Below are 282816 nucleotides of genomic sequence, written 5' to 3'. Positions count from 1 at the left end.
TCCAGAACTTCCTATAAATGGAGGCATTCACTGTGAACATTTTGTGTCTGCCTTCTTATTCTCAGCAGAACATTTTCGAGACTTCTCTCTGTTGTTCGTCTGCGGTTTGCTCTTTTGTTACCACATGGTGCTCTGTTGCATGAGCTCACTAGGATTGTTCATCCACCTGCTTTCCATTCGACACTTGGGCTGTTTATGAACAAAGCTGCGACGACATTTTCACACAGGTCTTTGTGTGGACATATGAGTTTATTTACTTTGGGTCAATACCTAGGGGTGGAATTTCTAGGTTATAAGGAAGATATGTTTAACTTTATGAGAAACTGCCAGAACAATTTCCAGTGCAGCTTACCGTTGTGGTGTGGTTTACCACTCTCACCAGCAGTTAGGGAAGGTTCCAGTTGCTCCATACTATTGCTAACATTTGGTGTTGTCAGTCTTTATAACTGTAGTGATTTTAGCAGGTTGATGAACAGGAGTTTTTAATTTTGATGAAATCTATTGTATCTTTTTTCCTTCACGGTTGTGAGCTTTTGGGTGCTATCCAGGAAGGCCTTGCCCCTCCTCAGGATACACACAACCTCTTAATTTCTTTCCTAAAGGCTTTATAGTTTCAGGTTTTACATTTACATCTATGATCCATTTCTAGATTATATTTTGTCTGTGGTGAGGTATGGATCAAGGTTCACTGTTTTCCATATGCAGCTAGAGTGTGTAGCACCAGTTGTTAAGAAGGATTTCCTTTGCCCATTGAGTTGCTTTGGTGTCTTTGTTGAAAATCAATTGATCAAATAATTGTGGGTCTATTTCAGGACTTTCTAGTCTGTCTGACCGAATTGTCTATCTTTACAACAACACTTTACTATCCTGCTTAGACGAGCATTAGAGTAAGTCATGGACTCAAGATAGTGTAAATGATCTTTGTTTCTCTTTTTTGAGATTGTTTTGAGTCATCTAGATCCTCTCTGCCTTTTCCTATAAATTTTAGAATCAGCTTGTTAATTCCCCTGGAGCCCCAGAAAAAAGTATGCTGGGGTTTTGACTTGGTTTGATGTGTGCATGAGAAGAAGGAATATGCTAGTGTTGTTGAGAGTACTGTTCCATAATGACAATTAAGTTGGGATGGTAGTGTTTAAATCATCCATCTCTTCAGTGATTTGCTGTATATTTTTTCTGTTCATTACAGTCGTCTCTAGGTATCTGTGGGGGATTGGTTCCAGGACCCCCATAGATACCAAAATCCACAGATGCTCAAATCCCAAGAGCGGGGTAGCTGGGTGGGAATTAGAGGGCAGGAAGGGAAGAGTGGTGTCGCTCACTCAGTCGGTTATCTAGGTCACCAGGGCTTTGTGAAAGAGAGAACCTCATGTGTGGGGACAGAGCAGTTCCTCATCTGGTTGTTTTGCAAGTAGTTGTGTCATCCAGCTGGCAATGCGTTCATCTGAATGGGTGTCTTTGAAACGGATGCCTCAGCGATCAACAGCTTATCGTCAGGCACTTACACCACCTTTTCCACAGCAGCCGCACCCTTTGACCTGCCCAGCAACAATGCCCAAGGCCTCCTCCACATCCTCAGCAACTTCCATTTTCCGGTTTTTTGACAGTCGCCATCCTAAGGAGTGTGAGGTGGCAAACTCACTTTGAACACACCCTTCGGTCTACAGTGCAGAGAACAGAGAACCTCAGACACGTATCTGGGACTTTGAATAACAGAGCTCTGAGATGGACCTTTCCCAAGGGCTGCTTCCCTCCCCCTTTAGCCCAGAGCGAGGCCCTGGGAAGTGATTGAGGTGACGGCATGGTGATGCCAGGCTGCCAAGGTCAACTGTTCCCTGGCAGTGTGTCTTGAAGATGCCTCCCTACTGTCTTAATTATTCTGAAAACTCACTGGCCTTGTGTTTGACTGTCAGCCCTCCCTGCAGGGCAGGAGCAGAGGGCCCTGGGGCTCTCCTTTTTGCTCTGGACTCACCATGACTCACCTCCAAGGTCCATGGTGATGCCAATGTGCTTGTTCCCTGTAGCTCTAGCTGTCTTTGTGTCTCCCTGGGCTTTGGGGTTTTTTTGGTTTTTTAAACAGTACTTTATTGAGATAGTATATACATAGAGTAAAATGAACAGAGTCCAGTTTGCTGGATGAGTTTTTACATATGTAAGCAGCTGTGTGACCATTATTCAGATCAAACCCAGAACATTTCCAGCCCCAGAAGTTTCCACAGGTCCCTCCAGGGGAAATCGCTATTCTGACCTGTTATCACAGCACATGCTCACACCTGTCTGGTTTCTTCTGCTCGACGGTGAGATTCATTGATGTTTCCTGTGTCGGTGGCTCCTTTTGATTGCTAAGGCTATTTCATCGTATGACTACTACAGTTCACTTCTTCTTTCTCCTGGGCGTGAACATTTGTGTTGTTTCTAGTTTGGGGCTATGGTGAGTCAAACTGTTATGAACACATGTATGTGTCTTTACCTCTCTTGAGTAAATATCTGGGAGTAGAATAGCCCGGACATAGGGGAGGTAGATATTTGACTTTACTAGAATCTACCAAGAAGGTTCCAAAGTTATATTATTTATACTCCAATTCGGAAATGAATGGGAGTTCCAGTTGTTCAATATGCCAATCAATAATGACATTGTCCCTGGTGTCCCTAGTCTCAGCCAGGATTGCAAAGAATTTCCCTTCCTTTCCCTCCTTTCTGCTCCAATGTGCCATCTGCCCCTTAAATATGGTCAAATTCTGGTGGATCCAGGAATATAGTGAGGATGGAGGGTAAGCACAGGGACACGTGGCCTCAGTCTATGGGAGCATCAAAGGAAGTCAGCCTTTGCAAATTCTGGGGCATCCAGCAAGGGGCAAGAAGGAAGAGGGCGCAGACAGATGTGCGGCCCTGGGGCGCCTTCTACCCACTGGGGCCTGTATGATGCTGAACTGCTCATGCTCAGCTTGACCCCTGGGCCTCTCCCTAGCTCTCTGCAGGGACCTGCTTGACTTCGCTGCTTCCCCCTCCCCTCCTCACTCCCCCGACCCAGCCTCTCCCGCTAGTCTCTCTCAGTCAATCCTGTCCCTTAACCAGGTGCTAAAGCCAATTAAGGGCAGTTTATTTAATATTTCTTCTCCCACTCCCGTGTCACTTGGAATGTTCTCTCATGTGCAAGACTTCGCCTGTCTCTCCATTCTGAAGCCCCCCCCAAAAAAATGGAGGGGAGAGGTGAGAAGGAGAAAACTTCATAGAGAGGGCTCAGAAGCTCCCAGGGCACCATAATAGTCTCGGGCGACAATCTCTATCCTTTATGAAGTTTTCTCTTTGCAAAACATTTCTTCCTACATGATTATGTTTGTATATGAAGAATAAAATTTTAAAAGGGAGAAATACTTTTTTGAGAACCTAAGTATACTCACATGTCTCAGGCTACCACAAATGAGTGGTGTGACCTTGGGTATCTTCCTTAGATTCTCTGAGCCTTGGTTTCTCTGTGTGTAAAATGGGTATAACCAGGCCTTTCCACCACCACCACCACTACCCTGGCACAGGCATGTCTAGCCACTTAGGCCCTGTCAAATAGCCCCACTGTTTTCCAGACACTGACCGAGTATCCTCAGGAGACAGTTACATACTAATGGGCAGTATCATCTAGAAACTCCCTGTCGTGTCGGTGTGGTCAGGCTCTTTGAACCTCTATGAACCAGACATGATTCAGTCTCAGGGGTGCGGCACAGGAGGAGAGAGGCGGGAAGGGTCACTGGGGTGGGGAATATCCACATCCCTCTCCCTCAGCTCCCCCATCCCCTCCTTCCCTAGAAGGAACTCTACCTTTCTCTCTTTCTCTAGATCCAGTTCTTGCTCCTGGATCCTCCCCCTTGAATAACTGCCAAACTGCCTTGGTTTCTATTTCCTTGCTAGGTCGTCCCCAGTGCAGACGACTGCCCTGTTGGTGTGAAAAGCAGTGGTGGCCACAGAGGCTGTGGAGAGATGACCTTCATCTGCGCCCATCCTCCCTACGTGACCCCAGAGAGTCCCTGGCTGTGGGCGTGGTCTGGTGCTGGCCCAGGCTGAGCTGGCTGCCTCAGCCCCTAGTGGGAAGTAGATCTGGGTACTGAGGAAATAACTCATCCATAAAGGTGGCACTAACAATGGCCTGGGTTGTTGTGAGGATAACGAGGTAATGCAGACAGGGAAGGTCCCCACCAGAAGGGCCTCGGGACCTCTGGCAGCAGCGCCCTCTGGCTGTAAGCCTCGCACTGCCTCCTGTAGGTGAGCCCCCTCTGCCAGGGGGGCTGGATGCCCTCTGGTGACACCGGGCCTCCAGAAGGAGGCTGCCCACCCTCTGGCCTATAGGGCCTGGCTCTGCTGTCTGCACTTCTGGACAGGAAGGGAAGGAAAACGTTCTCAGGCTCCAGGCACGGCCAGAAGCAGAGAGCAGTTCTGAGCCGGTGACAACGACATTGCCTTTCACTTCAACCCACGGTTTGAAGGGGGCGGGTCTGTGGTCTGCAACACGAAGCAGAAAGGACGCTGGGGGCTGGAGGAGAAGACACACCTGCCCTTACAGAGCAGGAATCCTTCTGAGCTCAGCATCCTGGTGCAGAGCTCATGTTTCCAGGTGAGCAGGAGCTCTCTTCCCCTCCTTCACGCTGTGCGTCCCCTCAGCGCTAACAGGCCTGGGGAAGAGCCTTGAAATATTCGCGCCCATTGAGATCTGGCTGAGCAACACCATAGACAGATGACAGGACCATTTCCTTTAAGGGTGTTACTGATGGCTGCAGTCTCTTTACACATCTTCACCTGCGCTTACAGGTGAACCTGTTGCTTCTTTCACTCAGGGAGTAAGAACCAGATAAGTCACCTTGGGGTTTTTGTCCTCCTGAGTCTTTAAAGTCCGAGTTAATTCGGTTCCTCTGCTGTAGCCATTGGCCCATCCGGGTCCATGAGAACATTTGTTTCCTGGCAACATTGTTGCAGCCTTTATCTGGGTTCCAGTAATGGCTTAGTTTTGCAAGTCATTTCAGATTGCTCTTGCCAGCAGAGTTGTGAATCTGGGTTTGGGAAGATAGGTAGGCTGAGTATACCTGTGTCTGTGCATCCCTATGAAGGTGCATGTTCCCATCCCCTCCATAAGCAGCCTGAGATCGTCTCTTCTCTGTTCCCTAGGAACATTTTTAGGCATGTTTAAGTAACACCCCAGGTGAGCTGTGATTAGACAAACTGAGCTATTGCAATGAACAAAACACCATAATATCTACAAAGCCAACAAGGAGAGCCAAGCAGAGATTGAGTTTGGATCACAGGCATGTTCCTGAACAGGCACAGCTCTGAAGCCTGGTGCCCCTGACCTACAAGGCATGGATGGTCTTAATTTCTAGAAGCAGGAGTCCTGGAGGCCCAGGTGTGCTCCCTGCCCTGGTCTGGGACCTCTCTCCTGGAACATGCGCTCGTCTTGGCAGGTGATGGTGAACGGGAGCCTCTTTGTGTAGTACACACACCGTGTGCCCTTCCACCGTGCGGACACCCTCTCTGTCACTGGCGCTGTGCAGCTGTCCTCCATCAGCTTCCAGGTCACATGGTCCCCTGGCATATGTCTTTGGGGCTTAGGATAGGCCCAGTCTAGCTGTGCCTAGGCCCTGTTTGATGAGCCCAAACCCAAGTGACTCTGGGGACACACCTCCAGCTCCTGTGCCTCGTCCTTCTTGTGTCACTGTCTCAGTCCAGAAGACCTGTCTCCGTCTCCCAGACTCCTAGGCCACTCCTCTCTGTCACTCTCTATTTCCACCCTGGTTAGGAGGTGGTGTGGGTCCAGGATGAACCCAGGCTTGGGAATCAAACTGAATCCAGCTCAGATTCCAGCTCTGCCGTCCTCATTGGCTGTGGGATCTTACACAAGCGACGTGGCCTCTCCCAGCCTCAGTTTCCTCATCTGTGGAAGGGGCATAGTTGCCGCTGCCCCACGGGTTATTGTGTGAGTTCACAAGGCGATACATGACAGAGGCTATAAAAAGGCCCACATGAGGGTCTATTTGACCATCTCTGTATTTTAAAGTTTTTGAACATGTTGCCAACATCTAAAAGGTCCAAGGAAGTTTTCCAAGATGAGAAAGTTCTCGAGCTGGATGGTGGTGGTGCCTACACATCAATGCAGATGAACTTCGAGCCACTGAACTGCAAACTTAAAAATGGTTATATGGTTTTATGTGTATTTTACCTCAAGTTACTTAAAAATGTCAGGAAATATCACATGGCAATGTGGATTTCTGGTCTTTCATGAAAACTGGGAGGACTGGGGGGTGCTGGGCCCACATTCCCGCAGGGCCCTGGAGGCTGGACTGGAGCTGTTGTTACCACTTTCGGTACTGAGTGCACCCCTGAGACGGGGACAACACACAGAGGCCCTCAGCAAATATGAGCTCCTCTCTCTTTGGTCCTCATCCCTCATATTTCTCCATATCTCTCTCCCCTACAAGGCTAGGAAGAGAGAGACAGAGGGGGAGATAGACAGACAGAAAGATGGAGACAGAGAGAGATGGAGACAGGGAGAGAGAGGGAGGGAGAGACAGGAGAGACACAGAAAGAGAAAGGCATATATGGAGAGAGAGGGGACCATCCTGCTGTCACCTACCGGTGCCTAATGGTCCCCACTGCCCCTCCACATGGTCCTGAGCACCCTCCATCCCCCGCCTGCCTGGCGCTCTCCCTCTGGCCCAAGTCCCTGGCTTCAATAATGCTTCTCTCCCCGTGGTGCCTTTTGTTTTAACGGAAGGCTCGTGGACCCTCTCCAGCCTGCCTTCTCCACAAGGCAGTTCTCCCAGGCTGCTCCATTCCCACACAAGCCATAGGGGCGCAATCCACAAGTGAGTCAAACACAGAGAGTCTGGGAAGCAGAGCAGTTAGCAGGAAGGACAAAGGGATGACAGGCTGGTTCCAGCCAGCAGGCCAGCCAGCGCCCACAGGCCCCACCAAAGGGTCCCTGTCTCCCTCCACCGGGCACTCAGAGCCTGGACATGGGAGTCGTCCTGGTTCTTCTCTCCCTCCCCTAATCTCTCTCCAGGGCACCAACGCCTCTCCCTCCCAAAACCACTGTTTGGTCCAGGCCCCCTGACCCCACATCACGAGGACCATGGTCTAGTTCCCCACTACCTCACACCCTCCCACTGCGGCAGTGACCTTCCTGTAAGCAAATCTGGTCACATCCTCTCCCTGCTTAGAAATCCTGAGGGCCCATGTCCTTCTAAACAAAGGCAAACTCCCCAGCAGGCCGTGCAGCATCCTCCCCAGTCTTGACCCAGCGCTCCTCCCGGCCTCAGCCCTCCCCCATGAAGCTCACGCAGCCTCCACTGCTCACTCGAGGCTCTCTGGGGCCACCAGGCTTTTGCACATGCTGTCCTGTGGCGGAAATCACCATTTGCCACCTCACCTGCAGCCAACCCCTAAAGCCCCTTCAATGCTCTGCTGAAATATTGCTCCTCGGGGGGCATCTTCCCTGCCTGGAGGATCGCTGGATGTTCCCTGCCCCCATCTGTCTCCAGGGTCTTTGTACATGCCTGTACAAAGACCACATTCCGGTGTAACCGTGCTTACGCGTCTCTCCCTGTCACTCCACACAATCCTTCCCTCTGCCCCTGAGCCTTGCAGGCTGGGACTGTGGCTTGCTCAGTGTGTATCCCCAGCACTCTGGATGGTGCCAGGCATGCAGGAGGGACCAGGTAAGTGAATATGGAATGTGTTTTGCACAGGGAGTAGAAGAGGAAACAAGTTAGGGCATGGAGTTCAGTCAGCTGGGAGTGAGGGGTTGGGGGGGGGGGCGCGGTTGACAGGGTCCAGGACAGGAAGAGGAGCAGGGTCCACTCCCTCATTAGGCATCTGAAGCAGTGAGGGCAGGGGAAGGGATGTCTGTCCACCCAGTTTTCCTGTGGCCCATCATGGTCCTGCTCGGGCACGTGCCTCCTGACACACTGGCTGCAGGCCTGGTGGGGCTCCAGGGAGCCCTTGCAGGGCAGCCCCACTTGGGCCCTGGCCTGGGGAGGACAAGGTGGGTGGACACAACTAGACAGAACTGGACACCATTTTGGATTTTATCACTTGCTCCCTGGGCGAACTTGGGCAAGTTGCTTAACCCTTCTGAGCCTGGTTGCTTCACTGATGGAACATTAACTAAGATTGCCTCCCTCAGAGGGCACTGGAGCCCGAGCCTGGCACATGACAGGCCCTCAGTAAACGCTGGTCTTCCCCTTCTGGGTGAAATACGGCCCTGGAAGCAACGGGAGCTGAGGGAAGCTGGCTGGTCTACATCAGACAGGTCCTCCTCTCCCTCTGGAGGAGCCATTGGGGATGATCCCCTCCTCCAACCCTGGCCCCCCCCGTTCCTAAGCACAGTGAACCTGGGAGGGTGGGGAGATCTGGGGCCTCAGGCTCAGGAAGGCCGATGGGAGCAGGAAGGAGGCGAGGGTGAGTCAGGTGGGCATTTCTGATCATAGTCTCTGCCATGGTCTCACTCTCTCGTGGCACCGATGTTAAGCGCCATTTTGATTTCCTCATCCCTTCACTCTCCAGGGAAAAGGCTGACCAACCCTGCTCCAGTTTCCATTCTCTTGCTCTCTCTTTGCAGCCTCTCCATTTTGGTTCTTCCTATGGGTTAAAAGGAGGAGGCAGGGCCAGCCATTGTGCTCCTCCTATAGGGAGCTTGAGGTGACGCCCTGACTGTCTGCCTGGCTGCGTGGTGGGCGGCGGGAGTTGGGGGGTGGACCCTGATGAATTGGGAAGCACCCAGAATCGCACTTCTTGGCTCAGTCCTCTGCCACTGTGGCAGCCACAGAAGACTGAGGCCCCAGCTTCCATCCACCTGCCAAATGAGGCTGTGCTGGAAACTCCACTGAGAAGAAAGGTTGGCCAGAGGCCAGAGTGCAGCCAAATTCCTTCTCCAGAGGAAACCTTTGCCCCAAATTCATCCCCTGAGAGAAGAAACACCTCTTTCCTCCAATTTAGGGGCTCTCATCAGGGCCATAGTTACCTGCTCAAGATCAACTCACCTTGGAGCACTTTGCTGGGTTCTGCCCTCTTGGGGCAGGTGGTGGTCTCCACGCTGGTGAGGGCTGGTTAAAACCCAGGTTTCTCTCTTCCAGAAGCAAGCAATGATTGACTCGGAGCTAAACGCCCCTCAACAGATGTCACCAGTAAGTCTGAAAGCTCTAGTCAGCTCACAGCCCTACCGTGTCCCCCTTCCCAAGGGCTGAATTCTCTAGTCCCAGAGTCAGGGAAAAAGCAGTGTAGCAGGGGATGGGAACATTGGGGCCGGGCCTTCTGCTCAGGAGACATGGATTGAAACTCTCCTGGGGACAGCAGATTCTGGAGATGGCTGGACTCACCCAGTGGCCCCAGAGGCAGGTCTTGTAGGAACCAGCGGGAAATCAGCTCCTTCTGTCACTGAGAGGGAGTGCAGTGGTCCAGCATCTGGAGGGGAGGTCCTGCATCCCGAGAACGAGCCCCAGGATGTCACTGCTGCTCACAGGATGGAGCTGCTGCTCCTCCGCGTGCCAGTGCACAGCAGACGGGAGGCCTGGAGACAGTGGGGCTGCCCTAGGTGGAGTGGCAGGTGACAGTTATGGGGTCCAGGACATGGCAGGAAGTCTCACCAAGGCTGACATGAGAAGGAAGTGATGGAGAATCCAAGGGCCGAAGCCTCACGACCTCAGTGTCACATTGGAGCTTCCCCTCTTGACTGTATGGAGCCTGTGTGTGTGTGACTCCCACATTGAATTTCCTGATCTCTTTTCAATAGAATCCTGCAATCCCTCCTATGACCTATCCCAACCCAGCCTACGTAACTGTGTTCACAGGAGGAGGCAGAAGTTTTGTCTGCGTTGGGCAGGGTGGGAGGCGAGGGGTAGTGACAGCAGTGAAGCAGTCCTCCAGGAAGCTGAGGTTCCTCAAAACACACAAGTAAAGGAGAAAACTGTTCACAGGAGCTTCCCCTTTAAAATCGTCCCTTCACCATGAGCATAGTATAAGGCCTTCCCTTCTCAGCCCAAGTGTCCTTTTGTGTCCGGCCAAAGGTGTTTTCGTGACAGTTTAAGCCCATTCATTTGAGGAAGGCAGTTTTCTTCTGGCATTTACTGAACTAAGTAAAGATGTCATGAGTTCTTTCTTGAAAATACATTGCTCACTGGCATGGTTGTCAAACTCAGTTCACCGTCCAAATTCATGGAAATTGGCACAAGAGGCCCCCGCCATGGCGGCGGCTCTGGCTGCCGCTGGCTGACCTGGTCCTCTCCTCCCAAGAGCTGAATCCGTACTTTGTCAGCATCCCAGATGAGCTGCACCCCTCCAAGAGCATCGTGGTATTGGGCACCGTCCTGCCCAGTGCTCAGATGTAAGCCAGGGCTAGCAGGGAGGAGAGACAGCCCAGGGTCATTCTGGCCATCGCCCTGGCTCTGGGCGGGCTGGGGAGGGGCAGGGACCATGAGCTCTGTGGTCTGAGGAGGTCCATGTGAGCTGCCCACCCCCAGGTTCTACATCAACCTGAGCTCTGGGAGTGACATCACCTTCCACCTGAACCCCCGTTTCGATGAGAACACCAGGGTCCGCAACACACAGATCAACAGCTCTTGGGGACATGTGGAGAAAAGCCTGTCTGGAAAAATAACCTTCACCTGAGGCCGGAGCTTCTCAGTAAGCTGCTGCAGCCTGCAGCACAGAGGAGGTTTCACAGGGCAAATGGAGCAGGGGGTGGGGGTGTCTGGGGCCCCTCAAACAAGATGGGAGCTGATGCCTCTGGGGTGAGGGCTGCCCCCTGAAGAAGAGAACATGTTCAGCCAGTTGTTGTTATTATTTTACCGTTACTGTCCCACATCAGGTAGATGGTGCTATCTGCTCTTTACAGATGAGGAAACAGACACACAAGTGCGGGTTACTGGCCTGAGGTCACACAGCGATAAGTGTCAGATGGAGCCCAAGAATGAGGCGTCCTCCCTTTATTCACTCACTCACTCATTCATTCCGCAATCATTTCAGCTATGCTATCAGGGCTCACTTTGTGCAGGAAGCACCCTGGGTGCTGGGGGTACAGCATGGAGCAGACAAATGAGGTCCTGCCCCACGGAGTCTGCAGTTTAGGAGGCAGAGGAACCAGAACACAGACACACAGACAGAGCCTTGCAGATACGAACAGGTGCTCTGCAGAAAGCAAACAGAATAGAGGGATAGAGTGAGCCCCGAGGAAGGGGCCGCACTGCATTAGACGGGGACAGCTCTCTGAGGAGGCCACCGTGCCGTCGAGACCCCAGTGGCAGTAGGAGCCGCCTGGCAAAGATCTGAGGGTGCATTGAGGCAGGCAGCAGAGGGAGCAGCTGTTACTCCAGAGGCGGATCCTGGGCGTGGCCTGTCCAGGACCAGGGGGCGGGGGCTCCCAGGTGGACAGTGAGGACAGAGAGGTGTGGGTGAGGCGGCTGAGGCTGGGCTCACACAGAGCAGGTGTTCTCAGCCCAGACCACACAGTCAAACCCCTGGGAGCTTAAAGAAGGAAAATCCATGCCTGGACCCGCACCGGGCCAATGAGGGGGTGAACGTGGGCCTCCGTATTTTTAAATCCACCCTGATGCTGCTCTCTCAGTGATGAAATGACTGATGTCAGGCTGTGAGGGCCTTGGAAAGAGCCGGGATTTTAGCACAGTGAGTTGGTGTGTTTCAAGCCAGAGGGCGATATGCTTTGATTTCTAGATAGCTTTGTGAGTTTGAGCAAGTGAGTTAACTCCTCTGCGCCTCAGTTTCCTCATCTAAAAATGGGCTAATAATAATATCAATCTCATAGAGTTGTATCAATGGAATGACATTCATGCTTATAACATGCTTAGGACAGTGCCTGGTGTGCAGTAAGTGTGCAAGCATTAGCTACTGAGATGGGAATGATGACATTTTCCCAGATGTGCTCCGAGGGCCTCCTGGACAGCGTCTGGAGTGGAAAAGACAAGTTAGGAGGCTGCCTCTGCAGCAGTGCAGGCGCAAAGCCCTGCTGTGCGCTGGGTTCCGGGAACATGAACAGCACAAGCCAGCGTTTCTGCTCTGGAGGCTCAGGGTCCAGCTGGAGAATGAGGATGGGGTGGGGACATGGCCTGAGGGGGCTCCTGACTCGACTAGGAGGGCGTCAGGAGGGGAGGAGGGCAGGGAAGGCTCGCTTTCCTGGAGGGAGGGGGGAGAATCCTGAAGGGTGATGAGCAGTCATCCATGTGGGCATGGTGTGCAGAGTAGGGAGCACAGGAGGAAGGGCATTCTGGGCAGTGGGAACAGAATATGCAAAAGCACAGGGGCAGGAGAGCCCGGGGCATGTGGAGTGAAGAATGGATCCTTCAGAGCAGCTAGAGGGCAGGTGTGGGGGCTGCTCGATTAAGGTGTGAGGAAGGCAGGAGGGAGGGTGGGAGACAGAAGCCTGCTTTTAGGTCTGAGGACTTCCCAAGTGAGTGCAAATGACGTGGCCTCACTGTCCAGGTGTGGATCACGTGTGAAGGCCACAGCCTTTGGCCATGGATGGTGGGAACCTGTGTGACTACCACTGCTGTGTGAAGAACCTGCCCACCATCAACTTCCTGGAAGTGGCTGGTGACGTCCAGCTGAGTTACCTGCAGACATATTTGGGATCCCTGTCCCGGGGTCGAGGGCTGGAGCATGTTGCTGTCTGGATCTGCTCATCACGTCCATCTTCCCCGTACCTGCCCCAACCCCAGCCCTTCCCAGCTTGCCAAGTGTCTCTTTTCTGGGAAGACCATGCCCTTGTCTGGCCCTGCTGAGGCTGCAGCCAGCCTGGAGTGCTGAGGGAAGCTGCCTGAGACCACCTTCCTTGTTCGGGCCGGGACCTCGTGCCCCAGCTGCCCAGATCCTTCCATCCGAGGGGAGGGGTGGTCCGCACAGGCTGCAGCCCCAGAAAGGGAGATGCTGGGGCTTACCAAGCGCCTGACCCAGGCCCACACCCCGTCTGCCTCTCAGCTGCATCCGCAGCCCGTTCAGCTCCAGTCAGTCCCAGGCCAGCAGCTCTTTACTCCCCCGGGGAGGCGGTCTCCTCGGCCCCTCCCTGTCTCCCAGCTTCAGCCTCTCCTGCACCTGCACCAGCCCTTCACCCAATCCAGGAAAGCTCCCTGATGGCATACCCACTGGTCGACCTACTGATGGGACCCTTCTCAGCAAGAGGCTCTCCCCTTCCCTGTGTCCTTGAAAGAAAGAGAGCAAAAGGCTTGTTGCCACATGCGTATGGGCTGATTGAGGTTTATTAAAAGACATTTTGGGGTCTCTGAAATTGGGGAGATCCTGGCTGAGGGGGGTGGGAGGAGAGAGTGCGGGCTCATTTTGATCAGGGGGGAGGTCCTGATATCCACACCTGCTCCCAGTGGGTCTCCCACAAACCCCACAAGGGTATGGGAAAAGTCAGGACAGGCTCAGGCCTCTTGGGCCAGAATCTCTGATGCAGGAATGTTGGGAACAGAGGTGAACCCAGGAAACAGTCCTGTGCTCATGAGATGGACCAAGGGCTGGGCCAGATGGCAGGGCCAGCCCATCAGAACCCTGAGTCCCAGTGGGAGGAGGTGGCAGTGGGATCAGAAGCTGACTCGGAAGAGAGGCCTGTTTGTGGATTCCACTGCGGGTCCCCCGGCATTAGTGTTTTCAGTGTGGTGTGGAAAGTGGCTACATGCAGGGAGTTCTGCCAGCCACCAGGCCTGCAGGGGGCCCAGGTCTGTGTCTGCATGATGCCAACACATCCTGCCAGCTCCATCAAGAGTCTAGTGCCTCGGGAACCAGGGTGGGGCTCAAAGCGTAGTCCTCAGCCCAGCAGCAGCAGCACCTGGGAGCTTGTTAGAAACGCAGCAGCTCGGGCCCTGGGCAGACCTGCTGGGTCAGAGCCTGCACTGTAACGAGAGCCCAGGGGGTTCATGTGCATGTTGGCGTGTGAGATGCACCGAGCTAGGTGACCACATTCTTGACCCCATTCCAGATGCACTGCTGGACACTGGAGGTTGGCATGTCCCTCTCTCCCCATCTGAGTAGGAGCAGCGAGGGGAGAAGTGGGCAGGGAGCCAATGAAGCAGAGGCCAACGCCAAGTTGGGGACAGATTTGGCCAGACCCCACTGAGCCCCTGGCTGAGTTCCTTCCTCGCTCTTACTGGAGAAGGAAACCTGGCTCAGCCCCTGAGAAGCCTTCCCCAGGGAAGACGTGTGTTCTTCACTCTCTACCAAGTCCTTGATATGCAGCCCGACCTCACCTGCTTTCTCACCCATGATGCAAGGATGGGAGGAGTCCTCAGGGAGCTGGAAGCCACTGACACTGAAGGGGACAGACGGAGAGAGGTCCCTGTCCTCAGACACTCTGGGCTGATGCACACGCCGGACATAGGCTGCAGACCTGGTGGTGTGGTTGAGGGTCGTAGTCTTGGGAGGTGGAGACAGTGAGCTCAGATTAGATTTCCCAAGACCCGCGGGCTGCTTCTTTCTCCTGTCTAAGGACACCATCACCTCACCTTGGGGGCCTTTTGACAAAAGGCCTGGGCCTCACTGTTCTCTGGGCACCACCACCACTGGCATCTCTGTCCCAGTTAGAGTTGGCCACGTACCATAGCAGAGGATAGAATGGAGAGGCCCAGTGTGAGCCCAGTGCCTTCTTCATGGCCAAGGGGCCCAGAGTGGCACCTAAGATCCAGATCCCTCCCTTTCAACCAAGAACACCGCTGGCCCAGTGGTCCCACAATGGACAGAGCCGAGAAGGGGTTACCTTCACACAAAGCAGGGCACCAGGTCTTGCGTCTTCAGGCTGCAGAACCATGTGCTGCAGACGCCATGATGCAGAGGACCCTGACCATCTGCAGGGACGACAGACATGACCAATATCGCTCCCTAGTGCCCATGTGGGACCTGTCCCAGCAGCTGCCCCCACACTGCCGCGCCTCCTCCAGCAGCCCACTCAGGAGCTCTGCGGATTTAATGAGGGGCTGTTTTCCTCCTGGTTCTGAGATCCACCCTCTAGACACCCAGAGCTGGTGAAACGTGGAAGGGACTAGAGAGTGTGCAAACCTCTCCTTTGGCCAATGGAGAAACTGGGTCTCAGAGAGGGACAGTGACCTGTACAAGGTCACTCAGGCAGCAGTGGACTCATGTCACAGCTCAGCTTCCCCGAATCCAACTCCTACCCCAGTGCTCCCTCCAAGAGTTTCTCCAGGGACCCGCCCAGGCCACCACTCAGCTCTGATGACAGTAGCATGAAGTGGCCCCGCAGGGTGCCCACAGCCACTGCCCCGGAGTGTGACCAGGAGTATAGCCCTTGCTGGTAGGAAACCTGGGTGGTAGACAACCTCCTGAGCATCCTAGTCTGCTCTGATGTCTCTGTCTCCCCTGGTGGCCCTTCCTTCACTTGTGGAAATCCCTCCCCTTTCTCTGGGTTACATTCCCTTCCAGTGTTAGAGAGGACCTCCAACCAACTTGAGAAGTCCCTTTGGTTTTCCTTTAGATGTTATCTTGCTCTCACTGGATGTGCCTCTCCTCTCTTCATCTGAGGATGGAGTCTTGTCCTGGGTTGACGTTCTCTGGCAAAGCAAATAGAGTCTCTGACCAGGTTTTAGAAAGTGTGTGACTGAGCTTCTCAGAGCACAGAGGGCTCTGAGGTGTGGACCATCTCCAAGCTTTGCCAACCCAGGCAACGCTCAGTTACAGAGGGCAGGGCAGGGGCACGGTTCACCCAGCAGAGGAGCCAATGCTAATGGACAAGGTTTGGACCTTCCACCCTATGTGAGCCCATCCCCCATCCTCTGCCCTCACAACCCCCTGCGCTCTCCTTCTTAGCTCCCACATAATGACCATCATCTATTTCCAAGCTCTCTCTTCATTGCCCCCTCTAGGTGGGAAACTCCATGAGCGCAGGGGCTACATGTGCAGTATTTCCACAGCCACCATGGTGCCAAGCTCAGAGACATACAAAAGAAATCGTCACTGAGTGAGGGAGTGAGTAAATGAACAATCCAAGTAGAATCACCCCTGGCTGGACTCTTAAGAAGACTAAGACTCACTGGGCTCCTACTAAGGACTGGGTGCTTTCCCAATCTCTTTTGATCTCATTATATTTGATCATATGTGATCCTACTAAAGCACCCCCACAGTAATATGACTCAGAGTGGAGTGCGGTGGTCAAGAACTTGGATTCAGCATTCAGATGAGTTGGGTTTGAATCTCAGTTATTACTTGCTAATAGTGGGACTTTACGCAAGTGGCTTAACTTCTTTGTGCCTCACTTTCCTCACCTGTAAAATGTACACAGTCCCCATCTCACGTGGTTACTGATAATACACATGCAAAGGGGTTGGCACAGTGCCCTGATCATAGTAATCTCTCACACACGCCTCCTCTTGCTGTTAACAACTCTGGAAGGTGGGTGTGCTTAACTCATGAGGAGGCTGAAGATCAGAGATGTTGAAGAGCTGCCTGTAAAAAGCAGAGTTGGACGATCCTAGAGCCTGTGCCCCGGCCTTACCTTGGGTGCGGTATGGCCCCAAGGTAAGCATGGCCACGATGAGATGGACCTCCACTGGTGTGCGGCCACTGGAGGAGCTGATGGAGTAGCACCGGGGTTTCAGAATAGGGAGCTGGGAGAGCAGGAAGCCAACAGACACCCGCAGGGACAGGAACTCCTCCAGCACCTCCAGGAACATGGGGTTGTTGGTGAACTTCCACTTGTTGTCCTCCAAGGGGTGAAAGCAAGAGCAGTGTGAGCCACTCAGGGCTCCTGCCCCACACAGAGGGAAGAGGTTGTCACAGTCCAGTATTCATTCATTCATTTATTCATTCCCTTCCTCAACAAACACTTGCAAGTTCCAGGCACTGTCCAGGTTGCTGAGATGACCAAGCTGGAGAGGAAACAGTTCCTGTCCTGAGGAACACAGGTCAGCCAGTAGCATTTATCCGACTTGTGTGCTTGGAACATCATTGTCAGCAACTTGTGGGCAGGAGTCAGATCTTTATTGTAATCTAATTAGTGACAGGGCTTTGGAATCATACAGACCTGGCTTCAAATCTTGACTGGTGCACACTGTGGGATCTTGTCCCAATTACTTAACCTTTGCAAGATGAGGATAGTATAATCTACCTCATGGGGATGCTGTGAGAATTAAATGAGATAATGTGCACCAAGTTAGCACAGTGTAGCCATAGGAAAATGGCAGTGGAGGTGGCTGGAATAAAGGTAACTAGTGATAATGATGATGGCAATAATGACATCCAGTGCCTTTTGCAAAGATTTCAGCCAAGAAACTGCCAGGGGAGTTGATTCATTCTCCCATTAATTTATCAAGCCAACTACCAATCTGTCGTTATGTCCATTGTTCCATTCATCCACACCATCCATCCTCTAATGCTTTCTAAGTTCCAGGCTTGTTCCAGGCTTGGGGAATACCAAGACAGACAGGACATAGTGGCTCTTCTTTTCTAGCTAAATTCTGAAGAAGGGCTTTCGTTGAACCCTGTCAAAAACTCAAAAAAATTCAGTTCACTCAACGCCACTGTGTCGTAGAGATGAGACTGGAGATGATGCCTGACATGCCACCAGCATTTGGCAGGTCTCACTATAGGACACTGGGGTGGATCCCCCTTGGTTATTAAGGGCCAGCTCTGAGCTCTAGCTCCCCACAACTCTGGGACCGTGTCCCTACCTCACCCACCAGCCCCCACCTTCACCTAGCACAAGATCAGCAGCCGCTGCCTCTCAGCCTCTTTGGAGGCCAACTGGGCCACCTTACAGAGCAACTTCTGGGTTTGGGGATATGATCTCCAGGAAGTGGGTCAGGGCCTACCTGAGTCAGCAAGGGGGCAGCCACTTGCCCTTGACCCAGCAGCCACCTGGATAGAGAAAGAAGAAAAGAAGTTGGAAAACAAAGCCCTATTGAGGCATCTGGGGCAGACACCTTCTACCTTCCAGCTGCAGGAGAGACAACACACTGAAGTTCTCCAGGAACCTGCACAACTCAGGTTAAGGAAGGCGGTGCCCAGAGATAGGGCTGTGAGGGAAGTCTGATCAACAGCTCTCCAAAGGGAACCCAAGTTAACATGATCCTGCAAGACTAACTATGCAACAGAGTCTAGTCTCTCTCTGACCTAGGTCTGAACTTTAGCTTGTAAACACAGGTTAATTACAGACTCACAATGACTAAAGCCACCAAAGACTGATTTGAGCCACAGAGGCCAGGTGTTCATTCAGAGAAGAGCCCACGACGGCAGTCCACTGGGTGCCACACGCAGAGGTGCTGGGTGAGTAGTAAATCAGCCCAAAGTGAGGAGGCAAGTCTCAAGGAGTCCCTAGAGGTGGCATGCAGGGTGGTCACAGCATGGTCCCTGGATACAGGAGACATGGTTCTAGACTCTGGCACCCCACTTACCTGCTGGTAAGTGAACCCTCTGAGTCCTGGGTTCCATCTCTGTGAAATGGACATGATCACAAAACCTGTCTCTCTGGGTTTTACGAGCATTAAATGAAAGAGTGCATGCGTAATGGTACAGTGTCTGGTACTCAGGTGTTCAACAAGTAGTAGGTAAAATGTTAGTATTACATTATTTTGTCCAACTCAAGGCCTGATGAACCACATCTGACTCCCTCCAGTCTTGAGGACATCCCTGGCCCCTTGGCTCCGAGTTTCAGGCTTGATCATGTTCTCCTAGACAGTGGGGGTCAATGCCAGACCTGGCTTCTCTGACCCCCACTTTCCTATTGTGGCCACTCTCTTTAGGGGGACAGTCTTTGGAGGCATCATTATCTCTGAGGAAGCCAAGGCCAGGGAGCTATTCCTCCGGGCTGGGAGGCCCATGATCATTGATTTCATTAGTTCTCTCCTGGGGGCCTGTCAACCTGTGCTGTGCTCCCCACATAGACTGAGAGCCTCCCCTTGGCACAGGAAGGGGGTGCTCTGGACCCTCCCCAGGACAGCATCTGCTCCCAAAGAGTATGACCAGGAGGAGCCACACTCTCCTATCACCTGTGGCCTGCCCCTGCCCATTGCCCAGGGAAGGTGCGGGTGAATGAGACCCTTGGTGGGGAAGCATAGGAAAGTAGCCACCATGAAAATGCATGGAGGTAGTGAACTTTCTGAGGGCAGACACTGAGTCTTATTCCTCATTGTGGCCCAGGATCTGCCTGGTACAATATGTCACCAGTCAAAATTTTGAAGGAAAAAGTAAATGAATCAGTCAGTCGACAATAAGTGGCTAGTGAGCAAAAGAACAAATGGAAAACAACTCCCTTGTCTCTGGTGTCGGGCAGATACTCCCAAAGAAATGTCCTTTCTTCCTTGCAGCCTGAAGGTTGAGGACTGTTTGCAAAGCTGCTTTAGTGCAGATTTGGGTGGTCCACCCACTCGGCAGGAAGCACAGCATTAGCTGCCCACGGCATAGGCCTGGGCTCAGCCTGTCAGGTGGTTTAGAGGGTTGGCTGAAAGATGCTGGGGCCTCCTCAGCTGAGGCTCCCATGCAGAGGGCTCACCGCTCTTGTCCAGGGTCTCCAGGTATACGGGTTGGTTGGGTGCAGGGCCATCACCACTCGCTCTGAGAGGCCTTGGACTTGAGCCTGCTGGTTGCCTGGTAAAACCCAGAGGTGCTCTCCTGGCAGGGAGCTCAGACCTTGACTGGCCTCGCTGAAGAGTTCTACTGGGAGGGTGTTGCGGCTGGAGAAGGGAAGAAGAAGCCTCAGGTGACACAAACAGAATTTCCTTCAGAGCTCCCTGATGAGTGGGCTAGTTTCCCCAGGAAATATGCCCTTCTTTCATTTACCTGCCTGGTTCCATGAGCATGGATGGCCATCATTCCCTGAGGCTGGGGTGACACCTGGGGAGAAGATGACCCACACCCCTCCCTGTGCAGCCCTCTGAGCACCACAGGGCTTGACCACAGACTCTGCTGGAAGAGAGCATCCCACTGAGAGATAATGGGCATTGGGATAAAGCTTTCTTTGTCCCCAGCACAAATTCATTTACAAGAACCAAGCCCAGTTTTCCTAATGAATGGAAGAGGACGCCACAGATAAAGAAGACCCACAGAGTCCACAGCATCTGCCTGTGGTGGCAGGGAAAGGTCATTTCCTGCCAAAACTTTCCTGAAAGTTCTGAACAAAGAGCCAAGTGGTTTGAACTTCTCTGGGCCTCCCATTTGGTGATAGAGTTACATAACAAAGGACAGGAAGTGAAGCAGGTGTCCAGCTCCCAAGCTGCAAAACTGGCCCGTGTTTAATGGAGACCAGACACAAAGATTCTGGTGGCCACAGGGGTGACCAGTCAAGCTGGCCCTACCAATGCCATCATTGCTGGTGCCAGCGGCCACTTCTATCCTGTCCTCTCAATGACTGACTTGCTTTGGTCTTTCCTTCATTCCTTCATTTCCTTTCATTCATTCATTGGGCCTGAGTGCAGGTGGGTTTGGCTAGAGATTAACTGGGGCAGTTTGAGGTCCTGGTGGGAGTCCCTTTGTTCTACCTCTAATCTAAGCTTCCTGATTGTCTCAGAAAGCAGCAGGCACAGGGAGCATTTGGCAGGCTCTGGCTCTGTCTTTGACCCGTTGTTTCACATCCAAAGTTCCCTAATTACCTCTGTGCCCAGAAACTGGATCTTTACATATTGTTCAATTGAAGCAGGTCCACGGCCTCTGCTGGAGTAGATTGTTCCTGATTTTGGTGCAGGAGAGAGGATTTCCCCAGGATATATCGGGTTGAGGGCTGTGCTGGCAGGTGTCATAGGGCTGTCTCTGGAAAAGGAGGAGGGAAAATGTTGACGCAAATAATCAATGACCAAAGTGTAGATCAGAAAGATAGAGTGACATTTATTGAGCCTGATGTGAGGACTAATCTGGAAGTGCTCCCATCCCCAAGGAAGAAAGCACTACAGGGAAGCATCATTTACAGCCGGGCCATATACCATTTCAGAACAAAGAACATACATCAAGCATAACAGGAGTACAATTTTTCTTCCCAAGTCACAACGGGATGTTTTGACACAGTTTAGCGCATACTCAGTAGGTCAACATGAAGTTGGTTCTCTGGGAAGAAAAGCTTAGCTTCAACAAATACTGATATGGGCATCAGCGACAGGGAAATATTATATCCCTATCTTGAAAGAATGCATTCTTTCCTTTGGAAAAGTGTTTGAAGCAGATGAACTGTGCACATCTGCTGGACCATAAGTCAGGCCGCTCTGCAAAAAAACAGTTTTAGGCTGAATCAGATTTAAAGCAAAATGGCTTCTTCCTGTGCCTCAATATGTGGAAACTTATTAATATTCTTACTATTTTCATCATTTTTCCACTTTGTATCAATAATCTCTTGATAGAAATAATTGATGATCAAGTTATTGTCCCCCAGTGCCAGAGTGGTTGCCGTCTTCCCTGACTCCTTCCTTGGAGCTGGGCTTTTACTTTAGTGATCTACCCATTGATCCACATTGGACAGATAATGACTGAGCTTAGTGAGCAGGCACAGAGGTAAATGCTAACAGGGGAAGCATTCCATAGCTCAATAATCTTGGATTGTTGCACAAGCATTGTACATGTGCTTTGACAAGATTTTGTACTCATGGCTTATAATAGTTAACAACCATGGGGCAGATAGTAGGAAAGTTGATAAACTGTTGAGTTTAGTAGAATAAGTCTTAAGCATATTCCTTATTAGAAAATGAGGCTTGTTCAGTACTATGAGAACCATCAGCCATCTCCAGTTGTTGAGCGATGATTACTCTAGCTTGCATACCAGTCTTACAATATTGAGTAAAGAAAACTGTAATTAGCTGGAATATTGTGACTAATACAAGAATTCCAAGAAGTAACAAATATAAGAATTATAATCCGGATTGCAGATGGGAACCAATTTCTGAAGAGAGCCAACTAAACACATGGAGACTTGGTGAGGGATCGCTTAGGGCACTCACTTGCTTGTTCACGTATGTTAACAGAGATGACACATTGGTAGATTCATCAGGTATAAAAACACAACCTTCAGTTTGAATTGTAGCACATGTACCACTATGGGATACAGTTAGAATATCTAAAGCCATTCTATTTCGAAGGACAGCCTTTCTCACTAAGGACATCTCAGTATTCAATAAAGCTATTCCTGTTAGGCTATTGTTAAGGGCCTGTTGAGTAAATTTAGTCAGGGCTTCTGTAAGTGACATGACATTTTCTATTCCAGTGGAAAGAACAAATATAGCTGCAACGCGGAACACTGGACAAGTCCATCAGGTCCTAAGGAAATAAAGATTGTCAATGGTTGTTAACCTCGGACAAATCCTTCCCTCTGTCCAAGTGAACCCTGTGGTGCAGCATCCTGACCATCCAGGCAGCAGCCAAGGCCAAAAACTTGTCCCACATTACCATTGAGTTTAATTGGGTGCCAGCCAATAAATGCTTAGAATGGAGCCCAGTCTGCTCCAAACCAATCACTTTCTTTAAGAATGATAGTATGTTGACATGAATCTGGGGGTATCCATCCCATGTTTCGAGTACAGTTAAGTAAGTTTTGCTTGGAATGGTTTCCCAGTTCCCAGCGTAATGGTGCTGATGTACTTAAAGACCCATAACTAGGAGTGAGCCAAACAAATCCATCCTGGATTTGTTTGAAATCTCCCATAGTTCCTGTCATAGGCTCCAATTTCTTTAGTTTAGGGTCAAACTGTTGGGCTATTTGAATAGTTTGAGCAACAGCAAAGGAATAACCATGTCCTGTACCATGAATAGTGTTGGCTATTGGCCAGGCTTCAGGGTCATGATTAGTAATATCAGATGAACCATGAACATTGGAACTTGACCTCTCTATCATAATAAATTGTTTTAGAACTTTCCAATCTGTTCTTTGGAAGGCAGAAACCTACCAAGGCAACTGAGATGTACTAGAAAGGGGAAGTTGGCCACATATCCAACAATTGGACTGATTACTACATGAAGAAAAGGAAGGAGCCCATCATAAGGAGACATTGCCATTAGAGGCCCATTCAGCGGTTTGAATAAACAGGCATGGTCTGAGAAAAACCTTAAATGACACTCCAGTAGTTAATTAAAACGTTTTGTAAATGGGTATATAGCTTAAGGGTTACCAGGGTTTTAGTAAGGAGATATAAAGTTGGGAATGCAGGCCTGGTCTGGGATCTTGGCACAGCTGTCTTCAACAGATGTTGGCTTCCTCCTGTCCTGGGTTGGTTGTACCTGCCTTAGTCAGTTGAAGCCGGGTGTCAGTAACAGCAGTTGAAATCCACTCAGGAGGAAGGGTCTTTTTAAATGAGAAATTTGAATCTATAAGTTTACGCCTTTTAAATTTGCAGCACATGGATTGGTTTAGAGTACCTGATACAGACGTTTCCAATGAGGCTGCAAAGAGTCTTTAATTTGGTGTCTCGTCCAATAAACAAAATCCCCAGGTTTTAATCTGTGATGCTTAAGGTCTTCATCTCCCGGGAGCTTGCTGTGCAAAGAATCTGCTACCAATTTTTAATTTCTTTTTGCATCTTAATAAGACTTTGACTGTAATGCAAGATATCTCCTTAGAACAAAGTTAGTTCACACATTCTTTCGTCTAGTGGCATCGGCTGTCCTGTTATTAATTCAAAGTTGTCAGCCTATGTTTACCAAAGGGTGTAGGTTCAGACTGAGGAGCACTAGTGGAAGAGCTTTTGGCCATGAGAGATTAAATGCTTCTGAAAGTTGTCTCAGTTGAGTTTTGATGGTGCCGTTGGTTCTTGCCGTCAGTCCTGAGGACTGGGAATGATAAGTACAGGGAAAGTGCTGCACTATTGGCCAAATGTCACAAGTCGATTTATTTGTCTGGTGAAATGAGTTCCCTGGTCACTGTGTAAGTCTATGGGAATTCCTCAAATAGGAATACTCTTTCTGGTAGCAGTTTACTGACTGTTAAAGAAATTACTCTTCTGCAAGGAAGGCCTCAACCTAATGTGAGAACATAACAATCATTATTAAGATATTTTTATATCCTTTAGATGGAGACATTTGAACAAAGTCCAACTGCCATACCTCAAAGGTCCTTAGGAAAGGGAAGGTGACTTTATGACCCATGAAGTGGCTTGCTGGGATTATGTTTAGGACATATGGTGCAAGGAGCACAGGCTTTATGAACCATGGTGGGATAAAGTTTCCAAAATATTGTTTTCACTACTAAACCACCTCTTCAGGTGTGCACTAGGTGAATGGATGTATGTGCTGGAGATGTGTCAGTTGTGCTCAAATAGGTGCTATAAGTTTTTTAATGGACCTAAACTACATTTAAGGGATAGGGTCAAAAATTCCCCATTTAGTTGCCATCTCTTTTTCTCTTCTTCCATGGCAACTTCTTGAGCCTAGAAGGATCTTTAACTGGGTTAGCAGGGTTAACACAGAGCAGTGGGCATTCTCGAGCCTGAGCAGGGGAAGTGTTTAAAGCTGCCTACGTAGTGGCTGCATCAGCAGGTTGAGCTCATTCAGTTTCCCAAGTTTCCAGTATTTTAAGAATTGCTAATGGTTTTGGTAGTGGTGTACCATTTAATAATTCTGCAACCTGTTTTTAATTTTTTATAGGTTTCCCTGAAGAAATGAAAACCTCTAGATGTTTCCTTAGCATTCCAAAGTCATGTGCTGCTCCAAAAGCATAGCAGCTGTCTGTATAAATATTTACTACCTGGTCTTTAGACGTGACAAATTCAAGTGAAAGCAATTAATATGTCTTGTTGTGTTGACTTTATTTCTGGTACACAAGAGCTTTCAATTATGTGCACTGAGGATGTTACTGCATATCCAGCCCAGTAGTGTCCTTGCTTGCCCTTTAAGTAAGACTCATCTTTAAACCAATTAGATCAGCAGCATGAATAGGAGTTTCTTGTAAGTCATCCTAGGAGCAAGAAGGTAATCTGTTATTAAAATGCAGTCGTGGTCATTTTCCTCCAGTGTTACTGGAAACAAAGCTGCAGGAGTATGATTATTACATTGGGCTAAGGTAATATTAGGTGCATAAAGCAGCAGAACTTCCTAAGAGTTTAATTGGCTCACAGAGTAATGCTGAGTGGGATGAAAATTTAGAAGAAATTCAAGTGAATGTGAGACATAAGTGGTTACAGGAGATGCCATCACCATTTCTTCAGCAGCTTTATGTGAGAGAGCTGTTGCTGAAATAGCCCTCATAAATGGTGGCAATCCTTTTGCTACTGACTCTTACTGCTGACTGTAATATCATATAGGTCGACGTTGATCACCACCTTCTTAAGTTAATACACCTAAGGCATTTCCTTTATCTTCCTGAAGAAAGAGAGAAAATGGCAAGTTGAGATTAAGGTGACCTATAGCTGGGCCTGAGCCAAGATGGACTTTAAGGTGTTTACAGCTTTCTCTCCTTCTGGTGGTCATTCATTGAAATCAAACAGGACAGACTCGAGTAATATATATAAATGTGCAATGAGTGAAAAGTTAGGCACCCAATTCCTGCAGTATCTAGTCAGTCGTGAAAATCCCCTCAATTATTCTTTTGGTGACAGTTTTCTGAAGCCATCAGTCTCTTTGTTAGAGTTTCATAATTTTTTACACCGCTCAGTTTTAGGATCTGAAACGTTCATCAGAAACCTGCATCCTGGAGTGAATGTCAGAATCTTCCTCTGAAGGTAAAATCAAAAGTGAAGAAAAAAGCCTTTCATAATCTCTTTTCCAAGATCAGACTAAAAGTCCAAGAAAGTTATCCTTTTAAGAGAAAGAAACTCAAATTATAATTTTGTACCAGCTTACTTTTGACATTAAAATTTATTTACTTAATTAAATTCATTTCAATCTTTGCCAACTTGACCACGTACAAAACTCTTCCCTCACAGTTTCTCTTCCACAATCCTATCGCTTTCTTTTTGCGTTCACAGTTTGTCCCATGCCTTCTTTCCTTCCTTGTACTTTAGATAAATTTATCTTTCTTAACAAAGCAAACAAAAATAGCTCCATTCCTTATACTTTCTTTACTGAAGGCATACATCTTACTTTCCTTGTATACAGAAAGTCTAGAAACATGTGCTTACTCATAGAAAATTTCTCAGCATGGCACAAAACATGTTTCCTAATAAACCTGAGCATTTTCCCAATTTCTCTGAAATAAGAAACCAAAGGTAGGTCAATCTATATTTAGTAATCAATTCTAATATGTTACCTTATGTGGAAATATCCTTGATACCCAATACATTTTTACCATTTAACTTAATTGGGCAAAACTCAAAGATTTCAAGTAATCAAAAGGTTTTGTCGTTCTTTTAAGTATGTATACCATAACACATAATTACTGTTAAAAAGTTCACCCCAAAACCTTTACCTTTTGCACATCTATTTAGTTTACTTGTTCCCAATAACTATATTTAGATGGCCTACACCAGGCATCGGGAATGATACCACATGCTCACCTTCCTGGCTTTCTGCTGCTATATGCTACCTCCTCTGGTGACTGTGCTGACACACTATGGACAACTGGGCCCCTCCACCAGGCCCAGAGTCAGTGATGGGAGCCTGACAGGGTGTCAGTGGGCTTCAGCGAGAGGGGGTGGTCTTCTCTAACGGTACAGGAGTCAGAGGTGGGGCTGAAAGGGAGACTGACTTACGGAGCAGAGCGCTGGCATCAGTCCACTCTGGTAAATATGGATTCACCTTGGGTACTGGACAGTCCCAGCCCTCCTGCAGTTCCTTCCCTCCTTAACAGGGCTGCCCAGTGAGAGCCTGAGCTGTGTCAACCTGTGAGTCATAGAACACCTTCCCTTCCTCCAAGCTGAGAGCTCCCCAGTGGGGGACCCCTGCTACTGGTGGTCTCTACAATGTCCTTAGGCAGAACTGAGACACAAAATTAAATGACCTAGAGTCAAACAGTGAGAAATGCATTCTTTTTTCAAATATCTTTCAATCCTCCTGAGGACCTCCAGAAGAAAGGCTCAGGATGTTGCTGGCACTGCCTCCCCACCAGGGCTGGTCTCCCTTCTAACACAGAGAGGGCAGGCTTCAGACTCAGAACTTTTGGTGACCAACATTACCCAGCTGGAATTTGATAGCTTTCCTTCTCCTCTTATTTTATTGTAGTAAAATGTGCCTAACATAAAACTGATCATTTTAACCATTTAGCTGCAAGGTCTCATCCCAGAAATTGCATGATGTTACTTGTGCTGCACACTCAACCACAACAAGTCACCAGTCAGCTCAGATGCAGCTGTGGGAACATAGACTCCACGTCTCGATGGGAGGAAGAGCAAAGTCACAAGGCAAAGGGCTGGACTCAGAGAAGCACAACACTTTGTGGCCATTATTGTAAAGAGCTGTCACAAGAAGAGTATTTGCGAAGAGCTTTCACGTTCTAGCCCTCAGAATTTAAGCTCTCAGAGGGGACAAGTTCTCCTATTGTAGATCAGTTCTGGGAAGAGAAAGCCAGGCTCCTCTGTTGCTCCCCAAGGCTGCTTGGAATAGGAGGGTCTTGGCGAGAGTGGCACAGTGACAACACGCAGAGTCTTGAGGTTTCTTTCCTGCCTCTGGTCAGAAGTCCACAGCACCACTGAACAGCTGTCCCTATTTTCTGTGCAGTCCAGGAGCTCAAAGTAAATGTTACTGAGCAAATGCTATATGCCAGGCTCTGTTCTAAGCAGTGTACTTGGTTAACTCATTTAATCCTCCTACCACTCTGCCTGGTAGGTAGTATTATCATCCTAGTGTCATAAATGAGAAAAGAAACAGAGACCTTAAAAGTTAAGTTGGTTGTTCAAGTCACCCAGCTAGCAGTGCACCCTTTAATTTGGGCAGCACACACCCGGTATAACTCAGGGGTTTGAGCACTATGAGAAAAGGGAGCATAATTAGGGGATGCTGAGCAGGAATCAAGCCTCAGCCCTCTCGCTTGTTGGCTGTATGACCTGGCACCAGTCCCCACACTTCCTGGAACCTCAGTCTCCTCATTGATGAAGAAAGTGGGACCTTGCTACCTGGCGTTGATGTTGTAAAGAGTAGGTAAATGAAGCATGTGAAGCAGTTAGGCAACAGCCACTGCTCAAAGCCCAATGGCTGCCCTCATCCAGCCAGGATCTTCACCCTCATTTCCCAGCACACCAGGCTCTTCCCTGGAAGGGGACCTATGCATTGACCTAGGTGATTCCTTCTCTCCAGCCCAAGTGGACTCCAGTAGTGGATCATCTTCAATGTTTATATCACATGGGTGGCCCAAGACACCCTATAGTTTCCAATGTGGGGTCATATTTCCACTTCCCACCTTTAAATTAAAAAAATTTCCTGTCATGTCAGTACATTTCTATCGTGGGCGGCAGAGCAGCATTGGAGAAGCAGACATATTGACAAGAGATTTTCACATATTGAGGTGTATGGGGTAACTAGTCAGGTTCAAAACCGATTGGCTTGATCTAAAGAAATCTGACTTATGGCTTATCAAACACACATTGTACATCTGCTTAACTACTAAAGTAAAGAATGCTCTCTCTTAAGAGAAGGACACATACTTCCCCTCCTAAGCCTTATTGGGATCACAGGTCTTAGTCCCTTTCCTGACATCAGGGTCTTGTTAACCTGCTCATTTGCAACTAAATACTTCCTTGAAACTTTGATGAGAATGTATTCTGGGTGTGTATAATGTATGTTCTTTGTTCTAAAAAGATATAAGACTGTACTGAAAACCATGCTTCTCCAGAACACTTTCTTCTATCCTAGAAAAAGCGTTCCTGGGTTATTTCCCTCACTCTGGGCCAAGTAAAACTCACCTTTCTCTCTTAGCTATAGATGGTTATTGGTTGTTTTGTTTCTATATTCCTTGGCACAGTGGGGCAGGAATTCAGATAAACCCACGGGAGACCAGCTGAAATCTACTCTGAAGTGGTACGTGGTTACTTGTGGGCCCATTGAGCCCCTCCAGCTTCACAGCACTCTTCAAGCACCCCCAGTGAGTTTCTCCCCAAACCCAGATCTCCTTATTTAAGTTATAGGTCCTGACTCCTACTTGAGCTTTACAAGTCTTAAGCACAGGTGTCTTAAGAGGATACTGTTACATTTCCTAGGTGAGAGAAATGCAGGAAGAAGTTTCTAGGCCAGGGGAGACTAAAGGGAACTGTGGAGGGAATGAGGCAGGCTGACCTTTCTAATTTGGCTTTAAATTGGAAATAATTGTGTCTATAAAGTCTAATAAAATCGTTTAACAGCAAAATGAGAGAGTGAAATCTCATTCATCTCCAAAGAGAAGGGACACCATCTTCTCCCAGACATAAGGTGTTCTCAGGTGACTGAGAACCAAGTGGGAGTGTCCACGGTGGAGCCTGGAGATGTGCAGTGGTCCCACAGGGAATTCCATTGTGATCTTTCACTTTAAGTAATTGATGGCTCATCCGGGGATGTTCACATCAGGGTCGGTCATCCACATGATTGAAACCCCACAGTCCTTTTAGACTGCTGGAGGGAGAAACCAAGACACATAAGAGAGTGTTCACAACCTTTTTAGGGAGTGACACTCACAAGCAGCACACTTCTGACCCACTACGCTGTCCTTAGATATTGCTCAGACTTTATAGTAAAATGAAACTAAAAGAAAATGGGAAATCTCACTTCTAAGGCAGACTAGCTGCTGGATGGGCAGCCTCCCTCTGGAACCCTGACTGGCTTCATGTTCAATACGTACATTGAAGAGGATACTTGCAAGTGCTTCACAAAATGGAGATAACCGTAAATGGTGGGATTGTGGATCAAGGTGACCTGGGATAATTTGAAACTACAGTGGCTGCTTTGGGGCTCCTTTGAGCCTCCAAAACTTGTCCACTGGCCATTAGAAGGAACACTCCAATTAGGTAAGATATTTTAAGAAGTGTACTTAAGCCATGGCTCCCTTCAACAGAGGACTCAATGTGCGCCTCTCCCAGGGTTAACGAGACTCTGAGAGGTTTTCTGGGAAACTGTTACCCTTAAACAATCAAGGGAAACTAAAATAGGAAAATTAATGGAGTTATTTAATCCTGTCAGGAACAGTCACTCTCTGCCCCAGCTGAAACCTGAAAAGATATTTGAAAGCATTTAGTCACTTATGACAAGAAATTTGGTCAAATTAGAAGCTGATATTCAAAACCTGATAGGAATTTTTTATGCCTTCATCCCTAAACCAAGATAAAACAATTACCCACAGGGAAAGAAGGAAATTCAGGAAAATGTAAGTGGATGGGTGTGTCAGTCCTTTGATAAGTAACGAACCTCCCCTGTTGATCTCAAAAAACAACTTGTGACCTTCCTGGGAGCTATTACCTGGACCTTCCCAGATTCCTAAGGCTGAAAACGAAAAAGACAGGGTGGAGGGAGAAGAAGCTTTTGGAGACGCTGACTGCTATGAAAGCACCCTCCCCCCAGAAAATCTAAGGGGAAATTTAAAAATGGAGGCTATAAAATCCTTGTCACATCTGTCTGTGTGTTTATGTGAGTGTCTCTATATATGCTATATTTGTGCTATTTTTCTACCTCTGGATGATACACTTTCTAAAGAGCTCTAATTAATTGGCTTAAATTAAGCACTTAACTAAATATAAGAGAAGTAAATCCAAATATTTTTCAAGTTAAAGTGACCACAGAAAAATAATCTTTGGTAAACAGCTTATTTAAGTTTACCGGTTTGATTGAAATAAGCGTGTCTTCAGAGTTATCAGTATTGGATGTGATGCAGACATGCAACCTTCTTTCTACTTGGGTTTATTAGTCAAATAAGCTCACATTATCTCTCCTAAAAATTTGCCAGTAAAATAGCTTAGACAGATTTCTGGTTTTGTCTTGTGTCTCATAAAGTTTTTGTAGGCAGTGTAAAACACTATTATTGGAAGCCAACTAAATAGATGAGAACTTTCTAACAATAACTATAGGTTATGGTATATGTACTTAAAATGACTTTGGATGACCGGAAACATTAGAATTTTTTAAATTAAATTTAATGAGAAAAATGTATTGACCATCTAGTTCATTTCCACATAAGATAAAATTCAGAACTATTAATTGCTAACAAGTATAAGTCTACCACTTTGGAGTTCTTATTACAAAGAAACTAAAAGGTATTTGACCTACTAGGAAACATGTCTTGTATTTCATTAAAAGTCTATACTATGAATAGGAGATTTCTAGAAATTATAACAATAATTATAAATTTTCCAATCCACAGAATGTTAATATAAAAGACAGTTTATAATTGCTTGCTTCCTGGTTTTCACTAAATATTAAGGTGTGTAAGAGTGAAAAACTTGAATACTTGTAATTAAAACTACTAAAATAATAAGGGAAATATCTTAATATGCAAGGAAAATAAAATGTGTTTTCAGTAATATATATATATATATATATATATATATATATATACACACACATATGGATTGGAAATGCATTCTGTTAAAGGTAAAAGTAGAGGAAAAGTATAGGAGAAAACTTGAATGTAAAGTTAGTTATAGAAGGTTTGTGAAAAGGAACCCTGAGAAAGACTTTTATGCATGGTCAACCTGGTTAAGATTGGAATAAATTTAAGTAAATGAGTTTCAATACCAAAAGTAAGTGTAAACTGTGATGAGGTCAGCATTGTGGTAGAGTGAGCTCTCCCGGTGATCTCTCCCCTCCATGATACAATGAAAAAGGCATTCATATCCCAACAGAGAACTTCCACAAAACACAAAACATGTCAGAGAGACCCACACAGCCATACGTCAGAGGGTGGAGAAGCTGGAGACCCATTGGAGGAGGTACAATGTGGTAAGAGAAAGCTTTGCTCCCTTCCCAAAAGACTGTCATCCGGGGATTGCACGTGGCCTCTGAGAGGGAAGGAAGGGGAGAGGGGGCACCACTCCTTGGGAAGATCAAAGATCCCTGAGGTCTCTCACAGTCTAGGGGAAAGGACCCAACTGAGGTGAAAGTTATCTTGGGAGTGCCTTCATCAAGTAAACATTCCAGGAGAGCAGATCGCAAGGGCTGAGTGAAATATCCCCAAGGGCAAGCAGAAGAAAGTGTCTCTCCCACACATACCCAGTGCCCAGCTCCAGGGATTGGGATCCTGATGGAATGCAGGGGGCTCAGAATACACAGCTCTTGACCCCCACCCAGGGTGATAGGTGGTAATGGCAACCAAATAATACCACAAAGAGTAAGAAGAGAGCCATGCCCTCTAGCAGTATCAAAAATTGTATTAAATCTCCAGACCAGAAGGAAAATGACAAGTACCCAGAAATCAATCCTGAAGACACCAAAATATGTAATCTAAATGACAGAGAATTCAAAGTAGCTATCATCAAAAAAGTCCTTAGTTAAAAGACAATGTAGAGAAACAACTTCAGGAGCTACTTCACAGAAGAGATTGAAAGTATAAAGAAGAACCAATAAGAAATATTGGCAATGAAAGACACAATGGATGAGATAAAACAACATAAAGATTCCCTGAATGCTCAAGTGGATATCATTGAAGAGCAAGTCAGCATACATGAGGATAGACATATTGAAATGCTCCAGGTAGAAGAGGAGAGGACTAAGACTAAAAAGAAATGAAGAAAGTCTCCAAAAATATCTGACTCAATTAGGAAATGCAACATAAGAATTATACAGATTCAACAGGGAGAGAAGCAAAGGAGAAGAAAGCTTGTTCAAAGAAACAATAGCAGAGAACTGCCAAAACCTGGGGAAGCCTGTGAAAATCCACGTGAAAGAAGATATCATATCTCCTAAATATGTCAAAAAAAGACCTACTGCAAGGAATATAGTAGTGAAAGTGGCAAAAGTCAATGACAAAGAAAAAACAGTAAGGGCAGCAAGGCAGAAGAAAATAACCTACAAAGGAAACGCTGGCATGATTTCAGTGGATGTCTCAGCAGAAACCTTACAGGCTAGGAGAGACTGGAATGATATGTCTAAATCTTTAAAGGACAAAGCTTTGAGGCAAGAATACTCTATCCAACAAAAATATCCTTCAGATATAATGGAGAAAAGTCTACTTTCCCAGATAAAATCTAACGGAGTTTGTAGCCACAAGACCCCCTCAAGAAGAAATCTTCAAGAAGGCCTTCATATCTCAAAAAAAAAAATTGGGAGAAAGCCATTATAAAGCTAAGAGTAAGGAGATGAATAGGTAGATAAAATCAGGTAGCTATAAATCAGAAGAGGTTAGCAAACACTCAAGTATAACATTCAAGATGGGGGAAGGACAACACCAAAAACAAAGATAATCTTGTCATTTTAACCACAAACTCACAACACAAGATTGAATATGATGTGACAAGAGCAATATAGGAGGGGAAGAGGAAGGGAACTGAATCGGTTTAGTGTAAGGAAATGAGGCCATTAGAAAATGGAGTATCTTATCTACAAGATTTTTCATACAAACCTCATGGGAACCACTAAACAGAAAAGCAGAACAGAGAAAAACAAATAAATAAGGAGAAAACTAAGAAACATAACATAAAAAACTACATAACTTAATTGGTAGACCAAAATACATGGGACAAGAAACATAGGAAATGCAGGAGAACTGGAAAACGAGTGGTAATATGGCAGCATTAAGTCCTCATATATCAATTATCACACTAAATGTAAATGGCTTGAATTCTCCAATAAAAAGACACAGAGCGCTGAGATGGATTGAAGAAGAAGACTCAACAACATGCTGCCTCCAGGAAACACATCTCAGCTCCAACAACAAGCACAGACTCAGAGTGAAGACATGGGAGACAATTCTCCAAGCCAGAGGCAAATAAAAGAAAGCAGGTGTTGCAATATGTACAGCAGACAAAATAAACTTCCAGATAAGACAGGTAAAGAGAGACAAAGAGGGCCAGCATATAATGATCAAAGGGACACTCCACCAAGAAGACATAACACTTATGAATGTCTATGGACCCAACACAGGAGCACAAAAGTACATAAAGCAACTATTAAAGGAGATATTAATAGTAACACAATAATAGTAGGGAACCTCAACACTCCACTCACAACAATGAATAGATCATCCAGACAGAAAGTCAACAAGGAAACAGTGGAATTAAAAGAAAAGCTACACCAGTTGGACTTCATAGACTTTTATAGGACACTCCATGCAAAAACAGCAGAATACACATTCTTCTCAAGTGCACAAGCATCTTTTCTGGTCATGAGACTTTGAAGCTAGAAATTAACTACAAAAAGAAAAAAAGCTGACAAACGGACAAAGATGGAGAGACTAAACAACAAGCTATTGAACAGCCAATGGATCATTGAAGAAATTAAAGGAGAAATCAAAATATACCTGGGGACAAATGAAAATGAAAAGATACCATACCAATTTACAGGGGATGCAGCAGAAGGGATCCTAGGAGGGAAATTCATCCCAATACAGGCTCACCTCAAACAACAAGAAAAATACCAAATAAGCAATCTCCAACTTCATCCTACTAAATTAGAAAAAGAAGAACAAACAAAGACCAAAGTCAGCAGAAGGAAAGAAATAATACAAATCAGAGCAGAAATAAATGTAATTGAAAGAAAAAGAGGCAGTAGAAAGGATCAATCAAACGAAGAGCTGGTTCTTTGAGAAAATAAACAAAAGTGACAAACCCCTAGCCAGACTTACAAAGAAAAAAAGAGAGAAAGCTAGGATAAATAAAATTAGAAATGAAAGAGGAGAAATTACAACGGATACCACAGTAATACAAAGGCTTACAAGAGAATACTACAAAAAGCTATATGCCAACAAAATGAACAATCTAGAAGAAATGGATAAAATCTGAGACTCTTACAACCTCCCAGAGATGAATCAAGAAGAAATAGATAATCTGAAAAGACCAGTCACAAGTAAAAGGATTGAAATCAGTAACATCCCAAAAAATAAATGCCCAGGATCAAACAGCTTCCCTGGAGAATTCTATCAAACTTTCAAAGAAGATTTAATATCTATCCTTCTCAAGCTATTCCAAAAAATTAGGGAGGATGGAATGCTTCCTAACACAGTCTATGAGGCCAATGTCATTCTGATACAAAAGCCTGAGATGGACAGCACAAAAAAGGAAAACTACAGTCCAATATCACTGATGAACATTCATGCAAAAATCCTCAACAAAATATTCACAACCTGAAATCAGCAATACATAAAAAAGATTATACATCTTGATCAAGTGGGATATATATCACAGGCACAGGGATGATTCAACATCTGCAAATCAATCAATGTGATACACCACATTAAGAAAATGAGGACTAAAAACATGATTCATCTCAATAGATGCCTAGAAGGATTTGACAAGATCAAACAGGCATTTGTGATTTAAAAAAAAACTCTTAACAGAATGGGGATAGAAGGAAATTACCTCAACATAATAAAGGCCATATATGACAAATCCACAGCCAACATCAGACTCAATGGGCAAAAACTGAACGCCATCCCTCTGAGAAGAGGAACAAGACAAGGGTGCCCATTATCACCACTCTTATTCAACATAGTGCTGGAGGTTTTGGTCAGAGCAATTAGGCAAGAGAAAGGAATCCAAACAGGAAATGAAGAAGTGAAACTCTATGACCTTATATATAGAAAACCCTAAAGAATCCATCAGAAAACTACTAGAAATAATCAACAACTCCATTAAAGTTGCAGGGTAAAAATCAACTTACAAAAATCAGTGGCATTTCTAGTCTCTAATAACGAACTTACAGAAAGAAACTCAAGAATACAATTCTATGCACAATGACAACAAAAAGAACAAAAATATCTAGGAATAAATTTAACCAAGGAAGTGAAGAACTTGGTTAAAACAATGAAAACTCTAAGACGTTATTGAAAGAAATGGAAATGATGACATAAAGAAATGGAAAGAGCTTCCTTGTGCATGGATCAGAAGAATAAACACAGTTAAAATGTCCATACTACACAAAGCAATCTACAGATTCAAGGCAATCCCAATCAGAATCCAATAACATTCTTCACAGAAATAGAATAAAGAACCCTAAAATTCATATGGGGCGACCAAAGACCCTGAATTACTAAAGCAATCCTGAGAAAAAAAGAATAAAGATGGAGATATCACAATCCCCGACTTCAAAATGTACTACAAAGCCATAGGAATCAAAACTGCATGGTACTGGTACAAAAACAGGTGCACAGATCAACAGAATAGAACTGAAAGCCCAGAAATAAAACTGCACATCTACGGACAGCTGATCCTCGACAAAGGTGCCAAGAACACACAGTGGAGAAAAGATAGTCTCTTCAATAAACAGTGTTGGGAACTCTGGACAACCAGTTGCAAAAGAAGGAAAGTAGACCATTATCTCATGCCATACACAAAAACAAACTCAAAATGGATCAAAGAATTAAACTTAAGTCCTGAAACCATAAAACTTCTGGAAGAAAATATAGGCAGTACACTCTTTGACATCAAACATAAAAGGATCTTTTCAAATACCATGTCTTCTCAGACAAGGGAAATAAAATAAAAAATAAGCAAGTGGGACTTCATCACACTAAATAGCTTCTGTGAGGCAAAAGAAACTAAGATCAAAGCAAAAAGACAATCCACCAACTGGGAGAAAATATTTGCAAATCATATATCCAACAAGCTGTTAATCTCCATAATATATAAAGAACTCACACAACTAGAGAAAAAAACAAACAGCCTGATCAAAACTTGGGCAGAGGACATGAACAGATATTTTTCCAAAGACAATATACAGATGGCCAATAAGAACATGAAAAGATGTTCAACATCACTAATCATCAGGGAAGTGCACAGCAAAAGTACACTGAGATACTACCTTATACCTGTTAAGCTGGCTCTAATTACTAAGACTAAAAATAACAAATGTTGGAGAGGGTGTGGAGAAAAGGGAATCCTCCTACACTACTGGTGGGAATGCAAACTGGTGCAGGCACTAAGGAAAACAGGATGAAGATTCCTCAACAAACTAAAAATGGAAGTACCATATGAACCAGCTATCCCACTACTGGGTATCTTACCCAAACAACTTAAAATCAACAAGCCAAAGTGATCTATGTACCCCCATGTTCATTGCAGCACTATTCACAACAGCCAAGACATGGAATCAATCCAAATGCCCATCGACCAATGAGTGGATAAAGATGTGGTATGTATATACAATGGAATACTATTCCACCATAAAAAAAACCAAAATCTTCCTAGTTGCAACAACATGGATGGACCTGGAGGGTATTATGTTAAGCAAAATAAGCCAGACAGAGAAAGCCAAACACCATGTGAATTCACTCATATGTGGAAGATAAACAAACACATGGACAAAGAGAACAGTTGACTGGTTACCAGAGGAAGGAGAGTCAGGGGTGGGCACACAGGAGAAAGGGGAGCACTTATATGATGACGGACAAGAAATAATGTACAACTGAAATTTCACAATGATGTAAAGTATTATGAACTCAATAAAGAATAAGGAATATAAAAATAGAATAATAATAAAAAATATATATACAAAATAAGTAAGTGTAAACTGAAGGAGATCAACCTGCTGATGTAGCTACTAAGTAGGCAGCTTTAAACGCTTACTCTGTTCAGCCTCGAATGCCCACTGCATTCTGTTAATCCTGCTGACCCCGTGAAAAATCCTTCTAAAGGCTCAAGAAATCACTGCAGAAGAAGAGAAACAGAGACGGCAACAAAAGGGGAAATTTTTGGCCCCACCATACAAACGTAGTTTGGGTCCAGTAAAACACTCATAGTGCCTATTGGAGTGCAATTGCCACTCCTCCAACATGTACATCAATTAACTCATGGCGCACCTGAAAAGATGATTTTGTGGAGAAAACAATATTTTTGGGAACACTCTCCCACCATGGCTCATAAAGCCTATGCTCTTTGTACTCTATGTCCCAAATATAATCGTGGGAAACTGCTTCATGGGTCACAAGGTCATTTTCCCCTTCATAAGCGACACTTTGTGGTATGGCAGTTGGACATTGTTCAAATGTCACCATCTCAAGAATGTAAATATAGCTTTTTAAAAATTTTTGCTGAGAAAGATTCACCCTGAGCTAACATTCTTGCCAATCTTCCTCTATTCGGTATGGGGGTTGCCAACACATCACCACTGATGAGTGGCGTAGATCGGCTCCTGGGAACCGAACCTGTGCAGCTGAAGTGGAGCGTGCCAAACTTAACCACTAGGCCACTGGGGCTGGCACAAGGATATGAATAAATCTTAATAGTCGTCTATGTTCTCACGTTAGGTTGAGGTCTTCCTTGCAGAAGAGCAATGGCTTTAACAGTAGGGAAAGAGCTGCTAGAAAGCATCGTTCCCATTTGAGGAATTCCCATCAAGTTACAGTGACCAGGGAACTCAGTTCACTGGACAAATACTTAAATCGATTTCTGACATTTGGCCAATAGTGCAGCACTTTCGCTGTACTTATCATCCCCTGACCTCAGGATTGATGGAGAGAACTAGCAGCACCATCAAAACTCACCTGGAAAAACTACAGAAGGATTTAATCTCTCATGGCCAAAAGCTCTTCTACTAGTGCTCCTCAGTCTTCCATCTACCTCCTTTGGTAAACATTGGCTATCTCTTTTTGAAATAATAACAGGACAGCCTCTGCCAGTAGATGAAAGGACGTATGACCTACCTTTGCTCAAGGGAGATGTCTTGCGCTACTGTCAACATCTTATTAAGACACTAAAAGGAAATTAAAAATTGGTAGCAGATTCTTCTCACAGCGACTCCCGGGAGATGAAAATCGTAAGGATCATGGACTACAGCCTCGAGATTTTGATTATTGGAAGAAACACCAAATTAAAGACTCTTTGCAGCCTCATTGGGAAGGACCACACAAGGATACTGGTTTTTGCTGAAGAAGAATAGCCCTGAGCAACATCTGTGCCAATCTTCCTTGATGTCTTCTTGAGGAAGATTAGCCCTGAGCTAACATCAGTGCCAATCTGTGTCTAGTTTATATATGGGTCACTGCCACAGTGTGGCAGACGAGTTGTCTAGGTCCATAACTGGGATCCGAAACCACAAACCAGGGCTGCCAAAGCAGAACCTGATAAACTTAACCACTACGCAACGGGGCCGGCCACCATACCATGTACTCTTAAGGAGTCCATGCACTGAGTTTGTGTGGCATAGACTCATGGATTCACGTTTCTCATTTTAAAAAGGTCCCTTCTCCTGAGTGGATTTAACCTCCTATTACTGACACCTGGCTTCAACAAACCAAGACACATACTACCAAACCAGGACGGGAGGAAGCAAACATCTGCTGTGGGCAGCTGTCCCAAGATTGCAGATCAGACCTGCATTCCCAAACTTACATCTCTTCACTTACACTCTTGTAATGCTTAAGCTGTATACCCATTTACAAAATCTTTTCATTGACTACCAGAACATCATTTAAGGTTTTTCTGATACTATGGTTGTTTATTCAACCCACATCACAATGGGCCTGAAAGGCAATGTCTTCTTACGATGGGCTCCTTCCTTTGCTTCACATAACAATCAGTCCAATTATTGGATAAGTGGCCAGCTCCCCTTTCCAGTGCATCTGAGTTACCTGGGTGGGTTTCTCCCTTTCAACATACAGATTGTAAAGCTCTAAATCCATTTATTGTGATAGAGAGGTCTAATTCAAATGTTCACAATACATCTGATGTTACTAATTATGATCCCTAAACCTGGCTAACAGGCAACACTATTCACGGTACAGGATATAGTTATTCCTTTGCTGTTGCTCAGACTATTCAATTATCCCAACAATTTTCCCCTAGAATAAAGAAATGGGATTCTACCACAAAAACTATGGGAGATTTCGCAATAAGCTGGGATGGATTTGTTTAGCTCACTCCTGCTTATGGGTCTTTAAGCACATCAACACCTTTATGCTGGGAACAGAGGAACCATTCCAAACAAAAGTTACCTAGCTGTACCCAAAACATGGGATGGAACCCCCCGGAGTCATGTCAAACTACTGTCATTCTTAAAGAAAGTGATTGGTTTGGAACAGACTGGTATGGAGGCCGAGCATCTACTGAGTGGCACCCAATTGAAATCAATCGTTATGTGGAACAAGTCTTCAGCCTTGGCTGCTGCCTGCATGGTCAGGACGCTGCACCATGGGGTTCCCTTGGATTCAGGGAAGGATTCATCCTATTGTAACAACTACTGCCAATCTTCCTCTCCTTAAGACCACATGCCCTCATTCCGTGTTCCATGGGTATGACCACCGGGAAGCTACATTTGTTCCCTCCATAGGATCAGAAGATGTCATGTCACTCATAGAAGCCCTGACTAAATTTACTCAACAGGCTCTTAACAATAGCCAAAGAGGAATAGCTTTATGGAATACTGAGGTGTTCTTAATGAGAAAAGTTGTCTTTCTAAATAGAACGGCTTTAGCTATCCTAACTATATCAAGGCAGTACATGTGGTATAATTCAAACTGAATGTTGTGTTTTTATACCTGATGAATCTTCCGACATGTCATCTCTGTTAACACATGTGAACAAGCAGGTGAGTGCCCTAAGCTATCCTTCAACAAGTCTCCAAGTGGTTAGTTGGCTCCCTTCACACATTGGTTCCCTTGGGCGATCCAGATTATAATTCATATATTTGCTACTTCTTGGAATTCTTCTATTAATCTTAATATTCAAGCTAATTTCAATTTTCTTTACTCAACGTTGTAAGACTGGTATGCGAGCTAGAGTAACGATCGTTCAACAACTGGAGTTGGTCGATGGTTCTCAGAGTACTGAACGAGCCTCTTTTTCTGAGAAGGAACATGCTGAAGACTTATTCTTCTGAACTAAACACTTTGTTATCACTCCTACTGTATCTGCTCCATAGTAATTAACCGTTATAAGTGATGATTACAAAATCTTGCTGAAGCACATGTACGATGTTTGTGAGACGATCCAAATTTCTTGACCTATGTAATGCTTGCCCTATCAGCATTGACCTCTATGTCTGCTCATTGAGCTCAGCCATTTCCCCCCAGAGGGGATAAGTGGGTAAGTCATTAAAATAAAAGCCCAGCTCCAGGGGAGATGATGGATCCAGGCAGGCAGCACCCAACCTGGCACTGGGAGACAATAACTTGATCATCAATGCTTTCTATCAAAAGATTATGGATCAAAAGTGAAAAAATGAAGAAAATAATAAGATCAATAGGACGTTTTCCCATACTGAGGCAAAGGGAGAAGCCATTCTGGTTTAAATCTGATTCGGCCTAAAACTTATTTTTCCTAGAGCAGCGTGACCTATGGCCCAGCAGACACGCATTGTACACCTGTGTGAAAAATTTTCCCAAGGCAAGAATGCACACTTTCAAGATAGGGATGTAATGCCTCCCTCTCTCTGACATTGATATCTGTGCTTCTTTGAAGATTAGCTTTTCTTCCCAGAGAACCAACTTCATGCTGATCTGCTCTGTATGCGTTAAACTTTGGCAAAACATCTCCTTGTGACTTTGGGGTAAAAAAAATTGTGTTCCTGTCATGCCTGCTGTGTGTTCTTTCGTCTGACACAGTAACCAGGCTATAACCATGCTTCCCTGCAGTGCTTTCTTTCCTAGGGAAGGGGGCGCTTCCGGACTAGCCCTCACATCAGGCTCAAAAAATATCACTCTATCGTTCTCATCTATAGATTGGGTACTGATTATTTGTGTTGACACTTTCCCTGCTCCTTCTAAATGGACCAGCCTATAATACATGTGAGCACCATCCACCCCTCACTGCATGCAGGGGAAGTTCCTCCCTCCTGTGTTGAAATCAGGAAGCATCTATTCTGGCAGGGGCCATGGACCTGCTTGAACGGAGCAGTATGTAAAGATTTCCGTTTCAGGGCACAGAGGTAATTAGGGAACTTTAGATGTGAAACAACGGGTCAACGACGGAGCCCTCATCTGCCAAATGCCCCCTCAGTCTACTGCTTTCTGTGGCAATAAGGAAGTTTACATTAGAGGTAGGAGAAAGGGAATCCCACCAGGACCTCAAACCACCCTAGTTAATCTCTAACCGAATCCACCTTCACTCAGGCCCTCATTTTATTGGCATGAAGGAAAGACCAGAGCAAGGCAGTCTTGAAAACATGGTAGAGAAGTGGCCGCTGGCACTAGCAACAACACTATTGGTAGGGCCAGCTTAAACGGTAACCCCTGTAGCCACCAGCGCCTTTGTGTCTGATCTCCATTAACCATGGGCCAGATTTCCAGCTCGCGAGCTTGGCACCTGCTTCACTTCCTGTCCTTTGTCACTTAACTCTTTCCCCAAAAGCGGAGGACAAGAGAACTTTAAACCATTTAGCTCATTGTTCAGAACTTTCAGGGAAGTTTCGGCAGGAAAGGATCTTTCCTTGCCAGGAGACGCTAGTGCTGTGGACTCTCTGTGGGTTTTGTTTATCTGTGCTGCCCTCGTCCATTCATTAGTAAATCTGGGCTTTGTTCTAATAACTGGATTTGTGCTGGGGATGATATCGGCTCAACACAAGGTTGACATAAGAGAAGCCATGTCACAGAAGAGAAATCATACTGTGACTTTCAGTGACCTCTGATTAACTAACCCCGACCTGCTTTGTGGATTTTATGGCCCCTCCCAGCTGCTGTAAGTTGATAACTATGTTCTTTTGGGTTCCTTAGAAATGTGATGACCCCTGGAGAGAGTCTATGCTGATGACGGTCATCAATGACAACTGAAGATCAGGGTATAGGGCGTTGCTCCAGTCTGAGGCATATCCAGGAAAACGAAAGACCATCAGGAACTAAGCCCACATGTCTGCCTCCACCTGGAGATCGGATGGAGGCCCCAGTGGGATTAGGTCTATTTTTCAGGGACTCTTAAAATTTGGGCTGTCTGTACTTCTTATCCTCATCGGGTGCTTGATTATAAAATGTGCCTTTAGATATTGTTCCAAAAGTGTTGAGCAATGTACAAAAAAATTCTAATAAGGCACAATGTCACCCTGAAGCTGGTTCCTGAGACTATTTCCAAACCAGTGCTAAACAGTTTCATTTCTCTAACCCAGATCCTCACCCCAGTTCAGCAGTATGTCACTAGATCGGTTGTCACCCCGATCCTTCAAGAATGAGTAATGACCCAAGAATAGGGGGGACTGAAACTGGGAAACAGTTAGCCCTGATGATTAAGTAGCTAGGGATGGAAGTTTTTCTTCCTGTTTGCCATTACTGATTGTACCTTTTATCTGTGTAGCCACCCATTGTTAACTGGGGGTTTTAGGCAATATGCTATCTGACTCCCACTAGGTTCCTGTAGATAACATCTCTCTGGAGCCTGGATCACCACAGTAATGAGTGTTCAAGCTGTTTTGCAGGAGTTAGAGCCCCTTTGTCCACCTCAGGCCAGTTGAGACCATCAACTCACCAGTTTGGCCTGTGCAGCTGTCCGATAAGTGACGTTTTGATGTCAAGAGGCTGAAAACTCCACCCTCAGATCATGGCAAGACATCCTTTTTGTGAACATGTGTCCTGTGAAGAGGCATGAAGTGTGACTGTGCTTGCGCAGATCAGCAGTTACCCACCTCTCCTCACCTCTAATCATCTATCTCCACATGTCAGACCACCTTGCCCCTACCCCATAAATACGCCAGAATCTCTACTTTCCGGGAAGCGGATTTGAGATCATTCTCTTGCTTCTTCCCCTGGCTGCCTTGTGATTAAACCCTCTCTGTGCTGCAATCTCGCCATCCCAGTGCTTGGCTTACCGGGCGATGGGTAAAAATGACTCTGAGTTCCCTAACAGAGACAAGGAAAGTTTTGTCCCAATGCCCACATATCTCCCAGCGGGATGCTCTCTTTAGGCAGAGTCTGTGGCCAAGCCGTGAGGGGCTCAGAGGGCTGCACAGGGAGGGGTGCGGCCCACCCTCGCCCCACGGAGAAGACACAGGGTTGGTCAACCCCGGTGCCCTCATGAATGCCCCAGCCACATAGGGTGCTAGTGACCCGTTCTCATGGAACAGAGCAGGAGAATGAAAGGAGGGCACATTTCCTGGGGAAACTGGCCCACCCATCAGGGAGCTCGGGGGGAAATCCTGCTGGCTATCACCAGAGGCTTCTTTTTCCTTCTCCACTCACATCACCCTGCTGGTGGTGAAACCGAGGATGGAGAGGTTGAAAAATCTTCCCTGGGCTAGAAGAGGGGAACAAAAACTTGGAGATAAGCTTTGCTAACTGCAGCTGTGCATACTCAGCATTATCAAGTGTTGTGTAAAACCAAACACAGGCTGGTGGGAAGGCGCCAACCAGCAAGGCCACGTGCTGTCCATCCCCTAAATAAAGCCCCAGCATGTGCTCTCCCTCCCCAGAGGAAAAAGCCTCCCTTTTGCCCTTTGGAGAGGTGGATCTGAGTCTCAACGAACTCCCATCTCCTCGTCGGTCTGCCTTTGAATAATAGTAAACATCTTTCCTCACCACAAGCCTGGTGTTTCAGTTTTGTTCATTATTGGCCCTACTACGTGGCAGGGAAAAGAACCTGTGTTTGGGTTCAGTAACATAGGACACTCCAGGCTTCCTGGAGCGAGTGCTGGATGGACTTGCACCCCACCAGCCCGTGCACTCGGAGACTCTTGACGAGAGCGCTGAGCCCTCTGCATGGGAGCCTCAGCTGCAGCGGCCCCAGCATCCTCCGGCCAAAACCTCGATCTGGCTGCCGGGCTGGGCCGGGCCTGTGCTGCGGGCAGCTAAGCCTGTCCTTCCTGCTGAGTGTGTGGGTCACCCCAGCCTGCACTAAAGCAGCTTGGCCAACAGTCCTCGCCCGCCAGGTAGGCCAGCAGGAAGGGATGGTTCCTGGGGACTGTCTTTCAACAACAGAGGCTGGGCAGGCTGCCTGTTTGTCCCTTTGCTCACCTAGATGCATTTTTGTTGACTGACTGATTCACTTGTTTTTCTTTCGAAATTTTATCTTGTCACATTTATAGACTGGGCTGACTCCGGGCTACAAAAAGGAATGAGGCTCAGTGTCTGCCCTCAGAAAGCTCACTACCTAGTACAGGAGGCAGACATAAAGAATACACATAATAATCATTGTCATAATAACAGTAGCATTAGCCTTTGTGGAGTAATGACGATCTGCCAGCATTTTACATGCATTGTCTCTTCAGTCCCCACAATAGTCCTGTGTGTGCAGCTTGCTTGGTGACAGAATAGAGAAATGTGGAAAACATGTAGAAAGGGTGAGCTCTGAAGGTTTAAGTCCCTGACCCATCACTTACCAGCTGTGACCTTGGGCTCAGGAGTCAACCTCTCAGGATTTCTTCCCTTGTCTCTAAAACAGAGATAGCAGGCCCTTGCATGTGGGCTTGTTGTGAAGAACAAATGAGTAGTTACAAGTGCGACCGTCATGGTTCCTGGCACCAAATAACTGCAGGAGTGGAGGAACGTCCGTCCCACAGGCTAATGCACGTGTGTCCAGAGGGTCAGAGAAGGGGCCTAACACACCCTGAGGGTCTCCTCGGATCCCACAGTTTATAATCTCTGTGCATTTTCATGGCGTCTAATTTCATTCTGCTTCTCCATCAAGGGTCTCATTTGCCCCCACCTTCACTGCAATGGGCAGGGGCAGGCCACAGGGGATGGGAGAGCAAGACTCCTCCTGGCCATCCTCACTGGGGAGAAGATGCTGTCCTCGGGAGGGTCCGGAGCACACCCTTCCTGTGCTGAGTGGAGGCTCTCAGTCTATGTGGGGAGCACAGTATGGGGTGACAGGCCCCAGGACAGGAGAACTAATGGAATCCACAATCATGGGCCCCCCAGCCCAGAGGAATAGCTCCCTGACCTTGGCTTCCTCAGTGACAATGATGCCTCCAAAGACTGTGTCCTCCTAAACAGAGCGGCCACAATAGGAAAGTGGGGGTCAGAGAAGCCAGGTCTGGCACTGACCCCCACTGTCCAGGAGCATGTGAGAGAGCCTGAAACTGAGGGACGAGGGGACAGGGATGTCCTCATGACTTTAGGAAGACAGTTGTTGTTCATCAGGCACTGGGTCCTGACGAAATAATGTAATAGTAATATTTTTCCCTAATATTTACTGAGCACCTGAGTACCAGGTATTACACACGCACTATTTCAGTCAATGCTCGTACAAACCCAGAGAGCCAGGTTTTGTGATCACGTCCATTTCTCAGAGATGGAACCAGGGCTCAGAGGGTTCAGTCACCAGCTAGTAAGTGGGCAGCCAGAGTTTGAAACCATGTCTCCTTGCTCCAGGGTCCACGCTGCGACTGCCGTACACGCTGCCTCTGGGGACCCCTTGAGCCTTGCCCTCTCACTTTGGCTGATTTGCTGCTCACCCAGTAGTTCTGGTATAGCACCCCAGGGGACTGCAGTCATAGGCTTTTCTCTGAATGAACACCTGGCCTCTGGGACATACATCAGTCTTTGGTGCATTTAGTCACTGTGAGTCTATAGTTCAGCTCTAGTTGTCCCGCTAAAGCTTAGATCTGGGGCAAAGGGACTGGATTCTGGTGGATAGTTTGTTTTCCGGTGCTGGCCCGGGGGAAGCAGCTCTGGGGCTCTGAGGAAACAGCTCTTGGGAGGCAGGTGGTAGGGGAGGGGGGCATCCTAAAGAGAACACAAGAAGGGCAGGAACGCCAGATGGGGCAATACTGACACAGCCTCTGCTCCATGCTGGTCTCCCCTGCGCCTCTCAGGACTGGAGGGTGATGAGCACCAGGACTCGTGCGTGTGACACAGGGTTCCAGAGCTCCCTCTGGGGGCCGGGTCCTATTGCTGGTGGAGGGAGTAGAAGACAGGCATGAGTAGTGATGAGAAGAGCGATGTTTTGTTTGCATGAAGGGCAGTAACGGCACTTCTTCGGAGGGTGACAACCCAGCACGGCAGTCGAAGGCACTTACTTTGGAGCTGGCCTTCCTGGGTTCAGACACTGACTAGCTGGATGACCTCAGGCAAGTTCTTCTGACCTCTGTGGGCCCCAGTTTCGACGTTTGTAGAATGGGGTGACCCTGTGCCCCTCCCAGGGTTGGGGTGAGGATGGAGGCAGGCAGCATCTCTGGAGTGCCTGCACGTGCCCGACACACACGGCTTCGGAAGGGCTCGGTGTTGGCAGGAGTCTGGGTGCAGCAGGGAAGGCTCCCGAGGAGCTGGTGCTCCCTGAGGTGAGGTCACGAGGCCAGGGTGGGTCCAGGGAGTCTGCAGAGGGGCCGTCTCGGGAGTGAGAGGAGTGGGGCTGTCCCTGCAGTGTGGGGCACAGAGGGCGGCCTTGTGCACCTTTGTGCCCCCTGTGTGGAGGTCCTGTCTGCAGCCGGCCTCATTTCAACCCCGTGAGGTTTGTCATCCCCGCATCACACAAAGAAGAACTGCGGCTCAGAGAGGTTGGGGCCACTGGACACAGGTCCCCGATGGTAAGAGACAGAGAAAGAAGGTGCCTTGATTTACCCCAGAGGAGGGAGGTGCCCACAGAGAACGTTAATGGGAAGACAGGCAGGTGATATGGCCTCTGGGGCAGAACGTTTTCCCCTGGGCGTGTTCTCCATCAGTTGGGGATCCTGGAACCCCGGCCAGGCCCTGCCACTGTATCATTCTGGTGACTGGTTGTTACTTTCCAGTCCTTGGATTCAAAAGCCAGATTTTTCAGATCAGAAGGACAGTCCTCCTGTGGGCAGCATAGACCTCAGACAGGGCCTTGGAGTCTGGACAGGAAAGAGGACCTGTGTGGTCCCCACGGGGTCTGGGAGCTCCCAGGTGAGCCGCTGACCTCCAGCAGCCGGAACCACACTGCTGCCTCCAAAGTGTGGCAGGAAGGGCATGCGGCAGGCTGCGCTGCTCAGTCCCAGCTCCTCAGAGGGCCGGGATGAGGCTGTGGCCACAGGCAGGACAGGACTCGCTGTTTGGTCCAGGGAAGCGCTCGGTGAGCCAGGAGTGAGGATGTTCTGTGCTTCATCGTGAGGAGGAGGCTGTGTGGCGGTTACAAGCATGGGTGCTGGGTTTCCAACCCCACTCTATCACTCACCAGCTGTGTGGCTTTGGGCAAGTTACCACACCTTCCTGTGCCTCAGTTTCCTGTGAAGGTGGCGCTGATAATTGCCGGGGTTGTTGTGAGGATAACAAGATAACACAGATGGGGAAGGTCGGCCACCTGAAGGGCCTTGTGACCCCTGGGCAGCAAGCGAGCTCAGGCCTGTGGCACCTTAATGCCAGCAGAGAAACACATCCTCCTGTGCCATCCAGAGCAAAAGTGAATGTTGCTGTTTCCTGCTAATGATACTGAACCTGAAGTGAGTTCGCTCACCCATTGTGCAGCAAGCCAATCTCTGACACCAGGTGTCATGGAAGAAAGTAGGAATTTTATTTTTGCACAGCACTGTGCAAGGAGAGAAGGCAGCTAATGCTGAAATCCCAAACTCCCTGAAAAGCTAAAAGGAAGAGTTTTTATTTGGGGTTTTACGTAGGGGAGGGGGAGCATATGGCCTTGCTGGTCGGAGCTTTCCCACCAGCCTGTCTTTGGCCTTGAGACTACTTGCAGAGAGGAGGGAGCTTGTGACCTTGCTGGTCAGCAGCTTTCCCACCAGCCTGTATCTCTTTGCGGGAAGGAGATAATCCAGGAGCTTGTCCTTGGCGGTGGTGTCTGTCTCCATGGAGGATAGTGGATTTGGAGCCAGGAAGCCAGAGAGTAAGCAGGGAATGAGTGCTTCAGGTTTAACCCCATATATGCTGGGTTTAATGTGGGAAACTGATATCAGGATCGATATCACTAAGATCCCTGTCTCTCTCTCTCTATCTCTCTCCCTCTCTCTCTCTCACACACACACACACACACACACACACTGGTCCAAATTCCACAGCAGCCTTGGCTGGCCAGGCTTAAAACAACACAAATTTGTTCTCCGAATTCTGGAGGTCAGACATCTAAACTCAAAGCGTCAGAAAGGCTGTTTCCTTCTGGAGGCTTCTCTGCAGGTCTCCCTCTTCTCTGGGACAATCCAAGGGCGTCTCTAGGAGGGACTAGAGATCATTGTCATTGGCACCATTTTAGCCCCCAGGGGAACCAGGTACCTGAAACAGTGGTTTCTCTGCAGCGTCGCCCCTTAGCAAAGTACAGCACATGTCTGGTCAGGTTTTGGTTCACCCAGCACCCTCCAAGCTGCCTGCACCTGAACATGCCAGATGAGTAGGGCCCAGCCCCAGCCAACACTGAATGGCACCACTGCCATCTGCCAATAGCATGTGGGCACCATTAACATAGAGTCCCCGTAGACATAGGGATGACGGGAGGTCGCAACTTGAGGAGGGAAGTGGGCAAGCCCAGAGGCAGGTGATTATGTTACAGGTTGAACTCTGCACACCATGACCCAGAGTGCAAAATATCCCTTCCTGTTTCCCGTAACTGTCCTTATCTCCTTTCCAACCCTCATTCGGCTGGTGTTCAAATATTTAAACATGCCATAAAATGTACTCCAATGAAAGTCCTCACGCCCAGAGAGCCCATATTTATTCTACGTCTCCTCTTTCACTTTATTTCATTTCATTTTTATTTTATTTTGTTTTGTGGTATGCCTCCGCTTTTGGACCCCATCTTTGTAGGTCTAGTCCATCAATTGCACGTGTAGTTTAATTTTTTTCTCTTCTTTCCCAGTTGAGCAGACATGGGCCGGCCTCCAACCAGTGTCCACCTGGTGCTGAAGGCTCTTGTAGGCACATTTCCTAACTTCTGTCTTTGACACAAATTTGTAATTAGTTGCTAGTATCAATACTGTACTTTAGCCACTTTCTATTGATTTGCAGAAAATCACATCATAAATACAAAAGGCAATAAATGCAAACAACAAAGTGCTAATGAAGGGAAAAGAGGATGGCAACCAACTGAGGATGGCAGCTCGTGCAAGTTCCCGCACTGACGCCAGTAAAAGGCGAGGCCCCCTGCCACCCCTGCCCCATTCCTGCCATTGGTGGAAACCAGGCTACATGTGTGACTCTGATTTCCCTTTCCTGGGTTTGCTGTGGACTTTCAGGCTGGCCGCAGTGACAATGACATTCCCTTTTGTTACTGGACACAAACACAGGTTCTTCACCTGCCATCCAGAGAGGACAGATAAAAAGGGGAAGGCCAGGCTGATGGCAAGGAAAGGGTCTCTATCTCTGGTGATGTCCCCTGGCAGATGAGAGTCAGCCCTTAATTCTCTCCTGGAAAGGTGGGAGGCTGGCAGCTGTAAAGGTTCCCAGGAGTGTGGCTTCTTCTAGGGAGCGGGAGCCTGTGGCCCTGCTGCTTGGCACTTTCCCACCAGCCTGCCTTTGGCCTCGTGAGGCTGTTTGCAGGGAAAAGGATGGCGAGAGAAGGGAAGCCTCTGCTGGCTGCGCTTGGTCGTTTGCCTCTCTGACTGGTGGTGGATTCCAGCACCAGGAAGCCAAGGATTCGGGGTCATCTTCTCGAAGAAGCTTCAGCTTCTTGATATTCTCTGGATATCAGTTTCCTTGTAACAGAACTTGGAAGGGCCTCTAAGCAGCCAAAAGGTAGCAGGAGGCCACCTGGGCTCTAACAGTTTCAAAATTCTATTTGCCTTCTGAAGGTCAAGGATATAAAGTTTCAAAAACCAGTATTTACAGATGAATGAAGCCTAGAGAAGCAGGGGAAGGGGATGGGTGCTTTGGATTTTAACCCCATATATGCTGGGTTTAAGGCAGGGGCACTGATAGCAGGGCCAGAATCACTTACACTTCCACCCTCGGGTTGAAGAGGGCGGGTGTGTGGTCCGTAATGCAAAGGAGAAAGTGTGCTGGGGGCTGGAGGAGAGCAAGATGCACCTGTTCTTTCAGAAGGGAGTCCTTTTGAGCTCATTTTCCTGGAGCAGAGCTCACATTTCCAGGTGAGCAGGAGCTCTCCTCCCCTCCCTCCTGCTGCCCGTCCCCTCAGTGCTGACAGGCCTGGGCAAGAGCCTTGAAATAGTCACACCCATTGAGATCTGGCTGAGCAACACCATAGACAGATGACAGGACCATTTCCTTTAAGGGTGTTACTGATGGCTGCAGGCTCCTTATGCACCTTCACCTGCTCTTCCAGGGGCACATGTTGCTTCTTTTACTCAGGGAGTAAAAACTATATAAGTCACCTGGGGTTCTTTGGCCTCCTGTGTTTTTTAAGTCAGAGTTCGTTCCATTCCTCTGCTGTAGCCATTGGTCCATCCGGGTCCCTTGGAACAGTGGTTTTCCGACAACATTATTGCAGCCTTTCTCCAGATTCTATGAATGGCTTAGTTTGGCAAGGCGTAGCCAATTGCTTTTGCCAGCAGAGCCAGGTCTCTGGGCTTGTGAAGATGGGTGGGGTGAGTATATCTGTGTCTGCATTTCTCTCTGAAGGTGGTTGCTCTCATCCCCTCCATGTGCAACCCGAGGTCACCTCTCCTCTGTTCCCTATGAACATTTTGGGCGCATTTAAATAACACCCAGGTGAGCCATGAGTAGACACATGAACCGACTGCAATAGACAAACAACCATAAGAACTAAAGCAACAATAAGAGTCAAGTGGAGATTGAGTGTGGACGCCCTTTTGATCCCACGCATGTTCCTCCAACTGGCACAGCTCTGCAGGCCGGTGCCCCTGACCTACAGGAGATGGATGTGAAAGACAGACGCAGGTCTTAATTTCTAGACGCAGGGGACCTGGAGGCTCAGGTGTGCTCCCCTTCCTGGCTGGACACCCCTCTCCTGGAACATGCGCTCATCTTGGCAGGTGATGGTGAACAGGAGACACTTTGTGTAGTACCCGCACCGTGGGCCCTTCCAATTTGTGGACACTCTCTGTCACCAGCACAGTGCAGCTGTCCTACATCAGCCGTCAGGTCAGATGGTCCACCTGGCACCTGTCTCAGGGGCTGGGGGCAGTGCTCAGTCTAGCTGTGCCTAGGCCCTGCTGTGTGACCTCAAATCCAGGTGACTCTGGGGACACACTTCCAGCTCCTGGGTCCCATCCTTCTTGTGTTGCTGTCTCTGTCCAGAACACCTGCCTCAGTCTCCCAGACTCCTAGGCGACTCCTCTGTCACTCTCTATTTCCACCCTGGTTAGGAGGCTGTGTGGTTCTAGAAAGAACCCAGACTTGGGAAGCGAACTGAATGTGTCACCAGCTGTGGACCCTAACACGCTTCTCAGCCCTGCTTAAACATCTGACTTTTATGTTTGACGCAATTCTCTTGTCTTCTTGCAAGGTGCAGTTGTTCCATTACCTAACACCTTGGGACCTTGATATTATGTGGTTTTCTGCTATGTTCCAGGAAGAAGCTCTAAGCAATAAGCACCCTGGTCCCAGTGGCTCTGAACCGGCCCAGACCGCAACCAAGACTGACACTCCGCAGGTGGGCAGAGAGTTCTACTAAAGTAACCTGCCCTCACTAACACCACAGATTCCCCTCCTCTGGGAGGGGTGAAGCAGCCATTTTTAGGTCATGCGATGTATATAAAAATATGGTTTCAAACCACGTGTGTGTAAGCTCGTGCCCACCCCTACATCCAATGATAAATCTTCTCCTTTGAGGATTCATTCCCTACCCCAAGTAAAGCTACCCGACCCCCATGCTCAGGGGGGGCAGAGCTTTGTGAAATTGTTCCACATGGTCTTGATTTTCCATTGCTTCATGCTGCAAATGAAAATTCTGCTATATCAAACGACTACTTCTGGTGCAGTGAGATGTAACTCCCAAGAAGGGACCTTCGTTTGTTCTGGTAACAAATGCAGCTCAGATTCCACCTCTGCTATCCTCATTGGCTGTGGGATCTTAGACAAGCGACTTGGCCTCGCCCAGCCTCAGTTTCCTCATCTGTGGAAGGGGCACCGTCGCTGCAGCCCCACGGGTTATTGTGCGAGTTGACAAGGCGGTATGTGTCAGAGGTTACAAAATTGCCCCTGTGGGCCCACACCGGGGTCTGTTTGACCATCTCTCTGTTTTAACATTTTTTTGAACATGCTGCCAACGCGTAAAAGGTCAGGAAAAGTTTTGCAAGAAGAGAAAGTTCTCAAGCTGGACGGTGGTGGTAGTTACACAACAATGTGAATGTACTTAGAGCCATTGAACTGTAAACTTAAAAATGGTTAAGATGGTACACCTAATTGTATTTTATCACAATTTGTAATACAGTGTCAGGAAATGTCACACAGAAATCTGGATTTCTGGCTTTGTGTGGAAACTGGGAGGTTGGAATGTGTTGCCCCCACATGCTGCAGGGCCCAAGAGGCTGGATTGGAGCTGTTGTTACCACTTTCAGTATTGAGTGCACTCCTGAGATGAGGACAACATACAGAGGCCCTCGGCAAATACGAGCTCATCTCTGGGCATCATCTCTTATATTCCTACCTACCCAACTGTCTCACATACAGGGATAGAGAGAGAGAGGGAGAGAGAGAGAGAAGGAGACAGAGGGAGATGGACAGAGAGAGATGCAGAGAGAGGAGAGAGAGAAATGGAGAGAGAGAGGGAGAGATGGAGAGAGAGTGAGAAAGAGAAAGGGGTGCACGGAGAGAGAGCAAGATCCTGCTGTCACCTACTGGAGCCTAATTGTCCCCGCTGTCCTTCCACGTGGTCCTGAGCACCCTCCCGCCCCCCGCCTGCCTGGCTCTCTCCCTCTGGCCCCAGTTCATGCCTATCCACCCTTCCTTGGCTTTGTTAATTCTCTCTTCACCCTGTGGTGCCTTTTGTTTGAACAGAACACCTGCACAGCCCTACCCAGCCTGTCTTCTAGATGAGGCAGTTCTCCCAGACTGCCTGTTTCCCACACAAACCCAAGGGGCACAAACCGCAAGTGAGTTAAATGTGGAGAGCCTGGGAGGAAGGGCAGTTAGCAGGAAGGACAGCGGGACCAAGAGGCTGGTTTCGGTCAGCAGGCCAGCCAGGGCCTAAAGCCCCACCAAGGGTTCCCTCTCTCCCTCCACCAGGTACCCAGAGCTGGGATGCAGGGGTCATCCTTGGTTCCTCCTCCCTCGCTTAAGTTCTCTCCAGGGCACCAACACCATTCCCTCCAGAAGCCACTGCCCTGGTCCAGGTACCTGACCCCACATCTGGAGGACCGTGGTCTAGTTCCCCACTCCCCTCACCCCCACGTACTGCGGCAGCGCCTTCCTAAAAGCAAATCTGATCGCATCCTCTCCCTGCTGAAAAATCCTGGAGGACCCAAGTCCTTCTAAACAAAACCAAACTCCCCAGCAGGACATGCACCATCCTCCCCAGTCTTGCCCCAGCACACGTCCCAGCCTCAGCCCTCCCGATGAAGCTCACACAGCCTCCACTGCTCACTCGAGGCTCCCTGGGGCCACCAGGCTTTTGCACATGCTGTCCCGGGGCTGAAAGCACCATTTGCTACTTCATCCACAGCCAACCCCTGAAGGCCCTTCAATGCTCTGCTTATATGTCACTCCTGGGGGGCATCTACCCTGCCTAGAGGATCGCTGGATGTCCCCCTGCCCCACCTCCCATGTGCCCATTGACTTTGTACATCTCTGTGCCTTACCAGTCACCATGTCCCACTGTAACTGTGCTTACCTGTCTGTCCCCATCATTCTACCCACTACTTTGCTCCACCCCTGAGCCTTGCAGGCTGGGACTGTGGCTTGTTCAGTGTGTATCCCCAGCATTCTGCACCTTGCTGGGCACACAGGAGACACCAGGTAAGTGAATGTGCAATGTGGTTTGCACAGACAGTAGAAGAGGAAACGAGTCAGGGCGTGAAGATCAGTCAGCTGGCGTTGGCGGACAGGGTCCAGTACAGGAAGGGGAGCAGGACCTTCGCCCTGCTTAGGATCCTGGAGCAGTGAGGGCAGGGGAAGGGGTGTCTGTCCAGCCAGCCATCATGTGGCTCATCACGGTCCAGCTCGGGCACGGTCCAGCTCGGGCACCTGCCTCCTGCCACGCTGGCTGCAGGACTGGTGGGGCTCCAGGGAGCCCTTGCAGGGCAGCCCCACTTGGGCCCTGGATGGGGGAGGACAGGGAGGGTGGACACAACCAGACAGAACTGGGCACCATTTTGAACTTTATCACTTGCTCCCTGGGTGAGCTTGGGCAAGTTGCTTAACCCAGTGAGCCTGTTTGCCTCACTGGTGGAACAGGAGCTAAGCTTGCCTCCCTCAGAGAGCACTGGAGTCCGAGCCTCGTACATGACAGGCCCTCAGTAAATGCTAGTTTTCGCCTTCTGGGAGAAATATGGCCCTGGAAGCAATGGCAGCTGAGGGAAGCTGGCTGGTCTACATCAGACAGGTCCTCCTCTCCCTCAGCAATAAGTGCCAGGCAGAGCCCAAGAATGAGGTGTCCTCCCTTTATTCACTCAGTCACTCATTCATTCCACAATTATTCATCAGCTACTCTCTTAGGGCCCACCTTGTGCAGGAAGCACCCCAGGTGCTGGGGGTACAGCGTGGAGCAGACAGACTCCCTGCCCCATGGGGTCCGCAGTTTAGGAGGCAGAGGAACAAGAATACAAACGCATGGACAGACCCTTGCAGATGAGAACAAGTGCTCTTCAGAAAGCAAAACAGAATAGAGGGATAGAGTGAGCCCCGGGTCAGGGGCCGCACTACCTTAGACTGGGACAGCTCTCTGAGGAGGCCAGCGCGCCTTGAGACCCCAGTGGCAGAAGGAGCCGCCTCCCAAAGACCTGCAGGCGCATTGGGGTGGGCAGCGGAGGGAGCCGCTGTTACTGCAGAGGTGGAGTCCTGGGCGTGGCCTGTCTGGGACCAGGGGCCCGGGGCTCCCAGGTGGACAGTGAGGACAGAGAGGTGTGGGTGGGGCGGCTGAGGCCCGGCTCACACAGAGCAGGTGTTCTCAGCCCCGACCACACATTCAAATCCCTGGGAGCTTGAAGAAGAGAAATCAATGCCTGGACCCGCCCTGGGCCAACGAGTGGGTGAGCCTGGGCCTCCGTATTTGTAAATTCGCCCTGATGCTCCTCCACCAAGGTTGAAATGACTGATGGCGACCTGTGAGGGCCATGGAAAGAGCTGAGATTGTAATACAGTGAGTTGGTGTGTGTCAAGCCAGAGGGCAATGTACTTTGATTTCTAGGTAGCTGAGGGACTTTGAGCAAGTGACCTAACTACTCTGTGGCTCATTTTCCTCATCTCAAAATGGGCTAATAATAACATCAATCTCATAGAGATGTAAGAATGAAATGAAATCCTTATCTGTGACATGCTCAGGACAGTGTCTGGTGTGCAGAGAGTACACAAGTGTCACCTATTGCGATATAGATGTTGACATTTTCACAAACGTGGCCAATGGCATTCGGAGAGTGTTTGGAATAGAAAAGACAAGTTAGGAGGCTGCCACTGCAGGAGTGCAGGCCCAGAGCCCTCCTGTGCGCCGGGTTCTAGGGACGTGGACGGACAAGCCAGCATTCCTGCTCTGGAGGCTCAGGGTCCAGTTGGAGAATGAGGATGGGGTGGGGACATGGCCTGAGGAGGCTCCTGACTTGACTAGGAGGGTGTCAGGAGGTGGGGAAGGCAGGGAGGCTCGCTTTCCTGGAGGGAGGAGGGAGAATCCTGAAGGGCGATGAGCAGTCATCCGTGTGGGCAAGGGGAGCAGAGTGGGGAGCACAGGAGGAAGGGCATTCTGGGAAGTGGGAACAGAATATGCAGAAGCACAGGGGCAGGAGAGCCCGGGACGTGTTGAGTGAAGAATGGATCCTTCAGAGCGGCTAGAAGGCAGGTGTGGGGCCTGCTCGATCAAGGTGTGAGGAAGGAAGGAGGGAGGGAGGGAGACAGGAGCCTGCATTTAGGTGTGAGGACTTCCCAAGTGGAGCGGAAATGACGTGGCCTCTCTGTCCAGGTGCGCATCACCTGTGAAGCCCACTGCCTCAGGGTTGAGGTGAACGGTGGGCACCTGTGTGAGTACGAGCACCGCCTGCAGAACCTGCCCAACATCAACAAGCTGGAAGTGGCGGGCGACGTACAGCTGAGTGATGTTCAGATATAGGAAGGATCCCTGGCCTGGGGTCGAGGGCTGGGACATGTTGCTGTCTGGATCTGCTCATCACCTCCACCTTCCCCGTCCCTGCCCCAGCCCCAGCCCTCCCCAGCCTGCCGAGGGTCTCTTTTCTGGGGAGACCACGCCCTTGTCTGGCCCTGCTGACTTCCAGCCTGGAGTGCCTAGGGGCAGCTGACTGAGACCACTTTCTTTGGTCGGGGCAGGACCTGGGGCTCCAGCTGCCCAAATCCCTCCCTCCGAGAGGTGTGGTCCCCACAGGTTGCAGGCCCAGGTTCAGTCTCCTTGGCAGAAAGGGAGGGTGCGGGGCCTTCCCAAGCACCCGGCCCAGGCCCACACCCCGTCTGCCTCTCAGCTGCATCCCCAGCCCAGTCAGCTCCAGTCAGTCCCAGACCAGCAGCTCTTCACTCCCCATGGGAGTGGTCTCCTCGGCCCCTCGCTGTCTCCCAGCTTCAGCCTCTCCTGCATCTGCACCAGCCCTTCCCTGGATCCAGGAAGGCTCCCTGATGACACCCCGCTGGTTTCCCCCAACTGACGGGACCCTCCTCAGCAGGGGGCTCTCCCCTCCCCATGTCCCTCAAATGAAGAAGGAAAAAGGCTTGTTGGCAGACCTATGGGTTGATAGTGGTTTATTAAAGACAATTTGGAGTCTCTGGAATTGGGAAGGTCCTGGCTGAGGGCAGTAGGAAGAGACAGTGTGGGCTCATTTCGATCAGGTGTGTGTGTGGGGGGGGGCGGCCTAAAGACCACACCTGCTCTCAGTGTGTCTCCACCAATGCCACAAGGGTGTGGGAGAAAGCAGACCAGGCTCAGGCCTCTTGGGCAGGAATCTCTGATGCAGACGTGTTGGGAAGAGAGAAGAACCCAGGAAACAGCCCCACGTTCCTGAGACGGGCCAAGAGCTGGGCCAGAGCCCGAGGGGGCTGAGGGAGGACCAGGAGGACAGATGGCAGGGCCAGACCATCCTGTGTCCCAGCTGTAGGAGGAGACAGTGAAAGTCAAGAGAAGCTGACTTGGAAGAAAGACCTGTTTGTGGGGTCCCAGTTTGGTTCCCTCAGTCCTAGTGGTTGGAATGTGGTGGGGAAAGTGGCTCCATGTGTGGGGTTCTGCCATCTGCTGGGCCTTCAGGAGGCCCGACTCTGTTTCTGCACGATGCCAACACGTCCTGCCAGCTCCATCAAGTTCTAGCGCCTCGGGAACCAGGGTGGGGCTCAAAGCGTAGTCCTCAGCCCAGCAGCAGCAGCACCTGGGAGCTTGTTAGAAACGCAGCAGCTCGGGCCCAGGGCAGCCCTCCTGGGTCAGAGCCTGCACTGTAATGAGAGCCCAGGGGGTTCGTGTGCACCTTGGAGGGTGGGAGGCACCAGATTAGGTGACGGAATTGTTGACCACGTCCCGGATGCACTGCTGGGACACCCATCGGAGTAGGAGCGGGAAGGGGAGCAGTGGGCAGGGAGCCAATGACACAGAGGCCAAAATCGTGCTGGGGACAGATTTGTCCAGACCCCACTGAGCCCCCGGCTGACTTGCTTCCTCGTTCTCACTGGAGAAGGAAACATGGCTCAGCCCCTGAGAAGCCTTCCCCGGGGAAGATGTGTGTCCTTCACTCTCTGCCAAGTCCTTGACACGCAGCCTGACCTCACCTGCTTTCTCACCCAGGATGCAAAGATGAGAGGGGTCATCACGGAGCTGGAAGCCGCTGGCACTGAAGGGGACAGAAGGAGAGAGGCCCCGCTCCTCAGACACCTGCGCTGATGCACGTGCAGGACACGGGCTGCAGACCTGGTGGTGTGGTTGAGGGTCATACTGTTGGGAGGTGGAGACAGTGAGCTCAGATTAGATTTCCCAAGACCTGCGGGCTGCTTCAGTCTTCTGCCTACGGACACCATCACCTCACCTTGGGGGCCTTTTGAGAAAAGGCCTGGGCCTCACTGTTCTCTGGGCCCCACCTCCACTGGCATCTCTGTCCCTGCTAGAGTCCTGGCCTCGCTCCAGAGCAGAGGATAGAATGGAGAGGCCCCGTGTGAGCCCAGTGCCTTCTTCATGGGCCAAGGGGCCCAGAGTGGCACCTAAACTCCAGATCCCTCCCTTTCCACCCAGAACTCCCATGGCCCGGTGGCTCCACAATGGATAGAGCGGAGGGGTGCTTACCTTCGCACAAAGCCAGGCCACAGGTCTTGGGGCTTCAGGCTACAGAACCACGTGCTGCAGAAGCCCTGCTGCAGGGATCCTGACCATCTGCGGGGACAGTGCAGACCTGACCGATGTCGCCCCCTAGCGCCCGTGCGGGACCTGTCCCCGCAGCTCCTCCCACACTGACACGCCTCCTCCAACAGCCCACTCAGGAGCTCTGCCGGCTTTAGTGAGAGGCTGGTTTCCTCCTGGTTCTGAGATCCACCCTCTAGACACCCAGAGCTGGTGAAACGTGGAAGGGACTAGAGAGTGTGCAAACCTCTCCTTTGGTCAATGCAGAAACTGGGTCTCAGAGGGAAAATGACCTGTACAAGGTCACTCAGGCAGCAGTGGAGTCAGGTCACAGCTCAGCTTCCCCGACTCCTACTCCAGTGCTCCCTCCAAGAGCTTCTCCAGAGACCCGCCCAGCCCACCACTCAGCTCCGATGACAGTAGCATGAAGTGGCCCTGCAAGGTGGCCACAGTCACTACCCCAGAGTGACCATGAGTATAGCACTTGCTGGTAGGAAGCCTGGGTGATGGGACAACCTCCTGAGCATTCTGGTCTGCTCTGACGTCTCTCTGTCTCCCCAGGTGTCCCCTCCTGGGCTTGTGGAACCCCCTCCCCTTTCTCTGGGTTACATTCCCTTCCAACGGTCCAGCATTAAAGGGGACCTCCAACCAACTTGAGAAGTCCCTTTGGTTTTCCTCTGAATGCAACCTCGCTCCCAAAGGACATGCCTGCCTGTCCTTTCTCGGTCTGATGGCAGAGACACGGTCTGGGTGGATGCTCTCTCGCAAAGCACAGAGAATCTCTGCCAAGCTTTTAGAGACTGTGTGATTGTGCTGCTCTGAGTACAGAGGGCTCTGAGGTGTGGGCCAGCTGCCAGCTTTGCCAACAGGTAACACACAGTTACAGAGGGCAGGGCAGGGGCACAGTTCATCCGGTGGAGGAGCCAACCCTACGGGACAAGGTCTGGACCTTCCAGCCTATGTGAGCCCATCCCCCATCCTCTGCCCTCACACCCGCTGCGCTACTCATCTTGGCTCCCAGGTAACAACAATTATCTATTTCCATGCTCTCTCTTCATTTCCCCCTCTAGATGGGAAGCTCCATGAGGGCAGAGGCTACATGTGCAGTATTTCCACACCCGCTATGGTGCCCAGAATAGAGATGTATGAAATACATCATCGCTGAGTGAGTGAGTAAATGAACAATCCAGTAGAGTCACCCCTGGCTTGACTCTTACGACGACTAAGACTCACTGGGCTCCTACTAAGCACTGGGTGCTTTCCCCATCTCTTTTGATCTCATTATATTTGATCTTACTTGATCTCACTAAAGTGTCCCCGCAGTAATACAACAGCAGAGTGGAGTGGGGTGGTTAAGAACTTGGACTCTGGAGTCAGACTACTTGGGTCTGAATCTCAGTTATTACTTGCTAATAAAGTGACTTTAACCAAGTGCCTTAACCTCTTTGTGCCTCAGTTTCCTCACCTGTAAAATGCACACAGTCCTCATCTCTCATGGTTAGCGATAATACACATACCAAGGGGTTACCCAGTGCACAGGTCACAGTAATCTCTCCCACACGGCTCCTCCTGCTGTTAACAACTCTGGAAGGTGGGTGTCTAACTGATGAGGAAAATGACGCTTGGAGATGTTGAAGAGCTGCCCGTAGATAACAGAGTTGGACGGCCCGAGAGCCTCTGCCCCAGCCCTTCCCCAGGTGGGGTACACGAGTGTGGCCATGGTGAGCTGGACCTCAGTGGGTGTGCTGTCCCAGGAGGAGCTGATGGAGTAGCACCAGGACTTCCAGATAGGGAACTGGGAAAGCAGGAAACTGGTAGACACCCACAGGGACAGGAACTCCTCCAGCACCTCCAGGAACACGGGGTTGTCGGTGAACTTCCACTTGTTCTACTCCGAGGGCTGAAAGCCAAGAGCCGTGCGAGCCACTCAGTGCACCTGCCCCACACCAAGGGAAGAGGCTGTCAGGATCTGGTATTCATTCATTCATTCATTCATTCATTCATTCCCTCCCTCAACAAACACTTGCAAGTTCCAGGCACTGTCCAGTGTGCTGAGATGACCATGCTCCGGAGGAAAGAGTTCCTGTCCTGAGGAGCACAAACCAGCCAGTAGCATTTATCTAACTTGTGTGCTTGGAGCTTCACTGTCAGCAACCTGTGGGCAGGAGTCAGATCTTTATTGTAATCTAATTGGGGGCAGGGCTCTGGAATCATACAGATCTGGGTTCAAACCTTGACTGGTTCACACAGTGGGATCTTGTCCCGATTACTTAATCTTTGTGAAATGAGGATAGTATAACCTACCTCATGGGGATGCTGTGAGAATTAAATGAGAAAATGTGTGCCAAGTTACTACAGTGTAGCAATAGAAAAATGACAGTGGAGGTGGCTGGAATCAAGACAATCAGCAATAATGATGACGGTAATAACGACATCCAGTGCCTTTCGCAAAGATTTCAGCCAAGAAACTGCCAGGTGAGTTAATGCATTCTCCCATTAATTTATCAGGCCAACTACCGATCTGTCATTATGTCCATTGCTCCATTCATCCACAGCATCCATCCTCTAACGCTTCCTAAGTTCCAGGCTTGTTCCAGGCTTGGGGAATACCAAGACAGACAAGACATAGTGGCTCTTCTTTTCTGCCTAAATTCTGAAGAAGCACTTTTGTTGCACCCTACCAAAACTCAGAAAAATTCAGTTGACTCAATGCCACTGTGTCCTAAGATGGGACTGGAGAGGATGCCTGACATCCCACCAGCCTTTGACAAGTCTCACTCTGGGAAGCTGCGGTGTATCCCCCTTGGATGTGAAAGACGAACTCTGAGCTCTGGCTCCTCCCAACTCTGGGATGCTGGCCCTGCCTCACCCACTAGTCCCTAGGTTCACCTGGCACAGGATCTCCAGGCCCTGCCTCTCAGCCTCTTTTGGGGCCAGCTGGGCCAGCTTACAGAGAAGCTGCTGGGTTGGGGGCTTGTGATGTTCAGGAAGTAGGTGAGGACCTAGCTGAGTCAGCAGGGGGTCAGCTGCTTCTCCTTACCTAGTAACTGCCTGGATAGAGAAGGAGGAAGACAGGATGGAAAACAAAGCCCCATTGAGGCCTCTGGGGCACACACCCTCCACCTGCCAGCTGCAGCAGAGAGAAGACGCAGGAGTTCTGACTCCAGGAAGAGCAGGAGGGCTCATGTGCCCGACTCATGTTCAGCAAGGTGGTGCCCAGAGATAGGGCTGCCAGGGAAGGCTGATCAGCAGCCCTCCAAAGGGCACCCAAGTTGACTCGATGCTGCAAGACTAACTATGCACCAGAATCCAGTCTTTCTCTGACCCAGATCTGACCTTTAGCAGGATACTCACAGGTGAACCACAGACTCACAGTGACTAAAGCCAGCAAAGACTGATGTGCACCCCAGAGACCAAGAGTTCATTCAGCGAAGAGCCCATGACTGCAGTCCCCTGGGGTGCCACACCTAGAGGTGCTGGGTGAGCAGCAAAGCAGCCCAAAGTGAGGGGGCAAGTCTCAAGGAGTCCCCAGAGGCGGTGTGCAGGGCGGTCACAGCGTGGACCCTGGAGCCAGGAATCGTGGTTCCAGACTCTGGCTCCCCACTTACTAGCTGGTGAGTGAAGCTTCTGAGCCCTGGTTCCATCTCTGTGAAATGGACGTGAGCACAAAACCTGCCTCTCTGGGTTTCTACGAGCATTGACTGAAATAGTGCGTGTGTAATGGTGCAGTGTCTGGTACTCAGTTGCTCAACAAATAGTAGGTAAAAATATTACTATTATGTTATTTCTTCTGGAAAAAGGCCTGATGAACCTCATCTGACTCCTTACAGTCATGAGCACATCCCTGTCCCCTCATCCCCGAGTTTCAGGCTCTCTGATGTTCTCCTGGACAGTGGGGAATAATGCGAGACTTTGCTTCTCTGACCCCCACTTTCCTATTGTGGCCACTCTCCTTAGGGGGATACAGTCTTTGGAGGTGTCATTATCACTGCAAGGTCAGGGAGCTATTCTTCTGGGCTGGGAGGCCCGTGATCGGTGATGGCATTAGCTCTCCTCTCCTGGGGCCTGTCAGCCCCTGTGCTGTGCTCCCCACACAGACTGAGAGCCTCCTTTCAGCACAGGAAGGGGGTGCTCTGGACCCTCCCTAGGACAGCATCTGTCCCCAGGGAGGATGGCCAGGAGGAGCCACACTCGCCTGTCACCTGTGACCTGCCCCTGCCCATTGCCCAGGGAAGGTGGGGGCAAATGAGACCCTCGGTGGCAAAGCAGTATGAAATTCCACACCATGAAGATGCACGGAGGTTGTAAACTCTGGGATCCGAGGAGGCCCTCAGGGTGTGTTAGGCCCCTTCTCTGACCCTCTGGACACATGTTCATTAGCCTGTGGGAAACAGACATTCCTCCTCTCCTGCATGCATTTGGTGCTAGGTGTTGTGACGGTTGCACATGTATCTACTCATCTGTTCTTCAAACAACCCTACTAGCAAGGCTCTGTCATCTCTATTTTCGAGACAAAGTTAGCAATTCTCCAGAGGTTAACTTCTGTGCCCGAGGTCACATAGCTGGTAAGTGATGGGCCAGAGACTTGGACCTCCAGAGCTCACCCTTTTTACATGGTTTCCACAGTTCTCTATTCTGTCACCAAGCAAGCTGCACACACAGGTCTATTGTGGGGACTGAAGAGACGATGCATGTAAAATGCTGGCATATACTAATTACCCAACAAACGCCAGCCGCTACTGTTATTATTATAATAATACTGATTATGAATATTCCTGCTAGTTGGCCTCCTGTTCTAGCTGGTGAGCATTTTTAGGGCACACTCAGTCTCATTCATTTTTGTGGCCCAGGACCTGCCTAGTACACAGATGTGACCAGTTAAAATTTTGGGAGAAAATAAATGAATTGGTCAATTGACAATAAGTGGCTAGAGAGCAAAAGAATGAACGGAAAAAGACTCCCCCGCCTCTGGTGTTGGGCAGATGGTCCCAAAGAAGCGTCCCTTCCTGCTGGCCTGCCCGCTGGGCGGGACTGTTTGCAAAGCTGCTTTAGTGCAGATTTGGGTGGCCCACCCACCCAGCAGGAAGGACAGGTTTGGCCTCCCACAGCACAGGCCTGGGCTCAGCCTGTCAGGTGGGTTGGGGGGTGGCTGAAGGATGCTGGGGTTCCCATGCCGAGGTCTCACTGCTGTCATCAAGGCTCTCCAGGCGCACGGGTTGGTCGGGTGCAGGGCCATCCACCACTCACTCCATGATGCCTTGGACCAGAGCTGGCTGGTCGCCTGGGAAATCCCCGAGGTGCTCCCCTGGCAGGGAGCTCAGACCTTGGCTGGCCTGGCAGGAGAGCTCCCCCAGGAGGGTGGTGAGGCTGGAGAAAGAAAAAGAAGCCTCTGGTGATGCCAGCAGAATCCCTCCAGAGCTCCCTGATGGGCAGGCCAGCTTCCCCAGGAAATGTGCCCTCCTTTTGTTCTCCTGCCTGGTTCCATGAGCATGGGTCACCAGCATCCCCTGAGGCTGGGGTGCTCAAGAGGGCCCCAATATTGACCAGGCCTGTGGCTTCTCCATGGGGAGAGCGTGGCCTGCACCCCTCCCTGTGCAGCCCTCCAAACCCCACAGGGCTTGACTACAGACTCTGCCTAAACAGAGCATCTGGCTGGGAGATAACGGGCATTGTGACAAACCTTTCCTCGTCCCTAGGACAAATCCAGTCATTAGAACCAAGCTCAGTTTTGCTAATGAATGGGGAGGACGGCACAGATCAACAAAACCCACAGAGTGCACAGCACCTGCTTTTCCCAGCAGGGAAAGGTCCTTTCCTGCCAAAACTTCCCTGAAAGTTCTGAACAGAGAGCCAAGTGTTTAGGATTCTCTCGCCCTCCTCTTTGGGAAAAGAGTTAAGTGACGAAGGACAGGAAGTGAAGCAGGTGCCCAGTTCCCAAGGCTGGTGTTTAGTGGAGACAAGACACAAAGGCACTGGCGGCCACAGGGGTTACCAGTCAAGCAGGTGGCACCGATGGCATCGTTGCTAGTGCCAGCAGACACTTCTCTCCTGTCCTCTCCAAAGACCAACTTGCTGTGGTCTTTCCTTCATGCAAATAAAATCTGGGCCTGAGTGAAGGGGGTTTGGTTAGAGATTAACTAGGGCGGTTTGAGGTCCTGGTGGGAGTCCCTTTGTCCTACTTCTAGTCAAAGCGTCCTGACTGTCCCAGAAAGCAGTAGGCAGAGGGAGCATTTGGCAGACGATGACTCTGTCTTTGACTCAGTGTTTCACATCCAAAGTTCCTTAATTACCTCTGTGCCCTGGCATTGGATCTTTACATGCTGTTCCATTCAAGCAGGTCCATGGCCTCTGCTGGAGCAGATGGTTCTGACTTGGTGCAGCAGAGAGAACTTTCTGGGATATAGCGAGGACAAGAGGTGTTCTGGCAGGTGTTATAGGGTAGTCTCTGGAAAAGGAGGAGGGAAAATGTTGATGCAAAGATTCAATGGCCAATCTATACATAAGAAGGATAAAATGATATTTATTTATTTCTTATTTATTATAGATATATTTATTTATTATAGAGTGATATTACCAGTTTTAGGCCAAATCAGATTTAAACCAGAATGGCTTTCCCATATGCCTCAATACGGGGAAACATCATGATTCTTCTTATTTTCATCATTTTTCCACTTTTGGTTGATAACCTTTTGATAGAAAGCATTGATGATCAAGTTATTGTCCCCAGGTGCCAGCGTGGTTGCTGCCTGCCCTGAATCCATCATTTTCCTCAGAACTGGGATTTACCCAATTATCCACATTGGGGGGAAAATGGCTGAGCTTAATGAGCTGACATAGAGGTCAATACTGCTAAGGGGAGCATTCTGGAGGTCAACAATTTGGGATTGTTGCACAACATTGTACATGTGCTTCAACAAGATTTTGTAATCACCACTTATAACAGTTAATAACTACGGTGCAGATACAATAGGAGTGATAATAAAGTATTTAGTTCAGTAGAGTAAGTCTTAAGCATATTCCCTCTCAGAAAAAGAGGCTCATTCAGTACTACGAGAACCGTCGACCATCTCCAGTTCTTGAGTGATCATTACTCTAGCTTGCAGAGTCTTACAGCATTGAGTAGAGAAAACTGTAATTAGCTGCCATATTACGATTAATACAAGAATTCCAAGAAGTAACAAATGTAAGAATCATAATCCAGATCAGGGAAGGGAACCAGTGTCTGAAGCGAGCCAACTAAACACATGGAGACTTGGTGAGGGATCGCTTAGGGCACTCACCTGCTTGTTCACGTGTGTTAACAGAGATGACACGTTGGAAGATTCATCAGGTATGAAAACACAACATTCAGTTTGATTGATAGCACATGTACTGCCTTGGGATGCAGTTAGAATATCCAAGCCTGTTCTATTTTTGAATGACAGTCTTTCTCAGTAAGGACATCTCAGTATTCCATAAAGGTATTCCTCTTTCACTATCGTTAAGGGCTTGTTGAGTAAATTTACTCAGGGCTTCTATGTGTGATATGACATCTTCTATTCCAGTGGAGGGTACAAATACAGGTGCTAGGTGGAACACTGGACAAGTCCATTTGGCCTTAAGGAAAGGAAGATTGGCAACAGCTGTTACCTTAGGATGACTCCTTCCCTGCATCCAAGGGAATCCCAGGGTGCAGCGTCCTGACTGTCCAGGCAGTAGCCAAAGCCAAAGACTTGTTCCACATAACCATTGAGTTCTATTGGGTGCCACCCAATAAATGTTTGGTCTCGAAACCAGTCTGTTCCAAACCAATCACTCTTTAAGAATGATAGTATTTTGACATGACTCCGGGGGTATCCATCCCATGTTTCAGGTGCAGTTAGGTAACTTTTGTTTGGAATGGTTTCTCTGTTCCCAGCTTCAAGGTGCTGACGCACTTAAAGACCCATAACAAGGAGTGAGATAAACAAATCCATCCTGGATTTGTGTGAAATCTCCCATAGTTCTTATTATAGGATCCAATAACTTTAGTTTAGTGGCAAATTTTGTGGATAATTGAATAGTTTGAACAATAGCGAAGCAAAGCCATGTCCTGTACCATGAATAGTGTTGGCTATTGGCCAGGTTGGGGGATCATAATTAGTAATATCAGATGTTGGAACTAGACCTTTCTCTCGTGATAAATTGTTTTAGAGCTTTCTAATCTGTACCTTGAAAGGCAGAAACCTACCAAGGTAACTGAGATGTACTGGAAAGGGGAAGTTGGCCACATAGCCAACAATTGGATGGATTATTATGTGAAGCAAAGGAAGGAGCCCATCGTAAGAAGATGTTATCGTTAGAGGTCCATTCAGATGTGGTTTGAATAAACAACTATAGTCTGTGAAAAACCTTAAATGACATTCTAGTACTTAATTAAAAGATTTTGTAAATGGGTATAGAGGGTAAGCATTACAAGGGTTTCAATAAGGAGATATAAGGTTTGGAATGCCGGCCTGGTCTGGGATCTTAGCACAGCTGTCTTCAGCAGATGTTGGCTTCTTCCCGTCCCGGTGGGTAGCACCTGTCTTAGTTGAAGCTGGGTGTCTGTAACAGGAGTTGAAATCCACTCAGGAGGAAGGGTCTTTTTTTAAATGAGAAATGAGAATCCATCAGTTTATGCCTTTTAATTTTTCAGTGCATGGATTGGTTAAGAGTACCTGGAATGGTTCTTTCCCGTGAGGCTGCCAGGAGTTTTTAATTTGGTGTCTCTTCCAATAAACAAAATCTCCAGGTTGTAGTCCATGATCCTTAAGGTTTTCATCTCGTGGGAGCTCAGTGTGAAAAGAATCTGCTAAGTTTTAGCTTCTTTTTAGTGTCTCAATAAGACCTTGACAGTAATGTAAGATATCTCCTTAGAGCAAAGTTAGTTCATACCTTCCTTCCTTTAATCGCATAGGTTGTCCTGTTACTATTTCAAAAGGAGGCAGCTGATGTTTACCAGAGGACGTAGGTCTAAGACTGAGGAGCACTGGCAGAAGAGCTTTTGGCCAAGAGAGATTAAATTCTTCTGAAAGTTTTGCCAGTTGAATTTTGATAGTGCCATTAGATCTTGCCATTAATCCTGAGGACTGGGGAGGATGAGCACAGTGAAAGTGGCGCATTTTTGGCCAAATGTTACAAACAGATTTAAGTATTTGTCTGGTGAAATGAGTTCCCTGGTCACTGTGTAACCCATGGGGAATTCCTCAAATGGAAATTATTCTTTCTAGTAATAATTTATCGACTGTTAAAGAAATTGCTCTTCTGCAAGGAAGGCCTCAACCTAATGTGAGAACAAACCACTATCAAGATATATTTATATCCTTTAGATGGTGACATTTGATCAGAGTCAAACTGCCATACCTCAAAGGTCCCTTAGGAAGGGGAAAGTGACTTTGTGACCCATGAAGTGGTTTCCTGGGATTATATTTAGGACATATGCTACAACGAGCGCAGGCTTTGTGAGCCACAGTGGGAGAAAGTTTCCAAAAATATTGTTTTCGCCACAAAATCGTCTTTTCAGGTGCTCAGTGGGTTAAATGATGTATATGCTGGAGATGTGTCAATTGTGCTCGAATAGATGCTATAAGTTTTTTACTGGACCCAAACTACATTTGGGTGATGGGGTCCAAAATTCACCCTTTTAGTTGCCATCTCTGTTTCTCTTCTTCCATGGTGACTTCTTGATCCCGTAGAAGGAAATCTGTCACTGGGTTAGCAGGGCAACAAGGAGCAGTGGGTACTCTCAAGCCTGAGCAGGGTAAGTGTTTAAAGCTGTCTACTTAGCAGCTGCATCAGCAAGTTCATCTCCAAGTGTCCCAGTACTTTAATAATTGCCAAATTGCTTTGGTAGTGGTGTAGCATTTAATAATTCTGCAACTTGTTTTCCATTTTTTATAGGTTGCCCTGAAGAGATGGAAACTTCCTGATGTTTCCTTAGCATTGCAAAGTTGTGTGCTACTCCAAAAGCATAGCAGGTGTCTGTATAAATATTTACTGCCTGGTCTTTAGACATGATAAGCTCAAGTGAAAGCAATTAATATGTCTTTCTGTGTTGACTTTATTTCTTATAAATAAGAGCTCTCAATTATGTCCACTGAGGACATTATTGCATATCTAGCCAGGTGATGTCCTTGCTCATCCTTTAAGTAAGACTCATCTGTAAACCTAATTAGATCAGCACCATCAATGGGAGTTTCTTGTAAGTCATTCCTAGCAGCAAGAAGGTAATGTGTTACTAAAATGCAGTCATGGTCATTTTCCTCCTGTGGTACTAGAAGCAAAATTGCAGGATTAAGATTATTATATTGGGCTAGGGTAATATCAGGTCAGACAGCAACAGAACTTCCTAAGAGGCTAATCGCCTTACAGAGTAATGCTGAGTGGGATGAGGATTTAGAAGAGATTCAAGAGAATGCAGGACATAAGCAGTTAAAGGAGACCCCATTTGCACCCTCAGTAGCCTTATGTGAGAGAGCTGTTGCTGAAATAGTGCTCATGCACGGTGGCAGTCCTTTTGCTACTGAGTCTAACTGCTGACTATAATATCTTATAGGTTGACATTGATCACCATGTTCTTGAGTTAATACACCTAAGGCATTTCCTTTATCTTCCTGAACAAAGAGTGCAAATGGCAAGCTGAGATAAGGAGGACCTAAAGCTGGGCCTGAGCCAAGATGGACTTTAAGATGTTCAGGGCCGTCTCTCCTTCTGGTGTCCATTCAATGAAACTGAACAGAACAGACTTCAGTAATGGATATAAACGTTGTGCAATGAGTGAAAAGTCAGGCACCAGTTCCTGCAGTATCTAGTCAGTCCTAAAAATCCCCTCAATTGTTCTTTTGTCAGCAGTTTTATGAAGCCATCAGTTTCCCCGTTAAAGTTTCATAATTTTTTACCCAGTTCAGTTTTAGGGCGATGGGCAAAAAACAAACGTGGGTTCATTCACTCCCTCAGTAACAAGGACAAGGAAAGTTTTGTCCCAATGCCCACGTATCTCCCAGTGGGATGCTCTCTTTAGGCAGAGTCTGTGGTCAAGCCATGTGAGGCTCAGAGGGTGGGCCGCACAGGGAGAGGTGTGCCCACCCGCTCCCCACGGAGAAGACATAGGCCTGGTCAACCCCGGGGCCCTCATGAATGCCCCAGGCACACGGGATGCTGGCAACCCGTTCTCATGGAACAGGGCAGGAAAATGAAAGGAGGGCACGTTTCCAGGGAAAATGGCCCACCCATCAGCGAGCTCTGGAGGAAATCCATCTAGCTGCCACCAGAGGCTTCTTTTCCCTTCTCCAGCCATACCACCCTCCTGGGGGTAAAATCAAGGGTGGAGAGGTTAAAATATCTTCTTTGGGCTGGAAGAAGAGAACAAAAACTTTGAGATAAGTTTTACTAACTGCAGTTATGCATATTCAGCATAATCAACTGTTCTTTAAAGGTAACCAGGTCTTTCTGTCCCTCCTTAGTATATGAGTGAGCTGCCTGTCCCAGGAAGTCTGGGTCCGGACATCAGGATTCAGCCTCAGGAGGCCAGAGGCAGGCGGAAGCTGAAAACTGACCAGAAAAGTCCAGAAAGCCAAGGGAAAAGAAATTCAGTCTTCAAGGCCAAACACCGGCTTGTGGGAAGGCACAACCAGCAAGGCCACATGCTCCCTGTCCGCTACCTAAAACCCAGCACATGCTCTCCCTTGCCTGTCTGAAACCCCAAGGGAAAACCACTCCCTTTTTCCCTTTAAAGAGGTGAATCTCAGTTCTAACTCCCATCTCCTTGTTGGTCTGTCTTTTGATAATAGTAAACATCTTTCCTCGCCACAAGCCTGATGTTTCAGGTTTTTTTCTTATTGGCCCTACTATGTGGCAGGTAAAAGAACCTGTGTTTGGGTTCGGTAACTGTGGAACTCTCCAGCGAGGCCAACCGAGGTTAGAGCTACCTGCCAGGAGAGCACCTCAGCATTTTCCCAGGCAACCATCCGGCCCTGGTCCAAAGCATCTTAGAGCGAGTGCTGGATGGGCTTGCACCCAACCACCTCATGTGCCTGGAGATCCTCGATGAGAGTGATGAGCCCTTGCATGGGAGCCTCAGCTGCAGCAGCTCGAGCATCCTTCAGCCAACACCTCAATCTGACTGACAGGGTAGGTTGAGGCCTGTGCTGCGGGCAGCTAAGCCTGTGCTTCCTGCTGAGTGGTTGGGACACCCAAATCTGCACTAAAGCAGCTTTGCAAACAGACCTCACCCAGCGGGCAGGCCAGCAAGAAGGGATGCTTCTTTGGGACCATCTGTCCAACACCAGAGGCTCGGGAGCCTTTTTGCATTCGTTCTTTTGCTCACCTACTCACTTCTTTGTTGATTGACTGATCCAAGTTTTTCTCTCGAAATTTTAATTTGTCACATCTATATACCAGGCCAACCCTGGGCTTCAAAAAGAAATGAGACTCAGTGTTGGTCCTCAGAAAGCTCCCCACCTGGTACAGGAGGAAGACATGGAAGAATATTCATAATAATCATTAGAATGACAGCAGTAGCAGCTAGTCTTTGTGGATTAATCACTATCTGCCAGCATTTTAGATGCATTGTCTCTTTAGTTCCCATAATAGACAAATGTGTACAGCTTGCCTGGCGACATGGCAGATTAAAGTGGAAACAGTGTAAAGAGGGCGACCTAGGGCAGTTCAGGCCCCTGGCCCATCCATCGCTTATTGGCTATGTGACCTTGGGCATAGGAGTTACCCTCTGGTGACTTTCTAACTTTCCCTCTAAAATAGAGATAACAGAGACTCGCTATCAGGTTGTTGTGAAGAACAAATGAGTAGATACATGTGCAACCATCACAATTCCTAGCACCAAATACATGCAGGAGTGGAGGAACGTCCGTGTCCCACAGGCTAATGCACATGTGTCCAGAGGGTCAGAGAAGGGGCCTAACACACCCTGAGGGTCTCCTCGGATCCCAGAGTTTATAACCTCCGTGCATTTTCATGGTGTCTAATTTCACTCTGCTTTACCACCGAGGGTCTCATTCACCCCCACCTTCTCAGGGCGATGGGCAGGGTCAGGCCACAGGTGATAGGAGAGTGTGGCTCCTCCTGGCCATAATCCCTGGGAGCAGATGCTGTCCTAGGGAGGGTCAGGAGCACTCCCTTCCTGTGCTGAGGGGAGGCTCTCAGTCCATGTGGGTAACAGGCCCCAGGAGAGGAGAACTAATGAAATCAACGATCATGGGCCTCCCAGCCCAGAAGAATAGCTCCCTGGCCTTGTCTTTCTTGGTGATAATGATGCCCCCAAAGACCATGTCCCCATAAGGAGAGTGGGCACAATAGGAAAGTGGGTATCAGAGAAGCCAGGTCTGGCATTGATCGCTACTGTCCAGGGGAACATGAGAGAGCTTGAAACTCGGGAACACGGGGACAGGGAAGTCCTCATGAATTTAGGGAGTCAGACATGGTTCATCAGGTCTTGGGTTGGACAAAATATTGTAGTACTTAGGTAATACAAATGTAGTAATGTACTATTTTTACCTACTATTTCTTGAGCACCTGAGTACCAGACACTGCACCATTATACACGCACTATTTCAGTCAATGCTCGTACAAACCCAGAGAGACAGGTTTTGTGATCACGTCCCTTTCACAGAGATGAAACTCAGGGCTCAGAGGCTTCACTCACCAGCTAGTAAGTGAGGAGTCAATATTTGAAACCCTGTCTGCTGGCTCCAGGGTCCATGCTGTGACCACCCTGCATGCTGCCTCTGGGGGCTCCTTGAGACTTGCCACCTCACTTTGGGCTCCTTTGCTGCTCACCCAGCACCTCTGGGAGTGGCACCCCAGGAGACTGCGGTCATGGGCTCTTCTCTGAATGAACACCCGGCCTCTGGGGCGCACAGCAGTCTTTGGTGGATTTCATCACTGTGAGTCTGCAGTTCACCTGCTAGAGTTCAGGTGTGCTACAAATCTGGGCCCGAGAGGGGCTGGACTCTGGCGCATAGTTAGTTTTGCAGGATTGTGTCGACTTGGGTGTTCTTTGTAAGGCTGATGCTCAGCCTTTCCTGGCAGCCCTATCTCTGGGCACCACCTTCCTGAACGTGAGTCCAGCACGTGAGCCCTTTTGCTGTTCCCGGAATCAGACCTCCAGCATCTTCTCTCCCTTGCAGCTGGCAGGTGGAGGGTGTCTGCCCAAGAGGCCTCACTGGAGCTTTGTTTTCCATCCTGTTTTCTTCTGTCTGTATCCAGGCAGTTACTGGGTCAAGGACAAGCGGCTCCCCCCCCTTCCCCCCCCCGCACACTCAGCCAGGCCCTCACCTACTTCCCGGACACCACAACCCCCTAAACCAGTTGCTCCTCTGAAAGCTGGCCTAGACTGCCACAAAAGAGGCCAAGAGGTGGGGGCTGGAGACTCTGCGCCAGTTGCAGGTAGGGGCTGGTTGGTAAGGGCTGGTCCCAGATTTGGGGGGAGGCCATAGGCCAGAGCTGGTCTTCAAGATCTCAGGGGGATGCACCCCAGCTTCCCAAAGTGAGACTAGTCATAGGCTGGTGGGACACCATCCATTCTTTTCCGTCCCACCTCCAAGACACAGTTGTATTGAGCGGACTGAATTTTTCTGAGTGTTTGCGGGATGCAACCAAAGTGCACTTCCTCAGAAATCAGCTAGAAAAGGAGCCACTATGTCTTGTCTGTCTTTGTATTTCCCAAATCTGGAATAAGCCTGGAACTTAAGACATGTGAGAGGATGGATGGTGTGGATGAATGGATAAATGGACATAGTGACAGATGTGTAGTCGGATTAACAAATTAATGGGAGAGTGCATTAACTCACCTGCCACTTTCTAGGCCCAAGTCTTTGCAAAAGGTGCTGAATGTCATTATTACCTTCATCATCATCACTGGTTATCTTGATTCCAGCCGCCTCCTCTGCCATTATCCTATGTCTGCACTGTACTGACTTGGCACACATTTTCTCATTTAATTCTCACAGCATCCCCTTGAGGTAGGCTGTACTATCCTCATCTCAGGAAGATTAAGTAATTGAGACAAGATTCCACAACTAGTACGAGCATCCATTTCAAGATTTGAACCCAGGTCTGCGTGACTCCAAAGCCCTGCCTCCAGTTATATTATAATGAAGATCTGACTCCTACCCACAAGTGGCTGACAGCGGCGCTCTAAGCACACTAGTTCGATAAATGTTATTCGCTGGCTTGAGTTCCCCCAGGATAGGAAACTATTTCCTCTCCAGCTTAGTCATCTCAGTACCCTGGACAGCGCTTGGAACTTCAAAGTGTTTGTTGAGGGAGGGAAGGGGTAAATGAATGAATGAATACTGGATTGTGACAGCCTCTTCCCTTGGTGTGGGGCAGGCACCCTGGGTGTCTCACACTGCTCTTGGCTTTCAGCCCTCGGAGCACAACAAGTGGAAGTTCACCAACAGCCCCACGTTCCTGGAGGTGCTGGAGGAGTTCCTGTCCCTGCAGGTGTCTGCTGGCTCCGAGCTCTCCCAGCTCCCTATTCTGAAACCCTGGTGCTACTCCATCAGCTCCTTGAGGGACTGCACACCCACAGAATTCCTCCTCACCAAGGCCATACTCAGGTACCGCACCCAAGGTAAGGCTGGGGCAGAGGTTCTGAGGCCATCCAGCTCTGTTATTTACAGTCAACTATTCAACATATCTGAGCTTCAGTCTCCTCATCAGTCAAACACTCACCCTCCAGAGTTGTTAACAGCAGGAGGAGGCGTGTGGGAGAGATTACTATGAACCCAACACTAACTCCTTTGTATGTGTATTATTGCTAACCGTGTTAGATGGGGACTGTGTGTATTTTACTGGGAAGGAAACTGAGGCACAAAAAGATTAAGCCACTTGCTTAAAGCCATACTGTTAGAATGTAATAAGTGAGATTCAGACCCAAGTAGTCTGACTGCTGAGTCCAAGTTCTTAACCATCCCACTCCACTCTGTCCTACCTCTGTGGGGAAGATTTAGTGGCATCAGATGTGGAAAGCAGCCAGTCCCTAGTGCCAGCCCTCTGAGTCTTCATCTTCCTGAGATTCCAGCTGAATACAGGGGTGATTCTGCCTGGATTGTTCATTCACTCCCTCACTCACTCTGCGAGGGTTTATGTCATACGTCTTTATGCTTGGCACCGGAGTGGGTGTGGAAATGCAGCACCTGTAGCCTCTGCCCTCATGGAGCTTCCAATCTAGCTGGGACAATAAAGAGGGAGCATGGAAATAGACGACTGTGACTATGTGTTTGCTAAGAAGGAGAGCACAGGGACTGTGAGGGCAGAGGATGTGGTATGGGCTTACATAGGCTGGAAGGTCTAAACCTTGTTCAGGAGGGTTGGCTCCTCCACTGCATGAACCGTGCCCCTGCCCTGCCCTCTGTAACTGAGCATTGCCTGGGTTGGAAAGCTGGGAGCTGGCCCACACCTCAGAGCCCTCTGTACTCAGAGCAGCACAGTCACACAGTTTCTAAAAACTGGGCAGAAGCCTAATTGCTCTGCCAGAGACCTTCAGCCCAGGAAAAATCTCTGTTCTCAGACTGAGAGAGGAGAAGCAGGCACATCCTGCGAGAACAAGATTCCACCCAGGGGAAAACTAAAGGGATTCTCAAGTTGGTTGGAGGTCTCTTCTAATGCTGGAACTTTGGGAGGGGAATGTAACCCAGAGCAAAGTGAGGTTTCCACAAGCCGAAGGAGGGGCCACTGGAGGAGACAGAGGGATGTCAGAGTAGATGGGAATGCTCAGGAGGTTGTCCACCACCCAGGGTTCCTACCAGCAAGAGCTATATTCATGGTGATGCTCTGGGGCAGTGACTGCAGCCACCTTGTGGGGCCACTTAATGCTACTGTGCCAGAGCTGAGTGGTGGGCTGGGTGGGTCTCTGGAGAAACTCTCGGAGGGAGCACTGGAGTAGGAGTCAGGGAAGCTGAGCTGTGACCTGACTCCACTGCTGCCCCAGTGACCTTGTACAGGTCACATTCCCTCTCTGAGTCTCAGTTTCTGCAGAGGCCAAAGGAGAGGTTTGCACACTCTCTAGTCCCTTCCAGCCATCACCAGCTCTGGGTGGATAGAGGGTGGATCTCAAAACCAGGAGAAAAACAGCCCTTCACTAAATCAGCAGAGCTCCTGAGTGGGCTGTGGGCGGAGGCACATCAGTGTGTGAGGAGCTGCTGGGACAGGTCCCGCACGGGCGCTAGGGGGCGACGTTGGTCAGGTCTGTAGTCTCCCTGCAGATGGCCAGGGTCACTGCACCATGGTGTCTGCAGCACATGGCTCAGTAGCCTGAAGCTCCAAGACCTGGGGCCCTGCTTTGTGCAAAGGTAAGCACCCCTCTGCTCTATCCATTGTGGAACCACTGGGCCAGGGGAGTTCTGAGTGGAAAGGGAGGGATCTGGGATTTAGATGCCACTCTGGGCCCCTTGGCCCATGAAGAAGGCACTGGGCTTACACTGGGCCTCTCCATTCTATCCTCTGCTATGGTACATGGCAAACTCTAGCAGGGACAGAGATGCCAGTGGTGGTGGTGCCCAGAGAACAGTGAGGCTCAGCCCTTTTCTCAAAACGCCCTGAGGGCGAGGTGATGGTGTCCCTAGACTGAAGACTGAAGCAGCCCACAGGACTTGGGAAATCTAATTGGAACTCACTGGCTCCACCTCCCAACACTACGACCCTCAACCACACCCCCAGGTCCTCAGCCCCTGTCCTAAATGTGCATCGGCCCAGGGTGTCTGAGGACGGGGTCCTCTCTCCTTCTGTCCCCTTCAGTGCCAGTGGCTTCCACATCCGCAGGGACCCCTCCCATCTTTGCATCCTGGGTGAGACAGCAGGTAAGGTTGGGCTGCATTCAAGGTCGCAGCAGAGAGTGAAGGACACACGTCTTCCCTGGGGACGGCTTCTCAGGGGCTGAACCATGTTTCCTTCTCCAGTGAGAATGAGGAAGGAACTCAGCCGGGGGCTCAGTGGGGTCTGGCCAAATCTGTCCCCTAGCGTGGCTTTGGCCTGTGTGTCATGGCTCCATGCCCAATTCCCCCCTCCCTGCTCCTACTCAGATGGGGACAGAGGGGCATGCCAGCCTCCAGTGTCCAGCAGGGCATCCAGGATGGGGTCAAGAATGCGGTCACCTAGTCTGGTGCCTCTCACCCTCTAAGGTGCACATGAACCCCCTGGGCTCTCGGGACAGTGCAGACTCTGACTCAGCAGGTCTGCCCCGGGCCCGAGCTGCTGCGTTTCCAGCAAGCTCCCAGGTGCTTCTGCTGCTGGGCTGAGGACTATGATTTGAGCTCCACCCTGGTTCCTGAGGCACTAGACTCTTGATGGAGTTGACAGGACATGTTGGCATCATGCAGACACAGAGCTGGGCCCCCTGCAGGCCCAGCAGATGGCAGAACCCCACACATGGTGCCACTTTCCCCACCACACTCCAACCACTAAGGCCGGGAGACCCACAGTGAAACCCACAAACAGATCTCTCTTCCAAATCAGCTTCTCCTGATCCCACTGCCACCTCCTCCCGCTGGGGCACAGGGTTCTGATGAGCTGGCCCTGCCATCCGGCACCCTGGCCCTGCCATATGGGTCCTGGCCCTGCCTCGGCCCCCATGGTCCCTGGCCCAGCCCTTGGCCCATCTCTGGAGCCTGGGGCTGTTTCCTGAGTTCATCTCTGTTCCCCAGCTTCCTGTGTCAGACATTCCTGCTCAAGAGTCCCGAGCCCAGGCTGCTTTCTCCCACACCCTTGAGGGGTTTGTGGGGGACCCACTGGGAACAGGTATGTATGTCAGGACAACCGCCTGATCAAAAGGAGCCCATACTGTCTCATCCCACTCCTCTCAGGTAGGATCCCCCAATTCCAGAGACTCCAAAATGTCTCCAAACACATTTAACAAACCACAACCAGCCCATACGTGTACCCACAAGCCATTTTCCTTCCTTCTTTGAAGGACACTAGGAAAGGGGACAGCCCCCTGCTGAGAAGTCTCCTGTCAGTTGGTGGAAACCAGCAGGGTGTCATCAGGGAACTTTCCTGGAGCAGGGGAAGGGCTGGTGCAGGTGCAGGAGAGGCTGAAGCTGGGAGACAGGGAGGGGCCGAGGAGACCGCCTCCCCTGGGGAGTGAAGAGCTGCTGGCCTGGGACTGACTGGAGCTGACTGGGCTGGGGATGCAGCTGAGAGGCAGACGGGGTGTGGGCCTGGGTCGGGTGCTTGGGAAGGCCGAGCACCCTCCCTTTCTGCCGAGGGGACTGAACCTGGGGCTGCAGCCTGTGTGGACCACCCCTCTCCTCTGAGGGAAGGATTTGGGCAGCTGGAGCCCCAGGTCCTGGCCCGACCGAGGAAGGCGGTCCCAGCCAGCTGCCCTCGGCACTCCAGGCTGGCTGCAGCCTCATCAGGGCCACACAAGGGCGTGGTCTCTCCAGGAAAGAGACCCTCGGCAGGCTGGGGAGGGCTGGGGCTGGGGCAGGGACGGGGAAGGTGGAGGTGATGAGCAGATCCAGACAGCAACGTGCCCCAGCCCTCGAGCCCAGGCCAGGGGTCCCGCCTATGTCTGCACAGGGGTCAGCTGGATGTCACCTCCCACTTCCAGGATGTTGTTGAAGGGCAGGTTCTTCAGGAGGTGGTGGTAGTCACACAGGTGCTGACCATCCACGACCACCCCGAGGCAGTGGGCTTCACAGGTGATCCACTCCTGGACAGAGAGGCTACAACATTTGCCCTCCTCTTGGAAAGTCCTCAGAACTCAATGCAGGCCCGTGCCTCCCTCCCTCCCTCCTGCCTTCCTCATACCTTAAACGAGCAGGCCCCACACCTGCCTTCTAGCCGCTCTGAAGGATTCATTCTTCACTCAACACGCCCTGGGCTCTCCTGCCCCTATGCTTTCGCATATTCTGTTTCTACCGCCCAGAATGCCCTTCCTCCTGTGCTCCCCTCTCTGCTCACCTTTCCCACACATATGACGGCTCATCACCCTTCAGGATTCTCCCTCCTCCCTCCAGGAAGGAGAGCCTTCCCCACCTCCTGACTCCCTCCTAGTTGAGTCAGGAGCCCCTTCAGGCCATGTCCCCACCCTATCCTCATTCTCCAACTGGACCCTGAACCTCCAGAGCAGGAATGCTGGCTTGTCAGTCCATGTCCCTAGTACCCGGCTCACAGGAGGGCTCTGTGCCTGCACTCCTGCAGCGGCAGCCTCCTAACCTGTCTTTTCCACCCCAAACTTTCTCCAGGAGGCCCTCGGAGCACATCTGTTAAAATGTCATCATCCCCATCTCAATAGCTGACACTTGTACACTTATTGCTCACCAGGCACTGTCCTAACAATGTCATAGATGTGATTTCATTTCATACTTACATCTCATGTGATTGATGTTATTATTAGCCCCTTCATAGAGGAAACTGAGACACAGAGCCGTTAAGTATCTTGCTCACAGTCACACAGCTATTTGGAAATCAAAGCATATCGCCCTCTGGCTTGAAACACACCAACACACTGTATTAAAATCCAAACTCCTTTCCATAGCCCTCACAGCCCACATCAGTCATTTCAACCCTGGGTGAAAAGCATGAGGGCGTATTTAAAGATAGAGAGGCCCAGGGCCACCCCCTCACTGGCTTAGGCAGGCCCAGGTGCTGATTTTCCTTCTTTAAGCTCCCATGGGTTTGACTGTGTGGTTGGGGCTGAAGACACCTGCTCTGTGTGAGCCGGGCCTCAGCCACCCCACCCACACCTCTCTGTCCTCACCGTCCACCTGGGAGCCCCAGTCCCCTGGTCCCAGACAGGCCATGCCCAGGACTCCGCCTCTGCAGTAACAGCGGCTCCCTCTGCTCCCAGCCCCAACGCACCTGTAGATCTTTGCCAGGTGGCTCATTCTGCCATTGGGGTCTCAAGGGCACGGTGGCCTCCTGGGAGAGCTGTCCAGTCTAAGGCAGCATGGTCCCTGCCCCGGGGCTCACTCTATCCCTCTAGTCTGTTTTGCTTTCTGCAGAGCACCTGTTCTTATCTGCAAGGGTCTGTCCATTTGTTTGTTTCCTGGTTCCTCTGCCCCCAAAACTGCAGACTCAGTGGGGCAGGACCTTGTCTGTCTGTCCCATGCTGTACACCCAGCACCTGGGGTGCTTCCTGCACAAAGTGGGTCTGATAGAATAGCTGAAATGATTGTTGAATGAATGAGTGAGTGCGTGAATAAAGGAATGACACCTTATTCTTGGGTTCCATCTGTCACTTATCAGCTGTATGACCTCATTCAAGTAACCCACACTTGTTCAGTGTGCTTCCTCATCTGTACACAGCAGAACCCAGCACCTTCCCTCTATGGGACAGAATAGTTAAATAACAGCAACAATTTGCCGAATGCTTTCTCTTCTGCTGGGCCCAGCCTTCACGCCAGAGGCATCAGCTCCCATCTCATTCAAGGGGCCAGAGATTCCCCTACCCCTGCTCTTTTGCACCGTGAGAGCCCCTCTGCACTGCGGGCTGGGGCAGCTTACCGAGAAGCTCTGGCGTCCGGTGAAGGGCATTTTTCCAGACAGGCTTTTCTCCACATGTCCCCAAGAGCTGTTGATCTACGTGTGGCAGACCACGATGTTCTCTTTGAAAAGGGATTTCAGGTGGAAGGCGATGTCACTCCCAGAGCGCAGGTTGATGTGGAACCTGGGGGTGGGCAGCTCACATGGACCTCCTCTGACCACTGAGCTCTAGGTCCCTGACCCTCCCCAGCCCGCCCAGAGCCAGGGCGATGGCCAGAATGACCCTGGGCTGTCTCTCCTGCCCGAGAGCCTACTTACCACTGAGCACTGGGCAGGACTGTTCCCAAGATGACGGTGCTCTTGGAGGGGTACAGGCCACCTGGGATGTTGGTGAAGAAAAGCATCGGCTGTTGGCAGGAGAGGACCAGGTCTGCCAGCGGCAGGCAGAGCAGCCGCCACGGGAGGGGCAGCCTGTGCCAATTTTCATGAATTTGGATGGTCAACTGAGTTTGACAACTGTGCCTGTGAGCAATGTATTTTCAAGAAAGAACTCATGACATCTTTACTTGGTTCAATAAATGCCAGATGAAAACTTCCCAGCCTCCCTCAAATGAATGGGCTTAAACTCTCACAAAAAGAACTTTGGTGGGACACAAATGGACACTAGGACCGAAAAGGGAAGGCCACTTACTATGCCCATGGTGAAGGGACGATTTTAAAAGTGAAGCTCCTCTCAAGAGTCTTCTCGTTTACTTGGGTGTTTTTAGGAACCTCAACTCACTAGAGGACTGCTTTCCTGTTGTCACTGCCCCTCGCCTCCCACCCTGCCCAATGCAGACAAAACCTCCGCCCCCTCCTGGGAACACAATTACGTAGACTGGGTTGGGATAGGCCATAGGAGGGAAGGCGGGATTCTGTTGAAAAGAGACCAGGAACTTCAGTGGGGGGGGAAACACACACGGCCCCACACAGTCTAAAGGGGATGCTCCAATGTGACACTGAGGTTGTGAGGCCTCAGACCTTGGATTCTCCATCACTTCCTCCTCATGTCAGCCTTGGCGGGATGTCCTGTCATGTTCCCAGACCCCATCACAGTCACCTGCCCCTCCACCCAGGGCAGCCCCCCTGACTCCAGGCCTCCCGTGTGACGTGCACTGGCAGGAGGAGGAGCAGCAGCTCCATCCTGTGAGCAGCAGTGACACCCTGGGGCTCGTCCTCGGGATGCAGGGCCTCCTCTCCAGCTGTTGGACCACTGCACTCCCTGCTCAGTGACAGAAGGACCTGCCTCTGGGGCCAGTGGGTCAGTCCAGCCTATTGCAGAATCCGCTGTCCCCAGGAGAGTTTCACTGCCTGTCTCCTGAGCAGAGGGCTCAGCCCCCCATGGCCTTGTTAAACTGCTTTCACCCTGACTCTGGGACTAGAGAATTCAGCCCTAGGGAAGAGGGGATGCTGTGGTGCTCTGAGCTGACGAGAGCTTTCAGACTCACCAGCGACATCTGTGGAGGGCCATGTAGCTCCTAGTCAATGATTGTTTGCTTCTGGAAGAAAGAAACCTGGGTTTTAACCGGCCCTCTCCAGCATGGAGACCACCACCTGCCCCAAGAGGGCAGAACCTAGCAAAGTGCTCTGACGTCAGCTGATCATAAGCAGGTAACTATCGCTGTGATGAGAGCCCCAAAATTGGAGGATAGGGTTTTTTTTTCTCTCAGGGGATGAGGGAGGGGCAAAGATTTCCTCTGGAGAAGAAATATGGCTGCACTGTGGCCTCTGGTCCACCTTTCTTCTCAGTGGAGCTTCTCCAGCACAGCCTCGCTAGGCAGGGGGGTGGAAGGTGGGGCCTCGGCCTTCTGTGGCTGCCCACAGTGGCAGAAGACTGAGCCAAGACGTGAGTTGTTGATGTTTTCCAATTCATCAGTGTCCACTTCCCGCTCCCACCCCCCTCCCCGCATCACCACCCCAGCCAGGCGGATGCTCAGGAGGTCGCCCCACCTTGCTATGGGGCCCCAATGCCTGGCACTGCCTCCTCCTTTTAACCCACAGGAAGAACCAAAATGAAGAGGCTCTGAAGACAGAGCAAGAGACTGGAAATGGAGCAGGGTTGCCTGGCCTGATCCCTGGAGACTGAAGGGATGAGGAAATCAAAATGGCGGTTAACATTGGTGCCACACAAGGGTGAGACCATGGCAGAAATGTGGTCAGAAATGCCCCCCTGACTCACCCTCCCCTCCTTCCTGCTTCCATCAGCCTTCCTGAGCCTGTGGTCTGCATCTGCCCACCCTCGCAGTTTCACTGTACTTAAGAAGTGGGCGGGGCCCGGGTTGGAGGAGGGGAGCATCCCCATTGGTGCCTCCAGAGGGAGAGGAGGACCTGTCTGATGTAGACCAGCCAGCTTCCCTCAGCTGCCGTTGCTTCCAGGGCCATATTTCATCCAGAAGGCGCAGACTAGCGTTTACTGAGGTTCTGTCGTGTGCCAGGCTCAGGCTCCAGTGCTCTCCGAGGGAGGCAAGCTTAGCTCCTGTTTTGCTAGTGAGGCAACCAGGCTCAGAAGGGTTAAGCAACTTGCCCAAGCTCGCCCAGGGAGCAAGTGATAAAGTCCCAAATGGTGCCCAGTTCTGTCTGGTTGTGTCCACCCATCCTGTCCCTGTCCTCCTCAGTCCAGGGCCCAAGGGGGACTGCCCTGCAAGGGCTCCCTGGAGCCCCACCAGATCTGCAGTCAGTGTGGCTGGAGGCAGGTGCCCGAGCTGGACTGCCCTGGGCCACAGGAAAGCTGGGTGGACAGACACCCCTTCCCCCGCCCCCACTGCTGTGAGCCAAAGGAGGGGTTGGACTCTGCTCCCCTTCCTGTCCTGGACCCTGTCCTCCCCTCCAGCTGACTGATCTTCTTGCCCTGACTGGTTTCCTCTTCTACTACCCATGCAAACCACATTCCACATTCAATTACCTGGTGCCTCCTGCGTGCCCGGCACTGTGCAGAGTGCTGGGGATACACACTGAACAAGCCACAGTCCCAGCCTGCAAGGCTCAGGGGCCGAGGGAAGAAGTGGGTGGAGTGACAGGGAGAGACACGTAAGCACAGTTATACCAGGACGTGGTGACTGGCACAGCACAGAGATATACAATATCCATGGGGACATGGGTGAAGGGGTTGGGGCGGGGCATTCAGCGATCCCCCAGGCAGGGAAGATGTCCCCGAGGAGCAAGATATAAGCAGAGCATTGAAGGGCCCTTAGGGCTTGGCTGTGTGTGAGATGGCAAATGGTGCTTTCAGGCCCGGGACAGCATGTGCAAAACTCTGGTGGCCAGAGAGAGCATCAAGTGAGCAGTGGAGGCTGCGTGAGCTTCATGGGGGAGGACTGAGGTCATTAGGTACACTGGGGCAAGACTGGGCAGGATGCTGCACGTCCTGCTGGGGAGGCTGCCTCTGTTTAGAAGGATGTGGGTCCTTCAGGATTTTCAGCTGGGAGAGGATGTGACCAGATTTGCTTATAACGAAGGTCACTGCCACAGTGGGTGGGGGTGAGGGGAGTGGGGAACTAGACCACGGTCCTCGTGATGTGGGGTCAGGGGGCCTGGACCAAGGCAGTGGCTTCGGGAGGGAGAGGCGTTGGTGCCCTGGAGAGAGATTAAGGGAGGGAGGGAAGAACCAGGACGACTCCCGGGTCCCAGCTCTTCGTGCCTGGTGGAGGGAAACAGGGAATCTTTGGCGGGGCCTTAGGCCCTGGCTGGCCTGCTGGCTGGAACCAACCTCTGGGACCCTCTGTCCTTCCTGCTAACTGCTCTGCTTCCCAGACTCTCTGTGTTTGACTCACTTGTGGTTTGCGCCCCTATGGGAAATGAGCAGCCTGGGAGAACTGCCTCGTGGAGAAGGCAGGCAGGATAGGACTGCATGAGTGTTCTGTTAAAACAAGAGGCACCATGGGGTGAAGAGAAGTGTTAATGAAGCCAAGGAAGAGCTGAAAGGCTGGGACGGGGGCCAGACGGAGAGAGCCAGGCAGGCGGCGGGCGGGAGGGTGTTCACGACCACGTGGAGGGGCTGCAGGGATGATTAGGCTCCTGTAGGTGACAGCAGGATGGTCCTCTCTCTCTCTACACGCTTTCTCTTTCTCTCTCTCTCTGCTCCTCTCTCACTCTCTAGCCTCCTTTCTCCTCTCTCTCTTTCTCCACCTCTCTCTCCATATCTCGCTCTCTCTCTCCATTTCTCTCCATCTCTCTCTCCATCTCTATTTCTCTCCCTCTCCCTCTTTCTGTCTCCATCTCTCTCTCTCCCCCCCATTTCTCTCTCTTTCCATCTCTCTCTCTCTGCCTCTCTCTCTCCCTCTCTCTCCATCTATCTCTCTCTCCATCTGCCTCTGTCACTCCATCTCTCTCTCACTCTCCCTCTCTCTCCCACTACCCCTGTAGGGTAGACAGTTGGGTAGGTAGGAATATGAGAGATGAGGACCAAAGAGAGATGAGCTCGTATTTACCAAGGGCCTCTGCATGTTGTCCCCATCTCAGGGTATCTCAATACCAAAAGTGGAAACAACAGCTCCAGTCCAGCCTTCTGAGCCCTGCAGAAATGTGGGCCCAGCATACCCAGTCCTCCCAGTTTTCACAAAAGGCCAGAAATCAAGGTTTCCATGTGATATTTCCTGACATTCTTTAAAAAACTGTGGTAAAATACACATGAAGCATACCATCGTAACCATTTTTAAGTTTGCAGTTCAGTGGCACTAAGTACGTTCACGTTGTTGTGTAAATACCACCACCATCCAGCTCGAGAACTTTCTCATCCTGCAAAACTTTTCCTGACCTTTTAAATGTTGGCAACATGTTCAAAAAATTTTTTCAACACAGTTATGGTCAAACAGACCCTAGTGTGGGCCCACACCGGCAATTTTGGAACCTCTGACACATGCCGCCTCGTGAACTCGCACAATAACCGGTGGGGCAGCAGCGACTGTGCCCTTCCACAGATGAGGAAACTGAGGCTGCCAGAGGCCAAGTCGCTTGTCTAAGATCCCACAGCCAATGAGGATGGCAGAGCTACAATCTGAGCTGCATTTGTTACCGGCCCAAACGAGGGCTCCTTCTTGGGGGTTACATCTTGCTGCACCAGAAGTAGTCATTTGATAAAGCAGAGTTTTTATTTGCAGCATGCAGCAAAGAAAAATCAAGACCATAGGGAATAATTCCACAAGGTTATGGCCCCCCGAGGTGGGTAATGGGGAGGGGGGTAGCTTTACTTGGGGTGGGGAATGAATCCTCAAAGGGGAAGATTCGTCATTGCATGTACGGGTGGGCATGAGCTTACACACACGTAGATTGAAATCATGTTTTTACAGACATTACATGACGTAAAAATGGCTGCTTCACCCCTCCCAGAGGAGGGGAATCTGTGATGTTAATGAGAGCAGGTTACTTTAGTAGAACTCTCTGCCCAACTTCACAGTGTCAGTCTTGGTTGCGGTCTGGGCTGGTCTGGGCCAGTTCAGAGCCACTGGGACCAGGGTGCTTATTGCTTAGAGCTTCTTCCTGGAACATAGCAGAAAACCACATAATCTCAAGACCCCAAGGTGTTAGGTAATGGAACAACTGCACCTCGCAAGAAGACAAGAGAATTACGTCAAACATAAAAGTTAGATGTTTAAGCAGGGCTGAGAAGCAGGTTAGGGTCCACAGCTGGTGACACATTCAGTTCGCTTCCCAAGTCTGGGTTCTTTCTAGAACCGCACAGCCTCCCAACCAGAGCAGAAATAAAGAGTGACAGAGGAGTCGCCTAGGAGTCTGGGAGACTGAGGCAGGTGTTCTGGACAGAGACAGCAACACAAGAAGGATGGGACACGGGAGCTGGAAGTGTGTCCCCAGAGTCACCTGGATTTGAGGTCACACAACAGGGCCTAGGCACAGCTAGACTGAGCACTGCCCCCAGCCCCTGAGACAGGTGCCAGGTGGACCATCTGACCTGAGGGCTGATGTAGGACAGCTGCACAGTGCTGGTGACAGAGAGGGTGTCCACAAGTTGGAAGGGCCCACAGTGCAGGTACTGCACAAAGTGTCTCCTGTTCACCATCACCTGCCAAGATGAGCGCATGTTCCAAGAGAGCGGTATACAGCCAGGAAGGGGAGCACACCTGAGCCTCCAGGTCCCCTGCTTCTAGAAATTGAGACCTGTGTCTGTCTTTCACATCCGTCCCCTGTGGGTTGGGGGCACCGGCCTGCAGAGCTGTGCCAGTTGGAGGAACATGCGTGGGATCAAAAGGGCGTCCACACTCAATCTCCACTTGACTCTCATTGTTGGTTTTTTAGTTCTTATGGTTGCTTGTCTATTGCAGTAGCTTCGTGTGTCTACTCATAGCTCACCTGGTGACAAATAAAAATGGCAAGTAATAGGATATATTGGAGTATATGAGGAAGCCATTTTGTGTAAACCTAATTCAGCCAGACCTTGTCTTTCCAAAAGGGCCTGACCGAGGCCAGGCCGTTGAGCATGCATTGTATATCTGCTTTAGAGATTACCTATGGCAAGAACAAAGGCCCTTGAGATAAAGGTGCAACTTCCCTCCCCCTCCCAACGTTGGCGTCTCCTTAAGGATTAAGTATCTTTCCTTAGGTTAGAAACTGATTGCTGTGCTCAACTGTGACCGCCCAGCTTGAGACTATAGACTTGCCTCCTGCTATGCCCACCAAGATAGCAGACCCACTACCTGCTGTGTCCATCAAGTGCTGTGCCGACAGGGCAATCTTGTGACTATTGCGGGAGGGACATTCCAATCATATGTGAAACACCCTCTTTGAGGGTATATAACCACCCTGTGTACCCCCACTTCTTTGGAGTGCTCTGTTCCTTTGTGGAAAGACTCTCCCGGGTTATAATCCTAAGATTTGAGCTCAGAATAAACTCACCCAAATTTTCATTTATAGATTGGTTATGGATTATTTTCATCGACACTGGGTGTTATTTAAATGCGCCCAAAATGTTCATAGGGAACAGAGGAGAGGTGACCTCAGGTTGCACATGGAGGGGATGAGAGCAACCACCTTCAGAGAGAAATGCAGACACAGATATACTCACCCCACCCATCTTCACAAGCCCAGAGACCCGGCTCTCCTGGCAAAAGCAATTGGTTATGCCTTGCCAAACTAAGCCATTCACAGAACCTGGAGAAATGCTGCAATAATGTTGTCAGAAAACCAATGTTCCAAGGGACCTGGAAGGACCAATGGCTACAGCAGAGGAATGGAATGAACTCTGCCTTAGAAAACACAGGAGGCCAAAAACCCCAGGTGACTTATCTAGTTTTTATTACCTGAGTAAAAGAAGCACAGGTGCCCCTGTAGATGCAGGTGAAGGTGTGTAAGGAGCCTGCAGCCATCAGTAACACCCCTAAAGGAAATGGTCCTGTCATCTGTCTACGGTGTTGCTTAGCCAGATCTCAATGGGCGTGACTATTTCAAGGCTCTTCCCCAGGCCTGTTAGCGCTGAGGGGACGGGCAGCTGGAGGGAGGTGAGGAGAGCTCCTGCTCACCTGGAAACATGAGCTCAGCACCAGGAAGCTGAGCTCAAAAGGACTCCCTTCTGAAAGGGCAGGTGCATCTTGCTCTCCTCCAGCCCTGAGCACCCTTTCTCCTTTGCGTTAAAGACCACACACCCGCCCTCTTCAACCCAAGGGTGGAAGTGGAAGTGATGGCCCTGCTATGAGTGCCCCTACCTTAAACCCAGCATATATGGGGTTAAAATCCAAAGCACCCGTCCACTTTTCCTGCTTCTCTAGGCTTCATTCATCTGTAAATAGTGGTTTTTGAAACTTTATATCCTTGACCTTCAGGAGGCAAATAGAATTTTGAAACTGTTAGAGTCCAGGTGGCCTCGTGCTATACCTTTTGGCTACTTAGAGGCCCTTCCAAGTTCTATTACAAGGAAACTGATATCCAGAGAATATCAGGAAGCTGAAGTTTCCCAGACCCCAAATGCTTGGCTTCCTGGTACCGGAATCCACCACTGGTCAGAGAGGCAAACTACCAAGCGCGGGCAGCAGAGGTTTCCCTTCTCTCGCCATCGTTTTCCCTGCAAGCAGCCTCACGAGGCCAAAGGCAGGCCAGTGGGAAAGTGCCAACCAGCAGGACCACAGGCTGCCCCGCCCTAGAAGAAGCCACACTCCTTTAAAGCTGCCAGCCTCCCACCTTTCCAGGAGAGAATTAAGGGTGACTCTCCTCTGCCAGGTTCCGGCACCAGAAATACAGCCCCTTTCCTTGCCATCAGCCTGGCCTTCCCCTTTTTATCTGTCCTCTCTTGATGGCAGGTGAAGAACCTGTGTTTGTGTCCAGTAACAGAAGGGAATGTCACTGTCACTGTGGCCAGCCTGAAAGTCCACAGCAAACCTAGGAGAGGGAAATCAGAGAGTCGCCTGTAGCCTGGTTTCTGTCAATGGAAGGAACAGGGCGAGAGACACCTTTGATTGGCATCTGTCTGGAAACTAGCACACAGCCTGCCATCCTTAGTTGGTTGCCATCCTTTCTGTTCCCCTAATTAGCACTTTATTGTTCTGCATTTATTGTCTTTTGTATTTATCATTTGATTTTCTACAAATATGTAAAAAGTAGCTAAAGAACAGGATTGATGCTAGCAACAGGAAGCATAGGTCTAGGAAACTAATTACAAATTTGTGTCAAAGACGGAAGTTGGGAAACGTGTCTAGAAGAGTCTTCAGCACCAGCTGAACACTGGTTGGAGGCCGGCACACGTCTGCTCAATTGGGAAAGACGAGAACAAAATTAAAGCACAGGTGAAATTGTTGAGACTATGCCTACAAAGACAGGGTCTGAAAGGACACATACTAAAAAATAAAATAAAAATGAAATGAAATAAAGTGAAAGAGGAGGCATAGAATAAATATGGGCTCTCTGGGCTTGAGAACTTTCATCAAAGTACATTTGATGGCAAGTTTAAATATTTGAACATCAGCCGAATGAGAGTTCTGAAGTAGATGAGGTCAGTTACGGGAAACAGAGGAAGGGATACTTTGCCCCTCTGGGTCATGGTGTGCAGAGTTCAACCCTGTAACATGATCACCTGCCTCTGGGCTTTCCTGCTTCTCTCCTTAGGCTGCGAGCTCCCATCATCCCTATGTCTACGGAGAATCTATGTTAATGGTACCCGCACGCTATTGGCAGATGGCAGTGGTGCCTCTCAGTGTTGGCAGGGGCCGGGCCCTCCTCATCCGGCATCTCCAGGTGCAGGCAGCTCAGAGGGTGCTGGGTGAACCATCCTGAGCTGACAGGCGCCATGCTTTGGTAAGGGGCGAGGCTGCAGAGAAACCACAGTTCCAGGTACCTGGTTCCGCTGGAGGGTAAAATGGTTCCATGGACAGTGAACTGAAGTCCCTCCTGGAGGCCCCCTTGGGTTTTCCCACAGAAGGGGGTGACCTGCAGAGAAAAGACAGATTCTCCTTCGAAGCCTCCAGAAGGAAACAGCCTTGCTGACACTTTCAGTTTAGATTTCTGACCTCCAGAAGTGAAAGAACAAATTTGCATTATGTTAAGCCTGGCCAACCAGGCTGCAGTGGAATTATGACCAGTGTGTGCATGAGTGTGTGTGTGTGTGACAGTATGTGCAAGGGAGGGATCTCAGCTGGCAACGACACTCACTTTTGCTCTGTATGGCGCAGGAGGGTGGTTTTTGCACTGGTTTTCTGGTCCCACAGGCCTGGGCTCGCCTCCAGCTTCTGCTGTGGCAGCTCTGCTGTTGGGCGGTCACTGACCTGTCTGCACCCAGTTCCCTCTGTGGGACGGTGGCACCAGAGCCCCAGCCTGGCCGTGGTCTTGGGAGGATTAGACAAAGAGCCGCCTGGAAAGCCCTGACAGCGGCCGCTGTTGGCATCAGGGTGACTTCATCCCTGTGCCGGGTCAGAACAGCTCTCTCCTCTGGCCGTGCCCGGAGCCTGAGAACTTTTCCTTCCCTTCCTGTCCAGAAGTGCAGACAGCAGAGCCAGGCCCTACAGGCCAGAGGGTGGGCAGCCTCCTTCTGGAGGCCCAGTGTCACCAGAGGGCGCCCAGCCCCCATGGCAGAGGGGGCTCACCTGTAGGAGGCAGTGCGAGGCTTACAGCCAGAGGGCGCTGCTGCCCAGAGGTCCCCAGGCCCTTCTGGTGGCAACCATCCCTGTCTGCATTTCCTTGTTATCCTCACAACAACCCAGGCCATTCTTAGTGCCACTTTCACAGACAAGGAAACTGAGGCACAGAAAGGTGTGGTAACTTGCCCAAAGCCACACAGCTGGTGAGTGATAGAGTGGGGTGTGAACTCCAGCACCCACGCTTATAACCACCACACAGCCTCCTTCTCACCATGAAGCACAGAACATCCTGGCTCCTGGCTCACCGAGTGCTTCCCTGGACCAAAGAGCAAGTCCTGTCCTGCCTGTGGCCACAGCCTCGTCCCGGCCCTCTGAGGAGCTGGGACTGAGCAGAACAGCCGGCTGCCTTCCCTTCCCACCACATTTTGGATGCAGCAGCATGGTCCTTGCTGCTGGAGGTCAGCGGGTCACCTGGGAGCTCCCAGCGCCCATGGGGACCGCACTTGTCCTCTTTCCTGTCCGGACTCCAAAGCCCTGTCTGAAAAGTCTGGCTTTTTAATCCAAGGACTGGAAAGTAAAAAGCAGTCAGCAGAATGGTACGGTGTCAGGGCCTGGCCGGGGCTCCAGGATCCCTATGGAGATCACACCCAGGGCTACACGTTCTTCCCAGAGGCCCTCCCACCTGTCTGCCTCCTCATTATTGCTCTCTGTGGGTGCATCCTTCCTCTGGGGTGAATCAAGGCACCTTCCTCCTCTGCCTCTTACCATCGGGACCTGTGTCCAGTGGCCCCAACCTCTCTGAGCCGCAGTTCTTCCCTATGTGACTCGGGGATGACAAGCCTCACGGGGTTGAAACGAGGCCGCCTGCAGACAGGGCCTCCACACAGGTGGCACAGAGGTGCAAAAGGCCGCCCTCTCTACTCCACACTGCAGGGACAGCCCCACTCCCCTCACTCCCGAGACGGCCCCTCTGCTGACACCCTGAACCCGCCCTGGCCTCGTGACCTCACCTCAGGGAGCACCAACTCCTCAGGGGCCTTCCCTGTTGTGCCCACACTCCTGCCAGCACTGAGCCCTTCCCAAGCCCCATGTGTGCCAGGCACTCCAGAGATGCTGCCTCCCTTCATCCTCACCCCAACTTCAGAGGGGCACAGCATCACCCCATTCTACAGACATGGAAACTGAGGCCCACAGGGGTCATATGAGCTTGCCTGAGGTCATCCAGCTAGTCAGTGGCTGAACCCAGGAAGGCCAGCTCCAAAGTGAGTGCCCTCGACTGCCATGCTGGGTTGTCACCCTCCCCAGAAGTCCTGTTTACTGCCCTTCATGCAAACAAAACATCACTCTTCTCGTCACTACTCATGCCTGTCTTCTACCCCCTCCACCAGCAATAGGACCAGGCCCCCAGAGGGAGCTGAGGAACCCTTTCTCACACACACGAGTCCTGGTGCTCATCACCCTCCAGTCCTGAGAGGCGCAAGGGAGACCAGTGTGGAGCAGAGGCTGTGTCAGGATCGCCCCATCTGGCGTTCCTGCCCTTCTTGTGTTCTCTTTAGGATGCCCCCCTCCCCCACCCCCTGCCTCCCAAGAGTTGTTTCCTCAGAGCCCCAGAGCTGCTTCGCCCAGGCCAGCACTGCCTCATGCCCACAGCCGGGGACTCACTAGGTTCAGGTTAGGTGCCACTGAAGCCCATCTCTCCACCACCTCTGTGGCCGCCACTGCTTTTCACACCAGCTAGGCAGTTGTGTGCACTGGAGAGAATTAACCATGAAAGAGATACCAACACGATTTTGTTACTGAGCTGTGGGCAGCTCTGCTCACCGCAATTTGTGCCAGTTAATCACGAGTTAGAGATCGAGAAAGAAAACTTTTATTCTATTAGCCACTGTAACCAGAATATGGCAGACTAATGTCTCAGAAAAACTCTCTTAAAGAATTACAGGATCTTTAGGCAGTTATATAGGGACAATGGGCAGTAAGCATGGGGTTTAGAAATGTCAGCCTCCAGGCATGATGGACTCCAATGTCCCTCATTCATCTTTTCTCCTGTCAGTGATGATGAATATCCTACAGGTGTTCCTTCTTCCTGGAGGCCTTCATGTTCCTTGGGGGAGATTGTTAAGATTGCTAAGAACAAGACTATCCGAGTCCCTCAGCAGGCATATGTGAAAATTGTGAAAGCGTGTAGGAATTTATAATGATTACAAGCAAAAAGGGTTTTAACTAGGAAAGGGTCATTTAGTGTGACAAGACGGCCTCACTTACGTTCACTTACAATTCGGCAGTTATTCAATGGAGAGGAGCCAGGAGCTAGAGGGAGAGTACGTAGAGAAAGAGAGAAGGGTAGAGTCCTGGGGAAGGAAGGGTGATGGGGGGACTTGGGGAGAGGGAGGCGGACATTCTTCACCCTGGCGACCCTTCCCTCCTCTCTCCTCCTGTGCTCCACCCCAGAGACTGGATCAAATCTGGCTTATATAGATCCAAAGAGCCTGACCACACTGACATGACAGTGAGTTTCTAGAAGATACTGCCCATTAGTATGTAACTGTCTCCTGAGGATGCTCGGTCAGTGTCCAGAAAACTGTGGGGCTACTTGACAGGCCCTGTGTGGCTGGACAAACCTGTGCCCAGAGTGGTGGTAGGGGGAGAAGGCCTGTTTACACTCATTTTACACACAGAGAAACTGATGCTCAGAGAGTCTAAGGGACATGCCCAAGGTCACACAGCTCACTAGTGGCAGCCTGAGCTATATGAGGATACTTAGGTTCTCAAAAAAATAATTCTCCCCTTAAAATTCTATTCCTAGTATAAAAACATAATCACTTACAAAGAGATGTTTTGCAAAGAGAAAACATCTTAATGGAGATTGTTGTCCTAGCGTATTGTGGTGCCCTTGAAGCTTCTGACCCGCCTATCTATGAATTTATCTCCTCCTTCTCTTCTCACTCTCTTCTACTGTCTCTCTTTTTTCTTGGTTTCAGAATGGAGAGAGGAGATGCTTGGACATAATAGGACATTCCAAGTGACATGGAGGTGGGAGTACTCATAAATAAAGTGTCCTTAAATGGCTCTAGCACCCATTTAAGGGACATGATTGACTGAAAGAGACTAGCAGGACAGGCTGGCTTGGAGTATTGGGGAGGGGAGGAGGGGAGCAGTGAAGTCAAGCAGGTCCCTGCAGTGAGCTAGAGAGAAGCCCAGGGGTCAAGGTGAGGATGAGCAATTCAGGTCCATTCAGGCCCCAGTGGGTAGAAGGTGCCCCAGGACCATACATCTGTCTGCACCACTCTTCCTTCTTCCACCTTGCTAGATGCACCAGAATTTACAAGGACTTATTTGATCTTGTCTGACCAAGTGTTTTAAAACCTTCTGATATTTTTGACAAGCTTGCTGCAAATTCAAATCCTAATTGAAGTCTTTCTAGTGTCTTAAAAATTTCTCTGAGAATTTTTGGAAGGCCCTGGGGACTTCTGAAAGGAATTTGTTCTCTCTTCCTATAAAGTGGAAGACACTAAACTAATTGGGCTCATTTCATATGCTACATTGCATGTGGAGCATTGTAAAGTAAATGATGACAAACCTTCTTAGGTTATATTGCGTAGGTAAATATTATTCACTATCTTAACCCTGCTACCTTGCTTCTAGCACCACAGGAGGAAAATGATCATGACTGCATTCTATTATGTAATTTGGTTTACAGATGGGTATTACTTAAAGGATAGCAAGGACATTATCAAGCTGGATATGACACCCAGTCTCCAGAATGCCCACTACTTTCTATGAACTCTGTTAACCCAGTAAAAGATTTCTTTCTGCAAGTCCAAGAAATTGCCATGGAAGAAGACAAACAAAGGTAGCAACAAAAACAGGGAATTGCCACTTCTCCAGCATATACATCAACTAGCCCACTAAGCACCTGAAAAGATGTTTTTACGGGGAGAACAATAGTTTTGGAAATTTCTCCCACAGTGGCTCAGAAAGCATATGCTCATTGTCCTATATGTCCTAAATATAATCTCGAGAAACCACTTCATGGGTCACAAGGCCACTTTCCCCTTCCTAAGGGATGCTTTGATGTTTGGCAATTGTAATTAGTTTGTAAGAAATAAGTAGAAAGTCTGAATAATTACGGCAAGAAGAAAAAGGACAACATACCAAAAGGAGGCTGGCGAAGGTGTGTCAGGGACAGGAGTCTGAAATCAAGGAGGTAGCGGTGACTGGTTAGGCAGTGCAGGTGAGCGTACATGAGAACGAGGTGAAATTAAGTGGCACCAATCCGGGCCTGGTCCAGGCTCTTGGGTAAGCTGCCTCCTTCAGCCATCGGCTGCTGCTGGCCTCTCAACCTGATGAGAGAGAGGCTGGCTTTAGAGGCAGCAATGGCATCTTACTTATCTAGACATCCGAGTTCCCTCAGTTTCGTTGTTTCTTCTCTTGCAGAGCTTCTTCAGGGGCTTCTGGTTGAGGGCTTCTCCCTATTGTAATAGCACTGCTTGGAGGGCACAGGCTTCATCTGGGAGGACTTTGTCTACTTTTTTAGTGAAAAAGTCACTCAGGCATTCATTTTATCAGTAGATCTCATCCCAACTATGGGACAGGGCCCTCAGGTACATACAGAAAGCTGGACTTTGGATGTGTTCTCCCCAAGTGATGCTCGAGCGGTTGTGGGAAAGGTTTATGAGAGATTCCCCCAGATTAAGCAGTAATGGATGGGGTCTTGGGGGCGAGGGGACCTTGTCTGGCGTCCACCACAGAATAAGTAGCTCTGGTGTCAATTAGAAAGTCTACAAGTTTCCTTCCCACCGCTGTTGTTACCTGGGGCTCCTTGTGGGAAATGTTGCTGGAGTTGGCAGAGTCTAGAGACGCCCCGGGCCCGTCATCTTTGGTCGCTGTCAGCAACCTGGTGCACCTGTGAGTTAGGGATGTTAGTGTCCTCTCTAGACCTCTGAGAACAGTTAGGACATTCCTTTTTCCAATGGCCCTCCTGCTCGTTGTCTTGGCCCCAGGGCTGAGTGTCCCTTGCAGTTGGAAGGTGGAGGCCCCCGAGGGTCTTACCCATGGCCATTTCTCTTTTCTCGTTGGCCTTTGCTGATGGTGACTGAGGGCTACTGCAGTTTTCTGTCACATCTCCCATTGTTTCGGTTTCTCTGGCTCCTGCTCACGGCTATTGAGCACTTTAAAAGCAATCTCAACGAGTTGAGACTTGGGCATCCCCAATCCCCCTTTCAGTCTTTGTGACTTTTTCCTTATACCAGGGGCACTCTGGTTGATAAAAGTCATATTGATCAGCCTCTTGTTATCCGGATGTTCTGGGTCAATATCAGTATTACTTTCTCTAGGCTTCAAAGACTCTCTCTAGAAAGATCAAAGGATTTCCTTTTGGCTCTGACTGTACCTCTTGGGTCTCAGTTAGGCTCTTCAGTCTTGGGACCCCATCTCTGCATTCCAGTTATTAAACATGCTTTGTAATGATTTAACCTCACCCAGTCTCTGGGGTCATTGGGGTCCCACCCTGGCTCCACCCCAGCTGTAGCCTCTGCTTCTGGAGCACTGATTGGATGATTAGGTTGTAACTCATGGAGTTTCTCGGCTTCCTAAGGAGCCTCGTCTGATATCATCCTCTGTTCCTCTGGGGTGAGGAGGGTCATCATAAGGGCCTGAATGTCAGCCCAGTTGGGGTTATGAGTAGCAAAGATGGACGTAAATAAACTTTACATCTTTTTGGGATTGTCATGGTCATTGGGCATGTTGTCTCTCCAGTTGTATAAATCTGAGGTTGAGAAAGGGGTATGCACATACAAAAATCCTCTGGGCCGACTTCAGTCATCGAGACCTGCAAGGACTTGCCTTAGCGGAATTTGCCCTGTCTGGGGTGGAACATTCCTGGGGCCAAACTGAGTACATCGACAAGTATGAGGCGGGGAAAACATATCTGTCTGATTATTAGGTAAAAGGGGCTACGGAGCTGAGCTAGAGGCTTCATGTTGGTCATTATGCTCTTCCTGGTTATCTCCAGTTGCACCTCGGCACATAGTGGAGGCAATGCAGGGGATAGCATAAAAGGAAGGACAAGGTCATCATCTGACTTTGATTCTGGGAAGACAGGGTTTTCTCTGTGGAGCCTCCCTCTGAATCATAATCTTGCATCTCTTTTGCAAGTTCTTATTCTGATCTAGAGACACAAAAGATTGCACATAGGGGATCTCATCCCATTTTTCTTCCCTTTTACAGAATAGGTCTAACTGCAAGATGGTATTACAGTTCAGAGACTCGTTCTCAGGCCGTACGTCATCTGACCCCAGTGAGTACTGGGCCAGGCCACATTACAGAAGAACGTCATTTTCTTTTTCTTCACCGGATCGTAACTGAACATCACCCAATTTTGAAGAATGCATGCCAACAGGCCGCCTTTTGGTGTACCATTTATATTTCCCATTTTAGGAGTGCTTTTATCCAGATGGCCACAACAAATGAAGTCTTTCTAGGGGATGGTGTTTTGATATGTGTTTGTGGGAATGCCTCTCCCAAGAATAACCAAGGGGTCAGCTTTTTCCCTTACATAATCTGGTACCCACAAAGTTCTGGCAATTTGACCCCCAGACAAGCTGCCACTGCTGATTGCCTCACAGCAAATAATGAGAGCCCAATAAGTTATATTCTTCCAAAGGGGTCCCTATGAGATTGCTGCACTTCACAGGCCGGCTCCTCATCACCTCTGTAAAGTCTCCAGGACCTGGGAATGTCTAAAGGGTCCAGAGGGAACAGTGCCTCTTTTCTTCAGAGTCAGAAGGTCTTCATAAGGTTAATTTGTAAAGGGATTTTGTTACAGTGGTCACTGACCAACTCAGTCCCCAAATGACCAATTCAATTCAGACAAATGTTAACACACAATACAATTCTACATATAACATACAGCATAGAACAGAATACTGGCAGGTTTTTCAGGACCTATTCAAAAGTAGGTTGCCAGGGGCAGCCCAGAACCAGTGCCAGGAGTTGCCCAGATCCGGGAGCAATTACATGAGTGAAACTTTTATCCTGCTTCTAATTACCTTGGGTGGTTCGGGCCCAAGGTTCAGGACTCAGCCCACCAGGATTCCCCAGAATACACGCTAAACCTGTGTTTCCAGGAGGGCAAACCAGAGGGACGAGGTAAGGGACAGTTGTTTTCTTAAAGTTACTCGCCCAGAACCTAGTGATGTCTAGATCCAGAAACTGTTTCTTCTTTCAAAGAAAAAAGTGCTGTGGAGTCCAGAACACCACAGCAGGAAATGGGAATCCACTCAGCCAAGCCTCTAGACCAAATGGTCTAGGCAGCCACTTAGGGTCAGTGAAAAGATGTTGTGCCCTACCTGGGGCTCCAGAGCCATGGGTGGGTGGTCACAGGACCTTGTCCCTCCTTGTTCTTCAGAATTGATATGGAACAAGGGCTCTCTCCACCTGTGCTTGCAGAAGCTGATACTGTGTACACTGGTCTTTGAGGGAACAAAATTTATTATGCAATCGAATGGTAAGGAGACAGGAGGGCAGCCCCTCCATGCTGCCTCTCCTAGGTAGGGTATGGGGTCGGGTTTAAGAGATCAGGGAGGGCAGGCTGGTGTGCAGAATTGCTGGCTGGATGAGTTTTGATTGGCAGATCAAGATTTTCTCTCCTGCGCATGCTCCTGGCTGGCTTGCCGCCCCTGAAAAGTAGCCTTAACATTCTGTTGTTAGAACGAGGTCAGCACAGTGAAGGAGAGTAATGTTGTCACATAGATTTAAGATTGTCTTCCTACTGATAGGAGTTTCTAAAGACTTAGTCATCCTCTCCTTCCTGGCACAGAGAGGGAGGCACCCTTACAAATGGAGATTTCTCTTATAAAAGTAAATTTCCTTACAAATGAGTAACTTATACTAGGTTTTCAGAACTTTTTCCCTGTGTTAACTGTTTCTTAAAAATAATCCACCTAAAATAATTCTTATACCAAAGAGGCATATTTTGAGGTGACGAATACAGTTCCTGACCTGTGGTTACATTGTCTGGTGACCAAGAACCTAGTGGGAGTGTCTGAAGTGGAGCATGGAGATGTACAGCGGTCCCATAGAGAATTCTATTGTGTACTTTCACTTTAAGTAATTGAGTGTTCGTGAGGGCATGTGCGCCAGATCATTTTTCATCCCCTCTCTCTGAGTCCCCAGTGTAGTTTGAACTGCTGGCAGGAGACATGAAAGAGAGAGTTCATGACCTTTTTAGGGAGAGACACTCACAAGAAGCACATTTTGATGCACTATACTGTCCTTAGGTATTTTTCAGAATTTATGGTAAAATGAACCTAAAATAAAATGGGAAATCCTGCTTCTAAGGCCAACCATCTCCAAGTGGGCAGCCTCACTCTGGAAATCTGACTGGCTTCATATTTAATACATACAGTGGAGGGGACACTTGCAAGTGCTTAACAAATGGGGAAAACTGTAAATGGTTGGATCTTGGATCAAGCTGAACCAGGATAATTTAAAATTATAGTGGCCACTTTGGAGCTCCTTTGAACCTCCAAAACTTGAACATTGGCCATTTGATGAAAGGTTCCAATTAGATGAGATCTTTTAGGAAGTCCACTAGTGTTTTTTTTTTTTTTTTTTGAAAGATTAGCCTGGAGCTGACATCTGTCACCTATCTTCCTCATTTTGCTGAGGAAGACTGGCCCTGAGCTAACATCCATGCCCATCTTCCCCTACTTTATATGTGGGACGCCTGCCACTGCATGGCCTGATAAGTGGTGTGTGTAGGTCCATGCCTGGGATCTGGACTGTGAACCCTGGGCCACTGTAGCAGAGCATGCAAAACTAACTGCTTTGCGACTGGGCTGTCCCCAAGAAGTACACTTATTAACCCTGCCTACCTTCCAAGGAAGACACAATATGAGCCCCTCCCAAGGTTAACAAGATGCTGAGAGATTTTCTGGGGAACTTCTACCCTTAAACAGTCAAGGGGAAATTAAAATTAAAAAATTAATGGAGTTGTTTAATGCTGTCAGGAATAGTCACTCTTTCTCCCAGCTGAAACCTGACAAGACAGTTGAAATAATTTAGTAACTTATGATCGGAAATGTGACCAAATTGGAAGCATGTATTCAAAACCTGATAGGAATTTTGTTCTAGGCCTTCTCTCCTAAGCTAAGATAAAACTAAGTACCCAGAGGGAAAGAAGCAAATTAAGGAAAATGTAATTGGATGGATGTGTCAGTCCTTTGATAAATAACTAACCTCCCCTGTTCATTTCAAAAAATATCTTGTGACCTCTCTGGGAACTATTATCTAGACCATTCCAGATTCCTAAGGCTGAAAACAAAAGTAGGAGATGGGGCAAGAGGAGGGGAAAGAAGATTTTGGAGATGCTGACTGCTATGAAAGCATCCTTGCCCAAAAAATCTAAGGAAAATTTTTTAAATGGAGCCTGTAAAATCCTTATTGCATCTCTCTGTGTGTTTTTGTGTGTGTGTCTATAAATTTGTTATATATGTGATATTTTTCCACCTCCAGATGGTAAACTATCTAAACAGCTCTATTTAATTGGCTTAAAGTAAGCACTTATATAAATGTAATAGAAACCTACCTAAATGTCTTTCAAGTTAATGTGATAAAAAGTGATCCTTAGTAAACAGCTTATTTAAGTTTATTGATTTGATTGAGATAAGCATATCTTTAGAGTTATCAGCATTGGATATGATGCAGACATGGAACCTTCCTTCTACTTGGGTTTATTTGTCAAATAACTCATGTTATCTCTGTTACAAAATTTGTTAGCAAAATAGCTTAGAACAATAGCTGATTTTGTCTAATACCTCATGAAGTTTTTGTAGGCAATCTAAATATAACTATTGGAAAAAATAAACTAAATAGATGTGAAAAGATAAATGTTTGTGGTGGACTTTTTAACAATAATTGTATGTTATGGAATATGTACTAAAAATAACTTCAAAACCTTTTGCTGACTTGAAACCCTAGAATTTTGTTAAATTAAGTTATATGATAGAAATATATTGAGTATCCATGTCTTTTCCACATAGATAAAATACAGAACTGTTCATTGTTAAACAAGTCTAAGTTTACCACATTTGGCTTGCTATTACACAGAAACCGAAGATATTTGGATCCATTAGCACAAATTTCCTGTATTTTATTAAAATGTTGTACCATGAAGTAGCATGTTTCTAGAAATAATAAAAAAGTATTTATAGGAGTGATGTCAGCATCATGACAGAGTGATCTACTCCTTTAGTCTCTCCCCAATAAGATACAATGAAAAGGGCACTCATTAAACAACAGAGGACATCCACACAATGCAAAAGGTGTCTAAGAGATCCATGCAGCTATACTTCTGACAGTTGGGGTACTGGATCCCCCAGGAAGCAGTGGAAGGAGGTAAGTGGATCTCCTCCCCCTCCCCAGAGGCAGCAATACAGGATGCAGGACTTCACACAGCAACAGGTGTGCAACTCTGAGAGGAGAGGGGGAAAAAGGCAGCCCTCCACAGGAACACTTTTGCTCTTGGAGTTGTTTCCCAGCAAGCAGGAATGCTCCACACCAAGCTGGCTCAGTCACTGTAGGGGCACCCCCACAAAGCTGAGCAACCCAGGTGGGCCACCACTGAGTGCAGAGCAGGAGCATGGGTAGGAGAGAAAACACCCCTTCCCCCCAATCCTGCCTGGCGCACCATTTCGGCTAGTCAGTGAAGGTAGGGGATTCATGCTAGAGCACTTGTGCCTGCCTGTGTGAAGCAGTGGCGACCAGTGGGCAGTGCAAACAGGCCCTGTCAGAACAGCTTCCAGTGGGTGGGCACAACGTGGTGGGCTCAGAAACACAGCACCTACAACCTCAGTGGTGGCAGATTGAATCTGTGACCAGATACTATCACTATGCATTGGCAAAGATCCACTCTATCAAACAGCTTGAAAAAATACATTAACACTCCAGACCAGAAGGAAAATGACAAGTGTCCAGAAATCGTTCCTGAAGTCACAGAAATTTACAATCTAAATGACAGAGAATTCAGAATAGTTATCATAAAGAAACAATAAGTAAGAAGGAAACTCAGAAAAACAGTTCAATGAACTCAGGAATAAAATTAATGAGCAGACAGAATTCTTCAAAAAAGAGATTGAAACTATATTTGAAAAAAAAAAAAACCAACAGCAAACCCCAACAGGAATGCTGGAGATGAAGAACACAGTGAATGAGATTTTTTAAAAAAACCCCACCAATCTAGAATCCTTAAAAAACAGCTGAAAATATGGAGGACAGAATTAGTAATTTAGAGGACAGAAATATAGAAATGCCTCAGGTGGAGGAGAAGGAAGAAATAAGGCTAAAAAGAATGGAAGAAATTCTCCAAGAAATATCTGACTCGATAGGAAATGCAACATAAGGATTATAGGTATTCCAGTGGGAAAAGGGAGGGAGAAACAAGCAGAGAGCTTGTTCAAAGAAATAATGGCTGAGAACTTCCCAAACCTGCGGAAAGAGCTGGAATTACATGTAAATGAAGCCAACAGAACTCCTAATTCCATCAACATAAAAAGACCTTCTCCAAGGCATATATTAGTAAAACTGGCAAAAGACAAGGACAAAGAAAAAGTATTAAGGAGAGCAAGGCAGAAGAAAAGAACCTACTAAGGAACACCTATCAGGCTTGCAGCAGATTTCTCAGCAGAAACCTTACAGGCTAGGAGAGAGTGCAATGATATGTTCAAAATGCTGAAAGACAAAAAGTGTCAGCCAAGAATACTCTATCCAGTGAAACTATACTTCAGATATGAGGGAGAAATAAAAACTCCAAGATAAACCAAAGCTGTGGGAGTCCATCACCAGAAGACACCTCCTACAAGAAATAATCAAGAAGGCCCTCATACCTGAAAAAAAGAAGGTTTACAAAGCCTTGCACATGGAGATAAATAGACAGACATAATCAGAAAATTGCAGCTCTCTGTGAGAACAGGATAGCAAACACTTAATTATAACATTAAAGATAAAGGAAAGGAAAGTATAAAAAATAACTATTATCACTTGATTTTAATCACAAACTCACAACATGAGACAGAATAAGTTGTGACAACAATAACTTAGACAGATAAGAGGAAAGGGATGGGACTTTCTTTGGCTAAGGAGATAAGAGGCTATCAGAAAGTGGACTATCTCCTCTATGAGATCTTTTATACAAACCTCACGGTAACCACTAAACAAAAAATCAAAACAGAGACACATGTGATAAATACAGAGAAAACTGATGAAACCATCATAAAAAATCACCAAACTGAAATGGCAGTTGGAAAGACATGTTACGAGAAACAAGGGCAATACAGGACAACCAGAAATCAAGAGATAATATGGCAGCATTAAGTTCTCATATATCAATAATCATTCTAAATGTAAATGGATTGAATTCTCCAATCAAAAGACACAGAGTGGCTAGATAGATTAAAAAACAAGACCCAACAATATGCTGAAAGTAAGAGCTGGTTCTTTGAGAAGACTAACAAAACTGACAAAGCCTTAGCCAGAACCACTAAGAAAAGAAGAGAGAGGCTCAAAAAAATAAAATTAGAAAGGAAAGAGGAGAAATTACAATGGATACTACAGAAATACAATGGATTATAAGAGAATGCTATGAAAAACTACGTAACAACAAATTGGACAATCCAGAAGAAATGGATCAATTCTTATTCATACAACCTCCCAAAATTGAATCCAAAAGAAATGAAGAATCTGATTAGACTGATCACAAGTAAAGAGATTGAAGCAGTAATCAAAAACCTCCCAAAAAATAAAAGCCCAGGTCCAGATGGCTTCTCTGAAGAATTCTACCAAACATTCAAAGGAAATTTAATACCTATCCTTCTCAAACTGTTCCAAACTATGGAAGAAGATGGAACACTTCCTAACTCATTCTATGTGGCCATATCACCCTGATCCCAAAGCCAGACAAGGACAACATAAAGAAGGAATATGACAGGCTGATATCACTGATAAACATAGATGCAAAGATCTTCAACAAAATATTGGCAAACCAAGTACAGTGAAACATTAAAAAGATCATACACCATGATCAAGTGGAATTTATACCAGGGATTCAAAAATGGTTCAACATCTGCAAATCAATCAATGTGGTATACTACATTAACAAAATGAGAAATAAATATCACACGATCATATCAATAGATGCAGAGAAAGCATTTGACAAGATCCAACAACCATTTATGATAAAAAAAAATTTCAGTGAAATGGATATAGAAGAAAATACCTTAACATAATAAAGGCCATATTTGACACACCCACAGCAAACATCATACTCAGCAGGGAAAAACAGAAAGTCATCCCTCTAAGAATGGAAATAAGACAAGGGTGCTTGCTTTTACCACTCGTATTCAACATAGTGCTGGAGGTTCTGGCCAAAGCAATTAGGCAAGAAAAAGAAATGAAAGAAATCCAAATTGGTAAGGAAGAGGTGAAACTCTTGCTGGTTGCAGACAACATGATTCTATACATAGGAAACACTAAAAAATCTATCAGGAAACTAGTAGAAATAATAAACAACTACAGCAAAGTTTCAGGGTACAAAATCAATTTCAAAAAAATCAGTTGCATTCCTACACACTAACAATGAACTAGGAGAAAGAGAAATCAAGAATGCAATTACATTTACAAGCATGACAAAAAGAATAAACTATCTAGGAATAAATTTAACCAAGGAGGTGAAAGATCTGTACACTGAAAACTGTAAGACATTATGGAAAGAAATTGAAGAAGACATAAAGAATTGGAAAGATATTCCATGTTCATGGATTGGAAGAATACACATAGTTAAAATGTCCATACTACCCAAAGCAACCCACAGATTCAATGCAATCTCAATCAGAATCCCAATGACATTCTTCACATAAATAAAACAGAGAATTCTAAAATTTATATGGGGCAACAAAATACCTCTAATAGCTAAAGCAACCCTGAGAAAAGAGAACAAAGCTGGAGGCATCACAATCCCTGACTTCAAAATATACTACAAAGCTATAGTAATGAAAACAACATGGTACTGATGCAAAAACAGACAAACAGATCAATGGAACAGAACTGAAATCCCAGAAATAAAACCACACATCTATGGAAAGCTAATCTTAGACAGAAGAGCCAAGAACACACAATGGAGAAAGGAAAGTCTGTTCAATAAATGGTGTTGGGAAAACTTGACAGCCACATGTAAAAGAAGGAAAGTAGGCCATTATCTTATGCCATACACAAAAAATTAACTCAAAATGGATTAAAGACTTGAAGGTCAGATGTGAAAGCATAAAACTCCTTGAAGAAAATATAGGCAGTACACTCTTTGACATCAGTCTTAGAAGGATATTTTCAAACACCATGTCTAGTCAGGCACAGGAAACAAAAGAAAAAATAAACTAATGGGACTACATGAGACTAAAGCACTTCTGCAAGGCAAAGAAACCAGGAACAAAACAAAACACAACCCACCAACTGGGAGAAAATATTTGCAAATTGTATATCTGACAAGGGGTTAATCTCCAAAATATATAAAGAACACATACAACTCAACAACAAACAAACAACCCAATCAAAAAATGGACAGAGAATATGAATGAACATTTTTCCAAAGAAGATAAACAGATAGTCAATAGGCACATAAAAAGATGTTCGACATCACTAAACATTGGGGAAATGCACATCTAAACCACAATGAGATATCACCTTACCCCTGTCGAATGGCTGTAATTACCAAGACAAAAAATAACAAATGTTGGAGAAGATGTGGAGAAAACAGAACCCTCATACCTCATACACTGCTGGTGGGAATGCAAACTAGTACAGCCACCATGGAAAACAGTATGGATATTTCTCAAAAAACTAAAAATAGAAATACCATAAGACCCAGCCATCCCACAACTGGGTATTTATCCAAAGAACTTGAAATGAACAATTCGCAGAGAATTATGCACCCCTATGTTTGTTGCAGCATTATTCACAATAGCCAAGACCTGGAAGCAATCCAAGTGCCCATTAACTAATGGATGGATAAGGAAGATGTGGTATATACAGACAGTGGAATACTACTCAGTCATAAAAAAAGACAAAATCATCCCATTTGCAACAACATAGATGGACCTTGAGGGTATTATGTTAAGTGAAATAAGCCAGACAGAGAATGATAAACACCACATGATTTCACTCATATTCAGAAATAAACAAACATATGGATAATGTGAACATATTAGTGGTTACCAGAGGGGAAGGGGGTTGAGAATGAGCAACAGGGGTAAAGGGGCACATATATATGGTGACTGATAAACAGTCATGTACATCTGAAATTTTGCAATGTTTTAAACTATTATGACCTTAATAAATATAAAATAAAATAAATATTTCTAAATTTGCCAAGCCACAGAATGCTAATATAAAAGACAGTTTATAATTCCTTACTTCTTAGTTTTCACAAAAATTAAGGTCTGTAAGTGCTAAAAATTCTAATATATGTAATTAAACCTACTAAAATAAGAAAGGTATCTTTTAGTTGGCTCTTGATATTGAGATTATAAAAGATTTTTCTTGACCTTTGAGTAAGTCTATCTAAAAGGTAGAAATTCTATGCCTTGTCAAAATAATTTCCTACATTTAAGAGGCTGAAATCTCTCTAACAAAAGACCTATGAGATTTTAACCATTTTCTTTTAACATCTGCTGTCACATTGGTTAAATGGAGAACTAAGCGTTATTTCACAGTGACCAGTGTTTCACAGAGACACAAGATCAGCAAACTTGATCTTGTTTGACCAAGTGTTTTAAAACCTTCTGATATTTTTCACAAGCTTCCCCCAAATTCAAATCCTAAATGAAGTCTTTCTTTTGACTTAAAAATTTCTCTGAGAATTTTCAGAGGGTCCTGGGGACTTCTCAAAGAAATTTGTTCTCTCTTCCTATAAAGATGGAGATACTAAACCAATCAGACTTTGGTATGCTACACTGCAAGGTAAGCATAGTCAAGTAAATAATGATAAACATTCTTAGGTTATACTGCATAGGAAATATTATTCAACATCTTAACCCTGCTCCCTTGCCTCCAACACCACAGGAGGGAAATGACAATGACTGCATTGTATTATCTGATTTGGTTTGCAGATGGGTCTTACTTAAAGGATATCAAGGATATTATCAAGCAGGATATGCTGTCCTGACTTAAGAATGCCAACTACTTTCTATTAACTCTGCTAATCCAGTAAAAGATTTCCTTCTTCAGACTAAAGAAATCACTAAGAAGAAGAGAAACAAAGGTGGCAACAAAAAGGGAGAATGTTTGACACCACCACAGAGAGGTAGTTCAGGCTTGATAATAAACCAGGGTGCCTATTGGAGCACAACTGCCACTCCTCCAGCACATACATCACCTAATCCATTGGGCACCTGAAAAGATGTTTTTATGGGGAGAACAACATTTTGGAAACTTTCTCCCACAGTCACTCATAAAGCAGATGCTCGTTGTACTATATGTTCTAAGTATAATCCGGGAAAACCATTTCATGAGTCCCAAGGCCACTTTATCTTTCCTAAGGGACCCTTGGAGGAATGGTAAATGAACTTGGATCAAATGCCACCATCTCAAGGATAAAAATATCTTAGTAATGATCTGTGTCTTCTCACACTGGGTTGAGGCCTTTCCTTGAAGAAGAGCGATGACTTTAGTAGTAGGTAAATTACTGGAAAAGATAATTCCTATTGGGGATTCCTACTGAGTTATTCAGTGACTGGGGAACTCATCCCACCAGACAAATAATTAAATCTATTTGTGACATTTGGCCAATAATGCAACATTTTAACTAATGGTACAATCCAAACTCAATTGGCAAAGCTTACAGAAGTGTTTAATCTGTCATGACCAAAAGCTCTTCTGCTAGCACTTCTCAATCTTAGATCTATACCTTTTGGTAAACATCAGCTGCCTCCTTTTGATTTAACAACAGGACAGCCTAAGCAATTAGAAGAGGAAATGTATGAGCCAACTTTGCTTAAGGAAGATATATTACATTGTTGTCAGAGTCTCACTGAGGTGCCTAAAAGAAATGAAAGGTGGGCAGCTGATTCCTTCCACAGAGAGCTCCTGAGAGACGAAGGCCTTAAGGATCATAGAGTACAATGCAGAGATTTTATTTGCTGGAAGAAGCATCAAATAAAAGACTCTATGCAGCTCCATTGGAAAGAACCATAACAGGTACTTTTAACCAATCCATGTGCTGCAAAATTAAAGGGACAGACTCATGGATTCACATTTCCCATTAAAAAAGTCTCCTCTGCCTGAGTGGATTTCAACTCCTGCTTCTGACACCTGACTTCGACTGACCAAGAGAAATACCTCCAAATCAGGATGAGAAAAAGATGGCATCTGTGGTAGACAGCTGTCGCAAGATCAGGACCAGGCCTGTATTCTCAACCTTGTATCTCCTCATTTAAACCCTTGTAATGCTGAAACCATTTATCCATTTTATAACTGTTCTGTTTAAGCTTTTCAGAATACTATCATACTTAAAGAAAGTGATTGGTTTGCAACAGATGGGTCTTGACGGCCAAGCTTTCCTTGGGTGACTCCTAATGGAATTCAATGGTTATGTGGAACAAACCTCTGGCCTTGGCTACCACCTGGATGGCTAGGAGGCTGAACCCTGGGGTTCGCTTGGATGCAGGGAAGGATTCACCTCAAACTAACAAATGTTGCACATCTTCCTCCCCTTAAGGCCAGATGGGCTCCTTCAGTGTTCCACTGGCATGACCACCTAGCTGTTAAATTTATTTCTTCCTTGGGGCTAGCATATATCATATCACATACAGAAGTCCTGACTAAATATACTTGAGAAGACCTTAAAGATAGTCAAGCAGGAGTACTCTTATAAAATACCGAAATATCTTTAGTGAGAACAGCTGTCCTTCAAAATAGAATGGCCTTAGATATTTTAAATGCATCCCTAGGTGGTATGTATGCAATCATTCCAACTGGATGCTGTGTTTTTATATCTGATGAAGCTTCCCGTGTGTCATCTCTGTTAAAGCACATGAGAAGCAGATGAATGGCCTAAGCGACCCTACACCTAGGCCTGATTTGTTTAGTTGGTTCCCTTCTGGTATTGGTCCCCTTTTTCAATAATGGATTACAATTTCTATTTCTATTACTCCTTGGAATTCTTCCATTAGTCATAATATTCAAACTAATTAGTGTTTTCTTTTCTCAAACTTATAAGACTGGCCTGCAGGCTAGATTAATGATTGCTCAGCAACTTGAGATGTTCAATCGATCCTACAACCCTGGCCAAAATTCCTTTTCTGATAAATACTATTCTATAACCTAATTCTAAGATTGTTCTATAATTTTTATAAACAATGTAACTATAGGAAGTCAAGTCAAAGCACTTGTACAAAGTTTGTGTGATAATATAGAATTTATGGACAAATTACATAACCTATCAAACACTTCCCCGGTTAATATATTCCTCTATGCGTGTCTACTATATCTGATTATTTCACCCCAATGTAGATAACTGGGGAAATCAATGACATAAAAGCCTAGCACCAAGGGGTGTGATGGATCCAGGGCAGGCAGCAACCGCCCTCACACTGGGGGACAATATTTTGACCACCAATACTTTCTATCAAAAGATTATTGAATGAAAGGGAAAAATGACAGGAGATTTTCACATATTGAGGTGTATGGGGTAACTATTTGGGTTCAAAACCAATTCAGCTTGTACTGAAGAAGCCTGACTTATGGTCTATCAAACATTCATTGTACATCTGCTTTAACCATTAAAGTAAAGAACAACTCTCTAAGGTAGAATGCATACCTCCCTTCATATGCCCTATTGGCAATGTCCATGTTAGTCCCTTTCCTGACATCTGGGTCATGTTGATCTGCTACTTTGCAAGTGAATACCTCTGTGAAACTTTGATAAAATGTATCCTAGGTGATTAACGTATCTTCCTGGTTCTAAAAAGATATAAGACTGTACTGAATACCATGCTTCTCCAAACTCTTTCTTCCTTTTCTGGAAGAGGCCTTCCTGGGTTACAACCTTCACTGTGACTCGAGTAAAACTCACCTATCTCTCTTATCTATGGAATGGTTATTTGTTATTTTGCATTGACAGCATGTAAGCTCATTCGTCTTCTCATCACCAGGTAGGAACTGAGTGTCTGCTATCTTCCCCCCTTGAGCACATGGTGGGTCCGACGCCCCTTGGGAATAGAAGTGGTCGGGGAGGAGGTGCAGGCGGCTAGGTTCTGAATCTCACCTGGTCCCTCCTTTGTTGGGTGGATTGGGCTAGCCTTCCACGGCAGTGTGGAAGAAAGGCCTGAGTCATGGAGGAAGTGGCCTAGGATTTGCTATGTGTCTTGAACACCACAGCCATCACTCTCTGCCACTGGACCCATTATGATGGCTGCTGTGAGGGGGCTGAGGAGCAGATGCTACATGTGGGAAGAACTGGAGGATTTTAGTTTGTGAGAACCACTGAATGATACAGCTGCCGAAAAGAATAAAATTATCTTAGGCTGCCTTCCTAGAGGAAGAACCTCTAGCTAAAGGGAGGTGAAAGCCCCATACTGTTATCTGTTGGTCAGATTCATTGGGACAGTGTCCAGTTCTGGACATACACCAGGAGGGCTGGGCAAAGCAAGAGAACATTAACGAGTGCCTACTTACGTGGCAGGGCCATTGCAATATTGTGATTTATAAGGAATGTATATTCGGTCATTCAGATGATCAAAATATATTTCTCATATATATGTGGTCTTCATCCACAGTTCCTGGCTGACAGCTCTCAAAACCCTTGGAATTTCTTGTTTATGTTACTGAAGGTGACTTTTGGACCCCAGCCAAGGGTGGGGGCTGGCTGCCAGGAGAACCAGCCAGTTGATAAAAGGATTGGAACTTTCAGTGCCACCCCCTGATTTCCAGGGAGGGTAGGGGAGCTTGAAGTTGACTCAGTTGCCAACAGCCAATGACTTTCTCAATCATGACTCCATAATGAAGGCTCCATTAAGACCTGAAAGCTCAGCTAGTCTATCTTTTTCTAACAGTTTCCAGGTTGGTGAATACATGGAGGTGCTGGGAGAGTGGCGCCCAGAGAGGGCAGGGAAGCTCCACACCCCTTCATTCATACCTTTCTCAACCCACCTATTCCATCCGGATGTTCATATGTGTCCTTTATCATATCCTTCAAAAAACTGGTAAATGTAAGTAACTATTTCCCTGAGTTCTGTGAGCCTTTCTAGCAAACTAACTGAACCTGAGCAGGGGTCATGAGAACCTCAGTCTACAGCCAACTGGTCAGAAGCACAGTAAGAACTTGGGCTTGTGACTGGCGTCTGAAGAGGAGGCTGGTCTTCTGGGGCTGAGTCATTTACCTGTGGACTCTGATCCTATCTCTGTGTAGAGAGTGACAGAACTGAGTTGAATTCTCAGACACACTGCTGGCAGCCAAGAACTGCTGTTGGTGTGGAGAAGCCTACACACACACACATACACACACATGTTGGGATGGGGTCCAGGAACCTTTTGTGGCCATGCAAGCTGCTTTTCCTGTGATATCTCATTTGACATCAGGTAAATGATGTGAGACAAGTATTACCACCATTTACAGAAGGAGAAACTTGGGGTCACTGAGGTGAAGGAAACTGCTCAGGGTCGTCCAACCAGCAAGTGAGGAAACTTGGATCTGAAGCCAAGTCTTGCTGCTTCCCAAAGTGTGTACTCTTGCTTCCGACCTGGCCTCTTATTTCCTGTGTCTGTGGCTCCTTTTGACTGCTGAGGGCATTCCATCGTATGAATACTACAATTCACTTCGTCTTTCTCCTGGGGGTGAACATTTGTGTTTTTTCCAGTTTGGGGCTATGGTGAGTCAGACTGGTATGAACACATGTATGTGTCTTTACCTCTCTTGAGTAAATATCTAGGAGTAGAATAGCCCGGACATAGGAGAGGTAGATATTTGACTTTGCTACAATCCACCAAGAAGACTTTTGGGACTTTTGTCAACTGCTATGGTCTGAATGTTTGTGTTCCCCCCAAATTCATGTTACCACCATCACCCATTTCACCCACCATTAGTTTTTATTTGTGGAAGCAGCAATGGTTTTTGTTTATGGTAATGACATAAAGTTTGCTTCTAGAATAAATGCACTGAGGTTTATTTAAAAGAAATAGGGAAGTAAGTCTAGTCTCAGACTAGTCCCACAAGGACTAAAGGCAGAGGCAAGCTGTGTATCTGGCTAACTAACCAATATGACACTAATCTTTGCACATCTGGTGCTAAAGGTTTGCTCACATGAGGTCCCCAGTGAGGAAGTGTGGACAGTGACTCTGAGTGTGCTCGATTCCACGGAGCTCCATGCTCTTCCACTCCTCATCCTGACACCCATAGAAAGGACACCACAGATCCTCCAAGACTCAGCCCCAGGGCCACCTGCTCTCTGAACTCCATCCTGGCCCCACCACCCACAGGTGAGATACGTGAGAACACAGATGCGATTTGTGGCGTGCTCCCTCTGCCAGGCATTTACTTCAGTGCCTTAGCTCGTTTCATCCTCACAGCAACCTTATGGAATATGGCCTGTGATTAGCTCCATTTTACAGATGAGGAAACTGAGGCCTAGAGAGTTCAAGTAACTTGCCCAGCTTCCCCTAGCTGCTGTGCCCCACTGGAAGCTCAGTACACTTCTTTCATAGCACATTGGGGCATTTAATAATTTGTATCACCAGGAACCCTAATGATTTTTTAATCTTTGGAGGGAACTGACAATGTCCTCTTAGTCTGTGGTCCCCAGAGCCAACAACAAAGCATCCAGCAAGTGCACAGTAAATGCTTATAAATGAAGTGCTTACTCAAGGGAGTTTCACTGTCCCCTCCCATCAGAATCCTCTGGGCTCAGAGGTGGACTCACAGGCAGGTCTATGAGGCGTGGACTGCAGGGACCCTCATTTTTGGGGACCCTGGGCAGGGCTCTAGCAACGTGTTTCCATGGTCATCAATTTTTAAAAAGTAAGACCTGTTTTTTCTTAAAGATGCTCCACAAAACTCACATCTGCCTAGGGTGCTTGGTATTTTGTTTTTTGGGTTTTTTTGCAGGGGAAGATTTTCCCTAAGCTGACATCTGTTGCCTACCTTCCTCCTTTTTTCTTCCTTTTCCCCCCTGAAGCCACAGTCCATAGTTGTACATAGTTGTAAGTTTTTCTGGTTCTTCCATGTGAGCTGCTGCCACAGCATGGCCACTGACGGACGAGTGGTGTGGTTTTGCACCCAGGAACCGAACCTGGACCACCGAAGCAGAGCACACGGACCTTTAACCCCTAGGTCATAGGGCTGGTTCCTGTGGAGTTTGTTGAAAATGCAGATATCCGGCCCTACCCGCAAACTACCGAACCCCGGGCCCTGGGATACAGTCTTGATTCACCAAAGTTCGAGCGTCACTATGCTGTTTCTTCTCTTCCTCCAGTGCTTGCAATATTAGCTTGAGGGCTGAAAAGGGGGTAGGTGTCATGGTGGTATGTGCACCCTGCTTTTCCTGGAAAACAACTGATTCCAGTGGGAAGGGGCTCCTGAGCTCTGACTAGTTTAAATCCCTCTCCTCAGGCCGAGACCTGCCCTGCCGGGCTCTGTTAATGAGAGCTCAGCTGGAGGGAGGGGTGGGAAGGGGCTGGGGCCAAGCCAGGGGAAAGCCTGCCACCCTGCCCTGCCAGGGTCCCTTCTCTGCCCCAACTAGGGGTCCTCGTGTCCTTCCCCTTCCAAGCCAAGCCTCCTCCCTCCTTCCCCTTTCCTCCAAAGAAATGTTCAGTTTCCATTCCTGATGGGGGAAGGAGTGACTCAGGCAGCAGCCCCTGTGGACAAAGGGCCGGCCTGGGTGCAGGTGGGGCTCATCACTGGCTCTCAGGGAGTCAGTCCCAGGAAACCCAGCTGCCCTTTGATTGGCCCTGTCCACAACCTGGGTGCCAGAGCCCATGTGAGCCTTTGCCAGGCAGAGGCCAAGAGAAGGAGCGTGAGAGCTGGAGCAGGGCCTTCACTAAGGAGGCGGGAAGATTCTGCTGATGGAGCGTGTTGTCTGCATGTCGATGCTCCTCCTTGAATTCCCAGGCCAGTGGGAGAGTCAGCCGGGGCATGGAAGTGGTCTGTCCAGGTTGGAAGATGATTCGGGGACCTCACATTGCATGGTCTCTCCTGGGTGACATAGGGCATCTCTCCATCCTCACTGTCTCTCTTGCTGACATACAGCAGGGCCGGCTGTGCGCTTTTTTTAAAACAAAAAATTTGAAACACACACGGGATTGAGTTCCTTGGGCCCATCTCAAACTATTTCTTAGAAATTGAGGTGGACTTCACAGTGAAAAGCACAGCACCCTCATGTATAGAATGGTGAGTTTGACAAGTACATACATGCAAATAGCCTATTTCCTTTCTGAGAAAGGGAACATTTCTATTGCCGCAGAAAGATCCCTCCGGCCCCTTCTCAGGTCACTCCTACTCCTCCAGCGGCAACCACTGTCTGATTTCCTTCACCACAGATTTCTTGTGTCTGTTCTAGAGCTTCCTATAAATAGAGGCATTCAGTGTGCACATTTTGTGTCTGCCTTCTTTTTCTCAGCAGCTTTTTTGAAACTTCTCTCTATTGTGTTTATCAGCAGTGTGTTCTTTTATTACCACATGGTGTTCTGTTGTATGATTGCACGAGGATTGTTCATCCATCTGCTTTCCGTTGGACACTCGCGCTATTTATGAACAAAGCTGTGATGAAATTCTTGCACAGGTCTTTGTGTGGACATACGAGTTTATTTACTTTGAGTAAATACCTAGGGGTGGAATTTCTAGGTTATAAGGAAGGCATGCTTAACTTTATGAGAAACTATGGGAACAATTTCCAATGCAGCTTACCGTTGTGGTGTGGTTTACCACTCTCACCAGCAGTTAGTGAAAGTTCCAGTTGCTCCACACTCTTGCTAACATTTGGTGTTGTCAGTCTTTATAAACATAATGATTTTAGCAGGTTGATGAACAGGAGTTTTTAACCTGATGAAATCTATTTTATCTTCTTTTCTTTTATGGTTGTGAGCTTTCAGGTGCTGTCCGGGAAGGCTTTGCCTGTCCTAAGCTTACGGACAATCTCCTAATTTCTTTCCTAAAAGCTTCATAGTTTTGGGTTTTACATTTACATCCATGATCCATTTTGAGATTATTTTTTGTGTATGGTGAGCTTTGGTTCAAGCTTCACCGTTTTGCATGTAGCTAGCTAGTGTGTGTAGCACCATTTGTTAAGAAGGAGTTTCTTTCCACATTAAGTTGCTTTGGTGTCTTTGTTGAAAGTCAATTGACCAAATAAGTGTGGGTCTATTTCAGGACTTTCTATTCTGACTGACCTAATTGTCTATCTTTACAACAATACCTTGCCATCCTGATTAGGCTAGCACTGGAGTAAGTCATGAAATCAAAATATTGTAAGTGAACCTTGTTTCTTTTTTTTAAGATCGCTTTTCTCATCTAGATCCTCTGCTTTTTCATAAAAATTTTAGAATCAGCTTGTTAATTCCCCCCAAGCCCCAGAAAAAAGTCTGCTGTGGTTTTGGCTTGATTTTGATGTGTGCTTGAGAAGAAGGTATACCCTACTGTTGTTGAGAGCACCGTTCCGTAAATGACAGTTAGGTTGGGTTGGTTGTGTTTCAATCATCCATCTCTTTAGTGATTTTCTATTAGTCCTGTCAGTTACAGTCGTCCCTTGGTATCTGTCGGGAACTGGTTCCAAGACCACTGCAGATACCAAAATCCACAGATGCTCTAGTCCCAAGGATGGGCTCGCTGGGTGGGCATTAGGGGGCAGGAAGAGAAGAGCAGCGTCGCCCCTTGGTCAGTGATCTAGGTCCCCCAGGGCTTTGTGAGAGGGAGAACTTCATGGATGGGGACAGAGCAGTTCCTCATCTGGTTGTTTTGCAAGTGGCTGTGTCACACAGCTGGCAGTGTGTTAATCTGAGATGGATATCTTTGAAACGGATGCCTCAACGATCAGCAGCTTATTGTCAGGCACTTACACCACCTTTTCCACAACAGCCACATCATTTGACCTGTCCACCAACAGTGCCGAAGTTTTCCTTCTCCACATCCTAAGCAACCTGTCACTTTCTGGTTTTTTTGACAGTCGCCATCCTAACGGGTGCGAGGCGGCAGACTCACACTTTGAACAGACCCTTCGGTCTACAGTGCAGAGAACACAGAGCCTCAGACAGATGTCTGGGGCTTTGAATAACAGAGCTCTGAGAGGGAACTTTCCCAAGGGCTGCCTCTCACTTCCTTTAGCCCAGAGCAAGGGGATCATGGTGACCCCACAGTGATGCCAATCTGCTGAGGTCAACTGTGCCCTGGCACAGTGTCTTGAAGATGCCTCCCTACTGTCTTAATTAGAAAAATCACTGGCCTTGGGTTTGACTGTCAGACCTCCCTACAGAGTAGGGGCAGAGGACCCTGGGGCTCTCCGTTTTGGGCTGAACTCACTGTGACTCGCCTCCAAGGTCCATAGTGACAGCAAAGTGCTGATTTGCTCCAACTTCTGCTGTCCCTGTGTCTCCCTGGGCTCTGGGAGTTTGTTGCTTTTTTAAAAGAACTTTATTGAGATGTTATATATGCAGAGTAAAATGCACAGATTCTAATTTGCTGGCTGAGCTTTTACGTACGTAAACAGTTGTGTGACCACCATCCAGATCAAGCTCAGAACACTTCCAGCCCCAGAAGTTTCCTCGGGCCCCTGCAAGGGAAATCGTCATTCTGACCTGTGAGCACAGCATGTACTCACGTGTTTCTGGCTTTTCTGCTCAACCGTGAGATTCATTGATGTTGTTTCCTGTGTCCGTGGCTCCTTTTGATTGCTGAGGGTATTCCATTGTGCGAATACTACAATTTGCTTCCCCTTTCACCTGGTGGTGAGCATGTGTGTTTTTTCCAGTTTGGGCCTATGGTGAGTCAAGCTGCTGTGAACACACATGTGCGTCTTTACCTCTCTTGGGTAAACGTCTAGCCGGGACATAGGAGAAGTAGATATTTGACTTTGATACAATCTGCCAAGAAGTTTCCAAAGTTATGTTATTTTACACTCCAACCTGGCAGTGAATGGGAGTTCCAGTTGTTCTATATGCCAATCAATGATGACATTGTTCCGGTGTCCCAAAGAACTTCCCTTCCTTTCCCTCTTTTCTTCTCCAACTGTGCTGTCTGCCCCTTAAATCCTTTCAAACTCTGGTGGATGCAGGAATATAGTGGGGATGGAGGGTGAGCAAGGGGACACGTGGCCTCAGTCTATAGAAGTGTCTCAAAGAAGTCTGTCTTTGCAAATTCTGGGACATCAAGCCAGGTGCCATGAGGAAGAGGGGTGTAGACAGATGTTCGGCCTAGGGTTTCCTTCTACCCACCGGGGCCTGAATGACCCTGAACTGCTTCCCTTGGCTTGACCCCTGGGCCTCTGCCTAGCACATTACAAGGAGCTGCTTGACTTCACCCTCCCCCTCCCCACTGCCCGACCCAGCCTATCCTGCTCAACGCTCTCACTCAATCCTGTCCCCTAACCAGGTGCTAGAGCCAATGAAGGACAGTTTATTTAATATGTCTCCCCCACCCCCATGTCACTTGGAATGTTCTCTTATGTCCAAGACTTCTCCTGTCTCTCCATTCTGAAGCCCAGAAAAAACAGAGAAGAAAAGAAAAGAAGGAGATAAACTCGTAGAGAGATGCTCAGAAGCTCCCAGGGCACCACAATACTCCTGGGCGACAATCTCCATTATGATGTTTTCTCTTTGCAAACATTTCTTTCTACATGATTATGTTTTTGTACAAGAAATAAAATCTTAAAAGGGAGAAATACTTTTCTGAGACCCTAAGTATCCTCCTATAGCTCAGGCTGCCACTAGTGAGCTGTGTGACCTTGAGCATGGCCCTTAGACTCTTTGAGCCTCAATTTACTGTGTGCCAGATGGGAATCACCAGGCCTTCCCACCACCACCACCACCCTGGGCACAGGCATGTGCAGCCCCACAGGCCCTGTCAAGTAGCCCCACTGCTTTCTGGACACTGACAGAGCATCCTCAGGAGACAGTTACATACTAATGGGCAGTATCATCTAGAAACTCAGTCATGTCAGTGTGGTCAGGCAGTTTGAACCTCTATGACCAGATATGATTCAGTCTCAGGGGGGCATCACAGGAGGGGGGAGGAGGAAGGGTCAGTGGGGTGGGCAATGTCCACTTCCCTCTCCCCGGGTCCCACCATCACCTTACCTTCCCCGGGACTCTACCCTTCTCTCTTTCTCTAGATCCACCTCCTCTTGCTTCTGGCTCCTCCCCATTGAATAACTGCCAAATCGCATTAGTATCTATGTCTTTGCAAAGTCCTCCCCAGTGCAGATGACTGGCCGGCTGGTGTGAAAAGCAGTGGTGGCCACAGAGGTGGCGGAGAGATGGCCAGCAGCACACAGCCCCCCTACCTGAACCCAGTGAGTGCCGGGCTGTGGGCATGGGGTAGAGCTGGCCCGGGGGAAGCAGCTCTGGGGCTCTGAGGAAACAAATCTTGGGAGGCAGGGGGCAGGGGAGGGGGGCATCCTAAAGAGAACACAAGAAGGGCAGGAATACCAGATGGGGCGATCCTGACACAGCCTCTCCTCCACACTGCTCTCCCCTGTGCCTCTCAGGACTGGAGGGTGATGAGCATCAGGACTCCTGCGTGTGACAAAGGGTTCCTCAGCTCCCTCTGGGGGGTCTGATCCTACTGCTGGTGGAGGGGGTAGAAGACAGGCGTGAGTAGTGATGAGAAGAGTGATGCTTTGTTTGCATGAAGGGCAGTAAACAGGACTTCTGGGGAGGATGACAACCCAGCATGGCAGTCGAGGGAACTTACGTTGGTGTTGGCCTTCCTGGGTTCAGACACCGACTAGCTGGATGACCTCAGGCAAGCTCCTTTGACCTCTGTGGGCCTCAGTTTCCATGTCTGTAGAATGGGGTGACCCTGTCCCCCTCCCAGGGTTGGGGTGAGGATGAAGGGAGGCAGCATCTCTAGAGTGCCTGCACATGCCCGGCACACACGGGGCTTCGGAAGGGCTCGGTGTTGGCAGGAATCTGGGCACAGCAGGGAAGGCCCCCGAGGAGCTGGTGCTCCCTGAGGTGAGGTCATCAGGCCAGGGCTGGTCCAGGGTGCCCGCAGAGGGGCCGTGTCGGGAGTGAGAGGAGTGGGGCTGTCCCTGCAGTGTGGGGCACAGAGGGCGGCCTTTTGCACCTTTGTGCCCCCTGTGTGGAGGCCCTGTCTGCAGGCAGCCTCATTTCAACCCCGTGAGGCTGGTCATCCCCACGTCACACAGGGAAGAACTGCGGCTCAGAGAGGTTGGGGCCACTGGACACAGGTCCCCGATGGTAAGAGGCAGAGGAGGAAGGTGCCTTGATTCACCCCAGAGGAGAGAGGTGCCCACAGAGAGCGATAATGGGGAAGGTAGGAAGGCAGCAGGGCCTCTGGGGCAGAACATGTCCCCCTGGGCGTGTTCTCCATCAGTTGGGGATCCTGGAGCCCTGGCCAGGCCCTGCCACTGTATCATTCTGGTGACTGGTTTTTACTTTCTAGTCCTTGGATTCAAAAGCCAGGTTTTTCAAATCAGAAGGACAGTCCTCCCGTGGGCAACAGAGAGCTCAGACAGGGCTTTGGAGTCCGGACAGGAAAGGGGACTGGTGTGGTCCCCATGGGCACCAGGAGCTCCCTGGGGACCCGCTGACCTCCAGCAGCAGGGACCATGCTGCTGCCTCCAAAGTGCAGCGGGAAGGGCAGGCGGCCAGCTGTTCTGCTCAGTCCCAGCTCCCCAGAGGGCCTGGACGAGGCTGCGACCACAGACAGAACAGGACTCGCTGTTTGGTCTGGGGAAGTGCTCAGTGAGCCAGGAGCCAGGATGCCAGCTGTGTGGCTTTGGGCAAGTTACCACACTTTTCTGTGCCTCGGTCTCCTCATCTGTGAAGGTGGCACTAACAATGGCCTGGGTTGTTGTGAGGATAACGAGGTAATGCAGACAGGGAAGTTCGCCGCCAGAAGGGCCTCGGGACCTCTGGGCAGCAGCGCCCTCTGGCGGTAAGCCTCGCACTGCCTCCTGTAGGTGAGCCCCCTCTGCCAGGCGGGCTGGGCGCCCTCTGGTGATACTGGGCCTCCAGAAGGAGGCTGCCCACCCTCTGGCCTGTAGGGCCTGACTCTGCTGTCTGCACTTCTGGATAGGAAGGGAAGGAAAACATTCTCAGGCTCCAGGCACGGCCAGAGGAGAGAGCAGTTCTGAGCTGGCACAGGGATGAAGTCACCCTGATACCAACAGCAGCTGCTGTCAGGGCTTTCCAGGTGGCTCCTCATCTAATCCTCCCAAGACCACAGCCAGGCTGGGGCTCTGGTGCCGCCGTCCCACGGAGGGACGTGGGTGCAGACAGGTCAGTGACCGCCCAACAGCAGAGCTGCCAGCACGGGAGCTGGAGGCGAGCCCAGGCCTGTGGACCAGAAAACCAGCACAAAAACCACCCTCCTGCGCCATACAGAGCAAGAGTGAGTGTTGTTGCCTGCCGAGATCCCTGCCTCACACACACTCACACGCAGGAAAACACACTCACACACACACTCACGCGCACACACTCTCACACATATACACTCACAGACACTGGTCCAAATTCCATAGCAGCCTAGTGGCCAGGCTTAAAACAACACAAATTTGTTGTCTCAGTTCTGGAGGTCAGAAATCTAAACTCAAAGTGTCAGCAAGCCTGTTCCCTCCGGAGGCTTCAGTGGAGAATCTGTCTTTTCTCTGCAGGTCGCCCCCTTCTCTGCGACAATCCAAGGGGGTCTCCAGGAGGGACTTCAGATCACTGTCCGTGGAACTGTTTTAGCCTCCAGTGGAACCAGGTACCTGGAACTGTGGTTTCTCTGCAGCCTCGCCCGTTAGCAAACCATGGTGACTGTCAGCTCAGGATGGTTCACCCAGCACCCTCCAAGCTGCCTGCACCTGGACATGCCGGATGAGTATGACCTGGCCCTTGCCAACACTGAATGGCACGACTGCCATCTGCCAATAGCGTGCTGGCACCATTAACATAGAGTCCCCGTAGACATAGGGATGACGGGAGCTCTCAGCCTAAGGAGAGAAGCAGGCAAGCCCAGAGGCAGGTGATCATGTTACAGGGTTGAACTCTGCACACTATGACCCGGACGTGCAAGATCTCCCTTCCTCTGTTTCCCGTAACTGCCCTCGTCTACCTCAGAACCACCATTTGGCTAAAGTTGAAATATTTAAATTTGCCATTAAATGTAATTTGATAAAGTTCTCACACCTGGAGTTTCACATTTGTTCTACGCCTCCTATTTTATCTCATTTTTATTTTATTTTTTGGTATGTCTCCCTTTTTAGACCTTGTCTTTGTTGGTATAGTTCCATCAATTTCACATGTGCTTTAAGTTTGTTCTCTTCTTTCCTAATTGAGCAGACGTGGGCCGGCCTCCAACCAGTGTCCACCTGGTGCTGAAGGCTCTTCTAGGCACGTTTCCCGACTTCCATCTTTGACACAAATTTATAATTAGTTTCCAAGACCTATGCTTCCTCTATCTGGTATCAACACTTTACCCTCTTTCTACTTATTTTTAAAAAGTCACACTGTAAATGCAAAATGCAATAATTGCACAAAAATACACTAAGTGGTAATTAGGTGAACAGAAAAGATGATGACAGACTGAGGATCACTGGTCGCATGCAAGTTCCCAGACAGACACCAATCGAAGGTGAGGCCCCCCGTTCCCGCCACTGGCGTAAACCAGGCTACAGGTGACTCTCTGATTTCCCTCGTCTAGGTTTGCTGTGAACTTTCAGACTGGCCGCAGTGACGATGACATTGCCTTCCACTTCAACCCTCAATTTGAAGAAGGCGGTTATTTGGTCTGCAACACGAAGGAGAAAGGACGCTGGGGGCAGGAGGAGAAGACGCACCTGCCCTTTCAGAGGAGGAGCCCTTTTGAGCTCAGCTTCCTGGTGCTGAGCTCATGTTTCCAGGTGAGCAGGAGCTCTCCTCCCCTCCCTCCCGCTGCCTGTCCCCTCAGCGCCAACAGGCCTGGGGAAGAGCCTTGAAATATTCACACCCATTGAGATCTGGCTGATTAGACAGATGACAGGACCATTTCCTTTAAGGGTGTTACTGATGGCTGCAGTCTCCGTTTGCACCTTCACCTGCATCTAAAGGTGCCCCTGTTGCTTCTTTTCCTCAGGGAATAAGAACCAGACAAGTCACCATGGGCTTTTTTGGCCTCCTGGGTCTTTAAAGTCCAAATTCATTCTGTTCCTCTGCTGTATTTGTTGATCCATCCAGGTCCCTGAGAACATCATTTTTTGGCAACATTGTTGCAGCCTTTCTCTAGGTTCTAGTAATGCCTTAGTTTTGCAAGGGGTTGCAAATTGCTTTTGCAACAGAGTCCTGTCTCTGGGCTTAGGAATATGGGTGGCAGTGTGTATATCCGTATGCACACATCTCTGTGAAGGTGCGTGTTCCCATCCCCTCCATGTGCAGCCTGAGGTCGCCTCTCCTCTGTTCCCTATGAACATTTTTACACGTATTTAAATAACACCCAGGTGAGCTATGATTAGACGCACAAACCTACTGCAATAAACGAACAACCATAAAAACTAAAAAGCCAACAACGAAAGCAAGGCAGAGATTGAGTTTGGATCACAGGCATGTTCCTGTAACTGACATACCTCTGAAGCCTGGTGCCCCTGACCTACAAGAAATGGATGGTCTTAGTTTCTAGAAGCAGGGGTCCCAGAGGCCCAGGTGTGCTCCCCGCCCGGGCCTGGGACCCCTCTCCTGAAACACGTGCTTGTCTTGGCAGGTGATGTTGAACGGGAGCCCCTTTGTGCGGTACCCACACCGTGTGCCCTTCCACCGCGTGGACACCCTCTCTGTCACCGGCACTGTGCAGCTGTCCTCCATCAGCTTCCAGGTCAGATGGTCCACCTGGCACCTGTCCCAGGGGCTCAGGGTGGGCTCAGTCTAGCTGTGTCTAGGCCCTGTTGGGTGAGCCCAAACCCCATGTGTGACTCTGGGGATAAACCTCCAGCTCCCGCGTCCCATCCTTCTTGTGTCACTGTCTCTGTCTGGAGCACCTGTCTCCATCTCCCAGACTTCTAAGCCACTCCTCTCTGTCACTCTCTATTTCCACCCGGGTTAGGAAGCCGTGTGGGTCCAGAAAGAACCAAGGTCTAGGAATCAAACTGAATCCAGCTCAGATTCCAGCTCTGCCATCCTCATTGGCTGTGGGATCTTAGACTAGCGACTTGGCCTCTCGCAGCCTGTTTCCTCATCTGTGGAAGGGGCATAGTTGCTGCTGCCCCACGAGTTTTTGTGTAAGTTCACAGAGCAATAAATGTCAGAGGTTGTGAAATGGACCACATGGGACTACACCAGGGTCTGCTTGACCTTCTCTGTGTTTTAAAAGTTTTGCACGTGTTGCCAACATCTAAAAGGTCAGAGAAGTTTTGCAAGATGAGAAAGTTCTCGAGCTGGATGGTGGTGGTGTTTACACAACAATGTGACTGCACTGTAAACTTAAAATTGGTTAAGATGGTACATTTGACGTATGTTTTACCACAATTTTTTTAAAAAAATCAAGAAATATCACATGCAAATCTTGATTTCTGGACTTTCCGTGAAATTATGAGGACTGGGGTATGCTGGGCCCACATTCCTGCAGGGCCCAGGAGGCTGGATTGGACACGTTGTTACCACTTTCGATATTTCCATTCGCTCCTGAGATGGGGACAACACAGAGAAGCCCTCAGCGAATATCAGCTCCTCTCTCTTTGGTCCTCATCTCTCATATTCCTCATATTCAACTGTTTCCTCTACAGGGGTGAGAGAGAGAGATGGAGAGAGAGAGAGAGGAGAATGAGAGAAAGAGAAAGGTGCATATATATAGAGAGAGAGAGGGGGGACCATCCTGCTGTCACCCACGGGAGCCTAATGATCCCCACTGCCCCTCCACGCAGTCCTGAAAACCCTCCCCACCCCACACCTGCCTGGCTCTCTCCTTCTGGCCCCCGTCCGTGCCTTTCCGCTCTTCTTTGGCTTCATTAATGCTTCTCTTCACCCCGTGGTGCCTTTTACTTTAACAGAACACCCGCACAGCCCTGTCCTGCCTGCCTTCTCCACAAGGCAGTTCTCCCAGGCTGCCCATTTCCCACACAAGCCCAAGGGGTACAAACCCCAAGTGAGTTAAACAAGGAAAGTCCAGGAAGTGGAGCAGTTAGCAGGAAGGTCAGAGGGTCCCAGGGGCTGGTTCCAGCCAGCAGGCCAGCCAGGGCCTAGGGCCCCACCAAAGGGTCCCTGTCTCCCTCCGCCAGGCACCCAGAGCTGGGACCCAGGAGTCGTCCTGGTTCTTCCCTCCCTCCCCTAATCTCTCTCCAGGGCACCAACGCCTCTCCCTCCTGAAACCACTGCCCTGGTCCAGGCCCCCTGACCCCACGTCACGAGGACCGTGGTCTAGTTCCCACTCCCCCCACACCCTCCCACTGTGGCAGTGACCTTCCTGTAAGCAAATCTGGTCACATCCTCTCCCAGCTGAAAATCCTGAAGGACCCACATCCTTCTAAACAGAGGCAGCCTCCCCAGCAGGATGTGCAGCATCCTCCCCAGTCTTGCCCCGGCGCACCTTCCAGCCTCAGCCCTCCCCCATGAAGCTCACGCAGCTTCCACTGCTCACTCAAGGCTCACTGGGGCCACCAGATTTTCCACATGCTGTCCCGGGGCTGAAAGCACCATTTGCCACCTCACCTGCAGTCAACCCCTAAAGGCCCTTCAATGCTCTGCTGAAATGTCACTCCTCTGGGACGTCTTCCCTGGATTGGGAATCGCTGGATGCCCTGCCGCCCCGCCCCTCATGTCCCAGTGGACAATGTATATCTCTGTGCAGTGCCAGTCACCACATCCCAGTATAACTGTGCTTACGTGTCTGTCCTCATCACTCCATCCGCTCCTTCCCTCTGCCCCTGAGCCTTGCAGGCTGGGACTGTGGCTTGCTCAGTGTGTATCCCCAGCATCTTGCACAGTGCCAGGCACACAGGAGGCACCAGTATGTGAATGTGGAATGTGGTTTGCATGGGCAGTAGAAGAGGAAACCAGTAAGGGCAAGAAGATCAGTCAGCTGTGGGGGCACAGGGTCCAGGACAGGAAGGGGAGCAGGGCCCGGCCCCTCCTTAGGCTCCTGGAGTAGTGGGGGCGGGGGAAGGGGTGTCTGTCCACCCAGCCTTCCTGTGGCCCACCGCAGTCCAGCTCGGGCACTTGCCTCCTGCCTCCTGCCACACTGGCTGCAGGACTGATGGGGCTCCGGGGAGCCCTTGCAGGGCAGCCCCACTTGGGCCCTGGCCTGGGGAGGACAGGGTGGGTGGACACAACCAGACAGAACTGGGCACCCTTTTGGACGTTATTGCTTGCTCCCTGGACGAGCTTGGGCAAGTCGCTGAACCCTTCTGAGCCTCATTTCCTCACTAGTGGAACAGGAGCTAAGCTTGCCTCCCTCAGAGAGCACTGGAGCCCGAGCCTCGTACACAACAGGCCCTCAGTAAATGCCAGTTTTCACCTTCTGGGAGAAATATGGCCCTGGAAGCAATGGGAGTTCAGGGAAGCTGGCTGGTCTGCATCAGACAGGTCCTCCTCTCCCTCTGGAGGCACCAATGGGGATGCTCCCCTCCTCCCACCCTGGCCCCACCCCCTTCCTAAGCACAGTGAACCTGGGAGGGTGGGGAAATCCAGGCCACAGGCTCAGGAAGGCTGATGGGAGCAGGAAGGAGGGGAGGGCCAGTCAGGGGGTCATTTCTGACCACATTTTTGCCGTGGTCTCACCCTTGTGTGGCACCGAAGTAAACCGCCATTTTGATTTCCTCATCCCTTCAGACTCCAGGGATCAGGCCGGCCAATCCTGCTCCCACTTCCAGTCTGTTGTTCTCTCTTCAGAGCCTCTTCATTTTGGTTCTTCCTGTGGATTAAAAGGTGGAGGCAGGACAGGCATCAGGTCCTCCCTGTCCATAAGGAGGGTGGTGGACCCCCTGACCATCTGCCTGGCTGAGTGCTGGGGAGAGGAAGTTGGGGGTGGACCTTGATGAATTGGGAAACACCCAGAAGTCACTTCTTGGCTCAGTCCTCTGCCACTGTGGCAGCCACAGAAGACCGAGGCCCCACCTTCCATCCCTCCTGCCAAGTGAGGCTGTGCTGGAGAAACTCCACTGAGAAGAAAGACAGGCCAGGGGCCACAGTGCAGCCATATTTCTTCTCCAGAGGAAACCTTTGCCCCAACTTCCTGCCCTGAGAGAAGAAACACCCCTTTCTTCCAATTTAGGGGGTCTGTTTGGGGTCATAGGGCTGGTTACTCCCTCAGGATTAACTCACATCAGAGGATTGTGTTATGTGGTGCCCTCTGGGGGCAGGTGGTGGTCTCCATGCTGGTAAGGGCTGCTTAAAACCTGGTTTTCTTTCTTCCAGAAGCAATCAATGATTAACTCAAAGCTAAACGCCACTGAACAGATGTCACCAGTAAGTCTGAAAGCTCTGGTCAGCTCACAGCACCACAGCATCCCCCTTCCCCAAGGGCTGAATTCTCTGGTCCCAGATTCAGGGAGAAAGCAGTGTAGCAGGGCACTGGGGACATTGGGGAAGGGCCCTCTGCTCAGGCGACAGAGAGTGAAACTCTCCTGAGGACAGCAGAGTCTGCCCCAGGCTGGACTCACCCAGTCGCCCCAGACGCAGGTCCCCTAGGCACCAGCAGGAAATTGGCTCCTTCTGTCACTGAGAGAGAGTGCAGTGGTCCAGCATGTGGAGAGGAGGCCCTGCATCCTGAGGACGAGCCCCAGGATGTCACTGTTGCTCACAGGATGGAGCTGCTGCTCTTCCTCCTGCCAGTGCACATCAGACGGGAGGCCTGGAGTCAGTGGGGCTGCCCAGGGTGGAGGGGCAGGTGACTGGGATGGGGTCCAGGACATGGCAGGGAGTCCCGCAAGGCTGACATGAGAAGGAAGTGATGGAGAATCCAAGGGCTGAAGCCTCACAACCTCAGTGTCACATTGGAGCATCCCCTTTCGACTGTGTGGGGCCCGTGTGTGTGTCACTCCCACACTGAATTTCCTGGTCTCTTTTCAACAGAATCCCACACCCCTCCTATGGGCTATCCCAACCCAGCCTACATAACTGTGTTCCCAGGAGGGGTGGAGGTTTTGTCTCTGTTGGGCAGGGTGGGAGGCGAGGGGCAGTGCCAGCAGTGAAGCAGTCCTCTAGGAAGCTGAGGTTCCTAAAAACACCCAAGTAAACAAGAAGACTGTTAACAGGAGCTTCACATTTAAAATTGTCCCTTCATATGAACACACTATATGGCCTTCCCTTTCAGCCCAAGTGTCCTTTTGTGTCCGGCCAAAGGTATTTTCATGACAGTTTAAGCTCATTCATTTGAGAAAGGGTGGAAAGTTTTCATCTGGCATTTACCGAATCAAGTAAAGACGTCATGGAGTTCTTTCCTGAAAATATGTTACTCACAGGCATGGTTGTCAAACTCAGTTGACCGTCCAAATTTATGGAAATTGGCACAAGGTGTGCCTGCCGTGGCGGCTGCTCTGGCTGCCACTGGCTGACCTGGTCCTCTTCTCCCGACAGCTGATGCCTTTCTTCACCAGCATCCCGGGTGGCCTGTACCCCTCCAAGAGCATTGTCGTGTCAGGCACCGTCCTGCACAGCGCTCAGTCGTAAGCCAGGGCTCGCGGGGAGGAGAGACAGCCCAGGGTCATTCTGGCCATCACCCTGGCTCTGGGCAGGCGGGGGAGGGGCAGAGACCTAGAGCTCAGTGGTCAGAGGAGGTCCATGTGAGCTACCCACCCCCAGGTTCCACATCAACCTGCGCTCTGGGAGTGACGTCGCCTTCCACCTGAAACCCCTTTTCAAAGAGAAAACCGTGGTCCTCAACACACAGATCGATGGCTCTTGGGGACATGTGGAGAAAACTCTATCTGGAAAAATGCCCTTCACCCGAGGCCGGAGCTTCTCGGTAAGCTGCCCCAGCCTGCAGCTCAGAGGGGCTCTCATGGGGCAAATGGAGCACGGGTGGGGGTGTCTGGGGGCCCCTCGAATGAGATGGGAGCTGATGCCTCTGCGGTGAGGGCTGCGTACAGAAGAGAAAGTGTTCAACCACTGGTTGTTATTATTTTACTATTACTGTCCCACTGTCCCACATCTGCTCTTTACAGATGAGGAAACAGACTCACAAGTGCGGGTTACTGGCCTGAGGTCACACAGCGATAAGTGCCAGGTGGAGCCCCAGAATGAGGTGTCCTCCCTTTATTCACCCATTCATTCATTCCATTCACTCACTCATTCATTCCACAATCATTTCAGCTACTCTCTCAGGGCCCACTTTGTGCAGGAAGCACCCCAGGGGCTGGGGGTACAGCATGGAGCAGACAGACAAGGTCCTGCCCCACGGAGTCTGCAGTTTAGGAGGCAGAGGAAGCAGGAAAGAAACGCACGGCCAGACCCTTGCTGATAAGAACAGGTGCTCTGCAGAAAGCAAACAGAATTGAGGGATAGAGTGAGCCCCGGGGCAGGGGCCACGCTGCCTTAGATGAGGACAGCTCTCCGAGGAGGCCACCGTGCCATTGAGACCCCAGTTGTAGAAGGAGCTGCCTGGCAAAGAACTGCGAGTGCGTTGGGGTGGGCAGTGGAGGGAGCAGCTGTTACTGCGGGGGCGGAGTCCTGGGTGTGGCCTGTCTGGGACCAGGCGACTGGGGCTCCCAGGTGGACAGTGAGGACAGAGAGGTGTGGGTGGGGCGGCTGAGGCCCGGCTCACACAGAGCAGGTGTTCTCAGCCCCGACCACACAGTCAAATCCCCAGGAGCTTAAAGAAGGAAAATCAATGCCTGGGCCTGCCTGAGCCATTGAGGGGGTGACGCTGGACCTCTCAATCTTTAAATATGCCTTGATACTCTCCACCCAGGGTTGAATGACAGATGTGGGCTGTGAGGGCTATGGAAAGGAGTTTGGATTTTAATACAGTGTTTTGGTGTGTTTCAAGCCAGAGGGTGATACACTTTGATTTCCAAATAGCTGTGTGAGTGTGAGCAAGATACTTAACTGCTCTGTGTCTTAGTTTCCTCATCTAAGAAATGAGCTAATAGTAACATCAATCTCATAGAGAAGTAAGAATGAAATTAAATTGTGTTTGTGACACACTTAGCATCATGCCTGGTGAGCAGGAAGTATGCAAGTGTCAGCCATCGAGATGGGGATGATGACATTTTCACAGACGTGCTCCAAGGGCCTCCTGGAGAAAGTTTGGGGTGAAAAGACAGGTTAGGAGGCTGGCGTTGCAGGAGTGCAGGCACAGAGCCCTCCTGTGCACCGGGTTCTAGGGATGTGGACTGACAAGCCAGCATTCCTGCCCTGGAGGCTCAGGGTCCAGCTGCAGAATGAGGATGGGGTGGGGACATGGCCTGAGGGGGCACCTGACTCGACTAGGAGGGTGTTAGGAGGTGGGGAAGGGAGGGAGGGCTCGCCTTCCTGGAGGGAGGGGGGAGAATCCTGAAGGGGGATGCGCAGTCATCTGTGTGGGCATGGGGTGCAGAGTTGGGAGCACAAGAGGAAGGGCATTCTGGGCGGTGGGAACAGAATATGCAGAAGCACGGGGGCAGGAGAGCCCGGGGCACGTTGAGTGAAGAATGAATCTTTCAGCGGGGTAGAAGGCAGGTGTGGGGCCTGCTCGATTAGGATGTAAGGAAGGCAGGAGGGAGGGAGACAGAAGCCTGCATTTAGGTCTGAGGACTTTACAAGTTGGTGCAAATGACGTGGCCACTGTGTCCAGGTGTGGATCACATGTGAAGCCCGTTGCCTCAGGGTAGACGTGGATGGTCAGCACCTGTGTGACTACAACCACCGCCTGAAGAACCTGCACGCCATCAACGTCCTCGAAGTGGCTGGTGACATCAAGCTGACTCGTTTGCAGACATAGGAGGGATCCCTGGCCTGGGGTCGAGGGCTGGGGCACGTTGCTGTCTGGATCTGCTCATCACCTCCACCTTCCCCGTCCCTGCCCCAGCCCCAGCCCTCCCCAGCCTGCCGAGGTCTCTTTTCTGGGGAGACCATGCCCTTGTCTGGTCCTGCTGAGATTGCAGACAGCCAAGAGTGCCGAGGGCAGCTGGCTGGGACCACCTTCCTTGGTCGGGGCAGGACCTGGGGTTCCAGCTGCCCCAAATCCCTCCCTCCGAGGAGAGGGGTGGTCCACACAGGCTGCAGCCCCAGGTTCAGTCCCCTTGGCAGAAAGGGAGGATGCTGGGCCTTCCCAAGCGCCTGGCCCAGGCCTACACCCTGTCTGCCTCTCAGCTGCATCCCCAGCCCTTTCAGCTCCAGTCAGTCCCAGGCCAGCTGCTCTTCACTCCCCAGGGGAGGTGGTCTCCTCGGCCCCTCCCTGTCTCCCAGCTTCAGCCTCTCCTGCACCTGCACCAGCCCTTCGCCCACTCCAGGAACGCTCCCTGATGACACCCCACTGGTTTCCTCCAACTGATGGGACCCCTCTCAGCAGGGGGCTCTCCCCTCCCCACGTCCTTCAAAGAAATAAAGAAAAAGGCTTGTTAGCACACATACGGGCTGGTTGTGGTTTATTAAATGTGCTTGGAGACATTTGGAGTCTGGAATTGGGGAGACCCTGGCTGACGGATTGAGAGAGAGAGTATGTTCTCATTTTGATCAGGGGCTGGGGGGGTCCTGTTATCAACACCTGCTCCCCGTGGGTCCCCCACAAACCCCACAAGGCTGTGGGAGAAAGCAGGCTGGGCTCAGGCCTCTTGGGCAGGAATCTGTGACGCAGGAAACTTGGGAACAGAAGTGAACCCAGGAAATAGCCCCGAGATGGGCCAAGGGCTGGGCCAGAGACCATGGGGTCTGAGGCAGGGCTGGGAGGCCAGATGGCAGGGCCAGCTCATCAGAACCCCTTGTCCTAGTGGGAGGAGGCGGCAGGTGGGGTCAGGAGAAGCTGACTCGGAAGAAAAGCCTGTTTATGGGGTTCTGCTGTGGGCCCCTTGGCCTTAGTATTTGGGGTGTGTTGGGGAAAGTGGCTCCGTGTGTGGGGTTCTGCCCGCCGCTGAGCTAGTGCAGGGGGCCCGGGTCTGTGCCCACATGATGCCAACACGTCCTGCCACCTCCATCAAGAGTCTAGCACCTCGGGAACCAGGGTGGGGCTCAAAGCGTAGTCCTCAGCCCAGCAGCAGCAGCACCTGGGAGCTTGTTAGAAACACAGCAGCTCGGGCCCGGGGCAGACCTGCTGGGTCAGAGTCTGCACTGGGACGAGAGCCCAGGGGGTTTGCATACACGTAGGAGGGTGAGAGGCAAGAGGCTAGGTGACCACGTTCTTGACCTTGTCCTGGATGCCCTGCTGGACACTGGAGGCTGGCATGTCCCTCTCTCCACACCCCTATCCCCCTACCATCTGAGTAGGAGCTGGGAGGGGAGAAGTGGGCATGGAGCCAATGAAGCAGAGACCAAAGCCAAGCTGGGGCCAGATTTGTCCAGACCCCACTGAGCACCCGGCTGAGTTCCTTCCTCGTTCTCACTGGAGAAGGAAACCTGGCTCAGCCCCTGAGAAGCCTTCCCCAGGGAAGATGTGTGTCCTTCACTCTCTGTCCAGTCCTTGACACACAGCCCGACCTCACCTGCTTTCTCACCCAGATGCCAAATCCTTGTTGGCTACACCCACGTGCCACAGGCGGCCCCAGAGCAAAGTACAGTGACTTTCTAAGTCGGGGTGTGGTCCAGGCCTTCACTAGAGAACTGGCATCCCGTGCAATGGCACCTGCCACAGCCCCAAGCGAGAGGCCTCCTGGGGGAGGTGAGCTCAGGCCCTGCAGGCGAGCCTGTGCTCCCTCAGCCCATCCAGGCTTTCAGATGTGTGCACAGCTCCATGTACTGCCCCTGTACCTGGGGGCCATTTCAGAGAAGCAGTGTGGCCAAGCTGGTATGTCCCATTGTGGGGGATATTTGTCCAGGCTGTGGCACCACCGGTGCCCACTCCTACATAATTTAGGGCTGCTTTCCCTATAAAACAACTGCTCACACACACACACACACACACACACACACTGTGGTTAAAATACAATGCATTTCACATAAATATCTTCATCAAGGAGTCATACAAGGAAGGTCCAAGTGCCTGTAGGAGCAGACTTGGGTTTGCTTTTCTTAAATACAGACTCATAAATAACTGTACTTGGGGCAGCTAATACAGAGTGGTACGACAGCTGCCTGGTGGTCACTCCAAGAGGTGCAATCAGAAACCGGTTCCATCTGCTCCCACTCGATGTGCCTGGCATTGCAGATTGTCTCCAAGGGACCAGGGAGACCCAACTCTCCATTATCCAGGGACGGGTGGACTCAAGACAGACAGGAGGTTCCACTCAGTCCAGGCTATGACTTGGTATGTGGTCAAGAAAAGGGTTGGCGGGAAGGAGATGGGGGAATAAGATGTGAGGCTGGGGATAATTTCCCTCCATCTCCGCTGGCTGTAATCCAGAGTTGGCTCCGTCACTGAATTCTGTGGCAGCAGCTTTAACTTTTCCCTGGGGCTGATGGCACTCTGGGATGGCTGGGCTGCCCTGTGGCCCCATCCTTTCTCAGCTTGTAGGGAACTGTGGCACCAAAGATGTCTTCATGGTAGCGCTTCTGGCTCTTTACGGGGAAACAGAGACCAGTGTGTGAGCTCTGCTGCTCCAGCCACCTCTCGTTCATCAGGTCCAGGCTGGGATGAGCCCCTGGGGTTCCCCGCTTCCCTGTCACATGTACACCCCTGAGCCATTGCCTTCCCACTGCCGAGCCTAGATCATGTGGGATCTAAACTGGGATCTTTCCCTCCCATCGGCGCCTGCTGTGATGTGGACGTCTAAGCATCTCCCAAGGTTATGATGAACAGTGAGGCCTGCCCAGAACTTGTCCCTCCAGAGGCTCCAGGAAATGTGGCTCTGAGATAAATGCATTTGGGAGATGCTGCGTACTTGCTACCACCTTGAAGTGTCACGATGCACAGAGTATGTTAGAGGCTCTGAGAAGTCTTGTCATAAAGCAAGGCATTTGCCTCTGTTGAACTAAATAACAGACCAGGATGCAGAGTCAGGCCTCTCACTGCCCGGCCAGCCCTGACCTCCAGCCACCTGTAGGATTCCTTTGGGGTCCAAGACTGTTCTGAGCCTAACTCTGGAGTCCTGGCTCCCTGGCCCGTGCCCTTGACCTCCATCCCTAACCCACATGCAAGTTGCTATGCCTTAAGCTGGAAAAAATGGCCCCTGCCCAGCTCCTCACTCAGACTCAGATTAGCAGCCACCAGCTGCTTCAGGTTGTGGGTCGCGTCCCGGGCAATGCGCACGTCCCCACAGACATAGATGTGGCCTTGCTCCTCATGGAGTACGTGAGGCACCTCGCCAGCCAGCTGCTGGCGCAGCATGTCTTGAACGTAGACCTGAAACCAGAGGAGATGGTGGGTCCCGGCCCCTGCCGCTGGGTGAAAAGCTTGCAGTCGGGCCTGCTGGCCATGGGGAGGTGGGCAGGGGCATGATGGGCTGCACCCTCAGGAGCAGAGTGAGCACCCTCCCAGCCAGGACCTTGCACAGGGACCAGTATTGGGATGCGGAGGTGCACTGACACCCTGACTGGCAAGGGCTGGGCTGGGACTGTGGTGATGGACGGTCACAAGGAGCTGACCATCCAGTGGGGCTCCTGGATTGATTCAGAATTCACCAAGCTTCAAAGAGGCATCACTCGAGCCATTTCCCCTGCCCAGTGAGGCCCAGGTACCCACCCCCCATAGAAGGGAGCCTCTCGGGGCCGCCTGTCCCTGGGAACCCCACTGTCATTCAGAGCAGGGCACAGAGCCCTGGGCTCCCCATTACACAGAAGCCCAGAAGTCCATCGGCGACTCTCTGCTCTTGTTCCACACAAGATGCCAGTGACCTCAGCAATAGGCGTGGAGCAGTGGATCTGTGAGGAGCTCTGATGGGGCAAATTCACAAGGACTGAGCCAAGAATCAGTCCCAACTCCCCAGGCTCACACGGCAAAGTGCCCCCTGGGGCAGTAGAGCCCACGGGCCGTGGTGGGAGCAGCAGCTATCCTCCAGCCTTGCTGTGCTTGAGCGTGAAGCTGGCCTGGACCAGCTCTCCCTGGGTAGTCACATATCCTGGGAGGAGGACCTTCACGGGGCTGGGCACTGGGATGAACCCACTATGTGCCCCTGACTGGGTCCTGAACGTCTCAGGCCCTGTCTCTTCTCCTGGAAGAGTGAACGTAATATCTACCCGCCTCCCTTTAGAGCTGAGGAGATGAAGGCTCAGAGGTGTGAGGGGCGTGTGGGGAGCCAGGCATCCCCCATAGTCTGAGCTTTGAAGGCTCCCCCACTACCCCAGCAGCTGCTGCCTTTACCTTGGGCTGGCCAGGCGGGTGAGGACAAGCTGTGTGCACCTCATGCAGCACCCCTTTCCGGGCCATTTCCAGCATCTCCTCCTGATAGAGGTGGTCCTCATCTGGGTGGCTGCACCCGAACATCAGGGTCATGGGGCCACCTTGGAGCCCTGCAAGACCCAGCGGGGTGCAGTTACCAGGGTGGCCACCAAGGGCGGGTCCCAGCTCAAGGCCTGAGGAGCTGGGGCCTCAACCAGAAATCTCATTTCATCCCCCTAAGCATCCAATGTAGTACTTTCCCACTTTACAGATGAGGAACCTGAGGCCCAGGGTGTTCAGATCACTTGTCCACACAGGCTGAGGCAAAGTTGGGAGAGGGGCCAGTGACTGTTTGTTGGGTGGTGGCACAACTCTCCCACAGCTCCAGTCCTGCTCCCAGGCGGGTGCTGGTCAACAGGTGCCCCCTTCCCACCTCCAAGGAGCTCTCCAGCTGTACCTCTCTTCTCGGCATCATGGAGCCACTGCAGTCAGAAACTGCAGAAGTGGGCGATGCCCATGCTAGGCCCGATGAGGGTGCAAGGATGGGAGTGGTCCTCAGGGAGCTAGAAGCCACCGTCACTGAGGGGGACAGAAAGAGAGAGGCCCCAGTCCTCAGGCACTGTCGACTGATGCACACACAGGAGAAGGACTGAGGACCTGGGGGTGTGGTTAGGGGTCATAGTGGTGGGGGGATGGAGACAATGAGCTCAAACAATTTTTCTCAACTCCTGCAGGCTGCTTCATTCCCCTGTCTAGAGACACCGTCACTTCACCATGGGGACCCTTTGTGAAAAAGCTGGGCCTCATTGTTCCCTGGGCTCCACCACCACTGGCATCTCTGTCCATGCCCCTGCTAGAGACTTGGCCATACTCTATAGCAGGAGATAGAACGGAGAGGCCCAGTGTGAGCCCAGTGCCTTCTCATGGGCTAAGGGGCCCAGAATGGCACCTAAACCCCAGATCCCTCCCTTTCAACCCAGAAGTCCCATGGCCCAGTGACTCCACATTGGACAAACCAGAGGGGGACTTAGCTCCGCACAAAGCAGCTCACGGGGTCAAGCAGCTTCAGGCTACAAAACCATGTGCTGCAGATGCCCTGGTGCAGGGGGGCCCTGTCCATCGGCAGGGATAGGACAGATCTGACAACATCGCCCCCTAGCGCCCGTGCGGCACCTGTCCCAGCAGCTCCTGCCACACTGATGTGCCTCCTCCAACAGCCCTCTCAGGAGCTCTGCCGGCTTTAAGGAGGGGCTGTTTTCCTCCTGGTTCTGAGATCCACCCTCTATACACCCAGAGCTGGTAATGGCTGGAAGGGACCAGAGAGTCTGAAAACCTCTCCTTCGGCCACTTCAGAAACTGGGTCTCAGAGGGAAAATGACCTGTACAAGGTCACTCAGGCAGCAGTGGAGTCAGGTCACAGCTCGGCTTCCCCGACTCCTACTCCAGTGCTCCCTCCAAGAGTTTCTCTGGGACTCGCCCAGCCTGGCACTCAGCTCCAATGACAGTAGCATAAAGTGGTCCCACAGGGTGGCCACAGTCACTGACCCAGAGCGTCTCCACGAGTATAGCCCTTGCTGGTAGGAGGCCTGGGTGATGGACAACCTCCTGAGCATTCAGTTGCTCTGAAATGTCTCTGTCTTCTCGAGTGACCCCTCCTGGGCTTGTGGAAGCTCCATCTTTCTCTGGGTTACATTCCCTTCTCAATGGCCCAGCATTATAGGGGACCTCCACCCAACTTGAGAAGTCCCTTTGGTTTTCCTCTGGATGGAATCTTGCTCTCAAAGCATGTGCCTGCCTGTCCTCTCTTGATCTGATGATGGAGACTTGGTCTGGGCTGATGGTCTCCGGCAGAGCAATTAGGCCTCTGCCCAGTTTTTAGAAACTGTGTGACAGTGCTGGTCCAAGCACAGAGGGCTCTGAGGTGTGGGCTAGCTCCCAGCTTTCCAACCCACGCAATGCTCAGTTATGGAGGGCACAGCAGGGGCACGGTTCATGCAGTGGAGGAGCCCGCCCTAATTGACAAGGTTTGGACCTTCCAGCCTATGTGAGCCCACCCCTCATCCTCTGCCCTCACACCCCCTGCGCTCCTCTTCCTAGCACCCACATAACAAGAGTCGTCTATTTCCATGCTCTCTCTTCATTGTCCCCTCTAGATGGGAAGCTCCAAGAAGCAGAGGCAACATGTGCTGTTTCCACCATGGTTCCAAGCACAGAGACCTGTGAAATACATCACTGCTGAGTGAGTGAGGGAGGTAGTCAATGAACAATCCAGACAGGATCACCCCTGTTTTTGGCTGGAATGTCAGGAAGATGAAGACTCATTGGGCTCCCACTAAGAAACAAGCCTGGAGCTTAGGAAGTTTTAGAAGATGGATGGTTTAGATGAATGGATAAATGGACATAGTGACAGATGAGTAGTTGAATGAATAAATTAATGGGAGAATGCATTAACTCACCTGCTGCTTTCTAGGCCCAAGTCTTTGCGAAAGGTGCTGAATATCATTATTACTATCATCTTCCTAGCTAATTCGATCCCACTAAATCGTCCTCACAGTAGTATGACAGCAGAGTGAAGCAGGATGGTTAAGAACTTGGACTCAGCAGTCAGACAACTTGGGTTTGAATCTCACTTATTACCTGCTAATAGTGTGGCTTTACGCAGGTGGCTTAACCTCTTTGTGCCTCAGTTTCCTCACCTGTAAAATGCACACAGTCCCCATCTCACATGGTTACTGATAATACACATACAAAAGGGTTAGCTCAGTGCCCAGTTCATAGTAATCTCTCCCTCACACCTCCTCCTTCTGTGAACAGCAAAGGTGAGTGTTTAACACATGAGGAGACAAAAGCTCAGAGATGTTGGAGAGCTGTCTGTAAATAGCAGAGTTGAACGGCCCCAGAGCCTCTGCCCCAGCCTTACCTCAGGTGTGGTACGGGAGCACAGCTATGGTGAGGTGGACCTCTGTGGGTGTGCGGTCCCTGGAGGAGCTGATGGAGTAGCACCGGGGTTTCAGAATATAGAGATGGAAGGGGAGGAAGCCAGCAGACACCCGCAGGGACGGGAACTCTTCCAGGACCTCCAGGAATGTGGGGCTGTTGGTGAACTTCCACTTGTTGTACTCCGAGGGCTGAAAGCCAAGAGCAGTGTGAGCCACTCAGGGTTCCTGCCCCACACTGAGGGAAGAGGCTGTCACAATCCGGTATTAATTCATTGCTTTATTCGTTCCCTCCCTCAACAAACACTTGGAAGTTCCAGGCGCTGTCCAGGGTGCTGAGTTGACAAAGCTGGAAATGGAACCATTCAGGTATTGGGGGAACTCAGGCCAGCGAGTAGCATTTACTGAACTCATGTGCTTAGAATGTCACTGTCAGCCACTTGTGGGCAGGAATCACATCTTTTTTGTAATCTAATTTGGGGCAGGGCTTTGGAATCATACAGACCTGGGTTCAAAGTTTGACTGGATTCGAACTGTGGGACCTGGCCCCAATTACTTAATCTTTGTGACATGAGGATAGTATAACCTACCTTGAGGGGATGCTGTGAGAATTAAATTAGAAATTGTGTGCCAAGTTAATACACTGTACCCACAGGATAATGGAAGTGGAGGTGCCTGGAATCAGCATAATTAGCTATGAAGGTGATAGTAACAACGATATTCAGCACCTTTTGCAAAGACTTGGGCCTAGAAAGCGGCAGGTGAGTTAATGCATTCTCCCATTAATTTATTCATTCAACTACTCATCTGTCACTATGTCCATTTATCCATTCATCTAAACCATCCATCTTCTAACACTTCCTAAGCTCCAGGCTTGTTCCAGGCTTGGGGAATATAAGACAGACGAGAAATAGCAGCTCTCCTTTGCTAGCTAATTTCTGAAGAAGCACTTCGGTTGTGTCCTGGAGACACTCAGAAAAATTCAGTTCAGTCAATGCAACTGTGTCCTAGAGATGGGATGAGAGAAGATGCCTGACGTCTCACCAGCCTTGGACAGTCTCACTTTGGAAAGCTGGGGTGGATCCCCATCAGAGCTTAAAGAACAGCTCTGAGCTCTGGCTCCCCCAACTCTGGAACCCTGTCCCTGCCTCACCGGCCAGCCCTGACCTTCACCTGACACGGGGTCTCCAGCCTCTGGTCTTGGCCTCTGGGCCAGCTTTCAGAGCAGCAGCTGGTTTGGGGGAGTTGTGATGTCCAGGAAGTAGGTGAGGGCCTGGCTGAGAGCAGGGGCTCAGCCACTTGTCCTTGACCCAGTAGCTGCCTGGATACAGATGGAAGAAATCGGAATGGAAAATGAAGCCCCACTGAGGCCTCTGGAGCAGACACCGTCCTCCTTCCAGCTGCAGGGGAGAGAAGACCCTGAAGTCCTGGCTCCATCAACATCAAAAGGGCTCATGTGCCTGGCTCATGTTCAGAAAAGTGGTGCCCAGAGATAGGGCTGCCAGGGAAGGGTGATCAGCAGCCCTCCAAGTTGACACGATCCTGCAAAACTAATCATGCACCAGAGTCCTGTCCCTCTCTGACCCAGATCTGAACTTTAGCAGGACTCCCACAGGTGAACTACAGACTCACAGTGACTAAATCCACCAAACACCGATGTACGCCACAGAGGCCAGGTGTCCATTCAGAGAAGAGCCCATGACTGCAGTCCCCTGGGGTGCCACACCCAGAGGTGCTGGGTGAGCAGCAAAGCAGCGCAAAGTGAGGGGGCAAGTCGCAAGGAGTCTCCAGAGGCAGTTTACAGGGTGGTCACAGTGTGGACACTGGAGCCAGGAGATGTGGTTTCAAATTCTGGCTCTCCACTTACTAGCTGGTGACTGAACCCTCTGAGCCCTGGTCCCATCTCTGTGAATGAACATGATCACAAAACCTGTCTCTCTGGGCTTGTACGAGCATTCTCTGAAATACTACATGTGTAATGGTACTGTGTCTGGTAAACAGGTGCTCCATAAATGGTAAAAGTATTAGTATTATGTTATTTCATCTAGAAAGAAGGCCACATCTGTCTCCCTACAGTCGTAAGGACTCCCTGTCCCCTTGTCCCCGAGTTTCAGGCTCTCTCATTTTCTCCTGGACAGTGGGGATCAATGCCAGACTCTGCTTCTCTGACCGTCACTTTCCTATTGTGGCCACTCTCTTTAGGGGGGCACAGTCTTTGGAGGTGTTATTATCACTGAGGACACCAAGGCCAGAGAGCTAGTCCTCTGGGCTGGGAGGCCTGTGATCATTGATTTCATTAGCTCTCCTCTACTGGGGCCTGTCACCCCTGTGCTGTGCTCCCCACACAGACTGAGAGCCTCCCCTCGGCACAGGAAGAGGGTGCTCCGGACCCTCCCTAGGACAGCATCTGGGGAGGATGGCCAGGAGGAGCCACACTCGCCTGTCACCTGTGACCTGCCCCTGCCCATTGCCCAGGGAAGTTGGGGGCAAATGAGACCCTTCATGGTGAAACAGAATGAAATTAGATGGCATGAAAATGCACTGAGGTTATAAACTCTGGGATCCGAGGAGACCCTCAGGGTGTGTTAGGCCCCTTCTCTGACCCTCTGGACACATGCGCATTAGCCTGTGGGACGTGGATGTTCCTCCACCCCTGCAGTTATTTGGTGCCAGGAATTGTGACGGTCGCATGTGTATCCACTCATTTGTTCTTCACAACAACCCCACAAGCAAGGCTCTGTTACCTCTATTGTAGAGACAAGGGAAGAAATCCTGAGAGGTTGACTCCTGTGCCCAAGGTCACAGCTAGTAAGTGATGGGGCAGGGACTTGAACCTTCAGAGCTCACCCTTTTTACACTGTTTCCACATTTCTCTATTATGTCACCAAGCAAGCTGCACACACAGGTCTTTTGTGGGGACTAAGAGACGATGCATGTAAAATGCTGGCATATACTAATTACCTAACAAACACCAGCAGCTACTATTATTATTATAATAATACTGATTATGACTATTGCTGCTTGTCTGCCTCCTGTTCTAGGTAATGTGCTGTCTGAGCTTCACTGAGTTTCATTCCCCAGATAGTTTAAATCCCTCTCCTCAGGCCGAGACCTGCCCTGCCGGGCTCTGCTAATGGGAGCTCAGCTGGAGGGAGGAGCGGGAAGGGGCTGGGGGCCAAGCCAGGGGGAAGCCTGCCACCCTGCCCTGCTAGGGTCCCTTCTCTGCCCCAACTAGGGGTCCTCGTGTCCTTCCCCTTCCAAGCCAAGCCTCTTCCTTCCTTCCCCTTTCCTCCAAAGAAGTGTCCAGTTTCCATTCCTGATGGAGAAGGAGTGACTCAGGCAGCAGCGCCTGTGGACAAAGGGCCGGCCTGGGTGCAGGTGGGGCTCATCACTGGGTCTCAGGGAGTCACTCCCAGGAAGCCTGGCTGCCCTTTGATTGGCCCTGTCCACAACCTGGGTGCCAGAGCCCATGTGAGCCTTTGCCAAGCAGAGGCTAAGAGAAGGAGCGTGAGAGTTGGAGCAGGGCCTTCTCTAAGGCAGCGGGATGATTCTTCTGTTGGAGCATGTTGTCCGCATGTCGATGCTCCACCTTGAATTCCCAGGCCACTGGGAGAGTCAGCCCGGGCCTGGAGGTGGTCCGGTCCAGGCTGGAAGACGATTCGGCGACCTCATGTTGCATGGTCTCTCCTGGGTGACATATGGCATCTCTCCATCCTCACCATCTCTCCTGCTGACATACAGAAGGGCCAGTTCTGTGCTTTTTTTTTGCTTTTTTTTAATTTTGAAATACGCACGGGATTGAGTTCCTTGGGCCTATCTCAGGCTATTTCTTAGAAATTTGAGGTGGACTTCACAATGAAAAGCACAGCACCCACATGTATAGAATGGTGAGTTTGACAAGTACATACATGCAAATAGCCCCTTCTCTTATTGAGATAGAGATCGTTTCTATCACCCAGAAAGATCCCTCTGGCCCCTTCTCAGGCCACCCCTACTCCTCCAGTGGCAACCAGTCTGATGTCCTTCGTCACAGATTTCTTGTGTCTGTTCTAGAACTTCCTATGAACGGAAGCATTCAGTGTGCACATTTTGTGTCTGCCTTCTTTTTCTCAGCAGAACATTTTTGAGACTTCTCTCTCTTGTTCATCAGCGGTTTGTTCTTTTATTACCGCATGGTGTTCTGTTGTATGACCGCACTAGGATTGTTCATCCATCTGTTTTCCGTTGGACACTTGGGCTATTTATGAATAAAGCTGCGATGAAATTCTTGCACAGGTCTTTGTGTGGACATATGAGTTTATTTACTTTGAGTAAATACCTAGGGGTGGATTTTCTAGGTTATAAGGAAGTCATGCTTAACTTTACGGGAAAGTACCAGAACAATTTGCAATGTGGGTCACCGTTGTGGTGTGGTTTACCACTCTCCCCAGCAGTTAGTGAAGGTTGCAGTTGCTCCATACTCTTGCTAACATTTGGTGTTGTCAGTCTTTATAACTGTGGCAATTTTAGCCGGGTAATGAACAGGAGTTCTTAATCTGATGAAATCTATGTTTCCTTTTTTTTTCCTTCATGGTTGTGAGGTTTTGGGTGCTGTGTGGGAAGGCCTTGCCCATCCTCAGGATACAAGTAGCCTCCTCTATTTCTTTCCTAAAGGCTGTATAGTTTTAGGTTTTACATTTCCATCTATGATCCATTTCTAGATTATTTTTTGTGTGTGGTGAGGTATGGATCAAAGTTCGCTGTTTTCCATGTACATAACTAGAGTGTGTAGCACCAGTTGTTAAGAAGGGTTTCCTTTGCTCATTGAGTTGCTTTGGTGTCTTTTTTGAAAATCAATTGACCAAATAAGTGTGGGTCTGTTTCAGGACTCTCTATTCTGTCTGACCAAATTGTCTATCTTCACAGCAATACCTTACCATCCTGCTTAGGCTAGCATTAGAGTAAGTCATGGAATCAAGATAGTGTAAATGATCTCTGTTTCTCTTTGTTTAAAGATTGTTTTGATTCATCTAGATCCTCTAACGTTTCACATAAATCTTAGAATCAGCTTGCTAATTCCCCCCGACCCTCAAGAACACAGCCTGCTGAGATTTTGATTTCATTTTGATGTGTGCTTGAGAAGAAGGTATATCCTACTGCTGTTGAGAGCACAGTTCCACAAATGACAACTACATTGGGGTGATAGTGTTTAAATCATCCAACTCTTTAGAGATTTGCTGTCTATTTGTTCTATAGATTATTGATTGGTTCCAGGACCCCCACAGATACCAAAATCCACAGATGCTCAAGTCCCAAGGGTGGGGTAGCTGGGTGCGAATTAGGGGACAGCAAAGGAAGAGTACGGTCACTCACTCAGTCAGTTATCTAGGTCACCAGGGCTTTGTGAAAGAGAGAACCTCATGTGTAGGGACAGAGCAGTTCCTCTTCTGGTTGTTTTGCAAGCAGTTGTGTCATCCAGCTGGCAATACGTTTAATTGAGATGGGTATCTTTGAAACGGATGCCTCAGCGATCCAAAGCGTATCGTCAGGCACTCACACCACCTTATCCACAGCAGTCGCACCATTTGACCTGCCCATCAGCAGTGCCCAAGGCCGCCTCCTCCACTTCCTCAGCAACCTGTCATCTTCTGGTTTTTTGACAGTCGCCATCCTAAGGGGTGTGAAGTGGCAGACTCACACTTTGCACAGACCCTTCGGTCTACAGTGCAGAGAACAGAGAGCCTCAGACACGTGTCTGGGACTTTGAGTAACAGAGCTCTGAGATGGAACTTTCCCAAGGGCTGCCTCCCACCTCCTTTAGCCCAGAGCGAGGCCCTGGGACTGGATCGTGGTGACCCCACAGTGATGCCAGGCTGCCCAGGTCAACTGTGCCCTGGCACTCTGTCTTGAAGATGCCTCCCTACTGTCTTAATTCATCCGAAAACTCACTAGCCTTGGGTTTGACTGTCGTCCCTCCCTGCAGGCTGGGGGCAGAGGTCCCTGGGGCTCTCCTTTATGGGCTAGAGTCACTGTAACTCACCACCAAAGTATGTGGTGACCCCAAAGTGCTTGTGGCTGGTACTCTAGCTGTCCCTATGTATCCCTGCACTCTGGGAGTTTTTTGGTTTTTATAACAGAACTTTATTGAGATATTATACAGGTAGAGTAAAATGCACGGATCTAGTTTGCTGGATAAGTTTTTACCTATGTAAAACAGCTTCATGACCAGCATCCAGATCAAGCTCAAAACCTGCCAACCCCAGAAGGCTTCTGAGGCCCCTCCAAGGGAAATCGCTATTCTGACCTGTGAGCACAACACATGCTAACGTGTGTCTGACTTCTTCTGCTCAACTGTGAGCTTCATTGATGTTGTTTCCTGTGTCTGTGGCTCATATTCCATCATATGAATACTGCAATTAGCTTCTTCTTTTCCTTGGTGGTGAACATTTGTGTTGTTTCCAGTAGGGGGCTCTGGTGAGTCAAGCTGGTATGAACATGTGTATGTGTCTTTACCTCTCTGGGGTAAATATCTAGGAGTAGAATAGCCAGGACAAGGATAAGTAGATATTTGAACTTACCGCAATCCACCAAGAAGTTTCCAAAGTTATATTATTTTACATTCCAACCAGGTAGTGAATGGGAGTTCCATATCCCAATGATAACATTGTCCCTGTGGTCCCTGGTGTCAGCAAGGATTGCAAAGAATTTCCCCCCTGTTCCCTCCTTTCTGCTCCAGCTGTGCCTTCTGCCCCTTAAATCCAGTCAAATTCTGGGGGATCCAGGAATATGGTGGGGATGGAGGGTAAGTAGGGGGGCCTTTTGGCTTCAGTCTATGGGAGCACCTCAGAGAAGTCAGTCTTTGCAAATTCTGGTGCATCGAGTGAAGGGTAAGAAGGAAGAGGGGTGCAGACAGATGTGCGGCTCTGGGGCGCCTTCTACCCACTGGGGCCTGAATGACCCTGAACTTCTCATCCCTGGCTTTACCCCTGGGCCTCTCCCTAGCTCACTGCAGTGACCTGCTTGATATCACTGTTCCCAACCCACCCCCACTGCCCCAACCCAGCCTCTCCTGCTCGACTCTCTCATCAATCATGTCCCTTAACCAGGTGCTAGAGCCAATGAAGGACAGTTTATTTAATATGTCTCCCCTATCCCATATCACTTGGGATGTTCTCTTATGTCCAAGACTTCTCCTGTCTCAATTCTGAAGCCCAGACAAGGCGAGGGAAGAGACGAGAAAAAGGAAATGAGTTCATACAGAGGGCGCAGAAGCTCCCAGGGCACCACAATACTCCTGGACAACAATCTCCATTATGATGCTTTCTCTTTGCAAAACATTTCTTCCTAATGATTATGTTTTTATACAAAGAATAGAATTGAAAAGGGAGACAAACTTTTTGGAGAACCTAAGTATCCTCATATAGCTCAGGCTGCCACATGTGAGCTGTGTGACCTTGAGTATGACCCTTAGATTCTCTGAGCATTGGTTACTCTGTGTGTAAAATGGATATAACCAGGCCTTCTCACCACCACCACCACCCCGAGCACAGGCATGTGCAGCTACACAGGCCCTGTCCAAAATCCCCAATGTTTTCGGAACGCTGACTGAGCATCCTCAGGAGACAGTTACATACTAATGGGCAGAATCGTCTAGAAACTCACTGTCATGTCAGTGTGGTCAGGTTCTTTGAACTTCTATGAGCCAGATATGATTCAGTCTCAGGGGTGCAACGCAGGAGGAGAGAGGAGGAAGGGTCACTGGGGTGGGGAATTTCCACTTCCCTCTCTCCAGGTCCCCCCTCGCCCCTCCTGTCCCAGGACTCAACCTTTATCTCTCTAGATCCGCTTCCTCTTGCTCCTGGCTCCCTCCCATTGAATAACTGCCAAATCGCAATCACATTTATATCTCTGTGGAGTCCTCCCCAGTGCAGAGAACTGTCCAGCTGGTGTGAAAAGCAGTGGTGGCCACAGAGGAGGCGGAGAGATGGTCTTCACCTGTGCCCAGCCTCCCTACCTGAACCCAGTGAGTGCTGGGCTGTGGGTGTGGGGCAGTGCTGGCCCGGGGAAAGCAGCTCTGGGGTTCTGAGGAAAAGACTCTTGGGAGGCAGGAGGTGGGTGAGGGGGCATCTAAAGAGAACACAAGAAGGGCAGGAACGCCAGATGGGGCGATCCTGACACAGCCTCTGCTCCACGCTGGTCTCCCCTGTGCCTCTAAGGACTGGAGGATGATGAGCATTGGGACTCAAGCATGTGACAAAGGGTTCCTGAGTTCCCTCTGGGGGCCTGGTCCTATTGCTGGTGGAGGGGGTAGAAGACAGGCGTGAGTACTGACGAGAAGAGTGATGCTTTGTTTGCATGAAGAGCAGTAAACAGGACTTCTGGGGAGGGTGACAACACAGCATGGCAGTCGAGGGCACTTACTTTGGAGCTGGCCTTCCTGGGTTCAGACACCGACTAGCTGGATGACCTCAGGCAAGTTCCTTTGACCTCTGTGGGCCTCAGTTTCCATGTCCGTAGAATGGGGTGACCCTGTCCCCCTCCCAGGGTTGGATAGAGGGAGGCAGCATCTCTAGGGTGCCTACATGTGCCCGGCACACACGGGGCTTCGGAAAGGCTCAGTATTGGCAGGAGTCTGAGCACAGCAGGGAAGGCCCCCAAGGAGCTGGTCCTCCCTGAGGTGAGGTAATGATGCCAGGGCGGGTCCAGGGTGTCTGCAGAGAGGCCGTCTCGGGAGTGAGAGGAGTGGGACTGTCCCTGCAGTGTGGGGCACAGAGGGCGGCCTTTTGCACCTTTGTGTCAACTGTGTGGAGGCCCTGTCTGCAGGTGGCCTCATTTCAACCCCGTGAGGCTTGTCATCCCCACATCACACAGGGAAGAACTGCGGCTCAGAGAGGTTGGGGCCACTGGACACAGGTCCCGATGGTAAGAGGCAGAGAAGGAAGGTGCCTTGATTCACCCCAGAGGAGAGAGGTGCCTGCAGAGAGTGATAATGGGGAAGGCAGGCAGGCGGCAGGGCCTCTGGGACAGAATGTGTCCCCCAGGGTGTGTTCTCCATCAGATGGGGACCCTGGAGCCCCAGCCAGGCCCTGCAACTGTATCATTCTGCTGACTGGTTTTTACTTTCCAGTCCTTGAATTCAAAGCCAGATTTTTCAAATCAGGACAGTCCTCCTGTGGGCAACAGAGAGCTCAGACAGGGCCTTGGAGTCTGGACAGGAAAGCGGACGGGTGCAGTCCCCATGGGCACCGGGAGCTCCCTGGGGACCTGGTGACCTCCAGCAGCTGGGACCACCCTGCTGCCTCCTAAGTGCTGCGGGAAGGGCAGGCGGCCAGCTGTGCTGCTGAGACCCAGCTCCTCAGAGGGACGGGACGAGGCTGTGACTACAGGCAGGACAGGACGCACTGTTTGGTCCAGGGAAGCGCTCAGTGAGCCAAGAGGGAGGATGTTCTGTGCTTCATGGTGAGAAGGAGGCTGTGTGGCGGTTACAAGCACAGGTGCTGGGCTTCAAACCCCACTCTATCACTCACCAGCTGTGTGGCTTTGGGAAAGTTACCACACCTTCCTGTGCTTCAGTTTCCTCATCTGTGAAGGTGGCACTAATGGCCTGGGTTGTTGTGAGAATAATGAGGAAATGCAGACAGCAAAGGTCACCACCAGAAGGGCCTCGGGACCTCTGGGCAGCAGCGCCCTCTGGCGGTAAGCCTCGCACTGCCTCCTGCAGGTGAGCCCCTCTGCCAGGGGGGCTGGGGGCCCTCTGGTGACACTGGGCCTCCAGAAGGAGGCTGCCCACCCTCTGGCCTGTAGGGCCTGGCTCTGCTGTCGGCGCTTCTGGACAGGAAGGGAAGGAAAAGTTCTCAGGCTCCAGGCACGGCCAGAGGAGAGAGCAGTTCTGACCCGGCACAGGGATGAAGTCACCTGATGCCAACAGCTACCGCTGTCAGGCCTGCGAGCCAAGGGCTTTCCGGCCGGCTCCTTGTCTAATCCTCCCAAGACCACGGCCAGGCTAGGGCTCTGGTGCCGCCGTCCCACAGAGGGAACTGGGTACAGACAGGTCAGTGACCGCCCAACAGCAGAGCTGCCAGCACGGGAGCTGGAGGCGAGCCCAGGCCTGTGGACCAGAAAACCAGTGCAAAACCCACCCTCCTGCGCCATACAGAGCAAAAGTGAGTGTTGTTGCCTGCCGAGATCCCTGCCTCACACACACACACACACACACACACTCACACTCAGACACACACTAACACACACTGGTCATAAGTCCACAGCAGCCCGGTTGGCCAGGCTTAAAACAACACAAATTTGTTCTCTCAGTTCTGGAGGTCAGAAATCGAAAACCAAAGTGTCAGCAAGGCTGGTTCCTTCTGGAGATTTCAGAGGAGAATGTGTCTTCTCTCTGCAGGTCACCCCCTTCTCTGGGATAATCCAAGGGGGTCTCCAGGAGGGACTTGAGATCACTGTCCGTGGAACTGTTTTACCCTCCAGTGGAACCAGGTACCTGGAACTCTTGTTTCTCTGCAGCCTCGCCCCTTAGCAACCCATGGTGCCTGTCAGCTCAGGATGGTTCACCCAGCACCCTCTGAGCTGCCTGCACCTGGACATGCCAGATGAGTAGGACCCGGCCCTTGCCAACACTGAATGGCACCACTGCCGTCTGCCAATAGCGTGCTGGCACCATTAACATAGAGTCCCCGTAGACATAGGGATGACGGGAGCTCGCAGCCTAAGGAGAGAAGCGGGCAAGCCCAGAGGCAGGCGATCATGTTACAGGGTTGAACTCTGCGCACTCTGACCCAGAAGAGCAAGATCTCCCTTCCTCTGTTTCCCGAAACTGCCCTCATCTTTGGAACCCTCATTCAGCTAATGTTCAAACATTTAAAGTTGCCATCAAATGTAATTTGATGAAAATTCTCATGCCAGGAGAGCTCATATTTGCTCGACACCTCCTATTGTATCTCATTTTATTTCCTTTTTATTTTATTTTAGTTTTTAGTCATGCCTCCCCTTTTAGACCCTGTGTTTGTAGGTATATTCCCATCAATTCCACCTGTGCTTTGAATTTCTTCTCTTCTTTCCCAGTTGAGCAGACATGGGTACACCTCCAACCAGTGTCCACTTGGTGCCGAAGGCTCTTTTAGGCACTTTTCCCATTTCTGTCTTTGACATGAATTTTTAATTAGTGTCCAAGACCTATGCTTCTTGCTGGTGGGATCAACAATTTACCCAATTTGTACTTATTTTTAGGAAAATCACACTGTGAAGGAAAAATGCAATAATTGTACAAAAACACACTAAGCGCTACATGGTAACGAGAGTGACAACAGACTGACGATCGCCAGTCACCTGCAAGTTCCCAGAGAGACACCCGTCAAAGTCGATCGAGGCTCCCCCGTTCCTGCCATTGGTGTAAACCAGGCTACAGGTGACTCTCTGATTTCCCTCGTCTAGGTTTGCTGTGAACTTTCAGACAGGCCGCAGTGACGATGACATTGCCTTCCACTTCAACCCACGGTTTGAAGAGGGCGGGTCTGTGGTCTGCAACACAAAGAAGAAAGGACTCTGGGGGCTGGAGGAGAAGAAGACACACCTGCCCTTTCAGAGGGGGAGTCCCTTTGAGCTCAGCTTCCTGGTGCTGAGCTCATGTTTCCAGGTGAGCAAGAACTCTGCCCCGCTCCCTCCCGCTGCCCGTCTCCTCAGAGCTAACAGACCTGGGGAAGAGCCTTTAAATAACCACACGCATTGAGATCTGGCTGAGTAACGCCATAGACAGATGACAGGACCATTTCCTTTAAGGGTGTTACTGATGGCTGCAGGCTCCTTACACACCTTCACCGGCTCTTCCAGGAGCACCTATTGCTTCTTTTACTCAGGGGCTAAGAACCAGACAAGTCACCATGGACTTTTTTGGCCTCCTGGGGCTTTAAAATCTGAGTTCATTCCGTTCTTCTGCTGTAGTCATTGGTCCATCCAAGTCCCTGAGAACATTTGTTTTTTGGCCATATTGTTGCAAGCTTTATCCAGGTTCTAGTAATGGCTAGCAAGGCATTGCAAATTGCTTTTGCTAGCAGAGTTCCGTCTCTGGGCTTAGGAAGATGGGTAGAGATGAGTATATCTGTGTCCACGCATCTCTGTGAAGGTGCATGTTCCCATCCCTGCCATATGCAGCCTGAGGTCGCCTCTCCTCTGTTCCCTATGAACATTTTTATGCATATTTAAATAACACCCAGGGGAGCTATGATTAGACAGAAAACAGACTGCAATAAACAACCATAAGAACTAAAAAGCCAACAAGGAGAGCCAAGCAGAGATTGAGGTTGGATCACAGGCATGTTCCTGTAACTGACACAGCTCTGGAGCCCGGTGCCCCTGACCTACAAGGCATGGATGGTCTTAGTTTCTAGAAGCAGGGGTCCCGGAGGCCCAGGTGTGCTCCCCGCCCTGGCCTGGGACCCCTCTCCTGGAACATGCGTTCAACTTGGCAGGTGATGTTGAATGGGAGCCTCTTTGTGCAGTACCCACACCGTGTGCCCTTCCACCACGTGGACACCCTCTCTGTCACCGGCGCTGTGCAGCTGTCCTCCATCAGCTTCCAGGTCAGATGGTCCACCTGGCACCTGTCCCAGGGGCTCGGGGCAGGCTCAGTCTAGCTGTGTCTAGGCCCTGTTGGGTGAGTCCAAACCCCACTTGTGACTCTGGGGACACATCTTCAGTTCTCGTGTCTCATGCTTCTTGTGTCACTGTCTCTGTCTGGAACCTGTGCTTCAGTCTCCAGATTCCTAGTCCACTCCTCTCTGTCACTCTCTATTTCCACTCTGGTTAGGAGGCCGTGTGGGTCCAGAAAGAACCAGGCTTGAGAGTCCAACTGAATCCAGCTCAGATCCCAGCTCTGCCATCCTCATTGGCTGTGGGATCTTACACAAGCGACTTGGCCTCTCCCGGCCTCAGTTTCCTCATCTGTGGAAGGGGCATAGTTGCTGCTGCCCCTCGAGGTTTTGTGTGAGTTCATGGGGCAATAAATGTCAGAGGCTACAAAATGGACCACATGGGACTATACCAGGGTCTACTTGGCCTTCTCTGTGTTTTAAAATTTTTGTACATTTTGCCAGCGTTTAAAAGGTCAGAGCAAGTTATGCGATCTGAGAAAGTTGTCCAGGCAGGATCGTGGCGGTGCTTACCCATCAATGTGAATAGACTTAGAGCCACTGAACTCTAAACTTAAAAATGGTTAAGATGGTAGGCTTTATGTGTATTTTACCTCAATTCTTAAAAAAATGTCAGGAAATAGCACATGGAAACCTTGATTTCTGGCCTTTCATGAAAACTGAGAGGACTGGGGTGTGCTGGGCCCACATTCCCGCAGGGCCCCCGGAGGCTGGACTGGAGCTGTTGTTACCACTTTCGGTACTGAGTATGCTCCTGAGACGGGGACAACACACAGAGGCCCTGGAAAAATACGAGCTCATCTCTCTTACTTCCTCACCTCTCTTATTTCTCCCTACCCAATTGTCTCCCCTACAGGGTAGGAGGAGAGAGAAGGAGAGAGATGGAGACAGAGAGAGAAAAGGAGGGTGAGAGGAGAGAGAGAAAAAGAGAAAGGTATATATATAGAGAGAGAGAGGGCACCATCCTGCTGTCACCTCCTGGAGCCTAATCATCCCCACTGCCCCTCCACGTGGTCCTGAGCACCCTCCCGCACCCCACCTGCCTGACTCTCTCCCTCTGAGCTCAGTCCCTGCCTTTCCACTCTTCCTTGGCTTCATTAATGCTTCTCTTCACCCCTGGTGCCTTTTACTTTAACAGAACACCCGCGCAGCCCTGTCCCGCCTGCCTTCTGCACGAGGCAGTTCTCCCAGGCTGCCCATTTCCCACACAAACCCAATGGGCACAAACCCCAAGTGAGTTAAACAAGGAAAGTCCGGGAAGTGGAGCAGTTAGCAGGAAGGTCAGAGGGTCCCAGGGGCTGGCTCCGGCCAGCAGGCCAGCCAGGGCCTAGGGCCCCACCAAAGGTTGCTTGTCTCCCTCGACCAGGCACCCACAGCCGGGACCTGGGAGTCGTTCTGGTTCTTTCCTCCCTCCCCTAATCTTTCTCCAGGGCACCAACGCCTCTCCCTCCCACAGCCACTGCCCTGGTCCAGGCCCCCTGACCCCACGTCACGAGGACCGTGGTCTAGTTCCCACTCCCCTCACACCCTCCCACTGCGGCAGTGACCTTCCTGTAAGCAAATCTGGTCACATCCTCTCCCTGCTTAGAAATCCTGAGGGCCCATGTCCTTTTAAACAAAGGCAAACTCCCCAGCAGGACATGCCACATCCTCCCCCGTCTGGCCCCAGGGCAGCGCCCGGCCTCAGCCCTCCCCATGAAGCTCACACAGCCTCCACTGCTCACTCAAGGCTCTATGGGGCCACCAGGTTTCTGAACATGCTGTCCCGGGGCTGAAAGCACCATTTGCCACCTCACCTGCTACCAACGCCTAAAGGCCCTTCAGTGCTCTGCTGAAATGTCACTCCTCACGGGCATGTTCTCTGGATGGAGGAAAGCTGGATGACTCTCCGTCACTGCGTCTCCATAGACTTTGCATGTCACTGTACAAGGACCACATCCCCGTGTAACTGTGCTTCCGTGTCTGTCCCCGTCACTCCACCCACTCCTTCCCTCCACCCCTGAGCCTTGAAGGCTGGGACTGTGGCTTGCTCAGTGTGTATCCCTAGCACTCTGCACAGTGCCGGGCACACAGGAGGCACCGGGTAAGTGAATGTGGATTGCGGTTTGCACGGGCAGTAGAAGAGGAAACCATTCAGGGCAAGAAGATCAGTCAGCTCAGGGGCACAGGGTCGAGGACAGGAAGGGGAGCAGGGCCCGGCCCCCCCCTTTGGTCCCAGAGCAGTGGGGGCAGGGAAAGGGGTGTCTGTCCACCCAGCCCTCCTGTGGCCCACCGCAGTCCAGCTCTGGCACCTGCCTCCTACCACACTGACTGCAGGACTGGTGGGGCTCCAGGGAGCCCTTGCAGGGCAGCCTCACTTGGGCCCTGGGCTGGGGAGGACAGGGTGGGTGGACACAACCACACAGAACTGGGCACCATTTTGGACTTTATCACTTGCTCCCTGGGCAAGCTTAGGCAAGTTGCTTAACCCTCCTGAGCCTGATTGCCTCACTAGTGGAACAGGAGCTAAGCTTGCCTCCCTCAGAGAGCACTGCAGCCCGAGCCTGGCACACCACAGGCCCTCTGTAAATGCTAGTCCTCACCTTCTGCATGAAATATGGCCCTGGAAGCAATGGGAGCTGAGGGAAGCTGGCTGGTCTGCATCGGACAGGTCCTCCTCTCCTTCTGGAGGCGCCAATGGGGATGTTCCCCTCCTCCAACCCTGGCCCCGCCCCTTCCTAAGCACAGTGAACCTGGGAGGGCGGGGAGATCTGGGGCCTCAGGCTCAGGAAGGCTGATGGGAGCAGGAAGGAGGCGAGGGCCAGTCAGGAGGGCATTTCTGACCTCAGTCTCTGCCATGGTCTCACCCTCGTGTGGCACCGAGGTTCACCGCTGTTTTGATTTCCTCATCCTGTTCGTCTCCAGGGATCAGGGCGACCAACCCTGCTCCCCCATATCCAGCCTGTTGCTCTCTCTTCGGAGCCTCTTCATTTTGGTTCTTCCTGTGGGTGCAAAGGAGGAGGCAGGGCAGGGCATCAGTCGTGTCCCTTAGGGACAGTGAGGCAGAGCCCCTAACCAATTGCCTGGCTAAGTGGTGGGGGGAGGGAGTTGGGTGACCCTGATGAATTGGGAAACACCCAGAACTCACTTCTTGGCTCAGTCCTCTGCCACTGTGGGCAGCCACAGAATACCGAGGCCCCACCTTCCATCCTCCTGCCAAGTGAGGCTGTGCTAGAGAAACTCCACTGAGAAGAAAAGTGGGCCAGAGGCTACAGTGCAGCCATATTTCTTCTCCAGAGGAAACTTTTGCCCCTCCCTCATCCCCTGAGAGAGGAAATACCCCTATCCTCCAATTTTGGGGGTCTGGTTGGGGCCATAGGGCCGGTTACCCCCTCAGGATTAACTGACTTCAGATATTGTGTTATGTGGTGCCCTCTGGTGGCAGGTGGTGGTCTCCATGCTGGGGAGGGCTGCTTAAAACCTGGGTTTCTTTCTTCCAGAAGCAAACAATGATCCACAGGGAGCTGAGCGCCCCTCAACAGATGTCAGAGGTGAGTCTGAAAGCTCTGGTCAGATCACAGCCTCAGGCGTCCCCCTTCCCCAAGGGCTGAGTTCTCTAGTCCGAGTCACGAAGAAAGCAGTTTAGCAAGGGAATGGGGACATGGGGGCCGGGCCTCTGCTCAGAAGACAGAGAATGAAACTCTCCTGGGGACAGCAGATTCTGGAGGTGGCTAGACTGACCCAGTGGCCCCAGAGGCAGGTCCTTTCGGCACCAGCAGGAAATCGGCTCCTTCTGTCATTGAGAGGGAGTGCAGTGGTCCAGCATGTGGAGAGGAGGCCCTGCATCCCGAGGACGAACCCCAGGATGTCCCTGCTGCTCACAGGATGGAGCTGCTGCTCCTCCTCCTGCCAGTGCACATCAGACGGGAGGCCTGGAGTCAGTGGGGCTGCCCTGGGTGGAGGGGCAGGTGACATTTATGGGGTCCAGGACATGGCAGGAAGTCCTGCCAAGACTGACATGAGAACGAAGGTGACAGAGAATCCAAGGGCTGAAGCCTCCCGACCTCAGTGTCACATTGGAGCATCCCCGCTCGACTGTGTGGGGCTCGTGTGTGTGTCACGCCCACATGAATTATCCGCTTTCAACAGAATCCCACCTTCCCTCCTATGGGCTATCCCAACCCAGCCTACATAACTGTGTTCTCAGGGTGTGTAGAGGTTTTCTCTGCGTTGGGCAGGGTGGGAGACGAAGAGCAGTGCCAGCAGTGAAGCAGTCCTCCAGGAAGCTGAGGTTCCTAAAAACACCCAAGTAAACGAGAAGACTCTTGACAGGAGCTTCACTTTTAACATCGTCCCTTCACTGTGAGCATAGGAAGTGGCCTTCCCTTCTCAGCCCAAGTGTCCTTCTATGTCCGGCTAAAGATCTTTTTGCAACAGTTTAAGCTCATTCATTTGAAGAAGGCTGGTAAGTTTTCATCTGGCATTTACTGAATTAAGAAACGATATCATGGAGTTCTTTCTTGAAAATATGTTACTCACAGGCACGGTTGTCAAACTCAGTTGACTGTCCAAATTCATGGAAATTGGGACAAAGTGCCCCCTGCCATGGTGGCTGCTCTGGCTGCCGCTGGCTGACCCTTCCCTCTCCTCCCAACAGATGAATCCATTCTACACCTGCATCCCGGGTGGCCTGTACCCCTCCAGGAGAATCATTGTGTCGGGCACCATCCTGCCCAACGCTCAATGGTAAGCTAGGGCTCTCGGGGAGGAGAGAGACAGCCCAGGGTCATTCTGGCCATCGCCCTGGCTCTGGGCGGGCTGGGGAGGGGCAGGGACCCGGAGCTCAGTGGTTAGAGGAGGTCCATGTGAGCTGTCCACCCCCAGGTTCCGCATCAACCTGCGCTCTGGGAGTGACATCGCCTTCCACTTGAACCCCCGTTTCAATGAGAACTCTGTGGTCCGCAACTCACTGATCAACGGCTCTTGGGGGCATGAGGAGAGAAGTCTGTGGGGACCAATGCCCTTCATCCAAGGCCAGAGCTTCACGGTAAACTGCCCCAGCCCGCAGCTCAGAGCGGCTCACATGGGGCAAATGGAGCAGGAGAGGGGGCATTGGGGGTCCCGCGAACAAGATGGGAGCTGATGCCTCTGGGGTGAGGGCTGTGCACAGAATAAGAAAAAGTGTTCAACAAATTGTTGCCATTATTTTCCTGTTACTGTCCCACATGGGGCAGGTGGTGCTATCTGCTGTTTACAGATGAGGAAACAGACTCACAAGTGCAGGTTACTGGCCTGAGGTCACACAGCGATAAGTGCCAGGTGGAGCCCAAGAAGGAGGTGTCCTCCCTTTATTCACTCACTCACTCATTCATTCCACAATCATTTCAGCTATTCTATCAGACCTACTTTGTGCAGGAAGCACCCCGGGTGCTGGGGGTACAGCATGGAGAGGACAGACGAGGTCCTGCCCCACGGAGTCAGCGGTTTAGGAGGCAGACGAAGCAGGACACAAACGGCATGGACAGACCCTTGCTGATAAGAACAGGTGCTCTGCAGAAAGCAAACAGAATAGAGGGATAGAGTGAGCCCCGGGGCAGGGTCCACGCTGCCTTAGACTTGACAGCTCTCCGAGGAGGCCACTGTGCCCTTGAGACCCCAGTGGCAGAAGGAGCTGCCTCGCAAAGATCTGCGGGTGTGTTGGGGCAGGCAGCTGAGGGAGCCACTGTTACTGCAGAGGCAGAGTCCTGGGCGTGGCCTGTCTGGGACCATGGGGCGGGGGCTCCCAGGTGGACAGTGAGGACAGAGAGGTGTGGCTGTGGCGGCTGAGGCCTGCCTCACACAGAGCAGGTGTCCTCAGCCCCGACCACATAGTCAAATCCCCAGGAGCTTAAAGAAGGGAAGTCAATGCCTGGGCCGGTACAGGCCAACGTGGGGGTGAGCCTGGGCCTCTGTATTTGTAAATCTGCCCTGATGCTCCTCCCCCAGGGTTGAAATGATTGATGTCGGGCTGTGAGGACCACGGAAGGGAGTTGGGATTTTAATACAGTGTGTTGGTGTGTTTCAAGCCAGGGGGACACTATACTTTGATTTCTAGATAGCTGGGTGACTGTGAGCAAGTGACTTAACTGTGCCTCAGTTTCCTCATCTAAAAATGGGCTAATAGTAACATCAATCTCATAGACATGTAAGAATGAAATGATATTTGTGTTTATAACATGCTTAGGACAGTGCCTGGTGTGCATGTGTGCAAGTGTCAGCTATTGCAATGGGGATGATGACATTTTCACAGACGTGCTCCGAGGGCCTCCAGGAGAAAGTTTGGGGTGGAAAAGACAGGTTAGGAGGCTGGCGCTGCAGGAGTGCAGGCACAGAGCCCTCCTGTGCGCCAGGTTCTGGGGACAAGGACGGACAAGCCAGCGTTTCTGCCCTGGAGGCTCAGGGTCCAGTTGGAGAATGAGGATGGGGTGGGAGACATGGCCTGAAGGGGCTCCTGACTCGACTAGCGGGGCGACAGGAGGTGGGGAAGGCAACGAGGGCTCGCCTTCCTGGAGGGAGGGGGAGAATCCTGAAGGGTGAGGAGCAGTCACCCGTGTGGGTTAGGAGAACAGAGTTGGGAGCACAGGAGGAAGGGCAGTCTTGGTGGTGGGAACAGAATAAGCAAAATTACAGGGGCTAGAGAGCCCGGGGCGGGTTGAGTAAAGAAGGGATCCTTCAGAGCTGCTAGAAGGCAGGTGTGGGGTCTGCTTGATTAAGGTGCCAGGAAGGCAGGAGGGAGGGAGGGAGACACAAGCCTGCCTTTAGTCCTGAGGACTTTCCAAGTGAGTGCAAATGACGTGGCCTCTGTGTCCAGGTGCGCATCACGCGTAAAGCCCACTACTTCAGGGTGGCCGTGAATGGAGTGCACAAGTTTGACTACAACCACCGCATGAAGAACTTTTGCGCCATCAACGTCCTGGATGTAGCGGGTCACATCCGGCTGACCCATGTGCAGTTATAGGCGGGATCCCTGGCCTGGGCTCGAGGGCTGGGGCACGTTGCAGTCTGGATCTGCTCATCACCTCCACCTTCCCCGTCCCTGCCCCAGCCCCAACCCTGCCCAGCCTGCCAAGGGTCTCTTTCCTGGGGAGACCACGCCCTTGTCTGGCCCTGCTGAGGCTGCAGCCAGCCTGGAGTGCCTAGGGCAGCTGGCTGGGAACGCTTTGCTCAGTAGGGGCAGGACCAGGGGCTCCAGCTGCCCAAATCCCTCCCTCCAAGGAGAGGGGTGGTCCACACAGGCTGCAGCCCCAGGTTCAGTCCCCTGAGCAGTAAGGGAGGGTGCTGGGCCTTCCCAAGCACCCGACCCAGGCCCACACCCCGTCTGCCTCTCAGCTGCATCCCCAGCCCTTTCAGCTCCAGTCAGTCCCAGGCCAGCAGCTCTTCACTCCCCAGGGGAGGCGGTCTCCTCGGCCCCTCCCTGTCTCCCAGCTTCAGCCTCTCCTGCACCTGCACCAGCCCTTCCCCTGTGCCGGGAAAGCTCCCTGATGACACCCCGCTGGTTTCCTCCAACTGATGGGACCCTTAATCCAGGGGGCTCTCCCCTCTCCGTGTCCTTCAAAGAAATAAAGAAAAAGGCTTGTTGGCACACATACAGGCTGGTTGTGGTTTATTAAAAGACAGTTTGGAGCCTCTGGAATTGGAGGATCCTGGCTGAGGGGAGTGGGAGGAGACAGTGTGGGCTCATTTTGATGGGGGGTGGGACCTGACATCCACACCTGCTCCTAGTGGGTCCCCCACAAACCCCTCAAGGGTGCGGGAGAAAGCAGGCTGGGCTCAGGCTCTTGGGCAGGAATCTCTGAGGCAGGAAGCTGGGGAACAGAGGTGAACCCAGGAAACAGGCCCAGATGGGCCAAGGGCTGGGCCAGAGCCTGTGGGGGCAAAAGCAGGGCCAGGAGTCTGGATGGCAGGGCCAGCTCATCAGAACCCTGTGACCAGTGGGAGGAAGTGGCAGTGGGGTCAGAAGAAGCTGACTCAGAAGAGAGGCCTTTTTGTGGGTTCCACTGTGGGTCCCCCGGGCTTAGTGGCTGGAGTGTGGTGGGGAAAGTAGCTCCGTGTGTAGTGTTCTGCCAGCCACTGGGCCAGGACAGTGGGCCCGGCTCAGTGTCCACATGATGCCAACACGTCCTGCCAGCTCCATCAAGAGTCTAGCACCTCGGGAACCAGGGTGGGGCTCAAAGCGTAGTCCTCAGCCCAGCAGCAGCAGCACCTGGGAGCTTGTTAGAAACGCAGCAGCTCGGGCCCGGGGCAGACCTGCTGGGTCAGAGTCTGCACTGGGACGAGAGCCCAGGGGGTTTGTGTGCACGTTTGAGGGTGGGAGGCACTGGGCTAGGTGACCGCATTCTTGACCACATCCCAGATGTACTGCTGGGACACTGGAGGCTGGCATGTCCCTCTCTCCACACCCCCACCCCCCTACCATCTGAGTAGGAGCGGGGAGGGGAGAAGTGGGCATGGAGCCAATGAAGCAGAGACCAAAGCCAAGCTGGGGCCAGATTTGTCCAGACCCCACTGAGCCCCTGGCTGAGTTCCTTCCTCGTTCTCACTGGGGAAGGAAACCAGGCTCAGCCCCTGAGAAGCCTTCCCCAGGGAAGATGTGTGTCCTTCACACTCTTCCGAGTCCTCGAACAGCCCGAACTCACCTGCTTTCTCACCCAGGTGCCAAATCCTTGTTGGCTACACCCATGTGACACAGGCGGCCCCAGAACAAAGTACAGTGACTTTCTAAGTCAGGACTGTGGTCCAGGCCTTCACTAGAGACCTGGGATCCCGTGCAATGGCACCTGCCACAGCCCCAGCGGAGAGGCCTCCTGGGGGAGGTGAGCTCAGACCCTGCAGGCAAGCCTGTACTCCCTCAGCCCATCCAGGCTTTCAGATGTGTGCACAACTCCATGTGCTGCCCCCGTTCCTGCTGACGATTTCAGAGAAGCAGTGTGCACAAGCTGGTACGACCCATTGTCGGGAACACGTGTCCAGGTTGTGGCACCACCAGTGCCCACTCCACATGATTTAGGGCTGCTTTCCCTATAAAACAATCACATGCACACACACTCACACACACTGTGGTTAAAATAAAATGCATTTCGTATAAATATCTCCATCAAGGAGTCATACAAGGAAGACCCAAGTGCCTGTCAGGAGCAGATTGGGGTTTGTTTTTCTCAAATACAGACTCACAAATAACTGTACATGGGGCAGCTAATACAGAGTGGTACGACAGCGCCTCCTGGTGGTCACTCCAAGAGGTGCAATCAGAAGCCGGTTCCATCCTCTCCCACTAGACGTGCCTGGCATTGCAGATTTTCTCCAAGGGACCAGGGAGACCCAACTCTCCATTATCCAGGGACGGGTGGACACAAGGGAGACAAGAGGTTCCTCTCAGTCCAGGCTGCGACTTGGTAGCAGGTCAAGTAAAGGGTTAGGGGGAAGGAGATGGGGGAATAAGATGGAGGCTGGGGATAATTTCCCTCCATCTCTGCCGGCTGTAATCCAGAGTTGGCTCTGTCACTGAATTCTGTGGCAGCAGCTTTAACTTTTCCCTGGGGCTGATGGTGCTCTGGGATGGCTGGGCTGCCCTGTGGCCCCATCCTTTCTCAGCTTGTAGGGAACTACGGCACCAAAGATGTCTTCATGGTAGCGCTTCTGGCTCTTTACAGGGAAACAGAGACCAGGGTGTCAACTCTGCCGCTCCAGCCACCTCTCATTCATCAGGTCCAGGCTGGGATGAGCCCCTGGGGTTCCCCGATTCCCTGTCAAACGTACACTCCTGACCACTGTCGTGCTTAGATCATGCTGGATCTAAACTGGGCTCCTTCTCTCCCATCGGCACCTGCTCTGGTGTGGACACCTAAGAATCTCCCCAAGCTTATGATGGACAGTAAGGCCTGCCTAGAACTTGTCCCTCCAGAGGCTCCGGGAAATGTGGCTCTGAGATAAATGCATCTGGGACATGCTGCGTACTTGCTACCACCTTGAAGTTTCACGATGCACAGAGTATGTTAGTGGCTCTGAGAAGTCTTGTCATAAAGCAAGGTGTTTGCCTCTGTTGAACTGAGCAACAGACCAGGATGCACAGTCAGGCCTCTCACTGTCCGGCCAGCCCTGACCTGCAGCCATCTGCAGGATTCTTTTGGGGTCCAGGACTGTTCTGAGCCTGACTCTGGAGTCCAGGCTCCCTGGCCTGTGCCCTCGACCTCCATCCCTAGCCCACACGCCAGCTGCTGTGCCTTAAGCTGGAAAAAATGACCCCTGCCCTGCTCCTCACTCAGGCTCAGCCTGGCAGCCACCAGCTGGTTCAGGGTATGGGCCACGTCCCGGGCCATGCGCACATCCCAGAAGACATAGATATGGCCTTGCTCCTCATGGAGCATGAGAGGCACCTCGCCAGCCAGCTGCTGGCACAGCATGTCTTGAACATAGACCTGAAACCAGAGGAGATGGTGGGTCCAGGCCCCTGCACCTGGGGCAAAGTTTGCAGTCAGGCCTGCTGGCCGTGGGGAGGTGGGCAAGGGCACAATGGGCTGCACCCTCAGGAGCAGAGTGAGCACCCTCCCAGCCAGGACATTGCACAGGGACCAGTATTGGGATACGGAGGTGCACTGACACCTTGCCTGGCCAGGCCTGGGCTGGGACTTTGGTGATGGACAGTCACAAGGAGTTGACCATCCAGTGGGGCTTCTGGATTGATTCAGAATTCTCCAGGCTTCAAAGAAGCATCACTCGAGCCACTTCCCCTGCCCAGTGAGGCCCAGGTGCCCACTCCCTACGGAAGGCAGCCTCTCAGGACAGACCATCCCTGGGAACCCCACTGTCATTCAGAGCAGGGCACAGAGCCCTGGGCTCCCCATTACACAGAAGCCCAGGAGTCCATGGGGGACTCGCTGCTCTTGTTCCACACAAGATGCCAGTGACCCCAGCAATGGGCCGGAGCGCTGGGTCTGGGAGGAGCTCTGATGGGGCAAGTGCACAAGGGCTGAGCCAAGAATCAGTACCAACTCCCCGTGCTCACCGGGCAAAGTGCCCCCGGGGCAGCAGAGCCCGTGGGCTGTGGTGGGAGCAGGAGCTGTCCTCCAGCCTTGCTGTGCTTGAGCGTGAAGCCAGCCTGGACCCGCTCTCCTCAGGCAGTCACATATCCCAGGAGGAGGAACTTCAGGGGGCTGGGCACTGGGATGAACCCACCATGTGCCCCTGACTTGGTTGTGAACATCTCGGGGCCTGTCTCTTCTCCTGGAAGAGTGAATGTAATATCTACCTGCTTCCCTTTAGAGTGAGGAGATGAAGGCTCAGAGGGGTGAGGGGCGTGTAGGGAATCAGGCACCCCCCATAGTCTGTGCTTTGAAGGCTCCCCCACTGCCTGGGCAGCTGCTGCCTTTACCTTGGGCTGTTCAGGCAGGCGAGGACAGGCTGTGTGCACCTCATACAGCACACTCTTCCAGGGCATCTCCAGCATCTCCGCCTGATAGAGGTAGTCCTCATCCGGGTGACTGCACCCCAACACCAGGGTCATGCAGCCACCTTGGAGCCCTGCAAGACCCACTGGGATGCAGTTACTGGGTGGCCACCAGAAGGCGGGCCTCAGCTTAAGGTCTGAGGAGCTGGGGCCTCAACCAGAAATCTCATTTCATCCCCCTAAGCATCCAATCTAGTATTTTCCCCACTTTACAGATGAGGAACCTGAGGCCCAGGGTGTTCAGATCACTTGTCCACACAGGCTGAGGCAAAGTTGGGAGAGGGGCCAGTGACTGTTTGTTGGGTGGTGGCACAACTCTCCCACAACTCCAGTCCTGCTCCTAGGCAGGTGCTGGTCAATGGGTGCCCCTCCCCACATCCAAGGAGCCCTCCAGCTGTACCTCTGTTCTCGGCATCATGGAGTCACTGCAGTCAGAAACTGCAGAAGGGGGCGATGCCTGTGCCAGGCCTGATGAGGATGCCAGGATGGGTGTGGTCCTCAGGGAGCTAAAAGTCACTGACACTGAGGGGGACAAAAAGAGAGAGGCCCCAGTCTTCGGGCACCATCGACTGAGGCACACACGGGGCAAGGACTGAGGACCTGGAGGTGCGGTTGTGGGACATAGTGGTGGTGGGATGGAAATAATGAGCTCTAATTATATTTCCCAATTCCTACAGGTTGCTTCATTCGCCTGTCTAGAGACATCATCACTTCACCATGGGGACGCTTTGAGAAAAAGCTGGGCCTCACTGTTCTCTGGGCTCCACCATCACTGGCATCTCTGTCCATGCCCCTGCTAGAGACTTGGCCATGCTCTCTAGCAGGAGATAGAATGGAGAGGCCCAGTGTGAGCCCAGTGCCTTCTCATGGGCTAAGGGGCCCAGAGTGGCACCTAAACCCCAGATCCCTCCCTTTCAACCCAGAAGTCCCATGGCCCAGTGACTCCACATTGGACAAACCAGAGGGGGACTTACCTCCGCACAAAGCAGCTCACGGGGTCAAGCAGCTTCAGGCTACAGAACCATGTGCTGCAGACGCCCTGGTGCAGGGGGGCCCTGTCCATCGGCAGGGATAGGACAGATCTGACAACATCGCCCCCTAGCGCCCGTGCGGGACCTGTCCCAGCAGCTCCTCCCTCACTGACACACCTCCTCCAACAGACCACACAGGAGCTCTGCTGGCTTTAAGGAGGGGCTGTTTTCCTCCTGGTTCTGAGATCCACCCTCTATATACCCAGAGCTGGTGATGGCTGGAAGGGACCAGAGAATCTGCAAACCTCTCCTTTGGCCAATGCAGAAACTGAGTCTCAGAGAGGGAAAATGACCTGTACAAGGTCACTCAGGCAGCAGTGGAGTCAGGTCACAGCTCAGCTTCCCTAACTCCTAGTCCAGTGCTCCCTCCAAGAGTTTCTCCAGGACCTGCCCAGCCCACCACTCAGCTCCAATGATAGTAGCATAAAGTGGTCCCACAGGGTGGCCACAGTCACTGACCCAGAGCGTCTCCACGAGTATAGCCCTTGCTGGTAGGAGGCCTGGATGGTGGACAACGTGCTGAGCATTCAGTTGCTCTGAAATGTCTCTGTCTCCTCGAGTGTCCCCTCCTGGGCTTGTGGAAGCTCCATCTTTCTCTGGGTTACATTCCATTCCCAACGGCCCAGCATTATAGGGGACCTCCAACCAACTTGAGAAGTCCCTTTGGTTTTCCTCTGGATGGAATCTTGCTCTCAAAGCATGTGCCTGCCTGTCCTCTCTTGATCTGATGATGGAGACTTGGTCTGGGCTGATGGTCTCCGGCAGAGCAATTAGGCCTCTGCCCAGTTTTTAGAAACTGTGTGACTGTGCTGCTCCCAGCACAGAGGGCTCTGAGGTGTGGGCTAGCTCCCAGCTTTCCAACCCAGGCAACGCTCAGTTATGGAAGGCACAGCAGGGGCACGGTTCATGCAGTGGAGGAGCCCGCCCTAATTGACAAGGTTTGGACCTTCCAGCCTATGTGAGCCCATCCCTCATCCTCTGCCCTCACAGCCCCTGTGCTCCTCTTCCTAGCACCCACATAACAAGAGTCGTCTATTTCCATGCTCTCTCTTCATTGTCCCCTCTAGATGGGAAGCTCCATGAAGCAGAGGCAACATGTGCTGTTTCCACCACGGTTCCAAGCACAGACACCTGTGAAATACATCACTGCTGAGTGAGTGAGGGAGGGAGTCAATGAACAATCTGGACAGAATCACCCCTGTTTTTGGCTGGACTTTCAGGAAGATGAAGACTCATTGGACTCTCACTGAGGACTGGATGCTTTCTACATTTGATCCCACTAAATCGTCCCCACAGTAGTATGACAGCAGAGTGGAGTAGGATGGTTGAGAACTTGGACTTGGCAGTCAGACTACTTGGGTTTGAATCTCACTTATTACATGCTAATAGTGTGACTTTATGCAGGTGGCTTAACCTCCTTCTACCTCAGTTTCCTCACCTGTAAAATGCACACAGACCCCATCTCACATGGTTACGGATAATACACATGGAAAAGGGTTAGCTCAGTGACTGGTTCATAGTAATCGCTCCCTCACACCTCCTCCTGTGAGCAGCAAAGGTGAGTGTTTAACACCTGAGGAGACAAAAGCTCAGCGATGTTGAAGAGCTGTCCGTAAACAGCAGAGTTGGATGGTCCCAAAGCCTGTGCCCTAATCTTACCCTGGGTGCAGTATGTGAGCACGGCCACAGTGAGGTGGACCTCCGTCGTTGTGCGGTCCCTGGAGGAGCTGATGGAGTAGCACCGGGGTTTCAGAATAGGGAGCTGAAAGGGCAGGAAGCCAGCAGACACCCGCAGGGACGGGAACTCCTCCAGCAACTCCAGGAAGGTGGGGGTGTTGGTGAACTTCCACTTGTTGTACTCCAAGGGCTGAAAGCCAAGAGCAGTGTGAGCCACTCAGGCTTCCTGCCCCACACCGTGGGAAGAGGCTGTCACAATCCAGTATTCATTCATTGCTTTATTCATTCCCTCCCTCAACAAACCCTTGGCAGTTCCAGGCGCTGTCCAGGGTGCTGAGTTGACAAAGCTGGAAACGGAGCCCTTCCTGTACTGGGGGAACTCAGGCCAGCGAGTAGCATTTACTGAACTCATGTGCTTAGAATGTCAGCGTCAGCTACTTGCGGGCAGGAATCGCATCTTTTTTGTAATCTAATTTGGGGCAGGGCTTTGGAATCATACAGACCTGGGTTCAAAGTTTGACTGGATTCGAACTGTGGGACCTGGCCCCAATTACTTAATCTTTGTGACATGAGGATAGTATAACCTACCTTGAGGGGATGCTGTGAGAATTAAATTAGAAATTGTGTGCCAAGTTGATACACTGTACCCACAGGATAATGGAAGTGGAGGTGCCTGGAATCAAGATAATTAGCTATAAAGATGATAGTAATAACGACATTCAGCGCCTTTTGCAAAGATTTGGGCCTAGAAAGTGGTAGGTGAGTTAATGCATTCTCCCATTAATTTATTCATTCAACTACTCATGTGTCATTATGTCCAAATTCATCTACACCATCCATCTTCTAACACTTCCTAAGCTCCAGGCTTGTTCCAGGCTTGGGGAATATAAGACAGACGAGAAATAGCAGCTCTCCTTTGATAGCTAATTTCCGAAGAAGCACTTCAGTTGTGTCCTGGAGACACTCAGAAAAATTCAGTTCAGTCAATGCAACTGTGTCCTAGAGATGGGATGAGAGAAGATGCCTGACGTCTCACCAGCCTTGGACAGTCTCACTTTGGAAAGCTGGGGTGGATCCCCATCAGAGCTTAAAGAACAGCTCTGAGCTCTGGCTCCCCCAACTCTGGAACCCTGTCCCTGCCTCACCGGCCAGCCCTAACCTTCACCTGACACGGGGTCTCCAGCCTCTGGTCTTGGCCTCTGGGCCAGCTTTCAGAGCAGCAGCTGGTTTGGGGGAGTTGTGATGTCCAGGAAGTAGGTGAGGGCCTGGCTGAGAGCAGGGGGTCAGCCACTTGTCCTTGACCCAGTAGCTGCCTGGATACAGATGGAAGAAATCGGAATGGAAAATGAAGCCCCACTGAGGCCTCTGGAGCAGACACCGTCCTCCTTCCAGCTGCAGGGGAGAGAAGACCCTGAAGTCCTGGCTCCATCAACATCAAAAGGGCTCATGTGCCTGGCTCATGTTCAGAAAAGTGGTGCCCAGAGATAGGGCTGCCAGGGAAGGGTGATCAGCAGCCCTCCAAGTTGACACGATCCTGCAAAACTAATCATGCACCAGAGTCCTGTCCCTCTCTGACCCAGATCTGAACTTTAGCAGGACTCCCACAGGTGAACTACAGACTCACAGTGACTAAATCCACCAAACACCGATGTACGCCACAGAGGCCAGGTGTCCATTCAGAGAAGAGCCCATGACTGCAGTCCCCTGGGGTGCCACACCCAGAGGTGCTGGGTGAGCAGCAAAGCAGCGCAAAGTGAGGGGGCAAGTCGCAAGGAGTCTCCAGAGGCAGTTTACAGGGTGGTCACAGTGTGGACACTGGAGCCAGGAGATGTGGTTTCAAATTCTGGCTCTCCACTTACTAGCTGGTGACTGAACCCTCTGAGCCCTGGTCCCATCTCTGTGAATGAACATGATCACAAAACCTGTCTCTCTGGGCTTGTACGAGCATTGTCTGAAATACTACATGTGTAATGGTACTGTGTCTGGTAAACAGGTGCTCCATAAATGGTAAAAATATTAGTATTATGTTATTTCATCTAGAAAGAAGGCCTGATGAGCCACATCTGTCTCCCTACAGTCGTAAGGACTCCCTGTCCCCTTGTCCCCGAGTTTCAGGCTCTCTCATTTTCTCCTGGACAGTGGGGATCAATGCCAGACTCTGCTTCTCTGACCGTCACGTTCCTATTGTGGCCACTCTCTTTAGGGGGGCACAGTCTTTGGAGGTGTTATTATCACTGAGGACACCAAGGCCAGAGAGCTAGTCCTATGGGCTGGGAGGCCCGTGATCGTTGATTTCATTAGTTCTCCTCTCCTGGGGCCTGTCACCCCCGTGCTGTGCTCCCCACACAGACTGAGAGCCTCCCCTCGGCACAGGAAGAGGGTGCTCCGGACCCTCCCTAGGACAGCATCTGTCCCCAGGGAGGATGGCCAGGAGGAGCCACACTCGCCTGTCACCTGTGACCTGCCCCTGCCCATTGCCCAGGGAAGTTGGGGGCAAATGAGACCCTTCATGGTGAAACAGAATGAAATTAGATGGCATGAAAATGCACTGAGGTTATAAACTCTGGGATCCGAGGAGACCCTCAGGGTGTGTTAGGCCCCTTCTCTGACCCTCTGGACACACGTGCATTAGCCTGTGGGACGTGGATGTTCCTCCACCCCTGCAGTTATTCGGTGCCAGGAATTGTGACGGTTGCATGTGTATCCACTCATTTGTTCTTCACAACAACCCCACAAGCAAGGCTCTGTTACCTCTATTTTAGAGACAATGGAAGAAATCCTGAGAGGTTGACTCCTGTGCCCAAGGTCACAGCTAGTAAGCGATGGGGCAGGGACTTGAACCTTCAGAGCTCACCCTTTTTACACTGTTTCCACATTTCTCTATTATGTCACCAAGCAAGCTGCACACACAGGTCTATTGTGGGGACTAAGAGACGATGCATGTAAAATGCTGGCATATACTAATTACCTAACAAACACCAGCCGCTACTATTATTAATATAATAATACTGATTATGAATATTGCTGCTTGTCTGCCTCCTGTTCTAGGTAATGTGCTGTCTGAGCTTCACTGAGTTTCATTCCCCAGATAGTTTAAATCCCTCTCCTCAGGCCGAGACCTGCCCTGCCGGGCTCTGCTAATGGGAGCTCAGCTGGAGGGAGGAGCGGGAAGGGGCTGGGGGCCAAGCCAGGGGGAAGCCTGCCACCCTGCCCTGCCAGGGTCCCTTCTCTGCCCCAACTAGGGGTCCTCGTGTCCTTCCCCTTCCAAGCCAAGCCTCTTCCTTCCTTCCCCTTTCCTCCAAAGAAGTGTTCAGTTTCCATTCCTGATGGAGAAGGAGTGACTCAGGCAGCAGCGCCTGTGGACAAAGGGCCGGCCTGGGTGCAGGTGGGGCTCATCACTGGCTCTCAGGGAGTCACTCCCAAGAAGCCCGGCTGCCTTTGATTTGCCCTGTCCACAACCTGGGTGCCAGAGCCCATGTGAGCCCTTGCCAAGCAGAGGTCAAGAAAAGGAGAGTGAGAGGTGGAGCAGGGCCTTTGCTAAGGCGGCGGGAAGATTCTGCTGATGGAGATTGTTGTCTGCATGTTGATGCTCCCCCTTGAATTCCAAGGCCAGTGGGAGAGTCAGCCCGGTCTTGGGGGTGGTCCGTCCAGGCTGGAAGACGATTCGGGGACCTCGCATTGTATGGTCTCTCCTGGGTGACATACGGTGTCTCTCCATCCTCACCGTCTCTCTTGCTGATGTAGAGCAGGGCTGGCTGTGTGCTTTTCTTTTCTTTTCTTTTGAAATTTGGAAATACGCATGGGATTGAGCTCCTTGGGCCCATCTCAAGCTATTTCTTAGAAATTGAGGTGGACTGCACAGTGAAAAGCACAGCACCCTCATGTGTAGAATGGTGAGTTGGACAAGTACATACACGCAAATAACCTATTCTCTTTTTGAGAAAGGGAACATTTCTATCTCCCCAGAAAGATCCCTCCGGCCCCTTGTCAGGCCACCCCTACTTCTCCAGCGGCAACCACTGTCTGATTTCCTTCATCACAGATTTCTTGTGCCTGTTGTAGAACTTCCTATGAATGGAGGCATTCAGTGTGCACATTTTGTGTCTGCCTTCTTTTTCTCAGCAGAACATTGTTGAGACTTTTCTCTGTTGTGTTTGTCAGCGGTTTGTTCTTTTATTACCGCATGGTGTTCTGTTGTATGACCGCACCAGGATTGTTCATCCATCTGCTTTCCGTTGGACACTTGGGCTATTTATGAATCAAGCTGCGATGAAATTCTTGCACAGGTCTTTGTGTGGACATATGAGCTTCTTTACTTTGGGTAAATACCTAGGGGTGGAATTTCTAGGTTATAAGGAAGGCATGCTTAACTTTATGAGAAACTACGGGAACAATGTCCAATGTGGGTCACCGTTGTGGTGTGGTTTACCACTCTCACCAGCAGTTAGTGAAGGTTCAGTTGCTTCACACTCTTGCTAACACTTGGTGTTGTCAGTCTTTATAACCCTAACAATTTTAACACATCAAGGAACAGGAGTTTTTAATTTGATGACACCTATTTTATCTTCTTTTCTTTTATGGTTGTGAGCTTTTGGTTGCTGTCCGGGAAGGCTTCGCCTATCCTAAGCTTGCGGACAACCTCCTAATTTCTTTCCTAAAGGCTTTATAGTTTTGGGTTTTACATTTACATCCATGATCCATTTCGAGATTATTTTTTTGTGTAGGGTGAGCTGTGAATCAAGATTCATCGTTTTGCACCTAGCTGTGTAGTGTGTGTAGCACTGTTTGTTAAGAAGGAGTTTCTTTCCACATTGAGTTGCTTTGGTGCCTTTGTTGAAAGTCAATTGACCAAATAAGTGTGGGTCTATTTCAGGACTTTCTATGCTGATTGACCTAATCGTCTGTCTTTACAGAAATAGCTTACCATCCTGACTAGGCTAGCACTGGAGTAAGTCATGAAATCAAGATACCTTAAGCGAACCTTGTTTCTCTTTATGAAGATTGTTTTGTCTCATCTAGATCCGCTACCTTTTCATATAAATTTTAGAATCAGCTTGTTAATTCCCCCCAACCCTCCAGAAAAATGTCCACTGGGGTTTTGGCTTGATTTTGATGTGTGCTTGAGAAGAAGGTATATCCTACTGTTGTTGAGAGCAGCGTTCCGTAAATGACAGTTAGGTTGGGTTTGTTGTGTTTAAATCATCCATCTCTTTAGTGATTTTCTACTTGTCCTGTCAGTTACAGTCCTCCCTTGGTATCTGTAGGGAATTGGTTCCAAGACCACTGCAGATACCAAAATCCACAGATGCTTTAGTCACAAGGGTGAGCTCGCTGGGTGGGGAAGGAAGAGAAGAGCATGGTCGCCCCTCGGTCAGTGATCTAGGTCCCCAGGGCTTTGTGAAAAGGGAGAACTTCATGGATGGGGACAGAGCAGTTCCTCATCTGGTTGTTTTGCAAGTGGTGGTGTCACACAGCTGGCAGTGTGTTCATTTGAGATGGATATCTTTGAAACGGATGCCTCAGCGTTCAGCAGCTTATTATCAGGTGCTTACACCATCTTTTCCACAGCAGCCGCAGCATTTGACCCACCCACCAACAGCGCCCAAGGGCTCCTTCTCCACATCTGCAGCAACCTGTCATTTTCTGGTTTTTTGACAGTTGCCATCCTAAGGGGTGTGAGGCGGCAGACTCACACTTTGTATATACCCTTCGGTCTACAGTGCAGAGAACAGAGAGCCTCAGACACCTGTCAGGGACTTTGAATAACAGAGCTCTGAGGTGGAACTTTCCCAGCAGCTGCTTCCCTCCTCCTTTAGCCCAGAGCGAGGCCCTGGGACTGGATCGTGCTGACCCCCAGTGATGCCGGGCTGCCCAGGTCAACTGTGCCCTGGCACAGTGTCTTGAAGATGCGTCCCTTCTGTGTTAACAAGTCTGAAAACTCACTGGCCTTGGGTTTGACTGTCGTCTCTCCCTGCAGGGTGGGAGCAGAGGGCCCTGGAGCTCTCCTTTTTGGTCTGGACTCACTGTGACTCACCTCCAAGGTCCATGGCGACAGCAAAGTGCTGATTTGCTCCAACTCCTGCTGTCCCTGTGTCTCCCTGGGCTCTGGCGGTTTGTTGCTTTGTTTAAAGAACTTGATTGAGATATAAACTTAGAGTAAAGTGCAAAGATTCTAGTTTGCTGGATGAGATTTTACGTACATAAACAGCTTTGTGACTGCCATCCAGATCCCGCTCAGAACACTGCCAGCCCCAGAAGGCTCCTCCGGCCCCTCCAAGGGAAATCGCTCTTCTGACCTGTTATCATGGGACCTGCTCACTTGTGTCTGCCTTCTTCTGCTCGATGGTGAGCTTCATTGATGTTGTTTCCTGTATCCGTGGCTCCTTTTGATTCCTGAGGGCATTCCATCATATGAATGCTACAATTCACTTCTTTCTCCCGGTGGTGAACATTGGTGTTGTTTCCAGTTTGCGGCTATGGTGGGTCAAGCTGGTATGAACACATATACGTGTCTTTACCTTTCTTGGGTAAATGTCTAGGACTAGAACAGCCGGGACATACTAGAGGTAGATATTTGACTTTACTACAGCCCACCAAGAAGTTTCCAAAGTTATATTATTTAACACTTCAGACAGGCAATGAATGGGAGTGCCAGTTGTTCTATATGCGCATCAATGATGGCATTTTCTCTGGTGTCCCAAAGCATTTCCCTTCCCTTCCCTTGTTTCTGCTGCAATGTGCTGTCTACCCCTTAAATCCTTTCAAAGTCTGGTGGATGCAGGAATATAGTGGGGATGGAGGGTGAGCAAGGGGACGCGAGGCCTCAGGCTATAGCAGTGTCTCAAAGAAGTCTGCCTTTGCAAATTCTCGGGCATCAAGCAAGGTGCAAGAAGGAAGAGGGGTGTAGACAGATGTTCGGCCTGGGGGTTCCTTCTACCCACTGGGGCCTGAATGATCCTGAACCGCTCACCCTTAGCTTGACCCCTGGGCCTCTGCCTAGCACATTACAGGGAGCTGCTTGACTTCACCGTCCCCCTCCCCACCGCCCGACCCAGCCTATCCTGCTCGACGCTCTCACGCAATCCTGTCCCCTAACCAGGTGCTAGAGCCAATGAAGGACAGTTTATTTAATATGTCTCCCCCACCCCCATGTCACTTGGAATGTTCTCTTATGTCCAAGACTTCTCCCGTCTCTCCATTCTGAAGCCCAGAAAAAACAGAAGCAAGAAAAGAAAAGAAGGAGATCAACTCATAGAGAGGCGCTCAGAAGCTCCCAGGGCAGCACAATACTCCTGGGCGACAATCTCCATTACGACGTTTTCTCTTTGCAAACATTTATTTCTACATGATTATGTTTTTGTATGAGAAAAAAAATTTTAAAAGAGAGAAATACTTTTCTGAAAACCGAAGTATCCTCCTATAGCTCAGGCTGCCACTAGTGAGCTGAGTGACCTTGAGCATGGCCCTTAGACTCTTTGAGCCTCAATTTACTGTGTGTCAGATGGGACTCACCAGGCCTTCCCACCACCAACACCACCCTGGGCACAGGCATGTCCAGCCACACAGGCCCTGTCAAGTAGCCCCACTGTTTTCTGGACACTGACCAAGCATCCTCAGGAGACAGTTGCATACTAATGGGCATAATCATCTAGAAACTCACTGTCATGTCAGTGTGGTCAGGCTCTTGGAACTTCTATGAGCCAGACATGATTCAGTCTCAGGGGTGGAGCACAGGAGGGGAGAGGCGGGAAGGGTCACTGGGGTGGGCAATGTCCACTTCCCTCTCCCCGGGTCCCACCATCACCTCTCTTTCCCCAGGACTCGACTTTCTCTCTTTCTTTACATCGACTTCCTGTTGCTTCTGGCTCCTCCCCATTGAATGACTGCCAAATTGAGTTGGTATCTATGTCTCTGTGAAGACCTCCCCAGTGCAGACGACTGCCCGGCTGGTGTGAGAAGCAGGCAGCCTCACAGGCGGTGGAGACATGACCAGCACCACACAGCCTGGCTCCGTGAACCCAGTGAGTGCCGGGATGTGGGCATGGGGCAGTGCTGGCCCAGGGAAAGCAGCTCTGGGGCTCCGAGGAAACAACTCTTGGGAGGCTGGGGAGGGAGGCATCCTAAAGAGAACACAAGAAAGGCAGGGATGCCAGATGGGGCGATCCTGACACAGCCTCTGCTCCACGCTGGTCTCCCTTGCGCCTGTCAGGGCTGCAGGGTGATGAGCACCAGGACTTGCGTGTGTTACAAAGGGTCCCTGAGCTCCCTCTGGGGGCCTGGTCCTAGGTGCCAGTGGAGGGGGTAGAAGACAGGCGTGAGTAGTGATGAGAAGAGCGATGTTTTGTTTGCATGAAGGGCAGTAAACAAGACTTCTGGGGATGGTGACAACCCAGCATGGCAGTCGAGGGCACTTAATTTGGAGCTGGCCTTCCTGGGTTCAGCCCCTGACCAGCTGGATGACCTCAGGCAAGTTCCTCAGTTTCCACGTCTGTAGAATAAGGTGATCTTGTCCCCCTCCCAGGGTTGGGGTGAGGATGGAGGCAGGCAGCATCTCTAGAGTGCCGGGACCTGCCCGACGCACATGGCTTTGGAAGGGCTCAGTGTTGGCACGAGTCTGGGAACAGCAGGGAAGGCCCCCGAGGAGCTGGTGCTCCCTGAGGTGAGGCCAGGAGCTCAGGGCAGGTCCAGAGTGTCTGCAGAGGGGTCGTCTCGGGAGTGAGAGGAGTAGGGCTGCCCCTGCAGTTTGGGGCACAGAGGGTGGCCTTTTGCACCTTTGTGCCACCTGTGTGGAGGACCTGTTGGGATGTGCCCTCGTTTCAACCCCGCGAGGCTTGTCATCCCTGGGTCACACAGGGAAGAACTGTGGCTCAGAGAGGTTGGGGCCACTGGACACAGGTGCCCGAAGGTAAGAGGCAGAGAAGGAAGGTGCCTTGATTCACCCCAGAGGAGAGAGGTGCCCACAGAGAGTGATACTGGGGACGGCAGGCAGCAGAGCCTCCAGGAGGAACGTTTCCCCCTGGGCGCATTCTCCATCACATGGGGATCCTGGAGCCCCGGCCAGGCCCTGCCTGTGTACCATTCTGTTGACTGGTTTTTACTTTCCAGTCCTGGCATTCAAAAGCCAGATTTTCCAGATGAAAAGGGCAATCCTCCTCGTGGCAGCACAGAGCTCAAACAGGGCCCTGGAGTCCGACAGGAAAGAGGACAGGTGCGGTCTCCACGGGTCCCAGGAGCTCCCTGGGGACCGACTGACCTCCAGCAGCAGGGACCACACTTCTGTCTCCAAAGTGTGGCGGGAAGGGCAGGAGGCTGGCTATGCTGCTCAGTCCCAGCGCCTCAGAGGGCCGGGACGAGGCTGTGGCCACAGGCAGGACAGGACGCTGCTCCCCAAAGCCATTTGCAACACCTTGAAAACCAAGACATTAATGGAACCTGGAGAAAGGCTGCAACAATGTTGCCAAAAAACCAATGTTTTCAGAGACCTGGATGGACCAACAAATACAGCCCCCACCAAAGGGTCCCCGTCTCCCTCCACCAGGCACCCAGAGCAGGGACCTGGGAGTTGTCCTGGTTCTTCCCTCTCCCTATATCCCTCTCCAGGTCACTAACGCCTCTCCCTCCAGAAGCCATTGCCTTGGTCCAGGCCAACTGACCCACCACCACGAGGACCGTGGTCTAGCTCCCCACTCTCCTCACATCCACTCACTGTGGCAGTGACCTTCCTATAAGCAAATCTGATGGCATCTTCTCCCTGCTTAGGAATCTTCCAAGATCCAAGTCCTTCAAAACAAAGGCAAACTCCCCAGTAGGACATGCAGCATCCTCCCCAGTCTTGCCCCAGCGCACCTACTAGCCTCAGCCTTCCCCATGAAGCTCACACAGGCTCCACTGCTCACTCGAGGATCTCTGGGGCCACCAGGCTTTAGCACATGCTGTCCCGGGACTGAAAGCACCCTTAGCCACCTCACCTGCAGTCAACCCCTAAAGGCCCTTCAATGCTCTGCTGAAATATGTCACTCCTCTGTGGGCATCTTCCTTGCCTGGCAGATCACTGCAAGCCTCCCCACATCCCATGTCCCCGTGGACTCTGTACATCTCTGTGTCGTGCCAGTCACCACATCCTGATGTAATTGTGCTTATGTGTCTGTCCCCTTCACTCCACCCACTCCTTCCTTCGGCCCCTGAGCCTTGCAGGCTGGGACTATGGCTTGCTCAGTGTGTATCCCCAGCACTCTGCACAGTGCCAGGCACGCAGGAGGCACTGGGTAAGTGAATGTGGAGTGTGGTTTGCAGAGGCAGTAGAAGAAGAAACCAGTCAGGGCACGAAGATCAGTCAGCTCCGGGGGCACAGGGTCGAGGACAGGAAGGGGAGCTGGACCGGCTCCCTCCTTTGGCTCCAGAACAGTGGGGGCGGGGGAAGGGGTGTCTGTCCACACAGCCTTCCTGTGGCACATCGCGGTCCAGCTCGGACACCTGCCTCCAGTCACGCTGGCTGCAGGCCTGGTGCGGCTCCAGGGAGCCCTTGTAGGGCAGCCCCACTTGGGCCCTGGCCTGAGGAGGGCAGGGTGGGTGGACACAACCAGACAGAACTCGGCACCATTTTCACCTTGTCACTTGCTCCCTGGGCGAGCTTGGGCAAGTTGCTTAACCCTTCTGAGCCTGATTGCCTCAATAGTGGAACAGGAGCTAAGCTTGCCTCCCTCGGAGAGCACTGGAGCCCGAGCCTGGCACACGACAGGCCCTCAGTAACTGCTAGTCTTCACCTTCTGGGTGAAATATGGCCCTGGAAGCAATGGGAGCTGAGAGAAGCTGGCTGGTCTGCATCAGACAGGTCCTCCTCTCCGTCTGGAGGTGCCAATGGGGATGCTCCCCTCCTCCAACCCTGGCCCCGCCCCCTTCCTAAGCACTGGGAACCTGGGAGGTCAGGGAGATCCAGGCCACAGGTTCAGGAAGGCTGATGGGAGCAGGAAGGAGGCAAGAGCGAGTCAGGGAGACATTTCTGACAACGCTTTCTGCATTGGTCTCACCATCATGGGGCACCGATGTTCACCGCCATTTTGATTTCCTCAGCCCCTTTGTCTCCAGGGATCAGGCCGGCCAACCCTGCTTCTATTTCCAGTCTCTTGCTCTGCCTTCACAGCCTCTTCATTTTAGTTCTTACTGTGCATTAAAAGGAGGAACCAGGACAGGCATCAGTCGTCTCCCATAGGGAGGGTGGAGCAGAGCCCCTGACCTTCGGCCTGGCGGCAGTGCTGGGGGAGTAAGCTGGTGGGTGGAGCCTGGTGAATTTGGAAACACCCAGAATCTCACTTTTTGGCTCAGTCCTCTGCCACTGTGGCAGCCACAGAAGACCGAGGCCCCACCTTCCACCCCTCCTGCCAAGTCAGGCTGTGCTGGAGAAACTCCACTGAGAAGACAGGTGGGCCAGAGGCCACAGTGCAGACAAATTCATTCATCAGAGGAAACTTTGCCCCTCCCTCATCTCCTGAGAGAAGAAACACCCTTATCCTCCAATTTTGGGGTTCTGTTCTGGTCCATAGGGCTGGGTACCCGCTCAGGGTTCACTCATCTCAGAGGATTGTGTTCCATGGTGCCCTCTGGTGGCAGGTGGTGATCTCCATGCTGGGGAGGGCTGGGTAAGACCCTGGTTTCTTTCTTCCAGCAGGAAACAAAGAAGGAGCTGAGTGCTGCTGGGGTGCCATCGTCGTCGTCACTGGTAAGTCTGAAAGCTCTGATCAGCTCGCAGCACCACCACATCCCTCTTCCCATAGGACTGAATTCTAGGGTCCTAGAGTCAGGCAGAAAGCAGTTTAGCAAGTGGATGGGGACACTGGGGCCGGGTCTTCTTCTCAGGAGACAGGGAGTGAAAGTCTCCTGGGGACAGCAGAGAGTCTGCAGCAGGCAGGACTCACCTAGTGGCCTCAGAGCCAGGTCCCCTAGGGACCAGCAGGAAATTGGGTCCTTCTGTCACCGAGCAGAGAGTGCAGTGGTCCAGCGTGTGGAGAGGAGGCCCTGCATCCCGAGGACGAGTCCCAGGGTGTCACTGCTGCTCACAGGATGGAGCTGCTGCTCCTCCTCCTGCCAGTGCACGTCAGACGGGAGGCCTGGAGTCAGTGGGGCTGCCCTGGGTGGAGGGGCAGGTGACTGTGATGGGGTCTGGGAACATGACAGGACATCCCACCAAGGCTGACATGAAAAGGAAGTGATGGAGAATCCAAGGGCTAAAGCCTCACGACCTCAGTGTCACATTGGAGCATCGCCTCTCACCTGCGTGGGGCCCATGCATATGTCACTCCCACACTGAATTTCCTGGTCTCTTTTCAACAGAATCCCGCCTTCCCTCCTGTGGCATATCCCAACCCAGCCTATGTAACTGTGTTCCCAGGACGGGGCGGAGGTGTTGTCTGTGTTGGGCAGGGTGGGAGGCGAGGGGCAGTGACAACAGGAAAGCAGTCCTCTAGGAAGCTGAGGTTCCTCAAAACACCCAAGTAAACGAGAAGACTGTTGACAGGAGCTTTCACCTTTAAAATTGTCCTTTCACCGTGAGCATAGTATATGGCCTTCCCTTCTCTTCCCAAGTGTCGTTTTGTGTCCAGCCAAAGATCTTTTCATGAGAGTTTAAGCCTGTACATTTGAGGAAGGCTGGGACGTTCTCATTTGGCATTACTGAACTAAGTAAAGGTGTCATGGAGTCCTTTCTTGAAAATATGTTACTCACAGGCAGGGTTGTCAAACTCAGTTGACCGTCCAAATTCATGGAAATTGGCACCAGGTGCCCCTGCAGTGGCAGCTGCTGTGGCTGCTGCTGGCTGACCTGGTCCTCTCCTCCCAGGAGGAGAATCCGTACTTCAACTGCATCGTGGATGGGCTGAAATATTCCAAGCGCGTCATGGTGTCAGGCACTGTCCTGCCCAATGCTCAGTGGTAAGCCAGGGCTCGTGGGGAGGAGAGACAGCCTGGGCTGGGGAGGGGCAGGGACCCCAAGCTCTGTGGTCAGAGGAGGTGCATGTGAGCTGCCCACCTCCAGGTTCTACATCAACCTGCGCTCTGGCTGTGACATCGCCTTCCAACTGAAAACCTGTTTCAATGACAACACCGTGATCCGCAACACCCAGATCAATGGCACTTGGGGGTCTGAGGAGAGAGGTCTGCCTGGAGAAATGCCCTTCACCCAAGGCTGGAGCTTCTCGGTAAGCTGCACCAGCCCGCAGCTCAGTGGGGCTCTCATGGGGCAAATGGAGCAGGGGAGGGGGTATCTGGGGACTCCTCGAATGAGATGGGAGCCGATGCCTCTGTACTCAGGGCTATGCACAGAAGAAGAGAAAGTGTTCAACCAGTTGTTGTTATTATTTTACTATCACCGTCCCACGTGGGGTAGGTGGTGCTATCTGCTGTTCACAGATGAGGAAACAGATTCACAAGTGCATGCAGGTTACTGGCCTGAGGTCACACAGTGATAAGTGCCAGGTGGAGCCCAAGAAGGAGGTGTCCTCCCTTTATTCACTCACTCACTCATTCAACAATCATTCATCAGCTATTCTGTCAGGACGCACTTTGTGCATGAAGCACCCCAGGAGCATGGAGCAGACAGACTCCCTGCCCCACGGAGTCCGCAGTTTAGGAGGCGGAGGAAACAGCAAACAAACGCACGGACAGACCCTTGCAGATAAGAACAGGCGCTCTGCAGAAAGCAAACAGAATAGAGGGACAGAGTGAGCCCCGGGGCAGGGGCCGCGCTGCCTTAGACGGGACAGCTCTCTGAGGTGGCCACCATGACCCCAGTGCCAGAAGGAGCCGCCTCGCAAAGATCTGCAGGCGCATTGGGGTGGGCAGGGGAGGGAGCCACTGTTACTGCGGAGGCGGAGTCTGGGCGTGGCCTGTCTGGGACCAGGGGCCAGGGGCTCCCAGGTGGACAGTGAGGACAGAGAGGTGTGTGTGGGGTGGCTGAGGCCCAGCTCACACAGAGCAGGTGTTCTCAGCCCCGACCACACAGTTAAACCCCCAGAAGCTTAAAGAAGAGAAATTAGTGCCTGAACTCACCCCAGGCCAACAGTGGGGTGAGCCTGGGCCTCCGTATTTTAAAATCCGCCCTGATGCTCCTCCCCCAAGGGTTGAAGTGACTGATGTCAGGCTGTGAGGGCCACGGAAAGAGCTGGGATTTTAATACAGTGATTGGTGTGTTTCAAGCCAGAGGGCAATGTATTTTGATTTCTAGATAGCTGTGTGACTTGAACAGGTGACTTAACTGCTCTGTGCCTTAGTTTCCTCTTCTAAAAATGGGCTAATAATAACATCAATCTCATAGAGATGTAAGAGTGAAATGAAATCGTGTTTGTGACACACTTAGGACAGTGCCTGATGTGAAGTAAGTGTGAAAGTGTCAGCTATTGCAATGGAGATGATGACGTTTTCACAGAGTGCTCGAAGGGCCTCCTGGAGAAAGTTTAGAGTGGAAAAAACAGGTTAGGAAGCTGGCGCTGCAGGAGTGCCGGTGCGGAGCCTCCTATGCACTGGGTTCTAGGGATGTGGATGGACAAGCCAGCGTTCCTGCCCTGGAGGCTCAGGGTCCAGTTGGAGAATGAGGATGGGGTGGGGACATGCCCTGGGGGGACACGTGACTTGACTAGGAGGCCGTGAGGAGGTGGGGAAGGCAAGGAAGGCTCTCCTTCCTGGAGGGAGGGGGGTGAATCCTGAAGCGGACGAACAGTCATCCATGTGGCAAGGGAAGCAGAGTGGGGAGCACAGGAGGAAGGGCATTCAGGGCAGTGGGAACACAATATGCAAAAGCACAGAGGCAGGAGAGCCTGGGGCATGTTGAGTGAAGAATGAATCCTTCAGAGCAGCTAGAAGGGAGGTGTGGGGCCTGCTCGATTAAGGTGTGAGGAAGGCAAGAAGGAAGGAGGGAGACAGAAGCCTGCATTTAGGTCTGAGGACTTCCCAAGTGGAGGGGAAGTGATGTGGCCTCTCTGTTCAGGTGGGCATCAAGTGTGAAGAGCACTGCCTCAAGGTGGAGGTGGATGGTCAGCACCTGTGTGACTATGACCACCGCCTGAAGGACCTGCCCTCTATCGACGTCCTGGAAGTGAAGGGTCACGTCCAGCTGACCCATGTGCAGACATAGGCAGGATTGCTGGCCTGGGGTTGAGGACTGGGGCACGTTGCTGTCTGGATCTGCTCATCACCTCCACCTTCCCCGTCCCTGCCCCAGCCCCAGCCCTTCCCAGCCTGCCGAGGGTCTCTTTTCTGGGGAGACCACGACCTTGTCTGGCCCTGCTGAGGCTGCAGCCAGCCTGGAGTGCCGAGGACAGCTGGCTGGCACCGCCTTCCTTAGTCAGGGTAGGACCTGGGACTCCAGCTGCCCAAATCCCTCCATCTGAGGAGAGGGGTGGTCCACGCAGGCTGCAGCCCCACGTTCAGTCCCCTCAGCAGAAAGGGAGGGTGCTGGGTCTTCCCAAGCGCCCGGCCCAGGCCCACACCCTGTCTGCCTCTCAGCTGCATCCCCAGCCCAGTCAGCTCCAGTCAGTCCCAGACCAGCAGCTCTTCACTCCCTGGGGGAGGTGGTCTCCTGGGCACCTCCCTGTCTCCCAGCTTCAGCCTCTCCTGCACCTGCACCAGCCCTTCCCCGGATCCAGGAAAGCTCCCTGATGACACCCCGCTGGTTTCCACCAACTGATGGGACCCTTCTCAGCAGGGTCCTCTCCCCTCCCCATGTCCTTCTAAGAAAGAAAGAAAAAGGCTTTTGGCACACGTACAGGCTGGTTGTGGTTTATTAAATGTCTGTGGAGACATTTGGAATCTCTGGAATTGGGGAAGTCCTGGCTGAGAGGAGTGGGAGGAGAGAGTGTGGGCTCATTTTGATCAGGGTGGGGGGATGTGGTCCTCATGTCCACACCTGCTCCTAGTGGGTCCCCCACAAACCCCTCAAGGGTGTGAGAGAAAGCAGGCCGGGCTCAGGCCTCTTGTGCAGGAATCTCTGACACAGGAAGCTGGGGAACAGAGGTGAACCCAGGAAACAGCCCCGAGATGGGCCAAGGGCTGGGCCAGAGTCCATGGTGGACGAAGCAGGGCCAGGAGGCCAGATGGCAGGGCCAGCTCATCAGAACCCTGTGCCCCAGTGGGATGAGGTGGAAGGTTGGGTCAGATGAGGCTGACTTAGAAGAGAGGCCAGTTTGTGGGGTTCCACTGCGGGTCCCCCGGCCTTAGTGGTTGGAGGCTGGTGGGAAAAGTGGCTCTGTGTGTGGGGTTCTGCCAACCTCTGGGCCAGGACAGGGAGGCCCAGCTCTTTGTCCACATGATGCCAACATGTCCTGCCAACTCCATCAAGAGTCTAGCGCCTCGGGAACCAGGGTGGGGCTCAAAGCGTAGCCCTCAGCCCAGCAGCAGCAGCAGCACCTGGGAGCTTGTTAGAATGCAGCAGCTCGGGCCCAGGGCAGACCTGCTGGGTCAGAGTCTGCACTGTCCCGAGAGCCCAGGGAGGTCATGTGCACATTGGAGGGTGGGAGGCACCTGGCTAGGTGACCAAATTGTTGACCACGTCCCAGATGCACTGCTGGGACACTGGAGGCTGGCATGCCTCTCTCTCCTCATCTGAGAAGGAGGAGGGAGGGGAGAAGTGGGCATGGAGCCAATGACACGGAGGTCAAAGCCAAGCTGGGGACAGATTTGTCCAGACCCCACTGAGCCCCCGGCTGAGTTCCTTCCTTGTTCTCACTGGGCAAGGAAACACGGCTCAGCCCCTGAGAAGCCTTCCCCAGGGAAGACATGTGTCCTTCACTCTCTGCTGAGTCCTTGACACGCAGCCTGACCTCACCTGATTACTCACTCAGGTGCTTAATCATTGTAGGTCAAAACCTCATGACAGGGGCCGGCCAGGTGGCACAGCGGTTAAGTGCGCAGGTTCCACTTCAGTGGCCCAGGGTTCCCCGGTTCAGATACTGGGTGTGAATTGGCACCGCTTGGCACCCCGTGCCGTGGTAGGAGTCCACATATAAAAAGTAGAGGGAGATGGGCATGGACGTTAGCTCAGGGCCAGTCTTCCTCACCAAAATGAGGAGGATTGGCAGCACATGTTAGCTTAGGGCTAATCTTCCTCAAAAAAAAATGAAATAAAATCTCATGACACACGTGGCCCCTTAGCAAACTGTGATGACTTCTAAGACGAGAATGTGGTCCAGGGTTTCGCTAGAGAACTGGCATCACGTGCAATGGTACTTCCCACAGCCCCGGGTGAGAGGCCTCCTGGCGGAGGTCGGCTCAGGCCGCGCAGGCGAGCCCGTGCTCCCTCGGCCCATCCCAGGCTTTCACATGTGCACGCAACTCCATGCGCCTCCCCTATACCTGGTGGCCACTTCAGAGAAATGGTGTGGCCAAGCCTGTATGACCCATTGTGGGGGGTATTTGTCCAGGCTGTGGTGCCCCACTAGTCCCCTGTCCTACATAATTTAGGGCGCCTTTCCCTATAAAACAACCACCCACACTCACACTGGGTTTAAAGTACAGTACACTTCATATAAATATGTCCACTGAGGAGTCATACAAGGAAGGCCCTTGTGCCCATGGGGGGCAGACTGGAGTTTGTTTTTATTAAATACAGAGGCATAAATAACTCTACGTGGGGCTGTAAATACCTAGTGGCATGACAGCGCCTCCTTCTGGTCACTGTAACTGGTGCAATCAGAAGCCAGTCGCATCCTCACCCACTGGCCATGCCCAGCATTGCAGATTTCGTCTCCAAGGGACCAGGGAGGCCCCAACTCTCCATTATCTGGAGAATGGTGGACACAAGGAAGACAAGAGGTTCCACTCAGTCCAGGCTGCTACTTGGTAGCAGGTCAAGCAAAGGGTTAGGGGGGTGGGGAAGGAAATGGGGAAATAGATGTGAGGCTGGTTATAATTTCCCTCCATCTCCGCAGGCTGTAATCCAGAGTTGACTCTGTCACTGAATTCTGTGGCAGCAGCTTTAATTTTTCCTGGAGGCTGATGGCGCTCTGGGATGGCTGGGCTGCCCTGAGGCCCCATCCTTTCTCAGCTTGTAGGGAACTACGGCGCCAAAGATGTCTTCGTGGTAGCGCTTCTGGCTCTTTTCAGGGAAACAGAGGCCAGGGTGTCAGCTATGCCGCTCCAGTCACCTCTCGTTCATCAGGTCCAGGCTGGGACGAGCCCTTGGGCTCCCCTGCTTCCCTGTCACACGTACACTCCCGAGCCATTGCCTTCCCACTGCTGAGCCTAGATCATGCTGGATCTAAACTAGGCTCTTTCCCTCCCATCGGCACCTGCTCTGGTGTGGACGTCTAAGCATCTCCCCAAGCTTATGATGGACAGTAGGGCCTGCCTAGAGCTTGTCCCTCCAGAGGCTCCAGGAAATGTGGCTCTGAGACAAATGCATTTGGGAGATGCTGCGTACTTGCTCCCGTCTTGATGTGTCACGATGCACATAGCTTATTAGAGGCTCTGAGAAGTCTTGTCGTAAAGCAAGGCGTTTGCCTCTGTTGAACTGAGCAACAGACCAGGATGCACAGTCAGGCCTCTTACTGTCCGGTCAGCTCTGACTTCCAGGCACCTCTAGGACTCCCTTGGGATCCAGGACTGTTCTGAGCCTGACTCTCGAGTCCTGGTTCCCTGACCCGTGCCCTTGACCTCCATCCGTAGCCCACACACCAGCTGCTGTACCTTAAGCTGGAAGAAATGGCCCTAGACCTGCTCCTCACTCAGGCGCAGCTTGGCAGCCACCAGCTGCTTCAGGGTGTGGTCCACACCCCGGGCCATGTGCACATCCCCACAGACATGGATGTGACCTTGGTCCTCATGGAGCTTGTGGAGCAACTCGCCAGCCAGCTGCTGGCGCAGGATGACTTGAATGTAGTCCTGAAACCAGAGGAGATCAGGCCCCTGCCGCTGGGGGCGAAGCTTGCAGTCAGGCCTGTTGGTCGTGGGGACATGGGCATGGGGCACGATGGGCTGCACCTTCAAGTGCAGGATGAGCGCACCCTCCCAGTCACGATCTTGCACAGGACCAGACTTGAGATGCGGAGGTGCACTGACCACCTGCCCAGCCAGGCCTGGGCTGCGCTGGAGAGAGGGACATTGACCACAAGGTGCTGACCGTCCAGTGGGGCTCCCGGATTGACTCAGAATTCTCCATGATTCAAAGAGGCATCACTCGAGCCACTTCTCCTGCTCAGTGAGGCTCAGGCGCCCACTCCCCACACAAGGCAGCCTCTCGGGACAGACTGTCCCTGGGGTCCCCACTGTCATTCAGAGCAGGACACGGAGCCCTGGGCTCCCCAGTTACACAGAAACCCAGGAGTCCAGCGGGGACTCCCTGCTCTTGTTCCACACAAGATGCCAGTGACCCCAGCAATGGGCCGGAGCGCTGGGTCTGGGAGAAGCTGGGATGGGGCAAGTGCACAAGGGCTGAGCCAAGAGTCTGTCCCGACTCTCCAGGCTCACAAGACACAGTGCCCCCAGGGGCAGCAGAGCCCATGGGCCGTGGTGGGAGCAGCGGCTGCCCCCCAGCTTTGCTGTGCTTGAACATGAAGCCGGCCTGGACCACCTCTCCCTGGGCAGTCACTTATCCTGGGAGGAGGACCTTCAGGGGGCTGGGCACTGGAATGAACCCACTGTGTGCCCCTGACTTGGTCCTCAACGTCTCGGGGCCTGTCTCTTCTCCTGGAAGAGTCAAGGTAATATGTACCCACACCCCTTTTAGAGCTGAGAGGATGAAGGCTCAGAGGGGTGAGGGGCGTGCGGGGATCCAGGGCACCCCCATAGTCTGTGATTTGAAGGCTCCCCCACTGACCGGGTAGCTGCTGGCCTTACCTTGTGCTGGCCAGGCAGGCCAGAATAGGCTGTGTGCACCTCATGCAGCAGCCCCTCCCAGGCCATCTCCCACATCTCCTCCCGATAGAGGTGGTCCTTATCTGGGTGGTGGCACCAGAACACCAGGCTCATGGGGCCACCTTGAGCCCTGCAAGACCCAGTGGGATGCAGTTACCAGGCTGGCCACCAGAGGGCGGGCCCCTGCTCTAGACCTGAGGAGCTGGGCGCCCAACGTGACAACTCATTTCATCCTCCCAATATCTGATCTAGTATATTCCCCACTTTCCGCATGACGAAACTGAGGCCGAGGAAGTTCAGATCACTCATCCACACAGGCTGAAGCAAACTTGGGAGACAGGTGAAGAAATATTTGTAGGCCAGTGGCACAACTCTCCCACAGCTCCGCTTGTGCTCCCAGGCAGGTGCTGGCCAATGGGTGCCCCCATCCCCACCCCCAGGAGCCCTCTAACTCGACCTCTGTTCTCGGCATCATGGAGTCGCTGCAGCCAGAAACTGCAGAAAGGGGTGATGTCTGTTTACGGGCCCAATGAGGATGCTAGGATGGGAGGGGTCCTCGGGGAGCTGCAAGCCACTGGCATGCGAGGGGCCAGAAAAAGAGAGGACCCAGTCCTCAGACACACTAATCTGATGCACACGCCAGACAGGGACCAGGGACCTGGTGGTGTAGTTGAGGGTCATAGCGTAGGGGGGTGGAGACAGTGAGCTCAAACAGGACTTCCCAAGGCTGCTTCATTCTCCTGTCCAGGCAGACCATCACCTCACCTTGGGGGCCTTTTGAGAAAGGCCTGGGCCTCACTGTCCTCTGAGCCCCACCACCACTGGTATCTCTGTCTCTACTGGAGCCTGGGCCATGCTCCATAGCCGGGGATAGAATGGAGGGGCCCACTGTGAGCCCAGCGCCTTCTTCATGGGCCAAGGGCCCCGGAGTGGCACGTAGTGCCCAGATCCCTCCCTTTCCACCCAGAACTCCTATGGCCCACTGGTCCCACAATGCACAGAATGGAGGGGGACTTACCTTTGCACAAAGCAGGGCCCCGGGTCTTGAGGCTTCAGGCTGCTGAGCCCTATGCTGCAGATGCCCTGATGCAGGGGCCCCTGGCCATCTGCAAGGAAGGTACAGACCTGACCAACATCGCCCCCTAGCGTCCATGCGGGACCTGTCCCACCAGCTCCTGCCACACTGACACGCCTCCTCCCACAGCCCACTCAGGAGCTCTGCCGATTTAGTGAAGGGCTGTTTTTCTCCTGGTTCTGAGATCCACCCTCCATACACCCAGAGCTGGTGATGGCTGGAAGCGACTAGCCAGTGTGCAAACCTCTCCTGTTGCCACTGCAGATACTGAGTCTCAGAGCGAGAAAGTGGCTTCTACAAGGTCACTCAGGCAGCAGTAGACTCAGGTCACGGCTCCGCTTCCCGGACTCCTACTCCAGTGCTCCCTCCAAGAGTTTCTCCAGGGACCCGCCAAGCCCACCCCTCAGCTCCAATGACAGTAGAGCAAAGTGACCCCACAGGGTGGCCATAGTCACTGACCAAGAGCATCTCCATGGGTATAGCCCTTGCTGGCAGGAGGCCTGGGTGATGGACAACCTGCTGAGCATTCTGCTGCTCTGACGTTTCCCTGTCTCCTCGAGTGGCCCCTCCTGGGCCTGTGGAAACCCCATCTTTCTCTGGGTTACATTCCCTTCCCAATGACCCAGCATTAGAGGGGCCCTCCAACCAACTAGAGAAGTCCCTTTAGTTTTCCTCTGGGTGGAATCCTGCTCTCACAGGATGTGCCTGCCTGTCCTCTCTCAGTCTGAGGACAGAGACTTGGCCTGTGCTGAGGGTCTCTGACAGAGCAAATAACCATGCTGTAAACCAAGCTCCCCCAGAGTGATTTCTTCTCGCTGGAAAGGCTCTTCTGGGCTGGTCCTCACATTAGGATCAATAAACATCACTCTATATTTCTTATCTATAGATTGGGTATTGATTATTTGCATTGAGACAGCATAGGACTGGCTTCTGGAACACTCCTCTTGCCCATGTGCCCACTCAGCTTGGTTCAGATGTAAAGAAGCAGGGTCAGAAATGCATCAGGTAGGAATGTGTCCCACGTTGCATGGTACGAAAGTACACAGGCTTGGAGAAGAAGCAGGGCATTGGAGAGACAGAATGACCTTTCTACTTTCTCTATGGAAAATGTGTCTAATCTTCAGATCAGGAAGAAGCAAAGAGTATGCAGACAAAAAAATAGGTAAGTATTATAATGACAGGAAATAATTAATAAAAATATTGTTATTCTGGATTTTATGATGTTTGGGACTTTTGTCAACTGCTATGGTCTGAATGTTTGTGTTGCTCCAAAAGTCATATGACCGCCATCACCCATTTCACCCACCATTAGTCTTTATTTGTGGAAGCGGCAATAGTTTTCATTTATGGTCATGGAATAAAGTTTGCTTTTAGAATAAATGCATTGAAGTTTATTGAAAAGAAATGGGGAAGTAAGGCTAGTCTCAGGCTAGTCCCCAAAGCCTAAAGGCAGTGGCAGCTATGTGTCTGGCTAATTAACCCATACAACGCTAATCTTTTGCATGTCTGGTGCTAAAGGTTTGCTCACATGGGTCCCCAGTGAGGAAGTGTGGACAGTGACTGTGAGTGTTCTCGATTCCACAGAGCTCCATGCTCTTCCACACCTCATCCTGACACCCATGGAAGGGACACCACGGATCTTCCAAGACTCAGCCCCAAGGCCACCTACTCTCCAAACTCCGTCCTGGCTCCACCACCCACAGGTGAGATACGTGAGGACACAGATGTGATTTGTGGTGTGCTCCCTCTGCCAGGCATTGACTTACGTCTGCTTGTTTCATCCTCACAGCAACCTTATGGAATATGGCCTGTGATTAGCTCCATTTTTTTCTTTTTCAAGAAGATTAGCCCTGAGCTAACTACTGCCAGTCCTCCTCTTTTTGCTGAGGAAGTCTGGTCCTGAGCTAACATCCGTGCCCATCTTCCTCTACTTTATATGTGGGATGCCTACCACAGCATGGCGTGCCAAGCGGTGCAATGTCTGCACCCGGGATCTGAACCGGCGAGCCCTGGGCCGCCGAGAAGCGGAATGTGCGCACTTAACTGCTGCATGACCGGGCCAGCCCCAAGCTCCATTTTACAGATGAGGAAATTGAGGCCTAGAGAGTTCAAATAACTTGCCCAGCTTCCCTCAGCTGCTGTGCCCCACTGGAAGCCTGGTACACTTCCTTCATAGCATGTTGGAGCATTGCATAAGTTGCGTCACCAGGAACCATAACGATTTTTTAATCTTTGGAGGGAACTGTCAGTGTCCTCTGGGTCTGTGGTCTCCAGAGCCAAGCCCAGGGCAAAGCATGAAGCAGGTGCACAGTAAATGCTTGTGAATGAAGTGTCGGTCGGTGCTTCCTCAAAGGAGTTTCACTGTCCCCTCCCATCGGAATCCTCTGGGCTCAGAGGTGGACTCACGGGCAGGTCTATGAGACTTGGACTGCAGGGACTCTCACTTTTGGGGACCCTGAGCAGGGCTCTAGCAATGTGTTTTCATTGTCATCTATTTTTAGAAAGTAAGACCTGTTTTTTCTTAAAGATGCTCCACAAAACCCAGATCTGCCTAGGGTGCTTCTTTTGTTTTGCTTTGTTTTTGCAGGGGAAGATTTTCTCTAAGCTGACATCTGTTGCCTATCTTCCTCCTTTTTCCTTCCTTTTCCCCCGTGAAGCCACAGTCCATAGTTGTACATAGTTGTAAGTTTTTCTGGTTCTTCCATGTGAGCTGCTGCCACAGCATGGCCACTGATGGACGAGTGGTGTGGTTCTGCTCCCAGGAACTGAACCTGGACCACCGAAGCAGAGCACACTGACCTTTAACCCCTAGGCCATAGGGCTGGTTCCTGTGGTGCTTGTTGAAAATGTAGATATCCGGCCCTACCCGCAAACTACCGAACCCCAGGCCCTGGGAGACAGTCTTGATTCACCAGAGCACGAGTGTCACTATGCTGTTTCTTCTCTTCCTCCAGTGCTTGGAATATTAGCTTGAGGGCTGAAAAGGGGGTAGGTGTCATGGTGGTATGTGCACCCTACTTTTCCTGGAAAACAACTGATTCCAGTGGGAAGGGGCTCCTGAACTCCGAATGCTTTAAATCCTCTCCTCAGGCTGAGACCTGCCCTGCCCGGCTCTGCTAATGGGAGCTCAGCTGGAGGGAGGGGCGGGAAGGGGCTGGGGGACAAGCCAGGGGGAAGCCTGCCACCCTGCCCTGCCAGGGTCCCTTTTCTGCCCCAATTAGGGGTCCTCGTGTCCTTCCCCTTCCAAGCCAAGCCTCCTCACTCCTTCCTCTTTCCTCCAAAGAAGGGTTCAGTTTCCATTCCTGATGGGGGAAGGAGCGACTCAGGCAGCAGCCCCCATGGACAAAGGGCCGGCCTGGGTGCAGGTGGGGCTCATCACTGGCTCTCAGGGAGTCAGTCCCAGGAAGCCCGGCTGCCCTTCCATTCGCCCTGTCCACAAGCTGGGTGCCAGAGCCCATGTGAGCCTTTGCCAAGCAGAGGCCAAGAGAAGGAGCGTGAGAGCTGGAGCAGGGCCTTCGCTAAGGTGGCAAGAAGATTCTGCTGATGGAGCGTGTTGTCTGCATGTCGAGGCTCCCCTTTGAATTCCCAGGCTATGGGGAGAGTCAGCCCGGGCCTGGAGGTGGTCTGTCCAGGCTGGAAGACAATTCGGGGACCTCGCATTGTATGGTCTCTCCTGGGTGACATACTATGTCTCTCCATCCTCACCGTCTCTCTTGCTGATGTAGAGCAGGGCCGGCTGTGTGCTTCTTTTTTTTTTTTTTTTTTTTTTTTTGAAATTTGGAAATACGCATGGGATTGAGCTCCTTGGGCCCATCTCAAGCTATTTCTTAGAAATTGAGGTGGACTGCCCAGTGAAAAGCACAGCACCCTCATGTGTAGAATGGTGAGTTGGACAAGTACATACACGCAAATAACCTATTCTCTTTTTGAGAAAGGGAACATTTCTATCGCCCCAGAAAGATCCCTCCGGCCCCTTGTCAGGCCACCCCTACTTCTCCAGCGGCAACCACTGTCTGATTTCCTTCATCACAGATTTCTTGTGCCTGTTGTAGAACTTCCTATGAATGGAGGCATTCAGTGTGCACATTTTGTGTCTACCTTCTTTTTCTCAGCAGAACATTTTTGAGACTTTTCTCTGTTGTGTTTGTCAGCGGTTTGTTCTTTTATTACCGCATGGTGTTCTGTGGTATGACCGCACCAGGATTGTTCATCCATCTGCTTTCCGTTGGACACTTGGGCTATTTATGAATCAAGCTGCGATGAAATTCTTGCACAGGTCTTTGTGTGGACATATGAGCTTCTTTACTTTGGGTAAATACCTAGGGGTGGAATTTCTAGGTTATAAGGAAGGCATGCTTAACTTTATGAGAAACTACGGGAACAATGTCCAATGTGGGTCACCGTTGTGGTGTGGTTTACCACTCTCACCAGCAGTTAGTGAAAGTTCAGTTGCTCCACACTCTTGCTAACACTTGGTGTTGTCAGTCTTTATAGTTGTAGCAATTTTAACACGCCGAAGAACAGGAGTTTTTAATTTGATGACACCTATTTTATCTTCTTTTCTTTTATGGTTGTGAGCTTTTGGTTGCTGTCCGGGAAGGCTTCGCCTATCCTAAGCTTGCGGACAACCTCCTAATTTCTTTCCTAAAGGCTTTATAGTTTTGGGTTTTACATTTACATCCATGATCCATTTCGAGATTATTTTGTGTGTAGGGTGAGCTATGGCTCAAGATTCATCGTTTTGCACATAGCTGGGTAGTGTGTGTAGCACTGTTTGTTAAGAAGGAGTTTCTTTCCACATTGAGTTGCTTTGGTGCCTTTGTTGAAAGTCAATTGACCAAATAAGTGTGGGTCTATTTCAGGACTTTCTATGCTGATTGACCTAATCGTCTGTCTTTACAGAAATACCTTGCCATCCTGACTAGGCTAGCACTGGAGTAAGTCATGAAATCAAGATACCTTAAGCGAACCTTGTTTCTCTTTATGAAGATTGTTTTGTCTCATCTAGATCCGCTACCTTTTCATATAAATTTTAGAATCAGCTTGTTAATTCCCCCCAACCCTCCAGAAAAATGTCCACTGGGGTTTTGGCTTGATTTTGATGTGTGCTTGAGAAGAAGGTATACCCTACTGTTGTTGAGAGCAGCGTTCCATAAATGACAGTTAGGTTGGGTTTGTTGTGTTTCAATCATCCATCTCTTTAGTGATTTTCTATTTGTTCTATCAGTTACAGTCGTCCCTTGGTATCTGCAGGGAACTGGTTCCAAGACCACTGCAGATACCAAAATCCACAGATGCTCTAGTCCCAAGGATGGGCTCGCTGGGTGGGCATTAGGGGGCAGGAAGAGAAGAGCAGGGTCGCCCCTCGGTCAGTGATCTAGGTCCCCCAGGGCTTTGTGAAAAGGGAGAACTTCATGGATGGGGACAGAGCAGTTCCTCATCTGGTTGTTTTGCAAGTGGTTGTGTCACGCAGCTGGCAGTGTGTTCATTTGAGATGGTTATCTTTGAAACGGATGCCTCAGCAATCAACACCTTATTGTCAGGCGCTTACAGGACCTTTTCAACAGCAGCCACAGCATTTGACCCACCCACCAACAGCGCCCAAGGGCTCCTTCTCCACATCTGCAGCAACCTGTCATTTTCTGGGTTTTTTTTACAGTGGCCATCCTAACAGGTGGAGGTGGCAGACTCACACTTTGTATATAGCCTTCAGTCTGTAGTGCAGAGAAGACAGAGCCTCAGACACATGTCTGGGACTTTGAATAAAGAGCTCTGAGATGGAACTTTCCCAACTGCTGCTTCCCAACTCCTTTAGCCCAGAGGGAGGCCCTGGGACTAGATGCTGGTGACCCCACAGTGATATCAGGCTGCCCAGGTCAACTGTGCCCTGGCACGGTGTCTTGAAGATGCATCCCTACTGTGTTAACAAGTCTGCAAATTCACTGGCCTTGGGTTTGACTGTCGTCCCTCCCTGCAGGGTGGGAGCAGAGGGCCCTGGGGCTCTCCTTTTTGGTCTGGACTCACTGTGACTCACCTCCAAGGTCCGTGGCGACAGCAAAGTGCTGATTTGCTCCAACTCCTGCTGTCCCTGTGTCTCCCTGGGCTCTGGCGGTCTGTTGCTTTGTTTAAAGCACTTGACTGAGATATAAGCTTAGAGTAAAATGCACAGATTCTAGTTTGCTGGATGAGTTTTTACGTACATAAACAGCTGTGTGGCCGCCATCCAGATCCCACTCAGAACACTGCCAGCCCCAGAAGGCTCCTCCGGCCCCTCCAAGGGAAATCGCTCTTCTGACCTGTCATCACGGGACCTGCTCACTTGTGTCTGCCTTCTTCTGCTCGACGGTGAGCTTCATTGATGTTGCTTTCTGTATCCGTGGCTCCTTTTGATTGCTGAGGGCATTCCATCGTATGAATACTATAATTCACTTGTTCTTTCTCCTGGTGGCGAACGTTTGTGTTGTTTCCAGTTTGGGGCTGTGGTGAGTCAAGCTGGTATGAACACATGTATGTGTCATTACCTCTCTTGGGTAAATGCCTAGGAGTAGAACAGCCGGGACATACGAGAGGTAGATATTTGACTTTACTACAACCCACCAAGAAGTTTCCAAAGTTATATTATTTAACACTTCAGACAGGCAATGAATGGGAGTGCCAGTTGTTCTATATGTGCATCAATGATGGCATTGTCTCTGGTGTCCCAAAGCATTTCCCTTCCCTTCCCTTGTTTCTGCTCCAACTGTGCCGTCTACCCCTTAAATCCTTTCAAAGTCTGGTGGATGCAGGAATATAGAGGGGATGGAGGGTGAGCAAGGGGACGTGAGGCCTCAGGCTATAGCAGTGTCTCAAAGTCTGTCTTTGCAAATTCTGGGGCATCAAGCCTGGTGCCATGAGGAAGAGGGATGTAGACAGATGTTCAGCCTGGGGATTCCTTTTACCCACTGGAGCTGAATGACCCTGAACTGCTTCCCTTGGCTTGACCCCTGGGGCTCTGCCTAGCACATTACAGGGAGCTGCTTGACTTCACCGTCCCCCTCCCCACCGCCCGACCCAGCCTATCCTGCTCAACGCTCTCACTCAATCCTGTCCCCTAACCAGGTGCTAGAGCCAAGGAAGGACAGTTTATTTAATATGTCTCCCCCACCCCCATGTCACTTGGCATGTTCTCTTATGTCCAAGACTTATCCTGTCTCTCCATTCTGAAGCCCAGAAAAAACAGAGAAGGAAAGAAAAGAAGGAGATCAACTCATAGAGAGGCGCTCAGAAGCTCCCAGGGCAGCACAATACTCCTGGGCGACAATCTCCATTACGACGTTTTCTCGTTGCAAACATTTCTTTGTACACGATTATGTTTTTGTACAAGAAATAAAATCTTTTTTTTTTTTTTTTAAGGATTGGCACCTGGGCTAACAACTGTTGCCAATCTTTCTTTTTTTTTCTGCTTTATCTCCCCAAACCCCCTCTGTACACAGTTGTATATCTTAGTTGCAGGTCCTTCTAGTTGTGGGATGTGGGACGCTGCCTCAACCTGGCCTGACAAGAAGTGCCCTGTCCACGCCCAGGATCCGAACCCTGGGCCGCCGCAGCGGAGCGCGCGAACTTAACCACTCGGCCATGGAGCCGGCCCCCAAGAAATAAAATCTTAAAAGGGAGAAATACTTTTCTGAGACCCTAAGTATCCTCCTATAGCTCAGGCTGCCACTAGTGAGCTGTGTGACCTTGAGCGTGGCCCTTAGACTCTTTGAGCCTCAATTTACTGTGTGTCAGATGGGACTCACCAGGCCTTCCCACCACCAGCACCACCCTGGGCACAGGCATGTGCAGCCACACAGGCCCTGTCATGTAGCCCCACTGTTTTCTGGACACTGACCAAGCATCCTCAGGAGACAGTTGCATACTAATGGGCAGAATTGTCTAGAAACTCCCTGTCACGTCAGTGTGGTCAGGCTCTTTGAACCTCTATGAGCCAGACATGATTCAGTCTCAGGGGTGGAGCACAGGAGGGGAGAGGAGGGAAGGGTCACTTGGGGGGGGTGCAATGTCCACTTCCCTCTCCCCAGGTCCCACCATCACCTCACCTTCCCCAGGACTCGACTTTCTCTCTTTCTTTACATCGACTTCCTGTTGCTTCTGGCTCCTCCCCATTGAATGACTGCCAAATTGAGTTGGTATCTATGTCTCTGTGAAGACCTCCCCAGTGCAGACGACTGCCCGGCTGGTGTGAGAAGCAGACAGCCTCACAGGCGGTGGAGACATGACCAGCACCACACAGCCTGGCTCCGTGAACCCAGTGAGTGCCGGGATGTGGGCATGGGGCAGTGCTGGCCCAGGGTAAGCAGCTCTGGGGCTCCGAGGAAACATCTCTTGGGAGGCTGGGGAGGGAGGCATCCTAGAGAGAACACAAGAAAGGCAGGGATGCCAGATGGGGCGATCCTGACACAGCCTCTGCTCCACGCTGGTCTCCCCTGAGCCTGTCAGGGCTGGAGGGTGATGAGCACCAGGACTTGTGCGTGTGACAAAGGGTTCCTGAGCTCCCTCTGGGGGCCTGGTCCTAGGTGCCGGTGGAGGGGGTAGAAGACAGGCGTGAGTAGTGATGAGAAGAGCGATGTTTTGTTTGCATGAAGGGCAGTAAACAAGACTTCTGGGGAGGGTGACGACCCAGCATGGCAGTCGAGGGCACTTACTTTGGAGCTGGCCTTCCTGGGTTCAGCCCCTGACTAGCTGGATGACCTCAGGCAAGTTCCTCTGATCTCTGTGGGCCTCAGTTTCTACATCTGTAGAATGAGGTGACCCTGTCCCCTACTCCCGGGGTTGGGATGAGGATGGAGGCAGGCAGCATCTCTAGAGTGCCTGCATGTGCCCAGCACACACAGGGCTTCAGAAGGGCTCAGTGCTGGCAGGAGTCTGGGCACAGCAGGGAAGGCCCCTGAGGAGCTGGTGCTCCCTGAGGTGAGGTCATGAGGCCAGGGCAGGTCCAGGGTGTCTGCAGAGGGGCCGTCTCAGGAGTGAGAGGAGTGGGGCTGCCCCTGCAGTGTGGGGCACAGAGGGCGGCCTCTTGCACTTTTGTGCCACCTGTGTGGAGGACCTGTCTGCAGGCGGCCTCATTTCAACACCGTGAGGCTGGTCATCCCTGTGTCACACAGGGAAGAACTGTGGCTCAGAGAGGTTGGGGCCACTGGACACACGTCCCCAATGGTAAGAGACAGAGAAGGAAGGTGCCTTGATTCACCCCAGAGGAGAGAGGTGCCCACAGAGAGTGATACTGGGGGAGGCAGGCAACAGAGCCTCCGGGAAGAACGTTTCCCCCTGGGCGCGTTCTCCATCACATGGGGATCCTGGAGCCCCGGCCAGGCCCTGCCTGTGTACCATTCTGTTGACTGGTTTTTACTTTGCAGTCCTGGCATTCAGAAGCCAGATTTTCCAGATGACAAGTATAGTCCTCCTGTGGGCAGCCTAGAGCTCAAACGGGGCCTTGGAGTCTGACAGGAAAGAGGACAGGTGCGGTCCCCACAGGTGCCAGGAGCTCTTGGGGACCAGCTGACCTCAAGCAGCAGGGACCACTCTTCTGTCTCCAAAGTGTGGCGGGAAGGGCACGAGGCTGGCTGTGCTGCTCAGTCCCAGCGCCTCAGAGGGCCGGGACAAGGCTGCGACCACAGGCAGGACAGGACGCTGCTCACCAAAGTAATTTGCAACACCTTGAAAACCAAGCCGTTAAAGGAACCTGGATAAAGGCTGCAACAATGCTGTCAAAAAACCAATGTTTTCAGGGACCTGGATGGACCAACAAATACAGCCCCCACCAAAGGGTCCCCGTCTCCCTCCACCAGGCACCCAGAGCCGGGACCCGGGAGTTGTCCTGGTTCTTCCCTCTCCATGTATCCCTCTCCAGGTCACTAACGCCTCTCCCTCCAGAAGCCATTGCCTTGGTCCAGGCCAACTGACCCCCCACCACGAGGACCGTGCTGTAGCTCCCCACTCTCCTCACATCCACTCACTGTGGCAGTGACCTTCCTATAAGCAAATCTGATGGCATCTTCTCCCTGCTTAGGAATCTTCCAAGATCCAAGTCCTTCAAAACAAAGGCAAACTCCCCAGCAGGACATGCAGCATCCTCCCCAGTCTTTCCCCAGCGCACCTACTAGCCTCAGCCTTCCCCATGAAGCTCACACAGGCTCCACTGCTCACTCGAGCATCTCTGGGGCCACCAGGCTTTAACACATGCTGTCCTGGGACTGAAAGCACCCTTAGCCACCTCACCTGCAGCCAACCCCTAAAGGCCCTTCAATGCTCTGCTGAAATATGTCACTCCTCTGTGGGCATCTTCCCTGCCTGGCAGATCACTGCAAGCCTCCCCACATCCCATGTCTCCGTGGACTCTGTACATCTCTGTGTCATGCCAGTCACCACATCCTGATGTAATTGTGCTTACGTATCTGTCCCCTTCACTCCACCCACCCCTTCCCTCAGCCCCTGAGCCTTGCAGGCTGGGACTATGGCTTGCTCAGTGTGTATCCCCAGCACTCTGCACAGTGCCAGGCACGCAGGAGGCACTGGGTACGTGAATGTGGAGTGTGGTTTGCAGAGGCAGTAGAAGAGGAAACCAGTCAGGGCACGAAGATCAGTCAGCTCCGGGGGCACAGGGTCGAGGACAGGAAGGGGAGCTGGACCAGCTCCCTCCTTTGGCTCCAGAACAGTGGGGGCGGGGGAAGGGGTGTCTGTCCACATAGCCCTCCTGTGGTCCATCGTGGTCCAGCTTGGACATCTGCCTCCAGTCATGCTGGCTGCAGGCCTGGTGCGGCTCCAGGGAGCCCTTGTAGGGCAGCCCCACTTGGGCCCTGGCCTGAGGAGGACAGGGTGGGTGGACACAACCAGACAGAACTCGGCACCATTTTCACCTTGTCACTTGCTCCCTGGGCGAGCTTGGGCAAGTTGCTTAACGCTTCTGAGCCTGGTTGCCTCACTAGTGAAATAGGAGCTAAGATTGTCTCCTTTGGAGAGCGCTGGAGCCCGAGCCTGGCACACGACAGGCCCTCTGTAAATGCTAGTCTGCACCTTCTGGGTGAAATACGGCCCTGGAAGCAATGGGAGCTGAGGGAAGCTGGCTGGTCTGCATCAGACAGGTCCTCCTCTCTCTCTGAAGGAGCAAATGGAAATGTTCCCCTCCTCCAACCCTGGCCCACCCGCTTCCTAAGCACAGGGAACCTGGGAGGTGGGGAGATCCAACCACAGCCTCGGGAAGGCTGATGGGAGCAGGAAGGAGGCGAGGGCGAGTCAGGAGGGGCATTTCTGACCACAGTTTCAGCCGCGGTCTCACCATCATGGAGCACCAATGTTAACCGCCATTTTGATTTACTATCCCCTTTGACTCCAGGCATCAGGCCGGCCAACCCTGCTTCTATTTCCAGTCTCTTGCTCTCTCTTTGCAGTCTCTTCATTTTAGTTCTTCCTGTGGATTAAAAGGAGGAGGCAGGACAGGCATCAGTCATCTCCCATAGGGAGGGTGTGGCGGAGCCCTTGATCATCTGCCTGGCTGCAGTGCTGGGGGAGGAAGCTGGGGATTGGGCCCTGATGAATTGGGAAACACCCAGAATCTCACTTCTTGGCTCAGTCCTCTGCCACCGTGGCAGCCACAGAAGACCGAGGCCCCACCTTCCACCCCACCTGCCAAGTGAGGCTGTGCTGGAAACTCCACTGAGACGAAATGTGGGCCTGAGGCCACAGTGCAGACAAATTCCTTCTCTAGAGGCAACCTTTGCCCCTCCCTCACCCCCTGAGAGAAGAAACACCCTTATCAGCCAATTTTGGGGGTCTGTTCAGGTCCATAGGGCTGGGGACCCGAACAGGATTCGCTCATCTCAAAGGATTGTGTTCCGTGGTGCCCTCTGGTGGCAGGTGGTGATCTCCATGCTGGGGCGGGCTGGATAAGACCCGGGTTTCTTTCTTCCAGATGGAAACAAAGAAGGCGTCAGCGAGAGCTGCTGGACTGACGTTGTCGCTGGTAAGTCTGAAAGCTCTGATCAGCTCACAGCACCACCGCATCCCTCTTCCCATAGGGCTGAATTCTAGGGTCCTAGAGTCAGGAAGAAAGCAGTTTAGCAAGTGGATGGGGACATTGGGGCCGGGCCCTCTTCTCAGGAGACAAGGAGTGAAACTCTCCTGGGGACAGCAGAGTCTGCAGCAGGCTGGACTCACCTAGTGGCCACAGAGGCAGGTCCCCTAGGGACCAGCAGGAAATCGGCTCCTTCTGTCACTGAGAGAGAGTGCAGTGGTCCAGCGTGTGGAGAGGGGGCCCTGCATCCTGAGGACGAGCCCCAGGATGTCCCTGCTGCTCACAGGATGGAGCTGCTGCTCCTCCTCCTGCCAGTGCACGTCAGACGGGAGGCCTGGAGCCAGTGGGCTGCCCTGGGTGGAGGGGCAGGAGACTGTGATGGGGCCTGGGAACATGACAGGACATCCCACCAAGGCTGACATGAGAAGGAAGTGATGGAGAATCTAAGGGCTAAAGCCTTATGACCTCAGTGTCACATTGGAGCATCCCCTCTCGACTGTGTGGGGCCCGTGCATATGTCACTCCCACACTGAATTTCCTGTTCTCTTTTCAACAGAATCCCGCCTTCCCTCCTCTGGCGTATCCCAACCCAGCCTATGTAACTGTGTTCCCAGGACGGGGCGGAGGTGTTGTCTGTGTTGGGCAGGGTGGGAGGCGAGGGGCAGTGACAACAGGAAAGCAGTCCTCTAGGAAGCTGAGGTTCCTCAAAACACCCAAGTAAACGAGAAGACTGTTGACAGGAGCTTCACCTTTAAAATTGTCCTTTCACCGTGAGCATAGTATATGGCCTTCCCTTCTCCTCCCAAGTGTCGTTTTGTGTCCAGCCAAAGATCTTTTCGTGAGAGTTTAAGCCCGTACATTTGAGGAAGGCTGGGACGTTCTCATTTGGCATTACTGAACTAAGTAAAGGTGTCATGGAGTCCTTTCTTGAAAATATGTTACTCACAGGCAGGGTTGTCAAACTCAGTTGACCGTCCAAATTCATGGAAATTGGCACCAGGTGCCCCTGCAGTGGCGGCTGCTGTGGCTGCTGCTGGCTGACCTGGTCCTCTCCTCCCAGGAGGAGAATCCGTACTTCACCGGCATCCCAGGTGGGCTGCACCCCTACAAGCACATCATGGTGTCGGGCACCGTCCAGCACAGTGCTTATAGGTAAGCCAGGAGGAGAGACAGCCCAGGGTCATTCTGGCCATCGCCATGGCTCTGGGCGGGCTGGGGAGGGGCAGGGACCCCGAGCTCTGTGGTCAGATGAGGTCAATGTGAGCTGCCCACCCCCAGGTTCCACATCAACCTGCGCTCTGGGACTGACATTGCCTTCCACCTGAACCCCCGTTTCTGTGACAACACCGTGGTCCGCAACACCCTGATCAATGGCTCTTGGGGGCATGAGGAGAGAGACCTGTCTGGAGAAATGCCGTTCATCCCAGGCCAGAGCTTCTCGGTAAGCTGCCCGAGCCTGCGGCTCAGAGGGGCTCTCACAGGGCAAACAGAGCAGTTGGTGGAAGTATCTGGGGGCCCCTCGAATGAGATGGGAGCTGATGCCTCCGTAGTAAGGGCTATGCACAGAAGAAGAGAAAGTGTTCAACTAGTGGTTGTTATTATTTTACTGTTACTGCCCCACCTAGGGTAGGTGGTGCTATCTGTTCTTTACAGATGAGGAAACAGACTCACAAGTTGAAGTTACTTGCCTGAGGTCACACAGCCGATAAGTGCCAGATGGAGCCCAAGAATGAGGAGTCCTCCCTTTATTCACTCAGTCACTCACTCATTCAACAATCATTCATCAGCTATTCTGTCAGGATGCACTTTGTGCAGGAAGCACCCCAGGGGCTGGGTTACAGCATGGAGCAGACAGACTCCCTGCCCCATAGAGTCTGCAGTTTAGGAGGCAGAGGAACCAGGACACAAACGAATGGACAGACCCTCGCAGATAAGAACAGGTGCTCTGCAGAAAGCAAAACAGAATAGAGGGATAGAGTGAGGCCCGGGCAAGGGGCCACACTGCCTTAGAGAGGACAGCTCTCCGAGGTGGGCACCATGACCCCAGTGCCAGAAGGAGCTGCCTGACAAAGATCTGCTGGTGCTTTCGGACTGACAGTGGAGGGAGCCGCTGTTCCTGCAGAGGCGAAGTCTGGGCGGGGCCTGTCTGGGACCAGGGGGCGGGGGCTCCCAGGTGGACAGTGAGGACAGAGAGGTGTGGGTGGGGCGGCTGAGGCCTGGCTCACACAGAGCAGGTGTTCTCAGCCCCGACCACACAGTCAAACCCCTGGGAGATTAAAGAAGAGAAATTAGTGCCTGAACTCACCCCCGGCCAACAACGGGGTGAGCCTGGGCCTCCGTATTTTAAAATCCGCCCTGATGATTCTCCCTCAGGGTTGAAATGACTGATGTCTGGCCGTGAGGGCCACGTAAATAGCTGGGATTTTAATACAGTGAGTTGATGTGTGTCAAGCCAGAGGGCGATGTGCTTTCATTTCTAGGTAACTGTGTGAGTTGAACAAGTGACTTAACTGCTCTGTGCCTCAGTTTCCTCTTCTAAAAATGGACTAATAATAACATCAATCCATAGCGATGTAAGAGTGAAATGAAATCGTGTTTGTGACACACTTAGGACAGTGCCTGGTGAGCAGTAAGTGTGCAAGTGTCCGCTACTGCGATGGGGATGATGACATTTTCACAGATGTGCTCCGAGGGCCTCCTGGAGAAAGGTTGGGGTGGAAAAGACAGGTTAGGAGGCTGGCGCTGCAGCAGTGCAGGTGCGGAGCCTCCTGTGCACTGGGTTCTAGGGATGTGGATGGACAAGCCAGCGTTCCTGCCCTGGAGGCTCAGGGTCCAGTTGGAGAATGAGGATGGGGTGGGGACATGCCCTGGGGGGACACGTGACTTGACTAGGAGGCCGTGAGGAGCTCAGGAAGGCAGGGAAGGCTCTCCTTCCTGGAGGGAGCGGGGAGAATCCTGAAGGGAATGAACAGTCATACGTGTGGGCAAGGGGAGCAGAATGCGGAGCACAAAAGGAAGGGCATTCAGGGCAGTGGGAACACAATATGCAAAAGCACAGAGGCAGGAGAGCCTGGGGCATGTTGAGTGAAGAATGAATCCTTCAGAGCAGCTAGAAGGGAGGTGTGGGGCCTGCTCGATTAAGGTATGAGGAAGGCAAGAAGGAGGGAGGGAGACAGTAGCCTGCATTTAGGTCTGAGGACTTCCCAAGTGGAGGGGAAGTGACGTGGCCTCTCTGTTCAGGTGGGCATCATGTGTGAAGAGCACCGCTTCAAGGTGGAGGTGGATGGTCAGCACCTGTTTGACTACAAACACCGCCTGAAGGACCTACCCACCATCAATGTCCTGGAAGTGGTGGGCGACATCCAGCTGAGTGGCATACAGAAATAGGCGGGATCCCTGGCCTGGGGTCGAGGGCTGGGGCACGTTGCTGTCTGGATCTGCTCAACACCTCCACCTTCCCCGTCCCTGCCCCAGCCCCAGCCCTTCCCAGCCTGTCGAGGGTCTCTTTTCTGGGGAGACCACGTCCTTGTCTGGCCCTGCTGAGGCTGCAGCCAGCCTGGAGTGCTGAGGGCAGCTGGCTGGCACCGCCTTCCTTGGTCCAGCCAGGACCGGGGGCTCCAGCTGCCAAATCCCTCCCTCCGAGGAGAGGGGTGGTCCACACAGCCTGCAGCCCCAGGTTCAGTCCCCTCGGCAGAAAGGGAGGGTGCTGAGTCTTCCCAAGCACCTGGCCCAGGCCCACACCCCGTCTGCCTCTCAGCTGCATCCCCAACCCAGTCAGCTCCAGTCAGTCCCAGGCCAGCTGCTCTTCACTCCCCAGGGGAGGTGGTCTCCTCGGCCCCTCCCTGGCTCCCAACTTCAGCCTCTCCTGCACCTGCACCAGCCCTTCCCCGGATCCAGGAAAGCTCCCTGATGACACCCTGCTGGTTTCCACCAACTGATGGGACCCATCTCAGCAGGGTCCTCTCCCCTCCCCATGTCCTTCTAAGAAAGAAAGAAAAAGGCTTTTGGCACACGTACAGGCTGGTTGTGGTTTATTAAGTGTCTGTGGAGACATTTGGAATCTCTGAAATTGGGGAAGCCCTGGCTGAGAGGAGTGGGAGGAGAGAGTGTGGGCTCATTTTGATCAGAGTTGGGGGATGTGGTCCTGACGTCCACACCTGCTCCCCGTGGGTCCCCCACAAACCCCTCAAGGGTGTGAGAGAAAGCAGGCCGGGCTCAGCCCTCTTGTGCAGGAATCTCTGACACAGGAAGCTGGGGAACAGAGGTGAACCCAGGAAACAGCCCCGAGATGGGCCAAGGGCTGGGCCAGAGTTCATGGTGGCCGAAGCAGGGCCAGGAGGCCAGATGGCAGGGCCAGCTCAACAGAACCCTGTGTCCCAGTGGGAGGAGGTGGAAGGTTGGGTCAGATGAGGCCGACTTAGAAGAGAGGCCAGTTTGTGGGGTTCCACTGCGGGTTCCCCGGCCTTAGTGGTTGGAGGCTGGTGGGAAAAGTGGCTCTGTGTGTGGGGTTCTGCCACCCTCTGGGCCAGGACAGGGACGCTGGGCTCTGTGTCCACATGATGTCAACACGTCCTCCCAGCTCCATCAAGACTCTAGCGCCTCGGGAACCAGGGTGGGGCTCAAAGCGTAGTCCTCAGCACAGCAGCAGCAGCACCTGGGAGCTTGTTAGAAACACAGCATCTTGGGCCCAGGGCAGACCTGCTGGGTCAGAGTCTACACTGTCCCGAGAGCCCAGAGGGTTTGTGTGCACATTGGAGGCTGGGAGGCACCTGGATAGATGACCAAATTGTTGACCACGTCCCAGATGCACTGCTGGGACACTGGAGGCTGGCATGCCCCTCTCTCCTCATCTGAGTAGAAGCGGGGAGGGGAGAAGTGGGCAGGGAGCCAATGACCCGGAGGCCAAGCCAAGCTGGGGACAGATTTGTCCAGACCCCACTGAGCCCCCGGCTGAGATCCTTCCTTGTTCTCACTGGAGAAGGAAACATGGCTCAGCCCCTGAGAAACCTTCCCCAGGTAAGACGTGTGTCCTTCACTCTCTGCTGAGTCCTTGACACGCAGCCCGACCTCACCTGACTACTCTCTCAGGTGCTTAATCTTTGTGGGTCAAAATCTCGTGACAGGGGCCGGCCTGGTGGCACAACGGTTGAGGGCGCCCATTCCACTTGGGCGCCCCGGGGTTCCCCGGAATGGATCCCAGCCGTGGACAAGGCACTGCTTGGCACGCCATGCTGTGCTAGGCGTCCCACATACAAAAAGTAGAGGGGAATGGGCACGGACCTTAGCTCAGGGCCAGTCTTCCTCCGCAAAAAGAGGAGGATTCGTGGCACATGTTACCTTAGGGCTAATCTTCCTCAAAAAAATAAATAAATAAAACCTCATGACACACGTGGCCCCTTAGCAAACTGTGATGACTTCTAAGACGAGAATGTGGTCCGGGCCTTCACTAGAGAACTGGCATCGCGTGCAATGGTACCTCCCACAGCCCCAGGTGAGAGGCCTCCTGGGGGAGGTCAGCTCAGGCCGCGCAGGCCAGCCCGTGCTCCCTCGGCCCATCCCAGGCTTTCACATGTGCACACAACTCCGTGGGCCTCCCTATACCTGGTGGCCACATCAGAGAAGTGGTGTGGCCAAGCCTGTACGACCCGTTGTGGGCATATTTGTGCAGGCTGTGGTGCCCCACTAGTCCCCAATCCTACATAATTTAGGGCGCCTTTCCCTATAAAACAACCACCCACACTCACACTGGGTTTAAAGTACAGTACACTTCATATAAATATGTCCACTGAGGAGTCATACAAGGAAGGCCCTAGTGCCCATGGGGGGCAGACTGGAGTTTGTTTTTGTTCAATACAGCGGCATAAATAACTCTATGTGGGGCTGTTAATACCTAGTGGCATGACAGCGCCTCCTTCTGGTCACTGTAACTGGTGCAATCAGAAGCCAGTCGCATCCTCACCCACTGGCCATGCCTGGCATTGCAGATTTCGTCTCCAAGGGACCAGGGAGGCCCCAACCCTCCATTATCTGGGGAATGGTGGACACAAGCGAGACAAGAGGTTCCACTCAGTCCAGGCTGCTACTTTGTAGCAGGTCAAGTAAAGGGTTAGGGGGATGGAGATGGGGAAATAAGATGTGAGGCTCGTGATAATTTCCCTCCATCTCCTCAGGCTTTAACCCACAGCTGTCTCCCTCACTGCATTCTGTGGCAGCAGCTTTAACTTTTCCCGGGGACTGATGGCGCTCTGGGATGGCTGGGCTGCCCTCCGGCCCCATCCTTTCTCAGCTTGTAGGAAACTACAGCACCAAGGATGTCCTCATGGTAGCGCTTCCGGCTCTTTACAGGGAAACAGAGACCAGGGTGTCAGCTCTGCAGCTCCAACCACCTCTCGTTGATCAGGTCCAGACTGGGACAAGCCCCTGGGCTCCCCCACTTCCCTGTCACACGTACACTCTTGAGCCGTTTGCCTTCCCACTGCCAAGTCTAGATCATGCTGGATCTAAACTGGGCTTTTTCCCTCCCATCGGCGCCTGCTCTGGTGTGGACGTCTAAGCATCTCCCAAAGCTTATGATGGACAGTAAGGCCTGCATAGAGCTGGTCCCTCCAGAGGCTCCAGAAAACGTGGCTCTGAGACAAATGCATTTGTGAAATGTTGTGTATTGCTCCTGTCTTGAAGTGTGCCGATGCACATAGAGTGTTAGAGGCTCTGAGAAGTCTTGTCGTAAAACAATGGGTTTGATCTGTTGAACTGAGCAACAGACCAGGATGCACAGTCAGGTCTCTTACTGTCCGGTCAGCTCTGACTTCCAGGCACCTCTAGGATGCCCTTGGGATCCAGGACTGTTCTGAGCCTGACTCTCGAGTCCTGGCTCCCTGGCCCGTGCCCTTGACCTCTATCCGTAGCCCACACACCAGCTGCTGTACCTTAAGCTGGAAGAAATGGCCCTAGACCTGCTCCTCACTCGGGCGCAGCTTGGCAGCCACCAGCTGCTTCAGGGTGTGGGCCACGTCCCAGGCCATGTGCACGTCCCCACAGACATGGATGTGGCCTTGCTCCTCATGGAGCATGTGGAGCAACTCGCCGGCCAGCTGCTGGCGCAGGATGTCTTAAACGTATTCCTGAAACCAAAGGAGACCAGGCCCCTGCCGCTGGGGGCGAAGCTTTCAGTCAGGCCTGTTGGCCGTGGCGACATGGGCATGGGGCACGATTGGCTGGACCTTCAAGTGCAGGATGAGCACCCTCCCAGTCAGGATCTTGCACAGGACAAGACTTGAGATGCAGAGGTGCACTCACCACCTGCCCGGCCAGGCCTGGGCTGCGCTGGGGAGATGGACATTGACCACAAGGTGCTGACCGTCCAGTGGGGCTCCCGGATTGACTCAGAATTCTCCATGATTCAAAGAGGCACCACTCGAGCCACTTCCCCTGCCCAGTGAGGCTCAGGTGCCCACTCCCCACAGAAGGGAGCCTTTCTGGGCAGACTGTCCCTGGGATCCCCACTGTCATTCAGAGCAGGACACGGAGCCCTGGGCTCCCCAGTTGCACAGAAGCCCAGGAGTCCATCGGGGACTCCCTGCTCTTGTTCCACACAAGATTCCAGTGACCCAGCAATGGGCCAGAGCGTGGGGTCTGGGAGGAGCTGGGATGGGGCAAGTGCACAAGGGCTGATCCAGGAGACTGCCCCAACTCTCCAGGCTCACACGGCAAAGTGCCCCCTGGGGCAGCAGAGCCCATGGGCTGTGGTGGGAGCAGCAGCTGCCCTCCAGCCTTGCTGTGCTTGAGTGTGAGGGCAGCCTGGACCAGCTCTCCCTGGGCAGTCACATATCCCAGGAGGAGGAACTTCAGGGGGCTGGGCACTGGAATGAACCCACCGTGTGCCCCTGACTTGGTTGTGAACATCTCGGGGCCTGTCTCTTCTCCTGGAAGAGTGAATGTAATATCTACCTGCTTCCCTTTAGAGCTGAGGAGATGAAGGCTCAGAGGGGTGAGGGGCATGTGGGGAGTCAGGCACCTCCATAGTCTGAGCTTTGAAGGCTCCCCCACTGCCTGGGCAGCTGCTGCCTTTACCTTGGGCTGTTCAGGCAGGCGAGGACAGGCTGTGTGCACCTCATACAGCACACCCTTCCAGGCCATCTCCAGCATCTCCTCCTGATAGAGGTGGTCCTCATCCAGGTGATGGCGCCCGAACACCAGGGTCATGCAGCCACCTTGGAGCCCTGCAAGACCCAGTGGGATGCAGTTACCAGGGTGGCCACCAGAAGGCGGGCCTCAGCTTAAGGCCTGAGGAGCTGGGACCTCAACTTGAAATCTCATTTCATCCCCCCAAGCATCCGATCTAGTATTTTCCCCACTTTGCAGATGAGGAACCTGAGGCCCAGGGTGTTCAGATCGCTTGTCCACACAGACTGAGGCAAACTTGGGAGGGGGCCAGTGACTGTTTGTTGGGTGGTGGCACAACTCTCCCACAGCTCCAGTCCTGCTCCAGGCAGGTGCTGGTCAACGGGTGCCCCCTCCCCACCTCCAAGGAGCCCTCCAGCTGTACCTCTGTTCTCGGCATCATGGAGCTGCTGCAGTCAGAAACTGCAGAAGGGGGCAATGCCTGTGCCAGGCCCGATGAGGATGCAAGGATGGGCGTGGTCCTCAGGGAGCTAGAAATCACTTAGACTGAGGGGGACAGAAAGAGAGAGGCCCCAGTCTTCGGGCACCATCGACTGATGCACACACGGGGCAAGGACTGAGGACCTGGGGGTGTGGTTGGGGGTCATCGTGGTGGTGGGATGGAGATAGTGAGCTCTAATTATATTTCCCAATTCCTCTGGGTTGCTTCATTCCCCTGTCTAGAGACACCGTCACTTCACCATGGGGACCCTTTGAGAAAAAGCTGGGCCTCATTGTTCTCTGGGCTCCACCACCACTGGCATCTCTGTCCGTGCCCCTGCTAGAGACTTGGCCATGCTCTCTAGCAGGAGATAGAATGGAGAGGCCCAGTGTGAGCATAATGCCTTCTCGTGGGCCAAGGGGCCCAGAGTGGCACCTAAACCCCAGATCCCTGCCTTTCAAACCAGAAGTCCCATGGCCCAGTGGCTCCACATTGGACAAACCAGAGGGGGACTTACCTCCACACAAAGCAGCACAGGGGGTCAGGCAGCTTCAGGCTACAGAACCATGTGCTGCAGATGCCCTGGTGCAAGGGGGCCCTGGCCATCTGCAGGGACAGTGCAGACCTGACCAACGTCATCCCCTAGTGCCCGTGCGGGACCTGTCCCAGCAGCTCCTCCCTCACTGACACACCTCCTCCAACAGACCACACAGGAGCTCTGCTGGCTTTAAGGAGGGGCTGTTTTCCTCCTGGTTCTGAGATCCACCCTCTATATACCCAGAGCTGGTGATGGCTGGAAGGGACCAGAGAATCTGCAAACCTCTCCTTTGGCCAATGCAGAAACTGAGTCTCAGAGAGGGAAAATGACCTGTACAAGGTCACTCAGGCAGCAGTGGAGTCAGGTCACAGCTCAGCTTCCCTAACTCCTAGTCCAGTGCTCCCTCCAAGAGTTTCTCCAGGACCTGCCCAGCCCACCACTCAGCTCCAATGACAGTAGCATAAAGTGGTCCCACAGGGTGGCCACAGTCACTGCCCCAGAGCGTCTCCACGAGTATAGCCCTTGCTGGTAGGAGGCCTGGATGGTGGACAACGTGCTGAGCATTCAGTTGCTCTGAAATGTCTCTGTCTCCTCGAGTGTCCCCTCCTGGGCTTGTGGAAGCTCCATCTTTCTCTGGGTTACATTCCATTCCCAACGGCCCAGCATTATAGGGGACCTCCAACCAACTTGAGAAGTCCCTTTGGTTTTCCTCTGGATGGAATCTTGCTCTCAAAGCATGTGCCTGCCTGTCCTCTCTTGATCTGATGATGGAGACTTGGTCTGGGCTGATGGTCTCCGGCAGAGCAATTAGGCCTCTGCCCAGTTTTTAGAAACTGTGTGACTGTGCTGCTCCCAGCACAGAGGGCTCTGAGGTGTGGGCTAGCTCCCAGCTTTCCAACCCAGGCAACGCTCAGTTATGGAAGGCACAGCAGGGGCACGGTTCATGCAGTGGAGGAGCCCGCCCTAATTGACAAGGTTTGGACCTTCCAGCCTATGTGAGCCCATCCCTCATCCTCTGCCCTCACAGCCCCTGTGCTCCTCTTCCTAGCACCCACATAACAAGAGTCGTCTATTTCCATGCTCTCTCTTCATTGTCCCCTCTAGATGGGAAGCTCCATGAAGCAGAGGCAACATGTGCTGTTTCCACCACGGTTCCAAGCACAGACACCTGTGAAATACATCACTGCTGAGTGAGTGAGGGAGGGAGTCAATGAACAATCTGGACAGAATCACCCCTGTTTTTGGCTGGACTTTCAGGAAGATGAAGACTCATTGGACTCTCACTGAGGACTGGATGCTTTCTACATTTGATCCCACTAAATCGTCCCCACAGTAGTATGACAGCAGAGTGGAGTAGGATGGTTGAGAACTTGGACTTGGCAGTCAGACTACTTGGGTTTGAATCTCACTTATTACATGCTAATAGTGTGACTTTATGCAGGTGGCTTAACCTCCTTCTACCTCAGTTTCCTCACCTGTAAAATGCACACAGACCCCATCTCACATGGTTACGGATAATACACATGGAAAAGGGTTAGCTCAGTGACTGGTTCATAGTAATCGCTCCCTCACACCTCCTCCTGTGAGCAGCAAAGGTGAGTGTTTAACACCTGAGGAGACAAAAGCTCAGCGATGTTGAAGAGCTGTCCGTAAACAGCAGAGTTGGATGGTCCCAAAGCCTGTGCCCTAATCTTACCCTGGGTGCAGTATGTGAGCACGGCCACAGTGAGGTGGACCTCCGTCGTTGTGCGGTCCCTGGAGGAGCTGATGGAGTAGCACCGGGGTTTCAGAATAGGGAGCTGAAAGGGCAGGAAGCCAGCAGACACCCGCAGGGACGGGAACTCCTCCACCACCTCCAGGAAGGTGGGGGTGTTGGTGAACTTCCACTTGTTGTACTCCAAGGGCTGAAAGCCAAGAGCAGTGTGAGCCACTCAGGCTTCCTGCCCCACACCATGGGAAGAGGCTGTCACAATCCAGTATTCATTCATTGCTTTATTCATTCCCTCCCTCAACAAACCCTTGGCAGTTCCAGGCGCTGTCCAGGGTGCTGAGTTGACAAAGCTGGAAACGGAGCCCTTCCTGTACTGGGGGAACTCAGGCCAGCGAGTAGCATTTACTGAACTCATGTGCTTAGAATGTCAGCGTCAGCCACTTGCGGGCAGGAATCGCATCTTTTTTGTAATCTAATTTGGGGCAGGGCTTTGGAATCATACAGACCTGGGTTCAAAGTTTGACTGGATTCGAACTGTGGGACCTGGCCCCAATTACTTAATCTTTGTGACATGAGGATAGTATAACCTACCTTGAGGGGATGCTGTGAGAATTAAATTAGAAATTGTGTGCCAAGTTGATACAATGTACCCACAGGATAATGGAAGTGGAGGTGCCTGGAATCAAGATAATTAGCTATAAAGATGATAGTAATAACGACATTCAGCGCCTTTTGCAAAGATTTGGGCCTAGAAAGTGGTAGGTGAGTTAATGCATTCTCCCATTAATTTATTCATTCAACTACTCATGTGTCATTATGTCCAAATTCATCTACACCATCCATCTTCTAACACTTCCTAAGCTCCAGGCTTGTTCCAGGCTTGGGGAATATAAGACAGACGAGAAATAGCAGCTCTCCTTTGATAGCTAATTTCCGAAGAAGCACTTCAGTTGTGTCCTGGAGACACTCAGAAAAATTCAGCTCAGTCAATGCAACTGTGTCCTAGAGATGGGATGAGAGAAGATGCCTGACGTCTCACCAGCCTTGGACAGTCTCACTTTGGAAAGCTGGGGTGGATCCCCATCAGAGCTTAAAGAACAGCTCTGAGCTCTGGCTCCCCCAACTCTGGAACCCTGTCCCTGCCTCACCGGCCAGCCCTAACCTTCACCTGACACAGGGTCTCCAGCCTCTGGTCTTGGCCTCTGGGCCAGCTTTCAGAGCAGCAGCTGGTTTGCGGGAGTTGTGATGTCCAGGAAGTAGGTGAGGGCCTGGCTGAGAGCAGGGGGTCAGCCACTTGTCCTTGACCCAGTAGCTGCCTGGATACAGACGGAAGAAATCGGAATGGAAAATGAAGCCCCACTGAGGCCTCTGGAGCAGACACCGTCCTCCTTCCAGCTGCAGGGGAGAGAACACCCTGAAGTCCTGGCCCCATCAACATCAAAAGGGCTCATGTGCCTGACTCATGTTCAGAAAAGTGGTGCCCAGAGACAGGGCTGCCAGGGAAAGGTGATCAGCAGCCCTCCAAGTTGACACGATCCTGCAAAACTAATCATGCACCAGAGTCCTGTCCCTCTCTGACCCAGATCTGAACTTTAGCAGGACTCCCACAGGTGAACTACAGACTCACAGTGACTAAATCCACCAAACACCGATGTACGCCACAGAGGCCAGGTGTCCATTCAGAGAAGAGCCCATGACTGCAGTCCCCTGGGGTGCCACACCCAGAGGTGCTGGGTGAGCAGCAAAGCAGCGCAAAGTGAGGGGGCAAGTCTCAAGGAGTTCCCAGAGGCAGTTTACAGGGTGGTCACAGTGTGGACACTGGAGCCAGGAGACATGGTTTCAAACTCTGGCTCTCCACTTACTAGCTGGTGACTGAACCCTCTGAGCCCTGGTCCCATCTCTGTGAAATGGACATGATCACAAAACCTGTCTCTCTGGGAGTGTACAAGCGTTGACTGAAATAGTGCATGTGTAATGGTACTGTGCCTGGTAAACAGGTGCTCCATAAGTGGTAAAAATATTAGTATTACGTTATTTCATCTAGAAAGAAGGCCTGATGAGCCACATCTGTCTCCCTACAGTGTGAGGACTCCCTGTCCCCAAGTCCCCGAGTTTCAGGCTCTCTCACTTTTTCCTGGACAGTGGGGATCAATGCCAGACTCTGCTTCTCTGACCCCCACTTTCCTATTGTGGCCACTCTCTTTAGGGGGCACAGTCTTTGGAGGTGTCATTATGACTGAGGACACCAAGGCCAGGGAGGTAGTCCTCTGGGCATAGAGGCCCGTGATGGTGGATTTCATTACTTCTCCTCTCCTGGGGCCTTTCACCCCCGTGCTGTGCTCCCCACATGGACTGAGAGCCTCCCCTCGGCACAGGAAAGGGGTGCTCTGGACCCTCCCAAGGAGAGCATCTGTCCCCAGGGAGGATGGCCAGGAGAAGCCACACTCTCTTGTCTCCTGTGGCCTGCCCCTGCCCATTGCCTAGTGAAGTTGGGGGCAAATGAGACCCTTGCTGGTGAAGAAGAATGAAATTAGACGCTGTGAAAATACATGGAGGTTATAAACTCTGGGACCCGAGGAGACCCTCAGGGTGTGTTAGGCCCCTTCTCTGACCCTCTGGACACATGTGCATTAGCCTGTGGGACGTGGATGTTCCTCCACCCCTGCAGTTATTTGGTGCCAGCAATTGTGACGGTTGCATGTGTATCCACTCATTTGTTCTTCACAACAACCCCACAAGCAAGGCTCTGTTACCTCTATTGTAGAGACAAGGGAAGAAATCCTGAGAGGTTGCCTCCTGTGCCCAAGGTCACAGCTAGTAAGTGATGGGTCAGGGACTTGAACCTTCAGAGCTCACCCTTTTTACACTGTTTCCACATTTCTCTATTATGTCACCAAGCAAGCTGCACACACAGGTCTATTGTGGGGACTAAGAGACGATGCATGTTGGGGCTGGCCCCGTGGCCGAGTGGTTAAGTTTGCGCGCTCCGCTGCAGGCGGCCCAGTGTTTCGTTGGTTCGAATCCTGGGCGCGGACATGGCACTGCTCATCAAACCACGCTGAGGCAGCGTCCCACATGCCACAACTAGAAGGACCCACAACGAAGAATATACAACTATGTACCGGAGGGCTTTGGGGAGAAAAAGGAAAAAATTTAAAAAAATAAAATAAAAAATAAAAAGAGACGATGCATGTAAAGTGCTGGCATATACTAATTACCTAATAAACGCCAGCCGCTACTGTTATTATTATAATAATACTGATTATGACTATTGCTGCTTGTCTGCCTCCTGTTCTAGGTAATGTGCTGTCTGAGCTTCACTGAGTTTCATTCCCGGATAGTTTAAATCCCTCTCCTCAGGCCGAGACCTGCCCTGCCCGGCTCTGCTAATGGGAGTTCAGCTTGAGCGAGGGGCGGGAAGGGGCTGGGGGCCAAGCCAGGGGGAAGCCTGCCACCCTGCCCTGCCAGGGTCCCTTCTCTGCCCCAACTAGGGGTCCTCGTGTCCTTCCCCTTCCAAGCCAAGCCTCTTCCTTCCTTCCCCTTTCCTCCAAAGAAGTGTTCAGTTTCCATTCCTGATGGCGGAAAGGAGTGACTCAGGCAGCAGCGCCTGTGGACAAAGGGCCGGCCTGGGTGCAGGTGGGGCTCATCGCTGGCTCTCAAGGAGTCAGTCCCAGGAAGCCCGGCTGCCCCTTGATTTGCTCTGTCCACAACCTGGGTGCCAGAGCCCATGTGAGCCTTTGCCAAGCAGAGGCCAAGAGAAGGAGCATGAGAGCTGGAGCAGGCCCTTCTCTAAGGCAGCGGGAAGATTCTGCTGATGGAGCATGTTGTCCGCATGCCGATGCTCCCCCTTGAATTCCCAGGCCAGTGGGAGAGTCAGCCCGGGCCTGGAGGTGGTCCGGTCCAAGCTGGAAAACGATTCGGCGACCTCATGTTGCATGGTCTCTCCTGGGTGACATATGGCATCTCTCCATCCTCACCATCTCTCCTGCTGACATACGGAAGGGCCGGTTCTGTGCTTTTTTTTGTTTTTTTTTTAATTTTGAAATACACACGGGATTGAGTTCCTTGGGCCTATCTCAAGCTATTTCTTAGAAATTGAGGTGGACTGCACAGTGAAAAGCACAGCACCCACATGTATAGAATGGTGAGTTTGACAAGTACATACATGCAAATAGCCTATTCTCTTTTCAAGAAAGAGATCGTTTCTATCGCCCCAGAAACATCCCTCCAGCCCCTTCTCAGGCCACCCCTACTCCTCCAGAGGCAACCACTGTCTGATTTCCTTCATCACAGATTTCTTGTGTCTGTTCTAAAACTTCCTATAAATGGAGGCATTCAGTGTGCACATTTTGTGTCTGCCTTCTTATTCTCAGCAGAACATTTTTGAGATTTCTCTCTGTTGTGTTTGCCAGTGGTTTGTTCTTTTATTACCGCGTGGTGTTCTGTTGTATGACCGCACTAGGATTGTTCATCCATCTGCTTTCCGTTGGACACTTGGGCTATTTATGAATAAAGCTGCGATGAAATTCTTGCACAAGTCTTTGTGTGAACATATGAGTTTCTTTACTTTGAGTAAATACCTAGGGGTGGATTTTCTAGGTTATAAGGAAGGCATGCTTAACTTTACGAGAAACTACCAGAACAATTTGCAATGTGGGTCACCGTTGTGGTGTGGTTTACCACTCTCCCCAGCAGTTAGTGAAGGTTGCAGTTGCTCCATACTCTTGCTAACATTTGGTGTTGTCAGTCTTTATAACTGTAGCAATTTTAGCCGGGTGATGAACAGGAGTTTTTAATCTGATGAAATCTATGTTATCTTTTTTTTCCTTCATGGTTGTGAGGTTTTGGGTGCTGTGTGGGAAGGCCTTGCCCATCCTCAGGATACAAGTAGCCTCCTCTATTTCTTTCCTAAAGGCTTTATAGTTTTAGGTTTTACATTTCCATCTATGATCCATTTCTAGATTATTTTTTGTGTGTGGTGAGGTATGGATCAAAGTTCGCTGTTTTCCATGTACGTAACTAGATTGTGTAGCACCAGTTGTTAAGAAGGGTTTCCTTTGCACATTGAGTTGCTTTGGTGTCTTTGTTGAAAATCAGTTGACCAAATAAGTGTGGGTCTGTTTCAGGACTCTCTATTCTGTCTGACCAAATTGTCTATCTTCACAGCAATACCTTACCATCCTGCTTAGGCTAGCATTAGAGTAAGTCATGGAATCAAGATAGTGTAAATGATCTCTGTTTCTCTTTGTTTAAAGATTGTTTTGATTCATCTAGATCCTCTAACGTTTCACATAAATCTTAGAATCAGCTTGCTAATTCCCCCCGACCCTCAAGAACACAGCCTGCTGAGATTTTGATTTCATTTTGATGTGTGCTTGAGAAGAAGGTATATCCTACTGCTGTTGAGAGCACAGTTCCACAAATGACAACTACATTGGGGTGATAGTGTTTAAATCATCCAACTCTTTAGAGATTTGCTGTCTATTTGTTCTATAGATTATTGATTGGTTCCAGGACCCCCACAGATACCAAAATCCACAGATGCTCAAGTCCCAAGGGTGGGGTAGCTGGGTGCGAATTAGGGGACAGCAAAGGAAGAGTACGGTCACTCACTCAGTCAGTTATCTAGGTCACCAGGTCTTTGTGAAAGAGAGAACCTCATGTGTAGGGACAGAGCAGTTCCTCTTCTGGTTGTTTTGCAAGCAGTTGTGTCATCCAGCTGGCAATACGTTTAATTGAGATGGGTATCTTTGAAACGGATGCCTCAGCGATCCAAAGCGTATCGTCAGGCACTCACACCACCTTATCCACAGCAGTCGCACCATTTGACCTGCCCATCAGCAGTGCCCAAGGCCGCCTCCTCCACTTCCTCAGCAACCTGTCATCTTCTGGTTTTTTGACAGTCGCCATCCTAAGGGGTGTGAAGTGGCAGACTCACACTTTGCACAGACCCTTCAGTCTACAGTGCAGAGAACAGAGAGCGTCAGACACGTGTCTGGGACTTTGAGTAACAGAGCTCTGAGATGGAACTTTCCCAAGGGCTGCCTCCCACCTCCTTTAGCCCAGAGCGAGGCCCTGGGACTGGATCGTGGTGACCCCACAGTGATGCCAGGCTGCCAAGGTCAACTGTGCCCTGGCACTGTGTCTTGAAGATGCCTCCCTACTGTCTTAATTAGTCTGCAAATTCACTGGCCTTGGGTTTGATTGTCGTCCCTCCCTGCAGGCTGGGGGCAGAGGTCCCTGGGGCTCTCCTTTGTGGGCTGCACTCACTGTGACTCAACACCAAGGTATGTGGTGACCCCAAAGTGCTTGTGGCTGGTACTCTAGCTGTCCCCATGTATCCATGGGCTCTGGGAGTTTTTTGTTTTTTTAGCAGAACTTTCTTGAGATATTATACAGGTAGAGTAAAATGCACAGATGTAGTTTGCTGGATAAGTTTTTACCTATGTGAAGAGCTGTATGACCACCATCCAGATCAAGCTCAGAACCTGCCAGCCCCAGAAGGTTTCTCGGGCCCCTCCAAGGGAAATCGCTATTCTGACCTGTGAGCACAGCACATGCTCACTTGTGTCTGACTTTTTCTGCTCGACCGTGAGCTTCATTGATGTTGTTTCCTGTGTCCGTGGCTCCTTTTGATTGCAGAGGGTATTCCATCATATGAATACTACAATTCGCTTCTTCTTTCTCCTGGTGGTGAACATTTGTATTTTTTCCAGTTTGGGGCTCTGGTGAGTCAAGCTGCTGTGAACACACATATCTGTCTTTCTCTCTCTTGGGTAAATATCTAGGAGTAGAATAGTCAGTACACAGGAGACATAGATATTTGACTGCACCACAATCCACCAAGAAGTTTCCAAAGTTATATTATTTTCACTCCATCCAGGTAATGAATGGAAGTTCTAGTTGTTCCATATCCCAATCAATGATGACATTGTCCCTGTTGTCCCTGGTGTCGACAAGGATTGCAAAGAATTTCCCCCTCTGTTCCCTCCTTTCTGCTCCAGCTGTGCCATCTGCCCCTTAAATCCAGTCAAATTCTGGGGGATCCAGGAATATGGTGTGGATGGAGGGTAAGTACGGGGGACATGTGGCCTCAGTCTATGGGAGCACCTCAGAGAAGTCAGTCTTTGCAAATTCTGGTGCATTGAGCAAGGGGCAAGAAGGAAGATGGGTGCAAACAGATGTGCGGCCCTGGGGTGCCTTCTAGCCACTGGGGCCTGAATGACCCTGAACTTCTCATCCCTGGCTTTACCCCTGGGCCTCTCCCTAGCTCACTGCAGCGACCTGCTTGATATCACCGTTCCCAACCCACCCCCACTGCCTCGACCCATCCTATCCTGCCAGTCTCTCTCAGTCAATCATGTCCCTTAACCAGGTACTAAAGCCAATTAAGGACAGTTTATTCAATATGTCTCCCCCACTCCCATGTCACTTGAAATGTTCTCTTATGTGTAAGACTTCTCCTGTCTTTCCATTCCGAAGCCCAGAAAAGAGCGAGGGAAGAGAAGAGAAAAAGGAAATGAGTTCATAGAGAGGGCTCAGAAGCTCCCAGGGCACCACAATACTCCTGGACAAAAATCTCCATTATGACGCTTTCTCTTTGCAAAACATTTCTTCCTAATGATTATGTTTTTATACAAAGAAGAGAATTTGAAAAGGGAGACATACTTTTTTGAGAACCTAAGTATCCTCATATAGCTCAGGCTGCCACATGTGAGCTGTGTGACCTTGAGTATGGCCCTTAGACACTCTGAGCATCCGTTGCTCTGTGTGTAAAATGGATATAACCAGGCCTTCTCACCACCACCACCACCCCGGGCTCAGGCATGTGTAGCTACACAGGCCCTGTCCAATATCCCCACTGTTTTCTGGACGCTGACCGAGCATGCTCAGGAGACAGTTACATACTAATGGCCAGTATCGTATAGAAACTCACTGTCATGTCAGTGTGGTCAGGCTCTTTGAACTTCTATGAGCCAGATATGATTCAGTCTCAGCGGTGGAGCACAGGAGGAGAGAGGAGGAAGGGTCACTGGGGTGGGGAATGTCCACTTCCCTCTCTCCCGGTCCCCCCTCGCCCCTCCTGCCCCAGGACTCTACCTCTATCTCTTTCTCTAGATCCGCTTCCTCTTGCTCCTGGCTCCCTCCCATTGAATAACTGCCAAATCGCAATCACATTTATATCTCTGTGGAGTCCTCTCCAGTGCAGACAACTGTCCAGCTGGTGTGAAAAGCAGTGGTGGCCACAGAGGAAGCGGAGAGATGGTCTTCACCTGTGCCCAGCCTCCCTACCTGAACCCAGTGAGTCCCGGGCTGTGGGTGTGGGCCAGTGCTGGCCCGGGGGAAGCAGCTCTGGGGCTCTGAGGAAACAGCTCTTGGGAGGCAGGGGGCAGGGGAGGGGGGCATCCTAAAGAGAACACAAGAAGGGCAGGAATGCCAGATGGGGAGATCCTGACACAGCCTCTGCTCCACGCTGGTCTCCCCTGTGCCTCTAAGGACTGGAGGATGATGAGCATTGGGACTCAAGCATGTGACAAAGGGTTCCTGAGCTCCCTCTGGGTGCCTGGTCCTATTGCTGGTGGAGGGGGTAGAAGACAGGCGTGAGTAGTGATGAGAAGAGTGATGCTTTGTTTGCATGAAGGGCAGTAAACAGGACTTCTGGGGAGGGTGACAACACAGCACGGCAGTCGAGGGCACTTACTTTGGAGCTGCCCTTCCTGGGTTCAGCCACTGACTGGCTGGATGACCTCAGGCAAGTTCCTCTGAACTCTGTGGGACTCAGTTTCCATGTCCATAGAATGGGGTGACCCTGTCCCCCTCCCAGGGTTGGGGTGAGGATGGAGGGAGGCAGCATCTGTAGGGTGCCTGCACGTGCCCAGCACACACGGGGCTTCGGAAGGGCTCAGTATTGGCAGGCATCTGGGCACAGCAGGGAAGGGCCCCGAGGAGCTGGTGCTCCCTGAGGGGAGGTCATGAGGCCAGGGTGGGTCCAGGGAGTCTGCAGAGGGGTCATCTCGGGAGTGAGAGGAGTGGGGCTGTCCCTGCAGTGTGGGGCACAGAGGGCCACCTTTTGCACCTTTGTGCCCCGTGTGTGGAGGCCCTGTCTGCAGGTGGCCTCATTTCAACCCCGTGAGGCTTGTCAACCCCACATCACACAGGGAAGAACTGCGGCTCAGAGAGGTTGGGGCCACTGGACACAGGTCCCGATGGTAAGAGGCAGAGGAGGAAGGTGCCTTGATTCACCCCAGAGGCGGGAGGTGCCCACAGAGAGCAATAATGGGGAAGGCAGGCAGGAAGCAGGACCTCCAAGACAGAATGTGCCCCACTAGGTGTGTTCTCCATCAGATGGGGACCCTGGAGCCCCAGCCAGGCCCTGCTACTGTATCATTCTGGTGACTGGTTTTTACTTTCCAGTCCTTGGATTCAAAACCCAGACTTTTCAAATCAGGACAGTCCTCCTGTGGGCAGCATAGATCTCAGATTGGGCCTTGGAGTCTGGACAGGAAAGAGGACAGGTGCGTTCCCCATGGGCACCAGGAGCTCCCTGAGGACCTGCAGACCTCCGGCAGCCGGGACCATGGTGCTGCCTCCTAAGTATGGTGGGAAGGGCACAGGGCCGGCAGTTCTGCTCAGTCCCAGCTCCTCAGAGGGCCGGGACGAGGCTGGGACCACAGGCAGGACAGGACGCACTGTTTGGTCCAGGGAAGCGCTCGGTGAGCCAAGAGGGAGGATGTTCTGTGCTTCATGGTGAGAAGGAGGCTGTGTGGCGGTTACAAGCACAGGTGCTGGGCTTCAAACCCCACTCTATCACTCACCAGCTGTGTGGCTTTGGGAAAGTTACCACACCTTCCTGTGCTTCAGTTTCCTCATCTGTGAAGGTGGCACTAATGGCCTGGGTGGTTGTGAGGATAATGAGGAAATGCAGACAGCGAAGGTCGCCACCAGAAGGGCCTCGGGACCTCTGGGCAGCAGCGCCCTCTGGCGGTAAGCCTCGCACTGCCTCCTGCAGGTGAGCCCCTCTGCCAGGGGGGCTGGGGGCCCTCTGGTGACACTGGGCCTCCAGAAGGAGGCTGCCCACCCTCTGGCCTGTAGGGCCTGGCTCTGCTGTCGGCGCTTCTGGACAGGAAGGGAAGGAAAAGTTCTCAGGCTCCAGGCACGGCCAGAGGAGAGAGCAGTTCTGACCCGGCACAGGGATGAAGTCACCTGATGCCAACAGCTACCGCTGTCAGGCCTGCGAGCCAAGGGCTTTCCGGCCGGCTCCTTGTCTAATCCTCCCAAGACCACGGCCAGGCTAGGGCTCTGGTGCCGCCGTCCCACAGAGGGAACTGGGTACAGACAGGTCAGTGACCGCCCAACAGCAGAGCTGCCAGCACGGGAGCTGGAGGCGAGCCCAGGCCTGTGGACCAGAAAACCAGTGCAAAACCCACCCTCCTGCGCCATACAGAGCAAAAGTGAGTGTTGTTGCCTGCCGAGATCCCTCCCTCACACACACACACTCACACACAGACACTCAGACACACACTGGTCATAAGTCCACAGCAGCCGGGTTGGCCACACTTAAAACACACAAATTTGTCCTCTCAGTTCTGGAGGTCAGAAATCGAAAACCAAAGTGTCAGCAAGGCTGGTTCCTTCTGGAGATTTCAGAGGAGAATGTGTCTTCTCTCTGCAGGTCACCCCCTTCTCTGGGATAATCCAAGGGGGTCTCCAGGAGGGACTTGAGATCACTGTCCGTGGAACTGTTTTACCCTCCAGTGGAACCAGGTACCTGGAACTCTTGTTTCTCTGCAGCCTCGCCCCTTAGCAACCCATGGTGCCTGTCAGCTCAGGATGGTTCACCCAGCACCTTCTGAGCTGCCTGCACCTGGACATGCCAGATGAGTTGGCTCAGCCTCTGCCAACACTGGGTGGCACCATTGCCATCTGCCAGCAGCATCCGGGCACCATTAACATAGAGTCCCCGTAGACATAGGGATGACAGGAGCTCGCAGCCTAAGGAGAGAAGCGGGCAAGCCCAGAGGCAGGTGATCATGTTACAGGGTTGAACTCTGCGCACTCTGACCCAGAAGAGCAAGATCTCCCTTCCTCTGTTTCCCGAAACTGCCCTCGTCTTTGGAACCTTCATTCAGCTAATGTTCAAACATTTAAAGTTGCCATCAAATGTAATTTCATGAAAATTATCATGCCAGGAGAGCTCATATTTGTTCTACGCCTCCTACTGTATCTCATTTTATTTCATTTTTATTTTATTTTAGTTTTTAGTCATGCCTCCCCTTTCAGACCCTGTGTTTGTAGGTATATTCCCATCAATTCCACCTGTGCTTTGAATTTCTTCTCTTCTTTCCCAGTTGAGCAGACATGGGCACACCTCCAACCAGTGTTCACTTGGTGCTGAGGGCTCTTTTAGGCACTTTTCCCATTTCTGTCTTTGACATGAATTTTTAATTAGTGTCCAATACCTATGCTTCTTGCTGCTAGTATCAACACTTTACCCAATTTGTACTTATTTTTAGGAAAATCACACTGTAAAGGCAAAATGCAATAATTGCACAAAAACACACTAAGTGCTACATGGTAACGAGAGTGACAACACACTGACCATCTCCAGTCACCTGCAAGTTCCCAGAGAGACACCCGTCAAAGTCAATCGAGGCTCCCCCGTTCCCGCCATTGGTGTAAACCAGGCTACAGGTGACTCTCTGATTTCCCTCGTCTAGGTTTGCTGTGGACTTTCAGACTGGCCGCAGTGACGATGACATTGCCTTCCACTTCAACCCTCGGTTTGAAGAAGGCGGGTCTGTGGTCTGCAACACGAAGGAGAAAGGACGCTGGGGGCCAGAGGAGAAGAAGACACACCTGCCCTTTCAGAGGGGGAGTCCCTTTGAGCTCAGCTTCCTGGTGCTGAGCTCATGTTTCCAGGTGAGCAGGAGCTCTCATCCCCTCCCTCCCGCTGCCCATCCCCTCAGAGCTAACAGACCTGGGGAAGAGCCTTTAAATAACCACACCCATTGAGATCTGGCTGAGCAGCACCATCCACAGATGACAGGACCATTTCTTTTAAGGGTGTTACTGATGGCTGCACCTCATTACGCACCTTCACTGGCTCTTCCAGGAGCACCTGTTGCTTCTTTTACTCAGGGACTAAGAACCAGACAAGTCACCATGGGCTTTTTTGGCCTCCTGGGGCTTTAAAAACCGAGTTCATTCTGTTCTTCTGCTGTAGCCATTGGTCCATCCAAGTCCCTGAGAACATTTGTTTTTTGGCCATATTGTTGCAAGCTTTATCCAGGTTCTAGTAATGGCTAGCAAGGCATTGCAAATTGCTTTTGCTAGCAGAGTCCCGTCTCTGGGCTTAGGAAGGTGGGTGGAGATGAGTATATCTGTGTCCACGCATCTCTGTGAAGGTGCATGTTCCCATCCCTGCCATATGCAGCCTGAGGTCGCCTCTCCTCTGTTCCCTATGAACATTTTTATGCATATTTAAATAACACCCAGGGGAGCTATGATTAGACAGAAAACAGACTGCAATAAACAACCATAAGAACTAAAAAGCCAACAAGGAGAGCCAAGCAGAGATTGAGGTTGGATCACAGGCATGTTCCTGTAACTGACACAGCTCTGGAGCCCAGTGCCCCTGACCTACAAGGCATGGATGGTCTTAGTTTCTAGAAGCAGGGGTCCCGGAGGCCCAGGTGTGTTCCCTGCCCTGGCCTGGGACCCCTCTCCTGCAACATGCGTTCAACTTGGCAGGTGATGTTGAATGGGAGCCTCTTTGTGCGGTACCCACACCGTGTGCCCTTCCACCGCATGGACACCCTCTCTGTCACTGGCGCTGTGCAACTGTCCTCCATCAGCTTCCAGGTCAGATGGTCCACCTGGCACCTGTCCCAGGGGCTCGGGGCAGGCTCAGTCTAGCTGTGTCTAGGCCCTGTTGGGGGAGCCCAAACCCCACTTGTGACTCTGGGGACACATCTTCAGTTCTCGTGTCTCATCCTTCTTGTGTCACTGTCTCTGTCTGGAACCTGTGCTTCAGTCTCCAGATTCCTAGTCCACTCCTCTCTGTCACTCTCTATTTCCACTCTGGTTAGGAGGCCGTGTGGGTCCAGAAAGAACCAGGCTTGAGAGTCCAACTGAATCCAGCTCAGATCCCAGCTCTGCCGTCCTCATTGGCTGTGGGATCTTACACAAGCGACTTGGCCTCTCCCAGCCTCAGTTTCCCCATCTGTGGAAGGGGCATAGTTGCTGCTGCCCCTCGAGGTTTTGTGTGAGTTCATGGGGCAATAAATGTCAGAGGCTACAAAATGGACCACATGGGACTATACCAGGGTCTACTTGACCTTCTCTGTGTTTTAAAATTTTTGCACATTTTGCCAGCGTTTAAAAGGTCAGAGCAAGTTATGTGATCTGAGAAAGTTGTCCAGGCAGGATGGTGGTGGAGCTTACCCATCAATGTGAATGGACTTAGAGCCACGAACTGTAAACTTAAAAATGGTTAAGATGGTAGGTTTTATGTGTATTTTACCTCAATTTTTAAAATTGTCAGGAAATAGCACATGGAAACCTTGATTTCTGGCCTTTCATGAAAACTGAGAGGACTGGGGTGTGCTGGGCCCACATTCCCACAGGGCCCCCGGAGGCTGGACTGGAGCTGTTGTTACCACTTTCGGTATCGAGTATGCTCCTGAGATGGGGACAACACACAGAGGCCCTCGGCAAATACGAGCTCATCTCTCTTACTTCCTCACCTCTCTTATTTCTCCCTACCCAACTGTCTCCCCTACAGGGTAGGAGGAGAGAGAAGGAGAGAGATGGAGACAGAGAGAGAAAAGGAGGGTGAGAGGAGAGAGAGAAAAAGAGAAAGGTATATATATGGAGAGAGAGGGCACCATCCTGCTGTCGCCTCCTGGAGCCTAATCATCCCCACTGCCCCTCCACGTGGTCCTGAGCACCCTCCCGCCCCCCACCTGCCTGACTCTCTCCCTCTGAGCTCAGTCCCTGCCTTTCCGCTCTTTCTTCGCTCCGTTAATGCTTATCTTCACCCCACCGTGCCTTTTACTTTAACAGAACACCCGCGCAGCCCTGTCCCGCCCGCCTTCTCCACGAGGCAGTTCTCCCAGGCTGCCCATTTCCCACACAAGCCCAACGGGCACAAACCCCAAGTGAGTTAAGCAAGAAAAGTCCGGGAAGTGGAGCTGTTAGCAGGAAGGACAGAGGGTCCCAGAGGCCGGCTCCGGCCAGCAGGCCAGCCAGGGCCTAATGCCCCACCAAAGTTTCCTTGTCTCCCTCGACCAGGCACCCAGAGCCAGGACCTGGGAGTCGTCCTGTTTCTTCCCTCCCTCCCCTAATCTCTCTCCAGGGCACCAACGCCTCTCCATCCCACAGCCACTGCCCTGGTCCAGTCCACCTGACCCCACATCACGAGGACCGTGGTCTAGTTCCCACTCCCCTCACACCCTCCCACTGCGGCAGTGACCTTCCTGTAAGCAAATCTGGTCACATCCTCTCCCAGCTGAAAAATCCTGAAGGCCCCATGTCCTTTTAAACAAAGGCAAACTCCCCAGCAGGACGTGCAGCATCCTCCCCAGTCTTGCCCCAGAGCAGCTCCCGGCCTCAGCCCTCCCCCATGAAGCTCACGCAGCCTCCACTCTTCACTCGAGGCTCCCTGGGGTCATCAGGCTTTTGCACAGGCTGTCCCGGTGCTGACAGCACACTTAGCCACCTCACCTGGAGCCAACCCCTAAAGGCCCTTCAATGCTCTGCTGAAATGTCGCTCCTCGGGGTCGTCTTCGCTGGACGCCCCCCTGCCACTGCGTCTCCATAGACTTTGCATGTCACTGTACAATGACCACATCCCAGTGTAACTGTGCTTCCGTGTCTGTCCCCGTCACTCCACCCACTCCTTCCCTCCACCCCTGAGCCTTGCAGGCTGGGACTGTGGCTTGTTCAATGTGTATCCCCAGCACTCTGGACGGTGCCAGGCACACAGGAGGCACCAGGTAAGTGAATGTGGATTGTGGTTTGCACAGGCAGTAGAAGAGGAAACCAGTCAGGGCAAGAAGATCAGTCAGCTCAGGGACACAGGGTCGAGGACAGGAAGGGGAGCAGGGCCCGGCCCCTCCTTTGGCTCCCGAGCAGTGGGGGCTGGGGGAAGGGGTGTCTGTCCACCCAGCCCTCCTGTGGCCCACCGCAGTCCAGCTCAGGCACCTGCCTCCTGCCATGCTGGCTGCACGCCTGGTGCGGCTCCAGGGAGCCCTTGCAGGGCAGCCCCACTTGGGCCCTGGCCTGGGGAGGACAGGGTGGGTGGACACAACCAGACAGAACTCGGCACCATTTTGGACTTTATCACTTGCTCCCTGGGCAAGCTTGGGCAAGTTGCTTAACCCTTCAGAACCTGGTTGCCTCACTAGTGGAACAGGAGCTAAGCTTCCCTCCCTCAGAGAGCAGTGGAGCCCGAGCCTGGCACACAACAGGCCCTCAGTAAATGTTAGTCTTCACCTTCTGGGTGAAATATGGCCCTAGAAGCAATGGGAGCTGAGGGAAGCTGGCTGGTCTACATCAGACAGGTCCTCCTCTCCCTCTGGAGGCGCCAATGGGGATGTTCCCCTCCTCCAACCCTGGCCCCGCCCCTTCCTAAGCACAGTGATCTTGGGAAGGCGGGGAGATCCAGGCCACAGGCTCAGGAAGGCTGATGGGAGCAGGAAGGAGGCGAGGGTGAGTCAGGGGAGCATTTTTGACCACAGTTTCTGCCATGGTCTCATCCTCATTGGCACCGAGGTTAACCTCCATTTTGATTTCCTCATCCTGTTCGTCTCCAGGGATCAGGCTGGCCCACTAAGCTCCCCCATTTCCAGTCTCTTGCTCTCTCTTCATGGCTCTTCATTTTGCTTCTTCCTGTGGGTTAAAAGGAGGACGCAGGGCCAGGCATCAGTCCCCACCCGTAGGAAAGGTGGGACTGACCCCCTGAGCGTCTGTCAGGCTGAATGATGAGGGGAGGGAGTAGGGGTGTGGACCCTGATGAATTAGGAAACACCCGGAAGTCACTTCTTGGCTCAGTCCTCTGCCACTGCGGCAGCCACAGAAGACCGAGGCCCCACCTTCCATCCTCCTGCCAAGTGAGGCTGTGCTGGAGAAACTCCACTGAGAAGAAAAGTGGGCCAGAGGCCACAGTGCAGCCAAATTCCTTCTCTACAGGAAACGTTTGCCCCTCCCTCATGCCCTGAGAGAGGAAACACACCTATCCTCCAATTTTGGGGGTCTGGTTGGGGCCATAGGGCCGGTTACCCCCTCAGGATTAACTGACTTCAGATATTGTGTTATGTGGTGCCCTCTGGTGGCAGGTGGTGGTCTCCATGCTGGGGAGGGCTGCTTAAAACCTGGGTTTCTTTCTTCCAGAAGCAAACAATGATCCACAGGGAGCTGAGCGCCCCTCAACAGATGTCAGAGGTGAGTCTGAAAGCTCTGGTCAGATCACAGCCTCAGGTGTCCCCCCTCCCCAAGGGCTGAATTCTCTAGTCCCAGAGTCACAAAGAAAGCAGTTTAACAAGGGAATGGGGACATGGGGGCTGGGCCTCTGCTCAGGAGACAGAGTGAAACTCTCCCAGGGAGAGCAGAGTCTGCAGCAGGCTGGACTCACTCAGTGGCCCCAGAGGCAGGTCCCTTAGGCACCAGCAGGAAATCGTCTCCTTCTGTCACCAAGCAGGGAGCGCAGTGGTCCAGCACGTTGAGAGGAGGCCCTGCATCCCGAGGACTAACACCAGCATGTCACTGCTGCTCACAGGATGGAGCGGCTGCTCCTCCTCGTGCCAGTGCACATCAGACGGGAGGCCTGGAGCCAGTGGGGCTGCCCTGGGTGGAGGGGCAGGTGACTGTGCTGGGGTCTGGGACATGGCAGGAAGTCCTGCCAAGGCTGACATGAGGAGGAAGGTGATGGAGAATCCAAGGGCTGAAGCCTCACGACCTCAGTGTCACATTGGAGCATCCCCTCTCAAATGTATGGGGCTCGTGCATATGTCACTCCCACATGAATTATCTGTTTTCAACGGAATCCCACCTTCCCTCCTATGGGCTATCCCAACCCAGCCTACATAACTGTGTTCTCAGGGTGTGTAGAGGTTTTCTCTGCGTTGGGCAGGGTGGGAGACGAAGAGCAGTGCCAGCAGTGAAGCAGTCTTCCAGGAAGCTGAGGTTCCTAAAAACACCCAAGTAAACGAGAAGACTCTTGACAGGAGCTTCACTTTTAACATCGTCCCTTCACTGTGAGCATAGGAAGTGGCCTTCCCTTCTCAGCCCAAGTGTCCCTCTATGTCCGGCTAAAGATCTTTTTGCGACAGTTTAAGCTCATTCATTTGAAGAAGGCTGGTAAGTTTTCATCTGGCATTTACTGAATTAAGAAACGATATCATGGAGTTCTTTCTTGAAAATATGTTACTCACAGGCACGGTTGTCAAACTCAGTTGACTGTCCAAATTCATGGAAATAGGCACAAAGTGCCCCCTGCCATGGTGGCTGCTCTGGCTGCCGCTGGCTGACCCTTCCCTCTCCTCCCAACAGATGAATCCATTCTACACCTGCATCCCGGGTGGCCTGTACCCCTCCAGGAGAATCATTGTGTCGGGCACCATCCTGCCCAACGCTCAATGGTAAGCTAGGGCTCTCGGGGAGGAGAGAGACAGCCCAGGGTCATTCTGGCCATCGCCCTGGCTCTGGGCGGGCTGGGGAGGGGCAGGGACCCGGAGCTCAGTGGTTAGAGGAGGTCCATGTGAGCTGTCCACCCCCAGGTTCCACATCAACCTGCGCTCTGGGAGTGACATCGCCTTCCACTTGAACCCCCGTTTCAATCAGAACTCTGTGGTCCGCAACTCACTGATCAACGGCTCTTGGGGGCATGAGGAGAAATATCTGTGCGGACCAATGCCCTTCATCCGAGGCCAGAGCTTCACGGTAAGCTGCCACAGCCTGCAGCTCTCATGGGGCAAATGGAGCAGGGGTGGGAGGCGTCTGGGGGCCCCTTGAACCAGATGGGAGCTGATGCCTCTGGGGTGAGGGCTGTGCACAGAATAAGAAAAAGTGTTCAACAAATTGTTGCCATTATTTTACTGTTACTGTCCCACATAGGGCAGGTGGTGCTATCTGCTCTTTACAGATGAGGAAACAGACTCACAAGTGCAGGTTACTGGCCTGAGGTCACATAGCCGATAAGTGCCAGGTGGAGCCCAAGAAGGAGGAGTCATTCCTTTATTCACTCACTCATTCCACAATCATTTCAGCTATTCTCTCAGGGCCCACTTTGTGCAGGAAGCACCCCAGGTGCTGGGGGTACAGCATGGAGCAGACAGACGAGGTCCTGCCCCACGGAGTCTGCAGTTTAGGAGGCAGAGGAACAAGAAGACAACAGATAAGAACAGACGCTCTGTAGAACGGAAACAGAATAGAGGGACAGAGTGAGCCCCGGGGCAGGGGCTGCGCTGCCTTAGACGGGACAGCTCTCCGTGGTGGCCACCGTGCCTTTGAGACCCATATGGCAGAGGGAGCCGCCTCGCAAAGATCTGCAGGCGCATTGGGGCTGGCAGCGGAGGGAGCGGCCATTACTGCAGAGGCGGAGTCTGGGCGTGGCCTGTCTGGGACCAGGGGCCGGGGCCTCCCAGGTGGACAGTGAGGACAGGGACGTGTGGGTGGGGCGGCCGAGGCCTGGCTCACAGAGAGCAGGTGTTCTCAGCCCCGACCATAGAGTCAAATCCCCAGGAGCTTAAAGAAGGGAAGTCAATGCCTGGGCCGGTAAAGGCCAACGAGGGGGCGAGCCTGGGCCTCCGTATTTGTAAATCCACCCTGATGCTCCTCCCCCAGGGTTGAAACGACTGATGTCGGGCTCTGAGGGCCATGGAAGGGAGCTGGGATTTTAATACAGTGTGTTGGTGTGTTTCAAACCAGGGGGACACTGTACTTTGATTTCTAGATAGCTGGGTGACTGTGAGCAAGTGACTTAACTGTGCCTCAGTTTCCTCATCTAAAAATGGGCTAATAGTAACATCAATCTCATAGACGTGTAAGAATGAAATGATATTTGTGTTTATAACATGCTTAGGACAGTGTGTGCATGTGTGCAAGTGTCAGCTATTGCAATGGGGGTGATGACATTTTCACGTGCTCTGAGGGCCTCCAGGAGAAAGTTTGGGGTGGAAAAGACAGGTTAGGAGGCTGGCGCTGCAGGAGTGCAGGCGCGGAGCCCTTCTGTGCTCCGGGTTCTAGGGACATGGACAGACAAGCCAGCGTTTCTGCCCTGGAGGCTCAGGGTCCAGTTGGAGAATGAAGATGGGGTGGGGACATGGCCTGAGGGGGCTCCTGACTCGACTAGGAGGGCATCAGGATGTGGGGAAGACAGGCAGGGCTCAGTTTCCTGGAGGGAGGGGGAAGAATCCTGAAGGGCGATGAGCCATCATCCGTGTGGGCAAGGGGAGCAGAGTTGGGAGCACAAGAGGAAGGGCATTCTGGGCGGCGGGAACAGAATGTGTAAAAGCACGGGGGCAGGAGAGTCCAGGGCGTGTTGAGTGAAGAATGGATCCTTCAGAGCTGCTAGAAGGCAGGTGTGGGGTCTGCTCGATTAAGGTGCCAGGAAGGCAAGAGGGAGGGAGGGAGACCCGAGCCTGCATTGAGTCCTGAGGAATTTCCAAGTAGAGGGCAAATGACGTGGCCTCTGTGTCCAGGTGCGCATCACATGTAAAGCCCATCGCCTCAGGGTGGCCGTGAATGGAGTGCGCAAGTTTGACTACAACCACCGCATGAAGAACTTTTGCGCCATCAACGTCCTGGATGTAGCGGGTCACATCCGGCTGACCCATGTGCAGTTATAGGCGGGATCCCTGGCCTGGGCTTGAGGGCTGGGGCACGTTGCTGTCTGGATCTGCTCATCACCTCCACCTTCCCCATCCCTGCCCCAGCCCCAGCCCTTCCCAGCCTGCAGAGGGTCTCTTTTCTGGGGAGACCACGCTCTTGTCTGGCCCTGCTGAGGCTGCTGCAGCCAGCCTGGAGTGCCGAGGGCAGCTGGCTGGGACCATTTTCCTCAGTAGGGGCAGGACCGGGGGCCCCAGCTGCCCAAATCCATCCATCTGAGGAGAGGGGTGATCCACACAGGCTGCAGCCCCAGGTTCAGTTCCCTCGGCAGAAAGGGAGGGTGCTGGGCCTTCCCAAGCGCCTGGCCCAGGCCCACACCCCGTCTGCCTCTCAGCTGCATCCCCAGCCCTTTCAGCTCCAGTCAGTCCCAGGCCAGCAGCTCTTCACTCCCCAGGGGAGGCGGTCTCCTCGGCCCCTCCCTGTCTCCCAGCTTCAGCCTCTCCTGCACCTGCACCAGCCCTTCCCCGGATCCAGGAAAGCTCCCTGATGACACCCTGCTGGTTTCCACCAACTGATGGGACCCTTCTCAGCAGGGGGCTCTCCCCTCCCTGTGTCCTTCAAAGAAATAAAGAAAAAGGCTTGTTAGCACACATATGGGCTGGTTGTGGTTTATTAAAAGACAGTTTGGAGCCTCTGGAATTGGGGTATCCTGGCTGAGGGGAGTGGGAGGAGACAATGTGAGCTCATTCTGATGGGGGGGTGGGTCCTGACATCCATACCTGCTCCTAGTGGGTCCCCCACAAACCCTTCACGGGTGTGGGAGAAAGCAGGCCAGGCTCAGGCCTCTTGGGCAGGAATCTCTGAGGCAGGAAGCTGGGGAACAGAGGTGAACCCAGGAAACAGGCCCAGATGGGCCAAGGGCTGGGCCAGAGCCTATGGGGGCCAAAGCAGGGCCAGGAGGCCAGGTGGCAGGGCCAGCTCATCAGAACCCTGTGTCCCAGTGGGAGGAGGTGGCAGTGGGGTCAGAAGAAGCTGACTCAGAAGAGAGGCCTTTTTGTGGGTTCCACTATGGGTCCCCCGGGCTTAGTGGTTGGAGTGTGGTGGGGAAAGTAGCTCCTTGTGTAGTGTTCTGCCAGCCACTGGGCCAGGACAGGGGGCCTGCTTCAGTGTCCACATGGTGCCAACATGTCCTGCCAGCTCCATCAAGAGTCTAGCACCTCGGGAACCAGGGTGGGGCTCAAAGTGTAGCCCTCAGCCCAGCAGCAGCAGCACCTGGGAGCTTGTTAGTAACGCAGCAGCTCGGGCCCGGGGCAGACCTGCTGGGTCAGAGTCTGCACTGTGACGAGAGCCCAGGGGGTTCGTGTGCACGTAGGAGGGTAGGAGGGTGGGAGTTTGGGAGGCACCATGCTAGGTGACCACCTTCTTGACTTCATCCTGGATGCCCTGCTGGACACTGGAGCCTGGCATGTCCCTCTCTCCACACCTCCAACCTCCTACCATCTGAGTAGGAGCGGGGAGGGGAGAAGCGGGCATGGAGCCAATGAAGCAGAGACCAAACCCAAGCTGGGGCCAGATTTGTCCAGACCCCACTGAGCCCCCGGCTGAGTTTCTTCCTCGCTCTCACCAAGAAGGAAACCTGGCTCATCCCCTGAGAAGCCTTCCCCAGGGAACACGTGTGTCCTTCACTCTCTGCCGAGTCCTTGACACGCAGCCCAGCCTCACCTGCTTTCTCACCCAGATGCCAAATCCTTGTTGGCTACACCCATGTGACACAGGCGGCCCCAGAGCAAAGCACAGTGACTTTCTAAATCAGGACTGTGGTCCAGGCCTTCACTAGAGAGCTGGCATCCCGTGCAATGGCACCCGCCACAGCCCCAGGGGAGAGGCCTCCTGGGGGAGGTAAGCTCAGGCCCTGCAGGTGAGCCTGTACTCCCTCAGCCCATCCAGGCTTTCAGATGTGCGCACAACTCCATGTGCTGCCCCGTACCTGCTGACCATTTCAGAGAGGCGGTGTGGCCAAGCTGGTACGACCCGTTGTGGGGGATATTTGTCCAGGCTGTGGCACCATCAGTGCCCCCTCCTACATAATTTAGGACTGCTTTCCCTATAAAACAACCACACCCACACTCACACTGTGGTTAAAATAGAATGCATTTCATATAAATATCTCCATCAAGGAGTCATACAAGGAAGGCCCAAGTGGCTGTCAGGAGCCTACTGGGGTTTGTTTTTCTTAAATACAGACTCATAAATAACTGTACATGGGGCAGCTAATACAGAGTGGTACGACAGCGCCTCCTGGTGGTCACTCCAAGAGGTGCAATCAGAAGCCGGTTCCATCGTCTCCCACTTGACGTGCCTGGCATTGCAGATTGTCTCCAAGGACCAGGGAGGCCCCAACTCTGCATTATCCGGGGACGGGTGGACTCAAGACAGACAGGAGGTCCCACTCAGTCCAGGCTGCTACTTTGTAGCAGGTCAAGTAAAGGGTTAGGGGGAAGGAGATGGGGAATAAGATGTGAGGCTGGGGATAATTTCCCTCCATCTCTGCCGGCTGTAATCCAGAGTTGACTCTGTCACTGAATTCTGCGGCAGCAGCTTTAACTTTTCCTGGGGGCCGATGGCGCTCTGGGATGGCTCGGCTGCCCTGTGGCCCCATCCTTTCTCAGCTTGTAGGGAACTACGGCACCAAAGATGTCTTCATGGTAGCGCTTTTGGCTCTTTACGGGAAAACAGAGACCAGTGTGTCAGCTCTGCTGCTCCAGCTGCCTCTCGTTTATCAGGTCCAGGCTGGGACAAGCCCCTGGTCTCCCTGCTTCCCTGTACACTCCTGAGCCATTGCCTTCCCACTGACCTGCTTAGATCATGCTGGACCTAAACTCGGCTCTTTCCCTCCCATAGGCCCCTGCTCTGGTGTGGACATGTAAGCATCTCCCCAAGCTTATGATGACCAGTGAGGCCTGCCTAGAACTTGTCCCTCCAGAGGCTCCAGGAAATGTGGCTCTGAGATAAAGGCATTTGGGAGATGCTGCGTACTTGCTCCCACCTCGAAATGTCACATTGCACAGAGGCTCTGAGAAGTCTTGTCATAAAGCAAGGCGTTTGCCTCTGTTAAACTGAGCAACATACCAGGATGCACAGTCTGGCCTCTCATTACCCAGCCAGCCCTGACCTCCAGCCACCTGTAGGATTCCTTTGGGGTCCAGGACTGTTCTGAGCCTAACTCTGGAGTCCTGGCTTCCTGGCCCGTGCCCTTGACCTCCATCCTTAGCCCACATGCCAGCTGCTGTGCCTTAAGCTGGAAAAAGTGGCCCCTGCCCTGCTCCTCACTCAGGCTCAGCTTGGCAGCCACCAGCTGCTTCAGGGTGTGGGCCATGTCCCGGGCCATGAGCACATCCCCACAGACATAGATGTGGCCTTACTCCTCATGCAGCACATGGAGCACCTCGCTGGCCAGCTGTTGCAGCAGGATGTCTTGAACGTAGACCTGAAACCAGAGGAGATGGTGGGTCCGGGCCCCTGTCGCTGGGGGTGAAGCTTGCAATCAGGCCTGCTGGCCATGGGGAGGTGGGCAAGGGGCACGATTGGTTGCATCTTCGAGCGCAGGGTGAGCACCCTCAAAGCCAGGCATGGGGACCAGGCTTGGGATGCGGAGGTGCACTGACACCCTACCCAGCCAGGCCTGGGCTGGGGCTGCAGAGATGGACATTGACCACAAGGAGCTGACCGCCCAGTGGGGCTCCCAGATTTACTCAGAATTTTCCAGATTTCAAAGAAGCATCCCTCGACCCACTGCCCCTGCCCAGTGAGGTCCAGGTGCCCACTCCCTACAAAAGGCAGCCTCTTGGGGCAGACTGTCCCTGGAATCCCCACTGTTTCAGAGCAGGGCACAGAGCCCTGGGCTGCCCAGTCACATGGAAGTCCAGGAGTCCATCGGGGACTCTCTGTTCTTGTTCCACACAAGATGCCAGTGACCTCAGCAATTGGTGTGGAGCACTGGGTCTGGGAGGAGCTGGGATGGGGCAAGTGCACAAGGGCTGATCCAAGAGCCTTCCTGACTCCCCACACTCATGGTGCAAAGTGCCCCCTGGGGCAGCAGAGCTCATGGGCCGTGGTGGGAGCAGCGGCTGCCCTCCAGCCTTGCTGTGCTTGAGCGTGAAGCTGGCCTGGACCACCTCTCCCCGGGCAGTCACATATCCCGGGAGGAGGACCTTCAGGGGGCTGGGCACTGGGATGAACCCACCGTGTGCCCCTGACTCAGTCCTGAACGTCTTGGGGCCTGTCTCTCCTCCTGGAAGAGTGAACCTCCCTTTTAGAGCTGAGAAGATGAAGGCTCAGAGGGGTGAGGGGTGTGTGGGGAGCCAGGACACCCCCATAGTCTGATCTTGGAAGGCTCCCCTGCTGCCCGGGCAGCTGCTGCCTTTACCTTGGGCTGGCCAGACAGGCGAGGACAGGCTGTGTGCACTTCATGCAGCACCCCCTTCCAGGCCATCTCCAGCATCTCCTCCCGATAGAGGTGGTCCTCATCTGGGTGGTGGCACCCGAACATCAGGGTCATGTGGCCACCTTGGAGCCCTGCAAGACCCAGCGAGATGCAGTTACCAGGGTGGCCACCAGAGGGCGGGCTCCGGCTCAGGGCCTGAGGAGCTGGACGCGCAACTTGAAATCTCATTTCATCCCCACAAGCATCTGGTCTAGTATTGTCCCCCCTTTACAGATGAGGAAACTGAGGCCCAGGGCGTTCAGATCACTTGTCCACACAGGCTGAGGCAAACTTGGGAGCGGGCCCAGGAGACTTTTGTGGGAGCATGGCACAACTGCCCCACAGCGCCTGTCCTGCTCCCAGGCTGGTGCTGGCCAACAAGTGCCCCCACCCCGCCCCCCAGGAGCCCTCCAGCTGTATCTCTGTTCTCACCATCCTGGAGCCGCTGCAGGCAGAAACTGTGGAAGGGGGCAATGCCCGTACTAGGCCCGATGAGGATGCAAGGATGAGACGGGTTCTCAGGGAGCAGAAAGCCACTGGCCCTGAAGGGGACAGAAGGATAGAGACCCTAGTCCTCAGACACCCTGGCCTGATGCACATCCAGGACAGGGGCTGGGGAGCTGGGGCTGTAGTTGGGGGTGGTGGTGTTCAGCAGTGGGGACACGGAGCTTAAATTAGATTTCCCAAGTCCAGCAGGCTGCATCATTCCCCTGTCCAGGCACACCATCACCTCTCCCTGGGGGCCTTTTGAGAAAGGGCTGAGTGTCATTGTTCTCTGGGCCCCCCCACAACTGGCATCTCTGTCCCTGCTAGAGATTGGGTCGCGCTCCATAGCAGGCTGTAGGATGGAGAGGCCCAGTGTGAGCCCAGTGCCTTCTTCATGGGCCAAGAGGCCCAGAGTGGCATCCAGTCCTCAGATCCCTCCCTTTCGACCCAGAATGCCCCTGGGCCAGTGGCTCCACAATGGAGAGAGCGGAGAAGGACTTGCCTTCGCACAAAGCAGGGCTCTTGGTCTTGGGGCTTCAGGCTGCTGAGCCATGTGCTGCAGACGCCATGATGCAGGGGACCCTGACCATCTGCAAAGACAGTACAGACCTGACCAACATCACCCCCAATGGCCATGCGGGACCTGTCCCAGCAGCTCCTCCCACACTGATGCGCCTCCTGCAACAGCCCACTCAGGAGCTCTGCTGATTTAATGAGGGGCTGTTTTCCTCCGGGTTCTGAGATCCACCCTCTAGACACCCAGAGCTGGTGAAACCTGGAAGGGACTAGAGAGTGTGCAAACCTCTCCCGTTGCCACTGCAGAAACTGGGTCTCAGAGAGGGAAAGTGGGCTGTACAAGGTCACTCAGGCAGCAGTGGAGTCAGGTCACAGCTCAGCTTCCCCGACTCCTACCCCAGTGCTCCCTCCAAGAGCTTCTCCAGGACCCGCCCAGTCCACCACTCAGCTCAGATGGCAGTAGCATAAAGTGGCCCCACAGGGTGGCCACAGTCACTGCCCCAGAGCGTCTCCATGAGTGTAGCCCTTGCTGGTAGGAGGCCTGGGTGATGGACAACCTCCTGAGCATTCCGTCTGCTCTGACATCTCTCTGTCTCCCCCAGTGTTCCCTCTTGGGCTTCCAGAAATCCCACTTTTCTCTGGGTTACATTCCCTTCCCGATGGCCCACTATTAGAAGGGACCTTCAACCAACTTGAGAAGTCCCTTTGCTTTTCCTCTGGGTGGAATCTTGTTCTCACAGGACGTGCCTGCCTGTGGTCTCCTAGTCTAAGGACAGGAGATTTGGCCTGGTCAGATGTTCTCCAGCAGGACACAGACAGCCTCTGCCCAGTTTTTAGAAATTGTGTGACTGTGCCTCTCAGAGCCCAGAGGGCTCTGAGGTGTGGGCCAGCTCCCACGTTTGCCAACCCAGGAAACACTCAGTTACAGAGGGCAGGGCAGAGGCATGGTTCATCCAACAGTGGAGCCAACCCTACTGGTCACGGTTTGGACCTTCCAGCCTATGTGAGTCCATCCCACATCTTCTTTCCTCAAAGCCGCCTATGATCTCCTTATCACTCACATGACAATCGTCTATTTCCATGCCCTCTCTTCATTGTCCCCTCTAGTTGAGAAGCTCCATGAGGGCAGAGGCTACATGTGCTATATTTCCACAGCCATGGTGGTGCCATGCATAGAGACTTATGAAATAAATCATCGCTGAGTGAGGGCGTCAATGAACAATCCAGACAGAATCACCCCTGTATTCAGCTGGACTCTCAGGAAGATGAAGACTCATTGGGCTCCTGCTGGGACTGGGTGCTTTTCACATTTGATCCCACTAAATCCTCCCCACAGTAGTAAGAGTGGAGTGGGGTGGTGAAGAACTTTGACTCAGCAGTCAGACTACCTGGGTCTGAATCTCAGTTATTACTTGCTAAGAGTGTGACTTTAAGCAAATGGCTTAAACTCATTGTGCCTCAGTTTCCTCACCTGTAAAATGCACACAGTCCCCATCTCACATGGTTACTGATAATACACATACAATAGGGTTAGCTCAGTGCCTAGTTCATAGTAATCTCTCCCACACGCCTCCTCCTGCTGTTAGCGACTCTGGAAGGTGAGTGTCTAATTAATGAGGAGACCAAAGCTCAGAGATGTTGGAGAGCTGTCCGTAAATAGTAGAGTTGGACGGCCCCAGAGCCTCTGCCCCAGCCTTACCTCGGGTGCGATACGTGAGCACAGCCACGGTGAGGTGGACCTCCGTGGGTGTGCAGTCCCTGGAGGAGGTGATGGAGTAGCACCGGGGTTTCAGAATAGGAAACTGGGAGAGCAGGAAGCCAGCAGACACCCGCAGGGATGGGAACTCCTCCAGCAGCTCCAGGAATGTGGGGCTGTTGGTGAACTTCCACTTGTTGTACTCTGAGGGCTGAAAGCCAACAGCAGTGTGAGTCACTCAGGGTGCCTGCCCCACACCGAGGGAAGAGGCTGTCACAATCCAGTATTCATTCATTCATTCATTTATTCATTCCCTCCCTCACCAAACACCTGAAAGTTCGAGGTGCTGTCCAGGGTGCTGAGACGACCAAGCTGGAGAGGAAACAGTTCCTGTCCTGAGGAACACAGGCCAGCGAGTAGCATTCATCTAACTCATGTGCTTGGAACTTCACTGTCAGCAACTTGTGGGCAGGAGTCAGACCTTTATTATAATTTTGGGAAAGGCTTTGGAATCATACAGACCTCAGTCCAAATCTTGACTGAATGCCCATACTAGCTCTGGCATCTTGTCTCAGTTACTTAACCTTTGTGAGATGAGGATAGCATAACCTACCTCACAGAGACACTGTGAGAATTAAACAAGAAAATGTGTGCTAAGGTAGTACAGTGAAGCCGTAGGATAATGGTAGTGGAAGTGGCTGGAATCAATATAATTAGCAATAATGATGATGGTAATAATAACATTCAGTGCCTTCACAAAGACTGGGGCTTAGAAAGTGGCCAGTGAGTTAATGCATTCTCCCATTAGTTTATTAATACAATTACTCATCTGTCACTATGTCCACTTATCCATTCATCCACACCATCCATCCTTTAACACTTCCTAAGTTCCAGGCACGTTCCAGGTTTGGGGAATACAAAGACAGACAAGAAATAGCAGCTCCCCTTTTCTAGCTAATTTCTGAAGAAGCACTTCAGTTGCATCCTGCAGACACTCAGAAAACTTCAGTTCACTCAACACAACTGTGTTTTAGAGATAGGCTAGTAGACAATGGCTGATGTCCCAGCAGCCTTTGACAAATCTCACTCTGGGATCCTGGCAGGGATCCCCTTTGGACGTTAAAGACCAGCTCTGGGCTCTGGCTCCCCCAACTCTGGAAAACAGTCCCTACCTCACCCACCAGCCCCCACCTTCACCTGGCACAGGATCTCAAGCCTCTGCCTCTCAGCGTCTTTCGTGGCCAGCTGGGCCAGCTTTCAGAGAAGCTCTTGGGTTGGGGATGTGGTGATGTCCAGTATGTAGGTGAGTGCCTGGCTGAGTGAGCAGGGGCCAGACGCTTGTCCTCGACCCAGTAGCTGCCTGGACAGAGAAGGAAGAAATCAGGATGGAAAATGAAGCCCCATTGAGGCCTCTGGGGCACACACCCTCCACCTTCCAGCTGCAGGGGAGAGAAGACACAGGAGTTCTGACTCCCGGAACAGCAAAAGGGCTCATGTGCCCAACTTGTGTTTATGAAGGTGGTGCCCAGAGATAGCGCTATCAGGAAAGGCTGAACAACAGCCCTCCAAAGGGCACCCATGTTGACACAATCCTGCAAAATGAACTATGGACCAGAGTCCAGTCCCTCTTAACCCAGATCTGACCTTTAGCAAGATACTCACAGGTGAACAACGGACTCACAGTGACTAAAGCCATCAAACACTGATGAGCGCCCTAGAGGGCAGGTGTTCATTTAGAGAAAAGCCCGTAACTGCAGTCCCCTGGGGTGCCATTCCCAGAGGTGCTGGATAAGCAACAAATCAGCCCAAAGTGATGTGGCAAGTCTCAATGTGCCCAAGAGACAGCATCCAGGGCGGTAACAGCATGGACCGTGGAGCCAGGAGACACGGTTTCAAACTCTGGCTCCCCACTTACTAGCTGGCGAATGACCCCTCTGTGCCCTGGTTCCATCTCTGTGAAATGGACGTGATCATAAAACTTGTCTCTCTGGGTTTGTAGGAGCATTGACTGAAATAGTGTGTGTGCAATGGTAGTGTCTGGTACTCAAGTGCTCCAGAAATATTAGGTAAAATATTAGTATTACGTTATTTCATCAGGATCCAACAACCCCACAAGCAAGGCTCTGCTATCTCTGTTTTGGAGACAAGGGAAGAAATCCTGAGAGGTTGCCTCCTGTGCCCAAGGTCACAGCTAGTAAGTGATGGGTCAGGGACTTGAACCTTCAGAGCTCACCCTTTTTACACTGTTTCCACATTTCTCTATTCTGTCACCAAGCAAGCTGCACACACAGGTCTATTGTGGGGACTAAAGAGACAATGCATGTAAAATACTGGCATGTAGTAATTACCCAGCAAATGCCAGCTGCTACTGTTTGTATTATAATAATATTTATTATGAATATTCTTTATGTCTGTCTCCGGTACTAGGTAGTGAGACTTCTGAGGGCAGACCCTGAGTCTCATTCCTTTTTGTAGCCCAGGGCCTGCCTGGTATATAGATGTGACCAGTTATAATTTCGAAGGAAAAATAATTGAATCAGTCGATCAAAAACAAAAGTGTCTGGGTGGGCAAAAGAACGAATGGAAAAAGACTCCCCAGCTTTTGATGTTGGGCAGATGGCCCCAAAGAAGCGTCCCTTCTTTCTGTCCTGCCCGCCGGGTGAGGAGTGTTTGTAAAGCTGCTTTAGTGCAGGCTGGGGTGGCCCACCCACTCAGCAGGAAGGACAGGGTTAGCTGCCCGCAGCACAGGCCTGGGCCCAGCCCGTCAGCCAGATTAGGGGGTATGCGAGGAGATGCTGGGGCTGCCTCAGCTGAGGCTCCCGTGCAGAGGGTTCACCGCTCTCGTCGAGGGTCTCCAGGCACACAGGCTGGTGGGGTGCAGGGCCATCCAGCACTCCCTCTAAGATGCCTTGGACCTGAACCAGCTGGTTGCCTGGTAAAACCTCGCGGTGCTCCCCTGGCAGGTAGCTCAGACCCCAGCTGACCTCGCTGGAGAATTCCTCTCTGCCGCTGGAGAAGGGAAAAAGAAGGCTCTGGTGATGCCAGCAGGATTCCTCCAGAGCTCCCTGATGAGTGGGCCAGTTTCCCCAGGAAATGTGCCCTCCTTTCCCTTTCCTGCCCTGTTCCATGAGCATGGGTGGCCAGTATCCCCTGAGGCTGGGGTGCTCAAGAGGGTCCAGGGCTGACCAGGCCTGTGGTGTCTCCTTGGGGAGTGCGTAGGCTGCACCTCTGCCTGTGCAGCCCTCTGATCCCCGCAGGGCTTGACCACAGACTCTGCCTAAAGAGAGGATCCCACTGGGAGACACGTGGCCATCAAGACAAAGCTTTCCTTGTCCCCAGCACAAATCCAGTTATTAAGACCAAGCCCAGTTTTCCTAATGAATGTGGGGGCACAGCACAGATAAACAAAATCCACAGAGTCCACAGCACTTGTCTGTCCTGGCGGGGAAAGTTCCTTTCCCGCCCAAACTTCCCTGAAAGTTCTGAACAAAGAGCCAAGTGTTTGGGCTTCTCTTGCCCTCCCCTTTGGGGAAAGAGTTAAGTGACGAAGGACAGGAAGTGAAGCAGGTGCTGAGCTCCCAGGCTGGAAAACTGGCCCGTGGTTAGTGGAGACCAGACACAAGGCACTGGTGGCCACAGGGGTTACCGGTCAAGCAGGTGCTACTGATGTGTCATTGTCAACGCCAGCGGCCACTTCTCTCCTGTCCTTTCAAAGACTGACTTGCTCTCGTCTTTCCTTCATGCAAATAAAATCTGGGCCTGAGTAAAGGTGGGTTCCGATAGAGATTAACTAGGGCAGTTTGAGGCCCTGGTGGGAGTCCCTTTGTCCTACCTCTAATCTAAGCTTCCTGATTGTCTCAGAAAGCAGCAGGCACAGGGAGCATTTGGCAGACTATGGCTCTGTCTTTGCCCCATTGTTTCACATCCAAATTTCCCTAATTACCTCTGCCCTGAAACCAGATCTTTACATGCTGTCCCATTCAAGCTGCTCCACGGCCTCTGCTGGAGTAGATGGTTCCTGATTTTGGAGCAGGAGAGAGAACTTCTTAGGGATATGTTGGGGGGTTGGGGATGGTGCTGGTGGGTGTTACAGGCTGGTCTGTGGAGAAGGAGAGGGGTGAGCGTCGATACAAATAATCAACAACTAATCTATAAATAAGAAAGTTCAAGCGTTATTATTGAGCCTCATGTGAGGACTAGTCCGGAAGTGCTCCCTTCCCGAGGGAAGAAAGCACTCCAGGGAAGTGTGGCTTACAGCATGGTCATATTCTGTCTTAGAACAAAGAACATTCATCAAGCATGAGAGGAATGCAATTGTTTTTTCCCAAAGTCACAAGGGGATGTTTTGCCACAGTTTAGCACAGGCAGAGCACATCAACATGAAGTTGGTTCTCTGGGAAGAAAAGCTCATTTTCAAAGAAGGACTGGCATCAGCATCAGAGAGAGGGAGGCGTCACATCCTCATCTTAAAAGAGTGCATGCCTTGCTTTGGGAAAGTGTTTGAAGCAGATGTACAGTGCATGTCCAGTGGGACATAAGTCAGGCTGCTCTTGGAAAACCAGTTTTAGTTCAAATCAGATTCAAACCATACTGGCTTCCCCATCTACCTCAATATGTGAAAACTTGTTATCGTTCTTATTTTCACCAAAAAGGACCTCTATCCGCCATGATCAAAATGACAGCAAATAGCAGTGCATCTGGGTCCTTGGGAATTAAGGGTAATGTTGTATACAGTACTTGAAGGAAAATAATGCACTGGAAGAATGAACTCTCTCTTTCCCACCCCCTAGGGCTAGACGGAAAAGTATGCAAATATAATGCAGTCTTTAGGAGTGTACATCTCAAAGCATCAACAGGATCCTTGTGTAATTAGAAATGAGACCTCAGAAAGTGTGTGTGACTCCAAAATGGGCCCCTTTCCTGTGCTGGAGGTGTGGAGGGGCGAGTTGAAAGCAGCGGTTGAGGAAACTAGCTAAAAAGTGTTCTAAGAGCCAAGCACTAACTCCTTTGCAGGAGAGAGAGGCAGGTTGTCAATGAGCCGATGAGGAGAAAGAAGGATATGCTGACTTTAAGGATGTAGAGGATCCTCAGTGAGAATTCGTGCTCGTTCTCGGGAGGGCTGTGCATGTGTGTTTCAGTGGCTACTGTGCTTCAACGTGGCTGGACCTGCACAGTGAGGTTTCGAAAGGGAAGTGAGAATGGAGGACCAGGGCTTCCTGGAGTGTACGTTGGGACTCAGGTGTCTATGGACATCACTGTCCACCCTGCTGAGGTCCCTCTGTGCTGGGGCATCACACTGGACCAGAGGATTCCTTCTGGCAGGACTATACCATGGGGGAGGTGGGTAGATTTGGGAGCAAGATCCACCTGGGCAAGTAGTGCATTTAACAGTGCATTTGCCACGGAGGTGCCACATGCTGAGCTCGGTGCTAAAGACTTTTCAGCACTAGCCCGTTTAATTCCAACAACAACCTACAAGGTTCATGTCATGGATGAGGAAACGATGCTTGGAGAAATTAAGGAACTAATCCAAGATCGCACAAGAATAAGTGACAGGGCTAAGATTCAAACTTGGACTATCTCCCACACATCCACACTCTTTAAAACCCATTATACTGGCTCCCCTGGGGAGAGCCTGAAGTCTCAAAGAAGGCAGGAGGGAAAAAGGACAGATTTTACAGGAGTCAGAATCTGGGGAGGGGAAGAGTGGGAGGAGCACATGATGCCAAGGAACCTCTGTAAAGAGAAACACTGGGGAGAAAATGGAAAACAGAACCTCTGCTTTCCCCATACTGAGCAAGGAAGTTGACGTCTGAAGGTGAGATGGTCAGAGAATGCTGGATTCCATACCACATGGAGAATGTGGGAGGCAGAGGAGCAGCATTGCAGTTCTGACTTTCCGCCGTGTAGTTTGCAGCTACAAAGGCACACAGGAGGGTAGACTGGGAGCTGCAGGGGAAACTAGGCCCTCCAGGTAGCCATCCTGTTTAGAGATTGATCAGGCTGCTCAGAGGATGCCCTCCCGTGAAACAGTCCTCCAGACAACACTTAGAAACCACGGCTATTTCTGTGCTTGGTTTACCTCTGGATCCAGAATAAAGGAATAAACTGTCAGAAGTTGTTATAATTTAGAAATATAAATTAAAGACAAGGGGTCAGTTACAAGCAGGGGGACCATATCATCCAAACCAGGACAACTTGAGAGTAAAAGGTGGTGCTAACCAGCAGGGATGCGGGGATAACAGGCACTAACCGGGACTGTTCCAAACTAGTCAAACTGAGCAGCCAAGCCAGCACATTTAGCAATGTTTCCGCCTAACTCCACACTAGTCCCTCAAGAGACAGAGGTTCTAGGAGACACAGGTCTGTAGAGAACCCATCATTTCTCCTGTGTGGCCGCTGCTGCCCTCCCACAGGTATTCTTGACACAACAGCTCTGTGTGCTACAGAAGTGCGTGCAGGTCTGGGTCACGGTACACCTGGGGCTTTGGTTTCACTGTGATAAGTCTAGAAAATGAGGTAAGTTTGGTGTCACCCAAAGTCAGTAGATTTCTTGCTCTCCCTTTTCTGAGTATTTTGGGTAGAAAGAGGGAGGCCTCCACTGTCCTCTCAGACAGCTGGCACTGTCATGTGCCAGAAGAAGGCTGGACTTCCTTATTTCTTCTCAAACCGTCTGTGTCTTTGGTCCAGCTCAGAGTAAACTCAAAGGCCTCTGGGGCCAGGATATATCTTGCATGACTGAAATGGATCTGGTGCTTGCTTGCTTGTTAAGTGTACAGGAAAATTCCTCATTTCCACAAAGAAATATTTTCTCTCCCATTTTTTGTAACAAATTTAGGCCCTTTCAGTATATCATTTGTTTCCTTACTTTTGGCAGAGACATAAGTATAGAGAAATAGTTCTCTCTTGTAAGAAGCACACAATAAGAGGGCAATGACAAATGGCCACTGACACTGGCCCTCAGTGTTGGAGAGACATTGGGGGAAGGTGAGGATTGTGGCTAACTGGAGAATGCACTCTCTAAGGAGGCAGCTGGTACTCAGGTCTGGCAAACTGTTGCCTCATGAGAATGAGAGCCCAGTGTAGCCAGAGCTTCCTTTTCATTTGTTTGTCATTCTTTTTTATTGTTTTAAGAGAAGCTAGAAATCTGGATTTTCATGTGAAATCTCCAAATGTCCAAAAGCTGGCTTACTTTTTTTTTTCAACAGTGTGTAGGGAAAACAAAACAAGTTTCCAGACTGGAATTGGCATGCAGGCCACCCTGTTGCAGGTTCTGGCCCAGCTTTGGCTGCCAACGGGAGGCAACTGGAGCCAGTGACAAGCTGCCACACCAGACATCAGGAGAGATCCCACATACACCCCCTCCTGACTTTCTGTTGCTACATGCTAAGTGCTCTGGTGACATGCTCTGACCTACTGCAAACCACTGTGTCCCTCCCCAAGGCCCAGAGTTGATGATGGGGGCCTGGCAGGGAGTCAGTGGGCTTCAGTGTAAAGGGTGTTCCTCTGACAGTGTAGGAGTCAGGGCTCTGGGGTCCGTCCACTCTGGTTAATACTGTTGCTGGACCAAAGCGAGTCTGATCCTTGATGATTTAAAATCAAAACATACACCAGAAGTAGTTGTCACACAAAGCAAAATTTTATTCACAGCATGCAGGAAATAAAACGGAGACAGTAGGGAATAATTTCACAAAGCTATGGCTCCCCGAGCACAGGGAGATGGGTCCCTTTATTCTGTATAGGTAACGAACATTCAAAAGGGGAAGTTTCATTATCGCATGTAGAGGTAGGCACAAGCTTGCACATGCGTGGTTTGAAGAAAAGCTTTTGCATACATCACATGATCTAAAAATGGCTGTTTCGCCCCTCCCAGAAGGAGAAGAATTTACACTGTTATTGAGGGTTACTTTACTACAGCTTTCCACCCGTGTGTGCAGGTGTGACTCCTAAAGTTACAGTGTGGACCAGTCTGGTCTGGTTCAGAGTGGTTGAGTCCAAGGCAGTTGGCATTTAGATCTTCTTCCTGGAGAATGGCTGAAACCAACAAACTCAAGACCCCAAAGTTGTTAGAGAAAGAAACATCTGCACCCTTTAACAAGAGAAGAGAACTAGGTTAAACAAAAGAAATAGCTCAGTGTTTAGGCAAGACAAGAGAAGTGGGCTGGAGTCCATGGCTGGCAAAAATATCACATCACCTTGGGAAGTGGACAGTCCCAGCCCTCCTGTGGTTCCTGCCCTCGTTAACAGGCCTACCCAGTGAGAGCCTGACCCAGTGCCAACCTGCATGTCCTAGAACACGTTCACTCTCCTCCCAGCTGAGAGCTCCCCAGTGTGGGGCCCCTGCTACTGGTGGTAACACAATGCTTTTGGGTAGATGTGAGACACAAAGTTAAACAACCTAGAGTCACACAGTGATAAAGTCATTCTCTTTCCAACTATTTTTCAATCCTTCTGAGGAGCTCCAGAAGAAAGACTCAGGTTGATGCTGGTGCCACCTCCCCACCAGGGCTGGTCTCTCTTTTAACACAGAGAGGGCAGGCTTCAGACTCAGAACTTTTGGTGAACAACATTACCCAGCTGGAATTTAATACCTTTCTTCTCTGCCTTTCCTCGTTGTAGTAAAATATATATAATGTAAAAGTCATCACTTCAGCCATTTATCTGCAAGGTCTTTAAGGCCTCACCCCAGAAATGTCATGATGTTACTTCTGCAGCACTCTGTTGGCCACAGCAAGTCACCAGCAAGCCCACAATCAGGGGTGGGAAAACGGACTCCACTTCTTGATGGGTGGAAAAGCAAAGTCACATGGCATAGGGCTGGACATAGGGAAACATGACTCTTTGGGGCCATTACTGTAAGGAGCCATCACAAGAAGAGTATTGCAAAGAACTTTCCTGTTCTAGCCCTTAAAATTTAAGCTCTCAGAGGGGACAAGTTAACCTCTTTTAGATTAATTCTGGGAAAAGAAAGCCAAGCTCCTCTTTTGCTCCCCAAAGCTGCTCGGAATGGGAGGGGCTTGGTGGGAGTGGCCCAGTGACAACATGCAGAGTCTTGAGGTTTCTTTCCTGCCTCTAGTCAGAAGTCCACAGCACCGCTAAACAGCTGCCCCTATTTTCTGTGCAGTCCAGCAGCTCAAAGTAAATATTATTGAGTACATGCTATGGCCAGGCTCTGTTCTAGGTATTGTATGTGGTTAACTCATTTAACCCTCCTATCGCTCTGCCTGGTAGGTACTATTATCACCCCAGTCTAATACACAAGAAAAGAAACGGAGACACTAAAAGTTATGTTGTTTGTTCGAATCACCCAGCTACCAGTGAACTCTTTAATTTGGGCAGCACACACCCAGTGAAAGTCAGGGGTTTGAACACTATGAGAAAAGGGAATATAGTCATCAGAGGACATTGAGTAGGATTCAAACCTCTGCCCTCCCGCTTGTAGGCTGTGTGACCCGGCACCAGTTTCTGCACCTCCTGGAACCTCAGTCTCCTCATCAATGAAGAAAGTGGGATCTTGCTACCTGACATAGATGTCGTGAAGAGTACATGAATGAACCTTGTGAAGCACCTAGCCCACAGTGGAGACTCAAAGCCCAATGGCTGCCGTCATCAAGCCAGGATCTGCACCCTCACTTTGCAGAATACCAGGCTGTTCCCTGGAAGGGGAGCTACTCATTGACTGGGGTGATTCCTTCCCTCCAGCCCAAGAGGATCCCAGCAGCGGGTCATCCTCAATGTTCGTATCAGGTGGATGGCCCAGGACACACTATAGTTTCCAATGTGGGTGCAGGTTTCCACCTCCCACCCCCATCCCACCATTAAATTTTTTAAAAATTGCATCATTTCAGTAAGTTTCTCAACTGGGAGGCAGAGAAGCATTGGAGAAGCAGACACATTGACAAAATATTTTCACATATTGAGGTATATGGGGTAACTATTGGAGTTCAAAATTGATCAGCTTGAACTAAAGAAGCCTAACTTATGATCCATCAAACACACGTTGTACATCTGCTTGACCATTAAGATAAATAATGCCCTCTCTTAAGAGAAGGACATATACTTCTCCACCTAAACCATTATCAGTAAACCTTTATTAGTCCCCTTCCTGACGTCAGAGTCTTGTTGACCTACTAATTTGCAACTAAATACTTCTTTGAAACTTTGATGCAAATATGTGCTGGGTGTGTTTAATGTATGTTCTTTGTTCTGAAAAGATATAAGACTGTACTGAAAGCCATGCTTCTCCGGGATGCTTTCTTCTTTTCTGGAAAAGGCCTTCCAGGGTTATAATCCTCACTCTCACTCAATTAAAGCTCACCCATTTCTCTTAGCTATAAAATGATTATTGGCTATTTTGCATTGACGTTTCTTGGCACACTGGGGCAAGATTTCAGAGAAACCCACCAGAGACCAACTGGAATCTGCTTTGAAGCAGCGTTTGGTACCACATGGGCCCATTGAGCCCCTCCAGCTTCACAGGACTCTTCAGGTGCCCCCAGTGAGTTTCTCCTGAAGCCCAGAACTTATTCTTTTAGTTGTCATTCCTGACTTTTACTTGAGCTGTTTCAAGTCTTAAGACTAGACGTCTTAAGAGGATGTTGGTACATTTCCTAAGTAAGAGAAACACAGGGGGAACTTCTTAGGACAGGAGAGCCTCGGTGGAACTTTGGAGAGAATAGGGCAGAATAACTTTCTAATTTAGTTTTAATTGGAAAGAATTGTATCTATAAAGTCTGAACAATTTGTTTAATAGCAAGTTAAGAAACTGAAAACTCATTCAGCTCTGAGAGAAAGGACACCAGCTTCTCACAGCCATAAGGCATTCCTGATACTGAGCAAGGGCTCTCTCCACCTGCACACGCAGAAGCCAATACAGTGTATACACCACTTTGAGGGAAGAAAGTTTATGATGCAATCGATTGGTAAGGAGACAGGAGAGCTGACTCTCCACTCTGTCTGTCTGAGCCAGGGCATGGGGCTGGGTTGAAGGGATCCAGGAGGGCAGGCTAGTATGCAAAATTGCTGACTGGATGAGTTTCAAACGGCAGATGAAGATTTTCTCTCCTGCACATACTCCTGGCTAGCTTACCACCCCTGAAAAATAGCCTTAACATTCTGTTGCTAGGACTAGGTCAGCACCATACAGGAGCGTAAAGTTGTCATGTAGATTTAAGTCTTTGCCTTCTCTATTGATAAGACTTTCTAGGGAGTTAGTCATCCTTTCCTTCCTGGCACAGAGAGGGAAGCATCCTTACAAATGGAGATTTCTCTTATAAATGTAAACTTCCTTTACAAATGAGTAACTTCTACTACATTTTCAGAGCTTTTTTCCTGTGCCAGCTGTTTCTTAAGAACAAACCTAAAATCATTCTTATGCCAAAGAGGCATATTTTGGGATGACAAATTCTGTTCTTGATCCTGTGGTTACAAATCCCCCCTTTTGTTGTTTGTTCCTCAATCTTGAGGGAAATGTGGTGACAGTGACAGCTGCTCTAGGTGCTTCCTGCTGCTAAGGGACATAGACCTAACAGGGGCTTAAGGTATGAAATTGTTTTATCAGCCAGAATGCCCCTGGTATAAGGAAAAATTTACAAAGATTGAAAGGGGGATTTGGGATGCCCAAGTCTCAACTTGTTGAGATTGCTTTTAAAGCACTCAATAGACATGAGCAGGAGCCAGAGAAACTGGAACATGGCAGACGTGACAGCAAACTGCTCTGCTCACCACAGCCCTCAGTCACCATCCGCCATGGCCAATGAGAAAAGACAAACAGCCATGGGTAAGACCCCCAGGGGCCCATACCTTTCAACTGCAAAGGACACTCAGCCTTAGGGTCAAGGCAATGAACAGAAGGGCCATTGGAAAAAGGAATGTCCTAACCGTTCTTGGAGATCAAGAGAGGACACCAACGCACCTAACACCCAGATGCTTCAGTTTGCTGACAGCAACCAAGAGTGACGGGACCAGGGGCTCCTCTAGACTCCACCAGCTCCATCAACATTTCCCACAAGGAACCACAGGTAACAACTGCAGTGGGAAGGAAACTTGTAGACTTTCTAATTGTCACTGGAACGGTGCTTTCACTTTAGGTAATTGAGGGCTCGTCTGGACACGTGTGCCAGATTGTTTGTTATCTCCCCACTCCGAGTCCCCAGGGTAGTTTTAGACTGCTGGTGGAAGACATGGAGACATATAAGAGAGAGTTCATGACGTTTTTATGGAGAGATGCTTACAAGCAGCACATTTTTGATGCACTACAGCGTCCTTAGGTATTTTTCAAATGTTATGGGAAAAAAACTAAAAGAAACTGGGAAATCCTGCTTCTAAGGCCAACCAGCTCCCAGATGGGCAGCCTCCCCCTGGAACTCTGGCTAACGTCATGTTCAATCCACACAGCAGATGGGATACTTGCAAGTGCCTAACAAAATGAGGATAAACATAAATGGTTGGATCTTCAGATCAAGATAAGCTGCAATAACTTAAAATTATAGTGGTCACTTTGGAGCTACCTTTGGGCCTCCAAAACTTGTACATTGGATATTTGAAGGAATGTTCCAATTAGATGAAATCTTTTAAGAAATGCCCTTTTTCTTTTTGGAAGATTAGCCCTGAGCTAACATTTGCCACCAATCTTCCTCTTTTGTGAGGAAGATTGGCCCTGAGCTAACACCTGTGCCTATCTTCCTCTATTTTATAAGTGGGATGGCTGCTACAGCATTGCCTGATAAGTAGTGCATAGGTCCACACCCAGGATCCAAACCAGCAAACCCCAGGCCGCCAAAGCAGAGGACACAAATTTAACCCACTATGCCACCTGACTGGCCCCCAAAAGTACACTTATTAAGCCATGGCTACCTTACAAGGAGGACCAAATATGAGCCCCTCCAAGGGCTAACAACATTCTGAGAGATTTTCTGGGAAACTGCTGCCCTTAAACAGTCAAGGGGAAATTAAAATTTGAAAATTGATGGAGTCGTTTAATGCTGTCAGGAATAGTCGCTCTTTCTCCCAGCTGAAACCTGACAAGGTATATGAAAGGATTTAATAACTTATGATCAGAAATTTGGCCAAATTGGAAGCTGATACCCAAAGTCTGAGAGGAATTTTGTTTTTGGCTTCTCCCCTAAATTAAGATAAAACTAAGTACCCAGAGGGAAAGAAGCAAATTAAGGAAAATGTAATTGGATAGATATGTCAGTCCTTTGATAAGTAACAAATTTCCCCTGTTTATCTCAAAGAAACCACTTATGACCTCTCTGGGGAACTATTATCTAGACCATCTCAGATGCCTAAGGCTAAAAACAAAAGTAGGGGCTGGGGGAAGTGGAGGGGAAAGAAGCTTTTGGAGATGCAGACTTCTATGAAAGCACCCTTGCCCAAAAAATCTAAGGAAAATTTTAAAAATGGAGTATATAAAATCCTCATTGCATCTATCTGTGTACTTTTGTTTATCTATATTTATATGTTATATATGTGATAATTGACTGCCTCCAGTTGGTGAAAGTTCTAAAGAGCTCTATTTAATTGGCTTAAAGTAAGCACTTATATAAATGTAATAGAAACCTACCTAAATGTCTTTCAAGTTATTGTGATTAAAAAAGTGATCTTTGAAAAACAGCTCATCCAAGTTTGTTGTTTGATTGAAATAAGCATGTCCTTAGAATTGTCAGCACTGGATATCATGCAGACATGCAATCTTCCTCCTTCCTGGGTTTATTAGTGAAATAAGCTGATGTTATTTCTGTTACAAAATTTGTCAACAAAGTAGCTTAGAACAATAGCTGATTTTGTCTAATATCTCATGCAGTTTTTGTAGGCAGTCTAAACATAATTATTGGAAACAAATAAACTAAGTAGATGTGAAAAGAGAGAGGTTTGGGGTGAACTTTTTAATAACAATTATATGTTATGGTGTGTGTACTTAAAATAATTTCAAAATCTTTGTGTGACTTCAAACTCTAGAGTTTTGCTAAATTAAGTTATATGATAGAAACATACTGAGTATCCAAGTCATTTTCACATAAGATAAAATACAGACCTATTAATTGTTAAACAAGTCTAAGTTTACCACTTTTTGTTTCTTATTACAGAGAAACTAAAAGGTATTTGGATCTATTAGCAAAAATTTCCTGTATTTTATTGAAAGATTGTACCATGAAGTAGTATGTTTCTAGAAATTATAAAAGTATTTATAGGAGTGATGTCAGCATCATGGCTGAGTGAGCTATTCCCTTATTCTCTTTCCTGTAAGATACGATGAAAAGGGCACTCGTTAAACAACAGAGGACATCCACACAACACAATAGATGTCAGAGAAATCCATGTAGCCATACATCTTACGATTGGGGTACTGGATCCCCTAAGAAACAGTGGAAGGAGGTAAACGGATCTACTCCCACTCCCCAGAGGAAGCAATCTAGGGCACAGGACCTCACACAGCTGCTGGTGCACAACTCTGAGGGGAGACAAGGGAAAAGACAGCCCTCCACAGGGACACTTTTGGTGTCAGAGTTGCTTCAAGAAAGCAGGAATACTCCACACTGAGCAGGCTCAGGCGCCACAGGGGCACCAACAAAGCTAAGCAGCCCAGGTGGGCTACCAGTGACTGCAGAGCAGGAACACAGATGGGAAAGAAAGCACCCCCTGCCCGCCATCCTGCCTGGTGCACCAGCTTGGCCAGTAGGCTAGGGCAGGGGATACACACCAGAGCACCTGCCCCTGCCTGTGAAGCTGTGGCAGCCAGTGGGCAGACACAAACTGGCCCTGTTGAAACAGCCTCCAATGGATAGGCACAATGTAGTGGGCTCAGAAACTCAGCTCCAGCCACCCTCAGTGGTAGCAGGTTGAATCTGTGACCAGATACTACCATTATGTACCAACAAAGGTCCACTCCATCAAACAGCATGAAGAAATATGTTAACACTCCAGACCAGAAGGAAAATGACAGGTGTCCAGAAGCAATCATCTGAAATCATAGAATTTACAATCTAAATGACAGAGAATTCAAAATAGTTATCATTTAAATATCAAAATAGTTATCAAGTTAGAAGAAAACTCAGACACATCAATGAACTCAAGAAAAAAACAAATGAGCAGAGGGAATTCTTCAAAAAATAGATTGAGGGGCTGGCCTGGTGGCGCAGTGGTTAAGTTGGCACTTTCCGCTTCTCAGCAGCCCAGGGTTTGCCAGTTCGGATCCTGGTGTGGACATGGCGCCGCTTGGCAAGCCATGCTATGGTAGGCATCCCATGTACAAATAAGAGGAAGATGGGCATGGATGTTACCTCAGGGCCAGGCTTCCTCAGCAAAAAGAGGAGGATTGGCAATAGTTAGCTGATGGCTAACTTCCTCAAAGAAAAAAAAAAGAGATTGAAACTCTAAAACAAAAATCCCAAACAGGAATGTGGAGATGAAGAACACAATGAGTGAGATAAAAAAAAATATATAGAATCCTCAAAAAACAAAGTTGAAATTATTGAGGACAGAATTAATAATTTAGAGGACAGAAATAGAGAAATACCTCAGGTGGAGGAGGAGAGAGAAATAAGACTAAAAAGAAATGAAGAAATTATCCAAGAAATATGCTACTTAATAGGAAACGTAAGGATTATAGGTATTCCAACAGAAGAAGAGAGGGAGAAAGGAGCCAAGAGCTTGTTCAAAGAAATAATGGCTGAGAACTTCCCAAACCTGAGGAAGGAGCTGGAATTACATGTAAACAAAGCCAATAGAACTCTTAATTACATCAACATAAGAAGACCTTCACCAAGGCATACATTAGTAAAACTGGTGAAAGTGAATGACAAAGAAAATGTATTAAGGGCAGCAAGGCAGAAGAAAAGAACCCACAAGGGAACCTGTATCAAGTTCAGAGCAGATTTCTCAGCAGAAAACTTACAGGCGAGGAGAGAGTGGAATGATATATTCAAAATTCTGAAAGACAAAAAATTTCAGGCAATAAGACTCCATCCAGCGAAACTATCCTTCAGATATGAGGGAGAAATAAAAACTTTCACAGATAAACAAAAGCTGAGGGAGTTCATCACCACAAGACACCTCCTACAAGAAATGATCAAGAAGGCATTCATTCCTGTAAAAGCAAAAAAGGTTTGCAAAGCCTTGAGCAAGGAGATAAATAGACAGAAAAATCAGGAAATTGTAGCTCTCTATCAGAACAAGTTAGCAAACACTTAATTATAACATTAAAGATAAAGTTAAGGAAAGCATCGAAAATAACTATTACCACTTCATTTTAATCACAAACTCACAACATGAAATAGAACAAGTTGTGACAACAATAACATAGACAGGGAAGAGGAAAGGGATGGAAGATGCTTAGACTGAGGAAACAAGAGGCTAGCAGAAAATGGGCTAACTGTGGAATCTTAGACTATGGACTAACATACGGAAACTTTTATACAAACCTCACAGTAACCAATAAACAAAAAACCAGAACAGAGACACAAATGATAAATACAGAGAAAACCATCATAGAAAATTACCAAACTGAAATGGCAGTTGGAAATACATGGGACAAGAAACAAGGGAAACACAGAACAACCAGAAAACAAGGGAAACACAGAGCAACCAGAAAACAAGAGATGAAATGGCAGCATTAAGCCTCATATATCAATAACCACTCTAAATGTAAATGGATTGAATTCTCCAATCAAAAGACACAGAGTCACAGGATGGATTAAGACCCAACAATATGCTGCCTCCAGGAAACACATCTTAGCTCTAAACAGCTGAGAGTGGAGGGATGGAAGACGATACTCCAAGCAAAAGGTAAATAAAAGAAATCAAGTGTTGCCATACTTATATCAGACAAAGTAGACTTCAAGATAAAAAAGGCAATGACAGATAAAGAGAGGCAGAATGCAACGTTAAAAGGGACATTCCACCAAGAGGACATAACACTTATGAATATATATGCACCTAACACAGGAGCTCCAAAGTACATAAAGCAACTATTAACAGACCTAAAGGGAGAAATGAACAGCAACACAATAATAGTAGGGGACCTCAATACCCCACTTACATCAATGGATAGATCCTCCAGACAGAAAATCAACAAGGAAATAGTGGAGTTAAATGAAAACTGGACCAGAAGGACTTAGTAGGTTTATATAGAACACTCCATCCAAAACAACAGAATACAATTCTTCTCAACTGTACACGGAACATTCTCAAAGGTAGACCGTATCTTGGGAAACAAGGCCAGCCTCAATAAATTTAAGATTGAAATCATATCAAGCATCATTTCCAACCATAATGATATGAAACTAGAAATCAACTACAAGAAAAAAGCTGAGAAATTGACAAATATGTAGAGACTGAACAACCAATGGATCAATGAAGAAATTAAAGGAGAAATAAAAAAAATATCTGGAGACAAATGAAAATGAAAACATATCATACCACCTCATATGGCATGCAGCAAAAGTGGTCCTAAGAGGGAAATTCATAGCAATACAAGTCCAAATTACCAAACAAGAAAAATATCAAATTAGTAATCTTAAACACCTAATAGAACTAGTAAAAGAAGAACAAATGACAAAGTCAGCAAAAGGAGGGAAATAATAAAAATTAGAGAAGAAATAAATGAAATAGAAACAAAAAATAATCAAAATGATCAATGAAATTAAGAGCTAGTTCTTTGAGAAGATAAACAAAATTGACTCTTAGCAAAACTCACTAAGAAAAGAAGAGATAAGGCACAAATAAATAAAATCAGAAATGAAAGAGGAGAAATTACAACAGATACTGCAGAAATAAAGGATTATAAAAGAACACTATGAAAAACTATATGCCAACAAATGGGACAATCTAGTAGAAATGGACATATTTTTACTGATACAACCTCCAGAACTTGAATCCAGAAGAAACAGAAACCTGAATAGACCAATCACAAATAAAGAGATTGAAACAGTAGTTAAAAACCTCCACCCCCAAAAAATCCAGGTCCAGATGGCTTCTCTGGAGAATTCTGCCAGAGACTCAAAGGAGATTTAATACCTATCCTTCTCAAACTAATCCAAAAAATTGAAGAAGCTGGAACACTTCCTAACTCATTCTATGAGGCCAACATCCCCCTGATCACAAAGCAAGACAAGGACAACACAAAGAAGGAAAATTATGTGCCAATATTGCTGATGAACTTAGAAGCAAAGATCCTCAACAAAATATCAGCAAACCAAATACAGCAATACATTAAAAAGATCATACATCATAATCAAAAAAGAAATAAATGGAAAGATATTCCATGCACATGGATTAGGAGGATTAACATACTTAAAATGTCCATATTACCTAAAGCAATCTATAGATTCAATACAATCCCAATCAGAATCCCAATGACATTCTTCATGGAAATAGAACAAAGAATCCTAGAATTTATATGGGGCAATGAAAGACCCTGAATAGCTAAAGCAATACTGAGAAAAAAAGAACAAAGCTGGAAGCATCACAATCCCTGACTTCAAAATATACTACAAAGCTATAGTAATCAAAACAGATGATACTGATACAAAAACAGACATACAGATCAATGGAACAGAGCTGAAAGCCAGAAATAAAATCACACATCTATGGACAGCTAATCTTCAACAGAGGAGCCAAGCACATACAATGGAGAAAGGAAAGTCCCTTCAATAAATGGTGTTAGGGAAACTGTACAGTCACATGCAAAAGAATGAAAGTAGACCACTATCTTATGCCATACACAAAAATTTACACAAAGTGCATTAAAGACTTGAAGGTAAGATGTGAAACCATAAAATTCCTAGAAGAAAATATAGTCAGTACACTCTTTGACAATGGTCTTCAAAGGATCTTTTCAAATACCATTTCTACTCAGGCAAGGAAAACAAAAGAAAAAATAAACAAATAGGACTACGTGAGACTAAAGAGCTTCTGCAAGGCAAAGGAAACCAGGAACAAAACAAAAAGACAACCCACCAACTGGGAGAAAATATTTGCAAATCATGTATCTGACAAGGGGTTAATCTCCAAAATATATAAAGAATGCATACAACTCAACAACAAACAAACAAACAACCCAATCAAAAATTGGCGAGAGGATATGAACAGATATTTTTCCAAAGAAGATATACAGATGGCCAATAGGCACATGAAAAGATGTTCAGCATCACTAAACATTATGGAAATGCAAATCAAAACTACAATAAGATATCACCTTACCCCTGTTAGAACGGCTATAATTACCAAGACAAAACCCAATAAACATTGGAGAGAATGTAGAGAAAAGGGAACACTCATACACTGCTAGTGGGAATGCAAACTGGTGCAGCCACTGTGGAAAACAGTATGGATATTTCTCAAGATACTGAAAATAGAAATACCATATGACCCAGCCATCCCACTACCGGGTATTTATCCAAAGAACTTGAAATCAACAATTCAAAGAGAATTATGCACCCCTCTGTTCATTGCAGCATTATTCACAATAGCCAAGATGTGGAAGCAACCCAAGTGCACATTAACTGATGAATGGATAAAGAAGATATGGTATACGTATACAATGAAATACTACTCAGTCATCAAAAAAGGAAAAATCGTCCAATTTGCAACAACATGGATTGAGCTGGAGGGTATAACGTTAAGCAAAATAACCCAGAAAGAGTATAACAAACACCATATGAATTCACTCATATGTGGAAAATAAACATGGACAAAGGGAACAAATTAGTTGTTACCAGAGGGGAAAGGGGGTGGGAGTCATCAAAAGGGGTAAAGGGGCACATAAATGTGGTGACTGAAAAATGATAGTGTACATCTGAAATTTCATAATACACTATTCACATAAACTATTATGCCCTTAATAAATAAAACATTTCTAAATTTTCCAAGCCACAGAATGCTAATATAAAAGACAGTTTATAATTCCTTGCTTCTTAGTTTTCACTAAAAATCAAGGTCTTAAGGGCTAAAAAATCTAATATACAGTTAAGCTAGTAAAATAATAAGAGAACTGTCTTAATATGCAAAGAAAATAAAGTGTGTTTTTAGGGAAATAGATATATTCATATGGCGTTTATATATCTATATATGGAATGGAAGTTCGCTCTGTTAAAGGGAAAAAAAGAGGAAAAGCATAGGACAAAATCTGAATGTAAAATGAAAGTTGTAGAAGGCTTGTGAAGAAGAAACTTGTGAAAAGAGTTTTATGCATGGTCAAGCTGGCTGAGATTGGAATAAATTTAAGTGAACAAGATTTAATATCAACAGTAAGCTGCTACAAAAATTAGAATTTGTTTTTTTCTCTTTTAAAAGGATAATTTTCCTGGACTTTTAGTCTGCTGTTGACAATGATACTATAAAAGGGTTTGGTTTTGTCAAAATAATTTCCTACATTTAAAAGGCTGAAATCTCTCCATCAAAAGAGCTTAGAGTTTCTTTATTTGAATGATTGCCTTTAAAATCTATTGTCGCTTTGGATCTGTGGATAACTACGCATTATTTCACAGCGACCAATATTTCACAGACACACAAGATCAGCAAACCTGATCTTGTTCAACAAGAGTTTTACAACTTTCTGATATTTTTCACAAGCTTCCTCCAAATTCAAATCCTAAATGAAGTCTTCCTTTGGACTTAAAATGTTCTCTGAGAATTTTCAGCAAGCCCCTGGGACTTCTCAAAGAATTTGTTCTCTCTTCCTATAAAGAGAGAGATGCTATACTAATTAGGCTTGTTTGGTATGCTACATTGCTTGGGAAGCATTGTCAAGTAAACGATGATAAACATTCTTAGGTTATACTGCATAGGTAAATATTATTCAACATCTTAATCCTGCTCCCTTGCCTCCAGCACCACAGGAGGAAAACGACCATGTCTGCATTCTATTACCTAATTTGGTTTACAGATAAGTCCTTCTTAATGGATAAGCAAGAACATTATCAAGCTGGATATGTTGTCCAGCCTTGAGAATGCCCACTGCTTCCTATTAACTCTGCTAACACGGTAAAAGATTTCCTTCTGCAGACTAAAGAAGTCACTAAGAAGAAGAGGAAAAAAAAATGGCAATAAAAAGGAGGAATTTTTGACACCACCACAGAGAGGTGGTTCAGGCTTGATAACAAACCCTAGTGCCTATTGGAGCACAATTGCCACTTCTCCAGCACATACATCAACTAATCCACTGGGCACATGAAAACATAATTTTATGGGGAGAACAATATTTTTGGAAACTTTCTCCCACATTGCTTCATAAAGCATATGCTCATTGTACTATAAGGCCTAAATATTATCCCAGAAAACCAATTCATGAGTAACAAGACTAGTTTCCTTTTCCTAAGGGACCCTTTGAGGTATCGTGATTGAGCTTGGTTCAAACGCCACCATCTCAAGGGTAAAAATATCTTAGTAATATCTGTGTGTTCTCACATTGGGTTGAGGCCTTTCCTTGCAGAAGAGCAATGGCTCTAGTAGTAGGCAAATTATTCGAAAGGATAATTCCTGTTGGGGATTCCTACTGAGTTATTCAGTGACTGGGGAACTCATTCCACTGGACAAATAGTTAAATCTACTTGTGACATTTGGCCAATAATGCAACATTTTAACTAATGGTACAATCCAAACTCAATTGGCAAAGCTTACAGAAGTGTTTAATCTCTCACGGCCTAAAGCTCTTCTGCTAGCACCTCTCAATCTTAGATCTACACCTTTTGGTAAACATCAGCTGTCTCCTTTTGAATTAATAACAGGACAGCCTATGCAATTAGATGGGGAAATGTATGAAGCAACTTTGCCTAAGAAAGATATACTACACTGTTGTCAGGGTCTCACTGAGGTGCCTAAAAGAAATGAAAGGTGGGTAGCTGATTCCTTTCACAGAGAGCTCCTGAGAGACGAAGGCCTTAAGGAGCATGGAGTACAACCCAGAGATTTTATTTGCTGGAAGAAGCATCAAATAAAAGACTCTATGCAGCCCCATTTGAAAGAACCGTAACAGGTACTCTTAACCAATCCATGTGCTGCAAAATTAAAGGGACAAACTCATGGATTCATATTTCCCATTAAAAAAGTCTCCTCTGCCTGAGTGGGTTTCAACTCCTGTTTCTGACACCTGACTTCAACTGACCAAGACAAAGACATCCACACCAAGATGAGAAGATGATGGTATCTGTGGTAGACAGCTGTTGCAGGATCCAAACCAGGCCTGTATTCCTGACCTTGTATCTCTCCATTTAACCCTGCAATGCTGAAACCATGTACCCACTTTATAATTGCTCTATTTAAGGTTCTTAGAATACTATCAAACTTAAAGAGAGTGATTTGTTTGGAATAAACGGGTCTTGACAGCCAGGCATTTCTTGGGTGGCTCCTAATGGAACTCAATGGTTATGTGGAACAAACCTCTGGCCTTGGCTACTGCCCAGATGGATAGGATGCTGCACCCTGGGGTTCCCTTGGATGCAGGGAAGGATTCACCCTGAACTAAAAAGTGTTGCCCATCTTCCTCTCCTTAAGGTCAGATGGGCTCCTTCAGTGTTCCACTGGTATGACCACCTGGTGTCTATATTTATTCTTTCCTTGGGGCTAGAATATATCATATCACATATAGAAGCCCTGACTAAGTTTACTTGACAAGACCTTAAAGATAGTCAAGCAGGAATAGGCTTGCAAATACGGAAATATCTTTGGTGAGAAAGGCTGTCCTTCAAAATAGAACGGGCTTAGATGTTTTAAATGCATCCCTAGATGGTATGTGTGCAATCGTTCCAACTGAATGCTGTGTTTTTGTACCTGATGAATCTCCCCATGTGTCATCTCTGCTAAGGCACATGAAAAAGCAGGTGAATGCTCTAAGTGACCCTACACCTAGTCCTGATTTGTTTAGTTGGCCCCCTTCTGATACTGGCTCCCTTTTTCAATAATAGATTGTGATTCCTACATCTACTACTCGTTGGAATTCTTGTATCAGTCATAATATTCAAACTAATTACAGTTTTCTTTTCTCAGTGTTGTAAGACTGGCATGCAGGCTAGAGTAGTGATTGCTCAGTGACTTGCAATGGTCAATCGATCCTACAACCCTGGACAAAATTCCTTTTCTGATAAAGACTATTCCATAATCAAATTCTAAGATTGTTCTATAATTGCTATAAACAATGTGACTATAGGAAGTCATGTGAAAGCACTTGTACAATGCTTGTGCAATAATCTAAAAATTATTGACAAATTACATAACCTATCAAATGCTTCCCCAGTTAATATATACCTCAAGGTTTGTCCGTTATATCTGACTATCTCCCCCCAGTGGGGAAAACTGAAGAAATCAATGACAAAAGCCTAACACCAAGGGACATGATGGACCCAGGGCAGGCAGAATCCACGCTGGCATCAAGGGACAATATTTTGATCATCAATGCTTTCTCTCAAAAGATTATTTATCAAAAAGGGTAAATGACAAGAGATTATCACATATTGAGGTATATGGGGTAACTATTTGGGTTCAAAACCAATTCAGCTTGAACTAAAGAAGCCTCACTTATTGTCTATCAAAAGTTCATTGTACAACTGCTTTAACCATTAAAGAATTGACTCTCTTAAGATACAATGCCTACTTCCCCTCATAAGCCCTATTGGTTAACACCCATGTTAGTCCCCTTCCTGACATCAGGGTCATGTTGACCTGCTAGTTTGCTGCTGAATACCTCTAGGAAACTTTGGTGAAGAGGTATCCTGAGCGGGGAGGGGAGAAATGGGCAGGGAGTCAATGAAGCTGAGGCCAAAGCATCAATAGGAGCCAGATTTGGCCAGACCCCCACTGAGCCCCTGGCTGAGTTCCTTCCTCATTCTCACTGGAGAAGGAAACCTGGCTCAGCCCCTCAGAAGCCTTCCCCAGGGAAGACGTGTGTCCTTCACTCTCTGCTGAGTCCTTGACAAACCACCCGACCTCACCTGCTTTCTCACTCAGGTGCCACATTGTTTTTGGTCAAACCCTCATGACAAAGGCAGCCCCAGAGCAAAGTAAAGTGACTTTCTAAGTCAGGGCTGTGGTCTAGGCCTTTGCTAGAGAACTGACATCATGTGCAATGGCACCTGCCACAGCCCCGTGGGACAGGTCTCCTGGGGGAGGTTGGCTCAGACCCTGCAGGCGAGCCTGTGCTCCCTCAGCCCATCCCAGGCATTCTGATGTGCGCACAACTCCATGTGCCTCCCCTGTACCTGGTGGCCACTTCAGAGAAGCAATGTGGCCAAGCTGGTATGACCCATTGTGGGGGATATTTCTCCAGGCTCTGATGCCCCAATAGTCCCCACTCCTACATAATTTAGGGCTGCTTTCCCTATAAAACAACCACTCACACTCACACTGTGGTTAAAATAAAATGCATTTCATATAAGTATCTCCATCAAGTAGTCACAGGGAAGGCCCACCTGGCCGTCAAGAGCAGACTGGGATTGTTTTTGTAAATACAGACGCATAGATACGTGTACATGGGGCAGCAAATATAGTGGCATGACACTGCCTCCTGGTGGTCACACCAAGAGGTGCAGTCAGAAGCTGGTTCCAGCCTCACCTACTGGCAGTGCCTGGCATTGCAGATTTCATCTCAAAGGGACCAGAGAGGCCCCAACTCTCCATTACAGCACATGTGCAATGTTTGTGCCACAATCCTGAATGATTGACCTCTGGAATGCTTCCCTACCTTATTGACCTCTGTGTCTGCTCACTAAGCTCAGCCATTTCACCCCGACATGGATAATGGGGTAAATCAATAAAATAAAAGCCCAGTTCTGAGGGAGGTGATGGACCTGGAGGTGGCAGCAACCACCCCGGCGCCAAGAGACAATAACTTCACCTTCAATGCTTTCTATCAAAATATTATTGGTTAAACTTGGAAAAATGATGAAAATTATAAGAAGAATAATAAGTTTTCACATATTGAGGCATACGGGGAAGCCAGTCTGGTTTAAATCTGATTCAGCCTAAACCTTGTTTTTCTAGAGCAGCCTGACTTATGACCCACCAGGCATGCATTGTTCATCTGCTTCAAACACCCTCCCAAAGGAAAGATCGCACTCCTTCAAGATGGGGATGTAATGCCTCCCTCTCTCTGATGTTGGTACCAGTCCTTCTTTGAAGATGAGCTTTTCTTCCCAGAGAACTAAGGTCAAGCTGACCTGCTCTGTGTGTGCTAAACTGTGACAAAACATCTCCACGTGACTTTGGGAAAAAATATTGTATTCCTCTCATGCTTGATGTATGTTCTTTGTTCTGCAAGGGCATATAACCAGGCTGTAAGCCACGTTCCCCCAAGTGCTTTCTTCCCTGGGGAAGGGAGCATTTCCAGACTAGTCCTTACATAAGACAATAAATACCACTGTCTTTCTTATCTGCAGATTGGTTAGTAAGTATTTGTATTGACACTTTCCCCCCTCCACCTCCACACACCAGCCTACAACACCTGCCACATCACCCCCACCCCCTAATATATCCCAGGGAAGTCCTCTTACCTGTGTCAAAATCAGGAACCATCTCCTCCTGTATGGGCCATGGACCTGATGAATGGAGCAGCAGGTAAAGATCCAATTTCAGGACACAAAGGCAATCAGGGAAATTTGAATGTGAAACAATAGGTCAAAGACAGAGCCATCATCTGAAATGCTCCCTCTGCCTACTGCTTTCTTTTCCTTCTATCTCTCTCTCTCTCTTTTTTTTTTTTTGTGCTGAGGAAGATTCACCCTGAACTAACATTGTCAATCTTCCTTTTTGTGTATGTAAGTTGCCACTATAACGTGGCCACTGACAGATGAGTGATGTGGGTCTGTGCGCAGGAACCGAATCCAGGCTGCCAAAGCAGAATGTGCCAGACTTAACCACTAGGCCCCAAGGGCTGACTCTGCCTACTGATTTCTGAGACAATCAGGAAGCTTAAATTGGAGGCAAGACAAAGGGACTCCCATCAGGACCTCAAACTTCCCCAGTTAGTCTCTAACTGAACCCACCTTCACTCAGGCCTGGACTTTATTTGGATGAGAGAAAGACCAGAGCAAGTCAGGCTTTGAAAGGACAGGAGAGAAGTGGCTGCTGGCATTGACAATGACGCATCAGTAGGGCCAGTCTGACTGGTAACCCCTGTGGCCGCCAGTGCCTTGTGTCTGGTCTCCACTAACCACGGGCCAGATTTGCAGCCTGGGAGCTCGGCACTTGCTTCACTTCCTGTCCTTCGTCACTTAACTCTTTCTGCAAAAGGGGAGGGCAAGAGAAGCTCAAACACTTGGCTCTTCGTTCAGGACTTTCAGGGAAGTTTTGGCAGGAAAGGACCTTTGCCTGCCAGGACAGGCAGGTTCTGTGGACTCTGTGGGTTTTATCTGCGCTGTCCTCCCCCATTCATTAGGAAAACTGGGCTTGGTTCTAATGACTGGATTTGTGCTGGGGACAAGGAAAGCTTTGTCCCGATGCCCACGTGTTTCCAGTGGGATGCTCTCTTTAGGCAGAGTCTGTGGTCAAGCCCTGTGGGGTTCAGAGGGCTTCACAGGGAGGCGTGGGGCCCACCCTCTCACCACGGAGAAGCCACAGGCCTGGTTAGCATTGGGGCCCTCTTGAGCACCCCAGTCTCAGGGGATGCTAATGATTTATGCTCATGGAACCAGGCAGGAAAACTAAAAGAGGGTGAATTTCCGGCGGAAGCTGGTCCACCCATCAGGGAGCTCTGGAGGAATCCTGCTTGCATCACCAGAGGCTTCTTTTCCCTTCTCCAGCCACACCACCCTCCTGGGGGAACTCTCCAGCGAGGCCAGCCAAGGTCTGAGCTACCTGCCAGGGGAGCATCTGGGGGTTTTCCCAGGCAACCAGCCAGCTCTGGTCCAAGGCATCTTGGAGGCAGTGCTGGATGGCCCTGAACCCCACCAGCCAGTGTGACTGGAGACCCTCGAGAGTGGTAAGCCCCTGCATGGGAGCCTCGGCTGAGGCTGCCCCAGCATCCTACAGCCAACCCTCCAAACTGGCAGGCAGGCTGGGCCCAGGCCTGTGCCGCAGGCAGCTAATGCTGTCCTTCCTGCTGAGTGGGTGGGCCACCCCAGCCTGCACTAAAGCAGCTTTGCCAACAGTCCTCACCCGGCTGCAGGCCAGCAAGAAGAGAAGCTTCTTTGGGACCATCGGCCCAACCCCAGAGGCAGGAAAGTCTTTTTCCATTCATCCTTTTGCTCACTAGCCTCTTTGTTGTCTACTGACTGATTCCATTTATTTTTCCTTCAAAATTTTAACTGGTCACATCTATATACCAGGCAGGCCCTGAGGAACAAAAAGGAATGAGACTCAGTGTCTGCCCTCAGAAAGCTCACTACCTAGTACAGGAGGTGGAAATGCAAGAATATTCATAATAACTATTATTATAGTAAAACCAGGAGCAGCTAGCATTTGTTGGGTAATGACTATATGCTAGACTTTTACATGCATTGTCTATTTTTTTTAATTTTTATTTTTGATGGGGAAGATTGTCGGTGAGCTAACATCTGTGCCTATCTTACTCCACTCCATATGTGGGAAGCCACCACAGCATAGCTTGATGAGCAGTGTGTAAGTCCACACCCAGGATCTGAACCCGTGAATCCTGGGCCACTGAAGTGGAGCACGTGAACCCAATTGCTATGCCCCTGGGACGGCCCCTGCATTGTGTCCTTAGTCCCCACAATAGACCTGTGTGTGCAGCTTGCTTGGTGACATTATAGAGAAATGTGGAAACCGTGTAAAGAAGATGAGCTCTGAAGGCTCAAGTCCCCAACCCATCACTTACTAGCTGTGACCTTGGGCACAGGAGTCAACCTCTCAGGATTTCTTCCCTTGTCTCTAAAACAGAGGTAACAGAGCCTTGCTTGTGGGCCTGTTGTGAAGAACAAATGAGTAGATACAAGTGTGACCGTCATGGTTCCTGGTGCCAAATAACTGCAGGAGTGGAGGAATGTCCGTGTCCCACAGGCTAATGCACATGTGTCCAGAGGGTCAGAGAAGGGGCCTAACACACTCTGAGTGTTTCCTCGGATCCCAGAGTTTATAACCTCCGTGCATTTTCACAGCATCTAATTTCATTCTGCTTCTCCATCGAGGGTCTCATTTGCCCCCACCTTCTCCGGCAATGGGCAGGGGCAGGTCACAGGGGACAGGAGAGTGTGGCTCCTCCTGGCCATCCTGCCCAGGAGCAGATGCTGTCCTAGGGAGAGTCCAGAGCACCCCCTTCCTGTGCCGAGGGGAGGCTCTCAGTCCATGTGGGGAGCACAGCACGGGAGTGACAGGTCCCAGGAGAGGAGAACTAATGGAATCCACGATCATGGGCCTCCCAGCCCAGAGAAATAGATCCCTGGCCTTGGCGTCCTCAGTCATGACACCTCCAAAGACTGTGTCCCCCTAAAGAGAGTGGCCACAATAGGAAAGTGGGGGTCAGAGAAGCAAAGTCTGGCATTGATCCCCACTGTCCAGGAGAAAGTGAGAAAGCCTGAAACTCAGGGACAAGGGGACAGGGAGTCCTCATGACTGTAGGGAGACAAATGTGGCTCATCAGGTCTTGTTTATAGATGAAATAACATAATACTGATATCTTTACCTACTATTTGTTTAGCAGCTGTGTACAAGACACTGTACCATTACACACGCACTATTTCAGTCAATGCTCATACAACCCAGAGAGACAGGTTTTGTGATCACGTCCATTTCACAGAGATGGAACCAGAGCTCAGAGAGTTCAGTGACCAGCTAGTAAGTGAGGAGCCAGAGTCTGAAGCCATGTCTCCTGGCACCAGGGTCCACACTGTGACCACCCTGCACACTGCCTGTGGGGACACCTTGAGACTTGCCACCTCACTTTGGGCTGATTTGCTACTCACCCAGCACCTCTGGGTGTGGCACCCCAGGGGACTGCAGTCATGGGCTCTTCTCTGAATGAACACCTGGCCTCTGGGGCGCACATCAGTCTTTTTTGGATTTAGTCACCGTGAGTCTGTAGTTCACCAGCTAGAGTTCAGATGTGCTACAGATCTGGGTCAGAGAGGGACTGGACTCTGGCGCATAGTTAGTTTTACAGGATCGTGTCAACTTGCACGCTCTTTGGAGGGCTGTTGATCACCCGTCCCTCGCAGCCCTATCTCTGGGCACCTCCTTCCTGAACATGAGTTGGGCACATGAGCCAGAACTTCAGTGTCATCTCTCCCCTTGCAGCTGGAAGGTGGAGGGTGTGTGCCCCAGAGGCCTCAGTGGCGCTTTAATTTCCATCCTGATTTCTTCCTTCTCTATCCAGGCAGCTACTGGGTCAAGGACAAGTGGCCGCCCTCCTGTTCCCTCAGCCAGGCCCTCACCTACTTCCTGGATATCGCACGCCCGCAACCCAACAGCTTCTCTAAAAGCTGGCCCAGGTGGCCACGAAAGAAGTTAAGAGGCAGAGGCTGGAGACCCTGTGCCGTGTGAAGGTGGGGGCTGGTGGGTGAAGCAGAGACAGGGTCTCAAAGTTGGGGGAGCCAGAGCTCACAGCTGGTTTTTAATATCCAAGAGGGATCCACCCCAGCTTCCCAAAGTGAAACTTGTCACGGCTAGTTAGACATCCGCTGTTCTCTCCTGTCCTATCTTTAGAATACAGTTGTATTGAGTGAACCGAATTTTTCTGAGTGTCTGTGGAATGATTTCTAGCTCAAGAATCAGCCAGAAAAGGGGCCAGTATGTTTTGTCCGTCTTTGTATTTCCTAAACATGGAACAAGCCTGGAACTTAGAAAGTGTTAGAGGATGGATGGTGTGGATGAATGGATAAATGGACATAGTGAAGGATGGGTTGTTATTAATAAATTAATGGGAGGGAGAGTGCATTGACTCACCTGACACTTTCTAGGCCCAAGTCTTTGCGAAAGGCGCTGGATGTCATTACTACCATCATCATTATCGCTAGTTATCTTGATTCCAGCCACCACCACTGCCATTATCCTATGGCTACATTGTACTAAAGTGGCACATATTTCTCACTTAATTCTCACAGCATCACTGTGAGGTAAGTTGTACTATCCTCATCTCACAAAGGTTAAGTAATTCAGACAAGATCCCAGAGCTAATAAGAGCATCCAGTTCAAGATCTGAACCCAGGTCTACATGATTAGAAAGCCCTGCGCCCAATTAGATTAAAATAAAGATCTGACTCGTGCACACAAGCTGCTGGCAGTGAAGTTCCAAGCACACAAGGTGGATAAATGCTGCTCGCGGGCCGGAGTTCCCCCAGGACAGGAACTATTTCCTCTCTAGCTTGGTCATCTCAGCACCCTGGACAGTGCCTAGAACTTTAACATGTTTGTGGAGGGAGGGAATGAATGAATACTGGATTGTGACAGCCTCTTCCCTTGGTGAGGGGCAGACACCCTGAGTGACTCACATTACTCTTGGGTTTCAGCCCTTGGAGTACAACAAGTGGAAGTTCACCAACAGCCCCACATTCCTGGAGATTCTGGAAGAGTTCCCGTCCCTGCGGGTGTCTGTTGGCTTCCTGCTCTCCCATCTGCCTATTCTGAAACCCCGGTGCTACTCCATCAGCTCCTCCAGGGACTGCACACCCACGGAGGTCCACCTCACCATGGCCACACTCATGTACCGCACCAGAGGTAAGACTGGGGCAGAGGCTCTGGGGCCGTCCAACTCTGCTATTTACGGGCAGCTCTTCAACATCTCCAAGCTTCGTTCTCCTCATCAGTTAAACACCCACCCTCCAGAGTTGTTAGCAGCAAGTGGAGGTGTGTTGGAGAGATTACTGTGCCCTGGGCACTGAGCCAAACCCTTTGTATGTGTGCTATCGGTTACCATGTGAGAGGGGGACTGTGTGTATTTTACTGATGAGGAAACTGAGGCACAAAGATCTTAAGCTACTTGCTCAAAGTCACACTGTTAGCAAGTAATAACCGAGATTCAGACCCAAGTAGCTGTCTCCTGAGTCCAAGTTCTTAACCGCCCCTACTCCACTCTGTCCTGCTACTGTGGGGATGATTTAGTGGGATCAGATGTGGACAGCACCCAGTCCTTAGTGGGAGCCCAATGAGTCTTCATTTTCCTGAGAGTCCAGCTGAATACAGGGTGATCCTGTCTGGATTGTTCACTCCTTCCCTCACTCACTCAGCAGTAGTTTATTTCATATGTCTCTATGCTTGGAACCATGGTGGGCGTGGAAATACCACACATGTAGCCCCTGCTTCATGGAGCTTCCTGTCTAGATGGGGCAATGAAGAGAGAGCATTGAAATTGACAACTCTTGTTATGTGGGTGGTAGGACAAGGAGTGCAGGGACTGTGAGGGCAGAGGATGGGGGGTGGGCTCATATAGGCTGGAAGGTCCAAACCTTGTCTAGTAGGGTTGACTCCTCTGCTGAACAAACCATGCCCCTGCCCTGGCCTCCACAACTGAGCGTTGCCTGGGTTGGAAAGCTGGGAGCTGGCCCACACCTCAGAGTCCTCAGTTCTCTGAGAGGCTTAGTCACACAGTTTCTAAAAACTGGGCAGAGGCTCTATTTGCTCTGCCAGAGACCATCCGCCCAGGCCAAGTCTCCATCCTCAGGTGAAGAGAGGACAGGCAGGCTCGTCCTGTGAGAACAAGATTCCACCCAGAGGAAAACCAAAAGGACTTCTCAAGTGGGTTGGAGGGCCCCTCCAATGCTGGGTCATTGGGAAGGGAATGTAACCCAGAGAAAGATAGGGTTTCCACAAGCCCAGGAGGGGCCGCTGGGGGAGACAGAGAGATGTCAGAGCAGACTGGAATGCTCAGGAGGTTGTCCATCACCCAGGGTTCCTACCAGCAAGGGCTACACTCGTGGAGACGCTCTGGGGCAGTGACTGTGGCCACCCTGCGGGGCCACTTCATGCTACTGTCATCGGAGCTGAGTGGTGGGCTGGTGGGTCCCTGGAGAAGCTCTTGGAGGGAGCACTGGAGTTGGAATTGGGGAAGCTGAGCTGTGACCTGACTCCACTGCTGCCTGAGTGACCTTGTACAAATCACTGTCCCTCTCTGAGACCCAGTTTCTGCAGTGGCAATGGAGAGGTTTGCACACTCTCTAGTCCCTTCCAGGTTTCACCAGCTCTGGGTGTATAGAGGGTGAATCTGAGAACCAGGAGAAAAACAGCCCCTCCTTAAAGCCGGCAGAGCTCCTGAGTGGGCTGTTAGAGGAGGCGCATCAGTGAGGGAGGAGCTGCTGGGACAGGTGCCGCACGGGCGCTAGGGGGCGATGTTGTCAGGTCTGAACTGTCCCTGCAGATGGCCAGGGTCTCCTGCACCACGGTGTCTGCAGCACATGGCTCAGCAGCCTGCAGCTCCAAGACCCAGGGCCCTGCTTTGTGTAAAGGTAAACCCCCCTCCATTCTGTCCATTGTGGGAGCACTGGGCCATGAGATTTCTGGGTTGAAAGGGAGGGATCTGGGGTTTAGGTGCCACTCTGGTCCCCTTGGCCCATGAAGAAGGCACTGGGCTCGCACTGGGCCTCTCCATTCTACCCCCTGCTACAGAGGATGGCCAAGTCTCTAGCAGGGACAGAGATGCCAATAGTTGGGGCCCAGAGAACAGGGAGGCCCAACCCTTTTCTCAAAAAGCTCCCAGGGAGAGGTGATCGTGTGCCTGGACCAGAGACTGAAGCAGCCTGCAGGACTTGGGAAATCATATTTGAGCTCATTGTCTCCATCCCCCCAAAACTACAACCCGCTACCACAGCCTCAGGTCCTCAGTCTTTGTCCCGCGTGTGCATCGGGCCAGGTGTCTGTGGAGGGGGCCTCTTTCCTTCTGTCCCCTTCAGTGCCAGTGGCTTCCAGCTCCCCGAGGACCCCTCCCATCCTTGGATCCTCACTGGGGCTCGCATGGGCATTGCCCCCTCCACAGTGATCTGAATTTCCTGGGCCTCAGTTTCCTCATCTGTGAAGTGGGGACAATACAAGATCAGATGCTTGTGGGGATGAAACGAGATTTCAAGTTGGGCACCAAGCTCCTCAGGCCTTGGGCTGGAGCCCGCCCTCTGGTGGCCAGCCTGGTAACTGTATCCCGCTGGGTCTTGCAGGGCTCCAAGGTGACTGCATGACGCTGGTGTTCAGGTGCTGCCACCCAGATGAGGACCACCTCTATCAGGAGCAGATGCTGGATGGCCTGGAAGCGGGTGCTGCATGAGGTGCACATGGCCTGTCCTCGCCTGCCTGGCCAGCCCAAGGTAAAGACAGCCACTGCCCAGGCAGTGGGGGAGCCTTCCAAGCTCAGACCATGAGGTTGTCCTGGCTCCCCACACGCCCCTCACCCCTCTGAGCCTTCGTCCCCTCAGCTCTAAAAGGGAGGCGGGTAGATATTACATTCACTCTTCCAGGAGAAGAGACAGGCCCCAACACGTTCAGGACTGAGTCAGGGGCACACGGTGGGTTCATCCCAGTGCCCAGCCCCGTGAAGGTCCTCCTCCCGCGATACATGACTGCGGGGGGAGAGCTGGTCCAGGCCGGCTTCACGCTCAAGCACAGCAAGGCTGTGGGGCCACCACTGCTCCCACCATGGCCGATGGGCTCTGCTGCCCCGGGGGCACTTTGCCCCGTGAGCCTGGGGAGTCGGGACAGACTCTTGGCTCAGCCCTTGTGCACTTGTCCCATCAGAGCTCCTCCCAGACCCAGTGCTCCGGCCCATTGCTGGGGTCACTGGCATCTTGTGTGGAACAAGAGCAGGGAGTCTCCGATGGACTCCTGGGCTTCCATGTGACTGGGCAGCCCAGGGCTCTGTGCCCTGCTCTGAATGACAGTGGGCATCCCAGGGACAGTCTGCTCCAAGGGGCCCCCTTCTGTGGGGAGTGGGCACCTGGGCCTCACTGGGCAGGGGAAGTGGCTCGAGTGATGCTTCTTTGAAACCTGGAGAATTCTGAGTCAATCCGGGAGCCCCACTGGGCGGTCAGCTCCTTGTGGCCAATGTCCATCTCTGCAGCCCCAGCCCAGGCCTGGCCGGGCAGGGTATCAGTGCACCTCCGCATCCCAAGCCCAGTCTCTGTGCAAGGTCCTAGCTGGGAGAGTGCTCACTCTGCTCCTGAGGGTGCAGCCCATCGTGCCCCTGCCCGCCTCCCCATGGCCAGCAGGCCCAACAGCAAGCTTCATCCCCAGTGGCAGGGGCCTGGACCCACCATCTCCTCTGGTTTCAGGTCTACATTGAAGACATCCTGTAGTATGTCGGGCTGCGTGTCAAGGACTCGGCAGAGAGTGAAGGACACACGTGTTCCCTGGGGAAGGCTTCTCAGGGGATGAGCCAGGTTTCCTTCTCCAGTGAGAATGAGGAAGGAACTCAGCCGGGCGCTCAGTGGGGTCTGGACAAATCTGTCCCCAGCTTGGCTTTGGCCTCTATGTCCTTGGCTCCATGCCCACTTCTCCCCTCCCCGCTCCTACTCAGATGGAGGGTTGGGGGGAGGGGCATGCCAGCCTTCAGTGTCCCAGCAGTGCATCAGGGACGGTGCCAAGAATGTGGTCACCTAGCTTGGTGCCTGCCACCCTCAAACGTGCACACGAACCCCCTGGGCTCTCGTCACAGTGCAGACTCTGACCCAGCAGGTCTGCCCCGGGCCCGAGCTGCTGCGTTTCTAACAAGCTCCTAGGTGCTGCTGCTGCTGGGCTGAGGACTACGCTTTGAGCCCCACCCTGGTTCCCGAGGCACTAGACTCTTGATGGAGGTGGCAGGACATGTTGACATCATGTGGACACAGAGCGGGGCCCCCTGTCCTGGCCCCGTGGCTGGCAGAAGCCCATGCACAGAGCCACTTTCCCCACCACACTCCAACCATGAAGGCCGGGGGACCCACAGTGAAACCCCACAAACAGATCTTTCTTCTGAGTCAGCTTCACCTGCCACCTCCTCCCACTGGGACACAGGGTTCTGATGGGCTGGCCCTGCCATCTGGCCTCTGGGCCCTGACTCGGCCCCCTCAGGCTCTTGCCCAGCCCTTGGCCCATCTCGGGAGCCTGGGTCTGTTTCCTGGGTTCACCTCTGTTCCCCAGCTTCCTGTGTCAAAAGCCTGAGCCAGGCCTGCTTTCTCCCACAACCTCGTGGCATTGGTGGGGACCCACTGGGAGCAGGTGGGGACTTCAGGACTGCCCCCTCACACCCCTGATCAAAATGAGCCCACGCTATCTCTTCTCACTCCCCTCAGCCAGAACTTCCCCAATTCCAGAGACTTGAAACTGTCTCCAAACACATTAATAAACCACAATCATCTCAGATGCGTGTTGACACCTTTTTCCTTCTTTATTTGAAGGACAAGGGGAGGGGAGAGCCCCCTGCTGAGAAGGGTCCCATCAGTTGGAGGAAACCAGCGGGGTGTCATCAGGGAGCTTTCCTGGATCCGGGGAAGGGTTGGTGCAGGTACAGGAGAGGCTGAAGCTGGGAGACAGGGAGGGGCCAAGGAGACCGCCTCCCCCAGGGAGTGAAGAGCTGCTGGCCTGGGACTGACTGGAGCTGACTGGGCTGGGGATGCAGCTGAGAGGCAGACGGGGTGTGGGCCTGGGCTGGGCACCTGGCAAGGCCCAGCACCCTCCCTTGCTGCCGAGGGGACTGAACCTGGGGTTGCAGGCTGTGTGGACCACCCCTCTCCTCAGATGGATAGATTTGGGCAGCTGGAGCCCCAGGTCCTGCCCCTACTGAGGAAAATGGTCCCAGCCAGCTGCCCTCGGCACTCCAGGCAGGCCACATCCTTAGCCAGCCCAACAAGGACGTGGTCTCCCCAGAAAAGAGACCCTCGGCAGGCTGGGAAGGGCTGGGGCTGAGGCAGGGACGGGGAAGGTGGAGGTGATGAGCAGATCCAGACAGCAACGTGCCCCAGCCCTCGAGCCCAGGCCAGGGATCCCGCCTATGTCTGCACACGGGTCAGCTGGACATCCCCTGCCACTTCCAGGTTGTTGATGCCAGGTAGGTTCTTCAGGCGGTGGTTGTAGTCACACAGGTGCTGACCATCCACGACCACCCTGAGGCAGTGGCCTTCACACGTGATGCACACCTGGACACAGAGGCCACATCATTTGCACTTCACTAGGAAAGTCCTCAAACCTAAATTCAGGCTCGTGTCTCCCTCCCTCCCTCCTGCCTTCCTTACATCTTAATGGAGCAGGCCCCACACCTGCCTTCTAGCTGCTCTGAAGGATTCATTCTTCACTCAACATGCCCCGGGCTCTCCTAACCCTGTAATTTTGCATATTCTGTTCCCACCGCCCAGAATGCCCTTCCTCACGTGCTCCCCACTCTGCACACCCTGCCCACACGGATGATGCCTCATCCCCATTCAGGATTCTCCCCCTTCCCTCCAGGAAGGTGAGCCTCTCTGCCTTCCCCACCTCCTGACACCCTCCTAGTCGAGTCAGGTGCCCCTCAGGCCGTGTCCCCCACCCCATCCTCATGCTCCAAATGGACCCTCCAGGACAGGAACGCTGGCTTGTCTGTCCTCGTCCCTAGAACCTGGCGCACAGGAGCGCTCCGCGCCTGCACTCCTGCAGCTCCAGCCTCCTAACCTGTCTTTTCCACCCCAGACTTTCTCCAGGAGGCCCTCGGAGCACGTCTGTGAAAATGTCATCATCCACATCGCAATAGCTGACACTTGCACACACTGCACACCAGGCACTGTCCTAAGCCTGTCACAGATGTGATTTCATTTCATTCTTAGATCTCTGTGAGAGTGATGTTACTATTAGCCCATTTTTTAAATGGGGAAACCGAGGCACAGAGCAGTTAAGTCACTTGCTTAAAGTCACACAGTTATCTAGACAACAAACTACATTGCCCTCTGGCTTGAAACACACCAACAAGCTGTATTAAAATCCCAGCTCCTTTCCATGGCCCTCACGCCCGACATCAGTCACTTCAACCCTGGGGGAGGAGCATCAGGGCGGATTTAAAAATACGGAGGCCCAGGCTCGCCCCCTCGTTGGCCTAGGGGCAAGCCCAGGCGTTGATTTTCCTTCTTTAAGCTCCCAGGGGGTTGACTGTGTGGTCGGGGCTGAGAACACCTGCTCTCAGTGTCTCAGGGTCTCAGGGTCGGGTCTCTGAGAACACCGGGCCTCTGCCGCCCCACCCACACCTCTCTGTCCTCACTGTCCACCTGGGAGCCCCCGCCCTCTGGTCCCAGACAGGCCACGCCCATGACTCCGCCTCTGCAGGAACAGCGGCTCCCTCCGCTGCCCGCCCCAAGGAACCCACAGATCTTCGCAAGTCGGCTCCTTCTGCCACTGGGGTCTCAAGGGCACAGTGGCCTCCTCGGAGAGCTGTCCCGTCTAAGGCAGCGCGGCCCCTGCCCCGGGGCTCACTCTGTCCCTCTATTCTGTTTGCTTTCCGCAGAGCGCCTGTTCTTATCTGCAAGGGTCTGTCCCCGCGTTTGTGTCCTGGTTCCTCTGCCTCCTAAACTGCAGACTCCGTGGGGCAGGACCTCGTCTGTCTGCTCCATGCTGTACCCCCAGCCCCTGGGGTGCTTCCTGCACAGAGTGGGCCCTGAGAGAATAGCTGAAATGACTGTTGAATGAATGAGTGAGTGAGAGAATAAAGGGATGACACCTCATTCTTGGGCTCCATCTGGCACTTATCGCTGTGTGACCTCAGGCCAGTAACCTGCACTTGTGAGTCTGTTTCCTCATCTGTGAACAGCAGATAGCACCACCTGCCCCATGTGGGACGGTGATAGTAAAATAAAAACAACCACTGGTTGAACACTTTTCTTCTGTGCGCAGCCCTCACTGCAAAGGCATTGGCTCCCATCTCATTCGAGGGGCCCCCAGACGCCCCCATTCCTGCTCCCTATGAGAGCCCCTCTGAGCTGCGGGCTCGGGCAGCTTACCGAGAAGCTCTGGCCTCGGGTGAAGGGCATTTTTCCGCACAGGCTTCGCTCCTCGTGCCCCCAAGAGCCATTGACATGCGTGTTGCGGACCACGGTGTTCTCATCAAAACGGGGGTTCAGGTGGAAGGCGATGTCACTCCCAGAGCGCAGGTTGATGTGGAACCTGGGGGTGGGCAGCTCACATGGACGTCCTCTGACCACTGAGCTCCAGGTCCCTGCCCCTCCCCAGCCCGCCCAGAGCCTGAGCGATGGCCAGAATGACCCTGGGCTGTCTCTCCTCTCCGAGAACCCTGGCTTACCTCTGAGCACTGGGCAGAACAGTGCCTGACACGAAAATGCGCTTGGAGGGGTACAGGCCACCCGGGATGCTGGTGAAAAAAGGCATCGGCTGTTGGGAGGAGAGGACCAGGTCAGCCAGCGGCAGCCAGAGCAGCCACCACGGCAGGGGGCACCTTGTGTCAATTTCCATGAATTTGGAGGTGAACTGACTGTGAGTAATATATTTTCAAGAAAGAACCCCATGACATCTTTACTTGGTCCAGCAAATGCCAGATAAAAACTTCCCAGCCTTCCTCACTAAATGTGCTTAAACTGTCATGAAAAGACCTTCGGCTGGACACAAAAGGACACTCGGGCTGAGAAGGGAAGGCCATATACTATGCTCACAATGAAGGGACGATTTTAAAAGTGAAGCTCCTGTCAAGAGTCTTCTCGTTTGCTTGGGTGTTTTTAGGAACCTCAGCTCACTAGAGCACTGCTTCACTGCTGTCACTGCCCCCCGCCTCCCACCCTGCCCAAACCTCTGCCTCTTCCTGACAACACACTTACGTAGGCTGGGTTGGGATAGGCCATAGGAGGGAAGGCGGGATTCTGCTGAAAAGAGACCAGATAATTCATGTGGGAGTGACACACACACGGGCCCCACAAATTCGAGAGGGGATGCTCCAATGGGACACTGATGTCATGAGGCTTCAGCTCTTGGATTCTCCATCACTTCCTTCTCATGTCAGCCTTGGTGGGATGTCCTGTCATGTCCCAGATCCCATCACAGTCACCTGCCCCTCCACCCAGGGCAGCCCCACTGACTCCAGGCTTCCCGTCTGGCCACTGGGTGAGTCCAGCCTGCTCCAGACTCTCTGCTGTCTCCAGGAGAGTTTCACTCCCTGTCTCCTGAGCAGAGGGTTCGGCCCCAGTGTCCCCATCCCTTTGCTAAACCGTTTTCTCCCCGAGTCTGGGACCAGAGAATTCAGTCCCTGGTGATGGGGGACGTGGTGGGGCTGTGAGCTGACCAGAGCTTTCAGACTCACCGGGTACATCTGTTGAGGGGCGCTCAGTGGTGTGTGGATCATTGTTTGCCTCTGGAAGAAAGAAAACTGGGTTTTAACCAGCCCTCACTAGCGTGGAGATGACCACCTGCCACCAGAGGGCACCAGGTAACACAATCCTCTGAGGAGAGTGACTCCTTAGCAGGTACCCAGCCCTATGGCCTCACCAGACCCCCAAAATTGAAGGATAGGGATTTTTCTTCTCTCAGGGCATGAGGCAGGGGCAAAGGTTTCCTGTAGAAAAACAATTTGGCTGCACTGTGGCCTCCTGCCCACCTTCCTTCTCAGTGGAGTTTCCAGCACAGCCTCACTTGGCAGGAGGATGGAAGATGGGACCTCGGTCTTCTGTGGCTGCCACAGTGGCAGAGGACTGAGCCAAGAAGTACGATTCTGGGTGTTTCCCAATTCGTCAGGGTCCACCCCCCATTCCCTGCGCCCACCATGCAGCCAGACAGATAGTCAGGGGTCACCCACTCTCCTATGGGAGAGGCCTAATGCCCGACCCTGCGTCCTCCTTTTCACCCACAGGAAGAACCAAAATGAAGAGGCTGCGAAGAGAAAGCAAGAGACTGGAAATGGGAGCAGAGTCGGCTGGCCTGATCCCTGGACTCTGAAGGGATGAGGAAATCAAAATGGCGGTTAACATCGGTGCCCCATGACGGTGAGACCACGGCAGAAACTGTGGTCTGAAATGGCCCCCTGACTGGCCCTTGCCTCCTTCCTGCTCCCATCAGCCTTCCTGAGCCTGTGGCCCCAGATCTCCCCGCCCTCCCAGGTTCACTGCGCTTAGGAAGGGGCCGGGGCCAGGGTTGGAGGACAGGAGCATCCTCACTGGCTCCTCCAGAGGGAGAGGAGGACCTGTCTGATGTAGACCAGCCAGCTTCCCTCAGCCCCCATTGCTTCCAGGGCCATATTTCACCCAGAAGGTGAAGACCAGCGTTTACTGAGGGCCTGTCGTGTGCCAGGCTGGGGCTCCAGTGCTCTCCGAGGGAGGCAAGCTTAGCTCCTGTTCCACTAGTGAGGCAACCAGGCTCAGAAGCGTTAAGCAACTTGCCCAAGCTCACCCAGGGAGCAAGCAATAACATCCAAAATGGTGCCCAGTTCTGTCTGGTTGTGTCCACCCACCCTGTCCTCCCCAGGCCAGGGCCCAAGTGGGGCTGCCCTGCAAGGGCTCCCTGGAGCCGCACCAGGCCTGAAGCCAGCATGGCAGGAGGCAGGTGCCCGAGCAGGACCATGATGGGCCACAGGAAGGCTGGGTGGACAGATACGCCTTCCCCCGCTCCCACTACTCCAGGAGCCAAAGGAGTGGCCGGGCCCTGCTCCCCTTTCTGTCCTGGACCCTGTGCCCCACAGCTGACTGATCTTCTTGCCCTGACTGGTTTCCTCTTCTACTGCCCATGCAAACCACATCCCACATTCACTTACCTGGTGCCTCCTGTGTGCCTGGCACTGTGCAGAGTGCTGGGGATACACACTGAGCAAGCCACAGTCCCAGCCTGCAAGGCTCAGGAGCGGAGTGAAGTTGTGGGTGGAGTGACGGGGACAGACATGGAAGCACAGTTATACCTGGACGTGGTGACTGGCACAGCACAGAGATGTAGGAAGTCCATGGGGACATGGGACGCGGGACAGGGGGGCATCCAGCGATCCCCCAGGCAGGGAAGATGACCCCCGAGGAGCAACATTTAAGCAAAGCATTGAAGGGCCATTAAGTGTCGGCTGCGGGTGAGGTGGCAAAGGGTGCTTTCAGCCCCCGGACAGCATGTGCAAGAGCCTGGTGGCCCCAGCGAGTCCCGAGTGAGCAGTAGAGGCTGTGTGAGCTTCATGGGGGAGGGCTGAGGCCGGGAGCTGCGCTGGGGCAAGACGGGAGGATGTGGCACATCCTGCTGGGGAGTTTGCCTTTGTTTAGAAGGACATGCAGCCTTCAGGATTTTCCAGCTGGGAGAGGATGTGACCAGATTTGCTTACAGGAAGGTCACTGCCGCAGTGGGTGGGTGTGAGGTAGTGGGAACTAGACCACGGTCCTCGTGACGTGGGGTCAGGGGGCCTGGACCAGGGCAGTGGCTGTGGGAGGGAGAGGCGTTGGTGCCCTGGAGAGAGGTTAGGGGAGGGAGGGAAGAAGCAGGACAACTTCCTGGTCCGGGCTCTGGGTGCCTGGTGGAGGGAGACAGGGACCCTGTGGTGGGGCCTTAGGCCCTGGCTGGCTTACTGGTCAGAACCCGCCTCTCATCCATCTGTCCTTCCTGCTAACTGCTCTGCTTCCCAGACTCTCTGTGTTTGACTCACTTGCGGTTTGCGCCCCTTGGGTTTGTGTGGGAAACAGGCAGCTTGGGAGAACTGCATCGCGGAGAAGGCGGGCAGGACAGGGGCTGCACGATTGTTCTGTTAAAACAAAAGGCACCATGGAGTGAAAAGAAGCGTTAATGAAGCCAAGGAAGAGCTGAAAGACAGGGGTGGGGGCCAGAGGAAAGAACCAGGCCGGATGGGGGGGGGGTGGCCAGGGTGGGGAGGGGAGGGGAGGGGTGGTTGGCCAGGAAGGTGCTCAGGACCACATGGAGGGGCAGCAGGGACTATTAAGCTCCAGTAGGTGACAGCAGGATGGTCCTCTCTCTCTCTCTCTGTCTACACACCTTTCTCTTTCTCTTTCTCTCTCTCTCCTGCTCTCCTCTCTCTCCATCTCTCTCTCTTTCCATCTCTCTCTCTCTCTACCTCTCTGTCCATCTCTCTCTAGCTCTCTCTCTCTCTCCATCTCTGTCTCCCTCTCTCTCTTTCTCCATCTCTCTCTTCTCTTTCCATCTCCCTCCATATCTCTCTCCATCTCTCTGTCTCTCCATCTCTCTACCCCTGAGGGAAGACATTTGGGTATGGAGAGACCTAGGAGTCTGGGAGATTGAGGCAGGTGTTTTGGACAGAGACAGTGACACCAGAAGGACGGGACAGGGGAGTTAGAGGTGTGGCCCCAGAGTCATCCGGGTTTGAGCTCACCTGACAGAGCCTAGGCACAGCTAGACTGAGCCCTGCCCCCAGCCCCTGGGACAGGTGCCAGGTGGACTATCTGACCTGGAAGCTGATGGAGAACAGCTGCACGATGCCATTGATAGACAGGGTGTCCACGCGGTGGAAGGGCACACGGTGTGGGTACTGCACAAAGGGGCTCCCGTTCAACATCACCTGCCAAGAAGAGCACAAGTTCCAGGAGAGGGCTCCCAGGCTCAGGCGGGGAGAACATTTGGGCCTCAAGGACCCCTGCTTCTAGAAATTAAGACCGGCATCTGGTTTTCACATCCATCCCCTGTAGGTTGGGGGCACCAACCGCCAGAGCTGTGCCAGTTGAATGAACACACGTGGGATCCAAAGGGCATCCACACTCAATCTCTGCTTGCTCTGCTTGTCGGCTTTTTAGATCTTATGGTGGTTCATTTATTGCAGTAGGTTTGTAAGTCTAATATTGCTCAGCTGAGGCATTATTTAAATATGCCTAAAAATGTTCATAGCAAACAGAGGAGAGGTGACCTCGGGTTGCACATGGAGGGGATGGGAACATGCACCTTCACGAAGAAGCGCAGACACCAGATATACTCAACCCCCTCCCGTCTTCCCAAACCCAGAGACAAGGCAAAATAAGCCATTAATAGAACCTAGATAAAGGCTGCAACAATGTTACTGAAAAACACATGATCTCAGGACCTGGATGGACCAATGGCTACAGCAGAGGAATGGAATTAACTCTGATTTTGAAGACCCAAGAGGCCAAAAAACACCAAGGTAACTTATCTGGTTCTTAGTTCCTGAGGAAAAGAAGGAACAGGGGCACCTGTAGATGCAGGTGAAGGTGCATAAGGAGCCTGCAGCCATCAGTAACACCCTTAAAGGAAATGGTCCTGTTATCTGTCTGTGGTGTTGTTCAGCCGGATCTCAATGGGTGTGACTATTTCAAGGCTCTTCCCCAGGCCTGTTGGCGCTGAGGGGATAGGCAGAGGGAGGGAGGGGAGGAGAGCTCCTGCTCACCTGGAAATGTGAGCTCTGCACCAGGAAGATGAGCTCAAAAGGACTCCCCCTCTGAAAGGGCAGATGCATCTTCCTCTCCTCCCGCCCCCAGCATCCGTTCTGCTTCGTGTTGCAGACCAAATAACCGCCGTTTTCAAACCGAGGGTTGAAGTGGAAGGCAATGTCATTGTCGCTGCTGCCAATCTGAAAGTTCACAGCAAACCTAGACAAGGGAAATCAGAGAGTCACCAGTAGCCTGGTTTCCACCAATGGCGGGAAAGGGGGGGGGGTGCCTCGCCTTTGACTGGCATCTGTCTGGGAACTTGTATAGGACCTGCCTTCCTCAGTTTGTTGCCATCCTTTAGTTCACCTAATTAGCACTTAGTGTGTTTTTGGGCAATTATTGCATTTTGCCTTTACAGTGTGCTTTTTCTAGAAATAAGTCGATAATGGGTAAGGAACAGTATTGATGCTAGCAGCAAGAAGCACAGGTCTTGGAAACTAACTATAAACTTAAGTCAAAGATAGAAGTTGGGAAATGTGTCTAGAAGAGCCTTCAGCACCAAGTGGACACTCATTGGAGGCCGGCCCACGTCTGCTCAATTGGGAAAGAAGAGAACAAATTTAAAGGATATGTGAAATTGATGGGAATATACCTTCAAAGATGGGGTCTAAAAGGGGAGGGGTAACCAAAAAATAAATAAAATAACATGCAAGGAGAGGCAAGGATGAATATGAGCTCCAGGCATGAGAACTTGCATCAAATTACATTTGATGGCAAGTTTAAAAATTTCAACATTAGCCAAATGCGGGTTTGGAAATAGATGAGGTCAGTTACGGGAAGTAGAGGAAGGGATATTTTGCTCTTCTGGGTCATGGTGTGCAGAGTTCAACCCTGTAACATGATCGCCTGCCTCTGGGCTTGCCCGCTTCTCTCCTTAGGCTGCGAGCTCCCGTCATCCCTGTGTCTACAGGGACTCTATGTTAATGGTGCCCGCGTGCTATTGGCAGATGGCAGTGGTTCCATTCAGTGTTGGTAGGGGCTGGGCCCTACACCTCCGGCCTGTCCAGGTGCAGGCAGCTCGGACGGTGCTGGGTGAACCATCCTGAGCTGACAAGTGCCATGGTTGCTAAGGGGAGAGGCTGCAGAGAAACCACAGTTCCAGGTACCTGGTTCCATTGAAAGGTAAAATGGTGCCAATGACGGTGATCTGAAGTCCGTCCTGGAGACCCCCTTGGATTATCCCAGAGAAGGGGACAACCTGCAGAGAGAAGACAGATTCTCCTCTGAAGCCTCGAGAAGGAAACAGCCGTGCTGACACTTTCTTCTACTTTTTATTTTTTTTGCTTTTTCTCCCCAAATCCCCCCAGTACATAGTTGTCTATTTTGGTTGTGGGTCCTTCCAGTTTGGGCATGTGGGACACTGCCTCAGCGTGGCCTGATGAGCTGTGCCATGTGCACACCCAGGATCTGAACCAGCAAAACCCTGGGCCGCTGAAGTGGAGCGTGCGAACTTAACCACTCCGCCACGGAGCAGCCCCCCCAGCTGACACTTTGGTTCTAGATTTCTGACCTCCAAAAGTGAGAGAACAAATTTGTGTTGTTTTAAGCCTGGCCAACCAGGCTGCTAGTTGAATTTGGACCAGTGTGTGAGTGTGTGTTTGTATGTGTGTGTGCGCGTGCGTGCGTGCGTGCGTGTGCATGTGTGTGTGTCTGTGAGGGAGGGATCTCGGCAGGCAATGACACTTTTGCTCTGTATGGCGCAGGAGGGTGGGTTTTGCACTGGTTTTCTGGTCCACAGGCCTTGGCTTGCCTCCAGCTCCTGTGCTGGCAGCTCTGCTGTTGGGCGGTCACTGACCTGTCTGCACCCAGTTCCCTCGGTGGGACCGCGGCACCAGTGCCCCAGCCTGGCCGGGGTCTTAGAAGGATTAGACGAGGAGCCGCCTGGAAAGCCCTTGGCTCGCAGCCTTGACAGCGGCCGCTGTTGGCATCAGGGTGACTTCATCCCTGTGCCGGCTCAGAACTGCTCTCTCCTCTGGCCTTGCCTGGAGCCTGAGAACTTTTCCTTCCCTTCCTGTCCAGAAGTGCAGACAGCAGAGCCAGGCTCTACAGGCCAGAGGGTGGGCAGCCTCCTTCTGGAGGCTCAGTGTCACCAGAGGGCCCCCAGCCCCCCTGGCAGAGGGAGCTCACCTGCAGGAGGCAGTGCGAGGCTTACCGCCAGAGGGCGCTGCTGCTCAGAGGTCCTGAGGCCCTTCTGGTGGGGACCTTCCCTGTCGGTGTTACCTCGTTATCCTCACAACAACCCAGGCCATTGTTAGTGCCACCTTCACAGACGAGGAAACTGAGGCACGCAAGGTGTGGTAACTTGCCCAAAGCCACACAGCTGGTGAGTGATAGAGTAGGGTTTGAACGCCAGCACCCATGCTTGTAACCACCACACAGCCTCCTTCTCACCATGAAGCACAGAACATCCTGGCTCCTGGCTCACCGAGCGCTTCCCGGGACCAAACAGCGAGTCCTGTCCTGCCTGTGGCCGCAGCCTCGTCCCGGGCCTCTGAGGAGCTGGGACTGAGCAGCGCAGCCGGCCGTGTGCCTTTCCCACCGCACTTTGGAGGCAGGAGTGTGGTCCCTGCTGTTGGAGGTCAGCGGGTCCCCAGGGAGCCCCCGGCGCCCATGGGGACTCCACCCGTCCTCTTTCCTGTCCGGCTTCCAAGGCCCTGTCTGAGCTCTATGCTGCCCACAGGAGGACTGTCCTTCTGATCTGAAAAACCTGGCTTTTTTTTTAAAGATTTTATTTTTTTCCTTTTTCTCCCCAAAGCCCCCCGGTACATAGTTGTATATTCTTCGTTGTGGGTCCTGCTAGTTGTGGCACGTGGGATGCCGCCTCAGCGTGGCCCGACGAGCAGTGCCATGTTCGCGCCCAGGATCCGAACCAATGAAACACTGGGCCGCCTGCAGCGGAGAGCACGAACTTAACCACTCGGCCACGGGTCCAGCCCCAAAAAACCTGGCTTTTGAATCCAAGGACTGGAAAGTAAAAACCAATCACCAGAATGGTAGAGTGGCAGGGCCTGGCTGGGGCTCCAGGGCCCCCATCTGATGGAGAATGTGCCCAGGGGGACACATTCTTCCCGGAGGCTCTGCTGCCTGCCTTCCCCATTGTCACTCTCTGTGGGCACCTCCCTCCTCTGGGGTAAATCAAGTCACCTTCCTTCTCTGTCTCTTACAATTGGGGACCTGTGTCCTGTGGTCCCAACCTCTCTGAGCCTCAGTTCTTCCCTGTGTGACTCGGGGATGACAAGCCTCATGGGGTTGAAACGAGGCCGCCTGCAGACAGGGCCTCCACACAGGTGGCACAAAGGTGCAAAAGGCCGCCCTCTGTGCCCCACACTGCAGGGACAGCCCCACTCCTCTCAACCCTGAGACAGCCCCTCTGCAGACACCCTGGACCTGCCCTGGCCTCGTGACCTCATTCAGGTAGCATCAGCTCCTCAGGAGCCTTCCCTGCTGCGTCCAGACTCCTGCCAACACCGAGCCCTTCTGAAGCCATGTGTGCCGGGCGCAGTGCAGGCACCCTAGAGATGCTGCCTCCCTCCATCCTCACCCCAACCCTGGGAGGGGGACAGGGTCACCCCATTCTACAGATGCGGAAACTGAGGTACACAGAGGTCAAAGGAACTTGCCTGAGGTCATCCAACTAGTCAGTGGCTGAACCCAGGCAGGCCAGCTCCAAAGTAAGTGCCCTCGACTGCCATGCTGGGTTGTCACCCTCCCCAGAAGTCCTGTTACCGCCTTCATGCAAACAAAACATCACTCTTCTAGTCATTACAGACACCTGTCTTCTACCCCCTCCACCAGGAATAGGACCAGGCCCCCAGAGGGAGCTCAGGAACCCTTTGTCACACGCACGAGTCCTGGTGCTCATCACCCTCCAGTCCTGAGTGGCACAGGGGAGACCAGCGTGGAGCAGAGGCTGTGTCAGGATTGCCCCATCTGGCGTTGCTGCCCTTCTTGTGTCCTCTAGGATGCCCCCTCCCCTGCCCCCTGCCTCCCAAGAGCTGTTTCCTCAGAGCTCCAGAGCTGCTTCCCCCGGGCCAGCACTGCCCCACGCCCACAGCCCGGCACTCACTGGGTTCAGGTAGGGAGGCTGGGCACAGATGAAAGCCATCCCTCTGCCTCCTCTGTGGCCACCACTGCTTTTCACACCAGGAGGGCAGTTGTCTGCACTGGGAAGGACTTAGCGAGGAAACAGAAACCAAGGCAGTTTGACAAGTCATTCAACGGGGAGGGGCCAGGAGCAAGAGGAAGTTAATCTAGAGAGAGGCAGACTGCTGGGGAAGGAGGGGCGAGGGTGGCACCCGGGGAGAGGGAAGTGGACATTCCTCACCCCAGTGACCCTTCCTTCTCTCTCCCTGTGTGATCCACCCCTGAGACTGAATCATATCTGGTTCACAGAGGTCCAAAGAGCCTGACCACACTGACATGACTGTGAGTTTCTAGACCATTCTGCCCATTAGTATGTAACTATCTCCTGAGGGTGGTCGGTCAGTGTCCAGAAAACAGTGGAGCTACTTTACAGGGCCTTTGTGGCTGGACATGCCTGTGTGCGTGGTGGTGATGAGGGGAAGGCCTGGTTATACCCATTTTACACACAGAGAAACTGAGGCTCAGAGAGTCTAAGGGCCATACTCAAGGTCACACAGCTCACATGTGGCAGCCTGAGCTATATGAGGATACTTAGGTTCTTGAAAAAGTATGTCTCCCTTTTAAAATTCTGTTCCTCTTATACAAACATAATCATGTAGAGAGAGATGTTTTGCAAAGAGAAAGTGTCATAATGGATGGAGATTGTTGTCCAGGAGTATTGTGGTGCCCTGGGAGCTTCTGAGCCCCTCTCTATGAGTTTATCTCCTTCTTCTCTTCTCTTTCCTCCCTTTTTTCTGGGCTTCAGAATGGAGACAGGAGAAGTCTTGCACATAAGAGAACATCCCAAGTAACATGGGGGTGGGGAGACGTATTAAA

At 50.9% G+C, this 282816-nt stretch overlaps 6 protein-coding genes, 1 long non-coding RNA gene and 7 pseudogenes across 12 annotated transcripts; 7 read left to right on the top strand and 7 right to left on the bottom strand.

Annotated features, from left to right (window-relative positions):
• Positions 1 to 2125: 2125 nt before the first annotated feature.
• Positions 2126 to 7531, bottom strand: LOC138916179 (uncharacterized). Its single transcript, XR_011423050.1, has 2 exons — positions 7406 to 7531; positions 2126 to 6160 (listed from the first exon to the last, which is right to left on the bottom strand). It is a non-coding gene; the product is annotated as an uncharacterized lncRNA (long non-coding RNA).
• Positions 7532 to 9119: 1588 nt separating this feature from the next.
• Positions 9120 to 57534, top strand: LOC111767485 (galectin-9B-like; annotated as a pseudogene).
• Positions 57535 to 78458: 20924 nt separating this feature from the next.
• Positions 78459 to 86595, bottom strand: LOC100071956 (galectin-5-like; annotated as a pseudogene).
• A 31380-nt stretch (positions 86596 to 117975) lies between these two features.
• LOC100071952 (galectin-9B) lies at positions 117976 to 130280 on the top strand. Its single transcript, XM_070226429.1, has 8 exons — positions 117976 to 118113; positions 120442 to 120533; positions 121473 to 121671; positions 122505 to 122615; positions 126149 to 126199; positions 127310 to 127398; positions 127535 to 127697; positions 129507 to 130280. The coding sequence occupies exons 1-8, from the start codon at positions 118078 to 118080 to the stop codon at positions 129651 to 129653; spliced, it is 888 nt and encodes a 295-aa protein (XP_070082530.1). The 5' UTR covers positions 117976 to 118077; the 3' UTR covers positions 129654 to 130280.
• Positions 130281 to 132208: 1928 nt separating this feature from the next.
• On the bottom strand, positions 132209 to 138756 carry LOC111775750 (nitric oxide synthase, inducible-like; annotated as a pseudogene).
• Positions 138757 to 144892: 6136 nt separating this feature from the next.
• On the top strand, positions 144893 to 157301 carry LOC100071942 (galectin-9). 2 transcript variants are annotated; one of them, XM_023653080.2, is made up of 8 exons: positions 144893 to 145058; positions 147435 to 147526; positions 148481 to 148682; positions 149515 to 149625; positions 153174 to 153224; positions 154331 to 154419; positions 154558 to 154720; positions 156524 to 157301. In XM_023653080.2, the coding sequence occupies exons 1-8, from the start codon at positions 145020 to 145022 to the stop codon at positions 156668 to 156670; spliced, it is 894 nt and encodes a 297-aa protein (XP_023508848.1). In that variant the 5' UTR covers positions 144893 to 145019; the 3' UTR covers positions 156671 to 157301. The 2 variants fall into 2 exon arrangements, with proteins under 2 accessions (XP_023508848.1, XP_070082526.1); XM_070226425.1 differs by lacking the exon at positions 156524 to 157301 and adding an exon at positions 155062 to 156503 and having other exon boundaries at positions 144908 to 145058.
• Positions 157302 to 159194: 1893 nt separating this feature from the next.
• LOC100629640 (nitric oxide synthase, inducible-like) lies at positions 159195 to 162218 on the bottom strand (annotated as a pseudogene).
• A 9538-nt stretch (positions 162219 to 171756) lies between these two features.
• On the top strand, positions 171757 to 179650 carry LOC102149240 (galectin-5-like). Of its 2 annotated transcripts, none has more exons than XM_070226426.1 (5): positions 171757 to 171884; positions 175526 to 175579; positions 176696 to 176787; positions 176891 to 177053; positions 178838 to 179650. In XM_070226426.1, exons 1-5 carry the CDS (start codon positions 171849 to 171851, stop codon positions 178982 to 178984), a joined length of 492 nt encoding a protein of 163 aa, XP_070082527.1. In that variant the 5' UTR covers positions 171757 to 171848; the 3' UTR covers positions 178985 to 179650. The 2 variants fall into 2 exon arrangements, with proteins under 2 accessions (XP_070082527.1, XP_070082528.1); XM_070226427.1 differs by having other exon boundaries at positions 175529 to 175579; positions 178838 to 179608.
• A 2172-nt stretch (positions 179651 to 181822) lies between these two features.
• On the bottom strand, positions 181823 to 209369 carry LOC138915092 (nitric oxide synthase, inducible-like; annotated as a pseudogene).
• LOC138916178 (galectin-5-like) lies at positions 192951 to 200840 on the top strand. The gene is made up of 5 exons (XM_070226428.1): positions 192951 to 193064; positions 196722 to 196772; positions 197884 to 197975; positions 198102 to 198264; positions 200064 to 200840. Exons 1-5 carry the CDS (start codon positions 193029 to 193031, stop codon positions 200208 to 200210), a joined length of 489 nt encoding a protein of 162 aa, XP_070082529.1. The 5' UTR covers positions 192951 to 193028; the 3' UTR covers positions 200211 to 200840.
• Positions 209370 to 215811: 6442 nt separating the features above from the next.
• On the top strand, positions 215812 to 228152 carry LOC100071927 (galectin-9B). The gene is made up of 8 exons (XM_014742043.3): positions 215812 to 215975; positions 218347 to 218438; positions 219392 to 219593; positions 220425 to 220535; positions 224067 to 224117; positions 225225 to 225313; positions 225452 to 225614; positions 227375 to 228152. The coding sequence occupies exons 1-8, from the start codon at positions 215937 to 215939 to the stop codon at positions 227519 to 227521; spliced, it is 894 nt and encodes a 297-aa protein (XP_014597529.1). The 5' UTR covers positions 215812 to 215936; the 3' UTR covers positions 227522 to 228152.
• A 1949-nt stretch (positions 228153 to 230101) lies between these two features.
• LOC100629244 (nitric oxide synthase, inducible-like) lies at positions 230102 to 260188 on the bottom strand (annotated as a pseudogene).
• Positions 260189 to 260752: 564 nt separating this feature from the next.
• On the top strand, positions 260753 to 268839 carry LOC100629223 (nitric oxide synthase, inducible-like; annotated as a pseudogene).
• A 1045-nt stretch (positions 268840 to 269884) lies between these two features.
• LOC100058771 (galectin-9) lies at positions 269885 to 282093 on the bottom strand. 4 transcript variants are annotated; one of them, XM_005597603.4, is made up of 10 exons: positions 281924 to 282093; positions 278964 to 279055; positions 277815 to 278016; positions 276867 to 276977; positions 276093 to 276188; positions 273789 to 273839; positions 273310 to 273351; positions 272781 to 272869; positions 272482 to 272644; positions 269885 to 270657 (listed from the first exon to the last, which is right to left on the bottom strand). In XM_005597603.4, exons 1-10 carry the CDS (start codon positions 281960 to 281962, stop codon positions 270511 to 270513), a joined length of 1032 nt encoding a protein of 343 aa, XP_005597660.1. In that variant the 5' UTR covers positions 281963 to 282093; the 3' UTR covers positions 269885 to 270510. The 4 variants fall into 4 exon arrangements, with proteins under 4 accessions (XP_005597660.1, XP_005597659.1, XP_005597662.1 ...); XM_005597602.4 differs by having other exon boundaries at positions 273310 to 273354; positions 281924 to 282079; XM_005597605.4 differs by lacking the exon at positions 276093 to 276188 and having other exon boundaries at positions 273310 to 273354; positions 281924 to 282079.
• Positions 282094 to 282816: the final 723 nt, after the last annotated feature.

Source organism: Equus caballus, chromosome 11 (assembly GCF_041296265.1).
Source record: "Equus caballus isolate H_3958 breed thoroughbred chromosome 11, TB-T2T, whole genome shotgun sequence".
In the NCBI taxonomy this organism is placed as follows: domain Eukaryota; kingdom Metazoa; phylum Chordata; class Mammalia; order Perissodactyla; family Equidae; genus Equus; species Equus caballus.
The sequence above is the reverse complement of the archived record's forward strand: the minus strand, read 5'-3'. Positions and strand labels throughout refer to the sequence as shown.

What these genes read in the sequence shown, in the direction of transcription:
- LOC100071952 (XM_070226429.1), top strand. Translation starts at nt 118,078, where the DNA reads ATGGCCAGCAGCACACAGCCCCCCTACCTGAACCCA. An exon ending in TTAGCCTCCAGTGGAACCAG is followed by an intron (nt 120,534 to 121,472) that starts GTACCTGGAACT and finishes TCCCTCGTCTAG; the next exon opens with GTTTGCTGTGAACTTTCAGA. An exon ending in CCCGAGGCCGGAGCTTCTCG is followed by an intron (nt 127,698 to 129,506) that starts GTAAGCTGCCCC and finishes CACTGTGTCCAG; the next exon opens with GTGTGGATCACATGTGAAGC.
- LOC100071942 (XM_070226425.1), top strand. Translation starts at nt 145,020, where the DNA reads ATGGTCTTCACCTGTGCCCAGCCTCCCTACCTGAACCCA. An exon ending in TGCTGAGCTCATGTTTCCAG is followed by an intron (nt 148,683 to 149,514) that starts GTGAGCAAGAAC and finishes TCAACTTGGCAG; the next exon opens with GTGATGTTGAATGGGAGCCT. An exon ending in ATCCTGCCCAACGCTCAATG is followed by an intron (nt 154,420 to 154,557) that starts GTAAGCTAGGGC and finishes GTCCACCCCCAG; the next exon opens with GTTCCGCATCAACCTGCGCT.
- LOC102149240 (XM_070226426.1), top strand. Translation starts at nt 171,849, where the DNA reads ATGACCAGCACCACACAGCCTGGCTCCGTGAACCCA. An exon ending in AGCCTGGCTCCGTGAACCCA is followed by an intron (nt 171,885 to 175,525) that starts GTGAGTGCCGGG and finishes TCTTTCTTCCAG; the next exon opens with CAGGAAACAAAGAAGGAGCT. An exon ending in GTCCTGCCCAATGCTCAGTG is followed by an intron (nt 176,788 to 176,890) that starts GTAAGCCAGGGC and finishes GCCCACCTCCAG; the next exon opens with GTTCTACATCAACCTGCGCT.
- LOC138916178 (XM_070226428.1), top strand. Translation starts at nt 193,029, where the DNA reads ATGACCAGCACCACACAGCCTGGCTCCGTGAACCCA. An exon ending in GTCCAGCACAGTGCTTATAG is followed by an intron (nt 197,976 to 198,101) that starts GTAAGCCAGGAG and finishes GCCCACCCCCAG; the next exon opens with GTTCCACATCAACCTGCGCT. An exon ending in TCCCAGGCCAGAGCTTCTCG is followed by an intron (nt 198,265 to 200,063) that starts GTAAGCTGCCCG and finishes CTCTCTGTTCAG; the next exon opens with GTGGGCATCATGTGTGAAGA.
- LOC100071927 (XM_014742043.3), top strand. Translation starts at nt 215,937, where the DNA reads ATGGTCTTCACCTGTGCCCAGCCTCCCTACCTGAACCCA. An exon ending in AGCCTCCCTACCTGAACCCA is followed by an intron (nt 215,976 to 218,346) that starts GTGAGTCCCGGG and finishes TTCTCTCTGCAG; the next exon opens with GTCACCCCCTTCTCTGGGAT. An exon ending in TGTCCTCCATCAGCTTCCAG is followed by an intron (nt 220,536 to 224,066) that starts GTCAGATGGTCC and finishes TCTTTCTTCCAG; the next exon opens with AAGCAAACAATGATCCACAG.
- LOC100058771 (XM_005597602.4), bottom strand. Translation starts at nt 281,962, where the DNA reads ATGGCTTTCATCTGTGCCCAGCCTCCCTACCTGAACCCA. An exon ending in GTTCTGCCCAGTGCTCAGAG is followed by an intron (nt 272,645 to 272,780) that starts GTAAGCCAGGGT and finishes GCCCACCCCCAG; the next exon opens with GTTCCACATCAACCTGCGCT. An exon ending in CCCGAGGCCAGAGCTTCTCG is followed by an intron (nt 270,658 to 272,481) that starts GTAAGCTGCCCG and finishes CTCTGTGTCCAG; the next exon opens with GTGTGCATCACGTGTGAAGG.